Raw genomic sequence first — 288,358 nt, 5'->3', positions numbered from 1 at the left:
AGCTCTGCATGTGGTCCAAGTAGGTATGCAAAGCACGTATCGGACACACCAACAAAGGGGCTGGGTCTGCCTCCTCCCGGGGCAGTGCTTGCAGGTTCCCTACCTGGTCTCTGAAGGGCGTGGTAGGAACCTTGGGCACGTAGCACGGTCGCAGTCTTAGGATCACTTCTGTGTCTGCCGGCTCGAACTCCAGGCAGGTGTCGCTGACAGAGAACGCTTGCAGGTCCTCTTGATGGAGGTGAGCGCGATCAGCAGGCAGTTTTTAGATAGAGGGCACTGAGTCCAACTGATTCTAGCGGCTCGAAGGGGGGGGGTCACTGAAGGCCCGTGAGGACCACTGAGAGATCCCAGGAGGGGAACAAGATTGGCCGGGAAGGATTTAACCTCCATGATTAAGTCGTGCTTGCCCAAAGACTTGCCGTCTACTGCATCGTGGTGGGCTGCGATAGCAGCAACATACACCTTCAAGGTGGAAGGGGAGAGCCTCCCCTCCAGTCTCTCCTGCAGGAATAAGAGCACTGACCTAACTGCACACCTCTGTGGGTCTTCAGCCCGGGAAGAACACCAATTTGCTAACAAGCGCCACTTCAGGGCTTAATGTTGCCTGGTAGAGGTGGCTCTGGCTTGGCTGATCGTGTCTACGACGGCAGGTTGTAGACCAGCTAGCTATTCCGTGTCCCGTCCAGGGGCCAGACGTGGAGGTTCCAGAGGTCTGGGTGCAGATGCCAGAGCGTGCCCCGGGATTTAGTGCCCCGGGAATTTGCCAGAGAGGGGCTCTCGCGAGGAGTACGAGGTCCGAGAACCAGGCCCGGGTTGGCCAGTAGGGAGCCACTTGGGTGACTTGTTCCTCGTCCTCCCTGACCTTGCACAGCACCTGTGCAAGAAGGCTCACTGGGGGAAATGCGTACTTGCGTAGCCCCGAGGGCCAGCTGTGTGCCAGTGCGTCTGCCCCGAGGGGATCCTCTGTTCGGGAATACCAGAGCTGGCAGTGGGAGGTCTCTCAGGAGGCAAACAGGTCTACCTGGGCCTTGCCGAATCGTTCCCAAATTAGCTGGACCGACTGGGGATGTGAGTGGCACGCAGCGACTTGAGGAGGACATGACGGGCGAGTCACGACATGTGGTGGGAGCTTACGGTGCCTTGGCAATTTATGTACGCTACCGCGGTGGTGCTGTCTGACCTGACTAGGACATGTTTGTCTCGAACTAACGGGAGAAACTTCCGTAGGGCAAAGAAAACAGTCAGCAACTCTAGGCAATTGATGTGCCAATGCAGCGGGGCCCCTTTCCAATGGCCCGTGGCTGCGTGCCCATTGCACACGGTGCCCCAACCCAATCTGGAGGTGTCGGTCGTGACCAGGACGCATCGGGACACCTAATGCAAGGGCACTCCTGCCCGCAAAAAGCAGAGGTCTGTCCAGGGTTTGAATGTTTGGCAGCAGACGGGGGATGACCATCACATGGTGCGTGCCGCGTCGCCATGCTCATCTCGAAACTCGAGTCTGAAGCATCAACCCCAGCGGCGCGACCGCCGCGGAGGACGCCATATGCCTCAGGAGCCTCTGGAAAAGTTTTAAAGGGACTGTTGTGCCCAGCCTGAAGGTGGCAAGGCATTCCAGCACTGACTGCGCACGCTCGTTGGTGAGACGTGCTAACATTGAGACTGAGTCTAACTCCATGCCGAGAAAAGAGATGCTCTGAACCGGGGCAAGCTTGCTTTTTTCCCAGTTGACCTGAAGCCCCAAACGGCTGAGGTGCCTGAGCACCTGGTGTCTGTGATTGCATAGTAACTCTCGGGAGTGGGCCAGAATGAGCCAGTCATCAAGGTAATAGAGTATGCAGATGTCAGCTTCTCGGAGCGGGGCAAGGGCTGCATCTGCGACTTTCGTGAAGATCCGAGGGTACCGAGACATGCCGAAGGGGAGGACTTGTACGCCAGGCCGTCGAACACGGACCGTAGGAAGGGTCGGTGTCGAGGCAGAATTGAGATGTGAAAGTACGCATTCTTCAGGTCTACCGCTGTGAACCAATCTAGATGCAAGTTAAGATGTGTTTTTGCGTGAGCATTTTGAACGGATGTTTGTGCAAAGCACTGTTGAAAACTCGCAAGTCCAAGATCGGTTGTAAGCCGCCGCCTTTCTTGGGTACAATAAAGGGCTGTAGAAACCCTTGTTCATCTCGGTTGGAGGGAAAGGCTCTATCGCGTCTTTGAGTAAGAGAGTAGCGATTTCCGAGCGCAGGGATTTGGCATGTTCGCCATGTACTGTGGAAAAGTGGACTCCCGCAAAGGGGGGCAGAGGCCTGGCAAACTGAATTGCATACCCGTGTCGAATGGTCCAGGCCATCCAGTGTGACGGGTTGGGAAGTGAAAGCCACGCATCAAAGCTCCGTGCTAGGGGCACCAAAGGAAGATTATTTTTGACGTACCCAGCGGGGCTTCGCAGCGGAGCAGGTAGTACACCGTCGGGAGGCGAGGACGTGTCCCGAGGCTCTGGTGCTGAGAAAACACTCGAAGCACCTACCTAGCTCTGCACACCCGGCAGGGGACAGGTTAGTGAATGAGGAGGAGGTCAGGTAGAGGCGTCCTCTGGACTCGTCAGAACCGGCCGGCCGGGGAACAGTCGTGGGGCTGAGGGCAGGGGGGTCCGCGTTCATCATGCCGGGACTGTTGAGGTGTGGCGGCAGAGTGCCGTGAGAACGGCATTTGCAGGCCAGGTGAACCAGAGACAAAGGAAATAGCTCTTTTACTGAGAATGTGGGTACAGCAGCCCCGTCTAGGGCAAATGAAATAAATTCAACAAAAGATTCTTCTCCCAGCCCTCCACCAAGAAACGGAGCGGCCTGCTTACCCTCTACGGAGCTAACGTCTTGGGTCCTGGGTCAATCATCTCAGGAGCGCCTGGGAGCCTTGCGGGTCCTCAAGGGGATCTGTGAGATAGGGGGCGTCGACTTCCTGCGGGGTGCTCGACACGTGGGCTGAGAGCTGGGAGGACACCCTCAGTTTTTGCGCTGTTGAAGCACCCAGGGGAAAACTGTACTGCCGTGCAGAGAAGGAGAAAGCCACTGAAGTGCAAGGCAAGGCAAGGCAAGGCAAGGCAAGTTTATTTATATAGCACTTTTCATACACAATGGTAATTCAAAGTGCCTTACATAGATCAGAGTGCGCCGTAGATTCAACAGAAGGCAAGCGTCAGAGGAACAGGAACGGGAGTGTAACTCGCAGATGACTGCATACACGACCATCGGCTCCGAAGAAAATTTCTGAATGAACTCTACGTATTTCCCAGCTTTTATACACGTATGTCCTGGGGCGGGGTATGCAAATACTGTCTGCCTAATTCTCATTGGCCTTTTTTCATAGATCAGAGGCATATTCTGCACTCAAGAGAGACCCCTAGTGTTGCTTCTTCGACACAACGTCGAAGTGAGCGACAGATGGGGAATGATACTTTTTATATCAGTGAAAACCATAAATTAATATATATTTTATACAAGTTTTGCATATATTGGCATATATCAGATTTTGGCATGGGATATTTCCTAATGGAAAAACATTTGTTTCCACAATGGAAACCCCATTGGCAAATGTCTTTCCTCCAGCTTTTTTAAGCCTAAACCACCTAAATGTTGTTAGGTTTAAAATAAGACATATCCTCTGTCTTTTGCTTCTCAAGTAAATGTATCTCTTTTTAAGGGTGTTTAGATGTGCTTAATGAAAAACAAGATAAGAATACTGAGAATTTTTTAAAATTTTTTATATTACTACCTGCTGCTGGTTTTAGAAAATAAATAACTTATATTTTTGTTAGACATTTCCAGAGTGCAGATCTTCCTTTCCTTGTATGGACTCAAGCATTTGGACATAACACCTGGATTAAATGGGAGAGCACAGTGATTACCTCTTTCTGGATAAAAAAAAAAAAAAAAGATTGTTGCAGTGTATATTTTATCCCACAATTTATGCACATAAAAACATACATATAGAAATTGGCACACACATAATATATAAAAAAAATACTGGGTAAAATTCACTAAGAATTAATTGCGGTTATTGCACTATTTATTAGCACACTCTCTTGGTGTGCCCCATTCTCTAAAGGAATTATGCAGATCAGCCAACAGCGCAAACATGCCCAAAAAGTGTGCAAAATTCCTATTTTGAGCACTATATAGTGGAGGATGCTGCAGACCACCATATTTGACACCCTGCCAGGACTGTAGATCATCACTGTGATCCAGACACAAATCATAGGCCTATCTTAAACATGCCGAAAGTGCGCTTGACTACACCGCACATCTGGATATTTGCTAGGCTATAGCACTCTGTTTAGTGAATCTGCCACATTTTTGTTTGCTTTTATTTTTTTTATTTGCAGTCTTTTTCATTAGGCCCCCAGTGTGAAATGTCTGTGCAGAATAACTAAAAACATGCACAGTAGCAGAAAATTATAATTTTCCCCATTTGCGGTGAGCTAAATTCTTAAGTCAAAACTCAAAGCTTTAGTCAAACGAGCCCACATAATATTCTACATATGCTCAGAGATCTCTAATTGGTTTACTGGTGTTGCATTTGAGGTAAAGCTAATATAGAGTCAAATAGAATAATGTGTTCCAAGAGACATCAGTTGAGGCTGAGAGCATATTTTTGGCAACTGGAGATCTAAATAAATTACACAACAATGCGATGGTCTATGTAAATATTGGCTTCATGTGAAATACACAACAAACTAATTAAGTCCTCATCCACAAGGAATTTGTGATCTTTTGATCTCTCAGTGGCACTAAAAGTGCAGTGTTTACTTTTAATGATCTTATGAGAGCATTTAAAGGGATAAAATATAAATTATTTCACTGTTTACTCACCCTCATAGGTTTCAAAACCGTATTCTCTTGCCTTCACGTAGTACATGAGGTTTTGTTTAGAGTAGAATGTCTAAGACATTCTTTTCATTCATGAAAAGGTATGATGACCACGACTGTCAAGCAATATTTTCAGTGAATAATGACTTAAATTTCAGTCCGTTCCTCACACAAAGTTATTGTATGGCTTCAGAATACTTGGAATATGGTACACACATCATTTAAGGGCTACTTTTACTTGAAACCCCTACTTTTGTGTTCCACAGAAGAACGTTATGCACAGAATTTTCATTTTTGAGTGAACTATCCCTTTAAGAGAAAAAAAGCTAATTCAAGAGTGAAGTTACACCCAGTGAACTGTCAAGCAGAAGCATCCCTTTTACAGATCATTGCTGTCAAAGCTGTCACATAGACAGATTGTGACAGGGTGGAGGGCAGGGCCGGGTCTAAGGCTAATCAAGCCTCCGAAAGGGATAAAGGCCAACTACAGACGGTGGTGCGACAGAGATAGAGAACGTTTACGGGCAGCTGCCCATCCTGTGTGTGTGTTTGTGTCTTTTGGTTTCCATTTTACATTAAAATATTATTTATATTGTCAAGCCGGTTCTCGCCTCCTCCTTTCCATTGTTCCCCTTTACACAGACATAAAATTACCATTCTCTCTCACTCATGCTGTGACAAAAAGTTTTTTTTTTTCTTTTTTCCAGTGCTGACCTTTCGCTTCCTCATACATCTTTCATGTCCCCCCTTGAAAATACCTTTGAGGAAAATAAAAAAAGGGATTGGAAAAGACAGTGAGGGAAGTAAAATGCACTGTGATGTAGAGTACACACCTCTAAATCTCCATGTAGTCTTCCTGTGTTTTTTTTTTTTAATTATTTTGTGAATGGAAGAGCAGGACTGATTGAGAGATTATGTGCATTACAGTGTATGAAAAGAACAGAACAGAGCAGGGCAGTATGCATGTGTGGAGTGTAATGTGTCCGAAGCTCCCACCAGATCAGGTAAACCTCTGCCTTTCAAGCTTCCACCATTTATGCCACCTCCAGTCCCCCGCCATCCCAATCAAACTCAGAAAAAATGTGATATCCTATAAAATAAGCTAAATAAAAACTGTCCCAGTCTCTGCAGGTACAGATGGACCAGAGAGATATTCTGCTGGACTTGCTGACATTCTTACAGTTTTGCATTCTGGCTAATGCCTCCAAGTCCACCCCCATCCTTCCGCTGTGGGCTTCAACTTTGTCTCAGGAACACACGCTGTTCTAGGTGACCGCTCACTAGATGCAGGGGCGCGGAATGCACCACACTTCCCTGCTGACATTTAGATCTCTTTATTTTCCTCTGGCTTTCAGTCCACCAACAACAACTGGCCAGTGTGAAGTGGGAAATGCCAGGGAGTCCGGCCCGATCTGGGCATTGAGGGCAAGTGGGTGGTGGTGGTGGAGGAGGTTGCCTTTACATAAATTATTAGTTGAACTATCCCTTTAGGAGAAATGGTGACTGTCACAGCAACTAAAGTTTACACTCTTCCCTATACATTAATAAATACATTTTAACCTACAATATTAAAGTTCCTGGTCATTTTATGCATCAACTAACCATACTGTATGTATTTTTGAAAGTGAGTGTGTGTGTGTGTGTGTGTGTGTGTGTGTGTGTGTGTGTGTGTGTGTGTGTGTGTGTGTGTGTGTGTGTGTGTGAGAGTGAGAGAGAGAGAGAGAGAGAGAGAGAGAGAGAGAGAGAGAGAGAGAGAGAGATTCAGTGTGGGTACAGGAGAGGGCAAATTACCCTTAATCTAGACACAGTGTCCTTATCTCATTTTAGGAATACAATTTTTTTCAGTTCAGTATGTGACAACAGTTCCCTTTAAATTCCCTATTGCTGTTGTTCTGCTGGCTCATGGTTGGACAGCATGCAGGGAGATTTATTGCCTTTCTTTGCCCTCATCAGAAAAAATCTGAACTGTAAATAATGCTGCTCTTATGATCTGCAGCTGTACAGACCAAGACAGCTAGAAAGGAGACGAGTTCGTCCTCAAAACAAAGGATCTAATTGAAGACAAAATGCACTCATAGCTGTAAGATATGTCCATCCATTAGACTTTACCTAAAGAAAAAAAAAATTGTGCAAATATTTACTGTAAAGTTGAAGTGTGCAAACTTTTTTGATATTAAAATCCTTTCACTATCCCAGCTTAATATGCAAAGTTAACTATAATTGAGCCATTTGTAGGCTAATTTAACCGGAAAACACAGTAACTGTGTGACATGTTCAAAGCATTTCATGGTTTGTTTAAACATCTCTATCATCTCGACATGACAACATTAGTTCAACCAATGGCATACTAAGTGAGTTTGGGACAGGACTATCTGTGTTATTGACCAATGGCAAATGGGGGAGTCTTCGGAAAAACTGTTTAAAAACAGTGATTATTTTTGCAATTCTATTTGGTGACGCTATTGGGACAAAAATTATACACTTTAGCTTTTATATAATAGTTCACCCAAAAAAGAGAATTGCTTCTCTGACAGAAAATCGACTTAAAAATTGTGAACTATTCCTTTAATCACGGGTCTTGATTAGCAACCAATCAAAAGTGCAGCTTTTTATTCAGATCACATGAAAACTTCAATACAGACATCACAAAGATGGACACATGGTCCCAAGACACACAGCATTCCTCTGAAAGAGGTCTGGTGTCTGTATAGCTCTGAAACTGGCTTTAATTAATAACCAGATGCACTGATCCACCACTGACAATTAGAAAATACACCTATGCATCTTTCATTCCCACATATATCACACACTTGTCTTGATGTTGGCTAAGGACCGTACACACAAAAGAACACAAAGACAAGCGATCTCTCTTTTTCTCACATACTTACGCACACACAAATTATGAGGATTTGTGTGACAGATACCTGAAGAGTCCTATAAACACACACTTGCAAAAAGTCAGTATGAATGAGCTTTGGGAGGAAAACATTTTGAAATAATAATAAAAAAGTTTGAAATACCTAATATTCCTTTCCAAATACGCAATGGGAGGCAAGAATTAAATAATGATCTATCTAATCTTTGGTGACACTTATATCTACTTGTATAACTCAGAGAATGACAATAAAATGCATTTCCTTAATGCATTAATGTAAAAATGATCTACAAGTTTTAAACCTTCTGCAGTATTTACAGTCGTGTCTCAAGCCTTTTTCTCTTAATTCACCCACACAATCCTTATTCGATAAACAAATGAAAATGAAACAGAAGTGACTGTGGTGTCAGGCATGAGTGTGTATAAACAGACTGCACATCAGATTCCACCTCTTCTGCTCGTTGGGCAGCTCAGTTGACATGATGTCTTCCCAAGAATGCCTGCCATCTTGAGTGCTCTGACCGTGAGCTTATATCATTTATATTATCATACTAAGACTTCTCTCAAGTCATATTAGCTGTGTTGTTGCACTGTAGATTCATTCAATTATTTCAGTTCATCAACCAGGAGAGAAATATCAGTGATGTGAATGCTGAGAAAGCAGGAGACGGGGATTCAAGGAGAAGAGAGTGAGTGATTGTCATACATTCTGCTTTTACAGCTGTTACCACAGGCCTGAAGGCAGGGCAGAATGCTCAGAATAATTTATTTATTTATTTTTGTACTGTGTACCTGAAGAAATCTTTTCTTATGAAAGAATTCTGTTATGGTCTAAAGTTTTGTTTTCCCTAATGACAACATTATGGGCAACCTGAACTCCTCAAAAATACATTTTACGCTGTATGAGATAATATTTTGCACTACATAATATTCATAAAGATGAGAGTCAAAGACTTATACTGTAAACTTAACTTAAATTTTAAGTTATGATATTTGGACAGTGAATTTGAGATGAGAGATGCCTTAATAGACTACCATACAATACTATACTGCAGTGTTTCCCAAACTGGGGTATGCGTACCCCTAGGGGTACATGAGGTGGCAATGGGAGTAAGTGAATACAAATCTGATATTTACCAATCTTTTCATTTCATCACCTTCTAAAATAACATTCAAACCCAGTTCATGTATTTCTCACTGGCAAAAATCATTTTGGGAAATCCCTGGTGTAGAAACACCTAAATGATTGTGTCATAAAGGTCAGATCAATTTGCAATGAAATAACCCTATTTTTGTGGTTAAAATGCATTTACTCATGCATCGTGCGTCACAAGTAACTTATTTGCTAGGTGACATAGCTTAGTGATAGTAAAAAATGAATTCTTCACTGTTTTACCAGACTTACACATGTCAGTCGTCCATGATTTTAGTTTGTCTGTTTGTTTGTTTTTATCAGTTTAGAACATAATTTGTATTTAAGGTTAGATGCATAGGGAGTATTGAGTCTGATGGTATAAATTCATAAGCTTTGATGACAGGTGTCAGAGATCCGGTGCAGCCAAATTATTTTCCCCATTCATACGCTTATATTCATTCAAATTCACTCGTGCGCTAGAGACCTGTTTTCCCCATTGTTGCATGATATTTTTTAGCAAATGAGCTCAACCTTTCTAAATTGTCAAATGTGACATAAAAAAGCACATTGACCTGACTGCACAATTGCACAGATACTTAACCACAATGCTCGAATTCAACCTGCAACACCATACCTGCAATGATGCACAATTCCAGGCAGAGAACCGAATGCTATTCTTGCATACGGGACGTGATGAGGGGGGAGTTTTCAAGTTATGCAGTTATATCATGTCTAGCATACCCATCTCAATCCGTAAGCCATTTATTCAATATGTATATGATTAATATAATATGTACACACTAGGGCTGTCGATTTAACGTGTTAATTCAGTGTGATTAATTTGGGGGGGGTTAGAGTTGGGGTTGGTGTCTGTGTCGGGCGGGTCTGTTGGATGTGCCCGCCGGCGGTGGTGGAGCGGCTCCCAGACCTAGAGACTTTCGTATATCGGCAATCATTTTATTGACTAGTCTAAAATTTCATAAAGCTGAGATGATATTATAGTTAGCACTACTACTACTGGTATTATTGTTTTATTATTATTACTGCTACCACTACTACTACTACTATTATTGTTATTATTATTACCAGTATTATACTACTACTATTAATATTATTATTATAACTGATTTTTCCATATCTATCTAAGTTTAAATCTATATCTTTCTTTATCTCTATCTCAACATCACCAGAATTTTTTTTATTAATAATAATGAATACTATTATATTACATTAAATTAACCTAGCCCTTAAACTTATCACAATACATTTAGACACTACTATATCTATACACCTATAATTATGTTTTTTTTTTGTGTGTGTGTGTGTGTGTGTTTTGTTATGTGTGTAGTGTATGTATATATGTGTGTATTTCACTGGTCCCTTACTTGTATAAGCTGCTATGTCTTGTTAATTTTTGTTTTGTTCAATAAAATATTAAATAAAATAAAAAATATTGCGTTAACAAAAATTAACGCAATTAATCGCAATGCCCCCGGATCGTAATAAGGAAGATTCCTGAGAAATGGAAGCTTGTAGTACCACTTGTTTACTCCAGAGGGCAGTAATTGAAATTTCAGCTGTGTGGCAACACGCAGTTTATACAGTGAAGACATCACGTTACGTTATTGCATTCAAAACACTTGGAGCGCAAATTCGAACTAAGGGATCTCAAGATGTGTTCTAAGTATTAAAATATATTTAACTTGACACAGTGACCTTGACACAAGCATGTCTGATGCAGGTGTTCATTGACGGGCCCTTAAACAAGCCCTCATAATAAATCTTGAACTGATTCACTTGCAAAATGGATTGCTGTGAACTGTGTGCCAATGATTGACTTATGTTCAATAATATGGTAGTAAACAACACATTATATTCTAAAGCCGCTTTTTGTATTGTCTTATCAATGATTAACTCTGCCACAAGAATGTGATGCATTTAGATGATCTGAATATTTGTATATATATATATATATATATATATATTTGTATGTATATAATACATAGTTATCTTTAAATAGTTATATTTAAAGATAACTATGTATAATTATTTCATAATTATATATTGAATTATTTTTATATGAGGGGCTTTCAGCAATTATTTGTATATGCGATTAATCGCGATTAATTAATCGGGACACCATGTAATTAATAGATAAAACATTTTCATCGATTGACAGCCCTAGTACAAACATTTACAAATATAAGGTTGTATTACATAGATAACTGTGTTAAATATACATATTTTCAAAACACATTGTGTGAATGTTATCTATGCATTAGAGAGCGGGTACGCAGAAGGATGTTGAATGTTTGGAGGGGTACGCCACTGTAAAATGTTTGGGAACCACTGCTATACTGTATTGTACTATACCATGCTATAATATGTTATGCTATGCTATACTATATTAACACTATACTATGCTACACTAAAACTATATAAAACTATCCTATGGTATACTAATACTAAATCTAAACTTTACTACACTATACTATACTCAAGGCAAGCTCCTTTATTTGTACTGAAATGCTTAAAATTATACAATACCATATTATACAATACTATCCTATCCTATATTATACTATACTATTTAGTAAGTTACTATTGTTTTAAACGAAAACAGGTCTCTTAGACTAATCTATCACATGATTTGGTACAACTATGCTCAGATTTAGAGAAAACAGAGTGAGAAAATTGAATTAACTTTATAATAGAATAGTATGATAGAATCATATTGAATCTGAGAAAAATGGCTAAACGTTTTTTGATTTTCCATCCAAATTTGAGTACTATAATTGGGTCACGCTGTTTTCTCTGAATCTGAGCATAGTTGAACCATAGTTGAGCCTTTCACAGGACAGAATATTGTCTAAGAGACATGATTTTGGTCATAACTCAATTTTGACAAAGTGGGTAATTACTGCGTTATGACTTTGTAGGGCAGTATAAATTAGTACTGACAAAAATTATTTGTTTGCCCATTTTCTACATAATTAATAGACAAGAGGACACATTCTCATAATCTTGACCCACTGAGTATGTTACACAGGGTTGAGATTTTGTTAAAATGACTGTATGAGTGAGTATTAACTTAAGAAGGGAATTATAGCATTTGGGGTATATGAAGAGCTTCACTTCTAGGTCTTTTGAGGCACCTCAAGGACAAAATGTGAGAGAAATAATTTGGTTTCTTTACCATAAACTAAGACAAATTATGCTCTTGAGGATGACAGAAAGGGAAATACCTTTTCAATGTCAGTCTGATAAGGCCCCATTTCACAGCACTGCGTGTGTGTGTGTGTGTGTGTGTGTGTGTGTGTGTGTGTGTGTGCGTGCAAGTGCATTGCTCTCCTCTTTCAGTGCAGTGAAACAGAGAAACTTTTCTGCAGATGGGTCCTTGTAGCTACAGAGTGGAGTCTGGTGCTAGGATCGGTTTACCTTAACAAGCCTGGTTTTGTTATCCGATATAACACATACAGGGACACAGAGGATAGTCAAACCCACTTTAATTCACACAAGATATCCAATCAGAACCATCTGTCAGTGCGATGCACCTGTGTCCTTGCGTTCAGGGCCCGCAATAGCCCTAGATCAGCGGTTCTCAAAGTGTGGGGCGCGCCCCACTGGTGGGGAATAGAGACGTGACAGGTGGGGTGCGCCAAACGGGGGTAAATTTTCCTTTTTATGCATTTCTGTCTTTATTCGTTCATGGCGAGTCCGCATCGTCAACTTCATCTTTGCAGTGACACCTAAAACACCAGTTTATTAATAAACAATTAAATGTCTCCTTGCTATTTTTGTTTCACATTCATAATCATTACTTTTGCCGGTTCTTTGTGGCAAGCTTTATGCGTCGTGATCGTGGCGCTTGAGTGCGGCTATGTAACGCTCAGTATCCTGTATAGCCTACTTAAGTTATTAAATCAATATAAAGGGACGATTTGTCCACTAATGGCTTAAATGAACAACTACTAGTCGACTAGAAAAAAACTTTAGTCGGAGGCAGCCCTTATTTCACATATTTTTGAACCAGCAGGCCATTCTGGGTTGAGCGCTGACCCTGAGCGGAATGAGCGAGCAGAGCGGAATATTCAGAAATGCGGCTCCGCTCACATGCTCTGATCGAACAAAGGAATATTAGAATAATGAATCATTAGTTTATCTTATAGCTACACTGCCCACAATTTTAATCCAATTTCAAACACAGTATGTTATGTCTATTTAAAAAATATATATATTTCACGTTTTTAAGTACAAAATGATGTTAGTCCTTTGCCACATCATATCTCTGTGAGATGGGCTTTTCAGCTGTTGCTTTACTGAAAACTAAGTACAGATCTCAACTGAACATTGAGCATGACTTGAGAGTGGCAGTATCAAGCCTGCAACCCTGCTTTGAGAAACTGTGCAATGCAAAACAAGCTCATTGCAGCCACTAATGCAGGGAAAATTAATTCTTTAAATACTTTCTTGCCAAATGGATTTCTCTTTTTTCTTTTTTTTAACAGATTGCAAAGTAGCACTTGTATTTCTTTTCTAATTTTTTTATCTTGATACAAATGTTGACACAGCTGCACTTTTATTTTCTCTATTTTTGAATTTCATGCAAGTTATGACAGCTGCACTTTTATTTTCTTTATTTTTGAACTTACTGTTATTTCATGTAAATAGTTAGTTTGGATTTAGATACAACTTGTTACTGATACTACTTGTTACTTGTTACTACTGTTCAATAAATTGGAACATTTTAAGCTTGTTGCATATTTCATTAGCATTGTGTTGGGGCGATGGGGGCAGATGGGGCTTGAAAATTCCCCCTTGTCCAAAGTGGGGAATGACCGAAAAAGTTTGAGAACCACTGCCCTAGATGAACCCTCATCTCAAGGATCCGGTTTTCATCACAGGAAATGGAAGTGCAGCGTAGTTCTAGCGGGAAGACTAGCAGCTGTACATCATCATTTCATTAGCGGGGTAATTCCTAACCAATCGCATGTAAGCCATTGCTTTATAAGTCTGCTCACAATCTATCACATTGCTGTTTCTGTGCGCTAAAACACAGGCAACTAGACGCGCTTCAACTTCTCCAGGCCACATATAACCAGTGCACAGCACTTCTCCGGAAGCCCGCCTTCCCTTTCCAACAACAACCAGCAAACCCGGATCTTCACCCATATCTCATTCACTCAGGAGATCTCTCTCAATCGCATTGCACGACCCGGCGCAGAGGAGTGCGCACCCCGCGAATCCTGCAAAATCATCGGCTCAGGCAGTAGCCGGCTTCCATCAGAAATAAGCTAAGTCATTTTCATATCCATCAAATGCATTCAGATCTAGTCATGTGTCTAGACCTTCCGTTGCCATGCTACCTGTTCATCACAAAGTTGCAACGCTGCCCGTTCATCATAACGCATTCGCATCAATATCAAAAGACAGTATTTCACGTCAACAGCGCATTCACTCTCATAGTATGGCAGGCAATCGCATAATCTCATGAGGGCAAACCGGTCAAGGTTCATTTACTTGTCATTCACAGTCTGCATGCCCGAGCGTTCTCCATCGGGGAATTAAGATAATTATTCAGGCATATCATCATGTACAGTCAACGCATATCATACGGGCTCTCATTACTTCATTCAGTAAGAGTCCCCCATTTTGCGGCCGCCTTCGCCCAAATCACGTAGCGCGTTTCAATCCAATTAATCTTCCATGTGAGCATTCCGAGGGAGCATGACATCAGTTTCACCCGTCGATGTGCACCCCCTTCCCGAGCACAAATCATGCAAATTACATACCCAACTTAAATGGCTATATCTACTGGCTCCCCTGGAGTATGGACACAGTTGTAGTATCTTTTGAAAGACACTTTGGGCTTCACTTCTCAAGTTTCAGAATTAATATATGTTGTTATTTTAAAGCAAAATCTCTACAATCTCAAAAAAATAAAATTATTTTGGACTTTGAGATGGGCTCATTCTGTTTAGAAGACTTCATATTTAAGAATTTTTACAACAGGAATGCTGCTCAAATTGCATAGTCTGTCGAAGAATGGCGAAGCGTAATTCTTCCAGGTGAGATCTCACGTAAACATGGAGAACATATCAAGATTTATAATTACGTACAAAAGTGCTACTGGATGTTATAGAATGAACTCTCTCACGGAAAATTGACCCAAGCAGGCTGAACTGGATTCATCTGGCGATCGCTATTTCATAATAAGGTATGAAGTCCCGTTTTGATATTGCATTTTGTCATCCGCACTTCCGGCACAAATAAACAAATTGCTGTTTCTGGAGGACTGCTATCATGCAACAGCGATCGGATATCAACGTCGAACACTTAGACCTTCGAAAAGACATTTATCATTATACATATATCATATATCTCTGTTATCATTAATCGCATATCCATGCATGCATATATCAGAATGCAAATATTAAACATAAGCAGAGTGACTTCACTCCCGAGTGCAAACAAATATGTATCAACGGGTTAATATAGCCTTCACCAAGCCTTGTGAAAGAATTTACTTCGTTCAGTACAACATTCGATGAGGTTCCCAGAGCGCCTCCAAGGGCGCATTTACACGATCCATAAAACGCAGCATTTTCTTACTCCAAATGTACTTCCATGTTCTCATCGCTAGTACCACTGTTGCAGCACGCCTCTGACACCTAGCGGTAGGCTCCGCACCAGTTCCCCTATTCAGCAGATTATCTACTACCAGCGTAAGGCATTTCGAATGATCAGGTCATACAGCGAGTAATTCCCATCTCATGGCATACTTCCATTTTATTATCATTCAGGCATCATCAAAGAGCAGAAATTCGTTGGCATGTCTTCACAAATCATTCACTCATCGTGGTCAGACCACTACAGCAACAACTAATCAGAACCAATATGATCGACAGCGTAAATGCCGGAATTCAGTCATACATGTTTAGGCATGCATGTATCTGGTCTCCGAAATATGTCAGAGACAACGGTAACTTGGAACATCAGCCATCGAATCAGCTATCAAGCACATTCGGAAGGAGATTTGCAAATATTCACAAAATGTAAAGTGCGATACTGCATCTTCAGGTCTTAAAGGTGGGACATGAACAGCAGGAACTGATCCATGCTCGAGAATCACATTCTTGAAGATCCCGATTCATATCAAAACACATTCACAAAGCAGTCTCGTGCAAGATGATTTGCACAAACATGCACACATTCTTGTATGTTTTGGGGCACGCCTCCTTCAAAAATTAACTGTCCACTGCATCTTCAAGGCTATATGCCGGGAGTACATAAAGACTCTCATGTTCCTTTTACAGCCAACAACTAAACTCTCATGAAGCTGAGACATTATTCTTCTCACCGTATTTGCTCCCGCTCGAGGAATAAGAGGGAGGAGAGCGAGAGAGAGCGCGAGAGAGAGGAGAAAAAAAAAAAAACACCCACAACGAGCCACGTCTCTAGATTTCTAGACATCACACAGATTCTTTAACCATGCAAGCTTCCCCCTAAAGAAACATTACAGGATCAGGTCTATTTTCACGTCATTCCCTGGTCAGTTTGGGTCTCCTAACGCAATCTCCAGCCCCATCAGGCCACCTCAATTTTGCCATGCTTATCATTCCTCAAGGCCACTCCACCGTTTTTTCCGCCTCCTCACACTAGCTCATTCCATAGACAGCCTCTCCTACCCACCAATCGATGATGGCTGGCGAGAATTTCCGGATGACACGCCCCTATTTCTCGGACATGGCTCCCTCCATAGGATTCAGGGGTTGGCGTCTAGGACCATGGTTCACAGGGGAATGGCTTCCTACGCTCCAGACGCTCTCTTCGCAAGTAATCCCATTGCTAGATATTTCATAATTGAATGTATTTAACAAATGTTCTCGATCTACAATCCCAGTCTCGATGCGGCTCAGCGGAGGGTAGAAAGAAATGACACTGAGACCCAAGCTTCAAATCCTTCCTTGCCATTCATACAGCACTTCATCATACGGTCCAGCAAACAACCTTACCCTCTACCCTCCAATGAAATGGTTCTTTACCCTATATGGGGTAAAATATATGTTTGAGTTCAGAAATAGGAAATACATTCGCAGAACCACTGCAGCCTCGTTCCGCGATGACACAGCAAGCTACATCTACAAAAGAAGTTTAAAATAGGCCTTTCTTATTCCACACTTATCATCACGGCCAGCGTCATATGGGTTCCCTCCAGAAACTCAAACGCATCATAGTCATGCGACAATTCCGCAGTCGTTACGACAATCAATAAAGTCTGGCCCTCCTCGAACCATCATGTCCCCTATGAGACGTCTGACATGGCAGAGCATTTCCTGTAACTTCATCATCCCAGCCAGACACTTTCCCGGGTTTTTCACCGTAGTCTCTGACCCCCTTCCTCGCTTCGCAGGAGTTCCACACACCAGCTCGACGGGCACCCTTCGAGGTATACTGGAATCTACTATGAAGATGCTCGGCCACTGCTCTCCCCAATCGTACCTGAAATAGTCAACTTGACCCAAATCATCAAACAAGCTCAACTCCCCATCAGCCATAAGTTCTCATGCATATCTGGTGGTGGTTCGTGGCTCTTCCCCAGCTCATCCTTACCTACACAATGATTCAATTCAAGCAAGCTCACCGTTCGCAAGGACAGCACATAACTATGTCCCGTCCCCCCCTCGCCGGGCTTCCATAATCTCAAGCACAGTTCAGTCGCATAGGGATTGCTCAAACCAGCCGCCCTCGCCGGAAACTCTCACCATAACGAGATGGCTTTCAACAAGGTATGGCATGACAACATCACCATTATTGTATGGCGTTATGTATGCGTTCACTCTGGCTAAGATAACCATCAAACAACTTTCCCTCGTCGGAGGGTTTTCATATCAAATGTTTTCTTTCAACAAAGGGATTGCACGCAATGTCACCATAATCGTATGGCTTTACGCATGTTGCTCACCTTTCGGCAAAGATACCTCAAACAACTTTTCCCTTGTCTGAGGGTTTTCATATCAATGTTGTTTTCTTTCAATGAAGGGACTGCACGCAGCGTTGCCATTATCGTATGGCTTTACACACGTTGCCCACCTTCGGCAAAGATACCTCAAAAAACTCTTCCCTCGTCGGAGGGTTTTCATATCAAATGTCTTTCAACGAAGGGACTGCACGTAACCTTGCCATTATCGTATGGCTTTACACACGTAGCCCACCTTCGGCAAAGATACCCCAAAAAACTTTCCCTTGTCGGAGGGTTTTCATATCAGATGTCTTTCAACGAAGGGACTGCACGCAACGTTGCCATTATCGTATGGCTTTATACACGTTGCCCACCTTCGGCAAAGATACCCCAAACAACTTTCCCTCGCCGGAGGGTTTTCATATCAAATGTCTTCAACGAAGGGACTGCACGCAACGCCACCATTATTGTATGGCTTACACACGTTGCCCACCTTCGGCAAATATACCTCAAACAACTCTTCCCTCATCAGAGGGCTTTAATTTCAAAGATACTGCACAGCAACGCCGGCCTAACGTAGGACTGCATACCACGCTGCTCGCCTTAGGCAGATTCTGCACAACCAGGGGCCTCAACAGAGAGCCCAAAAACACACACAAAAAAACCTTCCCATTGCAAAGGCTTCACACAACCATACCAGAGATATCACAAATTTCATGTCAATTCTGATGCTCACATCTCTATTTTCTTCTCCAGAATGAACGCCCAACACAAGACCCGGTTCGTACCAAACAGGATCATCTCTATTGGGGTTGGTAGGCCTATACTACTTTCTCTCTTTTTGGGGGTAGGCTCCTCACCCCTGCCTCCTATCTCCGGCAGGATATGACGGTTCCGGGCACAACTCCCTCGGACCGCCGGACGGGGCCTACGCCAAAGAGAGATACATTACTTTCTGTTTTACGTTTATCAAATAAATGGCATCTTAAACTTCACTCAAGCCTGCGTGAAGATTTCCCGATAGAAATGGAAGTGCAGCGTAGTTCTAGCGGGAAGACTAGCTGCTGTACATCATCATTTCATTAGCGGGGTAATTCCTAGCCAATCGCATGTAAGCCATTGCTTTATAAGTCTGCTCACAATCTATCACATTGCTGTTTCAGTGCGCTAAAACACAGGCAACCTCTGCCACCCCACCACCCCCAGCTGAGCCCTGTCCTGCACGGGGGTAGGCTCCTCGCCCCTGCCTCCTATCTCCAGCAGGATATGACGGTTCCAGGCACAACTCCCTCGGAATGCCAGGCAGGGCCTACGCCAAAGAGAGAGACATTACTTTCTGTTTTACATTTATCAAATAAATGGCATCTTAAACTTCACTCAAGCCTGCGTGTCTTCCCGATAGAACGTGTGGTTCTGGCTTTATTTCTGTGAGTAAACACAGACACATGGACTTGTATCTGTGTTATCCCACACAGCTTCGTTAAGTGGGGTCAGGTGCGGAGGAAGGTGATACCTGCAGTTTGACCAAGTCATAGTCATTAGGCTGTTGAAAAATAATCAGATTTCACTCTGCCTTGGTGGCTCTTTGTCTCTTTAACTTCTTCAGTGTCGTCCTTCATTTCCCTCCTTCAAGTCTCTTCATCCTCACCAGAACCTGTTGTTCACAGTAATCCCAAGATGCAGCCAAGGTTTACAGATGATTGTCAGCCAATACGTTTCCGGTGTTATGGTGTAGGACACATAACTAAGAAGTGTGTGAAGGAAAACAAACAGACTGTCACAGAGAATGCTAAATCAGCAGTGCAGCAGGGGAAATTTGTACCTTCACTTGCTGTGAGCCAGGCAGTGCGAGGGCACTCCATAGGCTCAGCCAATATTGATACTTGTCATGACCTACTACTCAAGATTGCTGTGGAAAAATGTCATGTTGCTAATCAAATGATTAGTGGAGTAATGGCCTCTTGTTTACGTGATCCAGGAAGCCAAATAGTCAGTACTATTTCTGAGAGTTTCTTCAGAATACACCTGTCTGGTGAGGAAGAAGATATGCTGTCCACAGCAGGTTGGCTGAAGATTATAGCTGCCATCAGTTTAAAAATACAGTATCTTATCTAGGTTATATTAAGTTGGAGGTTGAAACCATGGGTATTGCCCTACTAGAATATGGTTTTCTAATAGTGAGAGACTCAAAAAATCCTTCTGTTGTACCAGCCCTAATTGGCATGAACAGCATTAGGAGATGTAGACAACTGGTTCATGCAGAGTTTGTTACTATACTTGGTGGAGAGTTGCAGTCTGATTGGAGGGAGGCATTTCAGCAGATGCAGAGTGCCAGCAGTCTTAAGAAGCAAAGCTTAGTCAGAGTAGCTTGAAAAGACATGGTACACATACCTGCTTCATCAATTACACCATTAATAGTCAAGGGAGCAAAGAATAAGTTACATGATGGTTCATGGGACTTCCTGTGAGAACCAGTGAACACACCCTTACCTGGGGAACTGATTGTTGTTCCCTCTCTTGTGTCTTCAGAAAAACAGTTGTTTCCTGTGCAGGTTTTGAATATCTCCCCAGAAGATATCTGGTTACAGGCCAGAACCAGACTTGCTACTCTGTATTGTGTCGAGAGTGTGAAGTCCAATGAGATGTGTGAGGTGAGATTTCAGCTGATATCGAATAGATCAGTTTAAACACAAAAGACAGTAAGTCTACACATTGGTGGCACTGTTGAACAGCAGGCAGAGCTGAGTGATTTGTTGATTAAGTATTCTGATGTATTTGCTCTCGAGAATGAAGACCTCGGTTTTACCGACACAATGCAACATGAGATTCACGTGGTGGATGATATAACTGTGGCCCAGACTTATAGGCGTATCCCACCCACTCAGTACAGGGAAGTCAGAGAATATCACCAAGCTCCTTAATAATTGAGTGATCCAAGAAAGAAATAGTGCTTATGCTTCACCAATCATGCATAACTCATGGAAATTTCAGGCTTTGTGCCAATTACAGACAGCTGAAGGCAAAGATCAAGTGAGGAGCATTTCCTCTCCCTAGGATGTATGACATTTTTGATGCACAACATGGCGGAAAAATCTTTTCTTCCATTGATTTAGCAAGTAGGTATCATCAGGTTGCTGTCCATGAGTGAGGCAAGACATTTACAACTGCATTTGATATATTTGAGTATTCTCGGATGCCCTTTAGGATTTGCAATGGACCTTCATCATTTAAACATCTTCTGCAGGCTTCCATGGGTGATCACATTTTTCAGATCATGCTAATGTACCTTGATCACATACTAGTGTACATGCCCACATCCCCTGAACACTTGCAGAGACTGGAATTAGTCTTTCCAGTCTAAAAAGAAATGTCAAAAGCACAAAGTTCAATCCAAATAGTAAAATTTCTTGCAGCAAGAATGAAGGTTATTTCTTAGGTCATCAGATCTCAGGTTGAGGTATTTAAATTGATCCAGGTAAAGATGAAGCTGTCAAGCAATGGAAAATTCCCAGTACAGTTAAGGAATTTCGCTCATTTTTAGGGTTCTGTAGTAACTAAAGAAAGTTAATTGAGGGTTTTTCTAGAATTGACAGCCCTCTCCATTATTTAGTTAACCTGTGTATCAAGCAGTTTGGCACCACAAAGAGAGAGTTAGGTGCTATGTGGTCATCAGAGTGCAAATCAGCGTTTGAGATGCTGAAGGACAAGTTTACTTTTGCTCCTTTGTTAGGATATGCAGAATTCAATCTTACATTTATTAATTTGGCTTTTATCCAAAGCATCTTCCTTTCAAATTGGAGACTGATGCAAGCAGGCTTGGGTGCTGTCTTATGCCAGCAGCAGGGTAAGTGAAGGAGAGGCATAGCTTATGCCAGTAGGAGACTTTGTAAAGCAGAAATTAATGGCAGAAATTACAGTAGCACGAAGCTTGAGCTACTTGTCCTAAAGTGGGCTATCTCTGAAAAATTCTGTGGTTATCTGCTGGGTTCCAAGTTTGTGGTCATCACAATTGAACAAGATGCATTGCTCAATTAGCCATCTTTGATTTTGAGGTGAAATACCACCCAGGGTGGCATAATGTAGCTGCTGATGCCTTCTCTATGCAGCCAACAGTAAAGGAGTCTGCCACTCCTGATGAAGAATATGATGACTATATTGCCATCTGCAAAATAATAAACAAAGGAACAGCTATAGAGCCTGACTTTTGTTATGGGTTGTGAAAAGTGCTGTAGTGTTAAACAGATTTGTGCTTTAGAGTGTGGAGTAGAGGAAGGCAGTAACGCTCACGGAAGTACACCTTTTTTGCCGGGTTATTTAACAACTGAACTGAAGGATTTTCAATTGAAAGATCCCACTCTCAGTTCTTTCAGAACCTTTTGGGAACGTAAACAAAAACCCACCACTTGTGAGTGATCAAACTTGGTACTGTCACTGATAAAGCAGTGGAAGAGTGTTAGAGAGATGGATGGCTTACTTCATCGCATTGTGAATGACCAACATTGTTATGGATGTCAACTGCTGCTCTTACCCTCATTTCTAAAAGAACAGGTCCTTGAAAGGGTTCATGATAGTATGGGACATCAGGGCATTGAGCGCACGCTAAACCTGTTGAGGCAACGATGCTTCTGGGTTGGCATGCATAATGATGTGGAGCAGTGGATCAAAAAGAGTAAAAGGGGCATCTTAACCAAGTTGCCACAGCCAAGGATACATCCTCCTATGAAGCCCTTTCTGGCTTCAACGCCTCTTGAAGTAGTGGAAGTAGATTTAACTATGCTTGAACCTGCCTCTGATGGCCATGAGAATATGTTAATTGTCACTGATGGTTTCATAAATTTCACACAGGCATTTCCATCCAAGGATACCACTGCCAAGATCCTTCTTCAAGAGTGGTTCATGAAATATGGTGTGCCTGAATGATTGCATTCGGATCAGGGTCGAAATTTTGAAAGTGACATGATTACTGTGCTGTGTAAAATGTATAGTGTCACAATCCTGTCACTCTAGCTTTTTGTGTGACAGGGTTGTGACATAATTGTTCTGTGTCTGTCTTGTGCTTAGTTTCTTTCTTTGTGTGAGTGCACGGCTTCAGTTGTCATTGCCCTGCTGTGCGCATCTTGTTTAATCTAAAGTTTCATGTTCGGAGCAAGGTGTCTAGATCCTGACTTCCCTGTCTGGTTCGGTTTCAGCTGGTGTCGGGATTCGGACATTCATGCTCCATGTTCTGTCTGTTATTGGTGTGAGTGCATTGCACTTATTTCATTTTGGCAGCATGCAGTCATGTCAATCGTTTATGTCTGTTTCTCACAACCACGAGAGAGCTTCGCCTTGCGCTCGCATTGTGCGCCTGTCAAGAACTGTCTTCATGTTGTGCTGAGGTTCGGTCACTTCAGTCAGAGATGTCGGGTTTTTGTGTGGCCGAACTCTCGCACAGGTGTACTGTCTCATTTTGTCACCTGTTGTGTGCATGTTGTGTCACCTCACAATGTACGTTCAGGCTCTGTCTAGTGTGTGAATGCGTAGCATTGCTATGCATTCTCTCATCTTGTCTGTTGTTGGCATGAGCGTATATTGCCTTATTATCTTGGCGATATGCGCTCATGCCATTCGGGTGTTTGTGTTTTGTGAGAGCACATGGCTTTGTTTTGGTTCGATATTCAGTCTTGTGTTATACCCCGCCTCCTTGTTTGCCCATTATCAGTTAATTTGTCTCACCTGCCCTGCTTGTTAACATGTTTGATTTCCTTCTGTATTTTAGTCTCCTCGTGTGTGCTGTCCAGTGCCAGTTCGTTTGGTTTGGTCCATGTCAGTGTTGTGATATTCCCAGTTCCTGTCGGTTCCGGTCGGTCCTGTGTTTTTCCCCATTATCCAGTCCAGCCCATTTTTGTTATTACCACCCAGTACCTGGTTTTTACCCTCTGGGGTAGTTTTTGTTTTGCCTTTGTTTCTTTTTGTATTAATAAATCCTTTTTGTTTTTACTCTGCATTTGGGTCCTGCCTCTGATTCTCTGCTCAACCTGTGACATGGTGTAAAGAAAACCCTCACCACACTATATTGGCCTCAGGGTAATGCTCAGTGCAAGCGCTTTAATAGAACGCTCTATATTCTATTACGTACACTTCTCCCTGAAAAGAAAGAGTTGGCCAGAACAGCATCCTGAGTTAAGCATATAATGTAACACCACATGCAACCACTGGATACTCACCATATTACTTATTGTATGGAGTCAACCAACGCATCCTCTGGTAGATGGACTGCTAGGTCAAAAGCTAACTGTGGACAGAAAATATGATTGGTTAGTGAATCACCATGACAGGTTGAGAGTAGCTTGTGAAAAAGCCAGGGAATATGCCAAACACAAGGCTGTTGAAAGGCTTGCCCCTTTGAATGACAAAGTCTATTGCCCTGTGATTGATGTGGGTCAGCAACATCTTGCGTCACATTCCTTAGGGTAGAAAAAAAATACAAAATTCATGGGGTCCTACTGCATACAAGGGAATAATAAAGCCCCAAAAAGCCCAAAGTTTCTTCTTTCAAAAGATACTTCTGGCAGCATGGGCATGGTCAAGTTCCCGTCTGGAGAGAGCGAAGCGGTAAGGGCACTTACACCTGAGCTAAATTATTACTAACACCTGTCTTTAATTCCAGTGAGCACGAGGAGCGTGGATAAAAATCACCCTCGCCACCTGCAGAGAGGAGGGAGAGAACGAGTCTAGTGTATAGCGTTGGTTTCTGCCGATATTGTGAATTCTGCTGAGTGTTTGCAGAAATGTATGTTTATTTTGAGTGTCATTGGACTGGGTAAAAGCACAAGAAAAGTGCTTATGCTGTAACAGGCAGAGGAAATTAATGGGCTTACCTGTCTCACTGTTCCAGTCTCCTGATTTAACCTTTACAATACTATAACTGTGTCCATACTCCAAAGTGTTCAGTAAATACAACCATTTAAGTTTAGGTATGTCAAGTTCATGGTTTGTGCTCAAAAAGGGGGTGCATATCAACAGGTTAACTCTATTCCTGAGTCAGTGGTGACTTAAACCCATTCTTCCACAACACCACAATCAAGAGGATAATCTGTTTCTGAGCAGGTTGATGTTGTGAATTCTGAGGTCACATATCCAAGTCTGCAAAGGAAAGAGAATGTGAACTCTGAAAACCCTGTGTCAGCCGCTGCAGCCCTTATAGGTGAACCTGTACAGATTGCAGGGTACATTGAACAACAAGGTCCTTTACCAGAGACATTTGGTACCAGCTCCTAGAGTGTCTGATCCAGGAAGAGTTGAGTCTGACACTGGCATGGCTCCTTGGGTGTCTGAACCAGAGATGAAAAACCTTATACCAGCACCAAAAAGAACTAAAAGAGTCAATGCTGGCATGCACTTAAACCTTTATAATGAGCCAAAATCACCATGCAATGCTGTTTCATGTCCTGAAGTCTTCTCTCAGGTGTTAACACAACTGTGTAGTGTGTTCTTTAGATAAGTTAAAATAAGATAGTTAAAGAAGTGAAAAATATGTATTAAGTCATTGGGGACAATGACTTTTAGCAGGGGAGAATGTAGCCAAGTGGAGAAATTTCATGTAATTTAACATGGCCCCTTTAAGAACTCCTCTTGTTGTGCATGCATGCCTTTAGAGATGTGAAAACAGACGTTGCGCAACAGAGCTCCAGGTTTTGTGCACCGGATGAAAATGCTTTGGATAAATATCAAACTCTACATAACTTTTGTTAAATTGCATTAAATATGTGTTCACAAGAGTTGTATGTTAAAAATTAGTGTTTGTGATGGATAGTTTTTTAAAGGATTCATATGGATTGCATGTGTGGCATTTGACCACGTTTTGGCATACATGCAAGGGACTGGGTATATAAATTTGGTATTAATCAAATCTTATTTTATAAATTATAGTCCAGTTAATACATGCTATTTGTGAAAAATATGAGAATTATATTGTTTTAAACTGTTGTACATGTCCTTGGTTAAAAATGCATGGAATGCTTTGAGTGTTTAAACGTGTTAATGCATAAAATACAGTATGTAAGCATGTGTTAAATGCATAACCTGCTTTGAGTGACAAAGTGCATAGGGTGCTGTAACTGTTATAAGCATGTATTAAGGTGATGTATGCTGAAGCATATGGGTAAGCTAATGTTATGTATTTATTTTATTTTGACATTAGCCTCTACCGTATTTCATTTGTTGTGTGTCATCACTGTATTTAGTTCTACTGATTTGTCATTGTGCTGAAATTCAGTGAAAATTTTTGCTCTCATTTTGATTTTTGAGTCACATTTACAAATTGTCAGAAAACTATATATATGTGTGTGTGTGTGTGTGTGTGTGTGTGATTATTATTATTCTAATTTCCTATACGAGAATAATTGACTGTTGTTTTTTTTTTTTTTTTTTTTTACTTTTTAATAAACAGCCATCAGAGTGAAAACTTTCAACCCTCCAAAAATGGGCCATATTCAATTCCATTGTAAATAACTCATTTATGTAACCTCAATTTTTTCTTCTTTTTTTTTTTTTCTTCGAAAAGAATGGGCAAGTCAATTTTGTGGTAATCAGCATTATGACAAAAATGCTGTCAATTGAGTTTCAGTTGTATTGAACATGGAATATTCCTTTAATATCTTAAATGTAGGCAATCAATTATTTAAACCATCTATAATGTGCAGAATAGACTAACATTTATGAAAAAGCTTAGCTTGTGAAAATTGTTTGAAAAGACTTTTCTCGCCTGTATCAGACGCATATGCCACTTCGCTATCATGTGTTTACAAGCGAATCTTGACCTTTCCAGTATGGCGGACATGCAGACATATTGTGGTCCACTGAAACAGTTGCATCTAATATCTATGCTCTGAGTGGTTTTCAGCCTGTTGCTAGTGTTGCAGCGGTTGCTAGGGTGTTTTGGGCAGTTGCATACTTGCCAAAGTCAAAAGAGCACAATGGATAGTCTCCACTGGTTTACAGATTTGGCTCGGGTCCCTCATTCAAAGTAAGTCTATGATTGTTTGTTTTTTGCATGTTGTATTGTCCACCACAAATTCATATGTCTGATCACTTAAGTATTAGCAAAGCTCTCCACAATAAGCAGAACAATTAGTTGTCATAGCAGAAATGGTGCCAAGCTACGTGTCTAAGACACTCATTAAAGTTCAAAAGATTCGACAGAGGGATTCTTCAAGAACAGCAAATTTGTATCGCTGCCTGATATGCACAATATTCTTTAAACTCGATTAAAAAAAAAGTGTATTCCCCAACTTTTGGTGACAAAGATCGGCATTTTTTTATACACTTGTTTAAGAATTTGTTTTGTAAACACAAAAAAAGTGAGACCTGAACACAAACAGCTGGAACATATTTCACTGCGAATGAGCCAGATAATGTGACACAGTAGCCAGATGAAAAAAACAAATGACAAAATGACAGGAAGTAACATGAAAGGTGGAGGGAGGATGTGTGAATTAGTGAAAGAATAAATCATACACCCACATCTGATTATGTGAAGCGGACCATCAACACAACGCAAGATCTCTCTCTGTCAACTCTGTGGCTGCATTAATCACAGCAGTCATCGCCAAACTAAACATGAGAGTAATAATTATACTAGATTAGGGTTTAGAGACCGGGTGCCTAGCAGGCTTGATTTAATTCATTGTACGAGAGGGGAAATGCCGCAAAACAGAGCCTTGGGCTGGTGCAAGGTTATACCCTCCTCTTCTTCCTCAGAATTCCCTCTGTCCTCTAATTTGGCTAATACCACTGCTTTCCAGGGATGTTATTAATCAAAACAGTCCCTAATGAAACAAACAGCCTGGGGAGATTCTTCTCGCAGGGGCCATCACCACAGCCCATCTATTGTGTTTGAACTTCTTTTTTTTTTTTAATCCACAAATTATCTTTTTTTTTCTCTCTCATTGGTTAAATTTGAGCCTGTATGCTTTGCTGAGAATCCCTGTTTCTCTTGATTACTTTGACTTACTAAAAAAGCCCCAAAAGTATTTGGACACTTAAAGAGAAAGTTCACCCAAAACAAAAATGCTTTCATCATTCACTGATAATACCCTCATGTTGTTCCAAACTTGTATTACTTGCTGTTTTCCAGATATTTTGTCATCATTCACATTCCTTTTTTTAGTACAACTAATGACAGAACAACATAATTTTAATTTTTGGGTGAACTATACTATACTCCAAAGACAGCATTTTCCAGTTTTCGGACACACTTTATCCATGAAGAACACACTGAACTCAGGAGACTACATGTTGAAAATGCACTATAAACATATTTATCAACACAATCTTTTGCAATAAAGGCTTTTATGACTCAATGTAAATTACTGTCCTGAAATACTCACTGACTTAAAATAGACGTCTTTATGCATTTTAACCAGTAAAAGGCATGCAATACTTCCCTTCAATGCAGTAATCCAGAAATCACATTATTTTCTGTATAGTCAGACAGTATAAACAGTACAGATGCAATGAAAACTTAAAGCTTCTCCCGAAGAAGTCAAACATGCACGCACACTCTCTCTCTCACACACACACACACACACACGTGAAATGGGTGACTCTCTCTGTATACTTTGTTTATTATATGTTATTTCTTTTAAGTCAATTGTAAAAATAGCACAATCCTCTAGTACCAGGCCAGCAGCTAGTTTGTTTACTAATGGCATCGAAATTTTTTACATTGGGGACAATGACTTTTAAAAAAAGAATTATATTCCAAAATAATTTAGCCTGTTTATAATTCACAGTAGTCCTTATGGTTAGTTATAATAAAACCCATCTGCACACATAAACTTCCTCACATAAAGACAGCTGATAGTAATTAAATAAGGGGACAGTGAGGGCTTTTAAAGATTTTACTGAGGAAGGATTCTTCATCTTAGAGAACAGAAAGAGACAGCATACATCTGGACAAACAGGGATACGAGTAGGCATACATGTTGGAATCAATACAATAAAAAATTGTAAACCTAAGACTGAGTTGTCAACATGTTGTCCCCCTCAGTCTCAGGTTTACAGTTTTTACATTGTACTGATGAACAGGTTACTCAAATGGTCTACATGATGTGAAGGAATGATTTGACAGAGAATCAAAAATAGAAAGAGAGAGTGAAAGAGAGAGTGGATTAAAATAAAATTTGTGTTAGCGTGTACGCTGATGCTTCTTTTCTGTAGCAGGTTGTTTGTTATCTATCCATTATGTCTTGCTGTGTTTGCACTGCTGAACTAAACAGCTTGACCGTGCCCCACTGTCTATTGTATTGCTGAGGCCACAGCCAACACCCGACCACACACGCACACATGCGCACAATACAGGTGTTGTGAAAGGGGCTAACAAACAGACTGATGTCTCATCTCTTCTATCTGCAGCCCATTGCAGCGGTGAGTGTATCTCTTCATGTGTTAAATTGGCCATACACTGTCCTCCCTTTACTCCCTATTGATCTTGATAAGGAGTATTAGCTTACATGCAGGGGAAGACACACACACACACACACACACACACACACACACACAATACAATATATATGGCGAATTACTGTACAAATAAATAAATGGATATGTAAATAAGCACCTAACACATATAAGTAAAACCTTCATCATCATTTTCCCTTAATTGTTGTATAAAGGTACTGTACATTACTGCCTAAAAGATTTGTATGTGTGGAGTAAGATTTGTAAAAGCGTAAATTAAGTTCTAAGCATAATAGACAGATTAGCATGCACAGATTAAGATTTGTAAATGTGTAAATAAAATTTCAAGCAAAAAAATAAATTGCATGTGCACTAAACATTTTGTAAAGGTGTAAAGCAAGTGGCATCTATTTATGTATGTACAGTCAGAAGTGTACAAACACTGTCCTTAGTCAAATACATTTAAACTCACAATTCACAATTCCTGACATTTAATCATAGAAAACATTTGGCAGATGCTTTTATCCAAAGCGAATTACAGTGCACTTATTACAGGGACATTCCCCCCGGAGCAACCTGGAGTTAAGTGTCTTGCTCAAGGACACAATGGTGGTGGCTGTGGGGATCGAACCAACAACCTTCTGATTACCAGTTTACCAGTACTGTGGTTTAGACCACTACACCACCACCACTCCATTTCTTGTCTTAGGTCAGTTAGGATCACTATTCGTGATATGTGAGAATAATAGTAGAGAGAATTATTTATTTCAGCTTTTATTTCTTTAATTACATTGCCAGAGTGTCAGAAGTTTACATACACTTTGTTAGTATTTGATAGCATTGCCTTTAAAATTTTTAACTTGGGTCTAACGATTTGGGTAGCCTTCCACATGCTTCTCACAATCCATTACTGGAATTTTGGCAGATTCCTCAGACAGAACTGGTGTAACTCATACAGGTCTGTAGGCCTCCTTGCTCACTTATGTTTATTTAGTTATGCCCAGACATTTTCTATCGGATTGAGGTCAGGGCTTTGTGATGGCCACTCCAATACCTTGACATTGTTGTCCTTAAGCCATTTTGCCACAACATTGGTGGTATGCTTGGGGTCATTGTTCATGTGGAAAACCCATTTGCAACTAAGCTTTAACTTCTAGCCTGATGTCTTGAGATTTTGCTTCAATATATCCACATAATTTTCCTTCCTCACGATGCCATCTATTTTGTGAAGTGCACCAGTCCCTCCTGCTGCAAAAAGACCCCACATCATGATGCTGCCATCCCCATGATTCACTGTTAGAATGGTCTTCTTCGGCTAGCAAGCCTCACTGTTATTCCTCCAAACAGAATGGTCATTATGGCCAAACAGTTAAAAAAAAAAATTATTAGACCAGAGGACATTTCACCATAAAGTAAGAACTTTGTCCCCATGTGCACTTGCAAACTGTAGTCTGGCTTTTTTAATGGTGGTTAGAATCAATCAATCAATTAATCAATGTCAGTCAGTCAGTCAGTCAGTCTGTCTATATATCTATTGTAAAGTTAGTAGTATTTGTACTTTTAGTCAGATATCCCCTAACACTGGTATATATAATAACTTACTACTAACAAATAACCACCCCCTCCACACACATACAGTCTCAATCTCAGTATCTCTGAAATGTTTCTCCTCTCAGCTCAGTCTGTCAGAGTGCTGAATACTCCACCACTGACTGCCCCTCCAGACATCACCTTGATAGTCACACACATCTACACAATCACACACACATATGGGCCTCTCACTCTCAGTCAGACCATGGATCTCATCTGTCTTGCTCACATCTTTCTCTGCGTATCCGAAGCTTCCATTCGAGGCAGACGGCTCTGTGAAGGGCTTAAGATTTTTCCAGTCTGCCTGGGGGTATTTTTAGCACCTCAGCACCAGAAATACTCTGGGTCCTGACAGTTTGTATGTGCTCACCGGCTTTCAGAAAATGTTTATAAATTTCTCGAGCAATTCGGCTAGAACGACAGGACGTGGCCATGTAGTGAGTCAGAATAAATAAAGAAATAATCCCTCACAAAGCCATAACTCTATACTGTTTCAGAACAGAGCAAAGATTTTTACACTTTGAGCTTCTAAAGGGCTCTCAGGGGATAGATACTATTAATATTTCAGATTTCATTGAGGAGAAATGGATTTTCTGTGTAAATCTATACGGTATCCTTGACTTGGTAACTCTTCATTCAAAATTGCATTGGTGAGCAAAAACTGTCCGGCTAATACTTATCCAAAGAAACAGTTGAAGCTGATTAATTTCCCTAAATGGCAAACTGAAGACGAAATGGCCCTAATGTAATGCTTAAAACATCTCCTTTCAGAGGTAAATGGCCGCTATACCGCCACATTGCTTTTCAACTGGGGCCCAATTGAGACATCATAAACAAAGCGATGCTGTCTGACAGGCCTACAATGGAAGCAGAGAAGGGGAAAGACTATATCAGCAGACTCAAATATTGACTTTACGACACATTAGCAAAACTATTCACCCTCAGTCTAAAATATCTCTCATTTAGAGTCTGTAATTTGGATGACCTTTACCTCATTTGAATGCAAATCCGCTAATTACAATATCCAAAGTGTTAAACCTTCTGCCACACACCATGGCAGATTAATGCTAAATTCCAGACAAATGCAAACTCTAAGTCTGGAGGTGGGAATATCTAAGTTGAATTTGTCCACTTCAAAGCATTATAGTCAATTATACGTCATGGTTGAATATGAACAAAACAAGGTGCTGTCACTCTCGTTTACAAGTTTTCTCATGACAATTATACCACAAACTTAAAAAGACATGAACACAAAATAATCAAACTCAATTAAAACAACAGATGGAGGAACTTAATTCATAGTGACTTTAACATGGTTAACATTACTAATGTTAAGCATGACTTAACCATGTTGGACCATGTTGTATTGTGGCTAGATGCTTTCTGGAAATTAAGTGTTTGTCATTTTTCTGATTTCAGAAAAAGCAACCACAAAGTGACCCATGAGCCACAGCAGTGAAGCGAGATGGCTGGATACGTCCAGTAGGCTACAAACAACTGTAGCACACACAGAGGTGGGTATTAATGCGCTACATTTACTCCATTACATTTACTCAAGAAACTTTTTGAAAAAATTTAACTTTTAGAGTAGATTTAAAATGGGTACTTTATACTCTCACTCTATTTATTTGCTAATTAATTTGTTTTTATTTTTACTTCTTTACAATGGGCGGCATTGATGTTGACACATTACTGTGTTTAATTTTAGTTCATTTGTAATTTATTGAGAGATTAGCGAATGGGACTTTTACGAGAGCGCAAGTTCATGCAGCTGCGCGCGCTGCTGACACAGACTGTCACTCAAGTCATTAACGCTGCAGCATAAAACTCTTCAGATTGAAACACTTTCTTTGCTCCTCATAGTGAAAAAAATAATAGTTTTGTCATGCAATTAATCATTTAAAACCAAGACAAGCTGATATTTCAAGATTAAAATATCAGCTTCAATTTAAGGCAGCACACTGAGGTAAGTTTTGGCTCTAATGCTAACACTGGCTTTTCTGTGTAATGCGATGGTCATTTTCAGATGGTCATTTTCAGATGGTCATTTTCAAAACTTATGACATCAGTTTTTAAGTGTACATTTTTAAATCAGTGCGCTTTGTCCCACGTCCCGCATGTCATGGGCGGTATTTACGCATTTACTTGAAACTATTCCAGCTACTTCGGGTGGATTAACTGAATAAATCAATGTAAACATCCAAGTGAATGACAAATCGAGCATGAAGGGACAGCATTTCTACGCATGCACAGTGAGGTGAATGGGGAACACGCATGAGGCGATCGTATGGCGAAGAGAGTGGCCGTGTCCGAAATCGTTCACTCATTCACTATTTCCGTTGCAGAAACAACATCACATATGAACTTTTAAAATACTTGGGCCTGATTTGTTATTATTAGTAAATAATATATTAATACAATTAATCTTCACTCTGTTTGTCATTTTTAATATATACTGTATGTTAATATAAAGAGTAAATGCTGTGACTCTTTCCCTGGGGAGGGGCGGGCCTTCCGCCCCATCTGCTTGCAGGTCATCCCCGTCTACCTGGATGAGGGAGTCAACAAGGGGAGGGAAACAAAAAAAAAAATGTGGCACCTACACGTCATGCCAAATTAACAAAACATTTTTAAAAAGAGAGGGAATTGGCCAACACAGAGTGGCAGTGGGAGGCAGAGAGGAAAAAAAACACTTACTCGCCGGTTCTCCAATATGTTGCAGCTTGGTCCTTGGCCACTCCTCCACCCTCTAATGGATGACAGCCACGCCTCCCCAGGCAGATCGGAGGCAGTCTTCCTTTCTTTCATCTTCTGAACTAAAATTATTTAAAATGATAAAAGATTTTTAGAACAATTTCTCAAGTCAAGTCAAGTGGTTTTTATTGTCGTTTCAACCATATACAGTTAGTACAGTACACAGCAAAACCAGACAACGTTCCTCCAGGACCATGGTGCTACATAAAAACAACAAAGGACCAACACAGGACCACATGAGACTACACAACGAAATAAAATACCTATATAAAATACCTATACATACCTATATAAAGTGCACGTGCAAACATGTGCAAAGTACGGGACAGTACAACAAATTTCTGACAATGAACAGGACAATAGACAAAGTGCAGCGCCGACCAGTACACAGTAGTGCAAAAAGATGACAGTTTCTAAAAAAAAACCGTAAACATAACATACTATGAGATAGTGTTCTATGCACATAGCAGTTAATGGGGTAGCAGACATTTATAAAGTGACAGTAATTAAAGTGCAACTCAGGACACGTGTGTGTGTGTCAAACCAGTCTCTGAGTATTGAGGAGTCTGATGGCTTGGGGGAAGAAGCTGTTACACAGTCTGGCCGTGAGGGCCCGAATGCTTCGGTACCTCTTGCCAGACGGCAGGAGTATAAAGAGTTTGTGTGAGGGCTGTGTGGGGTCATCCACAATGCTGGTTGCTTTGCGGATGCAGTGTTTTTTGTAAATGTCTTTGATGGAGGGAAGAGAGACCCCAATGATCTTCTCAGCTTCTCAGCTCTATTGGTCCATACAATGCAAGTGAATGGATGGCGATATTTTAAAGCTAAACAAAATCACATAATTTAGCAAATTAATAATCCATAAGACTCCAGTGGTTAAATCAGTATCAGAATTTATGTGATAGGTGTGGATGAGAAACAGATCACTTTCACATTCTTCTTCTTGTGTTTTGTGTGTTTCACATTCTTCTCTGCCCCCTGAAGAATGTATAGGAAAAAATGACAAATTTTGATCTGTTTCACTTCTTCCACATATCACTTCTGAAGATATGGATTTAACTACTGGTGTCTTATGGATTATGTTTATGCTGCCTGTATGTGCTTTTTGGGGCATCTGAAGTATTCATCTAAAAATCTTCATTTGTGTTCTGCAAAAGAAAGGAAGTCATACATATCTGGGATAGCATGAGGGTGAGTAAATGATGAGAGAAAACATTTTGGGTGAACTATCCCTTTAAAGCGATAGCTCAGCCATAATTTAAAATTCTGTCATAATTTCCCTACACTCATGTTGTTCCAAACCCGTGTGACACTTTGTATTATGTGGAACACAAAATATGTTAGACAGAATGTTAGGGACTGACACTCTTAGTCACCATTAATTTTCAAAATATGGAGAGAAAAAGAACATTCACTGAAATGTAATAGTGAGCATTCGGTCTAATATCTCCTTATTGTGTTGCATGGAAGAAAGAAAATCCTATGGGGTTGGAACAACATTATGATGAATGATGATAGAATTTCCATTAATAATAAAAATAATTCTGTAGTATATGTTCAATGTGTATTATGTAATGGAATATAGGGGTGTTGCATACATTATGTCATATGTGAAAGCAATGAGTTACTCACTACTCGTGTACTATTTTAATTGTATACTTTCTTACTCTTACTTTAAGCAATTGTATGTTTACTTGAGTACAGTTTTTGGCTACTCTACCCACCTCTGAGCACACATCTTATCTCTGGTAGGTGAAATACATTTTTGACAACTAGTAGTAAGTTTTCATAGGTAGAGTTTTGCTAGATTGTAAAGTCGGAGTATTTCTTTACAGGCTCTAAAAGTGACAAGACCCCTCTCATTATTATGAATTAAGCTGTGCAAGACAATTTACATTTAAATTTACATTTATCAGATGCTTTTATACAAAGCAACTTACAAATTAGCTTGATCCTAACTAGCAATTTGTTATACTAAAGTCAGCAATATGTGCAGTATTGCACTGCCGAATTCTCAGAGTAGCTGGAGCAGAATAAAAGCTAGCGCAGATGAAAGAGACACACAAGGAAAGTTTTTTTCATAATTAAAAAAACTCCCTTACCTTGTCTGCAAGTCACACACTTACAGCGTTAACAGCTTCATTGATTATAATAGGAGCAATGCAATATTCCCAACCTTGCAGCTGAGAAAATAATTGTGAGCATCTAAACCATGATACACTTTCATCGCCTCTCTCGTGTAGACGCTCAGAATCAACAACACTTCTGGATGAGTCACTTCAGGTAAACGTTTGATGTTCTTTGAGAAAATATGTTTACTCTTATTTAAAGTATCCAGTAATGACACCTCAGTTTTGCACATACAGTATCATATTTGTTCTGTTTTAGCTAGACTGAAGTACGTGCCAGTCATTTTATTTTGACCAGGGCTGTGCACATACATTTTGAGGAACAACTGTTCGATTCAAAGATTCCCTTGTCTATCTTACTCCTTATTAAACTATTAGTTTTATTTCCCTTTACAGTAAGTCACTAAAATCATCTCCTGATAATCAAGACTATTCCTCATACTCTGACCTGGAGCCTTGATGTTGTGCCCCATCTTGAATGGAAAAATTTGACGTTTACTTTACTTTCATGTAGCATAATGTATATATCTGTGCTAATTTGTATTATGTATACTAGTATTTACATTAGTATTAAAGTGTTAAGGATCTTTTGCTATTTATTTTCATCATGATTCACCTTGCTTTCTGGTGCTTTGAATATTTGCAAAGAAACATCAGGGTTACTGTTGTAACCTCCATTCCCTGATGGAGGGAATGAGATGTTGTTTCCATTGTAGTGACACAAGGGGTCTTCCTTGGGAGCCTTGCGTACCTCTGAACTTGAGAAAAGGCCAATGTGAAATTGGCAGACAGAATTTACACGTCTCGCCCCCGGACATACGGGTATAAAGGGAAGCGGGCATCTGTCCATCAGGTTTTTGCACCCAAGGACCCGAGAATAAGGTACGGCGCTTTACAGTGGTAGGAATAGTACCATGGCAAGAGGGACACAATGTCAATTGACAAATAAGCCTTTTTAATTTATATCTAGTAGAAGTTTTTAATGAATTATCTTTAAAGTATCTGTTCCTTGCCAAAAAACAAAAACACAAAAACGTTGTCCTCCTGAAGCCTGTTTTGGTGTGACCGCCATTGTGGAATGCTACACTCTCACATGCAGGAGGCCAGCAAAAAGGGCAGAAAGTCACACACTCCAGGGGTCCTTCCATTAATAATTTGGGAAGAAGCTTGGGTTTCACTACAGTCGATTCAAAGGAGGTTCAGGTCAAAAGGTCTTTTTCAGGGGTAATAATCCATTAGACCCCACATCACTTATATCTCATAATATTTACAAACAGCAAGGGTATCTAAAGTGAAGGTGGCAACTGCAGGTATACCTGAGCACTGATATGAAACAGCACACCATGAGCACTATTCTTCAGGGGAATGAATATGAGCAGGCAGAGTTCACAAAAGGCAGATGTTGGAAGACAAACAAACAATAGGCTGCAAAAAGAGGTGCTTTTATTATAATTGAGAAATGAGCCTTGCTGTCTGGCCTTTACAGCTGGCCTGAGATGACTTACAATACACTTGGGCTGAGGTAAAATGGTTTCATTTTGCATGTTTTAGTTGCCTCCATTCTAATCAGATTTCAAATACTGTCCCTTAGCCTATCAGGTGAAATATATATTGTTTGACGGGGGTAGTGCGTGCCTGTCTGGCTGAAATCAGAGCTTGTAGTTACTCCCTTCTGAAGCAACAAAGGGTACAGACTTTTTTTGCAGATGAGGTTGTTAAGGCAGTGTGGCTGTAGGATGACAGAGGAGGTGAGGGAGGGAGAGATTTATGTGTTTAGATACAAGTGGTCAGTGAAAAATTATAATAAAGACATTTCCGCAAAGATTCTACATATGTTGCTTTTAATTTGACATACCATTTGCAGGGGGTCAGAAAGTGGATATCGTAAGATATATTAACAGAACTAAAACAAACGCCAATTATTTAAAAGGTACAGCCCACTTAGCTGTAATAATTAAACCATAAATACATGAACAGTAATAAACACCTTATCAAAGAAACATAGCAATAACATCTGACTATGGTAAGCTATTTTAAGCTAAATATGGCACTACAGTAGCAAAAAATGTTGCTTTATGTGGTAACTTTGAAATTAAGAGGTCTAAATCAAGTCAAAAATATTATTTAACATGTCTGAATCAACCTGATTACATTAGGTTAAACCAACAAAACTAATTTTAAGGGTTTAATCTATGCTGTGCCATTTGTAAAATAAAACATGTTACAAAAACTGGTTACATTTTGTCAGATTGAGCAAAATCTGCTCAATTTGTCAAGATTTCTTTAAATAAGCATTTGATATTTTGTTTGTTTTATCCATTTATTGTGCAACAAATAATTAAAAATAAATATCAATTATCAAAAAAGTTTGAATCTAATTCTAAATCTTCAATTTATATCTCAATGTTAAATGTACATGTTAAAACTAAATGTACACTACCAGTCAAAAGTTTTGAAACACTCATTCTTTATTATATATTTTTTTTCTTCTTCGCATGCGCATGTTCTGCAAATTGTGAATCCTCGCTAAGAATCTCCTCACCCTTTAAACAGTGAGTGCTAGATTGCTAATTGAAGACTTTGTCAGCTTCAATTTCATTCACAAAGCTTACCTGCTAACCTGACAGTGTGTTACCAACACTGTTAATTGAGGAACTTGTGTAAATTGCAAACAATCATTTATTTGTCCTTTTAACGTCTTACAAGCAAGAGCGAACAATGGCCTTGTCTGAACAATTCAATGGCTTCTTTTTCTCCTTTCATAAAGTCAGCTGCTAATTCAACACTTGAGCAAAGTGGGGCTTGGGTAGCTCAGTGAGCAAAGACGCTGACTACCACCCCAAGAGTCTACATAAACATGAAACATATAATTGCAGTATAAAAAGGAGCGCTGCACAATAGCGGTAGTTTCACGTACCTTCATTTCATACCCAGGCGCACATCCACATTACGCGCGCACACACAGAAGGTTACCACATCACAGAAGGTTACCACATCAAAGCACGGGACTGCGCGAGAGGAATGAAAGGGGGAAATAGCAGCCATCAACAGCCCACAGCAGCGGACTACTCTATCCACCCCCCCCCCGGCTTGGATCGTCGCCCCGATGATCCCAAACCCACATTTCGGCTACTTAATCCCACGGCCTAAAAATACCTGTTCTACCTTGTATTTGCTGAAGGGAGGCTCCGCCCATCTCTCCCACTGACCGGGGAAGGTGATATCGATTTGGGTGTAGTCCCGCAGTTACGCGTCTTGTTCTGCGCAAAACGACCTCATCAGCCCTAGGCAGGCCTTCAGACTGGGGTCCCAGAGTACTGGCTGTACCTCCTTCTGGACACAATTGTCCTGGCCCAATCACCAGAATTGGTCCCATAGTGTCTATCCACTCATGTGGGCCAAGTTCCATCTCAGGTACCAGCCCACCCTGTTCTGGTTCAACAGCAAATTGGTCCCGCTCCTGCACCACAGCCAGCAGATCCACCTCATCCTCGTCTTCAGCCACTGAGGATGTGTTCACAACTGGGTCATGCAAGGGACTACCACGGTCCACAGCCACAGTGTCCTTACAGACTCGACTCTACCAATGAATGATGCACATTCCTGGTCTTGGTAAGGTCATCAACAGGCGCAATCGTGTACACTACACCACCCTCCTTAGGTGCCCTCGTCACTTGATAAACCACTGGGCTCCACAGGTCCTGGATTTTATGACAGCCCCTTACCCCATAATCCCGGAGGTACACCAGCTGACCCTCCACCAGTGGTTCATCTCGGACATGCTGATCGTAAGGGGCCTTGCGCCTGTCGGCCATCACCTGCAACCGCTCACGTGCACCTGCAAAGGCTACCTGTAACCTGGTTTGATGCTCCAAGACCCAGTCATGCACACTACCCTCTCTTGGCTGTGGGTCCCTCCCCAACAGAAAATCCTTACGGGCAATCGCGGCTCCTGACCGAACATCAAGAAGTGTGGCGATTCCCCTGTGGTCTGATGAGGAGTGCTATTATAGCTGAGCACTACCTGGGGAAGACAAGTTACCCAATCCCGTTTCCTGGACACTGGCAGTGTGCGCAACAAATTGTGTAGAGTGCGATTAAAGCGTTCACACTGGCCATTGCCAGCCGGGTGATATGGGGTCTTACGAGACTTCTCCACGCCATATAGCTCGCATAATTGATGGATTAACAAGGACTCAAAGTTTCGACCCTGGTCAGAATGGAGATGGCCCGGAACACCAAACCTATAAAACCATTCTGTCACCAGGGCTTGGGCCACTGTCTCGGCTCGCTGATCCCTTGTTGGAACAGCCAGGGTATATTTACTAAAAACGTCAGTCATTACCAAGACGCTTTCAATACCAGAGTGTGTGGGCTCCAAAACAGTGAAGTCCACAGCGAGGATGTCATTTAGCCTAGATGACAATAACCGCCCCATAAATCACTGAGCAGGTGGCTGGGTGTCCTTGGCTGCCTGGCACCGATCACACTCTTGACACCAGCTTGCCACATCAGAGGACAATCCCGGCCAATAGCACCTCTGTCTCACTAGCTCAAGGGTGCGCTCTCTGCCCTGATGTCCATGTTGCTGATGCAACTGTCTTAAAACCTCTGACTTCAAGGCCGCGGGCAATATTAATTGCATCCACTCTTCTTTACCCTCAGGGCAGTAGACCCGGTGATAAAGCATACCATCTTGCTCAACCAGACGGTCCCACTGATGGAGCAACGTTAGAGCTGCCTTAGTCAGTCGGTGCCGTTCATCAGGGCTCGGGCGAGTACCTCGTCTCCAGAATCGCAACACCTCCTGAATAACCGAGTCAGCTGCTTGCAGCGACCCTAACTCACCAACTGAGTAACCAGGAAGCGTACAGACCACACATTGGGTCACTACTCCCGCTGAATCCAACCCGACCAATGACCGCAATGACACAGGAATTGCAGAGCCTGGAGCCAACTCGTCTAACACACCAGGATCCAAAGGGTCCCGCCGTGAAAGAGCATCTGCATTTTTGTTACTTTTACCTGAACGGTACTTAATGTCAAAAGCAAAGGCTGCCAGTTGAGAAGCCCAGCGCTGCTCCGTTGCACCAAGCTTTGCGGAGGTCAGGTGGCTAAGGGGGTTATTATCTGTAAATACCACACACTTATTACCCAACAAGTACTCGCGGAATTTCTCGGTCATGGCCCACTTGAGCGCAACAAACTCCAGCTTCATAGAGCTATAATTGGACATGTTGCGCTCAGTGGGCCGTAGACTACGACTGGCATATGCCACTGGTCTTACCTTACCCTCATATTCCTGGGAGAGGACTGCCCCCAGACCTTGATAGCTGGCATCCACCTCCAAGATGAAGGGTTTAGAGAAATCTGCGTACGCAAGGACTGGAGTGGTAATAAGCTTCTCTTTTAACCCCTCAAAGCTCACCTGACATCCTTCACTCCAGGCATTCTCAAAGTTCCTTCCTGTCTGTTTACCCTTTACACCAGCAAACTCCCCTACCAGCTTATGCAGAGGGGCAGCCAACTTGGCAAACCCCTCTACAAACCGCCGGTAGTAGCTGGAGAACCCCAGGAATTATCGTAACTCTGTGATACTAGATGGACGGGGCCACTGGGCCACAGCCTCTATCTTACTTGGGTCAGTTGCTACTCCCCTGGAAGAAATAACATGACCCAAATATCTCACCTCCTGCTGGAGAAAAGCACACTTCTCCAGCCTAGCCTTTAGACCTTCCCGCTCCAATCGGTCTAAAACTACCTCCAACCTCTCTAAATGCTGGGCAATAGAGGTGGAAAACACCACAATATCATCCAGATATAAAAGTAACGACTGACACTGCTGGTCCCCGAATATCCTCTCCATAAGTCGCTGGAAGGTAGAGGGGGCATTGCAGAAACCGAACGGCATACGGTTCCATTCGAACAGGCCAAATGGTGTGCAAAAAGCGGTCTTAGGCTTGTCCCCCTCTGTGACAGGGACCTGGTTGTACCCACTAGCTAAATCCATAGTAGAGAACCAACAGGCCCCTGTCAACGCATCCAGCGACTCCTCAATACGGGGCAAGGGAAATGCGTCTCGTCTAGTCTTGGCATTTAACTGACGGTAGTCCACGCACAAGCGTAGACCACTGTCCTTCTTTTTAACCAACACAATTGGGGAGGCGTACGGACTACAACTCTCCCTGATTACCTGAGACTCCAACAGCTGATTAATGTGGGCCCTAACAACCTCGTACTCAGAGGGAGGTACACGGCGATGACGCTGCCTTACGGGAACATCGTCTAACACTGGGATATCGTGAGAGATAAGACTGGTACAACCCAAATCACCATCATGTTCAGAAAACACCGTCTGATACTTACCAAGCAAGGTCCTAACCTTGCCCTGCTCTGACGCTGGCAATGCGGTCAAGTTCAATGCTGCAATCTGCTCTGAAACAGTAGAACTAGCTACTTGGGTACCTTGGGAGTAGGCGCTAGCTGTAATGGGTCTAACTTCGGTAATACTCATCGGCAAACTAACAACATACACTCGAACAAGGGTACCCAGTACTCGACGGGGAAAAAGTAGGACATCAGAAGTGCCTATGTTGACCACCGGCACATAAACGGAGCCTCCAATCACTCGCACCAAGGCGGGGGAGGCCAACAACCCCTCAGGTAACCCTAACTCAGCGGGCTCAAACAGCACTGTACTACCTGCCAGCTGTTCTGAACAAGTTGCCGCAACAAACTTAATGGTACCGCCGGTGACGCGACATGCCCGAGGACCGCGCACCCTTACTCTAGTCATATCTTCAACAGGGGATTTCTCACTACCTTGATGGCAGTGTTGCAAGGCTCGGAAAAATGAAAGTGGAGCACTAGAAACCGGGGAAAATTAAATAGAGCAGGGCCATGTTGTCCAAAGAGCTCCTGGTAGCATCGCCCGAGTACGTTCATCCCCAACACACCAGGGACTCGAGAGCGCAAGCCACCAGGAGGATCCCTGACCACCAGCACTCCACATCGTGTCACTATCCTACCACAGAGCTCAACGTCCAACTCCATGTAGCCGATATATGGGATGGAGAGCCCATTGGCAGCCCTCAGCTGTAACCATGAACATGACCTCAATTGCTCTTGACCCCATGGCTCAAAATGCTGAACAAAACAACTTTCCGTAATGGTTGATACCATTGAACCCGTATCGATTAAACAGGGGACGGACACACCACCAATAAAAACATCCAGATGTGGACATGGGGACATTAAATTTGGAATAGGAGTACATTTCTTACCGTCGGAGCCAATCTTTTCCCCAACCGAGCTGTGACTCTTCAGCACGGCAGGAATTAGTTTTCCGAAGCATTGTTAGATTGCGGCTGCCTACCTTCACCAACTGTCTGACTAGCACGAGGACGCAAAGGCGACCGGGACATGACACGTTCCCCCTCACATTCCCGTGCAAAGTGGCCTGGTTTTTGACACGCCTACAAATAACAGGCCCACTACGGAACGACAGGGTACGAGAATGGGGGCTCTGCAACCGGGCAAGATTCTGGGTGAGCTGATTTAACTGTTCCTGTTGTAACTTTAACATTTCTCTCAGCTCCCTCATTTCAGTATTTTTAGGCGAGCTACCACCTCCCTGTACTTCGTACTGAAACCCGTGTGCCAAAGGGACGGAAAAACTTCGACCCCTTGCTCCACCCGGCATTCCCTCCCGTTCCCATCGGATTGCTTCGCTCCGCACCTCTAAGAGTGTAGAATAGGGCTGGCAGCGAACTAATTGTTTGAGTTCACGGCGAAGGGAAATGTCATAAACATATTCTACAAATTGATCCCTCAATAAAATCTCCGCATTTAACATGGCAGTAAGGGACTTCTGCTTAACTTTCTCTAAGAGACCCATCAGGGCCAGGGAAAATTCTAACAAGGTTTCCCCATCCCGCTGCCTCCTAGAGAAAAAGGCTTCCTGCAGGGCAACATAATACTGGGAGCAACCATACAACTCTTGCAAAATTGAAAAAATTGTATCTGGGTCTCCGCGCTCAGCAACAGGGCGGTGCCGAATTTCCTCATGTGCCTCTCCTCCTAGATGATCAAATAGAAAAAACGCTTGATCTGCCACCAACAGATGACGAGTTCTTATACAGGCTTTTGCCTCCTCTACCCAATCATTTATGCCAACACCTGGCCTACCATCAAATATTGGACATTTTCGATCCCTTGGGATAAACACCAGTCGCTCAGTTAATGTGGCACTACCACCAACTGATTGATCAGTAGAGGGCACTGGAACTTCTCTAGAGGGGCCAGCTATTGGACTCGAGGGGGTGGCTCGGCTCTGGTCCTGACGCAATTTTTCATTATCTGCCCTTAACTGAGCAACAGGGTCCCTCAATTCCTGCATTTCCTCCATCATTTTTTTTTATATATAAAAAAACTTACCAGAGCAACCTCTAAATAAATGGCACAGATAAGGAAAACAGCTGCTGGAATGCTCCAAATCCACTGAAATGATGCTGCTGCTTTGTCTCCAACACTAGAATTGAGAAAGAAAGGGACACCAAAAACAAACAAAAAAATACTAGTCCATCCACACAATGTACAAATCACAAATCACATATAAACCCAAATAACCATACGCATCCACGCCTCGGCCCACCGAAGAAACCGGATCCTGCCGACTACGCCAGAATGTAGCGGGACCATCAGAGGAAAACTACCTCTACATATGCCAGACTACGCCACCCTGTTTGACCAGGGAAATATTAATACTGGTGAATTTAACCACCTACAAAAGGACACACAGGAACGTGGGTTTTTGAAAGGAGGGTCGGAGACGTGGATACAAAATAATACAAAAGCTTTATTTAAGTAATCAACGACAATCTTAAAAACAACATTAAGAAACTAGGTCAACATTCATCCTTCAACATTCACAACTTTTAAAGGAACCAAAAAGAAGACCGAGGCTTAACAATGGCAGGTACTCTATTTTAGGGAGCACAAGGTTCCTATAATCACTCTTACCACCCTGTGCACAGATGTCAACACATGCACTTCAATAAGGTCAAACATGAACGCACAGCACTCCGTGACAAAACCTCCACCACCGCACGTGAGGGCCTATTAGTAGCCTACCCTGAAGCCTCGGCTCCTATAAAGAAAGCAAAGTTACCACACTGGTCTCAACATTGGACACTTAATAATTAAAAAAAAAACAATAATAAACATTTAAATTAATAAACCAGAAATCAAGAAACAATAATACACTAATGGGGTTCACAATTGATACCGAAGCTGGGTGTATGTTCACCTCACTGTCCCTCTAACAACACCCGTAAAGCAAAACAGAGATAAAGCAAAAAACCCACTACAAGAAAACAAGCCAAATGAAAAACAACAGTCATAAAAAAGGAATACACTGAAAATTAAAGGAAAATAAATATACCAAAAGCAATTAAAGTAAATCACAAACAAATTGAAGGACTAGTTGAAGAAAAGAACCCATCAATCACACAGAACGCATAGATCGACCCCATACGTGTTGACGAGAAAGTTTGTCACAGGAGAGAGTATATACAAAACACAAAACAGCAGCGTCAACAGTGTTGTCCCGCAGGCCTCGCAGAACAGTCTATTTCACCTAAAATATAAACATAAAACATATAATTGCGGTATAAAAAGGAGCGCTGCACAATAGCGGTAGTTTCACGTACCTTCATTTCATACCCAGGCGCACATCCACATTATGCGCGCACACACAGAAGGTTACCACGCCACAGAAGCTTACCACATCAAAGCACGGGACTGCGCGAGAGGAATGAAAGGGGGAAATAGCAGCCACCAACAGCCCACAGCAGTGGACTATTCTCACAACTACAAACCAAATAATTATTACAAAAGATCACGCATCTGTGTTTTAACTAGTTAGCCAAACAACACATACCTCCAAGCGGAAACAGATGAGAAAACAAGAAGGGGCGGTCCCCGGGCAATGACGCACCACACAGACGGCAATCACACAAACGGCAATCACACACACAGGACTAGAGTCCCCTTTTATACGGTAGCGCACAGTTCCTAATTGGATCCTCGGTGACCGAAGCGCATTAATTTAATTTGAGACACAACAGTACGTACCAACAGTACGTACCACCACATAAGCAAGCAAATTGACCAGGTTACTAGGGAGGGTAGAGTCACATGGTGATGTTTGGTTCTGGTGACTTCAGGATAGGAGTCCCAAGGTTGAGACAGGGAAACAAATAATATTAGCATAGATGCCATTCAAAGTATTGCAATTTATTGCAGAGTTATAGAACATGGTCACTGTTTCTGGTTCCAGCATACATAACAAAACCGCCTAATTGTGAGTTGAAGAATCAATTAGGTGTATGCCTGGCTAAACAGATGAGTCTTTAGTGTTGACTTAAACTAAGTGAATGTTTCTGCATCTCGAACAGTGTTAGGGAGACTATTCCATAGTTTAGGAGCCAAATATGAGAAGGATCTACCTCCTTTTGTGGATTTTGATATTCTAGGAACTATTAACAGGCCAGAATTTTGCGATTGCAATGAACGTGATGGAATATAGCTTGATAAAAGTTCACATAAGTACTGTGGAGCTTGAACGCATGAATTAGTTTTTCGGCATCAGCAACAGAGAGCATGTGTCGTAATTTAGCAATATTTCTTAGTTGGAAGTATCCTGTTCTAAAAACATTGTAATTTGATTTTCTAAATATAACACCTAAGTTATTCGCTGTTGAAGATGATGTAATAGTACATCCATGGAGAGGAAAATTATATTTTAGCGGCTTAATTTTAGAGGTTTTTGGTCCAATAATTAGTAGCTCTGTTTTGTCGGAATTGAGTAGAAGGAAATTTCTGGCCATCCAATCTTTTATTTCATTGATACACTCTGCTAATTTGGAGAATTGTGAAATCTCAAAAGGTTTTGAAGAAATATAAATTTGGGTACGATCGGCATAAGTGTGGAAACTTATTCCACTAATCCTGATAATATCTCCCAGGGGAAGCATATACAAGATGAAAAGAAGAGGCCCTAAAACTGATCCCTGTGGTACTCCATACTTTACTTTTGTTTGGTTTGACAATTCCTCATTTATATAGACAAAGTGGTAAGGGTCTGTAAAATAGGACCTAAACCATGCTAATGCAACTCCACAAATGGCAACATAATTCTCTAGCCTATTCAAGAGAATGTTGTGATCTCTCATGCCGAATGCAGCACTAAGATCTAAAAGCACTAAAAGTGAAATTCAGCTGCAATCAGAAGATAAGAGCAAGTCATTTGTAACTCTGATAAGTGCAGTCTCCGTACTGTGATGAGGCCTAAATCCTGACTGAAATTGTTCATATATACTATTTCTCAGTTGAAATTAACATATTTGGGAGGATACTACATTTTCTATTATTTTTGACATAAACGGGAGATTTGAAATCGGTCTATAATTGGCCAGTTCTCCAGGATCAAGTTGTGGCTTCTTAATAAGTGGTTTGATAACTGCCATTTTAAAGTTTCTTGGAACATGTCCTAAGGATTGCGGGGAGTTAATAATATTAAGAAGGGGTTCTGAGATTACAGGGAATACCTCTTTTAAAAGCTTGGTTGGTATTGGATCTAACAAACATGTTGTGGCTTTTGATGTTTCGATAAGTTTTGTTAGTTCTTCATGACCTATGACAGCGGAGGATTGAAGTTGCACATGAGGAAAATTATGAGACATTGTTTTCTGAGGTGCTATGACAGATGATTGCATAATTCCAAATTTATTTCTGATTATTTCAATATTATCAGTATAGAAATTCATGAAGTCATTACTATTGTGCTGTGACAGAATATCTGGTTCTGTTGAGGCTTTATTCCTCAATTTAGCGACAGTACTGAATAAAACCCTAGGATTGTTGTGGTTATTTTCTATGATTTTGCTAAAATATGCTGACCTTCCAGCTTTTAGTGCCTGTCTGTAGCTACAGACACTATCCTTCCATGCACCACGAAATACCTCTGATTTTGTATTCTTCCACTTGCGCTCCATTTTCCTACCTGCTCTCTTGAGAGCATGAGTGTAATCATTGCACCATGATGCAGGGCTTTTTTCTTTAATTTTCTTTAATCAAAGGGGTGCGACACTATCAAGAGTGCTAGAGATGACTGTATTTATATTTTCTGTTATATCATCAAGTTCTTCTAGGCTTTTGGGTTTACTGAGTGTATGAGATCGATCTGGAAGATTATTAGTGAAGCTATCTTTAGTGGTCGAAAGAATAGTTCTACCTGAACAATAGCATGGTGTAGATTGAGCAACATTAGCTGATTGCAGCATACAAGAGATGAGTTAATGATCCGAGATGTCATCGCTTTGCGGAATACTTTCTACATTATCAACATCAACTCCATGTGACAGAATTAAATCTAGTCTATGATTAAGGCAATGAGTTGGTCCTGTTACATTTTGTCTGACTCCAAGTGTCACGATCCCTTGTTGTCTGTCCTGTGTTTTCTGTTTCACTGATCACGTTCCATGTCACGTGTTCCTTGGTGTCGCCCCGTATTTCACTTGTCTATTGTCATGCACTACATTTCACATAGTTCCCTGCCTTCATCACTGCCCATGCACTTCATTGTTCTCACCTGTATGTCGTTTAGTCATTAGTGTGTCTGTGTATTTAAACCCTGTTTGTTTCTCCATTCCCCTGTTGGTCTTTGATGTATGTAGATGCCTGGTTCCCATGTTTTCCGTCGTTGTTTTCCCCCGCCTGTTAACTCCTTGTGTGCCTTTCGTGTTTTTGTTTTACTTTTTCCCATTGTGGATGTTTCATTTGTTCGTGTTTTTCCGTATTACCCTTGTATTTCAATAAAGTCCCGCTGCATTTAGATCCTCGCCCCTCGTCTGCTTTCCTGCTCACCTACAAGCATAACACCAAGAGAGTTTAGAATATCGATAAATGCTATTCCCAAAGTGTCATTTTCATTATCTGTGTTAATGTTGAAGTCACCAACATTTAAAGCTCTATCTACAAGATCTGATAAACAATTTGCAAATTCACCAAGGAAATCAGAATAATGGTGATCTATTTTCTGCAGCAATGGTAAAAGATGACAGAGTTTTTTTATTTATATCTGATGTTGTCACATTAAGCATTATTCATTCAAAAGACTTAAATTTATATCCTGTCCTCTGAGTAACACCAAAAATGTCACTGTAAATTGTATTAGCACCTCCTCCTCGACTCTTCAGAGCAATAAAGCCCTATCTTTATATTATGTTTACCTTTAAATTTTGTTTTGTTCAAGATTGACCTTAATAAAAAATGTTCTTAATGATTTAATGAGGGTTTTGTGTTTGGTAGTTCAGGGAACAGACACAGTCTCTGTATGATATCTAGGTGATGCAGTCCCTATGTGGTGTAGTTTTTGTGACCTGTGTGACGTCTCAAGGCAGCCAGCAGACGTTCGGATTAACCAGTTTGTCTGCTTCCTGACCTGGGCCCCAGTTAGTCAAATTCAAAATCATTATTAAAACTATAAGCCAAAATACTAGAGAGGATAGCGGCACCTTCCCTGGAGGGATGGAATCAGTCTCTCTTTAGCAGGTCAGGTCTACCACAAAAACTCTTCCAATTGTCTATAAATCCTATTCTATTCTCCAGACACTACTCAGATATCCAGCCATTCAGTGACACTAATCTACTATAAACCTTGTCACCAGAACATGCAGGGAGGGGGCCAGAGAATTTTACAGTGTCTGACATCATATTTGCAAATACATACACCTCTTTAACATCTTCTTTTAACTTCTAATGATTTTCGACTGGCAAAGCCGGACATAATTAGTGCCGACATGAATCGCAATTTTAGAAAATCTACGTGTAGCATTAGCCAACAATTTTATTTGATATCAGATGCTCTGGTACCCAAAATGCATTTAACAATAGATGGAGTCTCTATTTCCATGTTCCTTACAATAGAATCACCAATAACAAGGGCTCTTTCAACATGATTCTCAGTGGGTGCATCAGTGAGTGGGGAGAATCAATTGGAAACTTTAACAGGAACAGGAGATTGGTGTCACTTTACTGAGTGAGTATGCTGCCAAGACATCACCCAAACTCCCTACTGTGGGGGCTCTACAACCGGAACCAAAGTGTGTGTGTTGCTCTCTGTACTGCCCACATCCAAAACAGTATCTACTGGCTTCTCTTTCTCACTGACCTTCACTAGCATCGTCTCACTAGAGTGTCTCTAGCTCATTAACCTTCTCCGTCAGCCTGACTTATGCCTTAAATTTAACACATGTGAATCCCTCACTGCTGACAGAAGAGGCTACATGTCACATGCAATGCAGGAAGAAATAACATGAGTGGATGGATGCCATGACTTACCACAGTTGTTTTATGTTGTTGGTTGTTCCTCAGCGGTGAGGGTTTGAGATTGATGTGAAACTCTCACGCAATTGTTTGTTGTTTTTGGTTGTTCTTGATAAGTGATGCTTTGAGATCGATGCAATAATCTGTGTAACACAGAGGAGTAAAATGGGTATGTGCTGTAAAATGCACACAGTTTAATCGCAATAAAAATAGAAAGCGGATACACGCTGAAAAATGGCAGATATTAAGGATTAAAGGCTGAAAACCGATATATAAGCAATGCTAAAAAAGCTAGCAGGCTACAAACACAGACTCGAGCTAGGCGCCAGCAGCAAAAGGTAAACTACACACAGATGAAATGGTAGGAAAGCAGAAAAACCTGAAACACATGGTAAAATGACAAAGGATAAAAAGACAAACATATGAGAATAAAAATAAGCAATGCTAAGCAAGCTAAAAACACTTTTGCAATGTGCCGTCAGCAACAGGAAGTCCAGTGACGAGTCAAGTCCAGCCTCTTTCAGAAGTCTCTCAATTTGTTTGACGTCAACATGTGTGTTTGCAGTTGTATGCGATCAACTAGTGATGTCTGTATGCACTGTGGATCAGCTAAAAACAAGCGTGCACTGAGTTACACTAATATTTTTTTAAGTGAAAAATATGTGTTTATTCTTCAGACTTATTCCTTGAACAAGATAGACTGGCATTCCCCACTTTATTTTATCCTGACTTCAGAAGAACACATCTCAAGTTGATTCTGGCATTGTCGATTGGCACAGCATATTATGATATATTTGATGAAGTGTTGGACCTTGCTTCTGAAGATAAGACAGTGGTTATTCTTCATAATTCATGTTGGCTGCCATGTCAATCGAAAAACCAATCATACATATTCCAGTTATTGAGTCTTTATTATAATTATGACATGAAGACCTACTGTTTGTAGTTTCTAAAGATCTGTTTTAGTATGTTTTTTTTTACATGAGTATTGTACAGTAGCTAGCGTGACTTGTAATATCGCTACATATCTCTTGTATTTGTATTGAATGCACAGCAGAAAAGAGGGTGGCAGTGAGAAAAAAGTAACACTTTTCTTTTCATAAAAAGTAACTTTTTAATTAAATTAGTTAATTTTTTCATGGCGTAACTCAATATTGTAATGAGTTACTTTGAAAAGTAATGTTACTCAACACTGTTTATGATAATACTGAGATTGACAGTTGACACTGATGTTTTGTACAGACAACGAAAGTCAAAAAGTCTTTAGTTTGTTGAGCTGACAGTGCGCAATGAGGACAATAGCTGAATGGATGTGAAAGGGGTTTGCTACACCCCTGTGTGAGAAACACAGGACTCTGCGGTGTGCCCTAGGGCCTGGCTAACTGCAGGAGCTGAGGCAGTGACATTGCTGCATAGGTGGCTTCAAGGCTAAACTGAGATTTCCATATCCCTTACAAAAAATCTTTGCTACTCATTATTTTCACATGCAAATGAGCTTGTGATTTGCCGCAAATTAAGTTTGCAGCTCATCACCGGTAGTGGTTGTCACGATCCCTGGTTGTCTGTTCCGTGTTTTCCGTGTCACCGTCACCATGTTCCATTCTGTCATTGTGCGCACCTGCCTCTCGTTTGTATCCTCATGTGTCTGTGTATTTAAACCCTGCCTGTTCCTCCATTACCTTGTCGATTGTTGAATGTTGATGTTCGCTCCCATGCCTGTCTTCCTGTGTTCCCAGTTCCTGTGTTTTCGTGTTTTGTTTTCATTTTGCCCATCGTGGTAGTTTCATTTGTTCATGTCTGTTTATTTCTATTCTTGTTAATTAAACCTGCACTTAGATCCAAACTCCTTGTCTGCCTCCGTCTGCATTCGTAACAGAAAAACACGAAAACACAGGAACTGGGAACACAGGAAGACAGGAATGGGAGCGAACATCAACATTCAACAATCGACAAGGTAATGGAGGAACAGGCAGGGTTTAAATACACAGACACATGAGGATACAAACGAGAGGCAGGTGCGCACAATGACAGAATGGAACATGGTGACGGTGACACGGAAAACACGGAACAGACAACCAGGGATCGTGTCATAACCCCCCCTCAAAGGATCGGATTCCAGACGAGGGGGGGACTGGCAGACCACGGAGAGCACACGGGGAAACCAGACAATCCAAGGGGGCACAAGGGGCAGACAGGCAGACCAAGGGGGCACAGAGGGCAGACGGGCAGTCCAAGGGGGCACAAGGGGCAGACAGACAGTCCAAGGGGGCACAGAGGGTAGGCAGGCAGTCCACAGGGGCACAAGGGGCAGACAGGCAGTCCACAGGGAGCACAAGATGAGGACTGGGTTAGGTGGCCTGGGAGCTGGCCAGGCGACAACTAGGAACAGTGTACCAGTGCATACCACGGTCAACCAGCCAGAGCCTGTCGCCTCAGAGGTCAGTGAGCCAGCGTCTGTAGCCTCGACCATCCCTGAGCCAGCGCCAGTAGCCGTGACCGTCCAAGAGCCAGCGCCAGTGGTCGTGCCCGTCCTGGAGCCAGCGCCTCTCAAGCCTCCTAGGGCTCCTCCTCTCGAGCCTTCCAGGGCTCTGCCTCTCAAGCCTCTCGAGCCTTCCAGGGCTCCGCCCCTCAAGCCTCTTGAGCCTCCTAGGGCTCCGCCTCTCCAGTCTCTCGAGTCTTCCAGGGCTCCTCCTCCCGAGCCTCCCAGGGCTCCGCCTCTCAAGTCTCTCGAGCCTTCCAGGGCTCCACCTCCCGAGCCACCCAGGGCTCCGCCTCTCGAGCCTTCCAGGGCTCTGCCTCTCGAGCCTTCCAGGACTCCGTCTCTCGAGCCTTCCATGGGTCCGCCTCTCGAGCCTCTCGAGCTACCCAGTGCTCCGCCTTCCGAGCCTCCTTCGGCTCTGCTCCCAGAGACTCCTGAGCCTCCTTCGGCTCTGCTCCCAGAGACTCCTGAGCCTCCTACGGCTCCGCCTCCTGAGCCTCCTACGGCTCCGCCTCCCGAGCCTCCTACGGCTCAGCTCCCAGAGACTCCAGAGCCTTCTAGGGCTCTGCCTCTAGAGCATCCCACGGCGCCCCCTCCCTCGGCTCTGCCTTCAGAGCCTTCCAGGTCTCCGCCTCTGAAACCTCCTACGGCGCCACCTCCCTCAGCTCCGCCTCCAGAGCCTTCCAGGTCTCCGCCTCTAAAACCTCCTACGGTGCCGCCTACTGAGCCTGCTACAACGTCGCATCCTGAGCAGTCCTCGGCTCCGCCCTCGGAGTTTCCTATGGCTGTGGTCCTGAGGCCGACTCCCAGACCTCCAGACCCTGTCTTTGCTCTCTGGCCAGGCCACCTAACCCAGTCCTCATCTTGTGCTCCCTGTGGACTGCCTGTCTGCCCCTTGTGGCCCCGTGGACTGCCTGCCTACCCTCTGTGCCCCCTTGGACTGTCTGTCTGCCCCTTGTGCCCCCTTGGACTGCCCGTCTGCCCTCTGTGCCCCCTTGGTCTGCCTGTCTGCCTCTTGTGCCCCCTTGGATTGTCTGGTTTCCCCGTGTGCTCTCCATGGTCTGCCAGTCCCCCCCTCATTACTTGGACGATTCTGTTTTTTTTTTTGTATGTTTTGTTTTATTTAGGATCGTCTGGAATCCGATCCTTTGAGGGGGGTTATGTCACGATCCCTGGTTGTCTGTTCCGTGTTTTCCGTGTCACCGTCACCATGTTCCATTCTGTCATTGTGCGCACCTGCCTCTCGTTTGTATCCTCATGTGTCTGTGTATTTAAACCCTGCCTGTTCCTCCATTACCTTGTCGATTGTTGAATGTTGATGTTCGCTCCCATGCCTGTCCTGTGTTTTCGTGTTTTGTTTTCATTTTGCCCATCGTGGTAGTTTCATTTGTTCATGTCTGTTTATTTCTATTCTTGTTAATTAAACCTGCACTTAGATCCAAACTCCTTGTCTGCCTCTGTCTGCATTCGTAACAGTGGTAAACCTCTGGCAAAAGTGAACTCTCAATTTTTTAAGGGGTTTCCTGTTGCCTAGGCTGATAACAGACACACATCACATACACACTCTCCCTTCAGCTAAGGGGTGGGAAATATATAACCAGAATCTTATATCACATCATGAGTAATTTTATTTCACTTTAATTATATATCATAGTAAATCTTTTTCTGGAAAATCAATAAAAATGGGTTTATATATTAAATATTGTAACTCCAGTCAGTGAATTTAATACTTGAATGAAAACTACTTCCCCTATATTTGGAACCAGACAAACAATGTCAAAGTACATAAATAATAATAATTAAAAAAATCAACTTGTTTTCAAAAATCAACCTTACCAAAATGCTAAATTTCACAGAATGCCAAATTTCAGTTTGAAATGTTGTTGGACCAATATTATTATAATTATTGTTATTATTATTATACACTTTCCGTCTTCTCAAAGGATTGTGACAAAGAAAATGTATCATAAGTAAAAACATAAGAAAAGAATCAATTCTTGAAGAAAATAAATATCATATAAATATCATAAATAAATAAATGACTGAATTAATGCAGAGTTCATCTTTTGGCTGTCATAACATTCTTTTGTGTGCTTAATTTTGAGGTGGTAAAACAGATTGCTTGTATTACACATCATTATATTGTTGTGCGACAGTTTGCAGATTAAATTTTTCTGCTCTGTGCCGGCTTTTGTAAACCCAACCCACACCACAGATGTAGCTCCTTGTAACAGGGTTGAAATGGGCAAGGAGGCGGGAACCGGCTTAACAGTAAAAATAATGTTTAATGAATACTTAAAAAGACACAAACATAAACACACATGGCAGTAACATGTGGCTCTCTCTCTCTCCCAAACTGCCACATCTGGCTCAGCTTTATCCCTCTCCTTGGCTGATTAGCCCAATTGTGCACGGCCCGGCCCTGCCCTCCTCCTCGTCACACACCTGTTTTAAAAACAAGCTCAACTTAATTTTCTTGGCCTGTTTGAGAGTCATCCCATTTTTTGGAGATTTCTTTCTCCACTTTTAATGTGTCATAAACACACACCAGATGCGAGATGAAGGTTATTACATGCATCATTGCTTGGGCAGCTGGAGAAAAATGTTCAATGCTTGAAAAACCCTGTCCATATTTCTTTAATTGTCTCATGTGAAGCTCTGCCACTGATAGAGAAGCCTACACTGCGCATATGGACATTTACATATTGCTCTATACATGATATAGCAAAATCTCTATTGATTTACACTTTATATCATCACCACTATATATATGGTCATATCGCCCAGCCCTACTTCAGCAACTTTCAATCAGTAGTAAAGGTAATCGTAAAAACTGAGGAAACTGCTTTCTTCTAGGGAAAATGAAACAGTTGACACAAATGTGTCAGATCGCAATTCATAACACAATGCAAGCACGCGTTGCATTCTCAAAATTTTCGCAAGGGTTCCTACAGTGAACAATAGTGTCAGTTCCCTTACAAAAATTGAGAGTCTACTGCAAATTTGTTGCAAACTTGCTGCAAATTCATCACAGATAATTTTCAAAAACAAACGTTGTCCATTTTTGCCAAAGGTTTGCCAGAGGTTCACCACTGCAGTGAAGAGCTGCAAAATCCTGGCTAACATTTGTAGAATGTGGAATTGTGCTCATTTGCATTTGAAAATAACACATTTGCAGCAAGTTTATGGTTAGTTTAGATTTATTTGTAAGGGCTTCTATGTTGAGTTTTCTTTCAATTCAACAATTGTCAAAAACAACAGTTTGAAAAGAATATTGTTGACCAAGTAATGTAAACTCAATAGATATATAAAGCAACTTATCGGAATAATAACACATGGATTGAAATGGAACAGACTTTTGAAGGAAACTCTTTCTTCGCCTTGAGAATTGAGTTATTTTACTGCCACAGTAACACAAAAAGCATGTTAAGTTGCATGCTAATTGGCAATGCGTTGGCCAAGTGCTCGCATATACATATGTGTCCTTGCATAAATTGTGTTTCTGGCCTTAATTCTGCTGTCTACTATAAGCAGGCCTGGCTCCAGCTCTAAGATGTAAGGTGGGCCATAGGACCCGCCGGGTGGGCTGAACAGTTGGAGGGGTGGGTGTAGATGTAGTTCCCAAGGTGGGCCATGTTCAATTTTGGAGTCCCTGTGGAGCCGGGCCTGCTCCTAAGTTCTCTCGCTTTTGCCCAATTCTAAAGGGCCGTTCACTTCCATCACACTTTTGTGTCCATTGGTGCTGATTTCAATTGTTTTCGATTGCATACATGCATAAGATGGAAATCTTTGACTGTTGCACCGAATCTCGCTCTTTGTTCAGTGTCTTGCAGAGTAGTTCAATTTTGTTTTATTTTATGCTGTCAAGTTCAATATAGTCTTTTTCAATTTGAAATTTAAAAATTATCAGAAAATCTACTATTTTTCCCAGTATTTATGCGGACAATATACTTGTATCCTTATTTGGGATTGCACTGTTTCCAAGGTGCAAAGTTTTGTGCCTGACAGACTGATTGTTAGCTTAGCAACATACTAAAGTTAAACTCTTTAGACATCAGTTTTGAGTTTAGTCTTCTGTGTAAAGTGCTACTTGTGTACACAGAGTGACCTTCCAAATTGATCACTTATGAGGTTTCATCTCTGTTAGGACTCTGCTAATCTACAGTAGGCAGAAGACACAGTAGGTTTTAGAATAGCCCCTGTGTTTTAACAGGTATGTATGTTTAGTTTTAGTATGTTGTTTTATGTTATATTTTTTTTTAGACTGTGCAAACTGTGCTAATGTCCTCTAATGAATGAGAAGATTATTTCTTCAGTTGCTCAAGGGAAGTGATATATTGATGGGGCAGGTAAGTTAACACTAATCTTTCGAAGATCAGTACAGCATTCCAGTTTTTCTCTCTCTGAGCACACTCTCTCTTATCTCATTTTCTTTTACTCTCTTGGTCTTTCTCTCCAACCTCCCATCTAGCTAGAAAATATATGTTTTCTTCCTTGTCTGTCTCTCTCTCTCTCTCTCTCTCTCTCTCTCTCTCTCTCTCTCTCTCTCTCTCTCTCTCTCTCTCTCTCTCTCTCTCTCTCTCTCTCTCTCTCTCTCTTTCTTTGGAGACCTGCTGCAGTATAGTGGCCTTTGGGACTGGTTGTGGTGCCAGAGGCTCATCTCTTTCTGACATCCATAACAGATGCCTTATACTAACAAAAACAACCTCCAGCCTCAGTCTCCAACAGAAAAAAAACCACCCTCACACACTCTCTCACCTCACCAGCGATACTGACACTCCAGGAAGTCCCCTAAACCCTCTAAATGTGCAGCTGGCACAGCGGGGAGGACTCATCTCAAAGCTAATCTGGACAGGTGACATGTAAAACAGCACAGCACCTCTGGACATGTTTTTCCATTATGTTGTTCTTTTTTAAAATCCCAAACTGAATTCTTACGAGACTTTTCAGATATTCAGTGTCTCTATACATGGGATTTTTTTTCTCTTCTTTTTCTACGTTTAAGCATTGTTTTTTTTTCTCCTCGCTTTTTAAAGACAACTTTAAAGTGAAAATTGTAATTTAATTGAAGTATTAGTAAGAGGTCACTTGGGAGCATTCAAATATGTAAATCACTAAACTTAAAAGTCCAATTCACACAGCATAAACCTTTGATGCCTCAGTGTACAATGTGCTATGGACAAAGTTCCCCTTCTGTCACTCACTCGTTGTTGTGTCAATGTAGAGACACTTGGGGTCTTTCTTGAGAGCATCGGTTACCTCTTATCTTTGAGAAAAGGCCAATGAGAATTGGCGAACAGAATTTGCATAACCCCCCACCCCCGGATATACGGGTGTAAAAGGAGGGAAGCGTGCGTCTGTTCAGACAGATTTTTTCTTCAGAGCCGAGCAGTTGTGTTTCAGCGAGCGGAGTAAAACCCACTGCTGTTCCACTCCCCTCTAGAGCATACCGATCGGGTGGTGGTCAGGAGATGGAGTGGTCTAGAGGCCAGCTCCGTAGCGGCCATCTCGCTCCCTGAGTCGATCGTTTCAGGAACGCTTGGGAGCCTTTCGGGTCCACGAAGTGGTTCGTGAGATGGGGGTGCCACCTTCCAGTGATGAGCTCTATGCTGGGGCTGAGAGCTGGGCCCTCTGGGAGCTGCCTGAGCTTTTGCAGCCGCAGGGGGACACTGTCGGCGAACAGACGGAGTACGTGCTCTTGAGCAATGAGGAGGCATGATGTGTTGAATGGCCTCTGTCTGTTTCTTCACCGCTGAAAAACGCTGGGCAAAGTCCTCAGCAGTGTCACCGAATAGGCTGAGCTGGGAGAAGGGGGCGTTGAGTAAGCGGGCTTTTTCAGTATCCCGCATCTCAATCAGGTTCAGCCACAGATGTCGTTCCTGGACCACGAGGGTGGACATCGCCTGTCCGAGTGCCAGCGCTACGACCTTCGTGGCCCGGAGGGCGAGGTCAGATGCTGAGAGCAGTTCCTGCAGCACATCAGGATCAGGACTACCCAAGTGAAGTTCTTTAAGTGCCTTGGCCTGGTGGGTTTGCAGGAGGGCCGTGGCATGCAGAGCATAGGTGGCCCATCCGGTGGCTCTTTTGGCTTTGGATGCCAGGGATGACGTCGTCCTACAGGCCTTGGAGGGGAGTACCGGGCGATCCCCCCAGATCGCGTTCATTGCAGTTGCTCTTGCCTCAATACCGTAGGAAGAAGGCATTTTTCATTGCCATGAAGTGGCTTTCCCTCGGAGGAAGGAAAGCCGTGACCGCAACGTTGCCATGGTCATGTTCTCGCAATGAAAACATGAATCATCCATAAACGCTGCCTCAGTGTGATCGCAGCCCAGACACGTGAGGCAGCGCCCATGACCATCAGAAGCAGAGAGCTATCTGCCACATCAAGTAACTACACAAATACGAAAAGGCATCTTTAAAAAGACGTTCAACGCCAATTGCTGTATTGTGTATTGCACTAATAGAGAAAATGTTACTCTTTATGAGGGTAATGCTCTTTTAGAAGTGCTGTCGAAGCACCCAGAAGAAGAGAAAAGCAGCTGGTAATGCGCCGTAAGATCCAACAGCTGTGTTCTGGAAGAGGTGAGTGGAAAAGTAGTGAAATTCAGCTCGCTGATCACACAACCACTCAGCTCCGAAGAAGAAATCTGAATGAACAGATGCATGAATCCCTCCTTTGATAACCGTATGTCCGGGGGAGGGACATGCAAATTCTGTTTGCCAATTTCTCATTGGCCTTACTCAAGTTCAGAGGTAACCAAGGCTCTCAGAAGAGACCCCTAGTGTCACTACATCGACACAACGTTGAGTGAGTGACAGAAGAGGAACATTCAGATAGGAGTTGTACTTGCATGACTGGAAATAGCTACCCAGGGACAATACCGATATGGCCACCGAGTGAACAGACTTGCATTAAAGGGATGCTGCATACCTGATAACTTACACTCAATGTACAAAACTTCAAATTTATTGGGTTCGGCCAAAGTGCACAAAGCCTCAGGAGGCCACATAACAAGTCACAGACACATTTAATTAATCTGTCATGAACGTTTTACACGCTCTCTCCTTTAAAGCTGGGTTATTATTTAGTATCTGCTGTTATGGGTAAATTAAGAAAAAAAACAGCCACAGCTTGCTTGCATTTTAATTATCCCCCCTCTGCAGGCGAAATAAACCCACTTCTCATCCTCTGCCAAGTGGTCCACCACCTACAGGATAGCAGCAATGCTTCAGTTTTTGAGAAAGCTGCTCAGCTTAGCTCCAGCTCCCAGAGTGCCACTGCAAATGTGACATACAGATGGGTGGGCAGAAGCTAAAGATCTCTAGTGATAGTCATGATGTTGTTGGGAATCAAAACAAACAATGAATACACAATGGATGAATTAAAGCCAGAAAAGAGTTCAATATAATCAACCAAATTAATGTCCAGAGACTTTTAGTGTATATATTATATTAATATGAAATTTAGCACAGCTACAAAAAAAATGTGCTTTTTTTGTGCTAAAAACGGAATGCCGTGATTAAAAGGAATGGCATCTCACAGGAAAGATCAATGAAATAAGATTAAGCATTAATGTAAACTGTTTCTCCAAAACATCACTGAGATTAAATGGAGAGAAAATGGAGGCTGAAGTCTAAGGCTGTTATGAAGTTGACACTTTTGATTACAACATTCTTATTTCAAAACTACAAATATATGGCTTTCATGATGTTGCTCTTAAATGGCTGTTTGATTATATAAAGTATAGAGAGCAGTATGTGTCTGTTAATAACCACAAATCAAATAGAGCTAAGCTACTTTGAGCAGTTCCTCAGGGATCCATCCTTGCTCCTCTGTTGTTTTTGATTTATATGAATGACCTACCTAGGGTCTGCAATAATGTACTTCCTCTTTTTTTTTTTTTTTTTTTTTGCTAATGACACATGTCTTTTTGCATCACATGAAAACTTTATTTTAGGAGTGATAGTAGACAATAAATTAACATGGAGATATCATATTGAAATTATTTGTAAAAAGACTATGAAGTCAAGTGGTATTTTAAGTAGAGTTTGTTCATCAATTAATAATTCTTGCATTTTAATTCTTTACTAAAACTTAACTTATCCTTATATTATCTATTGTAATATTGTTTGGGCAGCTACATGTCCTACTTACCTCAATAAGATTTTCCTAATTCAAAGTACATTTTTGAGAATAATTAGTTTTGCCAAATTACATAAACTATTATACATTTTTAAATCTCATGATTTGCCTAGTGTTTTTCAAAATAGTTCAATCAAATCAATATTCACTGATATACAGAGGACATTCTCTTTGGAACAATCTACACTCACCTTTACAATCTGCATCCACATAATCTTTATTTTAAAAATATCTGAAAAGGACTCTAAATAACAGGGATTCAAACATTTGTTATGGATTACATTGTTTTGTATTTCAATTTTGGAGATTGTATTTCTATATAATTTTTTACTTTTCTATTAAAGTTGTATTTCTGCTTAGATCTCAAACTGAAATTCCTATGTAAATGGTACTTCTATCATCTCTGTATTGCTGCTTTGACTTGAAAGTTTTTGTTTATATTTTTTGTACATTTATTATTTATTTATAGGGGGAGTATCTTATAAGCCATTTTGGTTTCAAACCTCAACGATAGAATTTTTAGTTTTGATTTTATATATTGTATTTTGTTGTGTAGTGCAAATACAATAAATAAATAAAGTCTAGAAAAAAAGTTCTCTCTCACGTGTTTCTCTCTAGAATTACAGAGAGGATCTCAATACTAAAGTCTGCAGTCTAAATTCTGATATTTTAACACAAATAAACTTAAGATTTCTCATAAAAGTTTTCTAAGACCAAATTATCTGGGCTCTACTGCTCTATGCTCTAGCTGTATGTCAACAATGATCTCATTTGTGTCTATTTTATTTCTTCTAAGAATTTTTGGGAGAAACATCTGATCTGATACTTAAATAAAACATAACTGAGAACTCCATCAAATTTCCTGAGCTATGAAAGAGCAATAACTCAGCAATATGTTTTTCCTCTGGGGTCTACTGAAAAGAACTTCCATGACTAGATCAAAACATCTGCCCTCTTGTACTGCTTTAATAACAAAATGAGAATCCCCCATCTCTCTATATGTCTTCACCTGGTTTAGAGTCTTGTCTCTCTTTTTTTAATAAGTTCTGTTGTAACACAGCTGCCTCTTTGAGCCTGTGAGCTCTTGCACAAACATGTGCCTCATCGTGTCAGAGCTTTGCAGGACAAATGCAGAACTAGAGAGAGCACTAGAGGTCGGGCCTGAGTGTTTGTATTGTTCTCCTTTTGATTTAAACTGATTCACATGCATTCTAATCAGCTTAAGACCTCAGACTCCTCCCTAACCTCTGAGAACCTGACTGGACCCTCTTATTCTCAGCATGTCCTTTCAGACAAGCTCAATCTCTCTCAGTTCCACCTGCTTTGTTTGAGATGTAAACTCATAAAAGTGTGTGTGTGTGTGTGTGTGTGTGTGTGTGTGTGAGCATGTATTTATCACTTTGTGGGGACCAAATGTCCCCATAAGGATAGTAAAACCCGAAATTTTTGACCTTGTGGGGACATTTTGTCGGTCCCCATGAGGAAAACAGCTTATAAATCATACTAAATTATGTTTTTGAAAATGTAAAAATGCAGAATGTTTTCTGTGAGGGTTAGGTTTAGGGGTAGGGTTAGGTTTAGGGGATAGAATATAAAGTTTGTACAGTATAAAAACCATTATGTCTATGGAAAGTCCCCATAAAACATGGAAACACAACATGAGTGTGTGTGTGTGTGTGTGTGTGTGTGTGTGTGTGTGTGAGTTTTGGGGAGTATCTGTTATTTGTTATATCCGGTCATCAGGTGTCATGTCAAGTTACACGGCTGTTTCAGACGTCTCTCCGCAGCAGTTTGAAATGCAGGGCGCATTGGTGGTGCTTTAATTGATAGTTAAGGGCTGAGAGTCAAAAAGGTTGAATTATACTATGACTCAGTGTGCTGCAGACACATCTCAACAGTACCGACAGTAACGCTGTGCTCGAGCATGACCCTGCGCATGAAAAGTCCAATACTTGACATTCTATGAATGGAGAACTTTGACCATAGATGTGCATTTCACTTACAAGAGTTCTGTATATTATCATATTTGCTGATGTTTGCATTGTGGTGAATAAGCCATGACCATGATATCAAAACATTTAGCCTTTTTGGCACCTGATTATTGCACAACGCACAAACGGTATTCCTGTATTCCATTAAAACAGCTCAATAAAGCGTGGTCACCATGTATTATCATCAGGCCAATTTAGATGCACTAATTGGGCTTTCGTCCATATAATAATGTTCTAAATTAATGTTCGTGAGTAGGATTTTCATCCCCCCTGTGAGAAAATCCTGATTTTAGGGTTTATTAGGGTTCTTCTGCAGAAGAAAGAAAGTCATACACATCTGTGATGGCATGAGGGTGAGTAATTGATGAGAGAATTTTCATTTTTGGGTGAATAATTCCTTTAACCATCAAGACTTTCTTATACTTTCTGCATTACCAGAGAGCCTGTACTGAGCAGCATTGTTTTGGCTGTTGAACAGTATGGCTATGGCCAAACCAGCATAAACCAGCCTGGACCACAAGGAAATTCAGGCTGGTCTAGATTATTCTTTTCAATAGGGTTGTGCTTAATCCATCAATTGACCCTTTTCACAGACTGATAACATGTTTCCACCCTATTTTGCAGCTTTAGTTCAAGCATTCTTTTTTATATCTTAAATTTTACTTTTTGTGTAGTCATTTTATAACATTGTTCTTTCCTTTGTAGTATTACTCTGGCATGATTATTTTAAAAATATTATTTATTTATTGCTGTTGGAGAAAATGTGAACTCAAATTATTCGAAGTTTAATCCGCTAAAGTTAACATCTGGTTTCCAAACATGGAAAGGTGAAAACAGTCCATTACAGACTGCACATCAAATCATTTTACTTTGCTCTCATTCAAGGATTATATTAACATGTGAACTCATGAAAAACCTTGATATTGTTGTCTGGTAAAACTGGTATTTACAGAAATGTTGCTTTTGATTTATTCCTCTGCTATAGTTAGAACTGCCAGCCTCGCGTCATAGAAACCTACAGTATTCAATTCTAACCTTGACTGAGAATACACAGCTTTCTAATTTCCTCTTTTTTTCCCAGTATCAGTTTTCTCTGGGCAAGGGGACACCTATCATGTCACAGATAAGATTACAGACCCACTCTTTCAGGAGTCTGAAACATTTGCATTTACAATTCAGAAGCTCCTTTGACTTTCTAGCCACATTTATTAATTTACACTCTCTTGTAATTGCTTCTATACATATTATTATTTAGAAAAGTATTCAAGCCTTGGCCTGTTCAGCATTTACACCAGTGTTCCACTGACACCGCACATTTAAATTGCAGTGAGATCCTTCAGCTTCTCACACACCAGGATACAACTTTGGAATTCTAAGATGTGTGTCTCAGACAGGAAGCAGCACTACTCCATGACAACTGCAGGCTGAGCACATGAAGTGATGTCAGTCACAGTGACAGGAGGCTTGCGAGGCACTGTGAGGTACAGACAGGCCAGGCTCAGTCCTGACAAGAACTGTCTTTAGGGGAAAAGCCACCTCTGTCCAGATGGTCCGGCAGCCTGACCTCTGTGCCCTTATGCATGTTGTTTACCTTCAGAAGTTGGCACCCAGATAAACATGGGGCTCTGACTGGTTGGCCAGAGCTAGAGGCTGGAATTGACATGGCAGGAGGGGATTGAAACATCTCGCTTCAGCCTGCAGGTCCCCACGGGTCAGCCAAAAACTGGAGGAGAGAAGTGCAGACCTACTGTTTGGCCAATGGATCAGAGCAGACTAACTACTGTTCTGCATTGGATACAAGGAGGAATATGTCTGACTTTGAGATGGTTCAGGTTTTCACAAATTAGATCTATCAGGATTGATAGAGCCTTCTTATAGTCTCACATTTTCACAATATTATGTCATTAAAATATGTTGTTTATTGTGATCTTTTTTGTGTATTGTTGTGTTTGACTTTATAGTAGTGGTTCAGCTTTTACACTGGACATCAAGTGTCAATCCCAGAGATGTTCACAAGTCCCTGATCCAAGTCAAATCTCACTTTTTTTAATGCCAAATCTAAACCACAAGTCCAATTCAAGTCTAAAATCTCTTTTGGTAACACATTTCTATATGCTGCACACATGACTGCACATTTTCCCAACATTTTTGTGTTGTTCAGAAGTCTCTAATTTAGAGTCCAAGTCATGTCTCAAGACAATAAACCTTTATTAAGCCACACCATAAAGTGTTTATGAACAATCCTGTTTTAGCAACTGTTGCCATCTGCCATTTCACACTTATGCTGTTTTCCAGTGAGAGCCTATGGGAGTAATGTGTGTTTCAGTAGTTTTAAGCAGACTTTTATGAAAATTATCCAAAAAAAAACACTTTTTAAATGTTGTTGCTTGGTCACTAATAGTGATAGAAGGCACCTAAAAAGGCTACCCACAGTGTTTTTCTTTCTTTTTTTAAATATATATTTAAATAATTTTCAAGAAGAACATGCTATGGATTAAACTGTCATTCCTCATTCCCAAATGAACATGTATAACATTTGCGAGGTTATCTATATTTGCTCCATGGAAAATTAAAGCTAATAAATTAATGTTTATTAAATTATCTATTGATTCAGGTCTTAGTAAGGGTGATGTAAATTAAGAGTTCACAGCATCGAGGTGAGTGTGATATGAAACGTTATAAACAGTTCTGTTCACTTACGCTAATGTAATCAGGTGTGGAATCCCCATTCAAAGATGCTTTTCTCTTTTCAAATTACTGTGATAATCATTTGCCTTAATTCTGTTTCACAGACTCCATAGTTTTCAACTAAATTACTGAATAATTTAACAATTTATTTTACAAGAACATCAGATGAATATTCTTTGCAGTGTCATTCTTCACTCCTGCCCACATGCAAATATTATCCATTATATTTATGAGAATATTTTGCCTAAAACAAAAACATTCATGGCAACCTCCCATTCATTCAGGGAATTCTGCTGTGCTTGTCAGAGTAAGCAACCGTTACCAAGGAGGGTGGAGCTAAGCGAAGTGTCAGTTGGGATTGAATAGTCTCAACAACAAAAGATATTGGTAACATTTCCTCAGTCATAAAAGTTTATTTATTTTGCTGTCCTATACACAATTATATGGGCAATTGAATTTTATTATTCACGTTTAGCATTGTTTTTCCCCTGCTGTCCATTACCCTATCAGAACAGACCTTTTCAATACCATTTATGGTGTGGTCACATTACATTTCACACTCAATACACAGAATGCAGGAGACCGGAAACACAAACCCACGTGAAGAAATTCCACAACGTACATGAAAGCTAATGTTTTGTGATATGTGACCTCTGAATTTTGATTATGAGGAGACAAGAGGCCAATAGAAGAAATGTCACTCACTAATCACTTGACTTATTACAAAGAATACATGTTTCAAAGCTGCATGTTTTTATATTGCAGAAAAGTGAGTAGATGGCATATGTGACCCATTTCAATATATTTTATTATATTAAAACCAGAATCCCTTGCATGTTGACATAATATCCTGTCCATTGCATTGTCTGAAATAAGGTTTGTCTAATGTGATTGTCCATTTACTGGCTAAGAACTACTGCTTTATAATGTGCAAAGGTATCTTTGCAGTTTAAATACATTTGACCTGTCACTGTTCGCACAGGTTAAAGAGAATGGACAGCAATTACACACAAACCCACTTGGTTTCTCAGGTTTATAATCCATGTTTTAGATTCTCATGGGGAGCATTAGCACATGAATTATTATGCAAAGTTATTCACTGGAAGCATAATTATGCAAAGTCATTTTAAATGACAGCCACGTCTGTTGCTTGGATGTTCATTGTTTTGCAAATGGGACTGATGATTCCATTATCGGTCTCTTGCTTAGCAACACCTGTTTAGAGTAATTAAAACAAACTTTGACATGGGATTTTGACTGTGGTAATCAAGAAAATCTGAAAGTGTGCTAAAAACCTGGTAATGATGGTGTAATGGCTGCCCAAAGATGATTTTCCAAACTGGCATATTCATGTCTCAACAAAGCCTCTCAGTTCTGGCTTTAACACTCCTTGCTGCCTCATAGAGCAAGAGAATGAGCTGTGCAACAATTCACACAGCTTTGCCTAATTTAATGTTTAAGTTGTTCTTTTACCCGAGGCTGCAATCTACAGAAAGTGAGTCACTGTGTAGTTGCTAGTTTTAGAACTTGTTGGATTAGGTTGTTTTTATAAGGAATCCAATTGTGAACTTTTTTAAATTGTGATGTTGATTTACTGAGTCATTCTATGGTATAAAAGTGGTATGTGCAGTGTTTAAGCAAGCTACAAAAGCTAAAAATTCAGGTAGCCAAGCTAGCTCTGCAGACAAATTTAGCTAAATTGAAAGCCAAGCTAAAGTAGCAAGTTACACTAAAATGTATAAGACAAAAGTAGCTTTCTACATTTAATATACGGTCTAAAATATTCAGCTGTAATTTGATCTAATTAATTTATTAGAAAACATAACCACAAAGGTGTTGAACTTACAATCTTCTTCATCACTTGTAAATGAAAGGATTCAAAGTATGCATTTACAGGTTTGGTAAATTGCAAATTATTCAGACACAACTGTGAGTCAAACTTGCCAGGACTGCATATGTGAGCAAACTCATACAAAATAACCACAACAATACTAGGTGTTTGTGGCAGAGGGGGTGTGGTCAAGCGTCCATCCGGAGAGAGAGGAAGCGGTAAGGGCGCTTTCACCTGAGATAAATTATGTCTAACACCTGTCTCTAATTCCAGTGAGAGTGGCATATAAATGGCCACGCCACCACCAGAATGGGAGAGAGAGAACTACACTAGTGACCAGCGTGTCATATTAAATGTTTATTGTGAAGCGGAAGAGTTTATTGAAGTTTATACATACTGTGAAGCTGAAGTCTCTGAAAGCTCTGAGAAGTGTGCACACAGAGTGTTGAAGGCAGAGAAATAAAGAGCCTTACTTGACTGCATCATTGCTCTCTGTCTCCTCCCATCCATCTCTGAATTTGGAGTTATTACAGTGTTAATTCAGTACTGTGGAATAAAACTTTGATTGAACCAGCTATTCCATTGCAGCATAGTAGTAATGACTTTATGAATTTCTTTACCGATAAAATCTAAATCATCAGAAACAAAATTGGAATTATGCATCCATCTGCCACAGCATCCCTGAAAACCAACAAAATTATCAAAACATCAAAATCAACATGTACAAATTTTAGATCCAATATGGACTAAACTCCTAAAAAAGGTGTTTCATGTCATCTCAGAACCTCTTCTTAATATTCTTAACTCATTGTCTGTAGGACATGTCCCAATAAATTTTAAACTGGCAGTTATCAAACTTCTTATCAAGAAACCACAGCTTGATCATGGAGAATTGGCTACTCTAGTAAAATAAATAATATTCTTAAGCACACTTTATTCATGGGTGCTTCAGTATACTAATGTGTAGTGCTATAAATTGGTATACTTAAAGTCTGCTAAATTGGAACAACTAATTTTGTAATTAATTAACTTTTGTTTGCAAAAAGCAGTGCTTTGGTGCAACTAAATATGTGTTAAGTATACTTGGTTGTGCTAAAATATAATCATTTCTAGTATACTTTAGTACAATTTTAATATCTATCCTTCTATTTTTTTTTTTAAATACACAGAATTGACTCAGTGTAAACTTATAATATATTTTGGTAACATTACAATTGAACTTAGCCTTTCTATTAGAGATGGGCGGATCAATTCTAAAGTATTGATACTTCCGATACTGATGTTTTATAAAAAATATCGATTTGAGGTAATGATAGAAATTCAGAGAAACAGCTTCTTGAGTAAATTCAAAAACAACATATCTAAAGGTAACATTCCTTATGTGTTTTTGGGTAATTGTTGTTAAAAAATAATTAAATAAAATAGTTAACCATGGTTTTACTAAAGTAATATTGTAATAACCATGTTTTTTGTTTTTGTACTACAGTAATATTATGTGGTAACTATGGTTAAACTATAGTGAAACCATAGTTAATTTATATAGGGGTAAACAAAATAGAAGTCTAATCATTTTCTGTTTAGGCTCACAAATGTAAAAAAAAAAAATTATGACAAATTATGACTAAAAATTATATTTAATATTACCCATTGTATCCCAAGAAATCCCCCCCCCCCCAAAAAAAAAACGTTATTGGACTTTAGGGATGAGCAGATCGATCCTAAAAGTATCGATACTTTCAATACTGATGTTGTATCGAAAATATCGATCCTAATTAGTTTTTTTGTTTTTTAACTAGGTATTATTATTTGGTTATCGTATTGTAAAGAAAATAAGTGGTATCAACCATCCCTACTTTCTATGTTTTACACAAGAACACACCTGTCTCAAAGCAATACTAATCTCACTATCAGTAATTAAAAAAATAACCTCTTTTCATAACATAAAACAACATATTTCACATTAAGCTGAGCTAAAAACATAACTATAACCCCAATTTCTTTTAAATGTTAGTTAATAAAAACCCAAACAGTCCCCAAAACCAACACAGACCTACCTCATTAATTATGCAAACACAACAGCCAATAGTAAGACCCCAAGCAGAAACAACAAATATGTTTCAGTTTATTCCTGGAAAGGACTATAATGCTATTTAGTTTTAACACATAGGATGTTAATGTAGATAGATATAACTTACATTATATGACTTGTGTGATAGTTGTAGACTGGCCATATGCTGATAGCACAATGATAACAAGCAAATTAACAGTTTACATTCTCTGCTGGTTTTGTGTTTATTCTTATTTTTAAGAGGGAAATTTGTCTTAATTCAAAGTAAGACAGGATTGAGCAGACAAGCAGCATTAGAAAAAGTAGGTTAATGAACAAATATTGCTTTGTACCTTATTATTGGGGATGAGGAAATTACTTTAACCCTTACCTCTTCATGTCACACAATATCAAATGCAATTTGCTGCTGGAATCAAATGGAATAAAACACAGGGCATTCTGTTCTTGTGTATAGTTGTTGAATGCAGACACAAACAACAAAAGACTGTATGATAGAGACATTAATAGATACATAAAGAGGAGGAACCCATTTTGTTAAACCAATTCAGTGTTCCAGTAGAATCATCATTGATAGCTTAACAGACACCATTTCATTTTGTTGAAAGAACGATTTTTTTATTTCCATAGCTGTAAGCCGTAATCATCAAGATTAGAACAAAGAAAGGCTTGAAATATTTCACTTTATGTGTAATGAATCTAGAATATATGAAAGTTCCACTTTTTTAATTAAAATACAGAATAAAAATAACTTTTCCATGATATTCAAATTTTTGGAGAGGCACCTGTATATGAAGAATTTCAGTCAGGATTTAGACCTTATCATAGTACAGAGACTGCACTTATCAGAGTTACAAATTACAGTTAACTGGATCTGCATTATGTGCACTGCACCATCTTTCAAAGACACCCCATTTATTGGCGTAGATTCTTCTGGTAGAGGGAGCCCTAGCACTTAAAACCCAGTGTCCCTCAGTTGGTACCCTTAAGGGGCCAAACATGAAGGTTCCACAGATGAAATATTGTCCCCTGAGCCTGAGACAGAAGGTCCCTCCTGTCCAGACCCATGTATGCGCCATCATGTCCAGACTGGGTGACTCAAAGAGAAGTAGAGGGGACATTGCGTTGTCTGTTGAGCGGCGAAGAGGTCCACTTCTGCCCTGTAAAATCTCACCCAGATTTGTTCCACTACCTCGGGGTGGAATTTCCACTCCCCCGTCTGTATTTTCTGTCTGGACAGTAAATCTGCTCCCATTCAGGCATCCAGGGATACAAGCTGCTCTGATTAACAGGAGCTTGCCCTGTTCCCAAAGGAGAATCTGCCATGCCCGTCTGATCAGCTGGCCTGAACGTAGACCTCCTTGATGATTTATGTAAGAGACTACCGCTGTGTTGTCCACCCACACCAAGACATGGCAGCCTCTGGAGGAAGTATTTCAGGGCCAGAAATACAGCCATCCACTCGAGACAGTTAATGTGACAGTCGATCTGACGACCCTCCCTTTCCTCTTGAGCTGGACGACCACGTAAGACCGCTACCCAGCCTGTCAGGAAGGGGTCTGTCGTTAGCAACCTGCGACGGCAATACGCACCTACAATGGGACCCAAAGTGAGGAACTGGGGTCTGAACCACATAGAAAGGGTACGTAGCATGCGGCGCATAACCCTTATCAGCCTAGGGGAATGGCCTTTGGATGAAATCCCCTGGCTTTGAGCCACAATTGAAATGGTCTTATGTGCAAAAAGGCCCAAAGGGATCACCGAGGACACAGTTGCCGTGAGACCTAGTAGTCGTTGATACTGACGAACAGTGCAACCTTGGCCTAGCCTGACTTTGCTCAGGGTGTTCTGAATGGACTTGATTAGAGCGGGAGACAATTGTGCCTGCATTGGGATCGAATTCCATACGATCCACAGATAGGTAATTTTCTGAGTGGGAGAGAGGACGCTTTTCTTAGCATTGAGCCTCAACCCCAGAGAAACTAGCTGAGTTAAGATTGAGCTAAGAGTGGGTCTCTTTAGCGATGATGCCGAGCCAAGCGAGAGATAACCCGCAAGTGTCTCCTCTACCGGCAGTATCACCGAATACTTCAACAGATGAGCCTAGTACGCCTGTAACACTGCCATAATGTGCAGGGCAGCACCAGCCTGACCTGCTGCCTGATACGCCTTCCCCATAAGCGTGGAGGTGGTCCTGCACAGCTTTGTTGGGAGAGTGGGTCTCTTTAGCGATGATGCAGAGCCAGGTGAGAGATAACCCGCAAGTGTCTCCTCTACCGGTGGCATCACCAAATATATCAACAGATTAGCCTAGTACGCCTGTATCACTGCCATAGTGTGCAGGGCAGCACCAGCCTGACCTGCTGCCTGATAAGCCTTCCCCATAAGCGTGGAGGTGGACCTAAACAGCTTTGTGGGGAGAGTGGGTCTCTTTAGGCGCGCTTCAGGCTCACGAGAAGGATCAGCTGGATCTGGGGAGAGAGCAAGCAATAGCGACGGACCCGTCTCTCGCTCCTCAGCCAGATCTATGAAAGAGTCCACTCTTTTCATCTATGATGAAAGAGTGGGCACTGGCTCTTGGAAGTAAGCGAGACGAGTGTGAAGCATTTTGACTGTAAACAGATCGCAATGCCTGCACCCGCCCTGCCGCAAGAGCAGCATGCTCTTCCCCCAAACACACAAAGCAAAACTGGTGTGTGTCCGCTTCAGCCATAAAGCGTAAACATGAGAACACACACCGCCTGCTTTATTTATCAGACATTCTTTTTCTTCTTTTTTTTTTTTTTAAAGAAAAGAGAAAGGTTTCTGCGCACTGCCTAACAATTCTAATTCTAACAGAGGAAAGTAGAATTTTTCTGACAGGCTCATGAAGCACACACACACACAGAGTGATCTGAAGACAAAAGATCTGCCGATGCACCTGTGACGCATCTATTTATAGCCCTGCTACAGGTGCATCCAATGACGTCACCGGCAGAGGCTATAAATTCTGGTCAATTTTCATTGACGTGTTGCACACATATTCACAGCTGATCACACCTAAAGTTGTTCCCAAAGCACTAATTCAGCGCAGCATCATAAGTGTAGCTTTTTGAAAGGGAACTCAGACACACTCGCTCAGTTTGAGTCTGGAATAAAGACTTATCTATTCAGCCAGGCATACACCTATTTTATCCCTCAGTGCATAGTTACGCTGTTTTAGTTAGGTCTGCCAGAACCGAAAACATTTCTCTTGTTCTTTAACCCTGCTTTAAAGTGAATGACATCTACACAAATGTTTTTCTATTTCTTTCCATATCTAAACCTCTGGATTATATCAACGCCTGTTGTGAAAAGCGCTATACAAATACATTTGACTTGACTTGAGTAAATAGTAAATACGTTTGTAACTCCCAAACACTGACTGATTGAACATAGCTATTCTGAATAAAAGTTTCAAGAGGTTTAAATCAGATTTTCCTAACACGAGTTCACGTATCATGAGTTTATCTTTTAACTCCACATGGTTAAAGCTGCCTTCACTGCCATCTGACATCTATCTTTGTTTTTAATCTCAGTGCATTTGAAGAAGCTCTTTGTCAATTTCCATAGAGTACGAGACATGATCAGGGATCATCATGTCAATTCATTGTGAATCAGTTCAGTTTGTAATCAGTAAGGGAGATGCTTTATTTCCCTTTGATGAATCAACAGTTAAACACTGTTATGAAAATAACAGTGTGTACTGCAGGCTACAAATGGAGTCCACATGTGAAAAAGCATCTTTGAGAGAACATTAAGCAACAACTTTAAAGCTTTCTGGGAGTGAAGCACAGCAAGTTAGAACAGATATAAAAAGTAGTTAGATAATTCCATAGGCTAAACGATATTGTAAATCGGACCTATTAGCTCAAACCCAGCTCTCAAAGGGTCAAAGTCAATAACCTATTACATGGATTAAAGGAGACCCTCCCTCTCACATACTGCTCTTTACCAGCCAACAAATAGCTTCTGATTTGTATTCATTGATTTCTTTCAAAGTGAGATAGTTGGTAAAGAATGTGTCAGAATCAATCTACAGTCAGACACAGAGACCCCAACTCATGCCTGTCCCATGCTGTTCACTTTAAAAGCAAATCCTCCTCCCTCCACGCGGGTACACAGAGAGACAGAACTAAAGAGAGAGACCAAGATAATTCCCATTCTGCTTACTGTCTTATGCAAGTAATGGCAGAAATATGGTCAACACAATGCAACAAGATCAGGTATAGTAAGGTATAGTTCACCCCAAAAAATAAAATTTATCATTTATTCACCCTCTTGTTGTTCCAAAAGACTTTCTTTCCTTAGGGGAACACAAAAAGAGACTTAACTGGTCGCAATAAAGCTCAAAGTATAATTCGGTCAGATGTCAACGTGAGGCATATGCATACAGGTTGCTTGACGGAATCGTGGAATCATATCAGGAATCATGGAATAAGTGGAATAAGTTTCCACTGCTATGCCGACGATACACAACTTTATATTTCTTCAAAACCTGATGAGATTTCCAACTTCTCTAAATTAGCAGGGTGTATCAATGAAATAAAAGATTGGATGGCCAGAAATTTCCTTCTACTCAATTCTGAGGTACTAATTATTGGACCAAAAAACTCTAAAAATAAGCCACTACAATATAATTTGACTCTCGATGGATTTACTATTACATCATCTTCAACAGCGAAGAACTTAGGTGTTATATTTGAAATCAATCTGTCCTTTGAAAATCAAATTACCAATGTTTGTAGAACAGCATTCTTCCACCTAAGAAATATTGCTAAATTACGGCACATGCTCTCTGTTGCTGATGCCGAAAAACTAATTAATGCATTCATGACCTCGAGACTAGATTATTGTAATGCATTACTGGGAGGATGTCCAGCAAAATCAATAAATAAAGTTGAATTGGTTCAAAATGCAGCAGCCATAGTGCAAACGAGGACCAAGAAATATGATCATATTAGCTCCATTTTATCATTGTTACATTGGCTACCTGTTAAATTCCGTATTAATTTTAAAATTATGTTAACTACATACAAAGCTTTGAATGGTCTAGCTCCACAGTACTTATGTGAACTTATATCAAGCTATATTCCATCACGTTCATTACGATCACAAAATTCTGGCCTGTTAATAGTTCATAGAATATCAAAATCCACAAAAGTAGGAAGATCCTTTTCATATTTGGCTCCTAAACTATGGAATAGTCTCCCTAACACTGTTCGGGACTCAGACACACTCACTCAGTTTAAGTCTAGACTAAAGACTCATCTATTTAGCTAGGCATGCACCTAATTTATCCTCCAACCCACAATTAGGCTGCTTTAGTTTAGTCTGCCGGAACCAGAAACCAGAAACATTGATCATGATTTATATCTCTGCAATAAATTGAATGTCATCTATGCTTATATTACTTAATTTGTTTCCCTGTCTCAACCTCAGGACTCCTATTCTGAGGTCACCAGAACCGACTGGATCCAGCACCATTCATGCTTCGTGTTGGACTCCACTGCTACATGTTGCTGAATGATGATGACTGAATGCAGCCAGTGCCACCAAACATCACTTCAGTCTATTATGATGGACTTCAGAGGATTAATTGATGCCAACTCCAACCATAAGACATGGGATACTTCATATGCCATTGTCTGAACCTTGTATTTAGGATGGACCACACCGAACCTCATCGAAATTACCAGCCAGATTGAACTGCATTTCACATCCCTGATCTCTGCCTACATCACCTCTGTCTATTGATGGACTACGATCTTGAAATGGAATGCATAGACTAACAATTGCCAACAAAAGCCTTCATCAGCCAATTAACAAGGACAATTGCACCTATGTGAACTTCTGCAGTTAATACAGGATGGACTTCAAAGACATTGGTCATTAATCTTACAGTTCAAACAAAATCGATGTTTAAACACTGACCCTTAACACTTACTTAGTTTCATAATTTTAAACTATGATTTTAACTATACATAAGTAATATTTACATTATATTCATAATGTTATCCAGAGGGGAACTGGCCGCCACAGTGAGTCTGGTTTCTTCCAAGGTTATTTTTCTCCATTAATCAACATCTTATGGAGTTTTATGTTCCTTGCCAAAGTTGCTTTCAGCTTGCTTACTGAGGTTATTATTTAATTACTTATTTTTAAACACTATAAACAGTCGTATTTTATCTAATTACACAATGATGATTCATCAACATTATAGAAATTATTTTTATCGTCTGTTAAAGCCTGATCTTCTGTAAAGCTGCTTTGAAATGATGTGTGTTGTGAAAGGCACTATAGAAATAAACTTTACTTGACTTGACTTGACTTCTCTAATTTTCTAATTGCCGTACTCTGACCATGCAGAATGCGCATGCTCCTGGAATTATTTGAACTAATTAGTTAGTCCAAAAGGGGGCAACACTCACAAATGAGCCTTTGTTGTCACAAAGAAGCGGTAGAAGAAGATGTAATCATTGCTGAACAACAAGAGAAGATCGGTTTTAGATGAATTGATATTCGCCACCAGGGTAAAAGCTTACAATAATTACAAAAGCCTTTCTTATACACAGACACATTATTGCTTTTTGTTCCCATAACTATTTTATTACCTAAACAATATACTTAATTTGTGCAAACAGTTAATTGTCCACTGGGTTTGTAGTGGCTGATAATTCTTTAATGTGGGAGATTTTCTTAAATGACTCACTGGTCTTCTGGGAAAGGTGGTACTATGGGCTAATTAAAGGAGGTGATTATTGCATAGCTACATTGGGATATTCAGGTTGGGAAAGGGTTGGAGAGCATGCAAAGGTTAATGATTATCTTCTCTAACACTATAATGAGATCACTAATCACCTGAGGCAAGGATAACTTCAATATCCCATCTGGTCTCACAACTAATAAAAGTTGCCTTGCTGAATCCAAATATCTCCAAGAATATGAATCATCTAAGCCTAGGTTGATGTAAACATGCTCTTTGTCATACTAAACTCTATATTTAGCAGCTTTTATGTTCTCCCACAAGGGATTTTGTTTCACAAGAGGTATTATGTACTGACAGTTTTTCAGACTGACATCCTGTTTATGACTTCCTGACACTTTTTGCAAGATGAGCTAGATTAAAGTCACAGAGAAATTTGCTCAGAGGTGGAAACAAAGGAAGGGAGGAAAATGTAAGACTCTTACATTGCATCTGCATCTCTACCTGTAAACACGTTCATCAGAGTCTGAATAGACCGATCAACAATGGAGCTCACGGTCTCGACACCCAAAATCATGATGGAAGAGAGAAATTCTATTCCAGGAGACAGGAGGGAGGATGAGGAAAAATAGAGAGGTGAAAATGAGGAATGCTAATTCTTGAATTTGGTCATGCTAAGAAACTGATTTTGCTTCATGAAATGTCAGCAGGCAGCAGTCGTATTTGGGACACCATGAGCAAAACTCTAGTATCCCAACAGAGATGGAACCTCATAAGTGAGTACTTTGGAACACTCTAGGCAGCTACTCCATTTAGCACACAAGTAGTGCTCTACATACATGGGAAACTTGGCTCAATTAATTCCAATAAGAATTCAGCATGTTAATAAACGAATAAACAGTGGTGGTGGTGTAGTGGGCTAAAGCACTAAACTGGTTATCAGAAGGTCGCTGGTTCGATCCCCACAGCCACCACCATTGTGTCCTTGAGCAAGGCACTTAACTGCTCTGTTGCTCTGGGGGGATTGTCCCTGTAATAAATGCACTGTAAGTCACTTTGGATAAAAGCGTCTGCCAAATGCATAAATGTAAATGTAAATGTAACTAACAATCAGACTGACAGGCACAAAGCAGGGTATTTTTAGGAATTGGTGGGGTGACAATACATAGCACACACAAATATTGGGTTAAGTCCTACCTGGTCTCACAGAAACAATGTATTGCATAAAATGTTTTGCAGAATAATTTTTACATGGCTCCTCACACAACATCTAAACACTTGCGATAGTGCACAACTTGTAAGGCAATACATTTTAACAGTTGCATTACATACTGTAACCAACTACATTTACAAGCTTGTTCAGGCTAACCAGATGATATAGAGAAACCAGACCGACCGAAACTGGAGACAGGAAACAGACCAGATCACACCAATAGAGTTGCAACACAGCAAAAAATCCAACAAAGACAGAACAAAGGAGAGAATATATAGAAGCTGGTAATTGGAGGCAGGTGCCGCTGGTGACAAGCAGGATGGAGAAACAATCAGTTGTCCTGGCAACAGAGCTGATGTTCTCCATGAAGGGTCTGCAAAACACAAGAGGGAGATAGAAGGAAACACAGTTACAAACACCAATACAAAACAAACAGACAGATGGGACTGTCCAGCCCTGACTGTGACAGACTGGGATCAAACTGGGCGGCAGCTGCAGGTGGGTGCTGGTTACTGGGCTGAACAACAGACTGGTGGCTGGTATCTGACAGGTGCTGGATACTGGGCTGAGCAACAGACTGGTGGTTGGTGTCTGACAGGTGCTGGCCACTGGAATGAGTAAAAGACTGATCGCTGATGTCAGTTGGTTGCTATTTACTGGGCTGAACAACAGACTGGTAGCTAACTTGGGCTGGCTGTTGGCTGCCTACATGAGCTAGTTGCTGGCTAAGGCCCTGGGAAACAGACTGGTAGCTGGTGTCTTATGGGTGCTGGCCATTGAACAGAACAAAAGGCTGGTCGATGGCCACTATGGACTGGACAGGATAGTCAACAGTCACAGGGGACTGGATGCACTTGTTTGACTGGATAGGGGTGTGCTGGAATAGTCACTCCTGGGAGGCTTCCCATAGTCAGGTATGATCCAATTAACCCTATAACCCTATTTTTTTAAGATCAGGCGCAGTGAAGCAGAACAAATTTGAATAGACTGAATTTTTCTTAGCATTTTTTAATGAAATGTAAGCATTTTTACAATCAAAGTTTCACTTGCTTTGTCTGCCATCTTAATTTTTTTTATCTGAGCTCATCGCAATGCATTCTTAGCCTGTTCAGAATATGGCCAAAGCAATCTGAGGATGTAGAAAAATTAAGTTGTCTGCATTTTGGAACAACCTTAATGTCTGCAGCATGCCTATAATGCCTTAAATGTTGCCTCCATAGGCAGCTCTGTAGGTTTTGGTACAGAGTGTATGTTTTTACTTGTACGGTTTCAAGACTACATAGACGAGCTAATGGAATTGACAAGTTCCATTCACTACCATCCCTCATAAATGTACATTATAGATAAGCTGACAAAGGGGAATGAAAATTGAGAGCTCAGAGCATTAGCCCAGATTTGAGCCTGAGTTGGAGAGCAAGATAGGAACTCTGGGGTTGGGAGATGGATGTAGACCACTGAATAGGACAATGTACCTAAGCGATTTCTACCTGCTGGGTCAGCTGTCAGGAGTAGCTCTGTTTATACTGTCTACTTCCTCAATAGTTCCACCACAACAATAGCTACAGGACTCTTTAAATACAAATTCACAGACGGAGCATTGTCACATGCAGCCTTAGTAATGTGTATGGTTATTGATGGCCTACTATGGCCTAAGGGAGTTGAGGAAACCTGAAAGATACATTCTGTGACTGAGCCCAAACTTTCTTTGATTCTCTGGATGAATTACCTGCTAAATGTCTCCTCTTCCTGTTTTTTTTTTTAACCTTATCAGCTTCTGCACTGTCCGCAACCTGAACGACTATGGCCACTTTCCAATAGGACAGATCTCTCTGCCAAGGGTGAATTATCATATTTGCCTGGAGCGCAGCATATTATTTACTATTTACATTTGAGATGCTGCAGCAACATTCTTCTGAGTTTTCAGTGCAAGAAACTAATGGAGCATTAATAGGTGAGCTATGTGCTGTGGAGACTACATGAATTGATAAATCTTTTAATTCTCTCAGTTGAATTGTTCAAACCTAGCTTCCGGCGATTTGTAGTAACGATACAAGGGAGTGTTATAATATTTGTGTCTTCAGTAGATAAAGATACTGTAGATACTACAGTAAAGCTGTTTGGTAGCATAGTCTTAGAAAATCCATTCTAAAAAGACACATTATTACATATTTAAAACCATGGCAAAGCTTGAATTAAACACAAATATTTTCTATATTTATTGTGTGACAATAATTTCTAATAATTTTTCACAAAATATGACCATTCCATATTTGTGGCATCATTTCCCCCACACCAACAAAGGGTTAAACTTTTGACCCATGTGTCATGTGATAAAAAATGTGACATGTGTGGTCTCAGTGAAGTTTGTCTTTGGGAGAAATGACAACAAAACTATGTCTGGTAAGAAACCTCATTAAGTTTTTGCAATGAAACCTGTTATCATCAAAGAAGAAACATTTCTAGTTTCATCCGATATGCCATTTTGAAAATGTCAGCAATTTATCACAAAATAGCACACTGTTAAATACGATGCACTGTTTTATAATGTGTATGTTATATGTGTGTTTATTGGCCTATCACATCAGTGGAATATTTCTCCTCATGTTTGAAAATATACAGGTGCAGTGGTGCTAAAAGCCTTTATAAGGAGATGGTTAGGGGGCAAATAATGTGAATGAGGCTCAATGTTCTCTTTTTGCAATTTCAAACAAACAAGTGATAGTCAGTGCTGAAGCATTTTGCCAATCAGAAATTAGACCATTTATTTAATATTTTTTAACAAATATAATTTCTCCACTGATCAACAATGATTTCATTTCAAATAAGCCATAGTTCAAATCTGACCACAAACCAATTTCAATCCAAAATATTTTTGCACTGAGGGTCACAGTTAAATGTAACAGAAGAACATTTTTGAATATCACTTTTTAAATAGCAGTGAGCATCTCAATATCAATCCCATGCCAGTCTGATTTCCAATATCCTTCACTGTTTCTTGAACCAATGCTTAGTTGAAAACCATCTTTTTTTTCTTTCCTTCTGCTATTTATTCCTCCACATCCCACACATTTCACACTTTCACCTCTCTCTCTCTCTTCATACATAATATATCCCATTATGTTTGCTCAAACCACCATATCTGAAGTCTATCAATATCATCATAAATTAAGTGATATAGAGTCCAAAAATGGCAGGATTAGAGGTGGTGATGATACTTTCTTAAGGTGCAAAGACAATATTCGTTGAGTTCTATTCATCACTGTTTTGAGTGATCAAGCACGTCTGTTCTCAACACATGATCCATGGTGTCATGCAGCTTTACAGTTGTTATTGCGGAAAATTGCAAGATAAAATTGTAGGTTATGTGACAGAAATGCATCATGGGAAAGAATGACAAAAGTTGGACGTGCTGACAGCCTTTGCCTCAGTTTTTCACCAGCTCTGACAGAGTAAAGAATATAATGAATGTTGAAAGCGATAGCTATCAGGATCTGAAAGATGAGAAAAGATAACAAATAAAAAATCTGAAAGACATGTAAAGCCACAAGGTTTTTTTAAGCCTTTTTTTTCTTTGCATGGTTCAACATGGAACCAGACTCATGTGAAACTATGTAAGCATTAGGAGAGCTCTTAAATTGCTTGTTTTCTTAGTACAACAAAGAACCCAATGATGAAAAGTAACTAAGCAAATATGATGTACATAGACACATGACCATTTTGGGTATCTAACAGTTTTCACAGAGATATTTATTCATTAAATTATTTATTCAAAGCATAGTAGTATGCCTTTAAACTAGATTAGGGTCAGATATTCCACAGCATGCCATCAAATATTATGCGCTTACCGATTCAGCCTTGATAGGATGTTGTAAAGGACTTTGTTTCTAAAGCATCCAGGGGAGTAAACACTCATCCAAACAAATCTATTTTCATCTTTTTTTTCCTCAGCGCTATCTAGAGATATTAAATCAGGGATGTATGGGAGGAAAATGAGGCCTAATACCTGTCTCCGCATGTCAATCAAGTGTCACGATTTGACAGAAAGTACATTATCCTCCTAGCCTCAGAGGCTTGTGATGTCCACAGAGCTAGGACGAAGCTGGCGATGAGTGGCTGATGAGCTGTGAAAATGACTTATTACGTTTTCAGATGCCATACCTGTTATGTCAGGGGAACTGGGTTTCAATTTAATAGCATTTTATATATATATATATATATATATATATATATATATATATATATATATATATACATATATATATATACCTTTTCAGAAGTAAAGTGCAAACTTATAATGCCTTTGTTTTATGCAGAATGGGATGGTGAAGAGCTCTCTGAATGAGCAATAATTACCAAGGTTACCCCTCCATAAGGCCAAATTCTCTGATCCTCTGATGCTAAGCTATCTCTGGGAATTAAAATATTATTTTTGTCGGCTTTGTGTCCCCTAGAGTGGCGGTTTCAGTTTTCACATGTTAAATTGGACATTTTAAGAAGACATAAAGCACAATTGTTTCTTGATTTAATTATCTGATAGCATTGTGTGGGCTATGCTTCTCTAATTAAATTCATGTTTCAGGGCAGGCTTTGCCACTCATGGCCAGAACCACAATCTTTTTTCCCATCCCAGTAAATCACTTCAGTTTTCAAGGTCCAGCAGATTCATTTGCTGTGTTTGTCATCGCTGACACATTTCTGGAATATTCTCCATGTCATGTAGCACAAATCTACTTTTAGATCAGAAACCCACCCAAGGCCAAGCTTTGAATATTTATGCAATTTAAATATTGTTTTGGCATGTTCTTATGATAACAGTATTACAACTATGTGAACCAGTATTTCACCTGAAGCTCCCTCAGCTATGTAAATAGTCAATGTTGGCCTGCATTGCTGCAAGGGCAAAAATGTCTTATTAATAATTTAACTGTGCAGCATACTGCATTTGCTACATCTTTTATGACTCATCATACCAAACTCACTTAAGATTATAACTTGTTAGAATGATCCGATGGTTAACAAAAGGTTTCAACAGTCTCTCTTAATTTACCATACCATTTTACTGTTCTGTCATTTCAAAAGAACCACCACACACACTCCATCTTAATATGTGATGCAGAGGAACTCAAAAACATCTAATTGCCACATACTAGTTCTGAAAGTACTAGTAGTAGTACTTCTGAAATGGAAATGAGCCATTACATTTGCTGTATGATTTTGTTGAACACTTTCTGAGTCTGTATTGTGAGCATGGACACTGTACTGTATAGTATGTGGCACAGTGTGGGGTTAGCATTGACTATTTCAACACAACTGTGTGTTTGGAATAAAACTTGGGGAAATGAGCTGCCAGCCTACTCAGATGTGACTCTGGAGTCTTCCTGTCAGTGTCGGTATGTTATGCCCCACTGTGATAAAGAATGGATTGCAGAAAAGTGCAAACAGTGAAAACAACTTGTAAAGTGACAGCAGGAACAAAAACAGGGAAAATTATGAAAAAAGAGCACTACATTTGAATATGAGAAAGTGTGAGAATGAAAGATGGTAAGATAAAGGAGGGGGGTGAAGGACAGAATGATAGAGAGGAAAGGCAGAAAGAGAGGGCACAATTGAAAGAGTGAGGGCATATGCAGGCAGCAGTCAGCGCTTTCACCTCCTCCTTTACCCCACGAAGAATTAACTGAATCAAAAGATGAAACAAGGCAAGGAACTGGGCTGTACGTGCTGCAATCCTCTCAAAGCTAACATAATCCTTCTTTTCTTTCCCTTCAAGGAAATTTTACCTGCACTTAAAGTCAAAAGTCCATGTGGGCACCTTAATGATCGAGACAACTCTAAACTTTACAGCGAGCCACTGGCATCTCATTATGGCTGCTCAGGCTATTAGTACAAGATGCAGAAGTTATCTTCCCCTCTTGCTGGTCTCCCAGGCCCTGCCCTTATATGTGTTCATTTTCCATCCATGTGCCTACAAAAAAGTAGGTACAGCATTTTAAAGGATAACAGAGAGTGGAACCTTAAACTGACAGCTTCTGTTTTACTGTAATGATAGTTATCTGTAGGCTAAATATTAAGTGCATTACGGTTTTGTCTAAGGGATAAATACATTTTTAAAACCGACAGTTCTAATTCAAAATTCTATTTGCAAGAGTTGCCTTTGAAGCTATTGTAAAATTATGATAAATGGGCACCCATGACCAAACATTCTAAATTAGGGTATTTTTTAGTACTGTGGATTTCCAGAAAGTAAAGACTTTTCCATTTTCATACTCTCGCTAGTTTGTTAAATTTGTTTAATAACAATGTCAAACAGTGTATGTACATCCATCACAGGAGATTCATGTCATTTTTCTGAAAGTCATAAAAAAAATCCCACCACATCTCAAATTCTGTATTGTGTTCAACAGAATTCTGTGGTGGAAATGAGGGTGATGAACATTACATTTTTAGCATTTCTTTTTACATAAAATGGCACACTCATTTTTCTTGCTAGGGCTAATTTAATATTATTTTTTGTATCCTAAATACTCACAGTTTAAGTTGTTGTATGTAATTTCAGCAAAAAAGAATCTTTGTTGTCAAAACAGTGCTCTGAATACATTCCCATCTGCCCCTGATATAGTCCCACCACCGACTCATGCCACTGGTTCAGCGAAGTTGTTTGGGCAGGTCTAAGCGGGCTGCACAGGAATTTTCAAAGAGCCAGAGAGAATTTAATTTTTACAGTTTTCAAGAAAATTAACCTATGAATGGCTTACTTCAGTGGTCCTCAAATTGTGATGCATGGGGGGGGTGCGAAGGTATTGTAAGGATGGGCGTGCAACACTGAACTGTTTTCAAATTACTTTCACACATTGAGCAAAAATAGTGACAATACACGCAAGAGCCAATGTGTGCAATTTCTATACCTCTGCTTTGTTTAAACTTTTGACAGGCACAGCAGCGTGAACTGCACAAAGCATGTAATAGTGTCAGGTTCGCTCTCAGCTGCACTTATGTAAACAAAGATGTCTCACCCACCAGTTTCAAATAGGGGAAATGATGAATTAACACTGATATTTTGGTCAGTTCCTCATACAACACTATCGAATGGCTTCAGAAGAATTGAAATAAAAGGCACAAGAGTTAAGGACGACTTGTATGGTGCTTTTGGAACAGCCTATCACCTTCCTCTCATCCCTCAGTCTTGTCTCTATCACATAGTACCTTTTACTTTTCTAAGCTCTGGCCAGGATGGGCCACAGTGTTTATTCTTTATGGAAATTTACTGGAGTTTAAAAATGCTTTTATAGATACTACTGAGGCAGATTAACAATTTAGATTTAAAAAAGTTTTTGTTGCTTCAAAGGGGGGCGTGACCAAATACATTTGAGAAACACTGGCTTACTTATAGTTGTCTCTGCATATTAAGCTGTGATAGGAGAAAATATTTTAACAAAGAAAAAGTTAAATACTTAAGCTTTAAATCATATTTTCAAACTTTTTTGCATTATTTGGCAAAATTCCAGCTTTATTGGAAATGACACCCAATACAAATTATCTAACAAGTGACATTTATCTACAATTTACTTTGTTTTCTTGAAACATGACTTGTTTCATATTCTATCTCAAGGACCACCTTCACTGACACTATTGTTGATTAGAACAACAAGCACACTTGTTTGTTATGTTGCAAAGTCTTTTTTTTTTATGAATGAATGAATAGAAATAATAAAAAAAATATATTGAAATGGTTTATGGTTACTTCACTCTTTATTTAGATTATCATCATTTTAAACATGTAATTATTATATTTGTATAATGGATTTTCATAGTTTAATATTGATAGTCTGTTAATATTGAACAAACAAACTTTTTTAGCAGAATGTAACCAAAAACCAACGTGATTTTCAATTGTTCTGGAGTAAAAATGTTATTTTTAAATGCTGGTAACCGGTTATAAAAGGTTAATTTTGTTCCAATATTTTTTTCATGAAACCAAAGGCCAAAGGGTTTATCACAGTAAAGTTTTGGAACTACAAAATTTCATGTAGCCCGAAAAAAATATGGTGCTTTGATCCTGAAAGAAACTGCTGCATCACACATTTCTTTGCTTAATTGCCTGTTGTGGATGTCGCATTCTGGGAATGAAGACCTTTTTAACAACTTTGAATAATTCAGTGGTTTCCAAGTCTTCACTGAATAGATATGATGCATTAATTCAGATTTGATGCAGTCGGTTTTTGACTCAACATGTAATTAAAATGATACTTAACTGTCAAATACCTGCTTGTTAGTCATTACAAGAGTACTGTTGTGTGGCAGCGGGGGCGTGGTCAAGCGCCCGTCCGGGAGAGAAGAGCGGTAAGGGCGCTCACACCTGAGCTAAATTATGTCTAACACCTGTCTCTAATTGCAGTAGAGCGAGGAGAGCGGATTAAAAGCCAGCAGCCACAGAGCAGAGGAGAGCCCCGACCTACAGCAACCCAGTGTTTCTGTGTCGATATTTGTGTGTGTGCACATTATAAAGTGTCAATAAAAAAGGCTTACCTTGTGCCGGAGACCTGTTTCCCTGTCCTCTTTCAAGGAAGTTGTCACATGTTGTTTTAAAAAGAATGTTATTAACCATTCATTTATTTTGTTCTAACTGGTTACCATTTGGAAAGGAGGCTGTGGAACTTCTGAACTGGAATGTAAAAATATAGTTTTTGCTCAGAAAAAAAACAAAATGAAAAACATTTCGTTTTTAGTCCCTGGAGCCTAAGAACAACACTTACATTTAGCAAAATCCCTGTAATGCAGAGTCTCCTGACTTTCTGCTTTTGAAGAAGAAGCTGTACACAGCTCTCCATGACAGGATCTGGTCATTCTGAATCACCTGAAATGTTGTGGAAACATCTGGTTCTGTCATCTCATGAATGTATTAACATAGCTACAAAGAATGAAGAATATTTTAATTTTATTTTTGTCAGCACCACACTTGGTGCAGATGAAGAGAAGAAAATGTATATTTGATGAGACTACATGCAGTTTCACAAATGCATTAATGCATTCTTCAGGAAAATAGGAAAACTTTGCCACATATTGTATATATTTACACTACAGTGTGGTCATACCACAAATTCAAAACATATCTTCTTATCTGAGAAAATAGTGAATCAATTGTTATAGTAAGTAACACGGCAAATTGTTTTTTTTTATAAAAATGTAATTTTTATAATGAAATGGTCAGTTATTCAATCACAATATGGAGGGAGTTTTGTGGATATTTTCTAATCATTGTTTTTTGTTTTTGAAAAAGACCGGGCCTGTCATCCTTAGTGTTGCACGCATGACATAGGCCTACAACAAGACATGTCACACACTGAAACCTTTGCAATTATTTGCCTGTCATTACTGAAAACTTACAGCCAATGGCACCCACATAGTGCCCATTATATTCCATTTGCACATTAACATTTGTCCTTTATCCATCAAACTGACCGAACAACTGACAGTGCTCTTCAGAAGAACTAAGAGCTGAAGGTTAGTATATCTTGTTTTGTGATTTATCAGCACCAATGTCACTTATGCTAAATGCTATACCAGTTCCAATGAACTATGTATCAATGCACATTGGTCCAAAATGCATGATGACACAACCAAAGCAATGCATTGACAGATTATGAGCCCATCTGAGCGTAATGGCTGTTTTTTTCATGTAGCAGGCAGTCTCCGAGACCTGGCTTGCTGGGAATCAATTGTATGTTGTTTGCCTTTATTCTAACAGATGCTTCAGTTGGTGCCATTAAAGTGTATTTGTGTGTGTGTTCAATGGTCTTCCCTAAAATTAGTTAATTTGGGCCTGTGTTTTATGTCATTAGCCTCCTGATTGAACAATAATTGCTGAAGGTTTCTGGATTACTATTGCTTGTGTTTTTTGAAATTAAAAATCAATATGCTTCATATTTGCTATCTGCCTCAAGGACAACAAATTCAAACCTATATTTTTCCTCTCTACCTCATAATGACAGCTGTTGTTATTACACAATTTGAAGTTAACACATACATAAAACATTTAGGTAATAATTGTAGTCATGAATTGAAACTTAAGTGATATTATATGAAGTCAGTGGGGGTCAAAGTGTACAGATGACCAAGGGCCCAAGGCCCAGGGGGGCCCATGCTATAGTTGTAAGTTATATAGATATAGTATATAAGTCTATAGTTGACCCTAAATTGGATCAAGTACAACAATTTACTTACTGACTTATATCACAGAAAATAGAATGCATATGTATTTACATGATAAATACATACATTTTTTTTTATCATTAAAACACATTTCAACTTGTCATCTGATTCTGATGCCCCCCGCTGTTATTGCAAAAATGGTTTGGTCGAAACACCTGGCCAATCAGATGTTCGGAACACACACAATGTGCATTGTGCAAAGCGGGGACTGACTAGAGAGTCTAAATAAATCACCAAAGGCTAAAATCAGGGGCACAAAAAAGAAAAGTGAGCAAAAGTGAACGAGAGAGGCGATGGCCAAATTTCTTGCCAAGCATGAAGCACTAGGTATGACAGACAAAGATGGCAAAAGCGAGGAGCTAGTGTAGACTATCAAATAAAACTGCAGCTAGCTAGCTTATCCTTTAAATAACATTAGCACGTTCACTTAACTAGATAAGATATCAATATTAGATAGATATAAATGGCCTTTTAAGTAGGGATAGGTACTAAACCCCTGGTATTAAAAGGGCCCCGATGCTAAATTCTTAAAGACTGTAGTATTGATAAGCTCCGACTTTACGGTCCTTTTTAACGTTTTGGTGTAATTTATGATCACGCTGCTGCAGCCTCTCTACTCTGTTTCGGAGCTGCACTCCACACACACACACACACACACACACACACACACTAGGGGTGACCAGATCCCAACAAACTAAATGTGGGACAAAGAGTAGCTATGTTAATGTGGGACACGTTACCAATGCTGAGAAGTCTAAATTTTATATATGACGTCTATCTAAATTAAAAAATAAACATCGCATTTTCCCCCGGCGCTATGTAGGAAGCAAAGTACTGATAAAAAAGCAAACTGATAAGGAGTATCAATCAGAGTAATAGTATTGATAAAATCCTAATGATACCCATCCCTACTTATAAGGCAATTATATTGCAAACTGCTGGAATTACTAAAGCTTGCAATTAGCACATTTTTAGGCCTGAAGTCAGCAAGAAAATAATCATCATCTTCCTATGATATCACCCTCTATCAGAAACTGAGGGAGAGACGAGCATCCCCACCTTGCAGAGCATGTCCACTGAGGGAGAGACCAGCATCCCTAAACAGTGAGTGTGTGAGTAACACAAGGATGGGTGGGTGGTGGTGGGCGGTGCTGGAGTCGGTGTGGATGAGTGCAGTGCAGTGCAGAAAGTAGTTTTTTTTTTTAAATACATTTATTTATTTTTAAATAAATAAAGCAAAAATCATTAAGAGTAAGAAAACACTCTTTCATTTTCCAATTTGGAAAATGTTGGAAAATGATGGGTAACACACACAAATACACACAAGCATGATGTGAGGATGCAATGTCAGCTGGTGGGTCACGGATTGACAAACTGAGTACCGTCAGCATTTAAGGGCTGCCTGAGGCAGCTAGAGTATCACTGAAATTATCCACCTTCTGCTAGCCATCCTTCACATTCAAAAAGGGACCACCTTATACTATTTCACACCATGGAAAACCCACACAGGCAGTTTTCTCTTTCTCTTTCTTTCTCTCATGGCTGTTTGATTTATAAGAGTTGGCTGAGTAATGTTAGGCTGTTGCTACATATGAAGTATGCCTGTCTGCTGTACACCTGGACAGGAAGGTTGAGTGAAAAGCGCCTTATTTTGTATGAATGCAAATTAACCTTTGTGACAACATTTAATAGTTTAATTTATTGCAAGCTAACATCAAGGCAGCAGTGATGAGATATTTAGTTGCTCTAAAAACAAAATACATCATATGTCTGACACTAGTTACGATGGTTGTGGGTGTGGTTTGACATCCTAAGAGAATTATGTATAAGAGGTAATTAATCTGATTTGTGCGGAAAATGAATGAGCCATCAGGTTGTTTGTCAGTCCTCTCCATTATACTATTAAACTGGCCGAGTTATATTCTCCCTTTAGCGTCAGTCCAACTAGGTATTACCTTTAACCTTATGTAGAGTAGAAACGGAAAATTATGAACTCATTAATTCTGAATGCAATGCACACATTTTTGCGAAGGGTCCTGAAACCCCCACACACTGTGACTCCCCACCTAAATCACCAGGTAGCGCCAGCGAGTCTGGGAGTTAGAATGCTTTCTTGACGTTTTTACAACCCAAAGAGCCTCTCCAGAGACACTCGTGATATCGCCATCTACACACTGAAAATCTATACACACACACGTCCTACCATTTAAAACCCAGAAATGGCTTATTTTTGGGGAAATATGTTTTATTCCCGTATGCTTGGGTATTTCTGCTGTTATATCAAACTAGTTAAGATTGTTTAGTTGTGTAGTTAAACTCTGAGGGCTTATATAAAGAGTCTAAGAGTATATATTCACTTTTAAGTGTACCAAATACAAGTTTCTTGGTATCAAATTAAACCTTACTACTCACCCTAGATGAATATATACATATAAGGTTACATTAAAATGTATTCTGCTATGTTTTACCATCTTTTGAGTGATTCAAACCACATCCGGACCCTGTTGTAAATTAGGCAACTGTCGAGCCTTGACAAGACAAAGGGAACCATCTCGCGCCAAAACTGAGAGGCCTCATTGGGTCATTCCTCCCAAAGGAGGTGTGACCTCCCTACCTTAAAAGTCAGGATCTGGTGTGGAATCGCTCTCTTGTCCTCTTTCTCTTGTCCTCTTTCTCTTGTCCTTTGTCCTTACATCTCTCTCTTACTTTCTCTTCTGAACCTCTTCAAGTTTTCTTCAACTTCTCTTCAAACTCTCGTCAGACATGTCTTTTGTTTTATTTGGCGTTTATCTCAGTCTTTTCCTTGTCTTCGGACAAAGCTCAACACTCTACGTTTTTGGAGCAGTCCGATATCCTCCGGGTGAAAGGACTCTCTCTCAGTTTCAACCATTACTCCTAAGATGCTTTGAACTTCCCTCAAGCGATCCACGCTCCGGAAGCACCAACAGAAATCCTCCAGCTCACGGACGCAACGAGGACATTCACGCACACACGCAGTCTTGTTCAGCGACACAAAGGTCCATTTTGCAAGTATTATTCCATCTAAATTCAAATGCGTTAGAGTGTTTAATTCCCTTGCTGGCTCTTAAGGTTTAACTGTTGTAACAAGTTTGCTATCCCTGTAATCTCTTTATTTTCCTTCCTGTTTTACTTTGTTTGTTCTATGTTAAATGTTTGTTGTTAAATGTGTTCTACGTTTGTTAAGTTTGTGATATATCCTAGTTCCTTGTATTAAACCCAATTATACGCTTGATTGTCTGTGTTTGCTGGTCATAAAGCAAAGCCTCTTTAATGTGCGATCTAAAGCTACGAGCTGATATTATCAAAGTAAGTTAACGTGCTTTGATTAAGTAAGCTTATACTAAGAATAAACCTTCTGGAGAATTGATCAAGAGTATCGAGCAAAGTGGTTTGCTGGACGAACTGGTTGGTTGCGGTACGGTCTAATTCCATTAAGGTGTTCTGAAAATTAATACAGCCTGTCTGCATATGATGTATATTCCTAATTAATTATAATTCGTTGTGTTTAATTATCTATATATATCTGAAGCAGACTTTTGGGCTATATAACCCCTGTTTTGGGGCAATTTAGAATGTATTGTTATCTAGTTCAAATCGTATGATTAATCATTGATTACAATCATTAATATTAATTGTACATTCCCCAAACCTGAACCAAGAAACCCTACACTTATAAGGAACTTTTACATAGATCTACATGGAATGATAGATGTGAGAGAGGTCTCATATCTGATCAACTGTAAATCACTCAGCCAATTTTATTTTCCATTCCTCTCTTTCATCTCCATTGATCGTGGAGGGAGCAAGACCAAACACATAGGTGGGAGTAAAATATGTGCAGTCACCTTGATTAAAGTCCAGATTTCTGCCTGTGATTTTGAAAGCTCTACTGACTTGCTTTCACATGAGCATTACAACTATTCATCTCCAGATGTGCGTGTCAGACACTCCCGCACTTTGTTTTAAAATGTGAATTGTCTGTTTTTCCTGGTACTATGTGGTAACATAGCACACAAAGCTTGTAGAATCACAAGGAAATGTTTAAGGCCTATTTGAATCATGTCAAACATATACAGACATCACTAGCAGGCTAGTGTGACGGCATTTACATTTACATTGTCATTTACAGATGCTTTTATCCAACAAATGAGACACATAGAAAAAAATTGGATATACAAAGTTGAACAAAATCTGCAGTATATGACTACAAGTTCTCACAGTGACTGGAGTAGTAACGTTTTTTTTTTGTACATTAAGTGCATGTTGAGTGCAGTGGTAAGTACAATTTGTGTGGGTTGGTTAAGTGCTCGTGGAAGAGATGTGTTTTCAGCTGGTTCTTGATTGCTGAGAAGATAACAGTAGATTCAGTGGAGGTTGGAATTTCATTCCACCACAGAGGAGCAGAGAAAGTGAACGATCATGAAATAGACTTTGAGCCTCTTTGTGATGGGACCACCAGGCGTCGCTCATTCATTGACCACAGAGAGCGAGTTGGAGAATAGACCTGAAGAAGTAAATTGAAGTAAAAGTGTGCGGTTCTATTGGCTGGACTGAAAGCCAGAGTCAAAGCCTTGAATTTGATGCAGGCATCTACAGGTTGCCTTCTCCCAACGGCTCCGAGACGTGTGCCGGAAATGGCTGCTGGTGGGGAACTGCGACTTTGTGGGAGTAGTCGATCAGGTGGTACTGGAGCAGCTAATCCTTCGTCTGCCAAAGAGAACGGCTCAGTGGGTCCAGTGCCACCACCCGGTGTCGCTTTATGAAGCTGTCCAGCTTGCAGAGGAACATGTGGTGGCATACACAAGGGCGGAAGAGCCCTCTTCTTCTCTCTCTCCCTCTCTTCCCCTCCCCCTCAGGTGGAAGTGTCCACTGATGCAGGTGTAGGTAGTTCCAGAGAGGGCAGAGCTTGGCCCGGAGGTAAACACAAAACCTAATCATAACACTCTGGTCACTTGCGGAGACCACCTCTCACTGTATCAGCATGCAGGTGTTGCCAAATTGCAACAAGAATTTGCAGAAATGTTCTCCCCTCTACCAGGTTGTACGAACCTCATCCAGCACCACATCGAGACTGAACTGGGAGTGCTGGTACGTAGCCATCCCTATCGTTTTCCCGAGCACAAAAATTAAATAGTTCGGGAAGAATTGGATGTGATGCTTGATATGGGGTTAATAGAGGAATCCCACAGCGATCAGTCCAGTCTGATTGTTATAGTTCCTAAGAGCGACAGGTCTGTATGGTTCTGTGTGGATTATAGAAAAGTCAACGCGGTGTCTAAATCTGATGCAGACCTGATGTCCCGTGTTGAAGAGTTTCTCGATTAGTTAGGTACTGCTCGATTTAATTTGACATTGAATTTGAAAAAGGGTTATTGGCAGATCCCCTTGACTCAAATTTTCCATGAAAAAACAGCCTTCTCCAAGCTGTTTGGATTGCACCATTTTGTGACTCTTCCGTTTGGTTTGTTTGGGGCCCCGGCTACGGTTCAGCGTCTCATGGTCCGAATCCTACAGCTTACGCCACCTCCTACTTGATAATTTATAATTCATAGCAATGATTGGCAGTGGCACATACAGTATCTGCGGGCGTTCCTGAGATCGCTGCGGTGGGCGGGGTTCACAGCAGACCTCAAGAAGTGCACGATTGTGCAGGTGGCAATACGGTATCTGGGTTCCACTAGGGCCACGGGCAGGTGCGTCCCCAAATTGACAAAACTGCGGAGATCGCGACCTGCCCGAGTCCCAAGACCAAAAAGGGGGTGAGACAGTTCCTGGGGCTGGCTGGCTATTACAGGAGGTTTATGCCTAATTATTCGGATGTCACCAGCCCGCTGACTCATCTCACTAAAAAGGGGGCTCTAGACCCAGTCCAGTGGATGGAGCAGTGTCAACAGGCGTTCATGCAAGTTAAAGCCGCACTTTGCGGGGGCACTTTTGCATGCACCTAATTTCTCTCTCCCTTTTGTATTGCAGACGGCTCCCTGGAGTCGGGCGGTGGGGATATCAGGCAGCGGGGGCGTGGTGAAGCTTCCATCCAGAGAGAGAGAAAGCGGTAAGGGCGTTTACATCTGAGCTAAATTATGTCTAACACGTGTATCTAATTCCATTGAGCATGTGGAGAGTGGCAAATAAACGGCCACACCACCGCCAGAGAGAGAGAGAGAGAACAACACGAGTGACCAGTGACTGGCGTGTCTTATTAAATGTTTATTGTGAAGCTGAAGAGTTTATATTGAAGTTTATATATACTGTGAAGCTGAAGTCTCAGAGAAGTTTATGTTGACCAAGTTTGTGTGACACTGATCTGATTGAACTGAGAACTGCTGAAGGCAGAGAAATAAAGAGCCTAACTTGACTGCATCATTGTTCTCTGTCTCCTCCCTTCCACCTCCGTAATTTGAGTTCTTACACAGTTGTAGGAAACGTTATGTGCCTCAATAACTGGTCCCAGTGATGTTGTGTACATCGAGAAGAGGAGGGGTCCAAGTACTCATCCTTGAAGAACCCCAGTGGTCAGCTGGTGTGTCTCGTACACCTCTCCTCTCCATGAGACCTTGAACGATCTGCCAGTGTGATATGACTCAAACCATCCAGGTGCAGTTCCTGTGATGCCCAAGTCAGAGAGGGTGGTCAGGAGGATCTTGTGGTTCACTGTGTCAAAGGCAGCAGAAAATTCATGGAGGATGATCAAATCAAATCTAATCACGTTATTGTCACACTACCATGTACACAAGTGCAACAGTAGGTGAAAGTCTTGTGTGCAGTTCCGACCAACATAGCAGTCATGACAGTGACGAGACATATACCAATTACAATAATCAACATATTTACACAACACAATTTACATATCAAATGTACACATAATTACACAACACAATAATAATATACAATGTACACTAAACGATACACACAATATAGAATAAACATACAATAAAAATAAAGAGTATATAAAAAATATATATACAGTAGTTAAATTGGGGAGAATATATTTGACAGTCCAGTGTGAGATTATAAATTAATAAAGTGCAGTGCTGATTATTGGTCATGAGAGATCATGTGTTCAAAAGTCTGATTGCTTGGGGGAAGAAGCTGTCATGTAGTCGGCTGGTGCGGGTCCTGATGCTGCGATACCGCCTGCCTGATGGTAGCAGTGAGAGCAGCCCATGACATGGGTGGCTGGAGTCTCTGATGATCCTCCGAGCTTTTTCACACACTGCCTGTTATATATGTCCTGGAGGGAGGGAAGCTCACCTCCGAAGATGTGTCTGGCAGTTCGCACCACCCTTTGCAGGGCTTTGCGGTTGTGGGCTGTGCTATTGCCGTACCAGGCGGTGATGCAGCCAGTCAGGATGCTCTCTACAGTACTGGTGTAGAACCGTGTGAGGATGTGGTGGTTCATTCAAACTTCCTCAGCTGTCTCAGGAAGAAGAGGCGCTGGTGAGCCTTCTTCACAATGGCCTCAGTGTGGACGGACCATGTGAGTTCCTCAGCAATGTGGACACCGAGGTACTTGAAGCTGCTGACTCTCTCCACTGGTGCTCCATTAATGGTGATGGGGCTGTGTTCTCTGTCTTTCTTCCTGAAGTCCACTACAAGCTCATTGGTTTTACTGATTGTGGCAGCGGGGGTGTGGTCAAGCGCCACGTGGTCAAGAGAAAAGTGGTAAGGGCGCTTACACCTGAGCTAGATTATGTCTAACATCTGTCTCTAATTTCAGTGAGCACGGGGAGAGCGGCATAAAAGGCAGCCAGAGGGCCTCCATGAAGAGAGAGAGAGAATTACGGGCATGTCCGCATGTGTGTTTGTTTATGTTGTGTTTTTAGTTTCTTATTAAATTATTATTTATGTTGACAAGCCGGTTCTCGCCTCCTCCTTGCCCAGAGTCCTCGACACTGCCATCCACCCTGGGGAGCGCCGCTGCCATCTGCTAGGTGACGGAGTAGCCCGACCGCCCGGATGCGGGGAACGGCCGTCGTCCGCGGGGCAAGTGGGGACGGGATACCCCGACTGCCTGGAGCGAGGGAGCCGCTGCCGGGGGCAGAGGCATGCCCTGCCGTCCCCAGAGACGCGGAGGGGTCGAGGGAGACCGCCGTCCGCGAGGGGAGGAGGGAAGAAACTCTCCGACCGCCCGGAGCGGTAGGGCCGCTGCCAGGGGTGGAGGAGTGTCCCCATTTGCTGCCAGGAAAGCGGAGGCGCGTTCTGCCCGCTGGGGGTCGAAGGTTTCACTCCGGTTCGCCCGGGGTTGGAGTGGCTGTCGTCCGCCTGAGTGTGGAGGAGTGTTCGAGGACCACGCGACGGTACATCGCGACGGAGCCCGGAGTCTCTCATCAAGCTTGGAGGGAACTATATTATTGAATGCTGAGCTGTAGTCTACAAACAGCATTCTCACATAAGTGTTCCTTTTTTCCAGGTGGGAGAGAGCAGTGTGTATTTTAGATGCAATGGCATCATCAGTGGAGCCGTTGTTGAGGTAGGCAAACTGCAATGGGCCCAGAGAGGCGGGCAGCACAGAGCAGATGTGATCTCTGATTAGCATCTCAAAACATTTGCTGATGATGGGGGTCAGAGCAACAGGACACCAGTCATTTAAACAAGTGATTTTTGATTGCTTATGTACAGGCACAATGGTGGACGTTTTGAAGCATGTGGGGACTAATGACAGGGAGAGGGACAGGTTGAAAATGTCCGTAAAAACACTAGCCAGTTGGCTCGAGCATGCTCTGATGCCCGGAATGCCATATGGACCCACGGCTTTACGGATGTTCACCTGTTGGAAGGATCGGGTTACCTCAGCAACAGAGATGGAGAGTGACCCAACATCTGTAGCGTCGGCCGCAAGCGCTCTCTCCGCGAGGGTGGTGTTATTGTCCTCAAAACGAGCATAAAATGTATTAAGCTCATCCGGGAGAGAGGCAGCAGTGTTCACGGCTGAGTTTTTATTTCCTTCGTATTCCGTGATTATGTTAATTCCCTGCCACATATTTCTAGAATCAGTGGTGTTGAACTGTCCTTCAATTTTGTGCCTGTACTGGCGTTTGGCTGCTCTGATAGAGTTATGGAAGGCATAACTGGCTTGTTTATGCTCCTCCGCGTTCCCGGAATTAAAAGCGGAGGTCCGAACATTAAGTGCCACGCGAAAATCACCATTAACCCACCATTAATTAGAGGGCAGTGGTGGCTCAGGGTTACTGACCAGAAGGTCGGGGGTTCAAGCCCCAGCACCACCAAGATGCCACTGGTGGGCCCTTGAGCAAGGCCCTTAACTCCAGGTTGCTCCGGGGGGATTGTCCCTGTAATAAGGGCACTGTAAGTCGCTTTGGATAAAAGCGTCTGCCAAATGCATAAATGTAAAATGTAAATGTTAACCCATGGTTTCTGGTTGGGGTAGACTGGTATTGTTTTGGTCGTAACAATGTCCTCTACGCACTTCCTGATGAAACACATTACGCTACGTCATCAGAGGCAGACCGGAACATCTCCCAGTCTGCGTGATCAAAACGTCTTGAAGTCTTGAAGCATAGATTCTGATTGGTCCGACCAGCACTGGATCGTTCTGAGGATTGGTGCTTCCTGTTTCAGCTTCTGCCTGTAAGAAGACAGAAGATTAACGGAAGAGTTGGCTTTGTTAAAGTCCCCGGTAACAATGAACGCGGCCTCAGGGTGCACAGTTTCCTGCTCACTTATGCTCCTATACAGTTCCTTGAGTGCCCGTCTGTGTCGGCTTGTGGGGGGATGTACACAGCTGTGATAATGACCTCTGTGGATTCCTTCGGTAGCCAGAATGATCGGCACAGTAGCATGAGATATTCCAGATCAGGAGAGCAGAAAGACTTGATAAAATGTAAGTTCCTCTGATCACACCATGATTTGTCGATCATAAAACATACACCATCACCTCTGCTTTTACCTGAGAGGTCTTTCGCTCTGTCCGCTCGGTGCACGGAGAACCCCGCGGGTTTGATGGCCGAGACTGGAATCTCTGCAGACATCCAAGTTTCTGTAAGGCATATAATAAAGCAATCCCTCATCTCTTGTTGGAAAGAGATCCGTGCTCTAATCTCGCAGAGCTTGTTGTCAAAAGACTGAACATTTGCCGGTAGTATACTGGGTAGCGGGGGTCGATTTGCGCAATGTCTTACTCTGATGAGAATGCCGGCTCTTTTTCCCCTTTTCCTTCTGCATTTCTGCAGCTGGGTAGCCCAGACAAAGGGCTCCACTGGCGTGTTTGTAAACAGCAGGTCGGCATTGAGGAATTTGAAGTCCGGTTTTCGGTGTGTAATTGCAGAACCAATGTCCAAAAAAGTTTGTCTGTCGTATACAATAAGGTAGACAACATCCAAGATAAAAAAATAAAAAATTGTAAACAAAACAAACAATAAACTGCAGTGTTGTGTAGAAGATCGCAAAAGCAGCAGCCATTCTCTGCGCCATCTTGAGTCAGATGGATGGATGGATGATTTTAGCTCTTGCCAGTCCCAGATTTTCAGTTACTGACAAGAGGGCAGTCTCTGTTGAGTGTTCTTTTCTGAAGCCAGACTGATGTCTGTCAAAAGTAGACAACTGGCTGAATACGACCCTCTCAAGAGTTTTAGAAAGGAAGGGTAAGATAGACTCTGTATTTGTCAACTACTGTGGGATTATGTGTTGTTTTTTTAAGCAGTTGGGTTACTTGAGCCTGCTTGAATGTATTGGGAAAGTTTCCAGTTGTGAGAGATGTGTTGATAATGTGTGTGAGTGAGGGTAAGATCAATGGAGAGACAGCTTGCCTAAGATGGGAGAGGATTGGGTCAAGTGGACAGGTGGTAGGACGGTTAGAAAGAAGCACTTTGGAGACCTCAGTCTCGGAAAGAGGAGAGAAAGAGGAAAACAGAAGATGGGATGTTTGAAGAGAGCTGTGGGTGATAGGTACAGAGAACTGGCTGCTGATTCTCACTACCTTGTCAGTAAAAATGTGGCAAAATCGTCAACAGTCAGAGAAGTAGTAGGATGTAGTGGAGGAGGATAGAGAAGAGATGAGAAAGCTGAAAATAGTTTACAGAAATCTGAAGTGTTACAGATCTAGTCCTGGTAATAATACATTTTAGCACCAGAAACTATAGCGGAAAAAGAGGTGAGAAGTGACTGATACTTACACAGGTCAGCAGGGTATTTTGACTTGTGCCAATTTCACTCCGCAGCCCTCAGCTCAGTTCGGCCCGACAGCCAGGGGCTGTGGCATGTGCTGGCCTAGAGGTAAGAGGACAGACACTATCAAGGCAAGAAGTTAATGTTGAGCAAAGAGCATTTGTAGATTCATTTAAATCAAGTGAATGGAAATGGTTAGTGGAGGGGAGGGATGTAGAGACTATGGAAAAGAAGCAACTGGTGAGAGAGAGCGAAGGTTGTGGCAGAAGGAGACGGAGTAAGAGTTAAAGGAGAAGGGAGAGTAACAGAAAACTGGATGAAGAAATGGTCAAAGATATGTAGAGGGGTAACATGGGGATTATTGGAGATACAATTACGTGTGACTAACTCCTTGTGGGCCATCTGGATGTCTTCATCTGTCAGCTACAAAATCTGTGTACAACTAAACAAATGTCCCTGTAGCCCATGTACAAACCAGGAAAATTACACATAGGGAAATAGGGATAGTCATGTTGTTGACATGAAACTCAAGTGTGTGGTCTTTGTTGAACTGTATAATAAAGCACAACTGAGCCTGCCCACTTTTTCAGCCATCTTGGTTCTTTTTTTCCACAGGGAGTTCGTCAAATACTTCACAAAAGAGTTATAAGTCACAAACCAAATTAACCAGCTCAGAGGTGAATCCCAACATTACAAACTTTAATTTGAAGCAAACAGTATTTGAAAACCAGACACATAGTACAATACTGTGAACTCAACGTCTTTAATGAGGGAATGAACAACAGTCCCACAAAGCATTGCTAATAATGTATTCAAAATCAGAAAATATAAAACTATTGATTAAAAATAGCTGATTTTAAGTATAGAAACCATAGATTAACAACCTCTGAGCTCACAGTGGGTCTGTCTTTAAAAGTACATTAGTTATCATTACAAATCTAACCCCCGTGGAGTAAAGGAATGTGATTTTTACTTCTGAAACCAGGCCATTGCATTCTATTGATGCAGTTTTATTTCATATTTTCAATATTTTATTAGCAGATATTTCATTTAAGGTTATTTTGAACAGTTCCCTTTTTCTTTTAAAGACAGTTATCTATAGCACACATTGCTTTTAAATCATGAATCTACAGTCACACTGATGCAGTACATGAGTTTCAAACTTGACTATGGAAGCTTAAATAAATAAATTTGGGTTAGTCAAATAGTGATTGACAAAAGATGTATTTTCTAAATGACAAAAAACCCTACATTTCTCCCATGATTTAAACAAACTGTTGGTTTGCAAATTTCACACACATTTTGAATACAATGCAAGCTGTGGTTAAGAGCTCAAATCAATTTTGTCTGACTAATAATAATGCTCACATAAGAGACATGAGCGGGCTTTATTTTTCCCTTTAATGAGGGCAGATCAATCAATGGATGGAGTTTATTGCCGCCACTAGTGACACACTCACATAGCTCAAGATTCAGACAGTCCCTCTTCTGTCTATGATTTGTACTGCATGGTGACTGTTGTTCTGTACATAATTACATTACAGATAAAAAGAGCTTTATTTTTCATGATACTCTGACAATTAGTGGGAGTTAAACAGTCCTGCTGTCTAAACTGACAGATCACTGCAACATGCCTTTCACCGTACACAAATGAATTGCCATTGTCTTTCCTTTAGACTAGGATTCTATCTATCTATCTATCTATCTATCTATCTATCTATCTATCTATCTATCTATCTATCTATCTATCTATCTATCTATCTATCTATCTATCTATCTATCTATCTCTGTCTGTCTTTAATTTTCAATTTATGCTGTTACATGTAAATGAGCCTCAACTCTGAAATGAAATCATAATGGGAACCTGCTATTAAACAGCCTATCGTAGGCTTTTCAAATTAAACAGATAAACAATTAGGAAGCACCAAACAATTCGTTATAATATCCAAAAGTAGCAAACCATAGTTTTAGCCAACAATGTTCTAATTAATAAAATATAATAAAAAATTACAACTTCTAAAAATGCATGTGGCAACTTGCTCATCGCCACCTGCTATTTATAAAAAAAAAAAGAAAAGAAAAAAACACCTGTCCTAAGAGCACAGTTCAATCTTTATATACTGTATCTAACTTCCCCTTGCTCATATGTGTAGCAAAGCTAATCATTGGTATGAAACTGGCCTTGTTTATAATATTACAGTTTAAACTTTGAAGACAGGTAGATAACTTAGTAGATAACTTTTTTTTTTTCAATAACTTTTGTAAATTACATAAGCATGAATATCAATATTTGAATTAATTTGCAGTCAGGTCTATCTATAATTAAAATGTGTATTATCATTATTTTTTCTTTTAGAACCTGTTTTCTGACAATCCCTGGTGTATGTTGTGATGCTGTATTACCGTACTATAAAAAAAGGCTTTCAGTCCTGCTGGATATTCAATCTCTGAGTGTTTTTCCCTTCAGGCCCTCAAAGAATTCAGACAGCCCGGCTCTGCACCACCCTGAGCAGAGGGATCAGGCCAATAGCCAGCTGTTTAGAAGGTTCATCATCGCTCTCATTATGAATGAATGAGGGTGGAAAAAGAAAAATGCATTATAGTTTTTAAAAGTACTTTGGCCTATCCCTCTATTCATTCCAGCTCTGTTGTTTAGCTGCTTCAGAGTGAGTGAGAATGCAGTTCTGAAGGAAAATACCCTCAGAATAGAAAGGCATGTTTTTGCCTGCTGATTAAGAGATCTAATCCAAAGACTGCCAGAACAATCAGACATAATAAGAACACATCGAACAAGTCATATACTACTTTATTCATGTCTTCTGTGTTAGTTACAGGTACTTGAGTGTACGCAGACATTTGCAAGCATGGTCAATTCACTCGTTTTATATGTTAGCCCTTGGGAGTAACACTTGTAGTCCTTAATAAGCAACTTTGCTGTTTCATTTAAAATAAATTTAGCTAAAGTGACAAAAACTCAGTGTTTTCTGTGAAGGATAGTAATTGTTCTCAGGGGAGACACACTAAAGACCTACTCAGAATTAATGATCCTTTAAATGATTAGCTTTTTGTAAGGGCTGTAGTGTCAGGTACAACTTCCCTTATACAAACTCTCATCTCAACATGACTACTAAAGTACATTGCAATCCCGATTTGAACAAAAGAATTCAATTAATTGATGTCATGGCAACATTAAGCAGATGCGGTCCCACAAATGTGCCAGCATCTCTAGCAGCTAAATGTGTATTGAGGTTTTTAACATAAAGATTTGGGGATATTTTTTTCTAGAGAAAAGCAATTAGAATGTGAACTATTGCAAGACAGGACCTGGAAAGCCTGGTGCTATCTCTTGAGACTCAGAATGTTAATGAACATTTTGTTGGTTATAAATATTCAAACATGAATTCATACATGCTTACATGGCTCTGTTTAATCCAGCTCTGACAATGATATTCTTATGAGCAAAATGAACACTAAATACCTTTTGCGAAGCTTTCACCCATCAAGCAATTTATACCCATGTGAGCCCAGTTGGAGACATATTTACGATAGGTTACGAAATAAGAACTTTACTAATTGAAGGTAGCCCACAGTTAGTTTACTATGCTAATAATGAGCACTAAGGAAATATGCAAACCAAGAGTATGAATCAAGGCTAAACAGGATTAGATATAATTTGCATGATAAACAGACCAAACAACAACATTAACAAAAACAACAACAACAACAAAATGAAAATAACAAATAAGAAAACATAATAAACCTTGAAATGAGTCCTTGTCTACCTCCATCCATTTGTGATGTACTGAGTTTATTAATCAATATCTGTGGGCCATAATTACAGTTGTTTTACTTGTTCTAGGAAATGAAGATTCATAAGTGACCTGTAACAAATGCATTATACATTCAGCGGCTAATGAGGTTCCTTCCATGCTTTCATTTATCAGTGATTTAGCAAGTCATCTGAGCAGCAGGAAATTAACTTTACACTTTTAAATTGTGTTTTGTGTTTATCTCGATTCCTTGCCGCTGCTTAAAACTCTAGCAGCTCAATCTTTATAGTGCAAATTTTTTGAGCAGCAACGCATACAATGAATAAACACATCCTCACCCAATTGCCCAGAATCAGCAAGGTACTTCATTAGGTGACCTTCTAAAAAACACAGTAGTCAATGTTTATCTGTGTGTCTGTAAGTCTGTGTAACTACACAACTCCTGCACACTATTTATTAACAGTATTGTCTACCCATCTCTAGTGTCATGCAATACACAAATGCATGTGAAACATAAAGTTTAATATAGCTGAAAAATAAAAAAAAATAAAAAAATCTTTATATTTATTTTAATGTTTGCCCCATTGCAATACACGTAAATAGAAGTCCTGGTTTGTTGTGATTTCATGACTAATAAGACATTTTTAATATTGAGTGTCTAGATAAAACAATGAGACGCTCAAAAATTCATCATGTTTTCTGCTTTTATGTAGTCTGTCAAGATTTTGCAATTCTATTCTGTGTGTTGTCTGAATTCAAGATTTACTCCAAGTATTATTTCATATACATCTGCTAGGCAAGACAGGTAGACATATGATATTAAAGTTTGCTAAGATTTTATGCGCTTATTATGTAATACTCATGACTTGGGGAAAATATTAACGTTTTCCTTGGATGTCGTGACACGCTTGAGTGCCCTGCCCAAGGTTCAAGTCTTATCTTGATAGAGCAGGCTTTTGAAATTATGCAAGTGGTTTTGAAGGGAAACTTCTCCCATTCGCCCGCACAGTTTTGTTTTGATAGAATCATTTCACTTTTCACTTTACTCGCAAGGTTGTACATTGAATTATTATGATCCTTATTTTTATTGTAATAAAAAAAACATTTCTAAAAGCAAAATATGGAGAAAAACAGTTTTTATTCCCCCGTACAAAACCTGTACGTTTGCATTTTGCAACATTGTACGAAAAGGTAACAATAGCATGAAATCCAAAAATCTCTGTTTCCTCAAATCTGTTTTCTAAACTGAAGATCCGCCTTCACTGCACTGTAATTCGTCCGTTCATGTACACAGAGTTTTTCGCGCGCATACTCTGGGTGTGCTCTCGGTCAGTCAAAATGACTGACACCTTGAATGCACCATGCCCCGCCCCCAGCTGCCGATGCTATTTGAGTAAGAGACGGCTGCTTTATTCACCTAGAGCTGGTGCGGGAGCGTCGTCAATGAGAAGGGAACGCTGCGTTCGAAAAAAAAAAAAAAAGAAAACGCTCAGTGTTTAGCCAATTTTCAACTGCACCATGGTTTGCACTTCAGTTTCGTGTTTGTGGACTATATTTTGCCTTCATTTATGTTTTTGTGTAAACATTGGACTAGCACAGAACACAAGAGAGGGTAAGTGGTAAAGTTTCCTTCATTGCCATGCGACCACTGCATCCTGACAGCGGAGCGCGAGCTGATTAGAAGTAACTAGCAAATTAGTAGTAAAAAGTGAAGAAGCGAAACATTGTTGTCATGCGATACAACACGACTACTGCAGATAAAGTATCGCCAAAAACAGTGTAGTCTGGTACTTCAGTGCGCAACGTCAGACAAACAGTCACGGCGCTCCACCAGTTTTTAACACACTTAGGATCTTGTACTCAATCCTGAACGTGTCTGATCTCATAAATGAGTGATTCGTTTGACGCACAGATGACTGATTTATAACTGCAGACAGCAACTAAGCAGATGGATGTGGTAACAAATATGTACTGTAGCGGTATTAACATGTTAATACCCCCTCAATATTTATCTAGTTAAGCTCAACCTCCATAACTATATCTTGTATTTGCTGGTTATAATTTTCTCGTCTAATCGTAAAAAGCATTTCATGATTTCTATTCACGGCACTGAGGGAACAAAAACCGACGACGCGTTTGGACAAATGTCGGCTATCACCAAATTTCAGTTGGTGCTTTAACCAACCAACTGATTTTTTGCCATATGCAGTTACAACAAAAGCCAGTCTTTTATTTAATAATACTACAGAGAACCCGGATTCAGTCGTTTAGTAAAAGGATCGCCGTGGATGAAACCCGCATTCAATCACTAAACAATTCAAGTGCTTCTGTATACTTACCAAGTTATCGACTCCAGATTGTGGGATAGGCTAGCCTACTGACTGTTAGAGCCGTACTTATGTAGGCTACTGCAAATCTCTATATATCACACGCTAACAGAAATCTATATGTAGGCTATCCTTGCAGGAAAGATTTGTTAAAAAAAAGAATTAAGATATGTTATAGAGCTGACATATGTTGTCCAATGCCTATAAGATTTCATAGCAAATGCTTCCAGTTGATCTTATGGCTGTTTGCTGTAGGCTAGTTCAATCTGATGCCCATCGATTGGCCTACTAACTCAGGTCAACGCGCAATGTAAAAAAAAAAAAAATTCTTTAAATCCTTCTTCTAATTAACACGCTGTTCTCCGCAAATTCCCTTTTGAGAGTTATTAACAAGCTAATAGAGTGTCATCGAATATTTTTTTAACGGCGATCAAAGGCCTGTCTGTCAGCTCTATTTTAATCGTGGGATCGTGCGAAATCAGTTGACCATTTAATTAAATGCATCTGAATAGAAATTCAGCTATTAATTTCACAAGTGTGTCTTAACCCGCGCTCTTGCGTGCGTATCCGTGATTCCGTGTATCCTCAACGGGGCAAACAAATGCACTTTTAGCCACTTCTTGATCACATTCCATCGAAAACGAACTCATCAAACAGCACGTGTCCGTCAATTACTGTGACACTAACAGGTGTCGCGCGCAGGTTTCAGAGGTGCGCGAGGTGTTTATTGTCATAAATCTTCACCGCTGTCTCGTGAAAATGGGTCAAAGTCGCGCTCTCACATCTAGACTGTTTGTGCTTCATCTTGAGCTATTTAAAATTCTACAAGAATGTGAGTGAGATGTGTGCCAGAGGTTACAAACATTAATCATAATTAAAGGTGCATTATTTCAAGTATGCGCTTTATATCTCGTCGGCAGTGATCCTTTTGGATTCAAAGGCGCAGCAGACAGAATTGGAATGGATATCGTCTCCTCCAAGTGGGGTAAGCTGTAAACTTTTTTATTTACACACAAACATTTCGTTTCAACACTTGTTTTATTTCAAGTGTAACCTAAAAGTATGTGGTTGTCTAATGTATTGTTTCTGTTCATTTGTCAGTGTTTGTAGCTAATTCAGAACGTCGTATGAATCTTTAAAAAACTGAGCTATGAATAGGTTTGAATTTTTATTGAAGTTGTGCTGTTTTTAAAATTAGTTTTTGCATCTTGAACTCATTTTTACTGGTTTAAGGAAAGTATATGGCATTAAAATACGCTTGCTTTTGTTGCGAACTAAGGCCTGAATATTCAATTTTTTCACCAGAAGGGCGCCAAATCTATTTAAGCCAAATTAGAGCGAAATGTTCTTCAGATTATACTGCTTTTGTTTTGTTCCGAATATCTTAGAGTTTATATATATGTTTTAGAAACGTAGGCCTACCGAAAAGTCAAATCAGAATAGTAGCTAGTCACTTTAGAATTTTACACGGCAGACATTTTGTTTATCAGGTAGCCTGCTGTACATTAATATTAATAGCTAATTTACTTAATAATTCGCAACATAACTTTACTAAATACATTTAGTATTATTATTGGGCATGCATTAATTTATGCACTACAATAGTGAGATCATTTTTACTAAAAGATAGGCCTACTTGTGTATACTTCTTATTTATTGTGTTAACATTGAACGTGACTGATACCTATTACAGTCTGCAGAACTGCACACACAATAGCAAATAAAATGTATTTTGTTTTGTTTTGTTAATAATGTAGTTTGTGAATTCATGCAAAGGATGTAAAAATTATGCAGCTTTTGAGAGTTGTGTATTTGTTCACACAGAGACGAGTTTTGACATGCTGTAACATTCTCCCTTGAGGTTAGTTTTGAGCATTTTAGCGTAAGACACAGTATAATCTTGGCGATTAACTTAATTGTTCCTGCTTTCAGTGGGAAGAGATCAGTGGCTTGGATGAAAACTACACACCCATTCGCACATACCAGGTTTGCCAGGTCATGGAGCCAAATCAGAACAACTGGCTACGGACTAACTGGATTGAAAAGGGTGATGCCCAGAGGATTTTTGTGGAGCTGAAGTTTACCTTGAGGGATTGTAACAGTCTTCCAGGGGTTGTGGGCTCTTGCAAGGAGACGTTCAACTTGTACTACCAGGAAACCGATATGGAGGTCGGCAGGAATATAAGGGAGAGTCAATATGTGAAAATTGACACCATAGCTGCAGATGAGAGTTTCACTCAGGGCGACTTGGGGGAAAGAAAGATGAAGCTGAACACGGAGTTGCGGATAATTGGACCTCTCTCCCGCCGAGGCTTCTACCTTGCTTTTCAGGATGTGGGGGCCTGTATCGCTTTGGTCTCCGTCAAAGTTTATTACAAGAAGTGTTGGTCAATTATTGAGAACCTGGCCACGTTCCCAGATACAGTGACAGGGTCAGAGTTTTCATCACTGGTGGAAGTGGAGGGCACATGCGTCAATGATGCAGAGGAGGAGGCAGACAACTCTCCCAAAATGCATTGCAGCGCAGAAGGAGAGTGGCTGGTACCCATTGGGAAATGTATATGCAAAGCTGGATTTCACCAGAAGGGAGATGCATGTGAACGTGAGTTGTCTATATTTTCATTTGCTGTCTTCTACACACTAAATATGTATGGAAATACATTCACGGCTTGTATTAAAGTGCCACTGATTAACCTTATGCATGACTGAGAAGGGAGGATCGTTGCATGATTATTAGGTATTAGGTTATTATGTGTAGGACACACTTTTGTGTCTATTTACCAAGACAATCCTTGTTCCATTTGTTTGACTAGGTGCCCAAGTATGGAATTATTCTATGGTTAAGTAATTAATATGAATAAACCAAACCAATACAGTTACAAAAACAAACAATGCTGAAAAATACACCAAAAGAATGAATGAAAAAGAAAAGCTAAGAAAAATTAAATAAGGCATGCTCATTGGGTGGAGATAATAATGCTTGATTAAATGTGGGGGCAAAAATCTTTGGCACAATAATTGGGATCCCTGTTAATCATTTGATTTGTGGGTTCTTAATTCATTGCCATAGTTGCATTGACACTGGATTTAAATGATAACTAGCACTTCAGCTTAGCTCACTGCTCTTCAGAAAGAGCCTCGTTCCTCGCTCCCTTTCTTCATCTCTCTTCTTCTCTTTCCATTTGGCATTAGGCTAAGCAAATCATTTGCAAATGACACTTAAGTCTGGAGAAAGTTCAGCCCATTCCTCATTCTCTCTCCGGACCTTTGAAATGACCCTGACCAAAAAAACAAAAAAAAAGAGAGAATACAAACAGCAGACATTCAGTTACATTTAGGCCCGGGGATATTTGCAAAGAGTCCAAAAAGGAAACACAATTACAGTTGCCTCTGAAATACTTTTTGCTTCATCCGCCTGCACTTCACTAATGGTGATAAGAGTTGTTTTTTGGCAGTCACCTAGCTCTTGCGATTAGGATCTGGTGAGAGGACCACTTGTTTTTTTTTGCATGGTTTAAGTGGCATGGCTTAGTCGCCCACCCTATTCTTTGTTCTGCCAATCTGGGTTACCTTCACCTTTATAGATTATCCAATTGCAGACCAGCAATGATTTTATCAGAATGTGCTTCTGAAGGTTTTGATAGCTTTTATACTGTGCACATACTCATCTACATCATTAAGTTACATGTGAAGGGTGCTTCAGAACACTATTATGTTATCAAAAGCTAAAATAGGCAAGCCGTCTGATGTGGCTGCTCCATGCTGAGAGGTTGTTGCAAAGCTTAAATCCATTTTGAAATCCAGAAAGGGAGCAAAGGAGAAAGTTGATGGTGCTTCTATATAAAGAAATGTGGGTTATTTGGCACACATTGAGCATAATAAAAAGGATGTTTTTTTTTTTTAAACCTACTTCAAATGGAATTTTAACTCACTCATAAAATACCATAAAAAACATCGGTATTTTTTTAAACAGTTAAACTTGCATGCAACTTTCAGCAACACAGGACATGTCCCATTCCGAACACTTAGGAAGTTTCAAATACTTTGCCAGAGAATTAGTAGCTGTTTCCGAAGCCATTTTGCATTCCTCAGAAACAAACAAATACTGTCACCCATTTAGATTCCATCCCCTTGCATTGTCACTTTATGAGTTGTTCATCGCTCCTGGCATGAGTGGTTGTGATATTACTGCTGTAGTTAATCTAAATAAAATGAGCATGAGACTGCAGCATCAGCACTTCCTCTTAGAGATCCTCGCAATATTAAATTGCCTGTTCTGAGTTTACCCCCAAGCACCAACCAGACTGAAAAATACTGGTGTTTTTTTCCCTTTCTGTCAGAGAAACAGTGGTGCAGTGCACAGTATCTGGGGTTAAGGGCCTGTGAGTGACAGGGGTCTTTTTAATATGGAGGACTGATCTTACCTGGAGTATAGAGATCATGTTGCATCTCTCTCTCTCTCTCTCTCTCTCCCTCCCCTCAAGGTACTGGCCAAGACACTGTGACCCTAATTTCTTACAAAGCTCAGTTTTGTTTTTCATTTACACCATCTTGGTGTGTTCTGCAATAACATTTTTACTACTTATATGCAGATGTACACACAAACAGACACTCATGCATACAGAATAAAGTCTAAAATATCTTACATTAAAACTTTAGTGGGGAAACAACAAGGGCCACCAAAATGTTTGCTTTGATGGTCTCATTCATCAGATGTCTGATGGAGGCAAATCTTTCACATTTTTATTTCTCAATTTTTTTTTTCTTCTTATTCTGACAGTATATGTTCTTGTGTCCAACTATGCTGTTTTTTCAATTACTTTCCTATAGAAATATGCACTAGATTAAAGTTTTTCAACTTTTAAAAATGTTTCTCAAGACACTTGGTGTTTGTTCCTTTCCGTTGCTCTCTGTCCAGCATTTATTTTATTTTTTATCTAGAACGTGTCTTGTTTTTTTTTAAACTTTTGCCTGACACATGTGCTGGCCTCAATGACAGGGATAACTTTTCCAGCAATCTGTTTCACAGAATAATTGTTATGGCTGTTGAAACAATCTGAATTGTTCAGCAGCATGCCAGAGTTTATTTGCATGGAGCTCAAGTAAAAATAGTGGCTATTCATTTGCAAAGCTCTGTTCAACAGTGGCTACTCAGAGAAAATGAAGACACTAAGTCCTTTAGAAGGCAGAAAAGGAGTCCTTGTAGACAGACATTGATTTCTTTGTTTTCATATAGCTTTTCCCAGCAATCCGTGGAATGTATATTGCTCAAGCTTAACAAATCACATTACTAACCATATCCTAAACCAAAGAAATGCTTAATATTAACAGATAGTTGAACCACTCTTCCAGTTTGTGCCTTTTACATGGCAAGCCTCTCTGTTCATTATTAGGACAAAAAAATAAATAAATACTTAAATGAGCCAATATTCCTTTCTAGCCTTGGCTAGCATGCTTACAGGCAGAGCTACTGGCAATGGCAGGGGCTGACGCTATCCATCTCCCAGATGTCAAATAGTTGGACAGGAGTTAGTCAAATCCTGATGGATTGCTAGAACACAGAAGGAGGGTGCTAGCTGTGGAGACAAGCTACAAAAGTAGCCAGGGTGGAGGGAAGCTAGCTGACAGGCTGGCCCCAGAGCAAGGCCCAGGCTCAGGGAAGGCCGTGCTTTGCATTTCAAATGATGCCACCAGGAGTTGGGGGTGGACGGAATGCATAGAGCCCTGACACACAAGTGATTGATAAGGTGTGAAAGTAAAGGCTACACACGGTCATCAGTTAGAGAACTGTATGTGAGCTTAATTATTCAAATGGAGGTGAGTTCCTTGGGTCCAAAGCTGTCAGGGTTAGAATCATGCGCTGATGGATAATGGTCAGGGTCTCGGAGAGCACTGTTTGTTTCTCCCACTTGGTTTTGTCAGATGGAAGGTCGCTTTGAACACAAGAGTGCAATTGTCATTGTGTTGTATTGTCAATCAGCTGAAGCAGGACTGTCAGTTGGTGGCAGTCCAGTTATTGATGTGTTGTAGTTGCTTCATGTTCAAAAATCATAATTCCCTGTTGTTTTAATAGATCCTGTTTCTCAAAAAAAATTAAATTCTTAGGTAAAATTAAGAATATTTAACAAAAGGGTGCTATAACTGAGGTAATAATTCACCTTAAAATATAATTACAATTTTTAGGAACCCACAAGTAGAATTTATTTTACACTTCTGTCAAGCTCTAAAAAAGCGCATCAATGCCAATAAGTCAATATGACTAATGCATGATATTCCAAGACTTCTGAAGCCATTTGATAGATTTATCAGACTGAAATTTAGGCCCTATGTCTTAATTCACAAATAATGATTTCCTCCTCCAAAACTTGCTTATCGCACAGGTTAATTTCCAGAATTCAAATACAGACATGAGCTTTGACACAAGTGAATATTATCAGTGAGAAAAGACTTATGTCATATTTTGAACACGAACTAACTCTTTAATGTAAACATTAAACAGTCACTGGATATTCTTTGTACATTTAAGCCATTTAAACATAATTTGAACAGAAAAAAATGACATTTTTATACAAGAACAAGCCTCCAAAACTTCCTTCTCTCTCTCTCTCTCTCTCTCTCTCTCTCTCTCTGTAAAGGAGGAAAGTGTGCAGTTATGTAATAAGTTATTGATTTTGCTCTTAGGAAGAGATTGAGCTGCTGAGTCTCTAGCTCTGCCGGTTTCCCAGAGGAGAGTCACTCTGACAACACGACCCTCCCTGATGCGCACTGAGCGTTAAGGCCTTCAACCTGGTCACATATCACTTTCACCCGGTCACCTCGGGCCAAAGCTGCACCAACACACGCACGCGCAAACACGCATTCACGTACGCACAAACAGATACACACACACACACACACACACACACACACACATACGGTTGCTTTGTTGCTTTTAACACAGTGTCCGCTAGTCCAATTGCATCCATTAGTACGGATGAATAGAGAGCAATTCGAAAAGAGAAGTGTGTGTGCCAGCGTTTAGGCAGCTAAAGAGGGTAAGCCTTCCGTAGTATGGGTGCATATGTGTGTATTTGTGGATAAAAGAGCATTTTGCTGGGTGTGTCTGGCTTTTCTCCAGCTAAAAAGACTAAGCCCAAAATCTGTGTATGTATGTGTGTGAGTGAGGGTCGATGGAGATGTCGGGACCTGTTAGTGCTGCTGGAGTTGCGAGCTGGGCGGTTGCTGGTAGGGGGTCTTTGTTTGGAGGGGAAAGAAGCCATAGAGGTGGCTCCTCAAGCAAGCCAAGGGTCAACTACTTGGCTCATCCATCTTCCAGCCTGGCAGTGACCTGTCAGTCCGGCTGTTCACATTACTAAACAGAGCAGGCAGGCCTGCATTGTTCAAGCTGCTCTTTTTTCAGCCATGTGTAAATTAAGTTAATATTCACTGACCTCGTGCTCAGCCCGCGAGCTACCCTGGTGACACTACAGAAATCACGCAATTACAGGTGAAACAACAAAGATTTAACATAGCTTCAGTGTTTTTTTTGCGCTGTCAAAATACATTGCTTGATGTAATGGCGTATTTCTCTGTTGAGTCACATTTGGCTGTTTGTTTTTAGTTCACATTAGTAGATTGGTACATTTTATTTCTGCATTGAACATGACAGAATATTCAAAATATGTGTGTTTGATCTAATGCTACATTTCTCTGCTAAGTCACTTTTGACTTTGTTGTGTTTTTGTAAGTTCACTTTGGTAGATTGGTGCACTTTATTTAGGCATTAAACATGACACAACATTCTTTGAATGTTGTCAAAGTATGCCTGTTTGATCTATTGTGTATTTCTCTGCTGAGTCACATACAGCCTTTTGTGTTTTTAGTCCACATTAGTAGGTTTGTGCTCTTTGTTTCTTCATTAAACGTGACTGAAATTGTGTATTACCAATGTTGACAACAATTGCAGTGAGTGAGTTTGTGCAGAGTATTTTATGCTTTTCCAGGTGAAATGCAATATTGTGTTTGTGTATTTAAAGCAGAAAGTGAATGTTTATTTGTTATCAAATATTTTGTGATTATGTAAATAACATTCTTAAGATGTTAGATTAATCCAATTTCCTAGGGTTAAACTTGGTATATTTTACTTAAGAAAATAAAAGTTTATAATAAAGATTTAGTCAAAATGTCTTGTCATGAGAAATCTTGCTTACTCATTAAATTACAGCAGAAGTCTGGGCATTTAAAAACACATTTAGCAAATGACCATGTACTTTTGCTTAAATAAAAATAAATAAATAAATGCATTTAATTAAAGTCATTTAATTATCAATTTCAGTTATTTTATAATTACTATTGGATCAAAAGTACCCTTGGAAACGAGTGTCTTAAATTTTCCCATAAAATCATAAAAAAAAACCATGAAAAATGTTTGTATGGAAGGCCGTTTTTGTGTCCAAGGAAACGTTTTGTTTGTATGTGATTTCATATTTTCGGAAGTCAAAGTGTATTTTTACAATAGAATCCTCCTGGATCAAACATTTAAACAAATAGCTTGTTTGTTGAAGCTTACCAAATTCACAATTCACTTTCTGGATCGTTCTACATTTGCCGTGCTCTGTTGGCTTTGTGGGGGCAGAGATGCAGTTTGTAAATGAGAAGCAGACAGAATTCTCCTCATAAAATGAGATTATGGAGAAGAAATGTCACACACACACACACACACACACACACACACACACACACACACACACACACACACACACACACACACACACACACACACACACACATGTTTGGTTTCCATGTTTTATGGGGACTTTCCATAGACATAATGGTTTTTATACTGTACAAACTTTATATTCTATCCCCTAAACCTAACCCTACCCCTAAACCTAACCCTCACAGAAAACTTTCTGCATTTTTACATTTTCAAAAAACATATTTTAGTATGATTTATAAGCTGTTTTCCTCATGGGGACCGACAAATTGTCCCCACAAGGTCAAAAATTTTGTGTTTTACTATCCTTATGGGGACATTTGGTCCCCACAAAGTGATAAATACATGCTCACACACACACACACACACACACACACACACACACACACACACACACACACACACACACACACACACACACACACACACACACACACACACACTGTTGTCTCTCTGCCAAGTTATTTCTGAATGTAACTTGAAATTAATGCATTGTGCCAAAGAAGAATCAATAAAATTAGAAAGTAATGATTTTTCTACATTTCTGTGCGGAGTTGATTATTGAAAGCTATAAATGTGTGATGCGTGTTAGTTTTTCATGGATCACCAATGGTGATGCCAGGACTTGATTGAGTGCTGTATTAGTCTTCAGGCCCCATGTGTGGATATGGACGGTTATTAGAGCGAGTGTGGGTGGCTATTGGTGTGCGCGAGAGTGCGTTTGTTCAAATGGGTGTGCGTTCATGCATGTTCAAACTAGTCATGGCTGAGCTAGGCTTTATATTAAGGGACCTCTGCTGGTTTTTGCTTTCACTTAGTCACCTCTGTCACAGCTGCAAAGTCATCCAATGTATGTGTATGTGTGTGTGAGAGAGATAACTTGCTGATGGTGGAAGATTTCTTTAGATCTGATTAGGTGTGGTAGTTGAGGGCTCTTTAGGAGATTTGATCTGTTGTCTTCCCAAAAAAGCATTCCCCTTCTCAGATTTTTAGTTAGCTTTCTTCGCATTCAATGTAACAGTTGTGCTTCTTTCAGTACTTCTAGTAAACACACTCACACAAAATATGTGTTAAAAGCTAAGCCAAGATGATAAATGGTCATTGTAAATGTCATTTTAATAGCTGAACCCACATTTTATACTACTTTACATCCAGACAGAAGTGATATCTGCCGAGGCAGAGCGATGCTATAAATTATACGCTGTGTCATTTATTTAATGTTAAAATTTTCTTTGTTTTTCATTAGCAAATCCATGCAATAAATCAAGTGGCACAATGTGGAAAAGCAAGCGCAGGTGCCTCAGAATATGATTATTTTTCTATTCCCAATCAGTCGCAAACAACAGGCCAGCATTTACACTGGGAAGGAAGCATTTCACCTAAGGCATTTGCAATTCCTTTCCTTTGCACAAAACCTTTTGCTTTTAAAAGGGTACTTAGTTCTAAAAGTGTTCGTTTTCTCTGTAAAAGTGGCATTTTATATTTCTTTTTTTCCTGCTATCACAGAACATCTCATATGCCATGCCAGCCATTTGTGCAGATGCTGTGAGCCACTGTTATATTTAACAGATCTAGATATTCTTTGGTTCAACAAAAGATCCCTTTTCAGAATTCTGCAACAATTTCATGTCCATCCAATATTTGTGTGCAATTGCCAGTTATTTTCAACATTTTACCATAATCAGATTTTTGTGCAATCTGCCTCATTTGAGAAATGAGGAGCAAGTTGAAAAATCTGTTCTTGGCATCGATGATGACCATCTCCAGCCAACACAAATGCGACTGTGAAAGCATAATGCATTCAGCAGTAATTGCAATTGCATTAGATATAATATTGTTATTCTCTGCTGTTTTAAAATGTACATGCAAAAGAGGACCAAAAGTTTGCCATTATTCAGTGCACAACAGATCATTGAAATGTATTTAGCTTAGCTACATGCAAATTAGTTTTACAGCTGCTTTTCCTAAAGGGTTTTGGTTTGACTATGCTGCTGCAACATTTTCTCAGTGTTTTCTTTTTTTCTATCACTGGTGTTTTTTCTTTTTCTGTATAAATGATACCTTTCGCTATTAGCTTTATTGTTAGTCCATTCTAATACGTACAGTTCCTGGAAACTCCATTGGTGTATTTGCGAAAACATAGATCTTAATTTTTGCAAAGAGTGTATCTGGCACCTCTTTTTCATTGTTGCAGGTTAACAGCTGGTTTTTGGCACGATTCATGATGTTAAAATTTTAACTATATTTAGGAGAGGGCTCTGACAGGCTTTGATCTGCTCTTTCTTCACAAGTCTTGTTTTCTCTGAGGGCTTCAGATGGCATCCTGGTGTGTCCTTCAGCATAGTGTAAGAGAATGCTAATCTTCACTTTGTTTCTGACAGAAAGCTACTTATCTCTCCTCCACACAGGTAGCTGACATGAATGAGATTCTTGTCTGCATGTAAAGAGCACACCCCTAATCCAACCTGTTTGCTCGAATAATGCTTGAAGCACTATATGAATATTTTAGAACAAGATTAAATTATAATCTGACAGTTTCACAACTCACTAATCCATGTTTTTTCTGTAACATTTACAGCACTTCGTCTCAGTCAGGCAGCTGTTTAAGAAATTGCAAAGGGCCCAAAACTGGACCCCATCCTGGTGTTGCTTTCTTTCTGCCTTTTGATTCTTCCCCCCTTCCTTTGTGCCCTATGCGTTTCCTGGACTTGAGTAGATTTCTCGCCCTCTTTAGAGGAAAGATTAAAATGCTTGACGCTCAAGGGCTGACAGCATGGAAACTGGCTTTATATGCAATACAAGATTGAGGGGTTTGGGGTTCTCTAGTACTACTTTCATCAATAGATATCCTTTTTTTTACAGCCAGAAAGTACAGAAGAAATATGGAGTGTTGAAAAGGCCACTAAATGTACACAAATTTTAGGAGTACCTGTTTTTTAGTGGTGTGAATCTTCACTGGCCTCACGATTCGATTATGATTCAAAGGGTAACTATTCTATTATAAAATGATTCTCGATGCATCATGATGCATCTTGTTCTCAATATCTTTCTTTTTTCAGTTTGTTAAAAAAAAAAGTTTTACTCTATTTTTTCCCTTTCAGCTTTTTATTTAACTGTTGTTTTAAAAATCAGAACGAGTCACATTACATAAACTGGCCTTTTACATTCAGTATGAGCTGTGAACAAAACATTGAACATCCACAAGCTTGAATAAATTATTCTATAGTTTAAAAGAGTATTTCAGTTTTTCAGTTTCTTTCTTTAGAACCGTAGAATCTCTTAAAAGCACCAAAAACTATTAGTTCTCCATCAAAACTCACTGAATACTATTAATTCAACTGATTATATTATTATTTTTATTTTTGTTTAAGCATTGTAAATTATTTAATAATATTTAATTATTATTTAAAATTAATCTAAGCTACTCAATTCATTTTAATTTTTAAGCACAAATGGAAGTTGTTGGTCCAGGATGAGAGATATATCTGCTTCTATGAGAGTGCCGCTGTCAGCTTCTCCTCTGCTCACCAGCACAGGTGATAGTAAAGCGGTTTAAATAGCACAGTTGTTGCTTCAGAAATGTATTTAAGCAATTTCCTCTTACTCTAATTGTAGACAAGTCAGCAGTCTATGTATTTATGGACGTTTCTGGGTTGTTGGGTACTGTTTGATTATTTCTTGACAAAATTAATAGGGATTAATTGTTGCAAAAGAAGAAGGTAATGCTACAACTGATGTTTGTATTATCTGTGAGGAAATGGTACCTCACATAAACATTCTGAAATTATTATTCAAAAACAGATGGAAGAAACATCTTGTCATGACAAATACTCCAGGCAACATCAGACTTATCAGTCCTTCCTTGTCTGTCACTTACTTCGACGTTGTGTCGAAGAAGCGACACTAGGGGTCTCTCTTGAGAGCCTTGCGCATCTCTGAACTTGAGAAAAGGCCAATGAGAAATTGGCAGACAGAATTTGCATGTCCCGCCCCCAGACATAAGGGTATAAAGGGAGGGAAATGCATCTGTCCATTCAGATTTTTCCTTCGGAGCCGAGCGGTTGTGTGATCAGCGAGCTGCATTCACTGACTGTTCACTTCATCTTTACAAGAGCGTATGCTGTTGGATCTAAGGCGCATATCAGCGGCTTTCTGCTTCTCTACACAGCAGTGCAGCTTTGCCCCTGGGTGCTTCGATAGCGCTTTTAAAAGAGAATATTTTCAGTAAAAGAGTTTATTTCTCTAAAAGAGCAATACACAACGGCGTTGAACATCCTTTTCAGGATGCGTCTTTATAAAGATCCCCTACCGCCCCTGTGTAGTTCCTGGATGCGGTCCAGGAACTACAGGGAAGAACTTTCCCTTCCTCTGGGAAAGTTCTCTCCGCTCCTGACGGTCACAGATGCTGCCTCGTGTGTCTGGGCCGCGATCACACCGAGGCAGCATTTGTGGATGGTTCGTGTTCTCACTGCGAGAACCTTACCATGGCAACGTTACGGTCTTGGCTTTCCTTCCTAAAAAGGAACGCCAATCCAGCTGACCCCCCCTCTCCTTCTTCCCACGGGATTGATGGTGACCTGGATGTGATGGAGGCAATTTGGGGATGGTACCATTTACTGCCCGCAACCGACCCCCTCGCTCATCCGCTCTCACTACCTTGGACGGCGGAGCAGCCCACGGGTACTCGGCGGTCCCCCAGGTGGACAGAGCGGTTGCGATCCACCTGTGTCCCGAGACCGGTGCTCCCCTCCAAGGCCTGTACAATGACGTCGTCACTTACCTCCAAAGCCTACAATGCCGCTAGACAGGCCACTTCTGCCTTGCATGCCATGGAAGTGGCCTGTCTAGCGGCATTGTAGGCTTTGGAGGTAAGTGACGACGTCATTGTACAGGCCTTGGAGGGGAGCACCGGTCTCGGGACACAGGTGGATCGCAACCGCTCTGTCCACCTGGGGGACCATGAGGGGTTCAGGAACGACACTTGTAGCTGAACCTGGTCGAGATGCGGGACGTGAACAAGGCATGCTTCCTCAATGCCCGTCTTGCAGTTCAACCTCTTCAGCGACACCGTCGAGGACTTCACCCAGCAATTCTCTGCGGTGAAGAAACAGACGGAGAGATGAAAATTCTCTCATTATTCACTCTCCCTCATGGTACCCCAGATGTGTATGAATCTCTTTCTTCACCAGAACACATTTGAAGAAAAATTTTAAAATGTCTTAGCTCAGTAGGTCCTGAATGTAAGTGAATGGCTCCAGCGGTTAAATTAAAGTATTCTAAAGTGATGCGATTGCTTTTGGTGCGATAAAGATAAATATTGAACTACTTTTTAACTATAATCCAATGCTTCAGGAGAGGGTAAACTCAAGTGGTCTCTCGTGTGACGTGTTCGTATTGCCATGGATACCGAGGTAATCTCACATTCTCCACTCAGTTGATATATCCAGGATAAGCACACAAACAAACCATTGTGAGTAAAGAAACAGATAATAACAGATTTAAACCAAAATAAACCAAGATGCAGTACAACGTTCCTCCTTCTCATTTATAAACAGTGCTGCTCTTCCAGTGATGCATGTGCGTCAGATCTCGAATGTTTCAAATGCAAACGCGATTGTCACACTGCTGCTGACCAGAAGCATGATTTAGAGTTAAAAAAAGTTCTTATATATTCATCTTTTTTGCACCAAAAGCATTCGGGTCACTTTAGAAGACATTAATTTAAAAGCTATATTCGTATTATCATACGGATTATGTATATGCTGACTGTCTGTGATTTTGTTTTACCTTCTAAAATCGCCATTCGCTTGCATTATAAGGACTTACTGAGCTTGGAAATTTTTCTTCAAATGTGTTCTGGTGAAGAAAGAAAGTCATACACACCTGGGATATCGTGAGGATGAGTAAATAATGAGAGCATTTTTGGGTGAACTATTCCTTTAACTCTACAAATAAATGTTTATTGTAGCCCAAATGTTTTTACAGACTTCCATAATTAAGTTCCACAATTAAGTTTGTGTGGTTTTAAAGATCAGAACAAACCAAAAATGTTTTGAATGACCAATAATGTAACATATATAAAAATTCTGTCATCATTACTGTTTCAAACATGTTTAACTTCTTTCTTCTGTGGAACACAAATGGAGATGTTAGGCAGAATGTTAGCCTGAGTCACCCTTTCAGATTCATTGTATGGAAAATTGGAACAACTTGAGCATGAATAAATTATGAACATTTTAATTCTTTCATTCTTGAAAACAAACTATATAACCACCACAAACTTAGACACCACAATAATAAGAAGAAAATGAGCCATCAAACATTGACAGTTCTTGCAAGGACACAACTAAAAAATGTCAGCTAGCTGGATGTAAACTAGAACAGACAGAAAACTCTGTATCTAAACAGTATCTAAACCCTTCAGCATTTTCTGTTGTTGAGTGTCTAGATACTGTAATGGTTTTTGTGTGATTGGCTTGCACAGAATACAGATTATGATGTTTAAAGAGCCAGGTCTTGGTATTCTTTAGCAGAGTCCTCCTACATTATCAATGGCATATACGAAACGCTGACTTAGAGGGCTGTTTTTTTCTCTCTCGCTGAAACAGAGGGCTTGACCACCAAAAAGTAAATTTACTGACGCTAGCAGTCGCTGCCTTCTAAAGAGTCCGAGTAGCATGTCAGGCTGTTTTAATCTCTGTCTCTGTTGATCTGTTTAACCTCAACCTGTGTTTCTAAGGTGCTGACTAATTTATTTGTGCAGTAAATGAGGTTTGTGTTGCCTGCTCTCTGTGTCCATGTCAACAAGCACATCCCATTAGCTTGCCTTCATGCAAGTGGCAGCTCAAATAAAGCTTTCTCTCAACTAGTGCTTAAGCAAATGTTTTAAACCGCCTAAGCTAGTGCTTTTTCTTTCCTCTTCACAATTTAGCAGTGAAGCAGTTATGTTGGCAGGACATGCTTTGAATTGAGAACAGAAATGGGCTGTTAAGTGGAGGATATTGTCTCAGTGTCAGTTTCATAGATTGGCTAGCATGCTCTCAAGTGCTGCTGGCACACTGGGTCATGTAGCGCTAATTCAGTCATGATTACATGCTAGTAGACATTATGCAGCATGGCAGAAGGAGGCATAATTGGGAAGCCTCTTCTTTTTCCTCCCACAGAAATATATCTGTCAGGAAGCAGAAAACAAAGCTATAATTTTTCTCCTCTGTTGCGGGTTAGCATGTTAGCGTGATGCTAGCACATTTGTATTTTTTTGGCTTGTTCTGCTCTAGTATTTGCACGTTTGTGTCGGTAGGGCAGGAATTTGTGCCCCAGAAATGGCTGTGTTTGTGCTTGTCACTCATGGTAAAACCAGAGAGGTGGAGAGGAGACAGGTTCCCCGTGTCAGCACTACATTTGATTTGAGGCCTAATTTGCTGGTTGGCTGCTTGTGTAAACTACTGAGGGATGCCATGATAAACAAATCCAGATCACACAGATGTAAAAATAAACCATCCCTTCTTCAGAGACTTAAAAAGCCAGTATGTCGGCTGTTGCAAGTCCTCCAGTTTTGGTGATTTGTGATAGCGCTAATCTTAGTGTTCACGAGAGAGCCGCTGAAAGCTTGTGGCCAGGTCTTGAGCTCTCAAGCTCAGGCGGGATCTTTTCCCCATACAGATAGACTCAGAGCCCAAAACTAAAACTAACAGACAGACCAGCTTACCTGGAAAATGGTTTTGGTTTTTCTTGTTGTTTCTTTTATCTTTCTTTTCTTTTATTTTCTTTTCTTTTATAATAGAGTTAGAACCTCCTGTTCAGAGACATCAAAGCATAAACATATGTAATAATTACCATGCTGCTTTATTATCAAAATTAACAGATGTTTTCCCACTACATGTTGAATGTTCATTGTTGTATCATTATTATGTTCACCCCTGAAGACTCAGGGGTGCAGGTCTTATGGGAAGAATTGCAAAGAAAAAGCCACTTATGAAACAGAAAATCAAAAAAGTTAGAGTGGGCAAAGAAACACAGACATTGGACAACAGATAATTGGAAAAGCGTGTAATGGATCTTAACGCCATTGAGCTTATGAGGGATCAGCTAGACTGTAATGTGCGTGAGAAGTGCCCGACAAGACAGCCACATCTATGGCAAGTGCTACAGGAAGCGTGGGGTGAAATGTCAGCTGAGTATCTGGACAAACTGACAGCTAGAATGCCAAAGATTTGATGAGCACTATTTGAAGTAGTTAGTTCTGAATTCTTTTTTCAAATTCTAATAGTAATTTTTCACGTTATTAATGTCCTGAACATACATTGTGATCAGTTGAATGCCACTTTGGTGAATAAAAGTAAAAATTTCTTTCCATATAATGGCAAAATCTGTACATTAGTCCAAACTTTTGGCCACCAGTGTATTAATCATAATTAAAATAGCAATAAACTATGATTTAATTTTAAGGATTTAAAAACGTATGAATGGCATGAAAAATAAGGTTTAAATATCAAAATATTTCAAAATACTGTCTCCCATTTTGGTCAACTTTAGTTTTGGCAAATTTTACACTCTCACATGTTTTTAACTCATATATTTTATATTTTTTTTAAAAATAAAAACAAAATGTAATTTTTTATATACATTTTTATTATATATTTATTGTATTATTCAATAGTAAAAAAATATTTCCTAATTTCTAAACTTTCACATGTAATTTTAATGCTCTTTGATTAAACCCACAAGCTCTGATTTCTCATGAAACAAAACCTTTGAGATTTAATTTAATATTTTTATCACCACAGAAATAAGTGTGAGTCTCCTTCTCTGTGCACTGCATGTCATTAACACTGCGTGTATAATCCAAGAATTTTGCCATTTACACAATTGTTTAAAGTGAAGCCGGAGCTCTTTGCATTCAATGTCAAAGTTTATACTTGATTGTTTTCGCAGGAGTTTTTCGTGAGCTTCTGACAGCATCGGAGCGCTTCACGCGCTTTTCAGGACATGAGCTTGTTGATGTCCATGGTGCGGCTCAGTGACACTTGGACTCGGAGCTCAACTGAATTAAACAAAAACGCACTGTTCATCGCCTTTATACAATATATTTGCTTAAAATCCTCTTATTTGGGCATTAAAATCTGATTGGAATTTGAATGTCCTATAATCGGTTATCTCAGGCGGTTATCTCAAATAATATATATTTTTTTATTTAATAAAAATTTATTATTTAATAATCACAACAGGCTTACTACAAATGAATTATGAGTTTGTTATTGTCTAATATTAATGCAGATAGTAATATACGATCATCGTGCTTTATTGGAAATTCAGCCCATATGGTCAGATGAAATAAAGTGTGGGAGTGTGTGACTCGTTGTCATTGGAACGTGTGAGGGTGATTCTTGTACATAACCTAGAGCGATCTGGCCCTAATTTCTGCATTGTCTCTGATCCCCGGCTGCCTGTGGCATATCCTTTTTTCCACTCATAAAAGGTGAAATACTGAACCTTGCCTCTAGGACATCTCTGACTGCTAGAGGTGGTGTGAAGGCAGGCGTGCTTATGTGGAGATCAGGAAAATTAGACCTAAGCATACATATTTGAATCAGTCTCTGCTGGATGCAACGTATGACTGCATGCATGTGTACGTTTGTGTGTTTGATCCAAACACGAGGTGTACAAAATGTGATCCAAACACCAGGTGTACAAAATGTGATCACTCGTTCAGTGCTATGTTCACCATTGTCCTCTATTTTATCAGGATTCCAATGGTCATAGAAAACAAGAGAATTTTATAAAATCTAAAAAGTCAAGTTTTTTCTAGTTTTGTAGTTATTTAATCAGCAATTTGTTTCTATCTCCATGCAGCCTGTGGTCGTGGATTCTACAAGTCTTCATCTCAGGATCTTCAGTGTTCCCGTTGTCCTGCACACAGTTATAATGACAGAGAGGGCTCGTGGAGATGTGACTGTAAGGACGGCTACTACAGAGCCCTCTTGGACTCCCCTTCTGTCGCCTGCACAAGTGAGTGAGCTGTTTGTGCTGTAAAACCCTTCTCTGGCCTTCCCATTCCAACTGCTTCTTTCTGTTCCCCCTCCCTCCTTCCTCTTTATGTCGTTATGATTGCACATTGGCACGTCTCATTCCCTCTCACTAGAAGCTCATGATCAGCCTAGCAATTGTCTTTTTCCTGTTAAATGAGTTGGTAATTACAGTCAGAAGTAACAGAAGAAAGTCCCAGCAGTTATTTCCTCTCTTCCTCTCTGCCCTTTTACTGTATGTTCTCCTCCCCTCCATTATAATTTTCTCCTCTCCATTGCTCTCCTATTCATTCCTCTCCTGTCATCAGCCATCTCCCTTTGAATATTGCAGTTATGCTTGAGCCATTGATGACTTTTTTCGACAGGCCAGACAAGGGTGAAAAGAGGCAGGGAGGGTGGGGCTGATCTACCTGGAAATATGCTCAAGGACAGAACCAATCAAATAGAATCCCAGAAAATGTTATTTTTCTTGATGAGTGAAAAGAAAAGTAAAGAGCATTGCCTATAAAATACATTCAGGAAAAATAAGGATAAAAATATAAAAAAATCATATAGTGATTGTTTTGAAAAATATTGTGATTTGAGGTGTGATTTTATAAACATTTAACTCCTCATATAATCATACTTTCTTAAAAAAAGGCATAACATCACTTTCAAAAGAGATGATCCCACCTCAAGTGATTTAATATAATTGTTGCCCAATGCTCTCAATCAGAGAAACAAAGAAAACACAGGCCTTAAATACACATATCCTTTGCTTTCTTTCTCCTTGTGCAAGTACACAACAGATCCATTACTAACCTGACCACGGCCTGGCTGTGGTTAATATTTTTGGGCATAAAAAAGTTGACATTAATGCTCTGATCTTTTGTTGATGAAGTGGAAAATACACACAGAAGAGAGGAATTAAGGATCATCTTGTTTCACTCCCTGGCTTTCAGGGGGCAAGTAATTGTGAAGTCATGTGAGTTATAGAATGTAGAAACAAAAGGCTTATTACTAAGGTGATTCAGAAACACAAAGTGTTGCGGAGATGATGTATATCAGAGGTGTTGCAGAAGTACTGCGTCTGAAATACCACAGAGACCATCTAGATTTTGTGTGTGTGTGTGTGTGTGTGTGTGTGTGTGTGTGTGTGTGTGTGTTCTGCCTCTGTTAGAGACTGTGTATAATTTACAGAGACAGACATTTACATTTATAAATATTATAATTACGTGATTGTTTAATATTTTGTATAAGATCATTTTTTCCTGCCGCTATTATGTGAGGACTTTTATTTTGACGTTTTCCATGAGCAATGCGCATCGGGTAACAGGAAATAACGAGCTCTTGGTGCAGTGAACGCTTCAGAGATGTTTGAGTTGCATCATCAATCTTTCTTCTAATTCCTGTCGTAAGCATTGGCTGTAAGTTAATTTGAATCATTTAGCTGTCTAGTGTACGTTGCAGGAGTTTGAACGTGATATAATTAAAGATGTTTATGTTATTGCAGATTGGCGCTAGTGCGCTATATTGATAATGCTTCTGACCTAATGTATCTGTATACATTCTACTTGTTAAACTGTTAAGAAGCATGTCATTTTGATTTCTAATAAGTTTTCCATATTTCTTTCATTTATTTACAGTTTTGCTCGGTTCAGTGGCCGGTGTTTTTGTCCATGTAAACTGCAGTACGTTATACCATTAAAGGAGCAAGACGCTCATATCCTGGCTCTTGAACAGAGTTTGGCTTGCTGTTTATCTATATTCACGTTTTGAAGGCAAACATATAGAGAGAACAGTATAGTAAAAAGCCATGGATCAGCGGGTGCTAGAAGAAGTTACAGATGTAATCATGGAAAGTGGAGGAAAAGAAAAGGCATCTTCAGAGGTTGGTTCTGCACATCATCTTCCTCCAAGTGTTCTGTTGCCAGTGCTGCCGTTAGAGCTAGAGCCTCAGCAGAAGCTGCACGTGCCAAGATGGCGTTTGCAAAAAGACAACTTGAAATGAAGCAAGAGAAAGCCAAACTGGATCAAGCGAGAGCAATGGTGGAAGCGCGTTTAGAAGCATTGGAAGTTGAAAAGGAAGCTGCCGCTGCTCTGGCAGAGGCTGAAGCGTTAGAGACAGCAGTGGCAATGGAATGTGATGACAATCGCAGTGAAAAGAGCATATTTTCATCACATGTGATTTCAATGAGAACAAAAGAATATGTGAAACACCAGTCTCAGGTGAGCTCTGACTTTGCTACCTTACCTCTGAATAGCTCTTTGTTAACCTGTGTGAAGGAATCGACTCCATGTGCGATAAAGTCTGAGAGCATGAACGCTGCATACGACGGCGGCGCAGATACTGTTCTGGAGCGGAGCAAAAGCTGTCTAGGTGAACGTCAGCAGCGAGCAAGATATCCAGAGTCACTGTATAATCTGCCTCATTCCATACCAAATACTGCATCTAAAGCATCTCCATGTCAAGATTCTGCTTCACGAAAGTACGCAGTCCATCCAGATATGCAGCATTTCTCTCAAAGTCAAGTCGTCCCTATGTCAGACTTTGCTAGATTCGTAGCGCGTAGAGAGCTAGTCACCACAGGACTTACTAAGTTTGATGATAACCCAGAGAACTTCAGAGCATGGGAGTCTTCATTTGTTAATGCTACACAAGACTTACAGCTCACAGCCAGTGAAGAATTAGACTTATTAGTCAAGTGGCTGGGGAAGGAATCGTCGGATCATATGAGAAGGATTCGAGCTGTGTATGTTACTAATCCACAAGCTGCTCTTGAACTGTCGTGGATGAGACTTCAAGAATGTTATGCTACTCCTGAAGTGATAGAAAGTGATAGAACGTCTATCTCCAAAAGACAGCATAAAACTCAGGGAACTCGCAGACCTGCTCATGGAGCTCCTTGCAGCTAAAGAAGACACATACTTACCAGGGTTAGCTTATCTCGATACCCCTCGTGGTATCAATCCCATAGTGGAGAAGTTATCAGTAAGTTTGCAAGAAAAATGGCTGTTCGCTGGTTCACGTTTCAAAGAAGAGAAAAAGGTCAGTTTTCCCCCATTCTCGTTCTTCACTCATTTCGTTTGCAGTGAAGCTAAAGCCAGGAATGATCCTAGTTTCAAGCTCTCAAACAGTAGTTATACAGCCATCAGAAATGAAAAACCCCTCTATAAGCATGGTGTTAGCAGAGTTCCCGTGTCAGTGCACAAGACAGATGTGTCCACAAATGATGAGTCATATTCAGTTAATGTGAAGGACATTATTAAGAGAGACTTGACAAGGTACTGCCCTATTCATAACAAATTGCATCCTCTGTCTAAATGCAGAGTCTTCAGGAAAAGATCGTTGATGGAACGCAAGAACCTGCTGAAAGAACATAAAAGATGTTTCAGGTGTTGCTCTCCGAGTCATGTAGCCAGAGAATGTCTCATGATCCTCAAATGCTCAGAGTGTGATTCTGACAGACATTGCACAGTTATGCATCCTGACATAGCCCCGCCCCTCTCTACACCTCCGACGCAAGAACCAAACACAGAACAACAGGTCAACACAACCCCAGAGGTAACTTCAAGGTGCACAGAAATTTGTGGAGAAAGTACGTCAATGCGATCCTGTGCTAAAATGTGCTTGGTGCGTGTATTTCCTCAAGGACAGCAGGGACGAGCTATCAAGATGTATGTCATCATTGATGACCAGAGCAACCGCTCACTGGCGAAAGGAGAGTTTGTTGGAGTCCAGAGTAACCCCTCTCCATATTTGTTGAGAACATGTGCTGGTTCGATAGAAATGTCTGGAAGAAAAGCAGTCGGCTTCCAAATAGAGACACTGGATGGTAAGATATGTCTTGATCTCCCTCCACTAATAGAGTGTAACGAGATAATGAGCAGCAGATCAGAAATTCCCACTCCAGAGGTCGCCCTTGTTCATCCACACTTGAAACCTTTGGCACAGTTCATCCCAAAGCTAGATCCTGATGCTCAGATCTTAATATTGCTGGGAAGCGACATGATCCGTGTACACAAAGTGAGACAACAAATTAATGGGCCTCACAATGCTCCCTTTGCACAGCGGTTGGATTTAGGCTGGGTGATTGTAGGTGATGTCTGCATTGACAAAGCTCATAAGCCGATGGTGAGTGTCTTTAAAACTAACATCCTGGAGAATGGTCGTCCATCTCTTCTCACTCCATGTCAGAGCCACCTCAAAGTGAAAGAGAAATTGTGCCATGGTGGGGAGTATAAGTCTGTTGTATTTTCCCATTCGTTCAATGATGCTACTCATTGCATGCAAGACAAAGATGAACTTGGGTTCAAGGTATTTGAGAGAACCAAGAATGATAACAAACTTGCCATATCCTTTGAGGATGAGATCTTCTTGAAAATCATGCAAACAGAGTTCCAACAAGATGAACTGAAAAACTGGGTCGCTCCTTTGCCATTTCGGTCACCCAGACCATTACTCCCTAATAATCGGGAACAAGCTTTGTCTCGCCTTAATTCTTTGCGTCGCACACTGAGCAGAAAACCGGAGATGAAGGAACAGTTTTCTGCCTTCATGGAGAAGCTCTTTCAGAACCATCATGCAGAAAGAGCGCCACCTATCCACGAGGATGAAGAATGTTGGTATTTACCCATCTTCGGAGTGTATCATCCGCAAAAGCCGGGACAGATACGGGTGGTATTTGATTCCAGTGCGCAACACCAAGGTATTTCTCTGAACAGTGTTCTCCTCTCAGGCCCTGACCTAAACAATTCCCTGTTAGGTGTGCTGTTACAGTTCAGTCTCATTGCAATTATGGCGGACATCCAACAAATGTTCTATGGTTTCCTGGTGAAAAAGGATCACAGAAACTATTTGAGATTCCTCTGGTACAGAGACAGTGACTTGAGCAAAGAAGTGGTAGAATACCGTATGAGGGTACATGTTTTCGGGAACAGCCCTTCTCCAGCAGTGGCCACATACGGTCTACGGTTAGCTGCACAGCAAAGTGAGCAAGAGTACGGAACTGACACTTCACACTTTGTCAACCGACATTTCTACGTGGATGACGGGCTTGTGTCCTTTCCCACAGAAGCTGAAGCGATCGACTTGCTCAAGCGCACTCAAGAATCGCTTTCAAAGTCGAATCTTAAGCTCCATAAAATAGCTTCAAACAGTGTCAAAGTAATGCAAGCTTTCCCACCAGAAGACCTGGCTTCTGGCCTCCAAGATCTGAATTTTGGAAATGAGATTTGGCCCACTCAAAGAAGTCTGGGTTTATACTGGGACATAAAAACAGATACCTTCACCTTCAAAGTTGCAACTAACAACCAGCCCTACACTCACCGTGGAGTGCTCTCCACTGTGAACAGCATTTTCGACCCTTTGGGCTTGGTGGCACCAGTGACAATCCAAGGCAGAGCGCTAGTACGTGAGCTGGCTAAAGAGGTGCATGACTGGGACACAGCCCTTCCTGAAGAGAAAAGAAACAAGTGGGAAGAATGGAGAACCTCACTTCAAAAGCTAAGCAACATTCACATCACACGCACATACCTACATCATTCACTTTCTATCACTTCATACATTGAGTTGTGTGTCTTTTCAGATGCCTCGAACTGGGCCATAGGGGCAGTGGCTTACATTCGAGCTCTGACTGATGAAGGTGAGGCCAAAGTGGGATTTGTGCTGGGCAAGGCAAAGCTATCGCCTCGTCCTGAGCCTTCCATCCCTCGCCTAGAGCTGTGTGGAGCGGTGCTGGCTGTAGAGATGGCTGAACATATCCTTGATGAACTAGACTACAAGCCGAATGCTGTGAGGTTCTATTGTGACAGCAAAGTAGTCCTGGGATATATCTACAATGAGTCCAGACGCTTCTTCGTTTATGTGCACAACCGTGTTCAACGGATACGTCAGTCAACTTCTCCAGATCAGTGGAATTATGTGCCTACGGACCAGAATCCAGCTGATCTAGCGACAAGATCTGTGGTTGCATCACAGCTTAATGACACTATATGGTTCACAGGACCCAGCTTTCTCTACAAACTGCCCCAAGCGCAAGAATGTGAGTTATTCGAACTGGTGAATCCTAAGGAGGATGCAGAAATCAGGCCTTGTGTGTCCAGCTTTGTTACTCAAATTGACAGAAGCCACTTCTCAGAACGGTTTCAGCGCTTTTCAACCTGGGAATCTTTGCTAAGAGCCATTTCCTTTCTGATTCATCAAGCACGTTCTCACACGTCAGGTTCAGCACATCACATGAGTGTAAAGGATGGCATCAGTGTAGCGGAATACGCACTCCTGAAGAGCAGGCAACCGCAAAAAGACTAATTCTTCTACATGTTCAGAAAGATCTATATCCAGAGGAGTATGCTGCTCTGCAGAGGAACGAACAAGTTTTTCATTCAAGTGGGCTGCGGAATCTCGACCCCTACATCTACGACGATCTTTTGAGGGTTGGTGGACGTCTGAGACACGCCTCTCTTGAATCAGAGGTGAAGAATACAATCATCCTCCCAAAGCAAAGTCATGTTGCTAAACTGTTGGTGAGTTACTATCATTCCAAAGTGCACCATCAAGGCCGACATATTACAGAAGGAGCAATCAGATCGGCTGGCTTGTGGATTTTAGGAGGTAAAAGACTGATAAACTCCATTCTCCATCGTTGTGTGACATGCCTCAGACTCAGAGGAAAGCAGGAAGTCCAGAAGATGGCAGATCTGCCTCCTGAGCGCCTCAGTACATCTCCTCCATTTACCTACGTGGGATTAGATGTTTTTGGTCCATGGACTGTGGTCACTCGACGCACCAGAGGTGGGGTAGCTGAAAACAAAAGGTGGGCTATACTCTTCACGTGTATGAGTATACGAGCAGTACATATAGAAGTTATAGAATCCATGAACACTGCCAGTTGCATCAACGCTCTGTGACGGTCTTTCGCTGTGAGGGGACCTGCTAAACAGCTCAGATCGGACAGAGGAACCAACTTTGTTGGAGCTAGCCAGGAATTGGGCATGCAGCCAACAAAAGAAAACCAGCCTAGTCTTCTGAAATACCTCCATGAGAATGGCTGTACGTGGGAATTCAATCCTCCACACGCTTCCCACATGGGGGGAGCGTGGGAACGCATGATCGGCGTGAGCCGCAGGATTCTAGACGGTATGCTGTTGCAAAAGAAACATGCTCACTTGACTCATGAGGTACTTTGCACTCTGATGGCAGAGGTATCCGCAATCATAAACGCTAGACCTCTGATTCCCGTCTCTTCAGATCCCTATTCTCCATGCGTACTCACTCCAGCAATGCTCCTTACCCAAAAGCCAGGAGTACCCGTCCCAATTGAGAACTGCACTGAAAGGGATCTCCTAAGATGTCAGTGGAGACAATTAAACGCATTGGCCAACGAGTTTTGGAGCCGATGGCGAAAAGAATACATCAGTACACTCCAACCTCGACGGAAGTGGCTTGAAACTCACCGAAACTTGCACATTGGAGATGTTGTGTTGTTGAAACAAGTTCAGTCTAAAAGGAATGACTGGCCTTTGGGCTTAATCACATCCGTCTTTCCGAGCAGTGATGGAGAGGTCCGCAAGATAGAAGTTAAAACAACCTCAGGTGGTAACGTGAAAACATTCTTACGACCTATTTCTGATGTGATCTTACTCCTAGCTAAAGAGGACTAAGACTAAACACGGACTGTTATAGTGGCATTAATAATGCCAGGTAGGGAGTGTTCTGCCTCTGTTAGAGACTGTGTATAATTTACAGAGATAGACATTTACATTTATAAATATTATAATTACGTGATTGTTTAATATTTTGTATAAGATCATTTTTTTCCTGCCGCTATTATGTGAGGACTTTTATTTTGACGTTTTCCATGAGCAATGCGCATCGGGTAACAGGAAATAACGAGCTCTTGGTGCAGTGAACGCTTCAGAGATGTTTGAGTTGCATCTTCAATCTTTCTTCTAATTCCTGTCGTAAGCATTGGCTGTAAGTTAATTTGAATCATTTAGCTGTCTAGTGTATGTTGCAGGAGTTTGAACGTGATATAATTAAAGATGTTTATGTTATTGCAGATTGGCGCTATTGCGCTATATTGATAATGCTTCTGACCTAATGTATCTATATACATTCTACTTGTTATACTGTTAAGAAGCATGTCATTTTGATTTCTAATAAGTTTTCCATATTTCTTTCATTTATTTACAGTTTTACTCGGTTCAGTGGCCGGTGTTTTTGTCCATGTAAACTGCAGTACATGTTATACCATTAAAGGAGCAAGACGCTCATATCCTGGCTCTTGAACAGAGTTTGGCTTGCTGTTTATCTATATTCACGTTTTGAAGGCAAACATATAGAGAGAACAGTATAGTGTGCATATCGAAGTTAAAGAGGAAACACAGATTCACAATGAAGTACATGGGATAACTCACCCAAAAATGAAAATTGTGTCCTCATTTTCTCCCCCTTATGGCCCAAACCTTTTAGTTCTTCCTTAGAACACAACAAGTGATGTTAGGCAGATTGACAGCCTCAGTCACCAAATCATTTCCATTGCATATATTTTTCCATACAATGAAAATGAATGGTGACTTTCATTCTGCCTTATGTCTTCTTTTGTCCGCTAAATTATGACAGCATTTCCATTTTTGTGTGAACTATCGCTTAAAGGGGAGATTCTAAATCATAATGACCACATTTACATACTTTTAAGAAAACAGTTTATTCCAGGGTAAATGCAGAAAGCAGTGTTCTGAAATGTCATGTAAACTAGAATGAGAGTTTCCTTACACCATTTCAGGGCTCAACTCTAACTTTTTTCCCAAGGAGTACATGCGCTCCTAAATGAAAAAGTTTAGGAGCACACAAAGAAATTTAGGAGCACAGTGAAAATTAAATACAGAGTTTATTAACAAACAATTTATTACATACATATTTATACTGCGTGTATGAGTGTGTGTGTGCGTGTACTAACGGACACACATCTGTGGTACAGCACATACCACCCAAATCACACATTGAACCCATGCCTACTAGAATCAAAAGATATCAGTTGTCCAGCTGCTTTTGTATGTTGACCGTCTGGCATACTTAGAGGTCAGCCAGCGATCTCTCATTATGTCAGCAATTTGACCGATCATCTCCGCACATTGTCGTATGTGGGATTCATGTAAACTCAGTTTTTGTGGTGAGTCCGATAAGTGGCCCAGATTTGACGAAAGGTTCTTCTTCTTTCACAATGAAGTATGCACTGTTTATCTTTATTTTCAGCTGCTTCCTCTTCTCCTCCTCAGACTGCAGCACTTGCCTCCTCAAGGCTGCTGACACAGAGCCTGATGGTTTCTCCGGTCTCATCCAGAGCACTGGATATGCCGCCGTGAGATGTTTCGCTACACTATCTCTTTTCAGATTAGCGATGGGCATTCCGGCTCTTTTCATAATTGGTGTTAAAACAATTCTAATTCAATTATTAAATGAAATTACACTTTACTTAACAAATCAATGCATTTTTAAATAAATTGTGGTTAAGAAAAATAATACTATTAAACATTTGCATTTAAAGTAAAACTTTTTGTATATAAACAAAGTGCATATAAATCTAACCAATCAAAACTAATACAATCTGAACAACATAATAGACAGGGCCACCGCTGGCCAAATTGATGCCCTACACGTGATATGAGCGTGACGCGATCGTACGTGTTCCGCAACTGCTTTCGGGTCCTTGAATAACGAGTAAGGGCAGCCGGTGGACTTTCTGGTGCCCCCCCTAGGGAGTTGATGCCCTAGGCAAACTGTGTAGTATGCATGTAGGTAGCGGCGGTACTGATAATAGAATAATGCACCATATCAAAGAAAAATTTATAATTTATTTGGAATGCTGCAGCAGAACTGCAGCATTCCACAAATTGAAATAAATGTAAAAAAGAAGGATGTTATTTCACGTGTGCATTTAAATTATAACTTTCAATGTACATAACAAAATGTATATAAATGTAACAATTCAAATACAATCTGAACAACATATGTTGGCTCCGCCCTCCCTCACGCATCTTTGGTTCATTGGTTGACACTGCTTGTCTGATTGACAGGAACAACAGATGAGGCTTTTAGTCTGAGCAGACAGTCAGAACTAATGTGTGCGCTTGAGCATTTAGGCCTATATTATTTCATTAGTTTTTTTCGTCATTTTTAAATCTTTTGATTATTCATATCTTAATTTTTTTATATATTTGTATAAATAGATTCTGATATGCGAGCTGGTTCCCAACGTTCACCTACAAGAGCCGACTCATTCGCAAATGACCCATCACTATTTCAGATGCGGGTTTCCTGACACGAAGGACGAGATGCCCACCTGTTTCTGCCCTCAACAATATTTACAGAACATGACGTTGTTTTCGAACTCTAGCCATGGGAACATTTTGAGACAATTTGCATTGAATCTATATGTTCTCCCTCCACCGGCTACAATGGACGTTGAAGTGACAGCTGTGGTCACGGTAGCTTTGCTCTCAGCATCCCTAACGTTAGCCGTCTCAGGTAAACCTTGTGAAGAGACTTCATTAGTTGAACCTTGCGAATCCCCCTCGCCAAATTCCTCTTTCTCCTCATCTCTTTTTTACTTAAAATAAAATGCGATGTCGCCTATACCGCTACTTTTTTCCATTGTTCACCTTTCTCTCTCTGACTGGACCGTGTCATCACAGAAAACTCCGCTTGTGGAATGTGGGTTTTGTAATTTTTAAACAAATATCTTAAAAAGGGGGGGTTACTTTTGTAATCTTTATTCACACACTGTGCTCGTAAATAATTTTTCCAGTTCGCACATATCTATTTTTAGGGGCAAATGCGAGTGAAATACTTTACACTGTAGAACTGTAGAACCCTGCATTTAAAGGATTAAGAAAAAGAGTTTTAACACAACTAGGTTCCTCCCGGAGAACGCAGCTTAATGTAACCATGCAAACGCATAAGCAGTGTTCTAATCGGTTAAGGAGTGTGCAGGATTTTGAACAGACCGGATAGCAAACTTCATAGGATGGAGCCCAAAACATGTTAACACTGCAGAAATAATTCAACATTTCTGGGAGAACAGTAGGGAAAATCACATACACTATAAACTAAACCCATTTACACACATCAATGTAAAATATTGGCCTTTTCTTAGTGTAACATAGTTAAATGGAAAGGAGGAGGCGAGAACTGGCTTGACAATATAAATAATATTTTAATAAAGAACTGAACCAAATGGACACACACCATACGTGCAGATGCCCGTAACTGTCTCTCTCGCTCTCTCTCTCTCTCTCTCTCTCTCTCTCGCACTGCCGTCTCCGGTCACCTTTATCCCCCTCGGGCTTCATCAGACCAATTAGGGGCTGGGATTGCAGAATCGTGACCCAGTCCCGCCCTGCACCCTGCCACACTTAGGTTTGCGTATATGTGCTTGTACATTGGGGGAATCCTGGAGTTTTACATAAGAGGAGAAAGCTGCTTACTGATCAAGCCGCATGTGTATGGGAGTGAAGAGAAAGCTGCTAACCCAGCTCATGTAAACCCATACAACAATTTCAATCTTTCAGCAGCTTTTTAGCAATAAACGGCTTACTGGTGTCCATGTAAATGTAGTCAGTGAGTCACAGAGTTAAAACAGTGACGCGGAAACAGTGAAATTCAGGATAACTATAAAGCAGTGGGGATTTCTTTAAGACTGCAAGGGAAGCTCAGCTTCCCCTATAATGTCAAAAAAATAATGGTCAAATATGTACTATTGTGTAAACAATTTATTGACTAAAAATGCGTTAGAACACGTTCATCTCGAAGACGAGTTCGTTCAGAATCAGCTACATTACATATAGCAGGTCGGCTGACTCGATTTACTTCTCATACATTCCCGTAGCGTCAGTGCATTTCCCTGTTGAAGCCGAGCGTCCATTGACTTCAATGGGGCTGCTCTGAACAGTTTTTTCAGTGCTCCGAAAATAGACGGTCATTGGATAAATGCTGCGATTATGTCCGCCCACGGACGCTCAGCGTCTCTGGGGGTGAATGAGGAGTGGGCTGGCCCGGACTCCGGCTTCCGCGTGATGATTGGAGGATCTGTCGAAAGACTGCATCTCCTTTTGATTGACAGCGAATCTGTACTATAACAAGTCACTGAAGCTATTTCAGCTCAGTCCCATCGCGGATTTCTCAAGTGTAGTCGAAAGACAAACTGCTGCAACCTATTTCTTTATATTTGTTTGGCGAAATTGCTAGTCAATTTGCATAATACATTTCACACAATTATACACCACATTCCTTGTTTCAATTTTACCAAGTTTAATATATTTTGTTTTAGAGCGTTCGTTCGTTCGTTCGTTCGTTCATTCATTCATTCATACAGTAGGCTAGGCTAGCGTCGTACGGGTGAAACTGCGCACGATGGCAGACGGTGCTAATATTGTCGACCTGATTTTGGCGAAGCCATTTGAAAGTCTTCCTTACGAGGAAAAAAATTTGAATTAAACAGCAGGGCAGATCAACACCTAAGATTGAGTTAGTGCAAAAAATAGGGTAAATAAGTTTATAATGTAGGCCGAAAATGAGCTTCCCCTCTTTGAAAGACCAGCAGCCGCCACTGCTATAAAGTGAATGTCAATCAAAAAAAGAGATTTAAGTGTTTGAGGGGGTTAAAAAACTCTTGAACAAACATAAATTGCATCGCTTTTGAAGTTGTGCCACAGAGAAAGTGCCTTGGAAATACTGTCCTCTCCAGACTTGTCTTAATTATCTCAGGATTAAGATATTGTGGCCATCTGAATTGTCTGGTATGAAGATTTCTTTTTGGGATTTACAGCCGCATGGAACTGAATGGTTATTGGGGTGAATTTACATTCAGTTAATAAACACTTTGATGGACAGCTTTTTAAATGAGCAAGGTGTAAACCTACAGAATCTTAAGATCTGTCAATATGCACTCAGCTCCTCAGAACATGGATTAAAAATGGCCTTAATGAAATTCACATTTCAAGAGTGAAAGGAATTCATATTCACTTGTAGTGTTCTGAAGAGAGCTCTGTCAGTGTTCGGTTGTTCCGAGACACTCAGTTATGTGAGTATTTCAGTACAGCACAAAATAATCCCAATGGCATGACATTAATTCACCCGGTTTACCACAATCTGTGAGCCGTTAAGATAAATGGGTGATACTTAGGCAACCCTGCTGTGCATGAGGGAAGCTTTCGGGAAGTTATTTTTTTCTCCTGAAATAGAACGTAAGAATGGAGTTCTTGACAGGTTTCAGAGTTGACATCAATTATTCGCCAGCTGTGCATGGTGTCAGTGCTATCAAGGGTATGGAATGGGGCAGGGGGAGGGTGGGGCTTTGTGACACCGAGAAAAAGAGAAAGATGGAGAGAGCGAGAGAGAGGGAGAGAGAAAGAGAGAGGGGGAAAGCAAAAGAATGTAAGCAAAATTGAAAAAGAGAAAGTGAGAGAAAATAGCCCACGTACTTCCTCCAACTCATCCATCCACCTGGAATCATCACCTCCATTTGTTGACGTGCCCATGAGTGTGACACTTCCTGTCTTCCCATTGTTGTTATGGGATGGTAGTATAGTAGCGTAACCAGCCTCTCTCGTCCACTGCTCTATGGCACCGTCCCTCATTCTGTCCTTGGCTCTAGCTACAAGTGAGGCTAAAGTTCAGGCACCATGTTTTTAGATTAGGGATTAGTGGCTGGACGGTTTGCACATGGTTCGCAAGCGGCAGCCCTTCTGAATCTGCCTCATTAGTGGGTTGAGTCCTAATAAGTGGAGGAGCGCTAAGACAGCCAAGAACTGCTCAAAGTGCAGATAAGATCTGGATTCCTGAGTTAAGCTTCAGTGCAGCTTGGCCTGAGACTTTAAGCCTTGTTTATACTTTCACCTGGCTCCGCACTGCGAACCTCCGCTTACTGCGCACACACCTCCCCAAACGGACGAGGCATTTATACTTGATGCGCTTGCCGTTTTACTATTCTTTGAAACGAAAGGGGGTGACTTGGATTAATTGTGTTCTAAACCAACAGGAAGTAGCTGTGAGAAGTAATTCAAGAAATTACTTAAGACATAAGCACAAAGTTGGTGCTTAGTGCTAATGTAATTGCTCACATTTACAAAATCAGGCGATTTATGTTCGCCCAGCAATGCAAATGTCTCTTTATGTATAGAGATAATCAAATGTTATTACAGAATGATTACTCTGTATGGCTGCCCATCAATGTAAATGTCTCTTTATGTATAGAGACAACAGAATGGGGTTAATTACTGTCTATCGCCATCAGTGTAGTGTAGTGTAGTGACTTGTGTATATTTGTGAAGAAACTGATGAATGAAAACATGGTACACCCCAAAAAACTAATCTTCAACCTTTGGTTTTATTTAAAAAAATTTAAAAGCACACTATGTGAAAACAGAAACTATATCATAAACAAGAATGCAAAATCTACCAATTAGTCTCCAGTTGTTTTCTACTTTTTCAGCAAATCTTTCAGAAGCCTGGGTACACAATTGGCTTCATCCATAAAACACCAACCAAAAATGAAGTGGTATTAATCCAAAATGTTTTTTTTGCTCACAAACTTGTCTCTTAGGCAGGTGGTTTTAATGTTTTGGCTGATTGGTGTAGGCAATCATGTGTGAAAAAGAGGGACCAACGGGCTTGTCGAGAATTGGTCAATTCTCTTTGCCTCCTGGATGTACGTGAGGTTCTTGTGGTCCGTCCATATGAGGAAAGGGTATTTGGCCCCCTCCAGCCAATGCATCCACTCTTCCAATACCATTTTAATGGCCAGCAGCTCCCTGTTCCCAATTTCATAATTCCTCTGAGTTGGGGTAAGCCGACGAGAAAAGAATGCACATGGGTGAAGCTTATTATCACTCTTACTCCTCTGTGACAGGACAGCTCCTATCCCCACATCTGAGGCATCCACCTCCAATACAAAGAGCATCTCTGGATCAGGGAGAGTAAGGATAGGGGAAGATGTGAAGAGTCGCTTCAATTTATTGAAGGCCTGGTCCACGCAAACTGTCTGATTGACGCAAACTGTCTGATTGACTTCTTAGTGAGTATGGAAAGAGGCTCTGCAACAGAACTGAAGATTCTAATGAATCTCCTATCAAAATTGGAGAAGCCTAGAAAGAGCTATACCTGCTTCACTGAAGTTGGACAGTTCCAATCCAAGACTGCCCGAATCTTGCCAGGATCCATCTGGAGACTGCCCTTGGACACACAGAAGCTGAGGAATGAGACTGCCGGAACATTCAATTCACTCTTCTCCAGCTTCACAAAGAGTTTATGCTTCAGCAACTGAACCTGCCAAACCTAGGACCTGCCAAAACATGCTGAACGTGTTCTTGGTTGTTGTGGGAGAATATGAGTATGTCATCCAGATAAAAAAAAACCACAAATCTATTCAGCATCTCTCTGAGAGCATCATTAATAATGGCCTGAAAGACTGCTGGGGCTTTTACCAGGCCGAATGGCATAACCTGGTATTCATAGTGGCCCGTCGGTGTGTTGAACGCTGTCTTCCACTCATCTCCCTCACGGATTCTAACTAGGTGATATGCATTACGAAGGTGTAGTTTGGTAAAGATGGTGGAACCCTGCTGGATCTCAGAAGCCGTGGTCACGAGGGGGAGAGGGTACCGGTTCTTGATGGTAATACGGTTTAGACCTCGGTAGTCTATGCAGGGTCGGAGGCTGCCATCCTTTTCAACAAAGAAAAAAATGGCTCCTGCAGGTGAGGTGGAAGGATGGATGAATCAATGGTCCAGAGATTCTTTGTGGTATTTATCCATGGGTAATCTTTCAGGACCAGAGAGAGAGTAGAGCCTTCCACGAGGTGGGCAGGTACTAGGAAGCAGTTCAGTAGAGCAATCATAAGATCTATGAGCAGTGAGGCAGCTCTGTCTTTACTGAAGACTTCATGGAGGTCTGCACACTCCTTGGGTACTCTTGATAACTCTAAGATGTGTTAGAGACTTGGGTTTTTACGGCTCCATCTTGAAGGATCCATGACTTCCGTGGACAGGGTCTCGGGAACAGAGGTACAACTCCACCTGGATATTTCTGGCGAAGGTTCTGGGAATGATCTTATCAGATTGGGGGTACAGCAGAAGGCGATGTCTGAGACACGGCAGTTGGTTCCCCAGGTTCTAACAACCCCTCGTTACCAGTCAATGTGTGGGTTGTGTGCGGTCAGCCATGGGAAGCCAATAATTAGAGGAAGCTTAGGAGAGTGAATCAAAAGGAACTGTATCTGTTACTGGTGTTGCCCCACCCTTAGCTGGAGTGGTGGGATACATTGATTAACCTGTCCGGAACCCAGAGGACTGCCATCAACTGCCGTAATGTTAAGGGGATTCTGAAGGGCCGCAGGCTGAATAGATAGTCTCTTGGCCAACTCAAAGTCCATAAAATTCCTGGCGGCTCCAGAGTCTACAAAGGCACAAACTTGATGATGTTGAATGCCATGGGTAAGGGTGGCATGGATGGTCAATCCAGAGGTTGCCGAGCAGGGCATGGTTCCTATTCTCGCCCTGGCTCCCCTCCTCCTGGACGAGAGTTGGCTTTTCACGACAACTCAGGACTTGCAAAGTGAAAGTGTCCTGGCTTGCCACAATAGAAACAGCATCTGTCCCTCATCCATCGGTTGCGTTCTGCTTGGGATATCCTGGTTCTACCTAGCTGCATGGGTTCCTCGGGGTTACTAGGGGATGAAGGCAGTTTAATTGGGCTGGCTAACTCCAGCAATCTGATCTCCTGCTGTTGCTCCTGTTGGCGTTCTCTGAGGTGATGGTCTACCCGGATGGCTACGTCAATGAGGGATTCGAGATCAGGTGCAGGGTCTCGGAATGCCAACTCGTCATTGAGCTCAGGAGAGAAGGCATGGTGAAATGTAGCTCTCAGGGCTTGTTGATCCCATCCACTCTCTGTGGCAAGGGTGCAAAACTCGATAGCAAACTCTGCTCTCCTCCGGGTACCTTGAGAGATATGAAGCAAGCATTGATCCACATCTCCCCTACTATCTGGATGGAGGAAAACTCTCTTAATCTCAGAAATGAAGTCTTGATGGTTGGCTGTGAGTGGAGATCTCTGGTCCCATAAGGCTGAGGCCCAGTCCAATGCCTTGCCTGTGAGAAGGGTAATGATGTAGGCCAATTTACTACTTTCAGCGGGAAAGCTGCTGGGCTTGAGCTGGAAGGCCAGGGTACACTGGGTAATGAAACCTCTACATCTCTCAGGACTACGGGCTGGTAGTCTGGGCTCTGATGGTAAAGAAATTATAGGTCTTGGTCAAAGATCTGGAGATTGGTGACTCAGAAGGTGAAGGATCTCTGACAGAGCCTGGTCATGCCTCTGAATGGTTGCAGCTTGATCTGAAAGGGCTGACAGAATCCGTTCTACGTTGGATGAACACCTTTCCGCTGGGCTCGCTTCCATGGTTCAGTCTTGCTGTAATGAGGCTGCCGTAGGCGGGGATCGAACCTTATAAAGGCCTAGACACAGGTGAAGGGAATGAGGGTTAACAAGATGAGAGTTAAACAGGTTTAGTGGTGTTGGTGCCATCTGCAGAAGTGGAGAGAACATGGCATGGAAGGCTCAAGGAAAGCACCACCTGCTGGTCTGGAGGGGAACAGCAACCCAAAGAGGAGATCATTTACAGATGGATGGATGGATGGATGGACGGATTGATGGATGGATAGATGGAAAGGTGTGTGGGAACGTTGTATGCGTCTTCAAGAGCATTTTACTAAATGTAATGTAGCTTGCAATAACATAGTAAATTGTTATTAGAGTTGATGTTTTAATTTAGATTTTATACTTTTTAATGTTTTGCAATAATTTTATCAATAGACACTTGACAGAGTGAGCAATAAAGAGTGCTTCTTTCATTGCTACCTCAGTCTTAATTGATATACTCAATGACAGCTTGACTCAACTGTGAATTTTAAAATAAACAATCCCTCGATCTTTGCCACTCAAGAAAGGTATAGAATGAGATGGGCCTGCCAAACGGAGCCATTAGTATTTTTATTATTATCCTTAAAGGTAGCCATGGAAATAGAATACTAAAGCCACAGGAGGATAAGTGTATGTATGTGTTTGTGTGTGTGTGTGTGTGTGTGAGAGAGAGAGAGAGAGAGAGAGAGGCTCTCCCAGAGGGGAATGGAGTAGGAGGGACATCATTAGCATCTGTAGGCGAAGTTGTGCTTCTAGCTTGAGAGATATATATGGAGAGGAGAGAGATGGACCACATCTCTTCACCTGCCACAGGTGGCCCTTTCATCTCCAATATTCACTCATTCCCCTCCTACTCTGATGAATATGGATGGATGGATGTGTGTGCCATTAACCTTAATGAGAAGCACACTTTAAGTGTCACATTAACCATTCGCAAAATTATAATGCCTACTCTTTCCCCTCATTGCATATGCATTGAGTGTTTTGTTCGTAAATGTCTCCAGTTTAGCAGAACGGCTGCACTGTTCACACATGGCTCAGGAGAGAAAACTCTTTACCTGGTGCTGAAGAAATCTAACCAAATACCAATCTACGACTTTGGGGGTGTTTCTGTAAAATGTGCAGCAGTGTAGTTGCCTTTAGTATGGACGATTGATTTTAATGCATGATCAATAAAATCATCACTTAGACTATATATGTGCGATTACAGTCGAAAAAATCACTGCCATTACCTCAAAGCAATTGGCTGCCATACAGTATTTTTTGCCTCTTAAAATGCCCCGAAAATGCCCACTCAGCTCCACTGATTCCACACCAAATGACACTTGTGGCTAGTTATTTCATTTTGAGGGACAAAAATCAAACCTCTCCACACCAGCAAACCCGTGATGCAAGACCAGCCCAAAGACGAGTTGCAATAAAAGGTATATTGCACAGGCATTGGTGCTGTTATAAAAACATTAGGGATGATAAAAGTAAGGGCTTGGTGGTTGGATAAATGTAGCAAAGTATAAATCACTGCTTTATGAGACTTGCCAGATTCTTTGGCACTGGTGGGGATTAGGGGATGATGGGTTGTTTTCCACAGGCTGAGTGAAATTCTGTGCTGTTGCTATTGTCAGGGGCGATAAATCGTTCATGATCTGACTCTTAAATTCTGGAAGTGACTCAGACTCCCTGTCTTTCATGGCTCAGACACCTGGCAGGGCTATTCTAGTATATAATTCTTTATTTTGTTTTATTTACATTTTATTAAAAAAAAAAAATGGCATTCCAATTAGTTACATTTTAGTTAGTTTTCACCGTTTGTTGAAGTTTTTCCAGTATTTTCTAGCTTCAGTTTAGTATGTTTAATAGCATGCTTAATGCTGTCTAGTGTTATCTAGCAGCGTTTTTGTATTTAATAAACGTTGGCTGAAAAGGTTTCAAATTTTATAATATAGTGTTAAAAAACATGAAAAGTATAATAACTTTGAGGTCGTTTATTTTAGTTAAATTTCTTAGTATTTTTGTCAGTTTTAGTTAATAGGGGTGGAAAATGGCATTAATGTATCTCGGTGCATCGATCTATAAAATAATCGATTGATGTATCGATTACAAAATGTTTATCATAATTTTTTAATAAACGTGTAAGTCTCATATTAAACAAACCTTCACACAGCAGACATGGAGTGGATCATGCTAGATTAAAGGGTAAGAAAGCGCACTTCGAAACTTTTATGCAGCCAAGTTCACCACGCGAAACTACATAGGATAAAATGTATAGATGAATGAATGGAAAGTTTGGCTTTCTGTTTCATTATTCAAAACTGTTTGCATCCATTTGACCAATGTAAGTTGTTGTTGCCTTCTACCCCGATTATGATATATTATATTAATACTGATTTTTATCTCCATGAAATGTGTTATTTCTCCATAAATCAGTTTAACCACAAATAGAAATTGGCTTAAATAAATGTGACTGGTGGGCAAACATTGGCTATGAATGAAAATACTCACTCGTTAATTAATTCTCTTTATTGTGAATTCTACAAATAGGGAGCGATTCCAGCCTGTTCTGTGGTCAAAGACATGGAATTCACAAAGTTCAGTTTGCATGATTCGCACTACTTTTTCTCAATTTCTTATATTTTATTCATACCTCACAGTACAGGAGACTACAGATGTTTCGGCCTCATGGCCTTCTTCAGTATGTAATTTTGTTGTATGAGTTTTTTTTTTATTTTTATTATGTCTGATGTTTCCCTGGTGTGGGCATCAACGTCTAATTACAGGTAATTGGAACACTCAACAAACATGATTCTCTCCTTAATTACTTAACAAGCTTGTTAATTAGAGCGGACATTTTAGTGCATGTGTGAAGTAATCCAATATGTTAAGCAACTAGTAAGGCTGCACCTGACCAAAGATTTTCCTAGTCAAGTAGTAGTCGTTAGTTTAAGCCATTAGATGACTAGTTGTCACACGTTTATTATATTAATTTAATTACTTAGATATATATATTTTTTGGGGGGCAACAGAAAATGGTTTGAGTTCTAGGGCTGAGAAGGAATGTTATAAGCAACATTGCTAACACTGTTCTACATTACAGAGAAATACTAAACCATAACAATGAGCCTTTAAAATATAAATTTTACAAGCGCACATGCGAAATGAACTGCAGCGAAACTGGCAAAAGCGGTAATGATTCTGAATGTGTCAGAAAAAACAGCAAGGAGACTGTCTGAACATTTTGTTAATTTATAGAGAGAAATGCACATTTAGTTTAACATGTAGTAAGCGAGGTACTAATTTAGCTTCCCCACGAACACTTGGATAAGCCTAATAGCGCATATTTATCTAGGATATCTAACATTAGAGCGAGCGGCCATGCTAAGTGGCAATCATTAGGCTACTTACATGTTTCAAATGATAAGCTATGTTTGAGGTCAATGAATGATAGACGAACGTTTGCATACAGAGTTTGCATGTCACCTTCTTGGGGTCATCATTTACCCTCACAAAATTATCCCACACGTTGGATTTCCTGCCAAACTTAATTAATTACTGCATGGACCAGCCATGTAAATTATCATTTCTCTCCGTCACTGACTGTGTGACTTAGACTGTGTGACTTCAACAACCGACCAATTAAAATTTGGTCAACCAAGACTCTTCTCATCGACAAACGTTTGGTCGACTATTAGAGGGCAGCCCTATCAACTAGTGCCTTTCATAGGTCCATATCACCACCTAGAATCTCATAAAGAGTTCACCAGATAGGACTGAGTATATTTTAATACAATCAAATAGTATGCATTTTTAACATGTAGATCACATGTGATGTAGAACATGTGATCAATGAGTTACTATAACATATTTTTCCCATATGTAAGTCTGTGAATTGATTGGTTCTTATTATAGAGATTACAGTTCTTGCATGGATATCAACCCTTTATGAATACATGTTTCTTTTCTATAACTGCATCAGATTTGACCAGTTTATTTGCTAAATTACGGGATTGTTTTTGAATGAATAAGGGAGAATGTTTAAAAATATTTTTTCTATGAAGGGATTTTGTTGTGAACATACAGTTCAACTCGAATTTTCCCATAAAAAGACTGGCATAATTCGAAGCTAACGGTGTTCCATGTATTTGTAAATAATAATTATTTGTCAAAACAAACTTGGTAAGTTCTGTAATGAACTCTACTGGTCTATCAGAGTTTTCAGATGTCTAAAGAATTACATTTATTCCAAACCTTCTTTATGGGGAATGGATGTATGTAATGAGGAGACATCTAATGTTACCAGCCAATCATTTGCTTTTAATAAATGATGGAAGAATTTTTATATAAGGTTGCAATCAATAATCAACAAATTGAGAATCCTTTTCTGTTAAAGAACCAATACTTGAAACTATTGAGTGGTGTGGAGGATCATTACTGAATTTGTGGATTTTTGGAAGAGCATACAACACTGGTATCACTGGAAGATCATTTATCAAGAATTTAAATTCCTTCTCTGTTATCCATTTATTTTTGATAGCTTTATTCACTAATGCATCAAGGTCTGATTTATAATTTGATGTTGGATTGAACAGTAATTTAGTGTAACATCTCTCATCCTTTAACATATCTTTAACCTTCCTTACATATTTGTATTTATTTTGTATCATTATAACCCCTCATTTGTCTGCTTTTTGAATAACAATAGATTCATCTTGAGCTAGCTCTTGTAATGCATGTCTTTGATTTTTGTTTCCACTTTTTAATAATTCCCCCATGTAATTTTCCACCAATCTGCAGAATGTATTAACTGAGGGATTAGTTATTTGAGGAGTGAACATGCTTTTAGGTTTAAACACCATAGAGCAACTGTAAGTTCTTGCAATTTGTGATGGCGTAAAAAAAGACTTTAATGTAATCTGTCTCATATTTTTAACCAGTTCTACTTTGACCAAAAATGGGTTAGTAATACGGGAAGGAATGAAAGATCTTTGTTTAATACTGTTACATGATCTTGAGATTTCTCTGATAAAAATAACCCTACATAGTCCTATTCATTGTCTTCCACCCCATGACCCTCTTCTAGTTGGTTTAATTTTTTAGTTTTTGTACAGTCTGATTTTCGAGTTGGTTCTGAAAATTTTTCTTTGAGGTGGAAGCAATGCTGGAGGTAGTTGTTGCAGAAGACATGAATGAATTGGATTAATTTGATTCCGAGTATTGGCGATGTAGGGCCCAACTTGTGTTGTGATATTTTCTATAGGGTGCACTGAACATCAATTTGTAGACTAAATTACTTTCCTAGTAATTCAAGGTGCCTCGTTGAGACTTTCGTAGCTTGAATTTTTTTAGACTGTTCTGAAGGGAACTAATCAGTTGATTACAGTCACCTGTGATTGGTCAATGACACATGGCAGCCATGAAAATATCAAACATTTTAAAATTTTGCAGTATGTGCTGCAAACAGTCCTGCATGACAGTGCGATTGAATTCTCGTAAACGGGCTTGACAAGTGGAGGCTTTTCCATTTAGCCACCTGGCGCCTCTTTTCCTGTCCCAAAATGAATAGGGAACTCAAGGTTACCACATATCCAGTGTTACTGCCTTTACATACTTATAGACATTTTTTCATTCAGTGAACCTGCTAGATTAAAACCTGGATCGGATCTGCCTGCACATGATATTTCATCTCTAATTAATGGTTTCAGATTTCATGATGCATCATAATCATTAGGTAGAGACAGATAATTGAATCGAATCATTGTCGGAGCAAATCGTCACACCCCTATTAGATAAGTTTCAGTTTTTCCAGCTGTTAGTTTTATTTAATTTTTATTTTAAGTAATGAAAGTGTTTTAATTTAATTTAACATTCATTTTCATTAATGATAATAACACTGCCCGTGCACTCATTACCAATTGGCCCACTAATGAAATACTCCTTTGAAGATGAGTGCCAATAGTAGGAGGAAGATAGTGTTATCTACCTTGTTGTGGTTTTAAACAGTATCCTGTGTTCATTATTGCATCGTTTCACTGCTCAAATCACTACCTGGTCTACTCTGACCTTGGCAGCACTCAGGTTTGTCTCCCCAGCATTCTTGAACTTAACGTCTTTATGAATCTAGGTTACAGTAAAATTGCATGTCAGGATTTTCCAGGGGATTGGATTACTTGTTACACCTTAGAGTTTTTGTCTGAGGAAAGAAAGAATAGGAAAAATCCACAAATGTCTGGAGTGCCTTTAACATTTGTGTACTAGTCACATGTTATCTAACAATACTCCAATTTCCCACTACAGGGCCACCATCAGCTCCTCAGAACCTGCTTTACAACATCAACCACACTATTGTCAGCCTGGAATGGACCCCACCAGCCGACACAGGTGGTCGTAACGACGTGACGTACCGGATTATATGCCGACGATGCACCTGGGAGCCAGAAGAGTGCTTCCCTTGTGGCAGCAATGTTGGCTTCTCGCCACAGCAGAGTGGATTAATGGACACCTACGTCACCATCACGGAACTCTTAGCTCACGCAAACTACACCTTTGAGGTGGAGGCCGTGAACGGCGTGTCCGAGCTCAGTCGTACCCAGCGACTGTTTGCTGCTGTCAGCATCGCCACGAGCCAAGCAGGTAAGATGTTTTGGGCTTAAAAGACAGTAATATGCGGCAGTAACTACACATTCAGTCAAAATTGGATTATGCCAGGAATTTAAATGGAATAGTCTCTTAGCCTATGATCCATCCTGTGACAGATGGGTTCGGCTCAGCTATGATCGGATTCAGAGAAAACGGAGTGTGAAATTTGTATAATCCACAAAAAAAAACTTTGAAGCCATTCTTCTCAGTTTCAGTGCTGGCATAGTTAATATATTTTGCTTTTGCAGGGCAGTGCATATCTGATTTATCCATGTAGTGCTAAAACTGCCTTTCACTTACTATATATCATCAGCATTTTTATTTTTGGCACTGCACTTATTTACTTTAAAGGCATATTATAGGCTACAAGGAATTTCCAAAGTTCAGTATGTAGTAAATACTTAGTTTTTCTTTATGTTTTGTTTCTTGAGTGGACAACAATCTCATTACGAGCTAGCATATTTTCCAGCAGCTACATTTACAGAAAAGTCTGTGCCTACCGCCGTTGAGATAATTTAACAACTTATCTGGCAACAGTTTTCCTGCAGTTCATAAGTTTGCCCTTTCAGTTTTATTGTCTGCCAGGAGAGCCACCACCTTTAAATATCACTCAAAGTCACCAAGTTTGAAATTTCAGCAAGAGTCTTTGTTGCATTTGTGATAAATTATATGAGCCATCACTTGAGCCACAATAATGAAATGGGTGGTAAACACTTGCATTGGTGCTGAAGTCTTAGCTACAAATATTATTAGCTTGACAAGCTCTCTCGTGGTTGGAGAGTCGGAAATAGAGTGTATCCCTCTTTCTCTCCGTCTGTCTTTGCCTTTCTCAATTTGTCTATCCCTCTCTCTCTTTCTCTCACTCTTTCTCAGGGGAGTTGGTTGTAATTTAAGAACTGTTTCTCAGACTGTACATACCAGAGAAATGCCACACGAGTTCTTTTTTTGCCTTTTAATGAACTATTTTAATGGATCTACAAAACAAGATTTCTCTTTCATGCCCAAGGATCCATGAAATACAATTTGTATTTGAAAGCATACTGGCTATGGTCATTAACAAGAGGTTAGATGAGACTGATTGCTTAACAATGTGCTTCAGCAAACTAGTGCCTAGTATGGATTGTTGGTGCACGTTCACTTGGGTGGAAATCAGCAGGGGCCTGTAAATACAATATTATATTTTTTGAGTCACTATTTAATAATATTGCAATCATTTTAGTTTGTTTTGATCCAAAATTTTGATATACACCGATCAGCCACAACATTAAAACCACTTTCCTAATATTGTGTAGGTTCCCCTCGTGCCGCCAAAAAGCGGCAACCCTCATCTCAGAATAGCATTCTGAGATGTTATTCTTCTCACCATAATTGTACAGAGTGGGTATTTGAGTTACTGTAGACTTTGTCAGTTCTTACCAGTCTGGCCATTCTCTGTTGACCTCTCTCATCAACAAGGTGTTTCCATCAGCAGAACTGCCCCGTACTGGATGGTTTTTTCTTTTGTTTGTTTTTTTTTGGCACAATTCTGAGTAAATTCTAGAGATTGATGTGTGTGAAAATCCCAGGAGATCAGCAGTTACAGAAATACTCAAACCAGCTCGCCTGGCACCAACAATCATCCACACAATTATCTAATCAGCCAATCATGTGGCAGCATTGCAGTGCATAACATCATGTAGATATGGGTCAGGAGCTTCAGTTAATGTTCACATCAACTATTAGAATGTGGAAAACATTTTATCTCAGTGATTTGGACCATGGCATGATTGTTGGTGCCAGATGGGCTGGTTTGAGTATTTCTGTAACTGCTGATCTCCTGGGATTTTCATGCACAACAATCTGTATAATTTACTGGACACAAATGCCTTGTTGATGAGAGATGTCAACAGAGAATGGCCAGACTGGTTCAATCTGACAAAGTCTATTGTAACTCAGATAACCACTACATTCTGAGATGCTATTTTGAGTAGAGGTCGACCGATATGGGTTTTTTCAGGCCGATGCCGATCTTTTGAAATCCGGGTCGGCCGATGGCCGATTAATGCTGCCGATTATTTTGGCCGATATTTGGCCGATATGTGCTTGTTTTTAACCTCTTATTTGAACCTTTTATTTGAAAGATAAAATGTAACACAAATAATTACTTAAGATAGACAAAATTTCTCAACAAATACATTTATTGAACAGTTGACCAATCTGCACTTGTACACTTAAATTAAAAATGTATAATGTAAAAACATATTGTATAAATAATGTATAACAAATATATTAAATAAACAAAGCAGGTGTTACGAACTGCTCCGAGACACGAAGGTTGAGATCCAAATGCAGCTTTAATTAAGGGGCAATCCAGACATGTAATCCAGTATTCAGAGCATCCAAGAGAAGCACAGGCATAACTAGGGATGGGTATCGTTAAGGTTTTAATGGTATTACTACTCTTACCGATAGTGCATATCGATCCGGTACTTTAACGGTATTCTTAACGTTTTTTTTTTTTGTTATATATATATATTAAACAAAGATAAACAAAAGATAAACAATTACACAAAGATAAACATTATATAGGCACAGTGATTTAATTGTTCAGGTGTGGTCTAAAAAGAAATCTAATAAAGTAATCAATTGTAAAATAACACTGCATAGTTTATCATATATAGATTAATGCTTATTAATGCTTATTAATGCAGAAGTTATTCATTCAAGAGCTGTAAGTGATTTTTTTCTTTGCCTTTTGTTGTTTAATTCGCAGTAATGGCTCAATCGTCAGCATGTTTATTAGACTGCTTCCCCTTTAAGACCGAGTTCAGATCTAATTGGCTCCTGATGCACCATATTTTCTCCCAACTATTTCCATAACTACGTCCATTTAAGACATAAACTGTGTTTAAGTGAATAACCAAGCCAGTCGTTTTGACATATTTTTGTGTGTAGTTGATCGTTTAGACGCACATGAAACTCAAAGTAGCCTATACTTTGCTTGTCTCATTGCGGTCTGTTTCGGGGTGCGCGCCGCCTTGGGAACGGTATCTCTTGCACTCTTTTTATTATTAAACGCGTCCCGCAATTTAGCAACAGTAGCATTTTACAACAATCACCGATCGTGCTGATTCTGATGTTAAGTTTGAGTTTTAGGGAGAAATGTAAGTGCATCGCTGTGAAGGGAAGGAAGTTGTGCTAGACAGAATGCGGCTTATGTATAAATATAATTTTTATAATCTTTGGAAGGCGAAATCTAAAATAAAATCAGACTAATATCACAGATCTTAAAGTGTAAACAGGCTAATTTTGAAGGTTTAGTTCTGTCACTCATTAAGCAGGGCTCGTGTTGTGCTGAGCGAGATCTCTCTCTCTCTCTCTCTCTCTCTCTCTCTGACTGTGAATAGCTAAATTGCATCACAGACAAATGGTTTCATATTATTATACATAGAAATGGCTGTCGAGATAAAATAACTTTCTCTTTATAGCAATAATAAATGAATTTTCTTAATTTCTCCAGTATCGACAGCAGAACCGATAACGTCCGAGCTTACCAAAGCCAGTCCTTCAATAGCCTATAGTGTGTTGGTATCTTTTTTATTACTTATTTCTCTGCATTGAGTGACAACCCTCTCAAATATAAGACACACAAACAGAACAAATAAAAGTCTCAGATTCACTGTCTGTAATTGCAAAATTCTTGCTTACTTATTGTGACATGATAGCAACCCTTCTGCTGTGATAATGCAACTTCAACTACGCTATCAATATCCAAAGTAGCCGAACGTCATGTCGCCTACCGCGTTTGTCGCGTTTTTCTTGAAGTTGGCAGTAACATATAAAAATGTTTTTAATTAAATATAAAGGAGTTATACAAATGTAATCCTTATCGTTTTCTCCAAGGAACTTAGCTCCTTCCTTAGGCACTGGATGAGGTCTGCTCACTCTGCTCCTCATCCTGTATCAATGTAGAGCCATGTTGTTTCCTGTGTTTTTATTATATCACAGAAGCCCTCGCAGTCTATCAAGGAATATGGCTGGACTTATATACATATAACCGTATGTTTTGCCTTCTCACACAGTTGTCCTGAGTGGTGGTCAGTCTCTTTTTTTTCCCAAAAATATTATCAGAAATCAAATGTAAAATATTGATACTTGGCATTAGAATACCAGTGCAGTATTTTGAGGTGAAATATTCCCCCCCCCCCAAACATGCAGACACAAACACGATTTGACTAATTCCTTGTTGTTTAGAATAGAGATCCCACCCTCATTACTTATTACCCCTGCATGTAAACCTCAAACTCTCATTTGCATTTTTGTTGTTTTTTAATGGTTTGCAAACAAGAATAACGTAAGCAGCACACATATCAATGTGTTCATAGAGAAATGAGAAAAAAGACAAAGAGATAGACAGGATAATGACCAGCAAGCAGTAAAATGAAGGAGGAATGGGGTCGAGGAGTAAGGGGGGGAGAGGGGATGATGCATGTTTCATGACAGGGATCGAAACAGGGACACACACTGGAGTAAGGAGCCACAAGGTCACACAGACACCTGAGAAGGTTAAGAACAAGTAAAAGAGAGAGAGAAAGGAACAGGGAAAGGAAGGGAAAAGACCCTTGTCTTAGAGTGGGAGCCGAGCGTAATTATGTCTGGCATACTGACAACAGACAATTACACCAGCCACCCTGGGCAATATTTAGTCATTAGTTATTGTCAGATTGAGAAAATATGTCAGTAAAGCCCTGTTTTCTGTAGTGGCAGTAGTTACCGGTTTCATTTTTCATGTCTATCAAATTGCAGAATGGCCACGAAGAGTAAAAATGAAGAGTAGGGTTAAAATGTCCCTTGCAAGAGTGAACAGATAAGGCCTATTGCCAAGGGCGGGCATTAGGGCATGACCCCCCTCCCCAAATGACACACTTTCCCCCCTAAATCAAAGAATTGTCATTTTGCAAATTAGCTTTTGGTAATTATTTTCTCTCTCTCCGCTATGTCATGTCAGTATTTGCTCATTGTGCAACCACTGCACAGAAACCAGATCAAACCTCACCTATATATCCAAGGGTAACTTTAAATAATACATTGTTATTTATCATAAAACTGCATATTTAACACTAAACTGAATACTTATAATGCGAAATTACATATACATTATAGTTAATAGTTGCGGTACGTAGCGAAGCCATTATCTGTATTTTTATCTGTATCTGTTCATATGACAAAATTGTCTGTATCTGTCAAGATACAGACAATTGTCTGTATTCGGATAAAACCAGGTGTGGGTGGGGCTTAAACCAGAACTATAATTATTATTAAAAAACAGATAAAGATGAATTTGTAGGCTACATTAACTGTAGAATATGTTGTGGTTTCTCTTGGTATTTCAGATATTAATGTTTGTTTTTTTTGTTTGCCTGTGCATGTGTAACAACATTATTCTGGAGGCAGGAGGTGTCAAGCACAATATGAAATTTCAAGCATACATTTTGCGATGAATAATAATTACAAATTCAAACATTAAAATAAATTAAAATAAAATCTATATAGCCTACAAACAGGTGAAAGTCCCATAAGTCTATTAGGGATTTTTACAATAGGACATTATTAAGTTCAAGAACACTTAAAGAGGCCCTATTATGCTTTTGGGATTTAACCTTTACTTTAGTGTGTAATAGAGCTGTTTGTGCATGTAAAAGGTCTGCAAAGTCACAAAGCACAAAGTCAACGCAAAAGGGAGTTATTCTCTCCCAGTGAAAACACTGCTCAAGAACTACACGAAACAGCTGGTTTATAGTCCAGACATTTCTTCCATACAGTATCTACGTCACTATGTAACACATTTGCATAAAGCCTCCCTAAGGGCTACTTTGGCCTGCTCGCCAGGATGAGTTGGGTTAGTGTTGTCGCCATGTCAACAAGATACTGTTTTCTTCACTGCGAAAGCAAAACCTCTTTGTTTGGACTTCCAAAGACAGACAAATCGAAGAATCAGTGGTTAAACTGTATTTTTACCACTATTGCTCAGCAGTACAACCACAACCAATGCTGGATTTTCAAGACGATTACTCCTAAAAGATGGTGCAATGCCTACTTTGTTAGGACAAACTGGCACTGCAGGATCACAAACTGTAAGTATGCTTGATTTTTTGTGGTTTTATCTGCTACCAAGAGTTCAAGTGCAGAGTTTTGTGTTGTAACTACGGTGTACACCCAGTGCACAGCTGTAGGCTTCTGCTAACCTGCTAGCCAAGGTTATTGTGTTAAAATGGTTTTGCTAATTAGCTGTGGAACCACTTTTACCTACAATTGTGTAGAATTATGCAGATTGTTTGTCTTTCTTACTATCATGAATAATGATCAAGTGTGGAGATGGATTTATTTTTAGAAACGGTGATTTTACATCTGCAATCAACGGTAGTGCTCGGTTAACTTGCTATGTAATGCTATTGTTTCGGTAACGGTTTACTACTCAGCTGTGGGCCGCTTTTACCTACAACTGTGTAACAAAATGTTCGATCTCAATAGTTTTATATAATTATATAATTTCAAGATGTAATGTTTCGGCCACTATCCATGATAGTCCATGGATAACTTGCCCACTAACATGGAGTAAGCCTTTGCTCTCCATTCATAGCTCGGGTGAAAAAAGTTCAGCTACACCCATTCTAGCAAAAGATGACTAAACTAGCTGCACTCTGCATCTTTTACTTGAAGCTTGTAGGTTCACAATTTACTTGAGGTTCACTATGCATCTTTTACTTGAAGATTATAGGTTCACAATAATCAACAGTGTACTGGTATGCACGCTACAAAATGAAAACTTGCCACTATGAAACTTCCTGCACAAGTCATGCTTGCGAAGGTGGTTCATGTCAATGAGCTTGCTCTTCCAAACTTTCATTATCGGACTCAGACTCAAACTGGTATGGCAAAAGCCAACGCCACTGTTACTGTAGAAACAATAGTGTTTACTGCTGTTAAGGAACCGTGAAACTCAGGCTCATGGTAAGGGGCATTACATTTCTGATGTGTGGTTGAACAATCACAAAAGACTGGGCCAGCTGACCAATCAGAGCAGACTGTGCTTTTCGGAAAGACAGGAGCTAAATCAGAGCGTTTGAGCAGAAGATGAAAATATGTGTTGCTGTATGAGGAAACATTGTGTTTTTGAACATTAAAGCATGTAAACCTATTCTAGTAGACCCCTAAAATAAAACCATTAACCTGTAAATTAGTATAATATGGGCTCTTTAACATTTAAAAATGTAACAGTTTAAATAAGTTTTAACTGAAATTTTTCAGTTTCTTTGTTTTACATTAGGAGGAATATTCTTAATATATAGGTTTAAATCCTCTATGGACATTTAAACCTTTATCGCTTATGTGGATATACAGTAAATGTGGTCAACTTTAAGAGACTGATAGACAAGCTCTGACATGAAATCATCACTTCATGCTCAGTTTTAGGCTACAAATAAATACATGCAAATCACGTGTGAATCATTTGATACATTAACAAAGACATTTCAAGAAGTGGAAAGTGTATATAATGTTGTATCTTAGTTAATGTAACACTTTTAACATGTTGTTACTGTAGCACAATTAACAGAGACCACAAAAGGAGTCGAGACCATGCCCATCCGATCTGAAATCAGAAATCACAACATGCACATTTTCATTCATAAGGATGAACTTTAGAAATATTGGCTGCACAGATTCATAAATTAAATCTAATTTTGGATACGTTCATTTAAAATGCTTTATCCTTGTGCTTTTTGGATAAACACTTCTTACAAATATTTTTTGATTATTCGGATGAATCCTTTATTTGTTTTGAAATCATTATTCGTGCCTTTCAGAATAAGGTATTCAGCTTTGGGCCCTAGTTAATAGCATCCAAAATAGTCCTCAAACCTTGCACAGATCTACCTCATTTATTTATTCGAAAACAGCCAATAACTAGTCCCCAAGCAAAATCGACAACAGCAGTCCAAACCTTACGCAACATGAGATTCTAGTGCGCACTAATGCATTCTCAAATTTTGGCCGTGCTGTGATTCTGAGTAGTAGCAGCATGGATATAAGAACGTGAGTTATATACTCAAGTTTTAATCAACTTGAAACTACATCAACAGATTGAAACAGTAGGAGGAGGGAATGGACTTAACGAGACACAGGCATTAGCATCATCATTGACCGAGCAGTAGGTGGACATGGTATTGCGAAGACTAACAATAGTGGAGTTGTAATTAGTGTTGTTTTTAATAGTGTTTCATGATTTTGGTTGTGGAATATTGATTATTGTGTTTTTTTAATTGAAATATTTTTGATATGGTGATGCATGTTTACTAAGTGTATAGTTTTATTTGATACGTAAATGCAGATAGGCTGTGGTGTAATTTAATATTATCACAATTGTTGTTGGCCGAAATATTTTGTATGTCATTTTGGTTTTATTAGATGTTTTATTATTAATGTTGTTCTGTTTCGACTATAACTACTGACTGGGTTGTCTTGTATTGTGGTGTGGACATTGTTTTGATTCCCCACACACTCTCACACTCAATATGTTCTGGCGACGACCCTGGAATAGATTCTAGCTTTGCAAATATCTACATTTGTTTGAAAATGAAATAGCTGCCCACCCTGTTCTGGTTTAATTAATCACCTTTAATATTAAGCCCAGGATTATTTTGAATATAGCAGGCTACTATGATGACAAACTGACAGGACCCCTAGACAATCAGCTCCTTGTTTAGAGTAGAGATGGAAGAATTTAACCCTATCTGAGCGCACTGAATTCTCTGCTCACCAGAGCCTCACAGACACAGTTTTACTCCTGGGTTACCACGGCAGTGGCTGATCACCTCATAATGGGTGAGAATGGAGCTTACTGAAACAATAAGTCAGTCAGACAGACAGGGCCCTCATTAGCATGCATGACTTTATCATTGCCTTGAGTGTAAAAAAAAAAATGACATCCTTTAAGCTCAGTCTAAGTCTGTAGGCGGAAATCCAATGTATATCTTGGTCTTAAAATATGTCATTGTGGAAGTGTAATATTTAAATTATTTAAAAAAAGAATAATATTAGCCGTCTATGAGGATATGTTCTGTTAAATATACAGTATGTTTAACAGCAGTAAAGCAGAAAAATGGAGGCAAGACTGTGAGGATAAAAGTGGGATGGATGAAAGAAGGAGAGAAATTGAGGGGGAGCGAGACCCTCTCGTCACTCGTCTCCATCTGCATGTGAATAGTCTGTGCTCCAGGCGCCAAGCGTAGGAGTGAAAACAGTAAGGAGAGCAGAATGCAAAGGTGCGGAACCCAAATCCAGATGGCTACACATCTGATGAGGAATTCACACCTCTCCTTAATTATCCTGAGAGAAAGAGAGAGAGAGAGAGAAAGTGGCAAAAAGAGAGCAGAAGAACAAGAGCAAAAGAGATCTGTCCACATGAGAGGGATGCTACTCAAAGTAGTCATTGTTCCTCCAAAGCCTAATTACTTCCCTGTTCTCCTTGAAATGGGTTTAAATAGCAACTGCTTCTGCATTTCTTTCTCCTTTCACAAATTTTTCCTCCTTTGACGCCCCTTTCCATTCCCCCTGCAGACGATTGTGAATTATCCCCTCTCTCCCTTTCTCTCTCTTTTTTAATCGCAATCTTTGTATTCTTTTTTCTCTTTCTGGAGGACTGCATGGGAAATTTGGTGAAGAGCATTTTAATCAGCCTTCTATTGTCACTTGACATCTCTGTAGAGATGCCCTTGGATCTCTCTCGCTCTCTTCTTCTTCTCACTCTATCGTTTTCTCTATCTTTCTAAACAACCCCAACCTGATAGTCTTGAGCAGAAATAGCTTGCAGAATAACCATTAATATTTATTCTAGATAGGGCTTCAGAGGAGAACAGTGTGGAATCAGGCACCGAACAGCCCTGCCATGGCGGCAAATTCAGTGGCAGATGTGAGCGAGCACCCGAGTACGTGTAGATGCATGGTTTAGATGCAAACAGCATGCGCTGTAAACAGTTTCAAAGTGAGAGAGGGCGAGAAGCTGTGGAAATTGATTTTTAATGATTAGGTTACATGTCATAGGAGCATGATATGCATGTTGCCTGCTGATTGCTGCCTCTGACTGCGGACTGCTCCGTCTAGGATGTTGCAGAGTGTTGCAAAGTTGTTTGATAGGGAAGCACATTAACCCAGTACTCTGCCATGCTGCTCTTATCTTCTGCTTAAGAGATAAAGGGATAGTTCACCCAAAAATGAAAAATCTGTCACATATATGCCTTTCTTTCGTGAAACACAATAGGAGTTGTTCGGCAGAATGTCAGCCTCAGTCACAATTCACTTTCATTACATGGAAAACAGAGCAGCATGAATGTTCTTCAAAATTTCTCCCCATGTGTTCCACAGAAAAACAGTTCCCCATCAGTTCCCCATCTTCGACATTGTGTCGAAGAAGCGACACTAGGGGTCTCTCTTGAGTGCCGAATATGCCTCTGATCATACGGCTATACGAGCGGAGAAATACGTCGAGTTCATTCAGAAATTTTCTTCGGAGCCGATGGTCGTGTTGCAGTCAGCTGCGAGTTACACACCTGTTCCTGTTCCTCTGACGCTTTGCCTGCTGTTGGATCTACGGCGCACTTCAGCGGCTTTCTCCTTCTCTGCTTGGCAATGCAGTTTGCCCCTGGATGCTTCAACAGCGAACTAAAAGAGTTTATAAAAGAGTGATTTTCTCTGAAAGGGTTATTTCCTCTAAAAGAGGAACTCAACAAGGAGTGTTGCGTCCTTGTGGGCACTGGCCAGGGGCACGTCCCTGGCAGACATATGTAGAGCAGCGGGTTGGGCAACACCTAATACCTTTGCGAGATTTTACAATCTCAGGGTTGAATCTTTATCGTCCCGTGTTTTCTCAGGTCCGAGCCGGTAGAACTCGGTAACACGCTGACGGACAGGCCGGGTAGATCGTTTGTACCTAGCGCCCTTTCACTCGGTCAAGGTAAAACTGTGTGCTTTCTCTCCCAGGAGATTCCGTATATTCGGATCCCTGGACGACTCCTCCCTAGCCCTATGGGTCCGCAATTCAGTCCAATGGGTTGTGTCCTCTCAGCCACGTCACTGAGCCGAGCCACTGTAGTGGCCGGACCAGTTCCGGCTCCTCAGAAAACTCCTGAATGAACTCGACGTATTTCTCCGCTTTTATACCTGTATGTCCGGGGCGGGGTATGCAAATACTGTCTACCTAATTCCCATTGGCCTTTTTTCATAGATCAGAGGCATATTCGGCGCTCAAGAAAGACCCCAAGTGTTCCTTCTTCGACACAACGTCTCGTTCCCTCCATCAGGGAACGGAGGTTACATCCGTAACCTAGACGTTTGTTATACAGCTTTGAAACAGCACTGAGGGTCAGTGAATGATGATAGAAGTTGGGTGAACTAACCCTTTAAATAAGAACTTTTATTCTTTAATTGGTCACATAAGTTTTTGTTTTCAACTCAGTATTTCAATCAGTACAAATGTTATAAATATGAGGCAATCATTTTTTTGTTAAGGACTATTTTTAACTTATCTCAATGTGCATGAGACATACATAACTTCATATGGGTTCTTCCCTCTCGTCTCTTGGAGAGATTCACTTTGTAGCACGCCTCAGATCGAGCGTTATACTTTGATCTCGAAACCTTTGCGCTTTGAGCTGCGAGAATGAGGTTAAAAACACAGGATGTTCTTTCATGTTCAGGGCAAGTATGGTTGACATTAGCAAAGGACTAGTCAATCCTTGCCAGTGTTTTAAATAAAGCTGAGCTCAGAGAATCCAATTGTGGCTGATTTCATCTCATATTTCATGAAAAATGTTTTAACCGATGTCTAAATGCAATGCTCAAACCATCTTAAAATGCGAAAAACCATTCTCATGCCCCGGACTGAAAGATGATACCAACGGCAACTCTTCTGTAATTAATATGGCCACTTTTTCGACACATTATCACTGCAAATTGGATACCTGTTCAATACCCCTGTGAAGAATCACACGTTGGGGAACAATAAGGCCATTGATGGTCTCTGCAAAGTCCTAATCTGTGGCAGGGACGTTAAACAGAATGGATTGATTGATTCCTGGGATTCCCAGTTGGCCAGTGCAAGGTGGTGTAATTTTCTAGTTAAACGGATCCTTCAAGCCTCTTTTGTAGCATTTATATGCCATTTTATGTTACCTGAGACCCCTTTCTCCCTTCTTCTCTCTCATCCTTTGCCACTCTTTCTCTCTCTCTTCCCTCTTTTGGTAAATACCATCTGTGGTAAATTGATAAGAGCTGGACTACTAACCACAATTCAACTGATGTGGTTAAATCGCTGGTGGTCTGGCTCACACTGGCCTCAGCGGCCATGGGCACTTAACCCGTGGCATTGTGCAGAATGCCTCCTGATTCGTCCATCACCCAATCCGTCAGCAATGAATAATTTTCATGGAAGGTGTACTTTAATTACTTTCCCATTTAAATGGCATTGTGGTGGCCTATCTAGGTCATTAATCTCCATGAGGATCCAGTTGCAAGACCTTTATTGCTGGCAAACGAAGCCCCCCAAATCCCCTAGAATCTGCTCTGCTTGACTGAGTGCAGTCAAGTGTCTCCCTGCAGACAGTGCTTCAGTATGTCCTTTTGAACTAGCTGCATGGAAGTGAGAGAGATAGAGGACTACTTTTGTCTCTCAGCATGTGCAAGAAGGAGAAAGCCTGCCAGCCTTGACCTGTTGGATTGAGTGTGTATGACTTTTCAATGCCCAACAAGTGGATTCAAGCATACTTATGGTCTATTTATAGATTTTCCTGTAAAATCTAGATGTTCAGACAGCTTATACAAAATTTTTATTTCTGTCATTTAGGACACAGTTTCCGAGCATCTCCTTTTCGGTTAAAAAACACCCAGTAGTTCCAGTTTGGATAAAAGGTGTAAACATAGTGAAATCATGTGTAAACGTATTATTGTTGATGTGGCCTTTTGTATGTGCCTTTCAAGATATTTGGCCTAATCCACACTTAAGTAATTTTTGTTAAAAAAATATATATATATTTTCAGTTTCCTAGCATCATCGTTTTCAAAAGTATGTGACAATAGAGTATTTTTGAAAGTGTCCATTTTTTATGGAGGAAATTACCTTCCCGGTGTGGATGAGAGGCGTAAATGCTGCAAAATCATGTGTTTTGAAATGAAAGAGTATTGTTGTTGACGTGGCCTTTGTATGTGCAGGGAATATGTCTCTCTCAAGATACATTCAGGGATCCTACAGTACCGTCACTAACAAATCTGGAAATATCTGAATTTAAAAAAGTGTTCCCTTTACAAAAGGCTTCACTACGATGTTGCGCTGCTAAGTGCTACGGGGAACAGCTTTCGCTGTGAGCTGAGCTGAATAATGTGTGGAACACGTCAATGGACATTGACCGGAATTTATAGCCTCGGCTGATGTAATCATTAGATGCACCTGAGGCCAGGCTATAAATGGATACGTCACCAGGTGTCGTCAGAAACTCTTTTTTCAGAGCGATTCTGTTTCTGTGTGTTTCACACACCGTCAAAACTTTCTTTCCTCTGTTAGGAGTTAGAATCAGTTAGACAGTGTGCAGTGAACTTTGTTCTTTGTTCTCTTTTCTCTTCTGTTTAGAAAATATTATATATATATATTTCTAAAAAGAGAGAATGACTGAAAGCCATAAACGGTGCGTGTTCCCCTCTTCTCGCTCTATAGCTGAAGACGACACACATCAGTTTTTGCTGTTTGTTTGGGAGCACGCTGCTCTCGCGTTGCAGCAGGGTGGGTCGCGAGCACTGCGATTTGCTTTAACAGGCAGAGTGCGTCGTGCTCGCCTCGCTTGCTTCCGGGAGTCAGCACTCTCGAAAAGAAGATCGTTCGTGGGGCTCTTGCATGGTTTTGGCTGAGGAGCAAGAGACGGGTTGATCCCTTTCTCTCACTCTCTCCCCAAACCCAGCTGTTTCTTCACATGATCTCGACGCTTCTCGGATCATGAGGTGGATCGCTATTCTCTTCCCGCCTCCGAGCTTTCCGAATTGCTCGATGTTCTTACTCGTGCGGTTGCCAGATTGGTCTGGCCACGCGAAAAAGAGACCCCCAAATGCTCCAAATTAGGGGATAGATTTTATCTTCCAGTCTAAGAAAGGGAACGCCTCATGGGTTCCTTCCCTTCTTTGATAAACCTCCATTAAGAGCTTTTTCGCTCATGGAGAACCCCTAAAAAAAAAAAAAGAAAATATATATATTTTCTTCCCGTGTTCACATACCCTCGACGTCATTATATTCGACTGTCGTGGGTGCTGAGGCACGGCGGTATTCATTGATGCCGCCGGTCGAAGAGACGCTTGTGGGCTATCTCTCGCCGGGCTCGGCATCGTCACTTAAGAAGCCCTCTCTCCCCTCAAAGCCTTGTAGGCAACCTCCACTTTAGTGGGAAGGGCTTATCAAGCAGCAGGTCAGGCTGGTGCTGCTCTGCACACTATGCTGCTCTGCACACTATGCTGTTCCTCCCAGTTGGGTGTTTTTGCTGTTCCTGCATTTTATTCAGGACTCGAAACACTCGACAACCCCTCAACAGGAAGTGTTAAAATATAATACCCATCTCAGAGATCCTGGCAGCGTGGGAACTTCTGCCAGATATATTATTTTCTGTGGGTCTTATAAGGGCGTCAGGATTTAATTCACCGCACGATTTTCCGTGTTTCAACGGCATGTTCTCACTACCGTGAACCGGATTTCTTTTATGTAAAAAAATATATAACTCAATCTCCTGGTTAAAGGGGCCATGGTATGTGTTCCCCTTCCAGAGAGAGAGAGTTAGGTTATTACACTAAATACTTCCCGTTTCCCATGGAGGGTGAGGGGTGGCGTCTGGCTTAGATCTTAAAGCTTGAACTACCCGTGGGTGTTCAAGTCCAAGATGATGCCTGTCAAGACGGTCGTGTCTCAAGCCCTACAACTCGTTTGGCTGGTCACCATCGATCTTATGACGCACTTCTATACTTCATTTAGAAGTTCTGCCACAACATGGAAAGTTCCTAAGGTTCACTTCCGGGGGGCGAAGTCTTCCAGGGTCAGGTTCTTTCACTCAGCCTAGCCCTTTTTACCCACACATTCACAATGCATGATGTAGCGCTGGCTCCTTGCGACTCTGGGGCATCTGCATTCTGAATTATGTAGACGACTGGCTGATCCTAGCACAGTTCCAGGAACTGGCAGTTCAGCACAGGGACATCGTCTTAGCTCATCTGTTTCTCTGAGGTTGAGGCTCAACGGCAAAAAAGCGTCCTCTCTCCCACTCAGAACACTGTCTATCGGGGCATCGTATGGAGTTCAATCTCAATGCGGGCACAACTGTCTCCCGCTAGGATTGAGTCCATTTAGATCACCCTGAGCAAAGTCAGGCTAGGTCAAGGTTGCACTGTTATCAGTATCAATGATTTCCAGGTCTCAGGGCGAATGCGTCCACAGTGATCCCTCTGGACCTTCTGCTCATGAGACCGTTTTTGTTGTGGCCAAAAGCTAGGGGATTTCTTCCAAGGGCCAAAACCCCTAGGCTAAATAGGGTTATGCGCCTCAGGCTTCGTTCCCTTTCTATGTGGTTCAGACCCCGGTTTTCTGCCTTGGGTCCCACTCTAGGTGTGTCTTGTTGTCGCAGGCTGCTAACGACAGACGCCTCCCTGATGGGCGGGGTAGCGGCCTTAAGTGGTCGTCCAGCTTAAGGGGATAGGAGGGTCGTCAGCTCGGTTGTCACAGTCACTGTCTCGGGTTGATGGCTGTATTTCTGGCCCTGAAAAACCTCCTCCTGAGGCTGCCATGTCTTGGTGTGGGTGGACAATGCAGCGGTAGCCTCTTACATAAATCATCAAGGAGACCCACGTTCTTTTCAGCTGTATTTCTGACACGTTGGGTTCTCCTTAGGGCCCAGGGCAAGCTCCTGTCACTCAGGTCAGTTATATCCCTGGATGACCGTATATGGGAGCAGATTTACGGTCCAGACAGAAAATACCAACGGGGGAGTTAAGAACTCCACCCTAAGGTAGTAGTTGCCCAGAGTTCGCCAGCAAGGGTTTTTGCCTCTTACTGATAGCACTGCGCTGGCCGAACAGGGCTTGGTTCTCGGAGCTAATCTCTTCCCTCGACGGCTCGGCCTTGGCGATGCCGAACAGGAAGGATCTTCTGTCTCAGGCACAGGGCAATATTTCATCCCTGCCCCAAATTGTGGAATCTTTCATATTTGGCCCCTAAGGGTACCAACTGAAGGACACAGGGCTCTCTCCTGAGGTTATCGAGACCTTTTTAAATGCCGGGCTTTTTCCACTTGGAACAAGTTTGGGTGAGATCTTGGGGCAGAAGAGGACCTCTTCGCCTCTATGAATAGCGCAATGTCTCCTCTACTTCTCCCTGAAATCACCCAGCCCCCTTGGGTCTGGACGTTAAAACACATACATGACCCAGAATGCATCTGTATGCGTTTCTTTCCCCGGTTTCTCTGCTCCCGGGAGTCTTGGCAATGTTCACCAGCAAGGGTCTTGCCTCCTATTAATGGTGCTGCACTGGCTGAACAGGATATGGTTTTCGGAGTTAATATCTCTCCTCGACGGCTCGCCTTGGGTGATTCCGAACAGGTAGGACCTTCTTTCTCAGACTCAGGCGGCATATTCATCCCCGGCCCGAATTGTGAAACCTTTCATGCTTGGCCCCTGTAGGGTACCAACTGAGGTTCACATGGCTTTCTCCTGAAGTTATCGAGACCATTGCAAGTGCTAGGGCTCCCTCCCTTGGAACTGATCTGGGTAGATTTTACAGGGCAGAAGAGGACCTCTTCGCCTCTGTTGATAGCGCAATGTCTCCTCTACTTCTCCCGAGTCACCCAGTCCCCCTCGGGGTGCTGATCGTGGTGGCGCATACATGGCACAAATGCGCCTGCATGCGTTTCCTTCTAATAAGTTCAAATTACAGAACCAGCTAACTGCCAGTTTGCTTCAGTTCTGGATTTTCTGTGGAAAGAACTGTCAGCGGGCACTTGCCTCGCCACTGCCAGGTTCTATGTGGCTTCCACTTCGGTTTGCCATGCCTTGGTGGGCGGGGTGCCCTCTAAGAGGCATCCTTGCTAGGACCTCTTCATAGGGTAAGACCCCCCCTTTTTAAAACCTGTAGAGTCAGCGTTTGGTAGACTTCTGACTCTCAAGATGGTTTTTCATATGGCAATTACGTCTCTAAGGAGACTTGGGTACCTACAGGCTCTGTCTCTTTTGCCTGTTTTGAGTTGCCCCAGGTAAGACCAAGAGCATTCTTTGCACCCTCACCCTGACTACCTGCCCAAGGTGCCTTTCTCGACCCTTGGCCAGTCATTCTCTAAGCCTTCTGCTCCCTGCCGTTTGTAATGCCGGAGCAGCTAAAGACTACTCAGACTTTGTCCAGTCTGTGCCCTTCAGAATTATGTCCACCGCAATTGCTAGTGGCGTAAAGTCAGGGCAGCAGTTCTTCACTTTGAAGCCGTGACTGGGTTGTCACTTTGGGTGAGGGACCTTACTGCCCGGGCCTATGAGGTGCGCGGTCAAGCTTCGCCAGTAGGTTTTAGGGCGCACTCTTCCAGAGGGCTCTCCTCCTCTAAAGCCTTGGCTAGAGGTCTCCCTCTGCAGCTATTTTGTGGTGCGGCAGGTTGGTCCTCTCCGCGCACATTCATTAAACTTTTATAGTTTGGATGTTCTTGCCACTCTTGGCTCTTACGCCCTTGAGTTGACACCGAACAAGTTTGTGGTGCGGCAGGTTGGCACTCTCCGCACACACTAATCACATTTTATGGTTTAGATGCTTTGCTACTCCGGACTCTTATGTCCTTGAGTCGACATCTTAGCCCATGCCTAAACAAGTTTGTGATGCGGCAGGCTGGTCCTCTCTGCTCACATTCATCAGTTTTTATGACAAGTTTGTGTTGCGATAGGGTTCTCTTCGCACACATTCATCGAACTTTGTGGGTTAGATGCTTTGCTACTCTGGGCTCTTATGCCCTTGAGTCGACATCTCAGCTCATGCCTGAACAGGTTTGTGATGCGGCAGACTGGTCCTCTCCGCACATATTCATCAAAAAATTAATGGTTTAGATGTTTATGCTACTCCGGGCTCTTATGCCCTTGAGTCGACATCTCAAGCTCATGTCTGAGACCTCTCGCGTTTTTGTGAGTACACTGCACAACTGTAGGGGTCCGGACAGCCCCAAGTGCGGCGGCGTGGGTATTGCGTTCCCCGTAGCGCTTAGCAGCGCAACATCGTAGTGAAGCCTTTTGTAAAGGGAACGTCTCGGGTTACATGTGTAACCCTTGTTCCCTGAAAAAGGCGGAACGAGATGTTGCGCTGCTTTGCCGCACTGGGACGTCCCAGGACTGCTCTTCAAAAAGAAGTATCTGATGACACCTGGTGACGTATCCATTTATAGCCTGGCCTCAGGTGCATCTAATGATTACATCAGCCGAGGCTATAAATTCCGGTCAATGTCCATTGACGTGTTCCACACATTATTCAGCTCAGCTCACAGCGAAAGCTGTTCCCCGTAGCGCTTAGCAGCGCAACATCTCGTTCCGCCTTTTTCAGGGAACAAGGGTTACACATGTAACCCGAGACGTTTTCCAAGCCTGGAAAAGATACAGAAATTGTATCTTTAAAAAATCATTGTAATTTCTGTAATGAATATATCTATTTATGCTCAGTTTACAATAGTTCATCAGCTAGAAATTGCCTTTTGTGTGTGCTATCTCTACAATTATTAAATTATCCTGTAATGAGGAACGACTGTAAAATTAATGTTGAAGTCAAGGTAATTAATTGTTTAAAATAAATGTGAACCCAGTAAGAAGTTCTTACCAGCCACCTAAAGACTGAAACTTTTATGAAAGGAATGGTATGTAGTATTTTTACTCTATGTTAGATCTACTGCACAAACAGTGACTGCTGTAATAATAATGTCACGCTCAATAGGGAGTGTGTCAGGTATGAAACGCATCACTTATAGTATTCAGTTTCATTCCTCTTTCGCCCCTCTACAGCTCATCTTTTCTCTCCGTCTGAAGAGAGGATACCAACTCGTTCAATTATTTAGATTCCTGTGAAGCAGCAACAAAGTTTGCAGACAATGTTCTTCCCCCTCATCTCCCCTCCCCTGCTTTTGCCATGAAATCCTTAGTCTCTCTTTTAGTAAAGCAAGTATCAGATACATCGAAATTGCATTCAATATTTTTGTTATAGGTGCAGATCAGGTTCAAAAGTCTCCATGTAATTGTCACCACCTTCTGGTCTTTCCAAATCTTTTCACCTGAACTGTCACAGATTTGTTGTTAGCAAGGAAACCTACTTTGGAAAAAAAATTAAAGCATCACATAATGCTGTTGGCCATCACAGTGGGCGGTTATTAATGGGCAGTTCTATCTGATAGACGTTAATTGAATAGTCTGACTGGATAATTCATAGAGGCTTTTTGAAAACTGCTTCAGCAGGGAATGAGTCTGATGACGACATTATGAGGATATTTTTAAACCCAGACACAGTCAACTGCATCAGACATTGCACAATATGATCCATAGCAGAACAAATGTTTTTTTCTAGCCTGTGTTGAGACTGATTACAAGAGGCTTGATATATGTAGCCTGTCCATACATCCATACATCCATCCATCCCTTTGTCCATCTATCGTTTTTTTTATTTTGTATTAATTGATACACCCCTAGTAGAGAGAAGACAGGAGGTAAGACGTGGAACAGAACCGACACAAGCCAGATTTGAACTTGCATCACTTGGATGAACACCACAACCATTTCAGAGCATGTGATTCATTATTTGAATATTTTGCATAGGCCCTCACACTTAAATGTTTGTTTTTCTATCATGGAAGGAACTTTCTATAGACTATTGTTTTGAGCTGCTGATTTTGCCCTTCGCCCTCTGTCGCTCACTTCGACGTTGTGTCGAAGAAGCGACACTAGGGGTCTCTCTCTTGAGTGCCGAATATGCCTCTGATCTATGAAAAAAGGCCAGTGGGTATTAGGCAGATAGTATTTGCATATCCCACCCCAGGACATACGGGTATAAAAGCAAGTAAATACGTTGAGTTCATTCAGAAATTTTATTCGGAGCCGATGGTCGTGTAAGCAGTCATCTGCGAGTTACACTCCCGTTCCTGTTCCTCTGACGCTTGCCTGCTGTTGGATCTATGGCGCACATCAGTGGCTTTCTCCTTCTCTGCACGGCAGTGCAGTTTTCCCCTGGGCGCTTCAACAGCGCAAAGACTGAGGGCGTCCTCCTACGGCGAAGAAACGTCCTGCTCCGCCTCAACCCGGGCCCAGCTCTCAGCCCACGCGTCAAGCACCCCGCAGGAAGTCAATGCCCCCCTTCTCACAGACCCCCTTGAGGACCCGCAAGGCTCCCAGGCGCTCCTGAGATGATCGACCCAGGGACCAAGACATTAGCTCCGTAACGGGTAAGCAGACCGCTCCGTTGCTCGGTGGAGGGCCGGGAGGAGAATCTTTTGTTGAATTGAGGACAGTGCGGCTGGCGATGGAGGCAATCTGGGGATGGCAGCGGGTGCAGCTCCGCCGTGTACGCCCCCTTGGACCACCCGCCCCCCCGGCACGCTCGTTGACTCTTGTCCGTGCTCGAGGCAAGTCTGACTATACTCTAGATCTTGAGGTGGATGAGCTTGCCGCTGCATCGGAGAGCGCGGCGTCTGACCCTGAGGACTCCCCTGGGCTGCCGTCTTTGGGCCTGCATGCCCAGGCTGAGATGTCCGATATGCTTGCCCGGGCCGCCGCCAGCATGAGGCTGGACACAGCCGCACCCCCCCGGTCCCGTTTTTCCAGGAGGTGCATGAGGTCTGCATGGAGAGCACCGCATTGCGCTTCACCTATGTCCCGAAAACCCGACCACCTGGCAGGGTCGCCCTGTACTCCCCTCCAAGGCCTGTAGGACAACATTGTCACTGACGACCAAAGCATACTGCGCCGCCGGACATGCTGCTTCCGCCCTGCATGCCATGGCCCTCTTGCAAGTCCACCAGGCCAAGGCAATTAAAGATCTGCACGGGGGTAGCCATGATCCCGACGTGTTTCAGGAACTGCGCTCAGCAACCGACCTCGCCCGTAGAGCCACGAAGGTCACAGCGCAGTCACTCGGGCAGGCGATGGCCACTCTCGTGGTCCAGGAACATCATCTGTGGCTGAACTTGGTCGAGATGCGTGAGGACGACAAAGTGTGCATCCTCAACGCCAGTTTGGCCTCTTCGGCGACACCGTCGAGGACTTCACCAAGCAGTTATCTGCGGTGAGGAAACAGACGTAGGCTATTTCTACTATCCTGCCCCGCCGCAAGCCTACCGCTGTGGGCCATGCCCCGTCTGCTCGCCGAGGGCGAGACCTCACGGACCCACTCGAGGACCCTTAAAGCTCCCAGGGGCTCCTGAGGCAATCGACCCAGGGACCAAGACGTTAGCTCCGGAGCAGGTAAGCAGACTGCTCCGTCCCCCGGTGGAGGGCCGGGAGGAGAATCCTTTGTTGAATTTATTTCATTTGCCCATTCTCAATAAAAGAGCTATTTCCTTTGTCACTGGGTCACCTGGCCTGCAAGTGCCGTTCTCACGGCACTCTGCCGCTACACCTCAACAGTCCCGGCATGCTGGATGCAGACCCTTCGCCCTCAGCCCCATGACTGTTCCCCGGCCGGCCGGTTTGGACGAGTCCAGAGGACGCCGCTACAGGACCTCCTCCTCAATCACGAACTCGCACCCTGCCGGGAGTGCGGAGCAAGGTAAATGCTTTGAGTCTTTTCTCAGCACTCGACCTGTTTGCCTCCCAAGAGACCTTCCATGGCCCTCTCTGGTATGCACAAACAGAGGCTCCCCTCGGGGCAGACACGCTGGCACACAGCTGGCCCTCGGGGCTGCGCAAGTACGCATTTCCCCCAGTGAACCTTCATGCACAGGTGTTGTGCAAGGTCAGGGAGGACGAGGAGCAAGTCACCCTAGTGGCTCCTTACTTGCCTACCTGAAGGACCTTCTTTCTCAGGGACGGGGCACGCTCTGGTACCCTCATTGAGACCTCTGGAAACTCCACGTCTGGCCCCTGGATGGGATGCGGAAGATCTAGCTGGTCTACCACCTGCCGTCGTAGACACGATCAGCCAAGCCAGAGCCCCTTCTACCAGGCAAATTTACGCCCTGAAGTGGCGCTTGTTCGCAAATTGGTGTTCTTCCCGGGCTGAAGACCCACAGAGGTGCGCAGTTAGGTCAGTGCTCCTATTCCTGCAGGACAGGTTGGAGGGGAGGCTGTCCCCGTCCACCTTGAAGGTGTATGTTGCTGCTATCACGGCCCACCACGATGCAGTAGACGGCAAGTCTTTGGGTAAGCACGACTTGATCATCAGGTTCCTAAGATCCAGGGATCTCTCATCTCTCTTTGAGCTGCAAGAATCAGTTGGACTCAGTGCCCTCTCTCTTAAAACGGCCCTGCTGATCGCACTCGCCTCCATCAAGAGGGTCGGGGACCAACAAGCGTTCACTGTTAGCGACTCCTGCCTGGAATTCGGTCCGGTAGACAACCATGTGATCCTAAGACCGTGACTGGGCTATGTGCCCAAGGTTCCTACCATGTCATTCAGAGACCAGGTGGTGAACCTGCAAGCACTGTCCCGGGAGGAGGCAGACCCAGCCCCTTCGTTGCTGTGTCCTTACGTGCTTTGCATACCTACTTGGACCGCACGCAGAGGTTTAGATGTTCCGAGCAGCTCTTCGTCTGCTTTGGCGGACAGCGGAAATGGAACACTGTCTCCAAACAGAGGCTCTCCCACTGGGTGGTGGATGCCATTTCATTGGCCTACCACACCCAGGCCGTGTACCCCCCTTGCGGGTCCGAGCTCACTCAACAAGGAGTGTTGCATCCTCGTGGGCACTGGCCAGGGGTACCTCCCTGGCAGACATATGTAGAGCAGCGGGTTGGGCAACACCTAATACCTTTGCGAGATTTTACAATCTCAGAGTTGAGTCAGTATCGTCCCGTGTCTTCTCAGGTCCAAGCCGGTAGAACTCGGTAACACGCTGACGAACTGACCGGGTGGATCGCTTGCACCTAGCGCCCTTTCCCTCGGTCGAGGTAAAATTGTGTGCTTTCTCTCCCTGGAGATTCCATATATTCGGATCCCTGGACGATTTCTTCCTAGCCCTATGGGTCCGCAATTCAGCGGAGGAATTCGCTGACCCAATCCACTACGGGTACTTAATCTACCCATACTGGTATAGGTGCTCCACATGTCCGGACTCCTGCGTGGACTCCTCCTGTGTGTATTTTCCGTGGTACGGCCCCCTTGCGAGTGGACCCGCATCTCCCTTAGGCAGTGCCAGCTGCCCTCCGGTCACCGTGCTGTAGCAACTCCCCCCTCCTTGAGGCTGGATCTACCACCACGCCATTTTTTCCACATGCGACCTTAGGGGCTCATGTGATGTATCTCGCCACTTACCTCCCCATTGCTGGGCAGGTGTGGTCTCCGCAGGATCGTTTCCCCCTGAAAGAATAGAAAACTGGGTAAGGCCCCCTTCCCACGATGTGTGTAAGGGCCCCAGCTCCTTTGCTCTATGCGAGAAACATAGAGAGAAAAGAGACCCGGCTAGGCTCAGCCCATTCCCAGATGGGCAAGCGCTGCCTTTTTCCCCGGCTTAGGGTAACCAAAAGGGCTCTGACGTCTTTTATGGGGCATTGGGGAAGGGTACGTGCAGCCTGACACAACTGGTCGCCTTTGCACGTAAATATACCTGCCCGCGCTTTTGTCAGCAGTACATGTACACGGCTCAGCGCATGGCGTGATTTGAATTGAACCCCATAGAGAGAATTTGTTTGTGCATGTGTGTGTTAAGAGGATAGGGGAATGTGTATTTGTTTAAAAGTGTGTAAATGAGAGTGAGTGTTTGTTCCCTGCTTGTGAAATACAGCTGTAGAGGGAATTATTTAACCCAGTCTGTAGCCAGTGTGACAAGCACAAATTTAAGTGCCAAACTGAACAGAATCACCAGCCTTCTGATGTTTGACCAGTCTAATATGGTACATCTCTATGACAGCTTTTTCAAACCTCAGAAAAATTCAAAGTGAAGGCATCAGATTTGAACACACACATTCTTACACAGGTAGTAAAGTAAAGTGTTAATGAGATAGTTCAGCTTAAAATGAAAATTATGCAATCTCACCTTCATGTTGTTCATCTGTGGAACATAAAAGGAGATTTTAGGCAGAATGTTAGCCTCAGTCACCATTCGTATTCATTTCATTTTTTTTCATGCAATGGCAATGAATTAGGGTTAATTTGTGTGTGTGTGTATATATATATATACACACACACTACCAGTCAAATGTTTTGAAACACTAATACATTTTCTCAACCAACTTCTTGAGGTATCACCCTGGGATGCTTTTTAAACAGTATTGAAGGAGTTCCTATCTTGTTGGGCACTTATTGGCTGCTTTTCTTTATTATTTCTTTATTTATTATATCCAAGTAATCAATTTAAAAAACTTTTTTTAAATAAAATTTTAGTTTTATAATGAAAACAATTAGTATGGTGGCACAATTATATTTTTGTCTACATAACTCATTTAAAGCATTTAAAACATTTAAGCATATGCCTTCAGATCAAAAGATTTTAAGATCATGAGAAACATTTCAGTCAAGTGTTTTAAAACTTTTCTCTTCTTCTCTTTACTATTGTACATGAAAATGGTGTTGAGCAGGTAGAATTCAATGAAGCTGTCAGCTGAGGACATGTGATGTGTCTATTTCTCAAACTAGAGACTCTGATGTACTTATCCCCTTGTTTAGTTGTACATCTGGCCTTACACATCTCTTTCTGTCCTCGTTAGAGCCAGTTGTCCTTTGTCTTTGAAGGCTGTAGTGTACACCTTTGTATGAAATGTTTCGTTTTTTTGGCAATTTCAAGCATTTTATAGCCTTCATTCTTCAAAACAATGACTGACTCACGAGTTTCTAGAGAAAGCTGTTTCTTTATTTGCTATTTTTGACCTAATATTGACCTTAAGACGTGCCAGTATATTACATACTGTGGCAACTCAAAAACAAAGACAAAGACAGTGTTAAGCTTCATTAAATTAACCAAATGACTTTCAGCAGTGTTTGACACAATGGCAAGTAATTGTCTTGTACCAAATTAGCAATTTAGCATGATTACTCAAGGATAAGATGCTGAAGTGATGGCTGCTGGAAATGGGGCCTGTCTAGATTTGATAAAAAAAAATGTTTTTTTTTTCAAATAGTGATACTGCTGTTTTTTATATCAGTAATGTCCTGACTATAATTTGTGATCAGTTGAATGATCACACTTTGGTGAATTAAAGTACCAATTTCCTTCCAAACAGCTAAATATGTACATTATTCCTAACTTTTGGTCGCCAGTGTATATATATATATATATATATATATATATATATATATATATATATATATATATTTAAATTAATATTTCCGTAATTTACGAAGTTAGTAGGTCCCCTGTATAATTAATAGTATTATGCGAAAGAGGTTCCCTTTCAAAAAGCTACACTTATGATGCTGCACTGAGTTAGCGCTTTGGGAACAACTTTAGGTGTGACCAGCTGTGAATATGTGTGCAACACGTCAATGAACATTGACCGGAATTTATAGCCTCTTCCGGTGACATCATTGGATGCACCTGTAGCAGGGCTATAAATAGATGCGTCACAGGCGCATTGTCAGGTCTTTTGTCTTCAGATCACTCTGTGTGTGTGTGTGTGTGTGTGTGTGTGTGTGTGTGTGTGTGTGCTTCATGAGCCTGTCAGAAACCTTTCTACTTTCCTCTGCTAGGATTTCGATTTTGTTAGGCAGTGCGCAGATACCTTTCTCTTCTTTCTCTAAAAAAAGAAAAAGAAAAAAGGGGAAAAAAAGGAGAAAATGACTGAAAGACAGAGAAGCGATGTGTGTTCACTTGTCTACGCTCTATGGCTGAGAGGGATACTCATCATTTACATTTATGCATTTTGGCAGATGCTTTTATCCAAAGCGACTTACAGTGCACTTATTACAGGGACAATCTCCCTGGAGCAACCTGGAGTTAAGTGCCTTGCTCAAGGACACAATGGTGGTGGCCGTGGGGTTAGAACCAGCAACCTTTTGATTAACAGCCCTGTGCTTTAGCCACTATATAACAGAGTTATATGGAATTCAATCTCGATGCAGACACAATTGTCTCCCGCTCGAATCATGTCCATTCAGAACACCCTGAGCAAAGTCAGGCTAGGTCAAGGTTGTACTGTTCGTCAGTATCAACGATACTAGGTCTCATGGCGTCTGCATCCACGGTGATCCCTTTGGGCCTTCTGCACATGAGACCGTTTCAGTTGTGGCTAAAAGCCAGGGGATTTCATCCAAGGGCCAGTCCCCTAAGGCAAATAAGGCACGTGCTTCGTTCCCTTTCTATGTGGTTCAGACCCCGGTTTCTTACCCTGGGTCCCAATCTGGGTGCGTCTTGTCGTCGCAGGTTGCTAACGACAGACGCCTCCCTGACAGGCTGGGGAGCGGTCTTAAGTGGTCGGCCAGCTCAAGGGGAATGGGAGGGTCATCAGCTCGATTGGCACATCAGCTGACTCGAGTTGATGGCGTTACAATACACCGATCTGATTTTACACGGCAGGAGTGGACCTCTTCGCCTCACAACAGACAGCGCAATGTCCCCTCTACTGCTGTCTGAGTCACCTAGCCCCCCTGGGAATGGACGTGATGGCGCATACATGGCCAGGATGCATCTGTATGCATTTCCCTCGGTTTCTCTGCTCCCGGGAGTCTTGGCCAGAGTTCGCCAGAAAGGGTCCTGCCTCTTCCTGATTGCGCCACACTGGCCGAACAGGTTGTGGTTCTTGGATATAATGTCTCTCCTCGACGGCTCGCCTTGAGACCTTCTGTCTCAGGCACAGGGGACAATATTTCATCCCCGGCCCGAGCTGTGGAACCTTTATGTTTGGCCCCTGAAGGGTAACAACTGAGGGACACTAGGGCTAGGGCTCCCTCTACCAGAAGAATCTACGCCAATAAATGGGGTGTCTTTGAAAGATTGTGCAGTGCACATAATGCAGATCCAGTTAACTGCCAGATTGTTTCAGTTCTGGACTTTCTGCAGGAAAAATTGTCAGCAGGCATATACCCCGCCACTCTCAGGGTCTATGTGGCCGTCATTTCGGCTTGCCACGCCTTGATGGACGGGGTGCCGTTGGGGAGATATCCTCTACTCGCTCGCTTCAGTTGTGGATCTATGTGACTGAGGCCTCCTGCTAGGACCAGGACCCCTTCATGGGACTTTGCAAATCCTTGAGGGTCTGGTTGAGACCCCCTTTGAACCTCTAGAGTCAGCGTCTGATAAACTTCTGACTCTCAAGATGGTTTTTCTTAAGGCGATTACCTCTCTAAAGAGAATTGGATATCTACAGGCTCTGTCTGTCTTGCCAGCCTGTTTACATTTTGCCCCAGGAATGGCTAAAGTGATTTTGCACCCTCATCCTGACTACCTGCCTAAGGTGCCTTTCTCAACCTTACATCCGGTCACTCTCGAAGCCTTCTGCTCCCCGCCGTTTACAATGCCGGAGCATGAAAGACTTCATAGACTTTGACCAGTCCGTGCCCCTCAGACTTATGTCCACTGCACTAGCCAGTGGCGTAAGTCAGGGCAACTATTCGTTTGCCATGGGGGCCGCAACAGGGGGGCGGCCGCCACCAAGCAGACTATGTCGCATTGGGTGAGGGACACTATTGCCCTGGCCTACGAGGCACACGGTCAAGCTTCGCCAGTAGGTATCAGGGCTCACTCTACCAGAGGGGTCGCCTCCTGTAAAGCCTTGTCTATAGGTGTCCCTCTGCAGCATGTTTGTGATGCGGCAGGCTGGTCCTCTCCGCACACATTCATTAGATTTTATAGTTTGGATGTTCATGCCACTCCAGGCTCTTATGTCCTTGAGTCGACATCACAAGCACATGTTTGAGACCTCTCGCACTCTTGTGAGAACACTATACAACCGTAAGGGGTCCGGACATCCACAGTGCAGTGGAATGGGTATTCTCGTTCCCAAAATGCTAACTCAGCGCAGCAGCATAAGTGTAGCTTTTTGAAAGGGAAATTCTCGGGTTACTTGACTGTAACCCTTGTTCTCTGATAAAAGCGGAACGAGACGCTGCGCTTCATTGCGGCACTGGGATGCCCCAGGACTGCTCTTCAGACAAAATACCTGACAATGCACCTGTGACGCATCTATTTATAGCCCTGCTACAGGTACATCCAATGATGTCACCGGAAGAGGCTATAAATTCCGGTCAATGTTCATTGACGTGTTGTACACATATTCACAGCTGGTCACACCTAAAGTTGTTCCCAAAGCGCTAACTCAGCGCAGTATCTCGTTTCGGGGTTACAGTCAAGTAACCCGAGACGACTTCTTTCATACTGTATGCAAGCCAATTGAACATTATAACTTAATTATACCCAAACTAATTGGAATTGAAAGCTTGTAAACCATGATACAGGCAGGCCATTGAATCATGACATGCTGTATGTATTGTGATTGTATCGCGATATATCGAATCATGACATGTGTGATGTGGCTGGCAATACCCAGCCCTGATTAGGAATGATATGAAGATGAGTAAATTATACCAGATTTTTACAATGATCTGTTTTATTTTCTGTAAAGCTGCTTTAAAACAATAACTATTGTGATAAGCACTATACAAAAATGTTTTGAATGAAACTGAAGTAAGGAGGTCTATTTATACACCGTCATACTGTTTGTGTGTTTGACACTTTTGGTTATTGACCAAAACGTCATGATGGTACGAAACATCAAAATATCCCTATTTTAGGGCAATGGACATTGTTTTGTAATGAAAAGGCAAAAGATGATGGGAAAGTTCTCCTTTTTCTCATTATACTGTTGTTCATTGTCTCATCAATGCACCATCTCCTGCGGAGAAGGAAACTAATTATTTATTATGTCTTCATCCCTGTTCTTACCTTCTCTTATTCTCTCCATTAGCCATAGAAATTATAATGAGTTTTAGTCCAACTTCTTTTAGCTTGGGAATATGTTTAGCTTGGGGAAAAAAAACTCCTCCCTGATTGGTACCTGCACAGAATTATCAACTTTTCTGACAACTTTTAGCTGTTTCACAAGCATAGCGTGACCGTAAACTTTATTTTCATCTCAAACACCTGCTAGTAGTCGTAAGCTATACGTGACACTGACACACACATTCCTTGCCTCTCAACCATATTGCTCCAGTGCCTTTTTATCAAAGCTGCTGGACGATATGAGGGCCATCTGGTCTCCTGACTTTTAATGTTTGTAGTATAAAACAACAATAAAACGATTACAGTATCCACAGACACACACACACACACACACACACACACACACACACACACACACACACACACACACACACACACACACTCAGAGAGAGAGAGAGATAGAGAGACACATCTATTCTGCAGACAGATGGAAAACACAGCTGGAATAGACACTGTGAAAGGGTAACAGGAGGAAGAGAGGATGCTGGGACAGTGGAGAGTGACCATCAGCTTTGAAAAATGTATGTCTTATCCAATCCCAGGTGTTCTGCCATTGCAGTGGACAGGAAAGGCATGCTGCCTTTTGTATTGGACAAGCTTTGATTAGCTTTAATTAAAATAATCTCATGAATCAGTCACTCATGATATGCAGAGGCCCCAAAAGTATTTGGACACTTACGCTACACTTAAATGCATAATTAACTTTGCATTATTTAACTAATATTAAATCAAGTGGAATGTATTTTTATGTATAGCAAATGTTAAATTTTCAAACTAAACATTTATATAGATATATTGGATATAAATGTTTTTAATTAAAAATATTTAAATTGATAGTTCACCCCAAAATTAACATTCTCATAATTTAATCACCCTTCTGTCATGTGTCTGACATGCTTCTGCAGAACTCAAATGAAGACAATGCAAGTGAATGGGTGGCAAAATTTTGAAGCTCCAAATTCAACATAAAGGGAGCACAAAAGTGATCCATAAGACTCCAGTGGTTAAATCAATGTGTTCAGACATGATATGATAGGTGTGGGTTAGAAACAGATCAATATGCAAGTCATTTTTTATCATAAATTCTCCTCGCTACCCAGTAGGGGGCAATTTGGATGAAGAATGTTAATCATCAAAAACACTAGAAGAATAATGTGAAAGTTGAAGGGAAGTGGAGAAGGGAGGAGAATTTATAGTATAAAATGACTTAAATATTGATCTGATTTTCACCCACAACTATACAGCCATCCCAAATGTGTATGACTTTATTGGACTTTCTTCTGCTGAACACAAATGAAGTATTTTTTGAAGAATATTTGAGCTTTGTTTGTAAAAGCAATTCATACGACACCAGTGGTTAAATTAATGTCTTCTAAAGCGATAAGATTGCTTTGGATGAGAAGCAGATAAATATTAAAGTCCTTTTCACTATAATTGTTTTCTTTCGGTCGCTCTCCAATGCCTGTCCACAACGTGACTTGGTTCCCTCTGCCTCTCACATGATGTAAGCATGTTGGCATGTTCAAGTGAGAACTGACGTGATTCAACCGGAAGTGCATCTCGATTGGTTTACAAGAGAACGCTGTTCACAAGCTTCACTGTTTTTTTCTTTCATTTGAACATACCAGCCTGCTTGCGTTGAAAGTCATCGGAGAGTGACCGGAAGTAAACAATTATTGTGAAAAAGACATAAATATTTGTCTGTTTCTCACCCAAAGAGAAACAGTTAATTTAATCACTGGAATCGTATGGATTGTTTTTGCTATGATTGTCTGTGCTTTTTGGAGCTTTAAACCTCTGGGACGCACCAGTGCGTCCTGCTGGATTTTTTCACCATTACAGCGGAAACAACATAAAATTTTCCTCATTTTGGGGCATACAGATAAGTGTCAGACATCATTACAGACTATAAAGGGTAAAATAGGGTGAGCTGTCATCAGTCTCTGGGTTTGCGAGCAAATGTCTGAAACACGTCACAAAAATGAACTGAAACTCTGCGAATACTTATCACACAAACATGAAACATATGTCTAAAGAAAGCTTAAAATGTCTACTTTTAAATAAACAATTCAAATGTAAAACAAATATTCTCCTGCAATGTAATTGTTATGAAACAAAGCGATGTACAATTTCTCCTGGCTCAGCTAATTATCCTTAATGTGATCACACCCATGGGAAGAGGGCGCTATTCATATGGTAATGTGCTGAGGCGATCAATGCAAATGTAAACACCCTCGACTGTGCCGTAAAAACGAAGTTAATTCACTTTTCTGTGTGTTTGAAAGACAGCATGGTACACAAGTGAGAAAACTCCTGGATAGTGATGAAGAGTTAAAATTTTCCGCAGAAGAAGGGCGGGACTCCGATGAACGTTAGTATTTTGAAGAGAGACTTGATCCAGCCGAGGATACAATTTCAGACGAGTTAGTCATTTAGTTTTAATTAGTTGACATGCTATTTTATATAAACATGTACATATTTTACTAGTGGGACTATTTCCAGACTTGCCAGCCAGGATTCAGAGTATTGAAATTTTAAATATGTTCTAATGCTATCTGCTATAAATATGATATAAAAATAATATGAATGTTTAGATTATATTTTAACTAGTGTTTATTCTGCCTCGTTATCATCAAAAATGTGTTCAGGTGTAAATGAGTAAAATGCACTTTAAATATGCCCATATTAGAAAATCTGCATATTATATTGATTTCTGAAATATCTTTCAGCTTTGATCACAAATTGCATTTTACAATATATATATATATATATATTTATGTAAAGAAAATGTATAGTCAGATTACTTCTTTTAACTTAAAACTTGATTTTGATCATTAAGTCACCTCACATTCATTCTTTTTCTGTCACATTCCTCATTGATAGGCCCAGGGGAGGGGTCTTTTGTCTCCTTAGTTGTGAATTACAATCAATATTCATGATAGTTCACGCCTCCTTGCATATGACCTTTCTAACACTAAAAGTGTCTTACAAAAGTTTGCTATATTTTTTGGTATGAATGAGTGATCAGGATGGTTTTCACATCATTTTGTAGCAAAAACTCTAGGCTACAAGGTCCAGTTCTCAAAAGGCTTGTGGACAAATGTTTATTATGTGTTATATGGCTTTATTTCAATGACTTAAAAAAATTATAATTCTCAAAAATACAAACATGTAGCCCAGTTTGTGCTGAATACAGTGTTATCAGACTTTAGCCATTAATGTGTTTTTAAGCAACTGTCAAGGCATGTCAAAACTTCTCCAGGGCCCAAAACACCTTCAGACCCCAGGGGTTAAAGTGCTATTAATTTACATTACATTTATGCATTTGGCAGACGCTTTTATTCAAAGCGACTTACAGTGCCCTTATTACAGGGAAAATTCCCCCGGAGCAACCTGGAGTTAAGTGCCTTGCTCAAGGACACAATGGTGGTGGCTGTGGGGATCGAACCAGCGAACCAGTTCTGTGCCTTAGCCCACTACGCCACCACCACTCTATTCACCATCAACTTGCACCTACAGAGCTTAAATATTCTTAAAATCTTAATTTGTTTTCAGCACAAGAAAGTCACACATATGGGATGGCATGAGGGTGAGTAAATGATAAGAGAATTGTCATTTTTGGGAGAACAGTCCCTTTAAAAGTAATTGAATACAAGGCTCAGAAAAGTTAGAGAAAATGCCTAGCATCATATTTTAGCAGAAGCTGACTGGCTTGAAATGTTCTTAACTGCAAGCATTCATATATTTTAAGTGTAATTTCAAATTGTCCAAATACATATTTGGGGTTACTTCTGTATATATGCAGAGAAACATTTGTTTTGTTTTTTTGTTACCCATTTGTGTCCTTTTGGACTACCGGTACTTTCTAAAGCCAGAGAGCTGTGCCTAAATATTTAGCCTTATGCTTGAATTTGTAAATGGTACCAAGCCAGGAGCTTTGACAACAGCACAATGTCTGAGGAAAATAACTATTTCAGACCCGATGGGAATGCTCAGTTGTTTGCTCTTTTGTTGTGTTTCTACTTTTTATTCTGGTTTATTTATAGGAATCTTTCCCTTTGTACCTTCCTTTGCAGGGAAGAATGTGATTTTTCTTCTTTGACAGTTCAGAGGAAAAACCTGAAATTGAGAAAATGTAGAGCATACTGTACTTTGTTTCTGCTTTAGAGCAAAGTGGGTGCCCACTTTCATGTGCTGTTAAAACAAAAACAAAACAAAACATGAGCTGCTGTCTTTGTGTTGCTTTGTCTATTTTTGCTGACCTTTCCCCTCTCTCTGTAGAAAAGAGAGAAAAAGAGTTCGAGCATGGTCTAGACAGGTGTGTTTCTGCTTTAGAAATATCACAGTCTGTAAACAGGTTTAGCCATTATTCAAACTCTCTGTGACAAACATTAAATATATTTTTTTTTCTGTGAATATTGGTTTTGATTGTTTAATGAATTGCCCCTCAAAGTAATATAGGCTTTGCATTAATAAAACTTTTTTTTTTTTCTTGTTTTCTAGTTGAAAGTAGGCCTATATAATAAAAGTTAAAAGTCACTGCTGAAGAAAGGAAAACAAAATGGGAAACTGTTCTCAAGCTCCCTATGACATATAATGTTATGAACATGTCTCTCTTAACTAGCATCCTCCACTTCAGGGGAAAACATCTCTTAACATCATAGCAAAAAAAAAAAAAAAAAAATAGAAAAAAAGGCTTTCCAACTAGGGATGTCCAGATCCGATCACGTGATCGGAAATTGGGCACAATCACGTGGTTTCAGACTCAATCGGAATCGGACGTCACCTCCCGATCAGGACTCGGATATATATGTATATATATTCTCATTATTTTTTTTACACATCTATAGTTATGCGGTGGCAGAGTTAGACCCTTTTGACTCCACACAGAAACAGCAACGCGTGCGGCATGACATCACTGTTTCAGAGACGCTATTGGTTAAATGCAGGCGAAGTAGAATACGGAAGCAGCTTGAAGCGGAAAGCGCGAGTATGTCTGCGGTCTGGAGATATTATAAAGTTGATGACAACAACATTGCCATAGCAAACTGTGAGATATGTAAACTGGGGATTGCAAGAGGTGGAAAGGAAAAGGCTATATTTAACACAACAAACCTGATACGGCACCTCAAAAACAAACACCCGACACAATACAGCGAGTTTACCCAGGCAACCCAGCCGAAGACGAGTCAGCTCACGCTGCAAGAGAGTTTGAAGAGGAGAGAAAAAATGCCCCGTGACTGCACAAAGGAGCAGGACATCACAACCAAGATAGCACAAATGATCGGAATGAGTGACCTGCCATTCGCCATTCGCAGTTCCTAAAAGCACATTACTGGTTTGCAAACACTGTGGCACTTTTATTTTTTTATTTGTTTACATGCCTGCCAGGTATTTTAAGTTGAGGTGCTATTTGTTTTTATGTTAGACGTTTTTATATTTACTGTTGCACTAAAGTCCAAAAGTGAAGAATTTATGTTATTTATTACTTGATTGTTCAAGCTACCTCACAGAAGTGCTCTGTTTGTTAACAGAGTTGTTGAATGTTTAAATAAAAAATAAGGAACATCCTGGATCTGTTTTTTCGCTGTTCTTTATTCCTTTTTTTTATGTATTATAGAAGTATCGGATCGGGACTCGGTATCGGTAGATACTCAAAATCAAATGACTCAGACGGTCAGGGCAAAAAAACTCGAGGGCAAAAAAACCTGATCGGGACATCCCTAACAAGATGCTGTGACCACCCAGTCTGGTCATCATTAATAGAAATATAAGCTACTTTGCCTTTTTAACCCTTACTTAATGGAAGAGGTGGCTCAGTTTAGATGAAGTGAAAACTTTTGCATTTGGATAATACAAAAGCAGCATCCTCCAATTAACTGCTGACAAAGTGGATTTGGTTTCCTTAAGAAAACAAGTCTGGAACACAAAGACAAGCCAAAGACAGACCTTTGTGTTTGGTTAAGTTGAGGTTGGGATTGGTGACAATTTATTCAGCACCTTTAAATATGTAAAATCACCAATTACAGTAAAACTCAAAAGCTATTCAACTGACTGAGTAAATAGCAACACCTGTTGATCTTTGGTTTGTCGCTGGGTTTTTACTCTGACCCATTATCTAGGCTGTGTCTATTGTTATGAGGCCTGTGTCTATGCCAGCTACAGTGATGGTGGTCTTCAGTTCGGTCTCCTCTCATCATAGACTCTCCTGTGCCTGTGCCTTGATTAGATTGGCTCAGTCTAAAACAGGGGGAGGGATTATAGATTTGGATGGCTATTGGTCTGGTTTAATAGTGAGGGATTAGAATAATTCCGGGTAATAAACAAAGACCAGACAAGAGCAGCTTTTTTTAAAGCTGTGTACTTTGATTAATGGTGCTTGTGTTAGGCTGACCACTTTAGGAGACAGCACCATTAAGAGTGATTCAAGGCATCGGGTACTGATTAGTTCCATATGGATGGAGAGTCCACTTGACTGAAAATCCAGTGGCAGACATCTTTGTTATGTGTGGTGTGTTCTCAGCATCTGCATTTTTATGTATTGTCCATCTTTTCCTGAGGGACAAGTAGACGAAAAGCTGAATTTTTAATAAAGCTGAATTGGGGCATTTGAGGTTGGCAGTGCTCCAGACTTTAATCAGCCTGGGGACTTCAAAGGATTTGTAAGACCTCATGATTTCTACCCCCTCACATCACAATACTTTTCAATTGCATTCAGACTAGGGAATACTTTTTTTTTGTGTGTGTGTCATTCTGTCTTGTGCATGTTCAAGTGTTTAACCTTTAAAATCTGCACTGATGATGCGTAAAGACTCTGTACTGTGTGCATGTCTTGAAAAACAAGGCTACATGCGGACAGTTAATGCATACTGTGCAGGTAACAAAATTCACGTTGCATGCCCTGAGACATGACGGCACATGGAAATCCGAAGTATACTTTGGCCTTTTATAGACCTATAGAGAGGGGTTATTATATATTATCTTTGGATTAAAAATGAATTGAATTGTATTTTTTTTTAGTTCTATCTGCTTTTTACTTTGTGATTTTAATTTAGTTTTGTTAGTTTTCAATCTATATTTGTTAGTTTTAGCGTAAATTAATATCTTTCAGAGTTTTCAAAGTTCAATTTGTTTTGGGGCTGCCAAAGGTAATGCATTCACTGATATATTTTCAATATATTCAAGGTTGTTAAATTTCTCATGGCTATCTAGTGGCATTTTCATGTTTCATAAAATGGTGGGTTGTAGAGGTTTAAAATTTCATAATATTTTGTGTATTGTAAACTAAAAATATATTTCATTAGTGATAATTTATATTTGATAAGTTTTGGAGTCATGAAAATGTATTTTTGTTCAATTTTAGTTTTTCCAATTATAATAGGCCATGTCTACACACTAATACACCAATGCATTTTATACATTTTGAAAACACATTCATTTAAGTTTAGAAAACACTCTTTTATTACATACTTTGGAAAGCGATGATGATGTTAGGAAACCAAAAAAAGTGAAATGAAATGAAAGTTGAAAGAGGGATAAGGTAATGGGTGAGGGAGCTAGATTCATATTACACACCAATCAGATTTTAATTTGGCTACTTCATAGTTTTGATGTTGTAAGCAACCCACAATAACTCCCTCCTCTGGCCAGAAAGAGAGGCTGGATTTGATCCTAAATTAGAAAACATTATCCATTTAATGGAGCAATTTCACCAAGTACCCTCAGTAATTACATAATGACACAAGGTATGTTATCTAGAGGCCACCATATGTACAGGACTATTTGTGGAATTCTTTAAGTGGAGTAGCTGAAAGCAGATCAGTGCTGAACTGAACTGTACTTTGTGCTTTAGATGTGTTATGGTCAGTCATTATCTGGTGTGTTGTTTTAATCACCTCATACCTCCACCAACGTTTTCACACATAGTGCATTTTTTCCCCTGATTGTAGGTGTCTTGTGATCTCTGCTGGACTGCTGTGACAGTTCAATAGGAGACTGATCACTGTTTTTCCGTAAAAACTCATATAAAACTGATAATAATGATGAATAACATAAATGTGTGTCTAGTCCATTAGTGATGTTGACAGGCCTTAAAAGCTCACTTTTATTGCCTTCTCTTTCTTGAATACAATGTTTGCCCTTAGAGTTATACAATAATGCCACTAGTGAAATCTGACACTAAAGGCTTTTATGTCCTAGTCCCATTAAAGACATCTGAAAAACCTGCACAACGCTCTACTGCATTATGGAAAACTGGTATAGCGACTGTTTGCAGAAACTGTGTGCTAAAAACAGAGTTTTGTGTTGAGGTCTCTTTGTGTCAAGATAAGGCTTTCATATACAAAGTTATGGTAGCATCATGCCAAAATGTTGTGTAACCAGAAATGATAGTGATAATATACATACAGCTGAAACTCGAAAAATTAGAATATCGTGCAAAAGTTCATTAATTTCAGTAATTCAACTTAAAAGGTGAAACTAATATATTATATAGACTCATTACAAGCAAAGTAAGATATTTCAAGCCTTTATTTGATATAATTTTGATGATTATGGCTTACAGCTTATGAAAACCCCAAATTCAGAATCTCAGAAAATTAGAATATTACATGAAATCAATAAAAAAAAAGGATTTTAAATACAGAAATGTCGGCCCTCTGAAAAGTATAATCATGCATATGTACTCAGTACTTGGTTTGGGCCCCTTTTGCATTAATTACTGCCTCAATGCGGCGTGGCATGGATGCTATCAGCCTGTGGCACTGCTGAGGTGTAATGGAAGACCAAGATGCTTCAATAGCGCCTTCAGCTCTTCTGCATTGTTTGGTCTCATGTCTCTCATCTTTCTCTTGGCAATGCCCCATAGATTCTCTATGGGGTTCAGGTCAGGAGAGTTTGCTGGCCAATCAAGCACAGTAATACCATGGTCATTGAACCAGGTTTTGGTACTTTTGGCAGTGTGGGCAGGTGCCAAGTCCTGCTGGAAAATGAAGTCGGCATCTCCATAAAGCTTGTCTGCTGAAGGAAGCATGAAGTGCTCTAAAATGTCCCGGTAGACGGCTGCGTTGACTCTGGACTTAATAAAGCACAGTGGACCAACACCAGCCGATGACATGGCTCCCCAAACCAACACAGACTGTGGAAACTTCACACTGGACTTCAAGCATCTTGGATTGTGTGCCTCTCCATACTTCCTCCAGACTCTGGGACCTTGGTTTCCAAATGAGATGCAAAATTTGCTCTCATCAGAAAAGAGGACTTTGGACCACTGAGCAACAGACCAGTTCTTTTTTCTTTAGCCCAGGTAAGACGTTTGACATTTGAAGCCCATGTCCAGGACCCGCTCTGTGTGTGGTGGCTCTTGATGCAGTAACTCCAGCCTCAGTCCACTCCTTGTGAAGCTCCCCACACATTTGAATGGCCTTTTCCTGACAATCCTCTCCAGGCTACGGTCATCCCTGCTGCTTGTGCACCTTTTTCTTCCACACTTTTCCCTTCCACTTAACTTTCTATTAATGTGCTTTGATACAGCACTTTGAGAACATCCAAATTCTTTTGCAATTACCTTTTGAGGCTTTCCCTCCTTGTGGAGGGTGTCAATGATGGTTTTCTGCACAACTGTCAGGTCAGCAGTCTTCCCCATGATTGTGAATTCAACTGAACCAGACTGAGAGACCATTTAAAGGCTCAGGAACCCTTTGCAGGTGTTTAGCTGATTAGAGTGTGACACTTTGAGCCTACAATACTGAACCTTTTCACAATATTCTAATTTTCTGAGACTCTGAATTTGGGGTTTTCATAAGCTGTAAGCCATAATCATCAAAATTATATCAAATAAAGGCTTGAAATATCTTACTTTGCTTGTAATGAGTCTATATAATATATTAGTTTCACCTTTTAAGTTGAATTACTGAAATTAATGAACTTTTGCACGATGTTCAAATTTTTTGAGTTTCACCTGTACATACTATCTCAAATACACAAAAAAAACAAAACAGATGTGTTTACCTCAGAACTATTGCTTTCTATCACATATAGGTCAGGGTTCAGGCCACCAGTAGCACACCAGCTTAAGAGTAGCCCCTTACAGCTATGAAATGCATTCCGTTTTATCCATCAGAATATTGTTATTCTCATTTCATAAAACAGGATTACAGACCAGCTGTCTTGAGGGATGAGAGTCGACTGACCCTCTCTTTTATCTCTGCACTGTATGTTGGGTGCTTGGACTGCTCACAGGCACTTTGAATTGTAGCGATTAAGTAAACAGAATCTGCAATGTACAAAGCGAGATAATCCAGAGAGAGAAAGGGGAATTTACTCTGACGATTGTCAACTGTAAACCAGGTTTGAGTTTCTTAGCATAAAGTTTTGGCCTAGAAAGCTGGGAATAAATGAAGACATGGATGAGAGAGAAAAAGGTCTTAGGTTTATACATTTGGGTCCAAAAGTCCTTATTGAAAATGTGGGATTCAAAGTCTTAATTGTAACACAGAAATCAACAAAAGGTTTTAGGAATTAAAAAAAAAAATTGTCATGCTGGGAAAACATAACAGGTTTTGCACAAACTTATGGAGTCCATGCCAGCTTGTGTGCATTCTCTCATTGATAATAACTGAGGAGTATGCACAATAGAAGCATTTTCAATAGTTCAGACTTCTGGACCTGACTAGTACAGGTTCCAGTATTCAGGTTAGCTGAGAGAACATGCAAAAACTTGGCAAAGGCTCTCATGTTTTATGGTTTGACTCATTTAGTGGGAAAGCTTGAAAGAGGAGCGTTTTGGTAAACCACGGTTGAGTAAGTAGAGAGAGAGCTTTGTTTTAGCTTGTAGAGGATCTGTCAGCAACTCACAGGTTCTCACACTAAAGTGAGCCTGATGGATATGAGAATCTTTCTCTCTTCAGAGAGAATAATCAGCTCTTTCTCACTCAAAACCAAAGGGAAGAATAAAGGCACTGAAATCAGCTTGAACTTTGAGCGACCATTATAGTGTACAGTTCCCTCAAAAAGTCTGTTTCCCAGAGCCAAAGTATATTTGGCCATGAATCATCACATTCAGAGTATTATAAACATCCTGTTAATTGATAACAAATCATCATTACAGGTGCGATCAAAACAGATTGTTTTAGGAATCACGATCTACGGACTAACCACTGAAAATCCACAGAGTTTCACTGTATCACCTCCCAAGTGGGAAGTCTCATTAACAAATCTGTTTCTGGTTCCATTTCATCTCAACATTAATCACAATCAATGCAAGTTTATGTGCGCTAACAGAACAGAGCAGCGGCTCTTTCTGGACCTCATTATTTGTAATCCGATGGACCATCAGCATACAGTAATATCACAGACCAACAGAAGCAAGAGTGTTTGGAATACATTTTGAGAGACAGTACATCTGCAAGTACCAACAAGGGCATTGTCTAAACAAGGTTAAAAGAGCTATGTGGCGGCTCCTCATACGCAGCTGTGTGTCATCGAAGGGATTCCTTCACGCTGTGTTTTTTTGTCACAATGCATTTGTAAAGAAGACATCAAGTCCAGATGAGACATAAAAATAATAGGGCTGTTCACCTGTGATGACAGATACATGCAAACAAACACATTTCACATCTGCTTGACACAGGCAAAGTCTTGCGCAACATTAGCCGCAGTGTTAGACGAACAGCTGGTGGAAGATGGTGTGTGAGCATGTCTGGAATTAGTTTACCGTTAGTCAAGATGACCGTCCATCAAAATCTGCTCACTGCAGATGGTATGAACAAAGCCAGACTCATCACAAAGCAAGCCCATTGTGAAGTTTACAGATTTGTTGTAATGCATGTCCATGATACTTATGTGATTGTGGAATTTAATGGGCGTGTTAGCTGGAATAACCAGAACAAATATGAGCAAGGTTTACTCAGATAAACACAGCATGCAATTTGTCTAAAGTGTAAATCTGAATTAAGTTACTTGGGGATGTGGGGTCTTTAGAAGTTTGGAAACAAAAAATAAAGCTAAGAAATGGATCTCGGATCAAAAGTTTGAGAATTCCTGAACCATTATTTCAGATTAGATAAATATTTAAATAATCTTAATTAACATGTTAATTTGGTAGCCGAAAATAATACTAAACCTGAAATAAAAACTAAATATACCAGAAATACAGAAGGCCCACTTTGATCTCCACATGAAAGCGTTACAGATAGCGTAACAGAATGGTGATTTAAGGAAAGTGGGAGGTGTGCACAGTAAACATTGAAAATGTGTATTTGGCCGTAAAAATAAAGTCCTGACAAAATTATACATTCATTGCAATATACTGTACATACTTCAGACTTATTGAGCTTTTTGGGATTCTCGTGGTGGATATAAAGTAATTAAAGATGTTTTGAGATGCTCTATAACAATATCATAAAAAGCCTATTAATGAATAGAAATAAATTATGAGACATTCAATATCTCTTAATAAAGTTTGTCTGTTTTAAAATATTTATTGTTGCTTTGAATTCATCTAAATCATCATCACTGAGTCTAAAGCATGTGTAAAAATTATTCGGATAGTCGGACCTGTCATTACGATGACAAACTTTGCATACATTATGCTAATTGTCTGTTAACCATTGGTTGACACTTCTAAGGTCAGTGGCAATGATACAAAGTTGAAATTCTTTGAACTTTGAGCACCCGTTACAATGCTTGATGGGACACAGCGCTGAGTCCATAGAGTTCAGTGTATTTGAAAATATTATAATTTTTTTAATTATAAATACATATCTAATATACATATCTAATATCTTAGTGCTCTTGTTGAAATTTCATAGATGTTTAGATCTTAATTTTTTTTTCATGGCTTCTACTTTAAAGAATGCCCATGCTGAAATCCACTGAAATTATTTTTCCCTACGATCATACAAAATAACAAATAAAAAACTAAATAAAAATTCAAACTACTAACCTTGGGCACCTTGTAACCTACAGTTACTTACCAGAAACACGCACACCTGCACAAAATTCACAAATATCATATGATATGTGGCTGTATCTGTATGCTTCCAGTTGTGTTCGCCTGAACGAGTGCCTGTATTGAATGTCCGTGAGCAGATATGTTAACCACGGGACTTGAGTGAGTGTGTCACCATGTATCTGTGTGAAGTAACCGTGACAACAACCTTAGCAAAAAAATCAAATAATAATTCTCTCCATCGCTTGCAGGATAACAAGAGGTCATTAAAAAGAGAGAGAGAGAGAGGACAGGTGTAGGGGTCCACTCCGTAGGGTGGGAAATAAATGTTCCTGCTTTGTGAAAGGAAAAAAGTATATTCTTTGTTTAGTTTTAAGGCCCAGGCAGCCTTTTCTGTTTTTCATGTAATATTTTCTCTGGCTACAAGCTGAATTTGAGTTTGTTGAACAAAAGCAGTCCTTTCTTACCCTTCAATCTCTCATCTGTTTCTGTCTCCCATTTTCCTTACCTACCTCGCTCCCTTTGATGCCAATTTGGCTTTAACCGAGCATGCCCAGGCCTTTGCCGATGTGTCCCTCTCTCTGCCTCTGATTGCAGTGTTTAGGCCAAATAAAACATCACGTTCAGACCTACCTCTCTTTTCCATTTTTTCCCTTTCTCTTAGAAAGCAGGCATGCAAATGGAAGGCCATCAAATAATTGCTCACACTTGTTTTGTGTGATTCTAATTCCAGTTCCCATCAGGGAGTGTGAGAATCTGTGAATGCAACAAGGTCTGATCAGCCTATGTGGTCATATTTCAGGATGCGTAAGATACGTTTTTTATGCGATAAGTCTTTCTAGTCTACATGTTCTTTTAAGAAAGATCAATGACCCTGATTTTCAGTTTAGTCAACTCTCTGTGAGTGACTAAACCTTGGCGCTCACACAAGCCTTAATCAAAGGAAAGCATGTAACTAGAGAAAATACAAAAAAACACGGTTCCCCTGCTCAGATTTGGTCTCTGGATTGGGTTCTACCAAAGTGGACAGCATCCAAACCGTGATTAAAGAGCAAATGAGGTCTGATTAATATGATTGTATTCTTGATGACAGAAGTTTTGGAATAATAAATGGCTGTTCAGCTCATGCAGATTTAGTTTGAGATTTTAATATTCATCACTCAGGTGCCAAACATAAGATTTGTTCAGTGCAAGAAAAAAGTCAAGAGACATCGATAATTGTCCTTGAACACATGCAAAATCTAAAATATTAGCTTTTGCAATATTTCTCTGACCCTGAAAAAACCCCATCAGTTTAAAGCACAGCTTGTTTTGTGAATAATCTTAGCATTTCAGATCTGCCGGGGCTCAGATATACAACCAGTGCACCGTGTGTGTGTGTGTGTGTGTGTGTGTGTGTGTGTGTGTGTGTGTGTGTGTGTGTGTGTGTGTGTGTGTGTGTGTGTGTGTGTGAGCGTGTATTTATCACTTTGTGGGGACCAAATGTCCCCATAAGGATAGTAAAACCCAAAATGTTTGACCTTGTGGGGACATTTTGTCGATCCCCATGAGGAAAACAGCTTATAAATCATACTAAATTATGTTTTTTGAAAATGTAAACATGCAGAAAGTTTTCTGTGAGGGTTAGGTTTAGGGGTAGGGTTAGGTTTAGGGGATAGAATATAAAGTTTGTACAGTATAAAAACCATTATGTCTATGGAAAGTCCCCATAAAACATGGAAACACAACATGTGTGTGTGTGTGTGTGTGTGTGTGAGCGTGTATTTATCACATTGTGGGGACCAAATGTCCCCATAAGGATAGTAAAACCCGAAATTTTTGACCTTGTGGGGACATTTTGTCGGTCCCCATGAGGAAAACAGCTTATAAATCATACTAAATTATGTTTTTTGAAAATGTAAAAATGCAGAAAGTTTTCTGTGAGGGTTAGGTTTAGGGGTAGGGTTAGGTTTAGGGGATAGAATATAAAGTTTGTACAGTATAAAAACCATTATGTCTATGGAAAGTCCCCATAAAACATGGAAACACAACGTGTGTGTGTGTGTGTGTGTGTGTGTGTGTGTGTGTGTGTGTGTGTGTGTGTGTGTGTGTGTGTGTGTGAATTGCATGGGCCTCAGGCATTACTTTGACATTTCACTGAGATGAGAAGGTTGGGGTCCTTCTGCCTGTTTAGTGAGCCCTTCAAATGTGAATCGTCACACAACCTCTGTTTTATTAAGATGAACGACAAAAAGTACACAGCATTTTAACACGTGTGGGCTCAATACACAGCTCAGAGAATGTCTTGTAGTTTTGTAGCTTCTTTTGTATAGCCAAAAGTCATTTTGGCAGCAATATAAGCTGGAAGAATAGGGCAAAATTGGCCTCCATCCCGGGATGTTCATCCCTCATTTCAGTTGCATCTCTCAGGGTTGGGTATTTGCTCCAATGGTCTTTATGTTTGGGAGTCATTGTATAAAATGGCCAGTGAGAAGGGTCATGAAGGACTCTAGCATATTTGTATGATTACATCACAACCCCATAACCTCACCACTGCTGTCTGTGTTTCACTGCAAAGTCTGTAATTAGAGTGAGGCATGCACATTTGTGTATATATGCGTGTGTACACACTCAAAGCAGAGGCCAGTCTCAGCATGAGTGAACTTCCAATGAAGTACAGCTAAAATAAAACATGAATAATTCTCAAGAAATCACATTTACCCCAAGCCTCAGTCTCGTATCTTGTCACTTATTTCTAAAACGAGAATGCAGAAATCGCTCTCAAATCTAAAGCAAATTTAGAGTCACTTCCTCATCTGTTGGCCAGTTGTTAATCAGAGGGTTGATTGGTGACTTGTTGGCAAGTCACTTGGCAGCTCTTGGCTGCAGGTGGGCTGCATAATGTCAGAATAGGGTTTTCAGAATGTGGAGTGCTGATGTGTGTATTGTGGAGATGAGGTGCTTATGGCTGAGGCCATCATGCTTGAGTGGAGAGGATGCCGGGTAGCCTGTTAAAATCCAGAATGCTGTTTTATCCTGCACATGGGAGTCAAGTCATAATCACACAATTTCTATACTTTACCCACAGCAAAGAGTAACAAATATGTGCAAGGACATCTCTCATTCTATCCCTTAATGATTCCTCATCTACAAAATGAGAACGTAATTCTGCCATCTCTTTGTTGAGATAGATTTCTCATAATATTTATGTATGTGACCCTTCAAATATCTTTTGCTTTAATATTAGAAGTTATTGACCAGATGTCTGGGTGTTTGTAATAAAAAAGTATGTTCTTTGTAATGTAACAGAAAAATTACCACAAAGTCAACATATACTGTATGAAACCTCAGGCATTTTATACAGTGTGTGCTGCATGCATCCTATTTAACAGTGTCACTCTCAGCAGTGGGGGATCGAGACACAAAATGGGATAGGATCGTGAAAAGCAGGAAAAAACAATGCTAAATAGAAATAATGAAATGTTGATGTGAAAATGCTGTGCATTACATTTTATTTGCTGCAAATTCATCTGTTACTTGGTGAAATCTAGCCTAATTTGACAGTTGCCAACATTGATAGGTTGTGTGACATGCCCTCATCCTTGAAAACCATGAACAAAACTATAATACAAAATATTTCTATTCTGCCTATGTTGTATTAATACATTTTCATATTGTTGGGCATACACTGTAAAAAGTGGTTACCTGTAATTGTTACCTTAAGAAGTTTCTACCTGATTCTGCTATATTTGGTTGGTGTAACCTAATGTATTCAGGGATGTCAGTGATGTAAAAAACATTTGAAAAAAAACAAACAAAAAAAATAAAATAAAAAATTTAAGTAACATGTTTTAGGTGTATGCAGCAGCTCACTGTAATACTGATAAATATTAAGGAAGTCAGTCAATTAAAATGTGATATTTACATTATGTGCCAATTAATTAATCAAATTAATCACTTTTACTGATTAATTCTCACATTACTGAGAAAGGCCTCCAAATAAGGACAAATGATTAATAAGTTAAATTGTCTAGGTTACATATGTAACCTCCGTTCCCCGATGGAGGGAACGAGACGTTGTGTCAGAGAAGCGACACTAGGGGTCTCTCTTGAGTGCCGATATATATACCTCTGTTCTATGAAAAAAGGCCAATGAGAAGTTGGCAGACGGTATTTGCATATCCCGCCCCCGGACATACGGGCATTTAAGCGGAGCGAATACAGGAGTTCATTCAGGATTTTTCTGAGGAGCCGGAAATGGTCCGGCCACAACAGTGTCTCGGCTCAGCGAAGTGGCGGGGAAGACACAACGTCTCGTTCCCTCCATCGGGGAACGGAGGTTACATACGTAACCTAGACGTTCCCCTTCTGTCACTCTCTCCACGTTGTGTCAGAGAAGTGACACTAGGGGTCCACCTTTAAACGTGCCATGCGCTGAGCCGTGTATGTGAAGTGCTGATACAGGAGCGGGCAGGTATTTCTTATGTGCAAATGCGACCAGCTGTATCAGGCTGCACGTACCCTTCCCCAATGCCCCATTAAAGCCATCAGAATCCTTCTGGTTACCCTGGAGAGGGGAACAAGGTGATGCTTGCCAACCTGGGAACGGGCCAAGCCTGGCTGGGCCTCTTTTCTCTCTATGTTTCTCGCATAGATCAACTACGGCCGGGGCCCTTACATGCATTAAGGGAAGGGGGTCTTTACCCTGCAGGGGAGGCAAATAGTGGCGAATACATCACATGGCCGCTTCGGACCGATGTGGGAAAGTTGGCGCGGTGGTAGATCCAGCCTCGTAGAGGGGGGAAGCTTACAGCAAGGCGAACGAGGCAGCTGGAACTGCCTAAGGGAGACACGGGAGTCCGCTCGTGAGGTATTACACACCGCGGAATTACACACAGGGGGAGTCCGAACAGGAGGCCTTAACCTGTGGAGCACCTATTCCAGTACAGGGGTAGATTGAGTACCCGTAGTGGCTTGGGTCAGCGAGTTCATCCGCTGAACTGCAGACCCAAAAGGGCTAGGGAGGAATCAACCAGGGATCCGAAGATGGGGTCTCCTGGGAACAAAGACGTACTATTTTACCTCGGCTGAGGGAAAGGGCGCTAGGCGCAAGCGATTCACCTGGGCAGATTGTCATCGTGTTACCGAGTTCTACGGGCTCGGACCTGAGAGAACACGGGACGATACTTACTCAACTCGGAGATTGTAGAATCTTGCGAAAGTGTTAGGTGTTGCCCACCCTGCTGCTCTGCAGATGTCTGCTAGGGAGGTGCCCCTGGCCAGTGCCCATGAGGGCAAAACACTCCTGTCTTTTTGTTGAGTGAGCTCGGACCTGCAAGGGGGGGGGGGCACGGCCTGGGTGTGATAAGCCAGTGAAATGGCATCGACAACCCAGTGGGCGAGCCTCTGTTTGGAGACAGCTTTCCCTTTCTGCTGTTCCCCGAAGCAGACAAAGAGCTGCTCAGAATGTCTAGAGCTCTGTGTGCGGTCCAGATAGATACGCAAAGCACGTACAGGACACAGCAACGAAAGGGCTGGGCCTGCCTCCTGGGCAGCGCTTGCAGGTTCACTACCTGGTCTCTGAAGGGCGTGGTAGGAACCTTGGGCACGTAGCCCGGTCGCGGTCTTAGGATCACGTATGTGTCTGCCGGACCAAACTCCAGGCAAGTGTCGCTGACAGAAAACGCTTGCAGGTCCCCGACACTCTTGATGGAGGCGAGCGCGATCAGCAGGGCCGTTTTGAGAGAAAGGGCCCTGAGTCCAGCTGAATCTAGCGGCTCGAAGGGGGTCTCTGGAGGCCCGTGAGGATGATCGAGAGATCCCAGGAGGGAAACATGTTAGGCCGGGAGGGAGTTAGCCTCCGGGCACCTTTTAGGAACCTGATAATTAAGTCGTGCTTACCTAGAGACTTGCCATCTATTGTGTCGTGGTGAGCCGCGATGGCGGCGACATACACCTTGAGGGTGGAGGGGGAAAGCCTCCTCTCCAGCCTCTCCTGTAGAAACACGAGCTCTGACCTAACCGCGCAATTCTGTGGGTCTTCAGCCTGGGAAGAACACCAATTTGCGAACAAGCGCAACTTTAGGGTGAAAAGATGCCTGGTAGAGGGGGCTCTGGCTTGGTTGATAGTATCTATGACGGTCGATGGTAGACCAGCTAGATCTTCCACATCCTGTCCAAGGGCCAGACGTGGAGGTTCCAGAGGTCTGGGTGCGGGTGCCAGAGCGTGCCACGTCCCTGAGAAAGAAGGTCCTTCCTCAGGGGGATTTGCCAGGGAGGGGCTGTCGCGTGAAGCGTGAGGTCCGAGAACCAAGTCCGAGTGGGCCAATAGGGGGCCACCAAGGTGACTTGCGCCTCGTCCTCCCTGACCTTGCACAGCACCTGTGCAAGAAGGCTCACAGGGGGAAATGCCTACTTACGTGGCCCCACGGGCCAGCTGTGTGCCAAAGCGTCTGCCCCGAGGGGAGCCTCTGTCCGGGCATACCAGAGCGGGCAGTGGGAGGTTCCTTGGGAGTTAAAAAGGTCTACCTGGGCCTTGCCGAACCGGTCCCAGATCAGCTGGACCGACTGGTGGTGGAGCCTCCACTCCCCGCTGGGCAAGCGTTGTCATGACAGCGCACCCGCTATCACATTGAGTTTACTGGGGATGTGAGTGGTGCGCAGTGACTTGAGTCGCTGCTGGCTCCAAAGGAGGAGACGACAGGCGAGCTGTGACATGTGGTGGGAGCGTACTCCGCCTTGGCGATTTATGTAGGCTACCACTGTGGTGCTATCTGACCTGACTAGGACATGTTTGTCTCGAATTAACGGGAGAAACTTCCTCAGGGCAAAGAAAACAGCCAGCAGCTCTAGGCAGTTGATGTGCCAACGCAGCAGGGCCCGTTTCCAATGACCTGCGGTTGCATGCCCGTTGCACACGGCGCCCTAACCCGGTTTGGAGGTGTCGGTTGTGACCAGGACGCATCAGGACACCTGCTGCAAGGGTACTCCTGCCCGTAGAAAGCACAGGTCTGTCCAGGGTTTGAAGGTTTGGCGGCAGGCGGTGGTGATTATCACACAGTGCGTGCCGCGGAGGATGCCATATGCCCCAGGAGCTTTTTGAAACGTAAAAGGGACCACAGTGCCTGGCTTGAGGGATGCGAGGCATTTCAGCACCGACTGTGCATGCTCGTTGGAGAGACGTGCTGACATTGAGACTGAGTCTAATTCCATGCTGAGAAAAGAGATGCTCTGAACCGTGGCAAGCTCACTCTTTTCCCAGTTGACCTGAAGCCCCAAACGGCTGAGGTGCCTAAGCACCCGGTCTCTGTGCGCGCATAGTAACTCTCGCGAGGGGGCCAGGATGAGGGGACAGAGACAGGCCGAAGGGGAGGACTGTTGTACTGATACCCCCGACCGTTGAACGCAAACCGTAGAAAGGGTCGGTGTCGTGGCAGGATCGAGACGTGAAAGTACGCGTCCCTCAGGTCTACCGCTGCGAACCAATCTAGATGCCAGACGCCAGACAGAATTTAGTTACTGGGTGAGCATTTTGAACGGGAGTTTGGACAGAGCCCGGTTGAAAACTCGCAGGTCCAAGATCGGTCGTAAGCCGCCGCCTTTCTTGGGTACAACGAATTAAGGGCTGTAGAAACCCTTCTTCGTTTCGGTTGTAGGGACAGGTTCTATCGCGTCTTTGATTAGCAGAGAGGCGATTTCTTCGTGCAGGGACTTGGCATTTTCGCCCTATACTGTGGAAAAATGGACGCCCGCGAAGGGGGGCGGAGGCCTGGCAAACTGAATTGTGTAACTGAGTCGAATGGTCCGGTGCAGCCAGCGTGACAGGTTGGGTAGTGATAGCCACGCCTCTAAACTCCGTGCTAGGGGCACCAATGGGACGAGTATTTTGGACATACCTGGCAGGGCTTCGCAGCGGGGCGGAACAGGTAATACGGCGTCGGGAGGCAGTGAAGCGTCCCGAGGATCTGGTGCTGAGAACAGACTCAAAGCACTTACCTTGATCCGCGCACCCGGCAGGGGGCGGGTTCGTGACTGAGGAGGAGGTCTGATGTTGGCGTCCTCTGGACTCGTCTGAACCGGCCAGCCGGGGGACAGTCGTGGGGCTGAAGGCGGACTGTGGCCGCGTCCAGCATGCCGGGACTGTTGAGACCTGGAAGCAATATTGCCGTGAGAACGGTATTTGCGGGCCAGGTGACCCAGAGACAAAAGGAAATGTAATGAATGTAATGAATTTAACAAAAGATTCTCCTCCCGGCCCTCCACCGGGGAATGGAGCGGTCTTACCAGCTCCGGAGCTACCGTCTCGGTCTCTGGGTCGGTCATCTCAGGAGCGCCTGGGACCTCCGGGTCCTCGAGGGGGTCCGTGAGACGAGGGGCGTCCAACTTCTGCGGGGAGCTCGACGCTGGGGCTGAGAGCTGGGCCCACTCTCTTTTGTTAGTTGAGGCGGAGCACCACTTTCTTTCTTTCTTGAAAGCCGCAGGAGGACGCCCTCGGCGAGCAGACAGGGCATGGCCCCTGGCGGCAGGTTTGCGGCAGGGCAAGATGTGTGAAATAGCCTCCGTCTGTTTCTTCACCACTGAGGACTGCTGGGCAGAGTCACCAAGTGGTGTCGCCGAATGGACGGAGCTGGGAGACGAGGGCATTTTGAGAAAGCGTGCTTTGTCTGCCTCCTTTATTGCGACCAGGTCCTGTCCATGCTAGTGCAGTTCCTGCGGCACGTCAAGAACAGGACTACCCAAGTGCAGATTTTGAAGTGCCTTGGCCCGGTGGACTTGCAGGAGGGGGCCATGGCGTGCAGGGGGGAGCGGTCTGGGACTGTTCTACCACCGAGGGTAGCGAGAGCGGAGGATCAAGGAAGCTGGGCTTGCTCCGCTCGTCATGCACGTCGAAGGAAGGGGGGGTGCGCGGCTGTGAGCGGCGCACATGCCTGCGGAACCAATTAAGCCCGGGGAAGCATAGCGGACCTCCGTGCGTAAGGCTCAGAATGGGCGGCAGACCCGAAGGTGGTGGCCCAGGCGAGTTATCCGCATCCGACGCCGCTGTTACGCTCTCCGATGCAGCGGTGTTGTCATCATCCAATGCCGGGGAGCTTGAGGGACCGGACAGTAGGCCGTTAAGCGGACTGCACTAATCCCGAGCTCGGGAGAAGCAGGCAAGCGTGCCGGGGAGGCGGGAGGTTTCAAGGGGATTTACCCGGCGTCCCGTTGTTCTCCCCAGATCTTCTTTCATCGCCCGCGGCGCCTGCCTCAATCCCGTAGTAACGAGGCGAGGCGCAGGGGGGGCGGCTGAAATGGCTTTCTCTCACTACAAGAGAAACCAGATATTGCAACGCTGCCTGCGTGTGATCGCAACCCAGGTATGCAAGGCAGTTTTTCATGACCGTCAGAGGTGGGGAGAAATCAACCGCATCCAGAAACTACGCAGGGCCGGAAAAATTGTCTTTAAAAAGACGCGTCCTGAGAAGGACGTTCAACGCCGCTGTGTTTTGCTCTTTTTAGAGCAAAATTACTCTTTTAGAATAACTCTTTCGAGTTGTCTGCACTGTCGAAGCGCCCAGGGGCAAGAATGCACAGCCGTGCACGAAGGAGAAAGCCGCTATTGTGCGCCGTAAAGTCCAACAGCATGTAGAGCGTCAGAGGATTTAAACAGGAACTTGGTGTGTAACTCGCAGCAACTGCATACACGACCATCAGCTCCGAAGAAATTTTCTGAATGAACTCCCGTATTCGCCCCGCTTAAATGCCCGTATGTCCGGGGCGGATATGCAAATATCATCTGCCAACTTCTCATTGGCCTTTTTTCATAGAACAGAGGTATATATATCGGCTCTCAAGAGAGACCCCTAGTGTTGCTTCTGTGACACAATGTGGAGAGAGCGACAGAAGGGGAACATTAGTTTAATTAAAATGAATAATGATACATTAACTTGTTTATTCAACAGCCCTAAAAAAATATATGAATAAAGTGTTTGATTTTAAGTAATTTGTTTTTTACTTCTGTACGATAAACAATTTTGGGACTTTTTGGGTCACCACATAAGGAATGACAGTCATTGGCGGGAGACACTGATGTAAAAATGGAGACTTCTGTGTAGCACATGGTCAGGACGACTGGCTGGGCCCAGCAAAACTGTGAGTCCTAGGATTTGACCCGGAGTACTTAAATGCAGCCCTGGAGATATTTTTAAGCTCTTCAAATATTACTGACAATCTGTACACAGTATTTCAAAAGGTTGTAAGACAAAAACAAACATCTTGTATCTGTTACTAACATTTACTTAATTTAAAAGAAACACCAAGCAGACTAGACTTCACTAGCTCAAACCCTGTACTTTATACTTTCACATTTAGTTGTAAGAGACTGGCCTTTTCACTTCTAAAGCATCTCACGGTTTGCCAAAAAGCTTGGGCTTTGATCCCTGAGAGAAATAAAAGCTTTACTTAGCAGCTTGAGCGATTCCTGTGTGGAGCACCGAATCAGAGCGTCCCCCTGGTCCCACTCTAACTGAAAGTGACAAAGCTCTCAGTAACGGTGGTTGGGAAAGCACATTTCTGTTTGGTTGTGTGCAACGGGAAGATGCATGGGCCAGGGGTCGAGGGACAGATGGGTAGAGAGAGCGAGACCACAAGACAGCATAAGAGAAAACCTTGTCTCGCCAATTCTGCCGGTTCCCTCAACATTCATCAAAACGATGGGCCATCATCTTCTGCTTACTTTATTTTCTGAATCACTGAGCCTCTACTGTCGAAGTGAATTCTCATCTCCTTGCTTTCCTTTCCTTTCTGGCTTCTGTCTCTTTCTTTCCCTGAGTTTTGTCCTCTTTCTCTTTCCCACTCTGTCTTTCATTACCCCATCAGCCTCAGCTTTCACAGCAAATGAAGAGATTACACAAACATACACACATTCTTATGTCTGAGACCAACAGTAAATAGGCACACACATATATACATATCTGGGCACACACACGCACAAACACAAACACACACACTTTGGGATAACCTGGGGCAATAATGAGGCAGATCAAACTCCAGCATTTTCTGTCTCACCTTTCACATATTCATTTACACACCCATTCACACACACACACACACACACACACACACACGTTCTCTTTCTTGGGAGATGCCAAATATTGAATAAGGGTCCATTTTATTCTTTTCCTCTTCAAAATGTCATGCTAAGTAATGTCGATTACGTCAGCCCTCATTTGTGTCCGTCCAGCAAGAGCTCTGTCGCAGATCATGATGTTTTCATAGGCCTCTGGAAAAGCTGTCTGCTGGAGGCCCAGCTCTATTAAAGACCCGTGCTCCAGCCGAGAGATATATAAAAAAATCCATCTAACGACAGGAATCCGCAGAGAGGAAAATCCACCCACCGCCCTAAAGCCCCACCTGGTGTGTGCAGTTTTTCTTTAGTCATATATCAAACTATAATCAGCCTCAAAAATGAAACTCCTGTTCTTCCTTCACCTGTATTCCCTCAAAGAAATAAAACTGCAATGCAGCAGTGCAGAGCATGTTTGTGGAGTCGTTTTATTCGGGGTCTCTCGATAAGTGCCTAGCGGCTAAGTACTTTGATAGTTTTGAGCTGGATGAAAAGAAATCATGGACGTGAGAGTGTCAGCCTTGACTTAAGTGACTAGATAATTAAAATACTTCAAAGTTAAAACTGTGCAAGCAAGGCAGAGAGGGAAATAACTTCTCTTACATAATGAAATGACATTCAAGTGCTTTTCACTTTTATGTATTCTAGAAGCTCCACAGCCAGCCAACAGAGGAAGAGAGTGAGAGATATAAGGAGCCAAAAGTATATAAAAACATACAGGCATAATGTATCCCTAATGTATTCTAATGCAGAACATGATAGAAGCTTGCTTCTGTTTGAATTAACTTATATTGCATAATGAGGCTAAAAAAGGTCACTAATATCTGCTTTTATGTCACCCAGCCACTGCACACAAAATGTTTTCCCTCTCACACAGTCGCTTTAGGACTGACGAAACAATTATACAATTTTCTGCTGCGCTAGGCCCTTATGTGCGATAAAAGGAGGAGTGGGTTGACTCGCTCTGAGGTAAGCATGTCATTAATGATTGTTATAGGGCAGTGGTTAAACATACCATGGGGAAGGTGCAATGGCGAGTCAGTGAGGGACACGTTCCTCCATATTAACACTGAACTCAGGGTCTCTCTTCCATCTAGCAGATTTCAGTCGATATGAGGGCTGTCACAACGCTCGATTCTCAATTACCCAGCGAGTTCTCAGTGGAGAAGGGATGCCGGTCATTCCTGGTTGTTTATAATGAAAGTTTGATCTCTGTCATATATGATGTTAAATGTGAAAAGGAGTTAATCAATAGTTAGATATTTAGATTGTCGCTTCCATATGTGAAATTTTGGATGGATGGATGGATGGATGGATGGATGGATGGGTGGACGGACAGATAGATAGATAGACAGACGGACGGATGGACAGACAGACAGATAGATAGATGGCAATCGATTGCATGTTAACAAGTGGCAATCAGGTTTGTCAAAACTAGCAAAAGTTTTTTGTTTGCGTATGGATGAACAGATTTACTTGTCAACAGAAATGTACCTCAGAGATCCTGAAAGTAGTATATGTTTGTTTATATAGTGTATATTCAAAAGGAGCATGTGCTGATTAGTAGAGTCTTTGAATAACAAGGAAGCACTTCATGTTCAAGGCTCTACAGGAAAAGTAACACTAGAAATATCAGCAACTTTTATTTCTCATATCAGGTTAAGAGGGCTGCGGCTATTACTCTGAGAGACAGTTACGGAAAGCCACTACGGAAAAAGGGCAGTCACTTGAAAGGGGCAAAAGATCCAATTACACCAGTACAACTGGTTCTGTGGTGTACATGTGTGCTCTTTAAATGGCTGTGTTCTGCCTGCATCGCCTCACTCCTTACGGGTAATTGACACTCTCTGCATACAATCAATGTGGACAGAGGCGGAAAACAAACATACATTCAGAGACATTCAGACTCCTTTGACTACAGCTGAAAGTAGGAAATCACTCCCATACAACAGCCAGTTTCTCTATCAGCCCAATACAATAGTTTCCAACTGAGCAACAGAATAAAGTTCAAAAAGACTTTGTGCATGTAACAGACTCCTAAATACATCTCCATGATTGCTTGTTAAATGGTAGCTAATAGTTTTCAGTGAATAGGCTATTAATGAGGTCTGAGGAATTTGGCTGCTGTAGTTCTGAGTGTGTGTGTGTGTGTGTGTGTGTGTGTGTGTGTGAGTGAGAGAGAGAGAGAGAGAGAGAGAAAGAGAGCGCACGTTAGTATGGCTTCAGTTCTGGATGGCAAATTAGATTGTTTTAGTTGGATTACACTAGATATGTCAAAACACAATTTAACTGTTGCGGTTTAGGGCCTGCGCTTCCATCCATGGTAACATCAGCCACTGCGATAGCCGTAATGAGGTTTTAATCCTTAATCACTCATTATCATGACGTCAGCTCCAAAACAAAATCCTGGGTAAAACAAGGTCGTGACCCTAGATCCTTTGTGATCCTAGAACACAGCATGATATGGAGACATCCCCATCTCTATCACTCTGTGTCTCTGTCTTTCTTTTGCTCACACACACGGATCAGTAAATTCCTATCAATGACTAATTATCTTTTTCCATTCCATCTACTTAAGGGAATTCTCTCTTTTCCTACATTAACAGATGCCCAGTGAGAGTGGACACTCATTATGGTTTATATGCATCAGTGCTACATTTCCATACACATCTTCCAAAATGTCCTCAGCCAAAGGTTACCTTGTGAGATTTGAATGGATCTTATTTCTGAGGTTATTAAAAACAAGAACTTTAAAGGGGTCATGACATGGTTTTTTTTATTGTATTATTATGTTCCCTTAGGTGCAATTATAGTATTAATATATTTTTTTTTAAGAAAAACTTTTAAAATCTAGTGATTTATGACCTTTTCCCACCCTGTTTCTCATCCTCTGATTCAAACAGTCTGTTTTGGGGGCGTTTTCCATTTAAGACTTCAGTGTTAACGCCCACTGTTATGATTGGCTAACGTCAGTGCCTATGTATCAATTATTGACGCTCCCAGCCAGAACAATATGCAAGTAAACTAAGTAAAAACACTGTGATTATTCATAATGAATGAAATTGCGCTTTAAAAAGTAGTTTAAAGTTTAAAATAGATTACTTACAGTTTGCGTCGTCGTTGTTCCTAGAATAGTCGGCACGGACTTATCTTTGAGCAACAGTTTTCTGGCAAAGCCAGCATCATATTGAGATTTGTTCTCAAAACAGTCATCCTTAAAATGTACAGAACAAACGCTTAAGTTAACACTGCCGTGACTGGGACGTCCGAAAAAAATAAACTGCATCCATTTTTCCCTGACGTCTGGATCTTTCGGCAGCTTATTCAGAGGTTTTGTTTGACCACAGCCAGGAACAGCACATCTGTGTGGCATCGTAATTTTCCTGTGCACAAGTAGTCTCTGTCAGAGCTCGCTGTCCATCGACTGAACACTTGTGAGGCGCACGGCGATACTGAAATGAGCGTAGTTGTCTTGGCGCTTAAATCGTAGTTATCTTGTGCTGGAGGCGGTCATATGCAAACGCTGTTACGTCACTTCTAACCGACACGTCACTTCTAACCATGAATCCAGAACGAGCTGTATTTTGAGCTTGATTAAATAAATGATTCGTTTAGAATGGGGAGGACGTCTTAAAATATTAAACTTGCAGGACGTTTTAATGATACAAAGACCTCTTATATACCAAAAGATCAAGGCAAATTTGGTTTCTCATGTCATGACCCCTTTAATATCAGCTTCCCACAAGCTTCTAATTTACATTTTTTTTCGATTGCTAAACGACAGTGAGCACAACTGGAGCTACATGTGCAAAACTCTAACTACAGTCTGCACAGTAGCAGTTCATGTGGACCAAACTCTAGTTCGTTTTTCATTGCTTGAACACAGTTTTCAAAACTCTACACACTTATCCCATGACTTTAACCACAACCTGCACAACAGCACTTTGATCAAATGCTAACACACTGCTGTCAAAACTGTGAACCACACATTCAAAACAGAATAGATTTCAGCCTTGTGCCTTTCAAACACTGCTGATTGCAATTTCAGCTGAAAGGCTAAGCAGGTGTCTTGTTTTAGACTTGTTAGTGAACACACACACACACACATATATATATATATATATATATATATATATATATATAGGTAGAGCTCAGAAAGACTAATTTTGGAAATGGAACAAGGAAGACAGGGGTTCGTGGCAGGAGAAGGGTGGCAGGGAGTGGCCTGATGCTAGAGAGAGGCAGGATTAGCCCCTCAATTATTTGTTGGAATTACAGTATGTACTTTTAGTTTCTACCTTTTTTTTCTCATTACTGTAATTCCATAAATTACTACAGACTATTGAAGCAAACTGCTAATTTTCATTTACCTTAAAGAATTGTTATGTTGTAAAAATGTAAATAAATCATGTGAAAGAATGTCACTCTTTTCTTTGAAGAAAATATTACTTTGTATGAAGTCACTGAAATTGTTCAAACTGTAAAGATGAAAAGTTTGTATTTTCTGTATTGGTGTTTGATGCTAGTGTTTTTACTCTCAGTGTGTTCTGAGTGACAGTGTGTGTTTCTCAGTGAGGGTTGTGCATAGTGTTTGGCTGCACTGAGCCTGTTTTGAGCCATGTGTTAAGAGTTGTGTTGCTTGGAATGAGTTTTGCAGGTGATGTGAACTGTTTAGCTCAGGTGACTGTTGGTAGTGCAGACTGTAGTTAGAGTTTTGCACATGTAGCTCCAGTTGTGCTCACTGTCGTTTAGCAATCGAAAAAAACTGTAAAATGTATACAGCAGTTAGAAATATAATACCAAGCCAATGTACAAAGAGTGCAATAACTTTGTAATTGAATGACAATTACAGCGCATTGGCAAAAATTATATAAATAAAATAAAAATAATTTACAGACCATTTGGGAAGTGATGCTAAAGGGAGTGAAAAAATTAGATGGCGGGGAACACGATGGCGGTGTTACAATAACATTTGTCTCTAAAAAGCATTTGGAAGGGCTCACCAATCTGCGAGTTTTAAGAGATGCTTCCGTCTGCGTTGGCAGAATTAATTTGACTTAACTGACATTCATAAGCCAGACGTTGCAGTTTTACTCTGCAAGGGATAAGGCTGTCTTCCGCTGTTTGCTCGGTAATTTAAATTTCCATTACGGGGTGTAAACATTTAGGAGCCACCAAGTAAATATTCATCAGAGCTGCAGTAGTGATTGAGACACATACAAGTGTTTGTGTGTGTGTGTGTGTGTGTGTGTGTGTGTGTGTGTGTGTGTGTGTGTGTGTGTGTGTGTGTGTGTTTGTCAGGCAGTTACTGAAATTGAATTAATGCAATGGCATAGTGTATTTTGTTAGTATGTATATGAATATATAAGATATACGATGTTGGCTCAGTAAGGGGTTGACTGTCATGTCATACTTTTTCATTTGTAATATTTCTACATATGCAAACAATGTCTTTCTTTCTTTCTTTCTTTCAAACAAACACAAACAGACAAACAAACATGTCCTTCCTTCCAAACTCTCTTCCAAACTTCCTTCGTTCCAATAGAACTTCTGACCGAACTTCTGAATGACAATATTACCAAAAATATATGTACAGTTAAAGTAATAGTGCTGAAGTGTAGAAAATAAATAAATACCGAATATGAAAGAGAAAATAAAAATAATTTACATTATGAGAAAACAAAATATAATGGGGGGAGATTAGGTACACAATATAGTATATACAAAATATAGTCACTTGACAGAGTAATAAATCACAGTATAATCACAGAGTAATTATAAAGAGTAATAATTAATAATTATTATTTATTTCTCTCAGCCCCATCTCAGGTGAGCGAGGTAATAAAGGAGCGAGTCCAGCAGCACAGCGTTCAGCTCTCCTGGCAGGAGCCAGAGCAGCCCAATGGCATCATCACCGAATATGAGATCAAGTACTATGAGAAAGTGAGTACACACTACCCGCTCCAGAGCACAAGCTATTCATTAATGTGTGTGTGTGTGTGTGTGTGTGTGTGTGTGTGTGTGTGTGTGTGTGTGTGTGTGTGTGTGTGTGTGTGTGAGATTCAGAAAGTGAGAGACGGGTGGTAAAGACAGAATTACTGTGTGTCTACCTGCCTGTAATCATCCCAATACTCATGCAACCCGTCCTCTCCTGCATGATGATTTGCGTTCTCAGCGCACATAGCTTGCAGTCAAACGCTCTGGATCCTTCCCCTCTAATTGTTATAATGAATTAGACACTCATACGATTTTAATCAGACTGAGGTCTTTCACTGAGCCCACGCAAACATATACATTAACATATACAGGTTCAGCTTAGATTACTACAGCTACTCTCATGCACATCTAAGACCACTTTAGACACACACGCAAACAGGCACACCAACTTCTTAATGCCTGAGATTTTACTTGAGCATCTGTTCAATTGAAAAACAACCTGCAATCCCTTGCAGGTATGCACGCTCTGTCACTAAAACATTAATCAGAGTGTAGTCCCAAACACACACACACACACACACACACACACACACACACACACACTTTTCTTCACCTCACCTCAGCCAGCTCTCCTACATTCGCCACCTCTTGCTGAATCCCTTCAAATCCATTATAAAGCACAGTCTTTTAGGCAATGTGAAAGCAGAACCAGTCTCCTGAGTTGCTCTTCCTGCATGTAGTGTGTCCAGTTTGAAAATTAGAAGCAAGCTTGACTTCACTCCTAACAGCCTGTGGCATTTAATGTAACTTTTTTTCCTGCTGACATCCAGGAGAAATAATTTACTGATCCGTAGAAAAATATATGTTGCTGATGAAGCTGTGTTGTGTCATGATGTCACAGATGTGTTAGCACACAGCTAAATCCATACATTTAAAGACTGCATTACAAGTCTTGATATGCACAGTTTTGTTTCCTGTGTTGATGTATTTCCTGTTGAAACAGGAAGTTTGAGCGAGATACTGTATATTGAAGGGTATTTTCCTTTTCATTTTTAAATTGCCAATAGTTTTTAATTGCATCACAGTACTGAACAATGATTATTTGCTAGTTGGTTGTACATGGTATTAGGGGGAGGGACATTCTCATACTTGAAAACAGATTAGACAGAAATCAGTGTAGTGCAGCATGAGTCATCAATATATTATAAGTTTATATATCTGCTAAATGTAGATGATGTCTTCAAATAGAATAGACGTGGACTAAAAGCCACAAAACTCTTATCTGACGTTCTTCTCCATTTTTCTACAACTGAAAAAGTTTAACAACCAAAATCCACTAAAAATGTACACCATACTAATTTCAACATACTATGATTGTTGATGCACTAATCCTGCCTATAAAAAATGGATAGTATACAAAAATATGGATTAAGCCAGGTGCTGTACATATTGAATGCAAATATGCACTAAAAAAAGCTAGATACCGAGCAACGAATAGAACAGAACACAGGTGTCTATACACTTTTTTTTAATTTAATCTAGAAGCTGTTTTTAATTTGATATGGCTTCTAAAAATGTTTTATCACTTCTGTGCAATAAGCTGCGCAAGTGAAACATGGCACAACAATCTAAAACATCCAGCTAGTGTATGTTTACATAAAAAAAATATAATAATAATAATAACTTGCAGATTGCAGACTGATGCTCAAGCATGTTCAGTATGAACGGCCCCTAACACTGTGTGTGGGTGTGCACGTGTTTTTTCTAAAGCTCTCTTTGACATCCCATTTTTAAAACAGCTTGTTTCTGGTTACCTAGGTTACGGGTAAAATTCTGTGATATTGCCTCTGCTTGAACTCTTCGCATGTGAAAAGGGCCAAATGCTCCAATATTGGCTGCCAAACACTTGAGCGTAATAACCCCTCTCTGTAAAGTATTTGTAAATGTAATGCTTTTATTGTGTTTCGTTCTTTTTTTACCTGAAGGACCAGAAGAATCGCATTTACTCCACCGTTAAGACAAAGTCGACTTCAGCCACAGTCAACAATCTGAAGCCAAGCACAGCATATGTCTTTCAGATCCGGGCATTTACCGCCGCAGGATACGGCACATTTGGTCCCAGACTAGAGGTCACCACCAAGGAAGAATCCACTGGATCTGGTGAGCAAACCAGTATGTGAAACAGCTATTTTTAAGCTATTATTTTCTTAATTTTATATTTTTAATTTTTTCTTAAAATATAGCAAGTTAAGTGCTAATTCTGCAAATTTGGCTCCAGTTTAGTTAGGTTTTGCTTTACATTCCTTCCGATTAAAAGACAATGGTGTTTCTGTACCTCAACATGGTGTTAACAACTCTAAGGTTGTGGATTACATTCCCACTCTGCAAAAATTATTTTCTTACTAAAAGTATTTTGGACTTGTTTTCCAGTGAAATGTCTAAACATTCCTAAAACAAAATTCATTTGCTTGAGAAGAAAACTGCAAGACATATCTTGTTTTCAGGAAAAAAATCTAACAAAATGTAGTAAGGTTTATGCTTAAAAAAAAAAAACTACTTGCCAAATAAATGTAAAATTATGAAATTATGTATTTATAGATAAGTTCTTATTCTTTCTTCATTTACGTTCTAAGCAGCCAAGCAATGATATACTATTTTCGAACATTCAGACACCAGCCACACTGCTGTGGGAGGCATTTAGTAGTACATTTAAATATGAGACATTAAAATATGTTTGCAATCTATGATTAAAATTCACATGAGGTCAGAAAAAAAAAGCTGTTTTAACCACTCAATAATATATATGCAAAAGAAAATGTGTAATTTGTCTTGTTTATATTATGAATTCATGATGCTAATGCACTAACACACTATATGCAGCCATAATATGCACCAGTTAAACTCTGTTATTGTGATTTATGATGACACTGATACTACTGCAAATATGAGTGTATAAAAGTGTTAATGTGTAGAATAAAGAAAAAAGAATAATGATATAGGCATATCTTACTTCAGACAGATGTGTGAATGGCTTTCACTGCAAATGACACATAAGTGAATGGGCACTTCAGAGTATTTGAGAAGATTTGATTCCTTTAGCAGACAAATTTATCAAAACAAAAACTAGCATGACACGGTCTAAGAAAACAATTTAAATCTACACACCGATGTGTTCCTGTTGACTGATTTTGACCTACACAGAATGAGCTGTCGGTCTCAAGATAGGTGGAGCTCTAGGTCACACCTGCCAATGATGTGGACCAATGGCTGGTAAGAATTTTTCCTAAAAGTTCACCCCAGTGAGCTGTTAAGAACCACCAAAATGAACGAGAAAAAAAGAAAAATAAACTGAAGAAAATTACGTATTTACAGATGAAGACCTTGAATACACTGTAAGTTACTTTGGATAAAAAAGTGTCTTGCAAATATCCACTTTCTTCCAGATAAGATCTTAGACCAAAACTCTGCCTAAGACACTGTATTTTATTTGATAAGATGTTCTGTTCTGTTCTGTTCTTTCTGCAGTTTGTCAAAGAGAGCAGTATTTTAGAATCTGGGATACAAACCTAAAAAAAAAAAAAACTTACCTGAATGTGTCATTGTTTCAAATGCAGGGCAGTGTATTTCCATCTGGAACTATTAAGCCCACTTTCAGAAACAGTAGAACCGTGCACTCAGAAAGACCCTAAATTAAAGCTAGCCCCTCCATGAAGCAGAAAGAGGGTGAAAAAGGGGGTTACAAACAGTCCCATTCTTTTTGAATGGCTACATTACAATTCTCAATTGAGCACAAAACATAAAAAATTAAAAAATTAAAATACTTTTAGTTTTGCTATAAATGGATAGTTCACAAAACATTTTAAATTCTTTCGTCATTTAATTGTCAATTAATTCAGAATTTTCATCTATTCCTTTCAGCTATCCTGCTGTATCTTCTTTTTAAACACATTGTAAACTAAGTTTATAGGATTTCAGCTGTCACCGTCTTGTTCCGTAATATGTTATCTGCTTATTTGTGTTTGATTTGCAGCAACAGTCATTTCGAGTGAGCAGAACCCGGTCATCATCATTGCAGTGGTGGCGGTGGCCGGTACCATTATCCTGGTCTTCATGGTTTTTGGTTTCATCATAGGGAGAAGGTACGCTCTCGCGGCCTCCATTGACTATCCGCTACTGTGAGTCTCGTACGCTCTCTCAGTTTGCCTGTTGTCTCCCTCAAAGGCCACCAAAGCTGTAGAGTTCACTTTTCACACCCTCGTCCACCTGCGTGTGATCACACCCTCACCCACCATTCTGTAGTACACTGTGGGAATTACCTCAAATTCAATTACCCAATGCTGTTACACCGGATTGTGTGGTTACCCTGTACTGTGACAGCATACACCCAGAATAGGATTTGGAAATTTGAATCCTTCCTTCTGAAAAGTCACAACTTTTTACTTGTTATTAATTGCTCAATCAGAAATGTCAGTGTTTTCCCATCTAAAAAAAATCACTCATCATGTTATTATCATTGGAGAAAGCCAATGAATTCTTGAATCCGATTTTCACAAGCCCAATTCAGACCACATTTGTTGCTCTGTATGAAATTTGTTTACAATCAGATTTTTGTTAATGTGTCTCAGTCTGAACGGTCAGATCGGATTTCTTGTGGGGTTTTTTTGTTCTGTCATTTGTTGTGCAATGGTTTATGTCAGGTGTTACAACAAGAAGATCACTGTCATATGTCATTGCATATATCACCCTATCCCATTTGTTTATGCTGTCTGTTTGATTCTGCTCTCATGAAAACATAATCACTGGCGAAGCATCCGTATTGCTAAAGTCTCATGCATGGTGAACTTACTCAAAAGGTTACTCTGTAAAAAGTGGTAACCTGCCATTATTACCTAAATTCATTATATTACAAGAATAAAGTCTAAATATCTCATAACAATATCTCAAGTAGCATTATGTGATTAAAGTCATAATATTTTGATTATAAAGTAAAAATTACGAGAGTAAATTCATAGCATTATGAGAATAAATTAGCATATTGTGTGAATAAAAAAAACAACAAAAAACAAGATTAAATAGTGCGCCATTATCACAACGTTAGAACAGACGCCGAACCAGCAGCTTAGTTAATGCAAGAAATGAATGTGGAGGATTTAGTTAAATCATGCTTTGGGATAGGATTTAGCAATAAAAAAATGCTTGGTCTTTTGGCACATCATCCCAGAGATATTAGTATCCGGACACTGCAGCGGTTTTATTGGAAATTACATTTATTAGGAGAAGGAACCAGATATTTTTTTTTTTGCTCACAAAACAATAGTATAACTGATGATGTTACCACAAGAAATGTCTTGAAATGGGCCCGTATAATGCACAGCAGTTCCCGTTATTTTCTTGATTAATTTGTGTAACACCTTGCACCTCCATTGACAGGTGCCTACGGATTGAAAACTCCTGTACTCCATGCACACCTCATTCATGAACAGAGCTCACAAAGACTTCCCACAAATTCAGTTTGACTAAATTGACAACAAAGTTGCACAGACAATGTTTTCACCCGTTAGTTGTGTTTACTGTATGTAAAAACCAAGACGCTCCACTTTGTTGTTGTCCACCACATCACTTTGATGGTACTTTCGTCACGACTTATTCTGAAAACTTTTCAACTTTATTCTCGTCATGCTATGACCTAATCCTTGAATTTATCGATTTTTTGATGTGGCACTAAAATGCCGTCATAGAATTTAGGCACATAATCTCATTTTTTAGGTTGACATTTTTTTAAGTGTACTATGACAAAAAAAAAAAAGAAAAATATTTGTCTAAATCTGATTGGCCTAAAAATCGGATTTAAGAAAAAAGAAAACGTCTAGGTTACGTATGTAACCTCCGTTCCCTGATGGAGGGAGCGAGACGTTGTGTCAGAGAAGCGACACTAGGGGTCTCTCTTGAGCGCCTATATTCACCTCTGATCTATGAAAAAAATCTATGGCCAATGAGAGTTGGCAACCAGTATTTGCATGTCCCGCCCCCGGACATACGGGTATTTAAGCGGCGCAAATACGGGAGTTCATTCAGGATTTTTCAGGTTACATACGTAACCTAGACGGTCTCCTTCTGTCGCTCTCTCCACGTTGTGTCAGAGAAGCGACACTAGGGGTCCACTTATAAAAGTGCCACGCGCTGAGCCGTGTACGTGAACTGCTGATACAGGAGCGAGCAGGTATTCTTACGTGCAGGACGACCAACTGTATCAGGCTGCACGTACCCTTCCCCAATGCCCCATTTAAGCCATCAGGATTCCTTATCGTTACCCTGGAGGGGGGAACAAGGTGCTGGCCGCCAACCTGGGAACGGGCCAAGCCTGGCCGGGCCTGTTTTCTCTCTATGTTTCTCGCAAAGAGCAACTTAGGCCGGGGCCCTTACACGCATTGAGGGAAGGGGGTCTTAGCCCTTATTCAGGGCGGAGAAGACCCTGCGGAGGCCACGCCTACCCGAGAGGGGAGGCAAGTTTAAGTGGCAAAACCATCAGAGGCCTGACTTAGGGCCTATGTGGAAAAGTCGGTGCGGTGGTGGATCCAGCCTATAGAGGGGGGAACATACAGCACGGCAACCGAGGCAGCCGTAACTGCTTAAGGGAAGTACGGGAGTCCACTCGCCAGAGGGGACAGAACCGTGGCGTTACACAGAGGGGGAGTCCGAAGGAGGCCTTACCTGTGGAGCACCTATACCAGTGCAGGGTAGCTTGCGGTACCCGCAGTGGCTTGGGTCGGCGAGTTCCTCCGCTGAACTGCGACCCACGAGGGCTAGGGAGGAATCAACCAGTGTCCCAAACCTGAGATCTCCTGGGAATGAAGGCGCACTGTTTCCCCTGGTTAGGGGGAAGGGCGCTAGATGCAAGCGATTCACCCGGTCAGATCGTGGGCGTGCCACCGAGTTCTACGGGCTCGGTACCTGAGAGAACACGGGACGATACTGACTCAACTCGGAGATTGTAGAATCTCGCGAAAGTGTTCGGTGTTGCCCAGCCCGCTGCTCTGCAAATGTCTGCTAGGGCAGTGCCACTAGCCAGTGCCCATGAGGACGCAACACTCCTGGTGGTGTGGGCTCGGACCCGCAAAGGGGGGGGCACGGCCTGGGTGTGATAAGCCAGGGAAATGGCGTCGACAACCCAGTGGGCGAGTCTCTGCTTGGAGACCGCATTCCCTTTCTGCTGTCCCCCAAAGCAGACGAAGAGCTGCTCAGAGCGTCTAGTGCTCTGTGTGCGGTCCAGGTAGATACGTAAGGCACGTACTGAACACAGCAGTGAAAGGGCTGGATCTGCCTCCTCCCGGGGCAGCGCTTGCAGGTTCACTACCTGATCCCTGAAGGGTGTGGTAGGAACCTTGGGCACATAGCCCGGTCATGGTCTTAGGATCACGAACGTGTCTGCCGGACCGAACTCCAGGCAAGCGTCGCTAACAGAGAACGCATGCAGGTCCCCAACCCTCTTGATGGAAGCAAGCGCGATCAGCAGGGCGGTCTTGAGAGAGAGGGCCCTGAGTCCAACTGAGTCAAGCAGCTCAAAGGGGGGTCTCTGGAGTCCCGTAAGGACGACTGAGAGATCCCAGGAGGGGAACAGGTTAGGCCGGGAGGGAGCTATCCTCCGGGCACCTTTAAGGAACCTGATGATTAAGTCGTGCTTACCAAGAGACTTTTTGTCTACCGTGTTGTGGTGTGCCGCAATAGCGGCGACATACACCTTGAGGGTGGAGGGGGACAGCCTCCTCTCTAGCCTCTCCTGAAGAAACACGAGCACTGACCTAACTGCGCACTTCTGCGGGTCTTCGGCTCGGGAAGAACACCAGTCCGCGAACAGACGCCACTTTAGGGCGTAAAGATGCCTGGTAGAGGGGGCTCTGGCTTGATTGATTATATCTACGACGGCAGATAGTAGACCGGCTAGATCTTCCGCATCCCGTCCAGGGGCCAGACGTGGAGGTTCCAAAGGTCTGGGTGCGGGTGCCAGAGTGTGCCCCGTCCCTGAGAAAGAAGGTCCTTCCTCAGGGGAATTCGCCAGGGAGGGGCTGTCGTGAGGAGTGTGAGGTCCGAAAACCAAGTCCGGGTAGGCCAGTAGGGGGCTACCAGAGTGACTTGCTCCTCGTCCTCCCTGACCTTGCATAGCACCTGTGCAAGAAGGCTCACTGGGGGAAATGCGTACTTGCGCAGCCCCGTGGGCCAGCTGTGTGTCAGCGCATCTGCCCCGAGGGGAGCCTCTGTCCGGGTATACCAGAGCGGGCAGTGGGAGGTTTCTTGGGAGGCAAACAGGTCTACCTGGGCCTTGCCGAACCGGTCCCAAATCAGCTGGACCGACTGGGGGTAGAGTCTCCACTCTCCGCCGGGCAAGCTTTGTCTTGACAGCGCATCCGCCATCACATTGAGGTTGCCGGGGATGTGAGTGGCGCGCAGTGACTCCAGTCGCTGCTGACTCCATAGGAGGAGACGACGGGTGAGCTGTGACATGTGGAGGGAGCGTACTCCGCCTTGGCGGTTTATGTAGGCTACGACCGTGGTGCTGTCTGTCCTGACTAAGACGTGTTTGTGCCGAATTAACGGAAGAAACTTCTGCAGGGCCAGAAAAACAGCCAGCAGCTCTAGGCAGTTGATGTGCCAGTGCAGCGGGCCTCGGTTCCACCGGCGGCTGCGCGCCCATTGCACACGGCGCCCCAACCCAATTTGGAGGCGTCGGTCGTGACCAGAACGCATTGGGACACCTGCTGCAAGGGTACTCCAGCCCTTAGAAAGCAAAGGTCTGTCCAGGGTTTGAAGGTCTGACGGCAGGCAGAGGTAACTTTTACGTTGTGCGTGCCGCGGCACCATGCTCGTCTCGGGACTCGAGTCCGGAGCCAGTGCTGAAGTGGTCTCATATGCATCAACCCCAGCGGCGTGGCCACCGCGGAGGATGCCATATGCCCCAGGAGCTGTTGGAAACGTTTTAGCGGGACCACGGCGCCTGGCTTGAAGGAAGCGAGGGATTTCAGCACTGACTGAGCGCGCTCGTTGGAGAGACATGCTGTCATTGAGACTGAGTCTAACTCCAGACCGAGAAAAGAGATGCTCTGGACTGGGGAGAGCTTGCTCTTTTCCCAGTTGACCTGAAGCCCCAAACGGCTGAGGTGCCTGAGCACGTGGTCTCTGTGTGCGCATAGTAACTCTCGAGAGTGAGCCAGTATGAGCCAGTCGTCGAGGTAATTGAGTATGCGTATGCCGGCTACTCGGAGCGGGGCAAGAGCTGCCTCTGTGACTTTCGTGAAGACGCGAGGGGACAGAGACAGGCCGAAGGGGAGGACTTTGTACTGATACGCCTGACCGGCGAACGCGAACCGTAGGAAGCGTCGATGTCGAGGGCAAATTTAGACGTGGAAGTACGCGTCCTTCAGGTCTACCGCTGCGAACCAATCTAGATGCCGGACGCCAGATAGAATTTGTTTCTGGGTGAGCATTTTGAAAGGGAGTTTGGACAAGGTCCGATTGAAAACTCGCAGGTCCAAGATCGGTCGTAAGCCGCCGCCTTTCTTGGGTACAACAAAGTAAGGGCTGTAGAAACCCTTCTTCGTTTCAGTTGGAGGGACAAGCTCTATCGCGTCCTTTAATAGAAGGGAGGCGATTTCTTCGCGCAGGGAATGGGCATGTTGGCCGTGTACTGTGGAAAAATTTACGCCCACGAAGGGGGGCGGAGACCTGGCAAACTGAATTGCGTAACCGAGTCGAATGGTCCGGTGCAGCCAGCGTGACGGGTTGGGCAGTGAAAGCCACGCCTCTAAACTCCGTGCTAGGGGCACCAAAGGGACGGGTTTTTTGGACGTACCCGGCGGGACTTCGCAGCGGTGCGGAACAGGTAACGTGGCGTCGGGAGGCAACGTGGCGTCCCGAGGCTCTGGTGCTGAGAATAAACTCAAAGCACTTACCTTGCTCCGCGCACCCGGCAGGGGGCGGGTTCGTGACTGAGGAGGAGGTCTGATGCTGGCATCCTCTGGACTCGTCTGAACCGGCCGGCCGGGGAACAGTCGTGGGGCTGAAGGCGGGGACACCGCGTCCATGGAGCCAGGACTGTTGAGGCCTGAAAGCAGAGTGCCGTGAGAACGGCATTTGCGGGCCATATGCCCCAGAGACAAAGGAAATAGCTCTTTTATTGAGAATTTGGGTACCGCAGCCCCCGTTAAGGGGTGCGGCAAATGAAAAAACAAAGGATTCTCCTCCCGGCCCTCAACCGGGGGACGGAGCGGTCTTACCACCTCCGGAGCTAACTTCTTGGACTCTGGGTGCGTTGTCTCAGGAGCGCCTGGGAGCCTTCCGGGTCCTCGAGGGAGTCCGTGAGACAGGGGGCGTGCGCTTCCCGCGGTTTGCTCGACGCTGGGGCTGAGAGCTGGGCCCGGGTTGAGGCGGAGCGGGAGCTTGTCTTCTGGCCGCGGGAGTACGCCCTCGGCGAGCAGACGGGGCATGGGCCGTGGCGGCAGGCTTGCGGCGAGGCATGATGTGAGAGATGGCCTCTGTCTGCTTCTTTACCGTGGAGAACTGCTGGGCAAAGTCCTCGACGGTGTCGCCGAAGAGGCCGAACTGGGAGACAGGGGCGTTGAGGAAGCGAGTCTTGTCGGCTTCACGAATCTCGACCATGTTCAGCCACAGATGACGTTCCTGGACCACTAGCGTGGCCATCGCCTGCCCGAGCGCTTGCGCTGTGACCTTCGTCGCTCTCAGGGCGAGGTCGGTCGCTGAGCGCAGTTCCTGCAGCGTGTTGGGATCAGGGCCACCCCCGTGCATGTTGCGAAGTGCCTTGGCTTGGTGGACCTGCAGAAGAGCCATGGCATGCAGGGCGGAAGCGGCGCGTCCGGTGGCGCTGTAGGCCTTCGCTGTCAGCGAGGAGGTTGCTCTACAGGTCCGGGAAGGGAGTACGGGGTGACCTCGCCAGGTGGTAGGGGTAGATGGATCGCAACCGCCCTATCCACCTGGGGAATCGCCGCGTACCCGTGGCGCGCTCCGCCGTCGAGGGTCGCGAGGGCGGACGAGCCTGTGGCGGTGTGACGAGTGGAGAGGGGTGCTCTCCACGAAGACGTCAGTTCGTCATGCACTTCTGGGAAAAACGGAACCGGGGGGCTGTGAGCGGCGCGCAGACCCCAGGAACCAGTCATCCAGCCGTGATGGCTGTGGGGAGGATGGAGGGTTCCAATCCAAGCCCATGCTGTTGGCTGCCCGGGAAAGCATGTCGGACATCTGTGCGTCAGCCTCAGCCTGGGCGTGCAAGCCCGAAGGTGGCAGCCCAGGGGAGTCCTCTGCATCAGATGCCGCGCCCTCCGATGTCGCGGCGAGCTCATCGGCTTCCATCGCAAGAGGGTCGGCTGACTGGCTGTGAGGCGAGTCGCCGCCGCCTCGAGCACGGACCGGAATCAACGAGCGTGCTGGGGCGCGGGTGGTCCGAGGGGGCGTACCCGGCGGAGCTGCACCCACAGCCATCCCCAAATCGCCTCCATCGCCAGCCACATCGTCCTCAATCCCGTGGGAAGAAGGAGCAATACGGGGGTCGGCTGGAGTGGCTTGCTCACGGTTGTAAGCAAGTCGCGACCGCAACGTTGTCATGGTCATGTTCTCGCAGTGAGAACATGAACCATCCACAAACGCAGCCTCGGTGTGATCGCTACCCAGACACACGAGACAGCGCCTGTGGCCGTCGGAAGCGGAGAGCACTCTACCGCATCCAGAAACAACACAGGGGCGGAAGGGCATCTTTATAAAGACGCTTCCTTAAAAGGACGTTCAACGCCGCTGTGTTTTGCTCTTTTAGAGGAAATTACTCTTTTAAATAAAATCACTCTTTTAGGGAAAAAACTCGTGAGAGTTTTTAAATCTGCACTGTCGATGCGCCCAGGGGCAGGAATGCACAGCCGTGCAAACAGGAGAAAGCCGCTGTTGTGTGCCGTGGAATCCAACAGTTATGCAGCAGAGGGATGACAGGAACTTGGTGTGTAGTATGCAGCAGTTGCAGACACGACCATCGGCTCCGAAGAAATTTTCTGAATGAACTCCCGTATTTGCGGCGCTTAAATACCCGTATGTCCGGGGGCGGGACATGCAAATACTGGTTGCCAACTCTCATTGGCCTTTTTTCATAGTTCAGAGGTGAATATCGGCGCTCAAGAGAGACCCCTAGTGTCGCTTCTCTGACACAACGTGGAGAGAGCGACAGAAGGGGAACTGATTTTCCCTGCTGTGTGAACAAAGCTATTATTGCTCCACTGCATGACCATCAGCACTGAATTCTCTGAATACATTGGCATTCAATGTAAGTTAAATTCATAACTGAGTTATTCCCAAAAATAAGGCAGGATCATTTCTAGCTCTAGGCAAATGTTACTGATTCCTGAAATTTATTTTTCCAAAGCCTTTGCATTCAAGTCTTTCTGATAGACAATGTATCAACATATGCAATGCAAATATTTGGCATCTACTGTATTTAATTTATCTAAAAGCTCATAGCATGAAACATAATGAAAAACAGAACAGAAATTCAAGGTATTTCTATTCTGTGTCAAGAAAGGTATTCTGATAAAATCTATTTTTTTCAGGATTTCTTCACAGATTGAGATTGATCAGAGCCACATTGCACACCATAATTTTTTGATGCTTGAAATCATACGTCTGGTCACTGTATGCCATTAATGAATTTCACTTTGTTTCTTCTGTAGGCACTGTGGCTACAGTAAGGCAGACCAGGAAGGGGACGAGGAGCTCTACTTTCAATGTGAGTGCCAGTTTTCATCAGCTTATTATACACATACATATCAGTGGTGCTCCTGGAGATTGACCTTCCTGCAGAGTTTAGTTCCAACTTTAATCAAACAGCTGAACCAGCTAATCAAGGTCTTTGGGCTCATTCTCAAAAATTACAGTCAGGTGTGTTAGAGCAAGGCTGGAACTAAGCTCTATAGGAAGGTTGGAGCAAGACTGAACTGCCGTGCTAGACTTCATTGTCCATGTTCATGTTAGCCTTAATAGATGTACACTCTCAAAAAGGCTACAGTTTTTAGGAATATCTAAAACGTTCCTTTGAATCCTCACACACAAAGAGTTCATTGAAAAGTGTCTGTGGGGGGGGGGGTTCAGACTTATGGTCTACAGTACACAAATAAAAATTTATTATTTGTATAGAAACATCTAAATGAAGTAAAAAATAGTATTTTAATCAATCTGTAAACATTAGGTTATACCAACAAAGAACATTTTTAAGGTTAAATCAAGTAGAAATAGCTTTTTAATGTAAAAATTACAGGTTAGCTCTTTTTAAAGTGAAATGTATAGTATTATATTTTAGTATAGTGTATTATTGGAGGTATGGGTCGTGTTAGTATGTCTTTTGCTTTGAGAGTGAGAGGTTACAGGTTTAAGTCTTGCCTCTTAAAAAAAATCTATTTTTTAATAAAAAATGCAATATTTTTTCTGGAACGGGAGCATATGATTGCATATTATTTATTTATTTAACTGCTGTATAACTGTGCTCTAGTGTTGCTCTTGCTTATGCCTTAGTATTAGATTACCAACTTTATTATTATTTTTTAATAATTATTGTTTATTTAGGGCCAAGAATCATCTATGGTGAAAAGCTAGCAACTGTTATAGAAACAGGCCTTTAACAGATATTGAACCACTAGACCACCTCACTCCAGATCTTCAGCTAAAGAGAGCTCCCAGACCTTTTTGTGTTAAGATGTTCCTCTAGGTATTTGACTCTTTTTGATTCCCTGCTCCCAGGCCTCTCGGCCAGTAGGACGTTTTCTCTCAGCAGTCCCTAATAAAGCCCCTGGAGATAGCGCTAGCAACAGCCTCCCTAGACTTCCTCTGCTAATGATAAGTGCTGTGGGCAAACTGCTGATTTGGAAACAAAGGTTCAAGGTGCCACAGCATGCTTGTACTGGGGCAGCTCAACCTCACTAGCATGCTGGCCCACACGATAAGACAAGCACTGCCATTTCCTCGCAAACACTGCCAAAAACAGCACCAAAAGCTCCAGATAACATCTGTCGAAGCTTATGAAAAGAGCCTGCGCTGCAACACACAACCACGAGACGCTAGCTGGGTTGACAAAAGGCAGTTAAGACGTGCACCTGCCTTGTAAGCCCAATTCGTCAATCGCGTTGTGCGGGTTTGCATAACATATAACATCCTAGATGGATGAAGCAATTATGGCAGGCGAGATGAAGGGAAATATCAGCTGCCATTGCATATGGCTTGAGCACAATGCAGTCCGTCTGCTTGTGCCATTGTGTAGGCCAACTCAGCCTTGAAGAGCTGGGGGACTCTCTGTTCTTCGGCATTGCTTTTGTTGCAAATTAGTTATTTAATTATACGTTAACAACATTCAATTTTAGTAGTTTTCATTGCAGCATGATGTAGCCTATTTGTTTTTGCATCTCATTAAATGTATATTAATGTAGAAGTTGACAGGTAACAATGTTATTTTAGGATTTGATTAGATAGTAAGACTGGGTGAACACATTAATTGGGGCTAATGTGATAGAAAGTGTTGATGTTGCATATGGACAACATTAAGTAAAATATTGCTACCTGGGCTATATGGTTTATCAAATTCTGTCATCATTTACTCATCCTCATCATATGACTGACTTTTGTCTGTAGAACACAAAAGGTTAGGCAAAATTTTAGCCTCAGAAACCATTAAAATGTATTGATTGGAAAAGAGACCCAATAAAAGTGAACGGTGACTGAGGCTAACAATCTGTTTAACATCTCCTTGAGTGTTCTATAGAAGAAAGTCAATAGGATTTGGAAGAACGTGAGGGAGTAAATGAAGATCTAATTTTTTATTTTCTGGTGAACAATCCTGTAAAGAGATCAATGGAAAGGAGGAGGCGAGAACCGGCTTGTCAATATAAATAATAGTTTAATATCAAACTTGTATCTCTCTCTCCCGCACGATCCTCTGCAGTCGACCTTTATCCCTCTCGAAGGCTTGATTAGCCTAATACGGGACCGGGTGTGTATGATCACGACCCGGCCCCGCCCTCCGCCCTGCCACATTCCTCCCTCGTTCTCTCTGGCTGGGGAGCCCCCAGCATGACGTACACTCCCCCCCCCTTTCCCAGGGGGAGGGCGTGCCCTAAGCCCCGTCTGCTGGCAGGTCATCCCCGTCTACCTGGACGAGGGAGGGGACAAGGGGAGGGAAACAGAAATAATTAAACTGGAGGGGTACTTCCTGTAACAGTGTAGTACCCCCCAAAAAAACACTGTAAAATTTAAAAGAGAGGGAAAAGGCCAACGCAGAGCGGCAGTGAGAGAGAGAGAGAGATGAAAAAAAATAACCTCTTACTCGCCAGTTCTCCGATACACCGTAGCTTGTTCCTCGGCCACTCCTCCACCTCTATCGGACGACATCCGCGCCTCTCCGGGCGGATCAGAGGCAGACCTCCAGTCCCTGGCGGACGGAACGCCCCGCCGCGTTCTCGGGGAACAGAAGGGGTCTCCCCCGTACCTGGCAGCGGTTCTCCTGCTCCAGGCGGTCGGCATCGAGCCCCTCCCCGCTCCCGGGTTTCGGCACCAGTGTAAAGAGATCAATGGAAAGGAGGAGGCGAGAACCAGCTTGTCAATATAAATAATAGTTTAATATAAAACTTAAACAAAAGACAAACACACACATATTACGGATATGTCCGTTAACGATCTCTCTCTCCCTCACGATCCTCTGCAGTCGACCTTTATCCCTCTCCAAGGCTTGATTAGCCTAATACGGGACCGGATGTGTATGATCACGACTCGGCCCCGCCCTCCACCCTTCCACAAATCCCTTTAACAATATTATTAGTATTCAATTTGGCTCGCTCTTTGCCTCATGGTGAATTGCAGTAAAAAAAAATCTAACTTTTGCTGCATTCAAACAATAGCTCAGACTTACTGTATGAAATACAATATCCAGTGAGGGATTGCTACGAATGCTGCTTGCCATGCTATATGCATAAAACCTTTTCGGCTGTAATATTAGAAGGTTACCAAAAAATGTTTATACTGTTTTCATATATTATGTGTGAGAAATAAAGCATAGGTTTTATTATTTGATGAAAGAGACCTTTTGACATGCTATCTTCCATCTCATTGGGCTGTTTAGCCCACAAACCTTGTGTCTACCCTCCAGTAATCCCATCCGTCCATCAAGAGCTTTCTCTTTATGTGCGGCATGCATATTTAACCGTAACAGTAATTCTCTTACCCTTCTACAGTTAAATTTCCAGGCACAAAAACCTATATTGACCCTGAAACCTATGAGGATCCAAACAGGGCTGTCCATCAGTTTGCCAAGGAGCTGGATGCGTCTTGCATTAAGATTGAGAGGGTTATCGGTGCAGGTGAGCTCTTCTCCTGTCTTCTACTCGCTGCCTCACTTTAGTCACACACCTCTCTCATTTATCACAATGACAGTCAAATATTTACACTCTCGATAGCAGCCAGAAAATCTCTCTGGCCCCTGGTTATGGATAGTGCTGCTGTAGGATTGGTTTATAATTAATATGTCTTCTCTTATGGCCAGGATGCACATAAATGTATCGCTGTTGATGAATTGCCGCTGCATCCCTTTTAGTTACAGACTGCATAAGTGTGTTAGCGTGTCCTCTATATAGCATATCCAATTATCTGCTCTCTTGGATGCACTCCCCTGTGTACAGATGCATAGCATCATATAATGCTGAATCCTGCTGTTAGCGTGACTGATGTGTATTATGTGCCATAGGTACAGGTCACGGTGTTAAACTCTATGCGGATCTCTTTAACTTAACTTGGGGGTGGTTTGTGTGCATCACAGGAGAGTTTGGAGAGGTGTGCAGTGGACGGCTGAAGCTGCCAGGAAAGAGGGACGTGTCCGTGGCCATTAAAACGCTTAAAGTAGGCTACACTGAGAAACAAAGGCGGGACTTCCTGTGTGAGGCCAGCATAATGGGCCAGTTTGATCATCCGAATGTGGTCCATCTGGAGGGCGTAGTGACCAGAGGTGAGCAGTTCATAAACTGTTTTTTGGTTTGTTTGTATTCTTTTCCCAGGCTTTCTCTGAGATTAGACTTAGTTATTCTAAGGTCAATTGTGATCAGAGGTGTATAATTGATATGAAAATTGGTGGGGAAACATTATGAACCTGGGTGAATATTAATTAGGAGATGTAACATTCGCACAGTAGTTTTAACTGATTTATTGAAAAGCAGGTAAGTGCGTGCATGTTAGTTTGTTCGACTGCGGTTTTAGCTGGTTTTGCAGAGGCATCTGCTAAAGTGTCAAAGCTGTCGTTTTTGTGACCAGCTATTTTTTTTACTTTGCACTGCAGCCAAGCAATGCAAAGATCTTAAAATATTATGATTATTGGCCAAAATTTGGAGGAACAACTTTCTAAAAGTTAACATTGTTTAGGAACTAATATTGTTACAATTTCATCTTGTAATTAGGATAATATTATTTGTGGCTCAGGCACATTTTAAATGTTACCAGAACTGTTTATGACAGCTCAGAATAAAAAGAATCCACTGTTGTACAATTTTCTGCAAATTGTTTCTCATTACTGCTTTCATACAGTGTGGGCTGCACTTCACTTTAATAGAGTCTGTTCTTTGCTCTTTTAGGAAAACCAGTCATGATAGTAATTGAATACATGGAAAATGGCTCATTAGATGCCTTCCTCAGGGTATGTATAAACCACCCTCGACAATCTGGTCAGTGAATACAATATCTGTTCTGTTCATAACTCCCACTGTGATTTACCATTCCATTGCTCATTCTTGTGTCGTATTACGGTAGTACGTGTCAGTGTTGGACTGAGCGTGTCTGGTGTGCATTGGAGATGGAAAGACAATTGCATTTCTCTATTTGTGCTTGCACAGAAACATGATGGGCAGTTCACTGTGATTCAGCTGGTGGGAATGTTGCGTGGTATTGCAGCAGGGATGAGATACCTTTCAGACATGGGCTATGTTCATCGTGATCTGGCTGCGCGAAACATCCTTGTCAACAGCAACCTCGTATGTAAAGTGTCCGACTTCGGCCTGTCCAGAGTGATTGATGACGATCCTGAGGCTGTCTATACAACGACGGTGAGTCAAGTAAGCTGCTGTTGACTCACTATACCTGTCTTAGAATCACACGGTGCTGTCAGAGTAAACAAATCAAGCCGTGCATCAGAGAAGATACAAATATAGATACAGCTTTGTGCGTGTCTGTGGCCGCTCTTTGTGCACTGTGAGGGTAGATCTGCTTAGACAGCTATTGAATATCTATTCTCTGATTAATGCTTTTAGAGATGGATTTCTCAAACTTTTTGCTTGCATGTCCATGGTAATACAACTGCAGGTCATACACTGCATACACTGCAGGTCATACAACTGACCTTAAAGGAATAGTTAATCCAAAATGTTCCTCATGTTCTAAACATGTATGACTTCTTTGTTCTGTGGAACACTAGATGTTCGGCAGAATGTTTGCATCAGTCACCATTTAATTTAATTGCATCCTTTTTTTCTTCTTCTGCCATACAATGAATGTGAATGGGGACTGAGGCAGAATCTACATTTATGTTCCATAAAAGAGAGTAAGTCATCCAGGTTTGGAACAACATGCGGTTGAGTAAATAACGCATTTTCATTTTTTAGTAAACTGTTCCTTTAAACTGTAAATATTGCATTATCAACATGTAAATCAAAACTGAATACACTTAAATCACATAAATGGTGATTCAACTGACATTTGTAAAGTGTCTATGACAGGTAATGTTACCTGTATAAACTTCATCAGAGCATCATACAATTAGAGATATAGCTGTAGCTTTTAGGAGTCTTTGTTTAGAGTAAGCTACAGGGTGTAATGAATGGGATTTTTACTGAAGACTTTCATCTGCACTTTACTGAACAGGGTGGAAAAATCCCAGTTCGGTGGACAGCAATGGAAGCCATCCAATACCGTAAATTCACATCAGCTAGTGATGTGTGGAGCTACGGGATTGTCATGTGGGAGGTCATGTCCTATGGCGAGCGACCATACTGGGACATGTCCAATCAAGATGTAAGTTACTGTCTTCATACTAACACATACAGATTAAATGTGATTCTGGAAATGGAAAGTTGTAGGCATAGAGTGGAAATGAAGGGTTGTGAAAATGTTTACTTATTAATGCAGTTTACATCAGGGATATAGTAGTAAATATTGTCTTGATAGTTTTGTTCCGAGTCAGTCAAATCATGTCTAATATCAATTCACCAAATCATCAAAGTCATCACTGTAGGTTTCCTACTAGATTCATTCATACACATTTATTTGTTGCAGCTCAATTATACATTTTTTATTAGTTTAAATTTCTGGTATCTCCATCTCTTATGCTGTGTAAACAAAGAAAAATTGGGCACCTGCAATCTGTTCCAGGCCCTTTCCCTTATTTGCTAAAAAAATTATTTTTTTTTGTCTCTTGTTGTTCTCTTGTTGGTTCAGCTTAATTTATAGTCTTGTAAAACCCCAGTTTCTACTTCAAATCGAATAAAAATGATAATCACTTACAACAGTGTTTTCACAGGCCACAAACCTTAACAAGGAAGTAATTAATTGATATTTGAGTATTGGGACAGTTTTCCAAGCAGGTCTGACGTTTTAAAATTTCAAGGTAGATATCAACACAATTGTCAGGAATAACCTTGTATCAATGATATATTTTGAGAATAAAACGGTTTAATGGATCTCTGCAACAGAATAGAGTGTTTTGCATGTAGAATGCCTTTTTGTATTCCGGTACACTTTCATCCTTAATAATGAGAAATTATAATGTGTGCCAAATTTATCATTAGCAAAGCTCAATCAATTCAAAGATATCTGCTTATCCATGCAAAACCTTTGAAACTATCCACGGGCCAAGCTTTTGTCTCAGATAAATTGGGAGAGCAAAGTGCTGTTCATCATTCTGCTTACAGCCGTTCAGGGTTTTCGAGAAATTCAGATATGGTCGCAGCTAATGATATGTATGAAGAGAAGTGTTGTTAATCCCTCGCTGTACATAGGCACTTTTCTTGTTTACGCTGCGCTGTTAGGCAGATTCTTTGTCAAACTTATGCAAGCTTGAACATCCTCAGAGAAGGTAAACAAATCTTATCAGTGAGACTAATGATGACTTATAATTCCCCACCCATTAGCAATGTTAGCCATCCACAGTAGCAACTAGCTTGAATCAGTTGTAAATGTTATTATTTTGCGTTCGAAGATTTACCTGTGGTGGAGTGTTGAGACTTGTCATGCTTCAACGTCAGATGTTCTGATACCCAGTCAGGGGGAGGCAAACATGTCCTTGTGGGATGCAACAAAAAAAAAGGAAATATTTATATTTCTTCAACTCTTTCTGTTTTGACACTTTTCCTTCCAAATCCCAAGCCTTGTTTGGAGAGACGCGGGAAGAATGTCAATTGAGGATTTGGAGAAAATAAACAGTCTGCTTCCACTATTCCTTGGAAGGATATCAGAAAAATGCTAGCACTGGACAAGCCAATTCCATTTAGTTGACTGAGATTCAAGTAGTTCAATCAGTTTAGGCCCAGCATGCTGAGTGAGAGAACAGGTGGATTTATTATTTTATGGTCTCCTTACACTCATAAACCCAGACATGTGGAGCTAGTCAACTGCATAGATGTCCAAGCAAAAATGAAATCATCCTTTATTTAAACTGTATCCCTGTTAGCTTAGTTAGACCCTTTTTAGTGTGCTGTCTTTATTCACATCCAGTTTCAGCAGTTGTTGCCCTTTCCAGGCACTCAGTCATCTCTAATAACCAGTGCGAGAATAATCACATCTGGTTACCTTCCTTTCCTCTGTTAAAACTTGTAATGTGATGAGGTAAACCACAAAAGTTTTTGCCAGCAAAGCTTCTGTTACAGCATCCTGATTAAAGGATGAACAAATAAAGGAGGAAATAAAGAGAGTGCTGGATGTGCGGGCAGGGCTGTGCCTTTGTGTGCTTGTTATGTTTTTTGGATACTAATGGCTACGCTGCTTGTTTGAAATTGTTCTTGTCTTTTTGCGTTCTCTCTGTCATTTGTTCTATCTCGTGAATTTTCTCAACATGTCTTTTAACCTCTAGGGTGAGTGTGCTTGTATTTGAGCTCAAAAACCTGCATCTTAATGACTTACCACCCTCAATCCAGGTGCTAAATGTGCTGAAATAAGTCATTAAATGCCATAAGTATTATATTTTAATTATAATATTATAAGAGTCATTATATATATTTTTTTGTCATTGTAAAAACTGTACATTTTATATAAATTAGGATAATTTATAGATTGCTATTTTGCTGGCAGTGTTAATGTTGCCTTGTTTTTGCCTGCTTTCTGCATTGAAGAGCATTATAACTGGGCATATATCCAGACCCATGGACCGCGGTTTAGTCAAGCGCACTTTCAGTATTAAAAGAGACATTTCAAACTCTTGGATTGCACTGGAGTTGAGTCTTTTGCATCCTCCACAAGTAAGCACTCAGAAATTACCAACAAGATCAGGAATTGCATTTTACATTTTTGTTTGTTAGCACGTTTGCACTGTTGCCTCAATTCAAATTGTAATACCTTTATCAAACTAAACGAAAACAAAGCACACAAATAAAATAAACAGTGGAAGCACTTGTCAAATTCGTCTTTTGTTTTGTCTTGTGTCCTTTCTCAATCTCAGTCGCTTCCCAATTCTTTTTTTTCTATTAAACTTTTTCTCATTCTCCATCTGTCACTCTGATCTTTTAGGTCATAAAGGCTATTGAGGAGGGATATCGCCTTCCTGCGCCCATGGACTGCCCTCCTGGCCTTCATCAGCTCATGCTGGACTGCTGGCAGAAAGACAGAGCAGACCGGCCCAAATTCGACCAAATTGTTGGCATCCTGGACAAAATGATCCGCAACCCCAACACATTAAAAACGCCAATGGGAACGTGTACACGGTGAGGATGCCCATTCAAGTTTTACTGCCCACCATTATCCATTTCAAGGCTGTTTACAGACCGGCTTTGCTTTTATGATGTTTGGAAGTTTGCTTGTTATGTTTTATGCTCTATGCACCTGACTGCAATTTCTTTCAGTCCTTTTATAGGTTTGCGATTAAATTTGCGAACAATTCCATCTGTCCTGTACTTGATTTATCCGCTAGGGTTACGGAGGAAAGATAAATCCTGGGGAATCAATAAAGTGAAACAGCCTTCATGCCTTCATGTTCGATAACATGGACTTTAAATCAATTGTTATAATGAGTGTTTGAGACTTTAAAGCCTTGTGGGAGCTGCAGCCCCTAGTGTGGTATTAGTGAGAGAAAGTGTGCTTACAGTCACAAAAGGATCTTGGTCTCACATTAAGGATATCACCTTTTAAAACTTGGGAAAAAACCCTTGGTCCATTTAAAGCAATGTTCCAGGTTCAATACAAGTTAAGCTCAACTGACAGCATTTGTGGCATAATGTTAACATAAAATTATTTTGACTTTTACCTCATTTATTTACTTTTATTTGACTTTACTATGATAAAAGGCATTTATCTACATTTATATTGCAGGTTTTACCTGTGTTATGTCTTCATGACATGTACATTGTAAAATGTTAAATAACTTTACAAAGATAAGATAAGTAAGCTATTTAATCAGACTAAAAACATGTTAGCATGTATAATGCTTACACCTTGTGGCTCTACTTGAAAAAGTGCATATTTTAATGTTTATGGCCCCATTTACTTCCAGTCTAAGTGCCTTAGTGTAAGCATGTTTACTGTTTTTTGTTTTGTTTTAGTATTTGTTTATTTTTTTTATTTTTTGTGTGTGTTGATCAACATTATGTCACAAATGCTATCAATTCAGCTTAACCTGTATTCAACCCAGAGCAATCCTTTGTTCAAACTAACTAACAAGTAAACTATGATTAAACAAGACATTAAGGTTATGGGTCACTTAAATGCAGTTGCCAATAGCACATTAAATCATGTAGCATTTATTTTAAGAAGGTAGCACAAGTACACTTGTAAGTTTTAAATTATAAAACAGTAGACATACAGTATATGAACATTTAAAGTATAGTACATAATGTTAAAGTGATGAACTACATCTGCAGTTAATCTGCTAGGTGTTGGGCACATGTGTGAACTTGAGAGGAACTGACTTGTTACTTCCTCCTAAAATTACCTTGGTACCAGATGGTTAAAATGTATTACAAAAATGGAAGTCTGTTCTGAAAATAATATACTAATATTTGTCTCTTCCTGCTCTTCAGACCCATAAGCCCACTGCTAGACCAGAACACTCCAGATTTCACCACTTTCAGACTGGTCAGCGAGTGGTTGGAAGCCATTAAGATGGAGAGATACATAGACAACTTCACAGCTGCTGGATACAGCTCACTTGAATCAGTCGCTAGAATGACTATCGAGTAAGAGAACATTTGTTTTGATCTTTTGGAGCTCCATAGACATGCATTCTCTCACCTCAAGTTAACTGTCTATGAGTAATTCAGCCCTCAGCTCATTCACAATGTGATTCTGACTAAGCACAGAATTTTAATCAGTGCACTTTGAGTCATACTCAGACTTGTCATGTTTGTAGTTAATATGGCCTTTTCTCTGTTTCCTTTTGCTCCATTAATGAAATACCTCTCAGACGCTTCATGCTCCATTGCTGTGAATTATGAACGTTGTGTTTCTCCTTTAGGGATGTAATGAGTTTGGGAATCTCATTGGTGGGCCATCAGAAAAAGATCATGAGCAGTATACAGACTATGAGAGCCCAGATGCTGCATCTTCATGGAACGGGTGTTCAAGTGTGAGGGGGTCAACAGACTTCCGGATCTACTGAAACTGAGCTCTCCCGGACAGCACCGCAAAGTGTGTGACCAGTGAACACCACAGCAAAAAATATGATAAAACAAATCAACAACAAAGAAAAAACACTTTCGGTGTGCTCAACCTTCCAGAACTGGCAGAATCATTCCTTTGTTTTTGCGAAGGATTTTGGTGAAGGTGCTGGATACCAAGAGATGGAGAGATCAGGCGAGAGAGAGAGAGATCAGGCGAGAGAGAATCCTTCATGGACATTAAACTCTCAATGCTCTGACGAACTCATCACATCACATTGAGATGAAGCATTTTTTAGGCATTTTATGCTTTGTATGGACTATCTTTTATTGTCACAATTGGTTGATTTGCTCATAGCTGGTGCACATTTTATTTAATTTATTTTTTTTAATCAAAAGGGTGAATATAAAAAATAAGCAAATCCAATTGGAGAGATTACATTTGTTTTGATTTGTAATAACCACATTAAGTTGATGTGGTGCATTACTCTTCTTACTCAATTAGTGTTAGCTTGTGTTCCTGGATTGGCACGAAATTGACAGCAGGGTAAATTGTCTCATGTGGAGGGAAAGAGACAAAACCAATGGCTGAATGTCGACAGAGGAGTTTTGCCATCTCCAGCCAGCACTATTTACGTGAAGCTTTTTCTAGACAGATGGAGCGGCATTGAGACTTTTATATCAAGTAGAAATATACCACCGCTTTATACACACATGGTTATATGAAGCTCCTGTGTTTGTTTTGACAATTCAGATATTAATTAGTACAAAGACAACTGAGAACCACTTCAGTTGGATTCTTTTTTTATGTACTACAAAAACTATTATGGTGGCAATATTCTATTCAAAGTTTATATTTACCACATTAATTTGATCTATCAGTGCTTTTGTTGAATGTGTCCTTTTTTAATAATGATTTTATTTACCATAAACGCGTGTTTCCATAAAGACAGCCGAAAACAATCAACAAACAAAAAAAATTTTTTTTTAGGCTATTTTAATTTGGAACCAAAATGTTCAGTTTCAGCAAGGAGTTCAGTATTTTATTGCAATTTTGTTTAGTATCAGTTAGTTTATTCCTAGTGGAAGACTGACTTTTAAAATCATAATGTCGTGGTGTAGTAATAATGCCTTAAAAAAGCAAAAAATTGCTCTTAATATTTGTTTCTTAAATTCTTTGCTGAGTCAGGGAGAGACTGACACATATGAGCAATAATTACTCGAGGCTGAGATTGATTTGAGGTTCTGTATAGACTTTTACTCATGCACTGTTTGAAGTTACTAATCAGCAGCAGTGCTGTGGAATTTGGCAAGTTAGAAATGTTCAACCTATATTCAGTAGGAGGTTTTCTTCACCCAGGCTGTTCTGTTTGTGTATTTCGTCTACCTTCAACTTTACCTGCTCTTCTGTTGTGTTGAGCTCAAAGATGAGAAACAGGCTTTTTTTTTCTGCCTCGAATATGTGTTTAAGCAAAATTTATAGTGCCATAACAACCTGCCACTCTTACAACTGAATGTTGCTTTGAATTCGTCTGGTCTTTCAGTTGTATACTGTTGACACTTTTAGGTTTGATTTGCTGGGCTGACGTTAAATGCTCCCATTTACTCATCTTGGTGCACAAAAGTGTGTTTTTTCGCAAAAAATTTGACACATTTTAAACATACAGCGCACACTGGAATTTTTTTCAATATTATTAGCTAGAGTATGCCAGTCTTTTCATGCCAACCTGTGGCATTTTTCTTGATTAGAACAAGTCAATACTGTGAAATTGTCACAGTCATTGGAGGATTTAGCTGAATGTTTGGCTCTTCTGAGAAGCCATCATCTAATATGCTGTCATGAACGAGTAGTAAGGTCTGAATCCAGCTGGTTTATGTGTGTCTCTCACAGATCAAATCATGCCCTGGTTAGAGGCCCATCTATGATCCACTCTCCATCCATCTTCCTCAGCATTGAGTCCATGCCAGGCCTTTGAATTGAATGCGAGCATAAAGGCTCTCGGTCAGCACAAACCTCCTGAGCTTCAGCGGTAGCTGCAGCCACTCAGATCACGCTCCCCATGCTCTGATCTCACACTCCGGGCCTCCCTGGGGCCGATGCAGCCCCTTATCCTCTCCTTGTGGTTCCAGGGCCCCGGTAGAGATAGCAATTTGAGCCAATTTGAGATTATCGCCAGGATTGAATCAATCCCACAAAGAGGCCATCATACGGGTCAATGAAAAATCTGTCAATGTTTCCTTCTTTTTCTGCTTTGTGCTATTTTTTACTTTTCTGGTTTGACAGTAGTAGGATTTTTGTCAAGACTGTTTGTGCTGTGGATTGATTGAGTTCATGGTACATCAGGGTATTGTATTGAAGGCTTAAAAACAGTAAGAAAATACAGAGACCCCACCTAGAAGAAACTGAAATGGAATATTCCAAAGAGTTCCGCACTGTTGATTGTGTCAGAGTAATCACAAAACCAGAGGACAATTTGTATTTGTTATAACTGTAAAACCTGTACATTTTATTTATAATTGTTGTTTCTTTTCTTTTCTTTTTTTCACACTTGCACTCTGTAGTGAGCTCATTGAAAATGCACTATATTTTTCTATCTCACATGCAGATGATTATTGTCACCCTCACTATTTCAGTTGTACATATTTAATCATTTAGGACCAAAGAGAGCTAATAGGTTTCCATTTAATAATATTATGTTTTTCTTTTTTACTATTTTCTCTTTTAGGTTGGAAATGTACAGTAAAAATGATTTTTTTCAATGTATTATTTATTTATTTTTCTGTGACAAGAGTATGGGAGTATTTGTTAGTCAAAAAAGTATTTTCCCCAACTGAGAAACTGTATGGTCATTTACCTAGACAATTTCGTGTTACCATTTTTTTTTTTTTTTTTGCTTTGTAACCTTTGTAATAGACTGTACATATATTTTTTGAAATATAATGCAATCTCTGCAGCTGTGTCTGTGCCTTTAATTGCTCTCAGTTATGTTAAGACTGCATTTTTCAGTTTGGGTCATATTTGATTTCAATGAGAACCGAAAAACATTTCTAAAGGCTAATATACTGCTAGGGATTTTTTCCTTCCCTGCTAAAACCTCTCTGATTTAAATATTCACATATTACATATTGACATTTGGGATTCATAATATATTTTGATTTTTGAAAGATGAAGGAAGAGAAGGAGAGACATTTGTTTGATGACCCTGCTCATGACAGGATCCTGGATGGTGTCATGTAATATATATTACTAAGTCTCTAAAATGGGGAAAATGAAGCCATGGCCCCTTTGAGAGTTAAACAAAGAGGACCTAATGGATTCTTGAAAAGCATATCTCTACAGATATTCTGGTATTTATTTATTAACTCAAAGAGAATCTTGAGTTTATATTGTCCAAAATGCCAAGGGAAAACAGTGCTTAAACAAACTGTATATACATGGTTGCAAAAAGACTTTGGCTCAAGTTCTTTCGCTCTCAACAGAGTGAGGACAAGTGGAGCTGTTTCTGCGACAACAGCCCATCCCTAATCCCTGCTAATCTTTCATCTATCAAGAATTACCAGGATGCGTTTTACTCTTTTGAAACGGTGCAACTGATTCCATGACATTTACAGTTCAGTGTTTGCTGTTAAGAATCTACTTCCAGATCTTCCAGGCTGCTCCAGATCAAGACTTGGGCCAAACACGTCCTTGCGCTAAAAAAGGAAGACGCAGCGTATGGCATGGAACACATTTTTTAAATGTTGAAGTTCTTAAAAATGCAGTGCTCCTATGCAAGACTCTTAAAAAAAATTTAATTGCAATGCAATGGCCAAAGATATCCATCTAGAACATGTCATCATTGAAATACTATTTTAAAAATACAGCGTAAACGTAACCAATAAAACGTTTATGTGAACAGCCATTTATCCTCAAATAAATCTGGCTTTTGCAAGAAGAAATCATACTTAAAAAAAAAATAATTATAATATTTGTAATGAGCCCAAGCTTGAACAATCAAATCATTATCATGCAATTTACATCCAATAAAATTCTCAACAGTCAGGCATAATTCATAAAGCTAAAATTGTCTGGAAAATACTTAGAAACCCTGTCAAGTGTAAATTAATTTATCTTTTCTCTCTGCTGAATAAAAGATCACAGACCCCTGATTTAGACAAATGTTGGGCTATTTATTAGATTTGGTATTTGGGGAACTCTGGCAATGTAAATAGCAGGAAACCTGTAGACTTTTTCGGCAAATCACTCCAAATGTGAAGAATCATTTGATGTACTGTAGCGGAGGAACTTGATAGGCAATTTTTGATAGCAAGTCATGTGAGTGTCAAGGCAAGATGTTGCCCAGCTGTTGCTTTAAGCTTCATGTCTGGATTCTTGTTTGTGTTCTGTCCAATTTCACATTCTTCAAAGTGTACAACAGTCTGTCTCAAATTTCTTTATCTTGTACACTGGCAGTCTGTGTTTGTACAGTTTGACTGGAAACTAATGCTGCTTTTCCTTTGTAAAGCAAGACCTTTAAGGAAATGGCAAGTTTGGTTGGGCACACTACTTTTTGATTTATCTGTATAGTCATTCATGTAGGAGGGGACTGGGCCATTGAATTATGTGCTATAGTATAAAAAGTGGACTTCTGAACACATAAATTAACTCAATAATGGGGTGGGGGAAATAGCTTTTAGAGATCACAGTTTTACGATAACAAGCTTTTGCTTTGTTTTTCTCAGTCCTTTGTAGTCTTGTTCCTGCCAATTTTTTTCTGATAGTGAAAAAATGTGCCAGGTGGCAGGTCCAATCTTCATTAATATATTCACTTTACCGGAGACTGAACACTCGTCTGTGCCATATTCTCTCCCAAATATCACACATCACAATCTGTGTCTTCAACAAACTGCTAATTAAAAACTTGGTCTGTGGGTCTATTGCCAATGCATGCATGATTACATTGTTGTGGCATCTATATAAAGGTGAGAATGAGAGAGGATGTATTAGACACTGCTTACAGCTCTAGAGCATAGACATGAGTGTATGTGTATTCGTTTGTTTGTGTGTGTGTGTGCGTGTGTGTTTGACATTAATGAACGAAGTAGCTGTCATAAACTGTTCATTCTGTCAGGTGTGCAAGTGCTACATGACTTGAACGCATTCCTATGTCAGCTTTCACTAATGAAAACAGCTCAACATGAAACCTGCTTAATGTTTCCTTAGAGATTCAACCTAACCTAGCTCTACAACAAAACACAAATGCATTTAAAGTTATAATATACTAGGAGTAGCTAATGATGCATTTTACAGAGAACAATTAAATTAATCAACGATCATTCATATGTAATTGTATTGTCATTGGAATACAACAGATCCAGCTACAGTACACTACAGTTTGATAAATGTGTATACATTTTGTGTGAACTGTCCTTTCTCCTTTTATTATTTTTCCCCCAATTTTTTATATACTCATTCTTTGCTGGTTATACAATACCCATGGGAATGTGATGAACCGTATAACTGGAAAGGTGCAGAAAAGTTTCTGTGTTATTACCATCCGCATGCACTGTGATGCAATAATGATAGCAGAGTCTTTTCTTTGCCAGGGGATTCAGCATGCCTCTTCTAATAACATTAATAATCAGCCATTCATATCAACATGGTGAAAGGATATGTCTTTTTCATGTGGTGACCGAAGACACTCAGCTCAAGGCATACACTGATAAAACCAACATCTCCATTTACAAATGCAAATGCTATGTTGCCCCAAGTGGAATTTCAAGTCTGCATTATGGCTTTTACTCTTTTATATATCCAAGAGTTTAGCAGTAAATGGAGAGCGGTAGCGTGACTGGATTGAGGAAGATTGTATTGTTTATTAAATGCCTTTTAGATGCTCTTATCGTATCGCTGCTACACCAAGACAATTTCAGTCGGAAAGATTTAACTGCCAAGGATCCACGCATTTCCTTTTTTATGGCCAGCCTCATGGCACCTTATGACTTGTGTCCCTTCCCCCATCCTCTCACATTTCCTGAGCAGATGATCAATTTCACAGGCTGGCTGATGCCTGTGCATCTCTGATGGATCTGGCAGATATGATGGGTCCCTCAAAGGCACAGAGGTAACCTCATGAGTAATAAAGTTGCCACCATTAGCTAGCCTGTGGAATAGACAGCTCATATTTGGAAGGACAGAGATTTCATTTGTAATAGTAAATTGACTGTAGGTATGAATGGAAGTAAAAATTACCATGGCATATGCATCATCTGAGACCCAAATTTAAAATATAAAGGGATCAGCATTACATTTCTAAAACCAAGAAACAAAATAGGTCAATTTTAGACTTTAGAAACAGATTTTCATGTGAAAATATTAAATATTCGTGTCCTTTTCTTTATATTGAACTACACTGTTGTTTATACAAAAAGCTAGAGCATTGGTTCTCAACTGGTAGGGTGCGACCCACCAACTATTTTGTTCTGATAGGGTTGCAGGAAAAACAATGCTTAAATATAAATTATAAAAATTGGTTTCTACCTGATTTATTTCTACCTGATCTAGCCCTTAAAATTAGTTTTGTTGATGTAACCTGGTATATTCAGATTGTTCAGTGATTTTAAATATTATTTCTGTCTTAAATCAAACCATTTAATTTAGATGTTATCACAAAAGCAAAAGTTAACTTTTTTTCATTCTTTTTCAGTGTAGGATAGAAAAATAAATAGGTATATATACTTTTATGAGGGTGGAGAATATGCAATTTGTTTACTGATGACTTAAAAGGCTGTGCAATCCAATCAAACAGAATTTTGGTGCAAATTCATCTGTCAAATATATGGTACTGTAAAAAGTGATAATAGGTATATATATACCTGTATATGTGTATGTGTGTGTGTGTGAGACAAGGCGGAGGGCGGGGGTGGGTCGTGATTCTACACACCTGGCCCCTAATCAGGCTAATCAAGCCTCAGAGATGGATAAGGGCCAACTGGAGACTGCAGTGGGACAGAGAGAGAGAGATTTACGGGCAGCTGTCAACACCTTTCTGTGTTTTTCTTTTGTTTAATTCTTCATTAAATTATTATTTATATCGTGAAGCCGGTTCTCGCATCCTCCTTTCCCTTTAACCCCTTTTACACTGGTGCCGAAACCCGGAAGGAGGAGGCGAGAACCGGGTTGACAATATAAATAATAGGTTTATTATAAAACTGAACCAAAAAGACACAAAAACACACAAAGTTATCAGGCAGCTGTCAGTAAATCAGTCTCTCTCTCGCACTGCAGCTTCCAGTCAGCCTTTATCCCTCTCTGAGGCTTGATTAGCCTGATTAGGGGCCGGGATGTGCATAATCACGACCCGGCCCCGCTCTCCGCCCTGTCTATATATATATTATTGATAACGTTAAAGGCTGTGCAACCCAATCAAACAGTATTTTTGTGCAAATTCATCTGTCAGTTGATATTACGGCACTGTAAAAAGTGGTAACCTCCAAACGTTACTAAAAACAGTTTAGATGTTACCACATGAAGTAGATTTTTAGTTTTCAGTGCAGTACAATACATAGGCCAATGTTTGTTCTTTATGCATTTATTTATTTTCCTGTTATGATCTTTGTGCCCTTGGAAAAAAAAAAAAAAGTGTGTCAATGTGTAAAATCTAAATTTACTGGTTTTCTTCAATTAAAAAATATTTTTAAACATCAATGAATAAACTTGAATACATTAGGTTACACCAACACTGATAATTTTAAGGGTTAGATCAGGTAGAAATAGATCCTTAAAGTAACTCTTGCAGGTTACCATTTTTTGGAGTGTATTACATTTCATATTTAATTTTAAGGACATTTTTGTGCAATAACCAACTTTGTACGATAACCAACTTTGGGTGCTGTGTTGAGAACCACTGAGTACTTTTCAGAAAGATAAAAAGTAATAATCAAAGTGTGCAATATGGTTCAATAATTGCACATTAAAATAGATGCATGGCATTTTAACATCCCATCCTCCAAAAAGTGTATTATTTTTTTTTTTTTAAATAGCAGTGGTTGGAGAGGAAAAGAAATCTTGCAGATCTAACATTCGCAATATGCACATGTCAAATGGCTGGATCTGCGTGGGCTTTCTGAATATGAAGGGTCAGAGATGGAGGCCACGCAAGTGTCTGCCTGGCCTCAGAATTCACCAGACAGTAATGCAAGACACGAAATGCTCAACAGATGGAAGAATAGCCCATTGTGGATAGGGTGCAGGGAAAGATGTGTGACAGCATTGTGACACCATTATCAGTTCATCCAACAAAAGATGTGGGATATTACTCATAATAATGGGCAGAGTATGGGGAATCCAGGAGGCGTTGATGATCTGGGATATAAGATGAAATAGTGAAAATATGCCAATCTCAGTGCCATCTGATCACCGAAACACACTATTTAAACAACTGACCACAGGTCCCAGTTACAGTAAAAAGAATGTAGACAATAAAAAAATATGCTCATACTTTACATTATGCTCATCATGTTACAAACCTAACATAATATTATAATTGAAGATATAGTTTGTCATTTTTGTGCCACTAGCACCACAGAATGGACCTGCAAAAATAAACAATGTTTTCAAAACAGCTTTCAGAGTATGCCCATCATCTGCTGTTGATTGAACCGTCAGATATTCCCACCCAAACTCACACCATTTGTTGAGTAATGTTGTTGGGGGGGGTCTAAGTTTTTATACACACAGTGAATACACACAGTTTTTAGAGTGCCACAGAGACATCCACTCATTTTATTTCTTCCTGCATTGCATGTCACATGTTACAATAGCCTCTTCCGTCAGCAGTGAGGGATTCACATGTGATAAATGTATGGAATTAGTCAGGCTGATGGAGAAGGTTAATGAGTTAGAGACATGCATTCCAATGCTAGTGGAGGTCAGTGAGAAAGATAAGCCGGTAGATACTGTTTCGGATGCGGAAAGTAAAGAGAGCAACACACACACTTTGGTTCCCGGCTGTAGAGCCCCTGCAGCAGAGCGTTCAGGTGATGTCTCGGCGGCATACTCGCTCAGCAAATATACACCACTCTCCCGTTCCTGTTAGGGTTTCCATTTGTTTCTCCCCACTCAGTGATGCACCCACTGAGGATCTTGTTGAAAGAGCCCATGTTTTTTGTGATTCTATTGTAAGGAATGTGGAAATAGAGACTCCAGCCACTATTGTTAAATTCATTTTGGGTGCCAGAGCATCTGACATAAAATCAAATTTACAAGTGCTGGCTAATGGTAAACATAGATTTTCTAAAATTGTTATTCATGTCAGCACTAATGATGTCCGGCTTCACTAGTCTGAGATCACTAAAGATAATGTTAAAGAGGTGTGTAAATTTGCAAAACAATGTCAGACACTGCAATATGCTCTGGCCACCTCCCTGCTCATCATGGTGACGAGGTTTATAGTAGATTAGTGTCAATGAATGGCTAGATGTCTTAGTTTTGTCTGAAGAATACAATAGGATTTATAGACAATTGGAAGAGTTTTTGAGAAGACCTGACTTGCTAAAGAGAGATGGACTACATCCCTGCACGGAAGGTGCCGCTCTCCTCTCTAGTAATTTGGCTCATAGTCTTAATAATGATAGTATCTGACTAACTGAGACCCAGGTCAGGAAGCAGACAAACTGGTTAATCCGAACATCTGCTGGCTGCCTTGAGACATCTCACAGGTCACATAAACTACAACACATAGAGACTGTATCACCTAGATATCTCATAGAGCCTTTGTCTGTACCTCAAACTACAAAACACAAAACTCTCCGCAAATAATTTAGAAAAAAATTTGATTACGGTCAAACTTGAACAAAACAAACCAATTAAAGATAAACATCAAATAAAGGTAGGGCTACTAAACATTAGATATCTTTCTTCTAAAGCACTAATTGTAAATTTACAGATCATAGTTTGGATTTGCTCTGTTTGACTGAAACCTGGCTTAATCTGGAAGAAAATATTAGTTTAAATAAATCTACTCCCACAGGTTATTGTTATAAACATGAGCCTCGTCTGAAGGGTTGAGGAAGAGGTGTTGCTACATTTTACAGTGAAGTTTTTGGTGTTACTCAGAGGAGAGATATACATTTAAGTCTTTTAATCTAATAATAATGCTCATTACCTCATCTCTTGTATGCTGCAATCAGCTAATGTTACTCAATCTACACCATGCTATTGTTCAGGTAGAACTATTCTTTCGACCACTAAAGATAGCTTCACTAAAAATCTTCCAGATCTATCTCATACACTCAACCCCAAAGCCTAGAAGAACTTGATGAAATTATGAAACGATATATAAATACAGTCATCTCTAGCATTCTTGATAGTGTTGCACCCCTTAGATTAAAGAAATGTAAAGAATATAGCCCTGCACCATGGTACAATGATCACACTCATGCTCTCAAGAGAGCAGGTAGGAAAATGGAGCATGTGGCAGTGTGGAGGGCGGGGCCGGGCCGTGATTATACACACCTGGTCCCTTATCAGGCTAATCAAGCCTCCGAGAGGGATAAAGGCCGACTGCGGAGGATTGTGCGGGAGAGAGAGATAGTTTACGGACAACTATCTCTCTCTCCCGCACAGAGCGCAAATGGAAGAATACAAAATTAGACGTATTTCGTGGTGCATGGAAGGATAGTGTCTGTAGCTGTCATAGGTCATGAAGCTGTCATAGGTCATGAAGAGCTAACAAAACTTTTCGAAACATCAAAAGCCACAACATGTTTGTTAGATCCAATACCAACTAAGCTCTTAAAAGAGGTACTCCCTGTAATCTCAGAACCTCTTCTTAATATTATTAACTCCTCGCTATCCTTTGGACATGTCCCAAGAAACTTTAAAATGGCAGTTATCAAACCGCTTATTAAGAAGCCACAACTTGATCCTGGTGAACTGGCTAATTATAGACCGATTTCAAATCTCCCGTTTATGTAGAAAATACTAGAAAAGGTATTATCCTCACAAATATGTTCATTTCTACAGAGAAATAGTATATATGAACAATTTCAGTCAGGATTTAGGCCTCATCACAGTACAGAGACTGCACTTATCAGAGTTACAAATGACTTGCTCTTATTATCTGATTGCAGCTGCATTTCACTTCTAGTGCTTTTAGATCTTAGTGACACATTCGACACGATAGATCACAACATTCTCTTGAATAGGCTAAAGAATTACGTTGGCATATGTGGAGTTGCATTGGCATGGTTTAGATCCTATTTAGCAGACCGCTACCACTTTGTCTATGTAAATGAGGAATTGACAAACCAAGCAAAAGAAAAGTATGGAGTGCCACAGGGATCAGTTTTAGGGCCTCTGATTTTCTCCTTGTATATGCTTCCCCTGGGAGATGTTATCAGGAATCGTGGAAAAAGTTTCCACTGTATGACGACGATACCCAACTTTTTATTTCTTCAAAACCTGATGAGATATCACAATTCTCCAAATTCAATAATTAAGAACAATAAATAAACTTCAATTGGTTCAAAATGCTGCAGTCAGAGTGCTGACGAGAACCAATAAATATGATCATATTAGTCCCATTTAATCATTATTACATTGGCTACCTGTTAAATTTCTTATTAATTTAAAAAAACTGATGCCAACTTTAACCATAAGACATGGGATACATAATATGCCACTGCCTGAACAGATCTAACAACAATTACCGGCCAGGTTGAACTGCGATGCACCTCACTGATCTCTGCCTGCATTACCTCGGACTACACTCTTGAAATTGAATACATAGACTATCAATTAATTGCAAAACAAAAGGACAATTTAATCTATGTGAATTTCTTCAGTTAATTCAGGATGGACTTCAAAGACATTAGTCATTAATCTTACAGTTCTTACAAAATCTTTTTTTAAGCACTAGCCCTTAACATTTACTTAGATTAATCATTTTAAACCATTACTTGCACTATACACAAGTAATATTGGCATTACATTCATGATGTTAGCCAGAGGGGAACTGGCTCCTACAGTGAGTCTGGCTTCTCCCAAGGTTATTTTTCTCTATTAGCCAACATCTTATGGTGTTTTGTGTTATTTGCCACAGTCGCCTTCGCCTTGCTCACTGGGATTATAAATACAATTATTATTTAATTACTTATTTTTAACTCTTTCCCCGCCAAACACGGAATTTTCCGGGTATCCGTGTTTTAGGTGGTATACGGTAAGGAAGACCCGCACGCATGTTTTGAAAGAGTACGCAACTCTCTGATCAAAGAAACAGACTGCGATCGTCTCAAACGTGAAGTGGGACACCATACTAATACTAAAGCACTTGTTTGATAAAAATGCCTTTTTCTCAGCTTTTTGTCCGAAATGTTGTTTTTGACAAAACCTACCTCTGTTCAAGTGGCAATAAAAAAAGAACAAATGAAGATAATATAAAATCTTCATTCAAAATAAAAAAATTTTGCCTAAAAGCAGAGGCTCAGATCTTTATTTTGATATATAGCATCTTCATATATTCATGGAAGAAAATATTCTGCGGGCCATTAAAATTTAGCGAAAATCGTCAAAAACCCTGGCGGTGGCTGGCAACTTTTTTTAAAAACGCTGGCGGGGAAAGAGTTAAACACAATACAAAATCGTATTTAATCAAACTAAACAATGATGAATCTAAGATATTGTAGATATAAAATTTGTATATTCTGTTAAAGCCTGATCTTCTGTAAAGCTGCTTTGAAACGATGTGTGTTGTGAAAGGCGCTGTCACATCCTCTGCTGTTTCTTCTCCCATCCGGTTCACACGATCTTCATCCCCTGAATACTAATCCCTCACTGAACTACAACTCCCATCATGCATTACCTCCCGCCATTTTCTCTCACACCTGTTCATGATTTGCTCATTATCTGTGTATTTAAGCCCTGAGGTTCTACCATTCAGTGTGAAGTCTTGCCAGTTCTGCTTCAGTCTGCAATTCTAAGCGTTTATCCTGTTTTTGCCTGTTTGGATTTTGACCTTTGCCTGATTAACGTGTATATTGCCTCAGTGTTTCCCCTGTTGGATTTGTCTGCCTTGTTATACTGTTTTCTGGATTTTTGACCCTCTGCCTTCTTGACTACTCTATTAAATCTGCATATGGATCCTATATCTGCCTCTCAGTCTGGTCTGTCACAGAAGACTTCACCCCCAATGGATCCAGCAGATCTGTCTCCTTTGCACAAGGCTTTCAGCGATCAGTCAGAACTACTAGCCTCTCACCACCATCGGCCAGAACAACTCTCTACTGCCATGGATGAAGTGCTAAGTTATCTACAAGCGGGTTCTCCTAGTAGACCTCTGGGTCAGAGTGATACTGCTGCTGTGATGACTCCACAATCTGTATCACCTACCACTCCTCCAGCGATGCAGTACTCTAGCCCTCCTCACCTGGCTCTTCCAGAAAAATTTAATGGCACTCCAGGTCAGTGTGAGGGTTTTTTGTTGCAATGTTCCATATATATTGCCCAATGCCCTTCTATTTTCCCCACCTCAGCCTCTAAAGTGGGTTTTGTTACGTCACTGCTCACTGGCAGAGCATTAGCGTGGGCGACAGCAGTGTGGAATCAGAGTCTGGAGATTCATGATTCGTTTGAGTTATTCACTTCACGATTCAAGAGTGTTTTTCAGACTCCAGTGGGAGGCGAGGATGTCGAGGATCGGCTCATTCGGTTCACACAAGGTAGTGCCTCCGCAACAGATTACGCCCTCACCTTCCGCACCCTGGCTGCTCAGAGTGGTTGGCCTGATGCTCCTCTAAAAACTATATACCGTAATGGATTATCCCACCAACTACAGACCGAAATGGCCAGTCGTGATGATAACCTCTCCCTGGATCAGTTCATCTCACTCTTCATTAAGATTGATAATTTACTGCAAAGTCGCAATCCCGCACCTCTTTCCGCTATTAGGACAACCCCTTCAACCATGACTCCTCCAGAGCCCATGCAATTGGGCCATTCAAGACTAACTAGAGCAGAGCGGCAGCGACGTATTAATGATCGCTTGTGTCTGTACTGTAGAGAGGCAGGCCACTTCCTCTCCTCCTGCCCGACTCGCCCTAGAAACTTGGTTAGAGAAAATGTTGTATTCCCTCTAGAAAGTAGAAGTCTATGTGTTGAAGTTCTAGTCAGTTCCGGTACTAACTCTATTTCTGCCAGGGCTCTCATTGACTCAGGAGCTGCTGGAAATTTCAATGATTCTGACATTTGTGATCTACTCTCTATAGTGACCGTCCCCTGTGTACCTTCAGTGTCTGTTACTGCGCTAGATGGATGACCGCTGTACCATGGTGCCACTCAACTCATAACACAACCTGTGTCTCTACAAGTAGGGAGCCTACATCAAGAACAGCTACAATTTTTGGTCACCAACACACCCTCCAATCCCGTCGTTCTGGGCTACCCTTGGTTCGCTAAACATAATCCCCAAATTTCCTGGGTAAATGGGGAAATCACTAAGTGGGGAGCATCCTGCTTTTCTTCGTGCCTCAGAACCATCCAACCCGTAGAACTCAACATGACTAAAGTCACCCCCGTACCTGTACCAGAACCCTCATCAATTCCCGCATGGTACCACGACTTCTCAGTTTTCAGCAAGACCAAAGCCACCCAACTACCACCTCGTCGCTCGGTTGACTGTGCAAAAGACCTCCATCCAGGCACTATACCACCTAAAAGCCGCATATACCCACTATCCAACCCTGAGACCAAGGCCATGGAGGAGTATGTAGAAGAAGCCCTTCGCTGTGGGCATATTCGTCCTTCCACCTCTCCTGCTGCAGCGGGTTTCTTCTTCGTTGAGAAAAAAGATGGAGGTCTTCGCCCTTGCATTGATTACCGTGGACTAAATGCAATTACCATTAAGTTCCCCTATCCTCTTCCTCTGGTTCCCATAGCCCTAGAACAACTACGTGAGGCTAAAGTATTCACCAAACTGGACTTGCGTCACACCTATAACCTCATTCGTATCAAAGAGGGGGATGAATGGAAGACTGCCTTCATCACACACTCAGGTCACTATGAATATTGTGTCATGCCGTATGGCCTTTCTAACTCGCCCTCAGTATTTCAAGCTTTTATGAATGAAATCTTCAGAGACCTGTTGAATCATTGTGTCATTGTTTACATTGATGATATCCTCATCTATTCCCCCTCTCTGGAAGCCCATGAGAAAGATGTCCAGGAGGTCCTGCTTCGCCTCAGAAACAATCACTTGTTCGTCAAAGCAGAGAAATGTGAGTTCCATGTCTCCACTAGTACATTCCTGGGGTATGTGATCAGTCCAGAAGGGGCGCATATGGACAATGCCAAAGTCGAAGCTGTCAGGAACTGGCCTCGCCCCAATACCATCAAGGAGCTCCAAAGGTTTCTGGGTTTTGCAAACTTCTATCGAAGGTTCATTCGCAACTTCAGTTCCATCGCAACCCCACTCACCTCTCTTCTCAAGGGTAAGCCTAAAGCTCTAGTCTGGACCTCCCAAGCCTCCTCTGCTTTTCAATCACTTAAACAACACTTTTGTTTAAAATATTGGCATATTTGCCTCAAATATTGGCATCGGAGCAGTTCTTTCCCAGCGTCATGGTAATCCTGCCAAAATGTATCCATGTGCCTTTTTCTCACACAAACTAACTCCAGCAGAACAAAATTATGATGTGGGGAACCGTGAACTCTTGGCAATAAAAGCTGCTCTTGAGGAGTGGCGGCATTGGTTAGAGGGCCCACACCATCCCTTTACTGTCTTGACTGATCACCGCAATCTTGAGTATCTGAAGTCTGCCAAAAGGATGAATCCAAGACAGGCCCGTTGGGCTCTTTTCTTCTCAAGATTCAACTTCCCTGTTACCTACCGTCCCGGCTCTAAAAATTCTAAAGCCGACGCCTCTATCACGAATCTATCCCTCAGCATCAGTGGAGCCTACACAAACCATACTTCCCAACTCCATCATTGCGGCCTCTGTTCAGTGGAATATCATGAGGGACATCGAACAAGCTGCCTTAAGTGAGCCATCTCCTCCCCGCTGTCCTAGTGGCCACACCTATGTGCCCACTGACCTTCGCCCCCGGGTCATTCACTGGGTTCACTCTTCCTTGTCCTCCGGACACCCAGGTGAGAATCGCACCATTCAGTTGGTCCGAAACAGATTTTGGTGGCCTACTCTGATCCACGATGTCACACAATATGTAAAAGGTTGCTCTGTCTGTGCACAAACCAAGTCTTCTAGACTTCTCCCCGCAGGACTTCTTCACCCTCTGCCTGTCCCTCAACGACCCTGGTCACACTTAGCAATTGACTTCCTCACGGACTTGCCTCCCTCACAAGGTAACACCACCATTATGGTGACAGTAGACCGGTTCTCTAAGGCTTGCCGCCTCATTCCTCTCCCTAAGTTGCCCTCTGCTCTAGAGATGGCAAAGGCCCTCTTTCATCAGGTATTCAGACTCTACGGCCTGCCTGAGGACATTGTCTCAGACCGAGGTCCACAGTTTACATCAAGGGTGTGGAGAGAATTCTGCAGACTCCTCAATGTCAACATCAGCCTCACTTCCGGATATCATCCGCAATCGAATGGCCAGACAGAGCGCCTAAATCAGGAGGTGAGCCGCTTCCTTCGCACTTACTGTATCAGTAACCAGTACGATTGGTGTCGGTTTCTCCCCTGGGCTGAGTATGCACAGAACTCCTTGCGTAGTTCCTCAACTGGTATGACTCCTTTCCAGTGCATCCTAGGCTATCAACCACCCCTCTTTCCTTGGTCAGGAGAACCCACAGAATTACCCTCTGTCCAACACTGGATGCAGCGAAGTGACCAGGTTTGGGAATCCACTCATGTTCACCTTCAAAGGGCGGTACGTCGGCAGAAACTACAAACCGACAGACACTGTAGACCTTTTCCTACTCTCCGACCAGGTCAACGTGTGTGGTTGTCTACTTGGGACCTCCGCCTACGCCTTCCTTGCAAGTAACTTTCACCCAGGTACGTTGGTCCATTCAAAGTCATCAAACAGATTAACCCAGTCTGTTACAAGCTCCAACTGCCGCCTGACTACCGTATTTCTCCCACTTTCCATGTCTCCCTCCTCAAACCCCTGGTTGAGTCACCTGGGAGTCTCTCCAACAGTCCTCCACCTCCTTTGGACCTTGATGGAGACACTGCATATAGAGTAAATACTCTTCTTAACTCTTGACGGCATGGGGGCCAACTTCAGTACTTGGTGTACTGGGAGGGCTACGGGACCGAGGAACGTTCCTGGGTACCTGCAGGGGACATTTTGGACCCTTCTCTCATGGCGGAATATCACCTTGCTCACCCTAATCGTCCCGCTCCCAGACCTAGAGGCCGACCCCCAGCACGCCCTAAGAGGGGCCCTAAAAGGGGGGGGTACTGTCACATCCTCTGCTGTTTCTTCTCCCATCCGGTTCACACGATCTTCATCCCCTGAATACTAATCCCTCACTGAACTACAACTCCCATCATGCATTGCCTCCTGCCATTTTCTCTCACACCTGTTCATGATTTGCTCATTATCTGTGTATTTAAGCCCTGAGGTTCTACCATTCAGTGTGAAGTCTTGCCAGTTCTGCTTCAGTCTGCAATTCTAAGCGTTTATCCTGTTTTTGCCTGTTTTGATTTTGACCTTTGCCTGATTAACGTGTATATTGCCTCAGTGTTTCCCCTGTTGGATTTGTCTGCCTTGTTATACTGTTTTCTGGATTTTTGACCCTCTGCCTGCTTGACTACTCTATTAAATCTGCATATGGATCCTATATCTGCCTCTCAGTCTGGTCTGTCACAGGCGCTTTTCAAATAAAAATTACTTGACTTGACATAGTGTTGACAGTTTTTTTTTTTTTAGAAAATGAACCTATGAATTATTGTTGTCTGTGTATATTAAGCTTGGATAGTAGAAAATATTTTAACACTAAAAAATTACATACTTCAGCTTTAATAACAATTGTAATAATATAACACATTTATAATTACAAGCTGCTATACAAACTATTTACATATTACGTAAATGTTGTATATTATATTATTCAGCTCAGTAAACGCAATCAAACTGTAATTTGAAAACTGTTATGCAAAGTGTGACAATGAATACATACATAGCTTCATATACAGTCAGGCAAGAATGTGGCAAGATTGTGTTGCATTCATTTCAATAATAAAAAAAAAAAAATAAATATATATATATATATAGAGAGAGAGAGAGAGAGAGAGAGAGAGAGAGAGAGAGAGAGAGCCTTGTAAACTTAATAAAATAAATGTCATGCCCCATTATTCTGACATTCATACTGTATGTTCAGGCTTTTAATTCCGTCAGCTATTGATGCATAACCCCAAAATCTTAAACAAAATCTTAAACAAACTCTTGTCACAATACTGATTATGCACTAAGCACATACTCTGTGATCAATTCCTTTGATTGTAAATCTGGCTTGGAAATCCTACTCTTTGAATTTTATCAAACATCCATGTGAACTTAATGGATGAAAAGCCCTAACAGATTAATTTAATTCCACAAAACAGCAGTCATGAATAGCACTGAGAAAGATATCTGGTACATGAACACTGAACTGTTTGACAGTTTCTCATTGCTGTTGCTATCCTGGTGCAATCTGCCATGTTTTTACTCATTTCAGTAATTACACATTGCCAACCGAACAACAATCAGCCTGAATGCGTAACATAGAGGAAAAAGACAGAGACATAAGTTACTACTCTCTAATATGCAGTGAATCATCTACATGGCAGCACTGCGAGGCAGTAGTCATGGTGGTAACAGATGTTTGGCTGATGATTTGGGTTCGGATAAACCCAGCTGACAACAACTCAACTGCGGCAAATAATCAAGGCTTAACGTAACAGTCACCCACTCATATGAATAAGAGGCAGTCATTAGGCTAGTATGTTTTGAGGGGGCTTGGATTTGAGAGGAGGAAAGATAGATGGAGTGAGGAGGTGGGACACAGCGAGAGAGAGAGAAAGTTAGAAAGAAAAAGAGAGAAAACTGAGGCTGTAGCAGTACACCACCCGGTGAGAAGCGTGGGTCGATACCCTGATGCCTCTGTAGGGGGTAGTGATACTGAAGCCATTGATTGGGCCCCAGTCTGTTACTGATGTGTTTAAATGGGAACACAGCTGAACTTTAAGAAGGGAAGCAGAGTTCTAAGAGGCAACAACAGAGATGAAGTATTGATTACTCCCTGGGGTATGAGGCTATGTAATCCCACAACAGCATGAGGGAATTTGCCATCAAATTTGTCTAAATTGAGCTATCTTCAAAGATCATAGCAGGACTATTATAGCTTTCAGGGCTGGTGTGTTATTCTACAAATTTAGCCCTTATTGTTGTTAGGAATAAGTGTTTTGCTGTTTTGTAGGTAAGGAGTACTTTGACTTAGTGATAAGCTGTAGTTGTAGGTGCAAAACATTTTTTTTATCCTTTGTTATCTAAATCTAAACGAATGCTGTCATAATTTTTTTGTGAATGAGCACACATGTGGTTTGAAAGGGGTAGGTTACCCCCCAAAAATGAAGATTGTATCATTATTTACTCACACATGCTGTTCCAAACCCATACACTGAGTAACAAAAAATTCTTACTGACAAAAATGTTGTAACGTTTATGCTTATCTCAATAATGATAATAACATAATAATAATAACAAAATATATGCCAATGGGGTAAAAAAATTTCAAAGGAAAAACAAATATAGTTTTTAAGCATATGAACCCCACTAAATTTTGTTAGATTTCTCTGAAAACAAGACTTAAAATCTAATGTCATTCTGCATCTTAAGTTATTTTATATTGTTTTAAAGATGTTTAAAAGTTTTAACTGGGAAAATAAGAAAAAAATAAGAGGTGTGAAAATAGGTACGAAAATAACTTTTCAGTGTATGGCTTTTTATTAGGAGATATTTGGCAAAATATTAGTGACTGACAGCCTCAAGGACACTGGACGAGAAGTGCCACGCCATGTAGCGGCTAGGGCACGGCACAGGTATCATACACAGGGCACGTTGATGCGGTTCAGGTGGCAGACAGTACACACAAAAGTTACCAAGTTTTTTTCAAGGTCAGATTTTATGGAAAATATATGAATTGCTCTCTTATATTTGAAAATATTTGAGCAGCCTCCGGAGTCGTAGATGGGCACCGCCGACTGATGCTGAGTGGCGACGCCGGTGTGCTTACTTTCATAGAAAACTATTGTTTGGAATTTTAGAACACGCCATGTCATCTTCCAGATGCGTCCAGCGTGCGACCCCCTTCAGTCTCCATTCACATATTGTAATTGTAAATATGCCTCAAAATGTCTCATTGTTTCCCACGGAAGAAAGAAAATTTAAGCAGGTTAGGAATTTAATGAGGGTGAAGGTGAGTGAATGATGACAAAATTGTATTTTTATATGAACTATCATTTTAATATAGGTCTACAGACTATGAAAACAAAGAAAAAAGTGCATTTACCAGAATTGCATTACATTTGAGTTTAGCTTTCTGACATATTGTTTCTAAACTTCCACAACAAAATAAAGAGCATTCATGACTGCATTGTGCTTAGTCGAACTCTAGTGTATTGTCTCCCTTTGAAAAAATGCTTTGATATATGGGGTACATATCCCCTGCTAACCTTATGTAGTGTGGTCATTGTAAACTGGGTTAGCTTACTGTCACCTTGACCTGTGGAGCATTGCTCCTTGATAAGGATCATGTCCCCCTTGAACAGAGCTTATGTTCTGAGTCTAGCATTAAAACATGACCTGAGCAATACAGTTACAGTATATCTAACTGATCAGTGAAAACATGGTCTACTTGTATCCTTGGGAGGAAACCGATAATAAATAATCAAGCAACGATGACCACGCTTGTGAGGAGGAGGAGAACTCACGGCCCAGCCCCCAATCAGGCTAATCAGCCAAGGATAGGGATAAAGATGAGCCGGATGAGACAGTTCAAGAGAGAGTGAGCCATATGCAGCTGCTGCGTGTGTGTTTATGTTTGTGTCTTTTTGTATACGTTTTCATTAAATATTACTTTTATTATTCAGCCGGATCCCACCTCCTCCTTTCCCATTTGAACCCCTGTTACATTGGTGCCAAAACCTGGGAAGGAGGAAGGATGCGATGTAGTGTAGTCCTCCCCACTACCGTCCGCCCAAAGGAGCAGCCGCGGCCATCCACTGGGGGATGGAGATTTAGCTGCTGGCTTCCTGGACGCAAAGGAACGGCAGCCATCCGCGAGGGGAGGAGGGGCTCGCTGCCAGCTGTTAGAATGTGGAGGGGTCGGAGGAACAGCTGCCATCCACGATGGGAGGAGGGGCTCACTGTCGGCTGCCTGGAGTGGTGGAGCTGCTGCCAGGGGCGGAGGGGCTTGTTACCCATTTTAACAAACCTATTACACGCTTTGTATTTAGAACCATGAAAGCAATAACATCATTTTAGAAAAGGCAAACTCTTGGCCTATGGTTTGGCTCATGTGACTCATTAGCCCTATTTTAAGAGTGCAAGCGCTAAGTGCTACGCTATGCCATAATTCATAAGCGCATTATCAGTGGGCATAGCCATGAAGTTTTGGTATTTTCGTGCAAGCATGCGCTAAGTCTTGGCGCAACTGGGTTGGAACATGCTAATGGGCTGGGTCAAGTGCAATTTAATTTGGAGGTTCTTCTCTGACTATTCTAATCCCTCAAGCAGCAGCGATATAAACATAGACATCACATTCATAAGAAGTTGATAGAGTAAATGGACTATAGGCAATGAATTAGAAGAATAGAAATATGGACACAGAAGTAGGGACTTAATTTGATGTTCCACCATATAGGTAGAGTATGGACATGCACTTTATTACCACCTGCTGTTGGAAACTCAATACTGCAAATATAGGAACTGAATTTAGACTTTGCACTGAAAACAGACCTGCTTTTGAAACATCTTAGCGCAGTGACATATTTCTCAGGAAAATGGTGCTTTGCGCCAATTCATTGCAATTCACCCACAGTTTGCACACATTCTTCTGGATTCAATTGTGGTTTATTTGACTGAATGCTGACACCTACTTGTTATTATAAGAACTGTAGTGCATTAAGAATGTAGCTTTCATCTTGTTTTTGTCTGAGCACATGGTGGAGATCTCAAGGCTGCATAAACGTTCTTCTTGCTTTTATATTTGCTTGTGAGAAAAGCATAATCTGTAAGTTTTATACTCTAAATCATTTGTATGTGATCTTATTATGTGGATCTCATAAGATTGTGGATTTGTTTGAGTGTAATCCATATTCAGAATATATTGTGGGAGTGAATAGTAATTTCACGTGAGTTTAGATATGCTGAAGATATAGTTTTCTGAATTCACATATATTTGGCATGCAAAGACATTTGAGTACATTTAAATGGTTTCAGTTTATGTATTATATAGTGTTTCTTTATATTGTTATGTATGTATGTACATAATCAAAGGGACTTTGTAAGAGACAATATTCTGATAATATCTTTATTGTCTGTTGCAGTTTCACTCAAAAGACAAGACAAAAGACAAATTATATAGGAATATGGATTTCAGTAACGAAGTTTGAATTCCAATCCTGTGTATACCTTTTACTGGGTCTCGTGTTTAGCTCGCTGCTAAAGCTTGTATCTAAAGCAGATTCTTCCAAAGGCTCCGCCCCCAGATTCTTCCACAGCTCTGCCTTCCACGGCTCCGTCCCCAGAGTCTTCCAGGGCTCTGCCCGGTCCCCCAGAGATTCCTTCTGTGGTTCCGTCCGCCTTACCAGTGCCTCCTGACACTGTCTTGGCCCTGCGGATGCCTCCCAGGCCTCCTGACCCTGCCTCGGCCATTCGGCCGCCTCCCAGACCTCCTGACCTGGGCACCACCTTGAGGTGATCTCCTGGCCATCTGCCTGATCTTCTCTGGTCTCTTTGGTCTCCTGGTCGTCCACCTGATCTGCTCTGGTCCCCTTTGTCTCCTGGCCGTCCGCCGGATCTGCTCGGGTCCCCTTGGTCTCCTGGCCCTCCACCGCCTTCACCTCAGTCTCAAACCTCCCTATTTTGCTATGTTCCTCTGCTCTCCTTGCCCCCTTGTGTTTTTGGAGCATCTGGAATCCGCTCCTAAAAGGGGGGAGGGGGGTGTTGTTCTCTGTCACGTATTCATGTTTTTGTGCTTTTATGTTGAAAGTGAAACGTATTCTTGTTTCGTTCCCGCTTTCCTGTCTGTTTTGTAGTCCTTTTGTAGTTTTGTTTCATGATTGGTTCTCCCTGATTGTTTCCCCAGGTGTTCCTCATTCCCTGATTTTTTCCCCAGGTATTCCTTGTTTTCTCATGTCTATTTAAGCCCTTGTTTCCCCTGGTTGTTTGTCAGTCTTTGCATGTATTTTCTATACTCTGTGCTTTGTTCCCTGTGTTTTTCTTTTCTTTTCTTTTTATTCTGAGTAGCTTGTTTATTATTCAGTTGAATAAATCTGCTTTAAGATCCTACTTCCTCGCCTGCCTCATCACAATTAAAGAATTCACCTCCTTCATGTTTTATGTTATATATTTTCCACATTTATGTCTAAATATGCATATGGGCTAAGCAGTTACACTGTAGACATTCCCTCTTGAAACCCACCCCAGGCTTTTTCTTAATTTGGTGAACAATGCCAACAGTTTACATAATTCATTACAGCTCCCATTTATGCAGATTGCATGATTAGTAAATTAACCTCTTTGCCTCCATTCAGAAATAATTGTTCAGAAGAAATCTTGATTTTAGTGATAGCTGTTTATTCTGTTGTGGTGAGTATTGTACATCTGTTGGAAATAGGGTTGAGGCAGGGTACGTGGCATTATGGCAAGGAGGAATGTTCTGGAAAATGATACAAATTGTTTTGTCACATCTATTATAACTTTAGTTTGATGTATGCAGAGCACTTACAGATGAGATTTATTAAGAACTCAAGCATCTTTCAAAGAAATGAGTGAGATAATTGAACAGTTGCTAGTGTCACACTTACTGTCACATTCATTATGCACTGAAATAAACCAGCCACTTATTTGTTCCACATGACTATATGCTGTATATGATGCTGAAGTGCAGTGGTTGGTGAAATAGTTTCCTATTCTCACTAAATAAAGAAGACGATCCAAAGGCTACACATTTAATCCATGGAAGAGAGAGAAGCATAATTTAATATATTTTGCAGTCTCCATGGACACAAATACACAGTGTAAAATATTTCCTTATTGCATTGTCCTGACAGGCTTCATGGCATGTGTCCCAGCCAAAATAAAATCCATAAAATACAGAGATTTGCATATGATTACTTCCCTGTTCTTGCGGACATATATTCTTTGTGAGTTAATATGTTTACGAGAGTGAGATTGGGAAAGATAATTGCTAAAAGCTAACCATTTGCTGTCCAAGAATCCATCCTGATGTAAACATACATGCTTGAGGTTTTAAAAACACTATCTTGCAACTTGCAGAGGCCACTGATATATAATATAGAACTGAATTGCTCATGACATCATAACAGTAAAGCCACTGCTTCGTTATATTGCAATGCCCAAATATTCAAATTGAATTAATAGGATATCAGCTCATTTCAGCAGGTAAACAGTATCATTCAATCACCGAAATCTGCATTTACAGTTCTACAACGCAAACATCCTACACATGTATTTATTTATTTATATAAAGTCTAGAATTTCTCCTGTTTCTTGAAAGCCAGAGCGAGTTTTGTATATCTGTATCTAACAGAATCCACTGCTAACAAACTTCAGTGGTGAACAGATCAGATGAATGTAAACCAGTTCACTGAAACTGAGGAAAGATACAAACAGACATTTTCAGACTTATTTATTGTGAACATCTAAGCGTTTGTTCAGAGTTACTTGTTTTATGTTTCTTCAAAAAGTCCCTTTTTCTCGCTTTCACTTGAATAAGACTGTACATTCTCTCCCTCTATCACAGGCACGCAGCTGGCACGCTGAGATGGAGACACGCAAAGCAAAGTTGGTTAAAAATAAACTGATATGTTAGGTTTAAATGGCAAAATAACACGTGTTTATGTCACGTATCCATGTATGTCCAGAGCCATATAGAGAGAGAGTTGCGACAACTCCATTGACTCCAATGGAACGTTTTTTTTACAGCAATGGTGGCTCGTGGAGCCTCTCGATAGTTCCCGGAAGTAGCAGCTAACACATGCCGCGCCGTAGAGATGCAGCAGAACAAACCGTTTGCGATGCACTTTTAAAAGGTGAGACGTTTAAAGAATATCTTATTCTGTATATTATCAGTACATCTAAATTAAAATAACTTGTAAATTAAAACCTTATAGTTGAGTATTACTCATTAAATTAGGAGATAAGGGATGTTATCAGACAACTAACAGATTAGGCATGGATTGGAGCTGGATAAAGTTAGTAACGAACACCCTATTAATTGTAAAATCTGTTCTCTTGATTCAGTTTCATCCATCGTTTTAAAAAAAAGTAATATCGTAATATGTTATTACAATTTAAAATAACTGTTTTCTATTTTAATGTATTTCAAAATATAATTTACTCCTGTGATGCCAAGCTGAATTTTCAGCCTCACTACTTTTGAATGGCAGTTTATATACGAGTATGCTTAAGTTGTTTTAAAGCTGAATATATTGTGTATATGAATAAGTATTGTAAGAATTATACATTAGATATATAATATTTATAATACATAAATAATTATATTACTATATATAGAATTGTAAGAATTGTAAACAATAAGCTTCATTTCACTAAATTTTACATTTACGTAACTGCTGCTAATAGTTAATAGTTCATTGACCCATTGTGCGGTGCGAGCTGAAATCACCTGTCACCAGCCTGTCTCTGTACTATCTGAAAAGTAATAAATATGACATTAGTTACCATGAGATTAGAGAAAACAATGAACATGAGATAACATAAAAAGGCAACAGAAACCCTAGTGTAACCCTCCCCAGCCGGGTACACTCGTACAATACTATTAAAGGAGCCCTGGTATCCCAGCAGTAGTAACGTGTAAAGTCTGGTCCTTCCCCTGAAGAATGGATAGATAGCTACAAGAATAATTTGTTATAACGCGCGGTGCCTCCAATTAATAAATCTATATTCTCAGGTAGTTGAGAATAAAAAAAAAACAGGTTGACGACCACAGGAACGGTATAATAAACCATGAGGTTTATTTAATAATCCCCAAAACAAAACAACAATAACAAAAAAAAACAAAATAAAGAAAATAAACTAATGTTAAGAATATGAAACTACAGAATAATTCACTTACACAGTGATGGAATCTTGAATAGTTTAGGGAAACCCACAATGCAATATAAGGTTACCCCATTTAAATAGTGCCACACTCTAAGTGACCCAAACTAAGTAGTCTACTTCAGTGACTTAAAATAGTCAGACCCCAAAAAAACTGTTTCCTCAAATACAAGCAAATTACTCTTATTAATATCAATCTATACTTATATGAATATAATGACTCTTGAAATGTACTCCTTTAAAACAAAAATAACAAAATAATTAAAATGTCCTCAAATATAATCAAATGACTCTTAAATTGACTCAGTTGTAATCAAATGACTCTTAAATGACTCTTAAATGACTCAGTAATAATCAAATGACTCTTAAATGACTCTTAAATGACTCAGTAATAATCAAATGACTCTTAAATGACTCTTACCTTAAACCGAGTCTTTGATAATCAGTTCCCTCATTACAAATCTTGTTCACATGAGTCAAACAGATATGAAACACTCAATACCTCAACAATAAATGTGAGAACCCGCAAACTTAGTCTCTAAACCAGGGCATTTGAAATTGCCATGAACTGTTGGTGCACTTTTCCTCCAAACGATTTGAGATTCAAAAGATCTCAGTCTCACTGTACTCACGCATCTGCATGCACGCCCGTGTAATGTGCTAAGGCAGTCCAAAGTCCCGAATAATTGTCTTCAAACCGAAACAAACAAACATCAGAATGGAGCAATCTCAAATCAACGATGCTCGATGAATCAGTCATCCGTAAGGCCATCCAATTTCCACCATGAGCCCCGAACGAGTCCTCCGCTCTTCGTCGAAATTTCGCTACTGAAACTGGTAAGCAACTCAGTTTGAACAGCCCAGAGAGATATCAGATTCGGTCCAAATTAATGTTCGTCCAACAAAAAAAATGATCACGCACTCCTCTCCCCTTCTCCGATCTTCGTCTCCCCGTTTTTCTTCCGGTCCATCCACTCCTCCTCTTTTTTTCTGTAGCACCTCCTCTCATTGGCCAAGAGCAGACGCATACCATTTCTACATATTTTCTTACCAAACTTAAACATGCACACTTGTTACAAAGCTTACATTAAAAAAACTTTTAAACAAACATTTTATTTTTTTTATAAAACAAATATTAAAATAAATAAATAATACTAATATAAAACTCACAATTTTTCCAGTGTATATTTTCTTTATAGCCCTGAATTTTCAAAAAGGCTACATCCTTCCCCCACTTGAAAACAGCATGTCCCCATGCGAACCATTAAGACAGCAAACCAGAAATACTGGTTTCAACTTTATACTCTAGGGACTATACACGGCCATGTATTCATTTGTGACCAACACAACCAGCAAAGAGCTTGGGAATTACACCACCAAACATGAGAATTATCATTGCTGTGACCTCTAAGGGGGACACGTTGTTGGCTTGACCGAACCTTACACCCTTTAGAGGTAACCACCAGCTCGTGAGTAGGGAACCCCAAGTTTGGGTAAGTAAACCTCGCAGGTGGTTTCCTATCCCTATTAGACCTCCTCAATTGCATTTCAGGCACAGAATCAACATCATCGTTATCTTTTCTCCCACACCCGACCCCGTCTGAGTCACTTCCTATATGGTCCAACATCTCCAGAGATTCCGACCTCACCTCTCTCTCTCCTTGGTCAGCCAGTAAATCCCCGTCAACCTCATATAACTCAGGTACCACCTCATTTCTTTCAGTAACCATCTCAAGAGTTTCAACCACTCTCTTTTCTTTTTCAGTTACAGCTCTCTCCCCGTTAAAGAGTGACGGTTCTTCATACAGAAACGGACCATAATCATCTTCGGACTGAGAATCAGAAATGGATTCACACCCGACTTCCACTGTTCCCATCTCTTGAACTCCAACCCCATCAGAATCCCTCAATTTTCTCCCTATGAGCTTATTTCTCTTAGGAACATCACTACAAGTAGTCACATTTCCTTCCTCCCTAACCCTCATGTGAGAATTCACAGGAAGAATATGATCTTTATGCAAAACCTTCTTGGGTCCATCACCCTTTTCGGAATCAGCTGGTATACAGGCAGACGTGTCAACTGTTTATCCACCACGTAAATAATTGAACTCCAGCGATCAGCCAGCTTGTGCTTCCCTCTCAGACCCAAGTTCCTGATAAACACCCTATCACCAGGGTTAAGGACACATTCCTGCACCTTTTGATCATACCTTCTCTTATTGGACAAATTCTTTTTCCCAGCAGATTTAGCCGCCAGCTCATGAGCGGCTTTTAGATTCCTCCGGAGATTCTGCACATAGACTGATGGTGACACGGAACCAACCCCTTCGTTTGTTCCAAAACAGATGTCCACTGGCAAGGTAGGCTCACGCCCAAACATGAGAAAATATGGGGAGTACCCTGTAGCCTCATGCTGCGTACAATTATATGCATGCACCAACTGCGGGATGTACTGACTCCACTGGGCTTTTTTTTTCGGATCCAGGGTACCCAACATATTGAGGAGCGTCCGATTAAACCTCTCCGGTTGGGGATCGCCCTGAGGATGGTAGGGAGTAGTACGGGACTTCTTAATCCCCAACACGGCAAGCATATCTTTCACCAGACGACTCTCAAAGTCAGGACCCTGATCCGAATGAATCCGTGTAGGCAGACCATAATGTACAAAGTACTTCTCACACAGGATTTTAGCCACTGTCAAAGCCTTTTGATCTCGTGACGGAAAAGCCTGTGCGTAACGAGTAAAATGGTCAGTAACAACTAACACATTACTCACATTACGGCAGTCTGGCTCAATAGTCAAGAAATCAATGCACACAAGATCAATTGGCCCTGAGCTCTGCATGTGCTGCATGGACGCTTGTCTTACGGGCAAAGTCTTCCTCACCACACATCGCTCACAACCCCTACAGTAGTGTTTCACGGCCTCCTTCATACCAGGCCAATAAAACCTGTCCTTTACCAAAGCATATGTTTTGTCAAACCCAAAATGACCATTTTCATCATGAAGAGAGTTCAGTACATCACTACGAAGCACAGAAGGAAGCACTACTTGCTGCCGTCTATCCCCTCCCTCGGGCGTGACCACTCTATACAACAATCCGTTGGACACCCTCAGATTTCCCCACTCCCTCTTCCAAAAAGGAAATTCAGGCAAGTCACAGACCACGCTATCATGAGATTTGTTCTGGCTAATAGCCAAGATAATCTTATTCAAACATGGGTCCTGCCCCTGAGCCTCCCTCAAATCAGAGTCTAAATTCATCACCAGTGTTTGGCTAAAAGACACTACATTGCCATGAGCCTTTGTAGCCTCCCTTTCCCGAGCACTCTCAAAAGGGCAGTTCTCCACCCTCTCAGTCTCCCCAGATGCAGCTGCCTGGCACAACGATCGCACCCCAGATTCTGAAATCTCCTCCCAATCTCCTCCCTCATCCTCATAAAAGTACGGCCGACGCGATAAAGAATCAGCATCCACATTTTTCTTTCCTGGTCTGTACTTAAGGCTGAAACGGTACGTGGACAAAGCTGATAGCCATCGGTGCCCCATAGCATCCAACTTGGCCGAAGTTAGGAGGTACGTGAGGGGATTATTATCAGTCCTCACCTCGAATGTAACCCCATACAAATACTCATGCAGCCTGTCTACCACAGCCCATTTTAGAGCCAGAAATTCTAGCTTATGAGCCGGATAATTTCTCTCAGAAGGGGACAAACTACGGCTGATAAACGCAACAGGACGCAGCCCCTCAGAGTGTGGTTGATAAAGAACTCCCCCCAACCCATCCAAGCTGGCATCCACATGTAATACATATGGCTGCTGAGGATCTGCAAATGCCAGTATTGGGGCTTGCGTCAAACGCCGTTTCAATTCCTGGAACGCACGCTCACATTCCTCATCCCACCGGGACACCAAAGTGTCAGTAGCTCTGCCAAAGGAATATTTCTTCCCTGGTTCAGGTGAGACGCCATCACCCAACAATTTATTCAGAGGACGACAAAGGCTTGAATACCCCCTCACAAACCTCCGGTAATACCCAAGAAACCCCAGAAATGACCTTAGTTGTGTCACAGTCTGAGGCCTTGGCCACGTAACTACCGCCTCCACTTTTGATGGGTCAGTGGCAATTCCTTCTTTGGACACTACATGCCCTACATAGGTTACTGATGTTCGACAAAATTGGCATTTGTCCACTGACAGCTTCAGACCCTCTTCACGCAGCCTATCCAGCACCTTGAGCAGCCTCTCGTTATGCTCTTCTAGAGTCTGTCCGAATACTATCAGGTCATCGAGGTACACCAACACCTCCAGGACATTCATGTCACCCACAGTACGCTCCATGACTCGTTGGAAGGTAGCTGGTGCCCCACAAATCCCCTGCGGCATCCGTTCAAACTCATAGAATCCGAGTGGACAAATGAACGCCGTTTTCTCTTTGTCTTCAGGGCTCATCGGTATCTGATAGTAGCCACTCCTCAAATCTAGCACCGTAAACCACTGGCTACCTGAGAGACTGTGCAATGCATCCTCAATCCGCGGTACAGTATATTGGTCGGGAATGGTTCTGCGATTCAAGGTGCGATAGTCCACACACATCCTAACACTTCCTGACTTTTTCCGCACCACCACAATGGGAGACGCCAGTATGGACTTCTAGACTCAGAAATGATGCCACACTTTTTCAACTCAACCAAGTGTTCCCAAGACATCCTCCAAGTCTTTGGGAGCCAAACGCGAGACCTCTCCCGAAAGGAGTGGTATCAGTCAACCTGATTTCATGAACAGTACTGCGAGAACAACCCACATCCCATTCATGGGAAGAAAACACATCTCTCCTTTCTAGAAGTTTCTCGCATAGTCGACGCCTGGCCTCCAAAGGAAGAGGAGAATCTCCAAAGTTAAAAGAGTCCATAGTCAGATCGTTCGACTGGGACACAGCCCTCTCAGCTGTAGACTGAGATAACACATCTACAGGGAATACATGGGCAATAGGCGTGCCCCGTGTCACAAGCAGGCTATGGCTAGACATGTTTTTGACTGTAACTGCCACTAGGCGGTTTGACATCACAGAAGCAGGCCGTAACTCTGGTCTCACCATCAATTCTCCTAAACCAGTATTCTCACCAGGCTGATCGATTAACGCAAGCTTGTCTCCCAAGTCAGCTCGAAGTTTAGGTCTTCCCTGTATTTGTCCAGTTTCCCCAGGTTTCAAAGTTACAGGCTTGTGCTGCAGAAACCAAATGGCACCATGGGAACCAAACCGGTCTTCCCTACCATCAGCCCTCACGAATTGTCTCATATGCAGCACGTACTACTGGATGAACAGACAGAACACTCATAAAGTCATCTCCAGCCTCCTCTTTACAGGCTTCAAACAGCTGTCGTACTAAGGTGGTATTTGTGCCCACTAAAATGGCTACCTTCTGCTCTGGCTGAGGGTCCGGACAGACTAACGCAAGGGTGTCGACTACCTGCGGTACTCCAGCAACAGCCGCAGTGAACTCCAGGCTGAAGGGGCAAATACCCATCGTACGGATACATGTGCGACTCAAACCCCAGATTTCCAAATTCTCAACAGGCTGCACAGGTAAATGTTTCAGGTAAGTTTGATAGAAACTGCGATAAAGAATTGTCACCTGGGAACCACTGTCCAACAAGGCCTTAGCATAAACCCCTTCAATTTGCACAGGTACTTCCCAAGAAGGCCCCACCAGTCCCACAGGAAGACCATGAACATCTGTGCTGCGTTGAAGAAAAAGAATCGGAACGGGTGGCAGCCGGAGCTCTGGGCCGTTCCTTCACAGAGCTCCGTTGAAGTTTCCCGCCAACCTGCTTCGTCTAATCAGTTTCTGGTTCACTTTACGCAGATCCTCTATCCCTTGACATTCCCTTCTTGTGTGGCCATCTTCTCCACACTTGTAACAGAAAATCCCTGCCCGGAAATGACATCGGAGCCTTTAGTTGTAGCCGCAGTGGAACACCCTGATGCCTTAGCAGTTCCCACACAAGGGATCTGTGTAGTGACATCGCCTACAGGTAGAGACGTGACATTTTTCAATAACTTCCCTACCTGAGTGGTCAAGTCCTTTACCTCTCTTTTCAAAATCTCGACTTCATCCAAGGCAGACCCCATCGGCACAGCCACAGCAGGTTTAGAATTTACAACAGGCTTAGCACTAATGCGTGTGCTTATCCAATTTTCCTCCTCTCGGACCTCACGCAAAAGCTGAGAAAACCCAGGTGGATCACGTAAACTGTACATCATTCTAAGCCTCAGCGCTACGGTATCAGATGTTAGTGCACCTTTAACAACCTGTTCCATACGTTTCCGATTCAGGTCTTCCACTTTTATACCCCCTTTCAAGAAGAGACGATGGAGGATCTTGTCCAGCCGATACAAGTAGCTTGAGAGCTTTTCACCAGGCTCTTGGTAAGTACAGCTGAACTTCACAGTAAGATCTGTCTCACTTTCTGTACTCCCATAAGCAGTATCTAACGCCTTTAGATAGTCTGTGGCTGCCGCCTCTGAACTACCCATTTTCACAAAACGGACTATGTCAGCTGCAGGCCCCCTCAAACTTTCCACAATCCGTTGCTTTTTGGTGGACTCAGCACACTGCCATTCGCTAACCATCTGTGTGGCTTGTTCCATCCAGGAGTCATAATCGTCCTCTCCTGAGGGAACAGGTTGTAGACCAGAAAACACCCGTAGTTTGCGATAACTCAAAGACTCAACAGGCGCCTGAGTACATTTTTCCACCAACCGGTCGAGAGCGTGTACTAAATTTGCATTTACATTGGTAGGTTGGTCAATGCTAATCAGGGGCCTCACATCATCTAGCGACTTACCCTCCTGATTCAGCCAACTCATTAACTTCTCCTGAAACTCACTGCCCTTTTCAGTCAGCTCAGGGGCCATATCACCTGCAGGAACATGTACCCCCCATGGCCCCACAACTCCAGGAATACCTACTTCTAGTGGAACCGTGTTAACATCAATCTCCAAGCTGGTTTCCACCAACAAGAACATCTGCGAACCAGTGATATCCCCACGACGGCCCCGTAATTTAGGGCAACCAAACACTTTCACTGAGTTTAGCACTTCTGAAATAATATCCTCAGTCATATCAATTGGCACATTGTGAAGAATGACACATTTGTTAGGATCGAGCTTAACCTGGCTGCTCCACTCACCAGCCTTAGACAGGTCCATAGTTTACCTGAAGAGGAAAAAATTATTCACCACAGGGAAAAGAAGATCCCAGCGGTGCCTCCAAAATGTAACCCTCCCCAGCCGGGTACACTCGTACAATACTATTAAAGGAGCCCTGGTATCCCAGCAGTAGTAACGTGTAAAGTCTGGTCCTTCCCTGAAGAATGGATAGATAGCTACAAGAATAATTTGTTATAACGCCGGTGCCTCCAATTAATAAATCTATATTCTCAGGTAGTTGAGAATAAAAAAAACAGGTTGACTGACCACAGGAACGGTATAATAAACCATGAGGTTTATTTAATAATCCCCAAAACAAAACAACAATAACAAAAAAAACAAAATAAAGAAAATAAACTAATGGTAAGAATATGAAACTACAGAATAATTCACTTACACAGTGATGGAATCTTGAATAGTTTAGGGAAACCCACAATGCAATATAAGGTTACCCCATTTAAATAGTGCCACACTCTAAGTGACCCAAACTAAGTAGTCTACTTCAGTGACTTAAAATAGTCAGACCCCAAAAAAACTGTTTCCTCAAATACAAGCAAATTACTCTTATTAATATCAATCTATACTTATATGAATATAATGACTCTTGAAATGTACTCCTTTAAAACAAAAATAACAAAATAATTAAAATGTCCTTAAATATAATCAAATGACTCTTAAATTGACTCTTAAATGACTCAGTAATAATCAAATGACTCTTAAATGACTCTTAAATGACTCAGTAATAATCAAATGACTCTTAAATGACTCTTACCTTAAACCGAGTCTTTGATAATCAGTTCCCTCATTACAAATCTTGTTCACATGAGTCAAACAGATATGAAACACTCAATACCTCAACAATAAATGTGAGAACCCGCAAACTTAGTCTCTAAACCAGGGCATTTGAAATTGCCATGAACTGTTGGTGCACTTTTCCTCCAAACGATTTGAGATTCAACAGATCTCAGTCTCACTGTACTCACGCATCTGCATGCACGCCCGTGTAATGTGCGAAGGCAGTCCAAAGTCCCGAATAATTGTCTTCAAACCGAAACAAACAAACATCAGAATGGAGCAATCTCAAATCAACGATGCACGATGAATCAGTCATCCGTAAGGCCATCCAATTTCCACCATGAGCCCCGAACGAGTCCTCCGCTCTTCGTCGAAATTTCGCTACGAAACTGGTAAGCAACTCAGTTTGAACAGCCCAGAGAGATATCAGATTCGGTCCAAATTAATGTTCGTCCAACAAAAAAAATGATCACGCACTCCTCTCCCCTTCTCCGATCTTCGTCTCCCCGTTTTTCTTCCGGTCCATCCACTCCTCCTCTTTTTTCTGTAGCACCTCCTCTCATTGGCCAAGAGCAGACGCATACCATTTCTACATATTTTCTTACCAAACTTAAACATGCACACTTGTTACAAAGCTTACATTAAAAAAACTTTTAAACAAACATTTTATTTTTTTTATAAAACAAATATTAAAATAAATAAATAATACTAATATAAAACTCACAATTTTTCCAGTGTATATTTTCTTTATAGCCCTGAATTTTCAAAAAGGCTACACTAGCCTGAAATAAGTTGAGGCAAATAATGGTAAGCGAACACTAATCCTCAAATATTAGCTGATTTGATCTTTAAAAAAACAACATCGCTGTAACAACATACTCATGCTACATACATATGTCGGTGTGTTACGTAAATATATAAAATAAATGCATTTATTGACTACTAATTACCAGAAATCGCAGTTCTGTCACTCTACTCTAACAGTTTGAAATGCCCGCCAAAGCACTTCCTGGAACTATCTGAAGTCTACGTGAATCACGTGACGATCAAGCATTTAGAACTTCTGTTGTCGCAACTCTCTCTCTATATGGCTCTGTGTATGTCTACAGAGAGCACTTCAACATGAAAACAAGCAAATCCCAGACATTTAAGGTGATATATAAATCCCTATCTGAACTTTTTAATGTCTCTTTTGCAGGTAAGGACATATTGTCACCCTAAACAAGCAGATATTACAACTCTTCCTACATTACAACTTGTGGACAGTTATGCCGCTTCCATTGGTGATTGTTGTGCTTTATTGATAGGCTGAACACTGGGGCAGGTGAATGCTCCGACATTGCGATCAGCATATATCTTCTCCCTCGAAACGAATATAATCCATAATTAAAACAAGCAAATTAAAAATGAAACCTGAATATCACTAGAGGGCAAAATGCAACTGTCGTATCCGCAGGATGGAGATAGTGAAACGGGGGTGTTTTCACCCATCAGTCAGTGATGATCTATGAGAGTTTGGGCATACCAAGATGGCTGCTCGAACACTTCCGTTGCGTCAGTGATCCAGTAATATTTATATATATATATATATATATATATATATATATATATCATTGGCGGAGGCACCTGGGGCAGTCCTGCCAATTGGTGCCATTCGATATAACATGACAAATAATAATAATAAAAAAAATAAACAACTTTAAGAAATTAGTAGATAACTAGAACTGTGAGAATTTTATTATGCAATCATTTATATTAATTCAAGTTAGATCTGGTGCCTGTTTTACTTGCTGTTTTACAAAGAAAATATACAAGACTATACATACATATACTGTATATTCTGAGGTAATCAAATCTGCTAAATGTTAAAGAAAATATTATTGGAAAAGCAGTACACCATGTTTTGGATAGAATTAGTTTTTGTCAATTGTTGCATCATTGTGATGTATTTTTATGAAACATTCATGAGTCCCTCTGGCCTTTTGTGCATAAACATTTTTGTGTGCATGTTCTTACAGTGCAAAATCAATGAGATGTCGGAGATGAAACGTCAGTACGTCAGACATTCTGCATTGCATAACGTGCTTTAATTTCGCAGTCCTGTGTTTACGCTGAGGGAACTCATCTCTCTCAGAGAGGAGCTAGGGAATAGCAATCAGGATGCTGTGGGGCATCTCAGAATGCAATCACCAGATCTCAGAGCTATTTCTGTATGTTGCCGCGTGTAAAGATGACTATCATTCTGTGGGGAGACAGTCGTTGGTTTGGCATCTGTAGGTCACAGGAGGTATTGTCAGAAAATGTTTCCTCGTACATAACCAGAGCTAATTCCTATATTTCAAAGGTCAATGCTGAAGGACTTCTCTGCCTCTGTGTTAAAGAATATGAATGGATCGGTTTGAGATTGAGATGTGTGTTCTTTTGAATTTTTCTTCTAAGTGCTTACCAGGTGTGATGCGACAAGTTTCCAGAGACAAGGAATTGGTTTGTCCACACTGAACACAAAACTTCTGCATGACATGAAACAATAACAGCCACAAACAAACACAAACACACACACACACACACACACACACACACACACAAAAAATGTATATACAGTTGTGTGAAGCTGGAATTTGGCCACTGAAATTTCACTGTGGGCGGGGCTACACTTGTGACGCTGCACTTATGTCCTAGCTACGGTTAGCTACTAGAAAAACGAGTTATATTGCTCATCACTTAACTATTTAAACATGTCTGTGTTTATGCAATTTTTCTTTTCTGGCCATTGTTGTAAAGCATTTCTAGCAGCCTGATATCATGACAATTACATAACTGTGGCGTTATTTCTGCTAAATGAAATTACATGCTTCCTTGCATGTCTTGCAAAAGTTCAGAGGCAAAATATCCACTCTGTGGTGCTAAAAGTGAGTTACTGTAAATTGTCTCCCAAACAATAAAGGTTTTTTGTTAATGCACTATCAAGTCAAATATTAATACATATTGACTTGCAAGTCTTGCACTACAGTAAAAGTGTTTTGATGTCATAAGATATCATTGTGTGAGCAGTAGGGCAAAAATATGTGTTTATGCAATGATAATCTGCCATTTTACTCAATTTAATTTTAAAATTTAATTTGTGTGAAAGTGAATAATATTTGTTGTTGTCATGACTCTACTGTTCATTTCACCGGAAAACTGAACCTTCATACGTACAATGAACCATGTAAAAATGTCAGTATAGTAATGTGATTCTATGAGACCAGGTTACTTTCTAGGATCCTGAGATGCCAAAAAAAAAAAAAAAAAGAAAAGAAAAGCATGTGCCATGATCTCTATGCACCGTGAATACAAGATTGTTGTTCTACTGTCCCTATACAAATAATTAAATAGTCAAATTTATAGCATTTCTAGGACACAGTGTAAGACTGCAGGGTTATTATGTTTATTAAGTGTATGTCAATATTTATCTTAATGTATATTTTTTAATTCTTCATTATTAATCATTAATAAATAATATTGTTCTCCAGTAAGCAAAAGAGAGCTGTGAAATTGGATGTAAATTAAAATGAAATCTTTTGTAGGTTTGCCTCAAACTTATCTCCTCTATGAAACATCCCAAAACTTTGAGGTTAATCCAAAAAATCAAGGTTTAAAGAGCACCTATTATGGTTTTTAAAATATTACCTTTCATGTGGTGTGTTATATAGTTTGTGAATGTAAAAAAGTCTGCAAAGTTTAAAAAAAATGCACGAAATATGGAGTTATTGACACTCCAAAGAAAGAACCGATTCTGAACACCTGAAACGAGTTGTTAGTAATTCCAGACTTACTTCCTGTACTAACCTCCCTAATTAGAATGAATCCTTTAGAACGGATCATTGAAGGAGCATTTTTGACACTGGGAATTGTTTTTTAATTATGAGCAAATTAAAGTGTTTTTTGAACTTGGGTGCTTGCAAATCTATTGTATGAGACCTTTAAAACTAAATTAGGCACATTTAAAAAACATAATAGGTGTACTTTAAGATATCAGCCATTAAGTGTTGTTTGATTGCAGCCAGTGAGCAAAACACAGCACCATCCACCCTGCCAAGCAGCCAATCAGAAATGTGGAGTGAGAGAGGCTCTGTCATTTATAGTGCTGGATTTTCACTGGATGCACACAGTTTGTTCTGGATAGTAATACTAATTTCATTTTAATGTGTCATTAAAATAAACCTATAAATCACCAAGTACTGCAGTAATTGAGGTTTAGGAATTTACTGGCCTCAGTGGAGACGTAATCCTACTTTTCTGGACAGGAGTGCATTGAAAGGAACGAGAGACTCCTAGCAAACATGAGGGAAACAGACATTATTTTTCTTTTCCTTTTTTCCCTTCTTCTCACAATTACCACTCTCAGTGCCACTTCAGTTTAGAGGAATTCTTCAGCATATTGAAGCATGGGTACTGCAGACTGAAACTGAGGTGTTCAGTCAGCCCCTACAAACCCTTCAGAATAGGGGGGACATAAACTGAGACAGAACTGTTATTTAAATTATTGAAGTTTGGGCAGGACATATCAAAAGACTTCTCCTTCTTTCTTTCTTAATTTTGTTATTTTTATTTTAATTTGAAACAATTGAATACATCGTTCCTATGTCCATATTGCCATTTTCAACATTTTACATTCAGCATTCTATATGAAAATGCTTCAATCCCCTTATTGTACAGTGTTGGGTGCAATGCATTACTAAGTAATTAATGACTGTAATTAAATGACTTTTTCATTGAAAAAAGTAAGGGATTACTTTGAATTATTCAGTCATTTAATTACATTTAATTCTGATGTAATTATGTTAAATAATGAATAGACTATAGAACAATTCTGTATAAAACAATAGTGAATTTAAATAGAAATTTAACAAATAATGTTAAAAAATCTATTTTTTCGAATGTAATGCTACTCACTTCAGGCCAGTTTATGAATAATTTATTTGATTTTATATGATTTATTTGAAAGCATTAGAATAGTTTCACGTTTATCCTTGTATTTTTCTTCTGGTCGAGTTTTATAAGTGTTTTAGAAAGTAATTAGTACAGTAATCTAATTACATTGTAGAAGATGTAATTAGTAGTTAGTAATGAATGTATTTTTTAGAGTAACTTACCCAACACTGGTCATGTCCATGTAAGGTTCTGCCACCAGATAGTAATTTAGAGTAAACCTCCAGTAGTCTTTGAAGGAATGCAAAGAGAAGGTTGTACAAAGTGACATTTATCTTTAATAACGCTATCAAAGTGGTTTGCAGACAATGGTGCTATAATGTGGGCCCCCATCTTGATAGTTTTGGGTTGAAAGGATCACATGACTGTATCACATGACAACAAATACATCAATCTCTCGAATATCTCTGTTTTTCCTGTCCACTCTACAATGCGAAGACGCCACTTGGGAGAGTGTTTTCGAAAAGCTCAGTTTTCGCTGGACAAAAACACCTGGACGGGAGTTTAAAACCTAAAGAAAAAGAAGCATTTTCAAATTAAAACATATTTGTGTGGATGTGGTCTTGAATGTGTTTATCTATTTAAAGCATATTAAGTTAATTTAGAAGTACACTAGCACATAGATGGCTTCAAAGTTAATATACATGGACTAAAAGCCATAAAAGTCCAGTTTCATGGGGTCTATAAACATTCACATGAATGCACATATGAACAGACAATACACATCTTTTGACTGTATCTAAATCGTGGTGTGGAAGCAGCTCATATGGTTTTGGGTTTGATAGAAATAGAGATGTTCCAGAGCTCAGACTCTGCTAAGGATGAGCTGTTGGGAATGCCAATAAATATCCCCTGCATTGTTTTTTTTTTGCCCAGAGGTGGATGAGTGTGCAAGATAATCATGGTATAATTGATACAAATTGAAAGACAGATGGACAAGGAATCCACAGCACTGTCCTGCTTGGCTGGAGATGCATTAATTACATGAAAACATATTTTGGGTCACACTGTGAGCCTCAAATTAAATAAATTCCAATCTGATTACAATAACAAAATACATGGCTAAGGAAATATTTTGTTCAACTTTAGAATCTTTGCATGCGTCTAGTACCTTGATTGCTGAATCCATTCAAATGGTTATTTGGACAGAGGTTGAATTACAGATTATCCTTTGATTACTTCCCCTCTGCTTGTGGCCATATGTGCTACTTGTGTTCATTAATTTATAGGAGGTGGTTCGTCCACCTTTGGTCCACATCTAGCACTCAGCTCCCAACTGTGGCTTCCCGTAGCTGTTTGCATGCAACAGAGGCCACAACCCGGTTAATGGCTTCGATAGGCCGGCTAAATTAGGTGAGGGTAGCCATTGGGTCTTTGACTCTCGATGAGATAGGGATTTGTCTATCCCAACATATGATTGTGTGGATGAAACACAGACACAGAAGATGTCCTGCAATTCACTGCGCCTAGTCCCATCTCCAGCGTCTTGACTTTCTCTTGCAACTGGATTCATATGGGAATTGGGAAGAGAGAGTGAGGTTGATGCTGCGCAATTTTTGCAATTCCAAATCAAGCGCTAGTCTCAACAGAACTACAATACTAACACCATTTTCTGAAGTCCTGTGGCCATGGGTGAGTGACAAAGCAGCAGGTGTGGAGCTGTACACTATAAACTGGGAGCTGCAGTCACAGACCTGCACATAGGAAGCTCAAGTCTAATGTTCGCTTTTCACTGACCGAAGTCTACCTGGGTGACTGAGCAGCCTTTTTTAGGAATGCACTACTCTGTTGAATCAGGAAGGGGCTAGAAAATATGCCCTAAACTTTGCCTGCATCACTACACCCTGGCTAGATTACCGCGTCTGGTGGGGATCCAATTTTGGCGGTCGAACAAGCAAAACAAAACAAATAAAATGCAAGGAGACACCGCTCACCATAGGCACTTGGATCATGCGCATGCTTTTGGACAACCCTACAGCAGACAAATCAGAGAGAAAAACTGCCCTGGTTGCTAGACAGCTTGCAAGATACAACACTGACATTGCAGCCCTGAGTGAGACTCGCTCTTACCCCCGAAGGTCAGCTGACTGAATCTGGTGGTGGATAGATGTTTTTTCTGGTGCGATCGAGGCAGCAATGAGTGTTGTGATGCTTAAGTTGGATTCACCATCAGGAATCACCTTGTACGGAATAAAGACAGGTTCTATGAATAACTGGACACCGTACTGTCAGCTGTGAGTAGCACTGACAAGCTGATCCTGCTCTGTGATTTCAATGCAAGAGTAGGCTGTGACTCTGCAACTTGGCAGGGAGTCGTTGGAAGACACGGAGTAGGCAAGTGCAACAGTAACGGCCTACTCTTACTGAAGACCTGTGCAGCACAAAACTTCCTTATTATCAACATGACTTTCCACATGCCAACCGGAACAGGACCTCCTGGATGCACCCCCGCTCAAAGCACTGGCACATTATCGACTGTGTCATTGTCAGTAAAAAAAGACAGGCAGGATGTCAGAGTGACCAAAGCCATGTGTGGTGCTAACTGTTGGACAGATCACAGGCTCATTGTTTCCAAAATTGACTCAAGAGGCGACCACAAGGCAGCAAGCCAATGATAAGGATCAACGTGTCCAGGCTGAAGGATTCCAGCATAGCTTCAGCATTGGCTGAAGATTTAGAAACCAAGCTTGTGTCTTACACCTTGCAAGCAGTGCAAAGCGACGATTGGGAACACTTCGGGGATATTACCCATTCAACTGCACTGACGTTACTAGGCCCATCTACCCACAAGCAACCTGACTGGTTTGATGACATTGATGATGATATATAGGGTTTGTTCACTGAAAATCATTGCCCCTATCGTGCCCATCAGAATGACCATCATCATCATATGCCACGAAAAACACCTTTATTAGAGCTTAACTTTTAAACTTTGAACAAAGAAGGTTTCAGAATAAATAGCATATGATTACTACAGATGTTGCTTTCAGAGACATGTTTTCAGATTACATAATCACAGATATTTTGGGGGGGCTCATGAAAGAATGGGAGGCCTGAAGCCCCCTAAATAGAGTCTATAATTGCCTATGCATTTTTATTGGTGTCCCACAGCTACATATCTTTGTCAAAATGATATATATGTCAGTTACACTCAAGTCCAAAGACAGCCTTTCTGCCTCTGGTGGATTTCACTGTATCTTTTCTCCCTCCATCCTGCCCTCCATTTAGTCAAGATTGAGGGAAGTTGGTTGAAAGGAAACACATCTTTAATAGTTGCACCCTGACAATAAAAGCATGTTAACCTGCTAGCATGAGCTCCTTGCCCATTCCTGCAGTGGAACTTAGAAGGTCAGGGTTAGCAGGACCACTGAGACAAGCACCAAGTCTGCTGCTGTCAGCCGCTGAGGTCTAACAGAGGCAGATAAAAAAAGATGCCAAGAACACTGATGGATTCCAATCCCATTTCATATTAGCCATATCTAAGAATATTAAAATAAAAAATCTTCAGCTGCCCACTCTGAAGCCGTCTACAAAGGGAGAGGATAAAGGCTGACCGTAGACAAGACCCAGGGACCCTGATCTCTCTTCACAATAGCCTTTACAAACACATATCTAGAGCCTTAGACTCTATGATAAAAAAACGGTTTGCTGAGAAATTTAAAGGAGAAAGGTAACAATGCCATAGAAGTTTTTGGACTTGCATGTGGAGACAAAATGAGAGCTTTATTGTCCATATCCAAACTTTTGTGCTTGCTTCCTTGAACATTTTGGAATGTCCTCAATTATGGAATTACGAGGTTCTTCTCCACCACAGGGGTCTCTAACCTTGCTCTAATCTCAAAATATGCCAACTAAACTGACCAATGAGGGAGGGTGTCCAAAGCCCCCCATACTCAAGCAGAACTGACATAATTATCCCAGGATTTCTCTGATCCCCAATGTTCCTCACATCTCTGTGAGAGAATCAGCCACTCATCAAAGGCATACTCACCCTGCCTGCAGGAGACATAATTACACAGCCTTGTTTTTCCCTGTGGAGGCCTCCCACTTCACAATAGATTTAAGGATGGGGGGACTCTTTTTTAAATCATGCCTCTGTGTAATCCTTGAGATGACTTCATTTGATTACTTCTCAGATGTTATTTAATCACAATTTACACTCAGCCCAGAAGCTCATAATGGAGTTAATACTTGGGCATTACATTTAAATCCAATAAAAATATCACAGTAATGATGCCAAATGGTCCTGCAATGCTGTTCTCTGCCCTTCTCTATTTACTGAGCACAAAACTGCACAAGAACCTGAGACTATATACTATCCTATGAAGGCAAGTGACAAAGCAACAATGACGAAGACATAAAAATAGTGAATACAGCAGAGGTGCTAAATAGCAGTGTGGGGAAAATCGAAAACAGCATGTCAAAGTTAATTTACCTCAAAATAGTATATTCTTACACCAAGAATACATATTTTAGTTATTTTTCTCACATAATTGTTTTTGCTTTAATTAAAAGGATGTCCATGCAGATTATCTGTACAGTTAGACTGCAAGGACTTCTGTGTAACAACAAAAATGCTGGAAACAATGTATGCTGTTCTGTTAAGTCCTTTAATTTTTCCTGATATTGAGGTGTCTATGCTTTATGCTAATTCTATAGCTTTATGAGTGTGGCAGGGCGGAGGGTGGGGCCAGGTCGTGATCCTATTAGGCTAATCAAGCCTCTGAGAGGGATAAAGGTCGACTGCAGAGGATCGTGCGGGAGAGAGAGATCGTTTACGGACATGTCCGTCATGTGTTTGTCTTCTGTTTTAGTTTATTATTAAACAATTATTTGTTGAAAAGCCGGTTCTCACCTCCTCCTTTCCATTGATCCCTTTACAATGAGTTACTAAAACAGGAGGTTCAGCACTTGTTGTGACAAGCACTGATTTCTAGTGAAGATGAATGAGAAACAAGTGAGTAAACGATTGCAATATGTCACAGTTCTGAATCACAATACCCTAAACAAGAAAAATCACATCTTATTATGACCTAGATATCAATATAATATCGTATCACCAATTCCTTGCCAGTTCCTACCCAAAGGCCTGTAGTGACACTACAGGATTACCAAAAAACACTTGTTTCTGCTCTAGTCATGAAACTAATACCTCACTTCCTACTAATGACTGAAAATTGGAGGGAACACACCGAATCTGGGAGAGAGGGATGAGTCTCGTAGGACTTCTGTTTCTTCCCCTGCCCTTCGGCCACTTGAGAACGTGCTCAGTGAAACTTCAAATCTCTGCCTGAGCTGGAAACTGGGTCAGCCAGCTATCACTGCCACCACACTGCTGCATGGATCTCTGCATTTTGAAGAAGAATGCAGAAAAAGTGCTGTAGTAGACCAACATGGTCTATGCATTTTGCATGTTATTTCTATATGCACTGCATCTTATTTCCTCTTGAGTCCTGCCGTGGTTAGCATGTGGCAATGACCCAGTGTGCTACATATAAATCAGATTACTGTACTCCTTTGGGAACACCTGTTTGTCTCTACTGCTGAAAACAGCATATTAAAAGTCATTATAGGTGAGTTTACCTACAACACATATGAAAAGTTCATGCGATTACAGTCACTTTGAAATGTGCCACATAGCAAGAAATTAAAAGGAAAAACTCCTTTCACAGGGTTTTTAAGAGATATGTTTTTAACAATAATGAATCAACCACATGCTCTGCTGTTTAAAATTCCTGCCTCTGGTTGGCAGTGGTAAGGATGTGGTATACTTTAAAGCCCACGCAGGGCTGTTAGTTAGTTTTAGACAGACTGAATTGTAAGGGTGCAGTCACTCTAGAGGAATGCTACACGCCACATCCAAGAGTTTTCAAACTATTAAACTCTGCATAGTTTATTTTTCTTTGACCAAAGTCGTCAGCCCACCAGAACTCTTGAAACATACATACCGTAAATTCCAGCACCAATGATTGTAGCAGAATGGGGCTAACTGGTGTTTTATGATATGCATTCATGTTCCCTGTTGTGTTTTGTTCTTACATTCATTCCATCAGCATTGTAGGCTTGATCTATTTTGGAAAAGACCATTTATTGACATTAACTGTTGTTGACAAGGGTTAAGGTAAAACAGAAGGTTTAATAGGTGCAACTGCGTAGTAATCTTACAACAAAGTAATTAGTTATGTTCCACATATTTATAAATAAGATTTCTATAGCATGAATAATGTTCTTATGTATATATGTTTGCTTTTTCTGCAACAGCTAAAAGGTGTCTAGACATTACAATAGATATTATGTTGAAATTGTTTAGCATAAACATACAATTTTCTGTGAAATTTGCTTTAGAAAGTAACAAGTATTTTTTAATACGATTACTTTTTGATGAAGTAACCAGTAAAGTAATATGATTACAATTTTATAGAAGGAATATGTAATCTGTAATGGATTACATTGTGAGTAACGTATCCAACACTGGCAATTGCCAGTTAGTGAGAGCAGGGTGATTCAATTATTTGTTTGTATTCTACCAATGTATTTGTCCACAAGTTCACTCACCTCCACAAGTCATTCACACCAAGTTGCATATGTCTGGAATGAACATCTTGTGGCAACTTGGGTCAAATGTATTTATGAAACTTCTTTAGTAAGAGGGCTAATCTAAGATCAGTTTTTGTCTTTCATATGTTGCTATTTAGAGCAGACTGATTTGAGTTAAGACAAAGATATTATGATATGCATGAAACAATACATATCACCTACTCTTTTTTTCACTTTTTTCTCACTTGCTTTGTTTCATAGAAGTGCATACTGTAATGTTTTTTTTCTCTCTCTCTCTCTCTCTCTTGAAAAAAATTATATTTCTATGTCTGTCAATGCTTACCCTGTAAATGTCTGTGACACAATTTGAATTACTTTTCTCTCATATAAATAAACTGATAAGGTAATTGCACTCTTAGGGAGGTGTAAGAGATTGGCAAAAGATCATGACCTGCAGACCACAAAGAATTTGTTCAATTCCTCCTCAAAGGTCTTGAGCAAACATCCCAAGAAGTAGGCGGCGAAGTGCAGAAACCCAAACATTACTGTGGAAATGACATTTGAATGTGAATGATGGTTTAACGACCTCTGTCAAGTACTCCCGCAATTCAGGTTGTTTTGTTGCCTTTGTAATTTGACTTTCATTCAAACTCCATGAGATCCTTGTAATTACGTACCATAATTAAGTTTGTGGCGATGTGATGCACAGCTAGGTCTGGCATGAACATTGAGGGAAAGCTGAGTGCTTGTAATGTTTGTGTCGCACACTGACATTGATGTAGAGCTGCAAAGACAACAAGTGTGGTGCAAAAGTGAAATGAGAGGCGACACTTCTGAGTTGAGGAAAAGGGGTGTGCTCAACCGCTGACTCGTCCCGGGTGCTTGTAATTAACTTTCCCATGATGGGTTCACAATTAATACACTATGGTGTTTATGACAGTTCCGTTAAAATTCACAGTGTTCATGGCAGAAGCCACGGGGAGAGATTTGGGCTTTTATCTAACAGGCTTAAATTGGAAGTTCCTCCCTCCTGTTTTCTGCAATTGAAGGATATAAGGATCTAATTTGAGTTCTTAAATGCAACCTATTTGTGTGTGTGTTCATGCAGCTTCCGAATAGAGAGCAAACATGCATCTGTTCCCTATCTGTCACTCACTCAACTTTGTGTCGATGAGTTGACACTAGGGGTTGCTCCTGCGGCGCCCAGACATCTCTGATCTTGAGAAAAGGCCAATAGAAATTGGTGTGTGGGAATGTGCATGCCACTCCCCCGGACATACGGGTATAAAAGGAGTGACGCTGCAAACACACATCAAAGAGCTGAATTCCTCTGCCACCTCCATTCATCTCTACACGCTGTTGGATCTACAGCGCTTTCCAGCAGTTCTCCCCCTCGCACACTACGTTGAGCTGAGCACACACCACTGGGCGCTTCAGCAGCAGAAAAAAGTTCACGGAGTGAATAACTTGGTTTATATATATATTTATATACCTAGCTATATATATATATATATATATATATATATATATATATATATATATATATAAAATACACAAAAAGACTAATATTTCTCTAAAAGAGTGGCGCAAACGGAAAGTGTTTGTGTTTATTTCCTGGTTGCGGTCGATGTCTCTCCCCGTCTGATGGCCACGATCGATGCCTTAATGTCTGGGTGCCACCCACGTGGAGTCAGCGTTCGTGGATGGTTCATGTCCTCACTGCGAGGACATGATCATGGCTACGTTACGGTCGCGGCTCGCCCTCGTAAGAGCGCAAGCCACCCCAGTGGCTCCCTGACTCGGTCCTTCTACCTACGGGTATGAGGCGGGGTCGGTTAGCACTGGGGGTGATATGGGGACCTCAGTGGGAGCATGAGCCCACATTTTCCCAAAAAAGAGCAGTTTCCTCAGCCCATGGGCTCTATTTCCGGTCATTATCATGACGGCCGGCCACAAGTTCTCTTTGGCAGATCGGAAGGGAAGCGCTGTCTCCAAACAGGGGATCGTACACTGGGTCGTCAGTGCCATCACTATGGCATACCACGCCCTGGATGTGCCGCCTCCTGCTGGCCTACGAGCCCATTCTACCAGGGGTGTTGCGGCTTCTTGGGCATTATCCCATGGCGCCTCTCAAGCAGACATATGTAGAGCCACGGGCTGGGCAACACCTAACACATTTGCAAGGTTCTATAACCTCAGGGTTGAGCCAGTTTCGTCCCCTGTGTTATCAGGTGACACAAACAGGTAAGTTCAGGTCAGCTGGCCGTGTATGGCTTGTGCATAGCGCCTTTCCCCTCCCTTGAGGTGAAGACGTGCACTCTTTCCCCAGTTGCGTTCACAAGAAATGTGAACCCTGGACGTTCTTCTTCCCTAGCCTGGCGGCTATAGAGACTTTGGACAGGCTCGTTGCCACCCCAGTACGGGCATCACCCAGGCCCCCGTACTGAGGTAAGTGCTCTATATGTGCTGGTTGTCCCCTAGGCAAACCTGTGTGATGTATTCTGCAAAATGGTTTCCCAGCCAGTAAACCATGTCTTCCTTGGGCAGAGGGCCCTCTGTCCTTGGTCGCCGTGTTTGTAGTAATTCCTCCCCCCTTGTGCAGGACCTACCACAACGCCGTTCCGCACGATGTGCTTCCACTACTAACCGGTAAGACCATGTGATGTATTCCACCTAAAATCCCCCCCCCCCTCGCGGCTGGGTGTGATTTCTGCGGTGTCCTCCTCTTTGGAGGGACACCCCCCAGCTTGGACCATATATTTGGCCCCCAGCCGAACGATTTTGTTCCATTTTGGGGAGAAAAATAGAGAGAAGGCCAAGGCTGGGCCAGCCAGTCCTTATACTTCTGAGTTGTTAGCCATTCCCCTAGGTGGAGGGGACCGCTTCATGCCTGCCAGTGCGTTGGGGGTAGTTATGCGATGGCTTGTTGCACTGGTTACGAGGCAGACAGAGGTCTGCCCGTTTTGCACCGCCAGTCTGGGTAACTCGGTTCAGCTCTTGTGGCGTTTTCCTTTGGGACCCCTAGTGTCAACTCATCGACACAATGTCGAGTGAGTGACAGATAGGGAATGTCTTGGTTACTGATGTAACCTCCATTCCCTGATGGAAGGAACGAGACGTTGTGTCCCTCCTGCCACAACACTGAAATGGCCGGGTCTTTGGCTCGGCTCCACAGTGCGATACCTGATGTGTGTTTGCAGTGTCACTCCTTTAACACCCGTACATCCGAGGGAGTGGCATGCAAATTCCACACGGCAATTTCCATTTGCCTTTACCCAAGATCAGAGATGTCTGGGCTCCGCAGGAGCGCCCCTAGTGTCAACTCATCGACACAACGTCTCGTTCCTTCCACCAGGGAACGGAGGTTACATCAGTAAATGAGACGTTTTGTACTTCATATATGTTTTGTATTTTCTTTATTTCTTTCCAATTATTTTCCATCTACAGTATCTACCTGTCTGTCTGTCTGTCAGTCGGTAAGTCAGTCAGCCAGCATAAAGGGTTAGTCCGACTGTGGGAGACTTGTTGGTAAAGCTATATGCCTGGTGGGGACAACAGCACAGCAGCATTCAAAATACAACAATGCTGATCTTTCCATCAAGGCACATGCGCACTCAAACATACTACTGGAGCTTCTCAAATAGGCAGTGAGGAAATCCCATCCCATGGATTCCCAGAAAATGCATGAATAAAACATGACTTCTACTGGGCAGAGAGGTCACTGAGTTCGCCATTGGCTTTGGTTAATTGTGTGCACAGCGGTCTGCACTCAGACCTCCAGCAATTGTTTGTTTCCACGCACAGTAAGGGGGGAAAAAGAACACCCTGCAATTGCCTTGATACTTCTGGGTCAATACAAAAGAGCTGGAATGCCTTCAGGTCCTGTCGGATTTGGTTCATGTCCCCTGAGAGCTGATATTTTTATTGTGGGCTAGTATAGAGTGAGATATTAATCCTAATTAGGCAATACTTATGTCCCTATTGACCATTTTGTTCTCGCTACTAGACTTGAGGAAATTCCCCCCTGTCCAATGTTGTGAAAGATCTTGCAGGCCATTTGCATCCATACTGAATATTCTCAGAAGGGATAGTTGCAGACGGGCTTCTGCATTGTAAAAGTGGTGGAATGACCTTCCCAACTCAATCCGGGAAGCTAACTCACTCTCTATCTTCAAAAAACGGCTAAAAACACATCTTTTCCAAAAGCACTTAACCGGTCACTACAACACCCCCAAAAAAAATTATAATAATAATTTGCATTTCTTGTTGCACTTAAATCTGTTTTGTATACTTTTCTGATGATAGTGAAACTTTGTAATATGGCACTTTTTGTACCACTGTCTCCCTAAGATGATTCGCTGATGTTTTTCCTCTTTTGTAAGTAGCTTTGGATAAAAGCATCTGCCAAATGAATAACTGTAAATGTAAATGTAAAAGAAAGAGATTTTATTAGGTGATAGGTATGGTTCACCCAAAAAAGTTGTCAACATTTACACTTGCTTATGACTTGTGACAGAATTTCAATTTATGGATAAACTATCCCTTTGATGTTTGTGTTTTCATGGAAATGTTAAGATTGATTTTCTCTGGATAAGTGTTGGAAAATAAACTTAATAAAATAAATGCAGTAAAGAAACACAATGTGCTTTATTTAAATTAATTAATTTCAACATCAGTTACTTGTAAAAACATTTTTATATTCAGTTAGAATAATTACATTTAAAAAGTCTGTAGCCTTTGACTTGAAGTATGTATGGCATATATTGTTGTGGTTGTGAATAAATACATTCCTTATACTAAGTCAAGTATCTGGACAGAATTTGGGTCCTTAATTGCCCAAGTAATTCAAAAGTAATTTAAATTAAACAATTTTACCCCTCCTTTCCCCTCTTTTTTTCTGTGGAATCTCAAAGCTGCACTCCAACTGTGCTGAATTTGCCCGGTGGAGCTCACATAAATCGTTTATGACTGGTGACTAGGGGTTTTTAAAGCCTTTAATTTCCTTAACATAATGTGTGGTAATTAGGCTAAATACACTGGTGTTTAGTTCTGTAAATGAGTGGGGACAACAATTACTCCTTTTCACCAAAATATGTGTTGAGACTCAAGTCTGTTCATACAGCAATGAAAACATTGTACTGAAATTATTATAAGAACAATTGATTCCTGATGCAATGTCTGATACCATTAGCTCTGTTCCATCCTCATAGATCTTTCAGAACTATAACCACTGACTTTCAATCTATATTTCAGAAAACATCTGTTACAGCTTTTACTTCATTAAACATGCTTAACATGTGTCACTGAAATTTATACAGCATGTAACTGGGGTCCCTGGTCTGTATTTCTATCCCCCAAGGGGGTTCATGGTCTGAAAAAAATAAATAAAATAATAATAATTAAGACCCCTGTTTTATAGATTACATTTCAAAATCCTACTTTGAAATAAAAATCAAGCAAAGAAACCACATAAAGCACAATGGAAATGTTTCATGTACACTCAAATTAATGGAAAAATTAGCTGAAAGAACCAAGCCAATTGAAGGTTATTGGTAGAATCTAATGGAGTTGAGGACTGAGTTTTATTCCAGGCCAATGCATGACTGATATGCATGGCTTACTTTAGTAATTGTCTTGGTGCACTGGACCCAGAGATAGCCATACTGTAGCAATCTTTGCAGTCCAGTAAGGTATGCCATAAAATGGTTTTCAGTGTGAATTATCACTTCAAGCTATCCCTCGGCATGTCTGGGCCTCAGGAGAGCTCAGCACTGTCAAGGTAAGCATCAGTAGTAAATATAACAACAGCACCAGTCAGGTCTCAAACAGTTAAGAACACATTTGCATATCCAATTATAAATAATACCATTAGTCTAGCAATAGGATAATAGCTAAAGACAATGTTCAATGTTTTTTTTTTTTCTGTTTTAAAAATCAGACGACAAAAACATGATGTGTAAATGGTCAATGCAGTACTTTGCAGGTATTTGTGTGTAAGATTTGTATCCTCATACCTACTGTAGGAATCAATAATACAGTATTCTACCTTCTTTTAAAATACATTTACAGTGATATGGCCTGCCTATCTCCAATCCACTGGCCTTTTTACATAATGAACCAACTTATTTCAAGTTATGCAGTAAAAGACACTCACTCCTCTGGCACTGAGCACTATATTCTGGTTACATTTTGGTTTAGTTTCATTCTTGGCTCAGAGTTTCTAAGTGTGCCCTAGGGTTTTTATAATGTATAGAATAAAACATTCTCACTTACAGAAGTTCTATAGGAGACTCAATGCTCAAAGCTTGGTGGATGAAAGGCAAATAACTGGATCAGTCGAGACTCCTATGCAAAATTTTAAGAATACATTTGTAATTCTTTGAATATGAGCATGCATTGCATATTGTATATCATGATTTTGGAAATGCAACCAATAATATTTGAGAACATGTAGCATTGCAGGAAATTATTTTGCCTTTGATCCTCTAATGCCAGTGAATCAGTAAATATAGATGAAAAATGTATGAGAGAGAGAGAGAAGGCAAACAAAGAAGAAGAAAATAGACAACAAAAGGCCAAGCAAGTAAGAAACCTCCTAAAACAGTACTGAAATCATTATGTGCCTGATGTTCTTTTTCATCATAGAGCATGTTTGCCCACATATACAGCCACTCCTGCACAAGATTAAAAAAGATTGATGTTGGACCTTGTGATACAAGGGGATGAGGCAAGGTATGATGTAGAATGGACTTGTTTATGTCCTGTTCTTGTCCCTGTTCAACGCTTGTTCACTGCTTTCAAAACATCAGTACACAGTGTTCTAAACATTCAGCAATAAATACCATGACCCATTGTTGACTATATATGAAATTTAAAACAAATTATATATATATATATATATATATATATATATATATATATATATATATATATATATATATTTAAGTAAAACAAGATCTTATCAATTTTGGCACCCTAAAATATGAACTTCCCAATTCAGTTAATGAAGCTGAGTAGGGCTTATCAGTTCATTGCAGTCTCATCTCTTATTATAATAAGCATAGTCAATAGTCAATTGTACATTATTTAACTTGATATAATCTTCTTTGTTTTCTGGTAACACTTTGAATACTGTTTCATACTTAAAGGGATAGATTCTCTCATCATTTACTACCCTCATGATATTCAAGGTGTGTATGAATTTCTTTCTTCTGCAGAACACTTTTAAAAGAAAAAAAAAATAGAACAAATATCTTAGCTCAGTAGGTCCTTAAAATGCAATTGGATGGTGATCAGACTTTTGAAACTACAGAAAGAACAGGCATTCAGCATAAACGTCATCCAAACAACTTAAATTAATGGCTTATAAAGATAAATTATAGCTTTTGGTGTGAGAAAGATCACTATTTATGTACTTTTTAAATATAAATCGGTCAGCAGCAGTATATGCGTGTGATGTAATGACAAGAATGCTGAATTCATGCGGTCTCTTGTGTGACAAGTTCGCATTGACAAGTTACAGATGTAATATCACGTTCTTCTCTCGGTTGAGACATCTACGATAAGCACACAAATGCAACATTGTGAGTAAAGAAAAAGATACAAATGCAGATCAAACCAAAAGGAAGCTTCTGCACTGCGTTCCTCTCACTCAGTTGTAAAAGCGCTGCTCTTTTGGTGTGCTGCATGTGCGTCAGTTCTCACTTGAACATCCCCACATGATTACATCACACGCATTTCATTGCCAACTGGTAGCTATGCGTTATAGTTAAAAAGTACATCAATATTGATCTTTTTCACACCAAAAGCGACCGCTTCTCTTTAGAAGACATTAATTTAACCACTGGACTCGTTTGGATGATGTCCATCCACAGAATGTGATATTACAGCAAAACCAGTACCAGGCCCTCATGGAGGTATGTCTGGAGCAGGAACGACGCTTCCAACTCCTGCTCCAGGCACAAGTGGAGGATGGCAGGTTCTCCGGAGCCTAATTGCCAGGGAGGGGGCTGGCTCTGCAAACTCCTTGGACACTACCCCACATGTACACTTTGCGAACTATATGAATTATTACGCATTAAGTCAATTTGCACCAGGGTTTACAACCCGCAAACTGATGGGTTGGTCGAACGATTTAATAAGACTTTAAAAAACATGTTTCGTATGTTTTAAGGTGGCTCAAACCCCTGCTGTTTGCAGTATGAGAGGTCCCGCAAGCCTCCACAGGGTTTTCCCCATTTGAGCTAATGTATGGGTGCTGGCCATGCTTGACATCATACGGGAAGCTTGGGAGGAAGGGCCTTCGATTAGTCAAAATCTAATTCAATACCTTTTTGACATTAGAGCAAAACTCCACACTTTGGGGAAGGTAACACTGGAGAATTTACTCCAAATGCAAGAACGTCAATGCTGAATGTTTGACAGGGTCACTTGACTACGGGAATTCACACAGGGAGATAAAGTGCTTGTATTGCTGCCCACCTCGAGCTCCAAATTACTCACCAAGTGGCAAGGACCCTGTGAGGTCACAATCTTGATTATGAAATTAGGCAAAAGGATAAGAGAAAGGCTCGTCGAACCTACAACCTCAACCTCCTCAAACCATGGAGGGAGACAGTGCCTGTAGACTTGGTGACGGTAGTTCCGGAGAGGGTGGAGCTCTCCCAAATCAAGTTCATTCACCCTGGTCCCTTGTGGAAACCACCTCTCACTGTTGCAGCTTACAGACATTGCCAGGTTGCAAGTGGATTTCGTGGACATGTTTTCACCCATACCCGATCGCACAACATCATAGAGCACTATATTTGAGACCACCCCAGGAATGGTGGTTTGTAGCCGCCCCTATCATCTTCCTGAACACAAGAAAAAATTATTTCAATGCTTGAAATGGGCATAATACAAGAGTCACACAGCGATTGGGCCAGCCCAGTAGTTCTGGTACCGAAGAGTGACAGCACGGTCCGGTTCTGTGTTGACTAGTGGAAAGTGAAACCGGTGTCCAAATTTGACCTTTTACCAATGCTGCGTATTGATGAGTTACTCGATCGGTTGGGCGCAGCTCAATTTTACAAGACGCTGGACTTAACAGAGGGTTATTGTGCCTTTAACTCTAATATCCTGAGAAAAGACCGCTTTTTCACACTGTTCGGATTACACCAATTTGTGATGCTTCTGTTCGGTTTTTTTGGCCAGGTTTCAGCGCCTTATGGACAAGGTCCACACGGCATATGCCGCAGCATATATAGATGATATCATCATTTATAGTAATGACTATAACATCTGAGAGCTGTACTGAGAATGCTGAGACAGGCAGAACTCACGGCCAACCCGAAGAAGTGTGAAATTGGGAGGGTGGAAGTTAGGTATCTGGGGTTCCACTTGGGTCACGGGCAGGTGCGTCCACAGGTTGACAAAATCGCAGCGATCGCAGCCTGCCCAGCGCTCAAGATCAAAAAGGGGGTAAGGCAGTTTTTGGGGCTGGCTGGCTACTACTGAAGTTTTGAGCCTAGCTACTCTGATGTCACCAGCCAGCTGACTGACCTTACTAAAAGGTGGCTCCCAATCCGGTCCAGTGGACAGAGTCGTGCCAACAGGTCTTCCTTAAAGTAAAGCATCTGACTCTTCAGCCCTTTAAGTTTGATGTGATCCACAGACCGATTGCACAGATAGTTGTGGCTGACTTTCTCTCCAGAAATGTGTGTTTGTGCTCACCATGGAGTGAGTGTGCACAGATGAACAAGAACCGTTCACTTCTTCCTGTTTTAGCCCTGACCACCTCCTCACGTCAAGCACCAAATATAACTTTTTCACAGACTGTGATGATGTGTTTCTGCCTCATTTAGCATCATACATCTTTTAATATTATACATTATATATATATTGAGTGTAAATTTATAACATTATACTTATTGTTATATTACCCTGGAACCCAATTTCAACAGCTGTAAGGGGTTTTTGATTACATCTTCTGATAGAGTTACAGTAAATTTTGCATCTTCTCACATCTGACTTGCTTAATCCACCACTCTCCATTTTTTCCTCATCTGGAAATTCATTAAAAAATAAGAGTGTATTTTTTCTTTTGGTTTTGCAAATGGGTAAGTGAAAATAATATTTGCTGTGATCTTCAGTTCACTCCCATTCACCGCTGTCGAAGTTTATCCTGCAAACGTTTACTGCCGTGTTCCAAAAGCCTGAGTGTAAAAAAGGTCTATAACGCAAATTCTGATTGGATTAGATTACAGGCTTGATGGACATGAAGTTTTCATGTTTAAATAATTCAGTTGGACTAGATTAATTAAGTTATTAAAATTCATAAAAATACAATTCAAATATAAATTTTAATATACCTCTTCTATAATGAACACACACACACACACACACACACACACACACACATACATACTAGAGATCTTCATGGGTCCACTTGGATCTGAAAACCTGAGGTCCAGCCCGAGTAGGGTGTCCAGACTACCTGTTGTTCCAGGGACAGTCCCATATTCAAGCACTTTTCCTAGTGACCCGATATGTTTTGTCCAGTATTTCCCCTCTCCTAATATTTCTCTATCGCCTATGTGGCTTTCTCAGTCACTTGAGTATTCTAATCAAAATTAGCCAAGGATACGGCTTGCAAAAAAACAATAAAATCATACCGTGTTATTTGAAGTACATGATTGGATTAAAGTATCTAATCATAATCCCCTATCAATAGACATCCAGTTAGTGAACTGATTGAAGAGTCCGTTTGATAGAGCACTCAGATTAAAATGCGGTTGCAAAAATGTCAAGGATGCGTACATTTAATGAGGATCTTCGAGTTTACATTTCTAAAAAAGGAGTCAAAGACCGAACCTAGTACAGTGAGGTGTGAGATTAGTGGATCTCACTTTTCCATCGCCCTTTGAGGCCGCACCAACATCACGCAGCATGTTCATACAAAAAAGCATGTGGATGCTGCTAAAAGAAAGTGTGCCACACCAAGTGTTAGTGATGTTTGTGTGAATAAAAAGTTCCAAATCTGACAAGTTGTATGCAAGTGAAAGAGCTTTTGCTTATTATTCTGTTGTGCACAACCATACCTTTGCACATTCATGACCTGAGAAAAGTCTTGCAGGCCAGACTGGAGGAATCATTCACACCCTCTGACATTAAAAAGCAGTTGGATGTCCTGGTTGAAGTTGGTGACATGCGAGCGGATGATTTCTTGTGTAGTCAGAAACTTTTATTCAGCATCAGTGGATTACCTTCAGAATTGGTGCCGCTCTTTGGAGAACACAGAAAAACTTGTGTGGGCCCTACTGAGTGACATCCCATAGTCGAAAGACATTCAGAGCAGCCTCGAACACTTCTACTCCAGAATCCCCACTCTCAGTTTGATTGACGAGACTACACTCTTTGATGAGGGGCTTGCACAAAAAAACATTGTCACTCATCGCATCACTGAGTGGAACATGAATAAGACGGCCGTGTCTGAGAGATAAACAGACGGTTTTTTTTGTGAGCTGGAGAGCAAGACCGTCAACATCTGAGTCTTAGCCAAGGTTGTGGATTTTGTTTTATGCTTGTTTGGTACATCTTCTTCTGTGGAGCGTGTGTTCTCATTAATGAACGCAGCATGAACGCCGGATAAATCTTGACTCAGTGTAACAGTCATGAAGGCAATGCTTTTTGTACATCTTAATTTTGGCCTCGACTGCTCTGCATTTTACGATAAACTCTCGAAAGACAAGCACATACAGAGAAAAACTGCTGCCAGCAAAAGTACAAGGTGACAACAGTTACAGATGCGGATGCCTCTACTTTGCATTAATCTGCGCCTAGGTAAGGTTACATCAATTAAATTTTTTTGGGATGGGGCTGTTCCGTTTTACACAAGCAGGAATCTAGTCACCCTAGACCCGAGACCCACATAGGTCCGGATCCAAAACTTTGATGAGTGCCTTGGACATGTGTCGGGAATTATATTAGTAGCCTCCGGTCTCTGGTAATTTTAAATAAATGTGGTTTCACCGAATGGACCTGAGAAGATCCTAATTCTTTTAAAATATGGC

General features: G+C 41.3%; 2 protein-coding genes across 3 annotated transcripts; one reads left to right on the top strand and one right to left on the bottom strand.

The window, feature by feature from the left end:
• The first annotated feature begins 103,836 nt into the window (after positions 1–103,836).
• On the top strand, positions 103,837–233,409 carry LOC127623754 (ephrin type-A receptor 7-like). 2 transcript variants are annotated; one of them, XM_052098237.1, is made up of 17 exons: positions 103,837–104,004; positions 105,640–105,704; positions 106,652–107,321; positions 123,267–123,422; positions 147,186–147,521; positions 206,519–206,643; positions 208,623–208,797; positions 210,668–210,776; positions 219,354–219,409; positions 222,897–223,022; positions 223,478–223,663; positions 224,283–224,344; positions 224,541–224,750; positions 225,565–225,714; positions 228,421–228,614; positions 229,926–230,081; positions 230,360–233,409. In XM_052098237.1, the coding sequence occupies exons 1-17, from the start codon at positions 103,911–103,913 to the stop codon at positions 230,472–230,474; spliced, it is 2,985 nt and encodes a 994-aa protein (XP_051954197.1). In that variant the 5' UTR covers positions 103,837–103,910; the 3' UTR covers positions 230,475–233,409. The 2 variants fall into 2 exon arrangements, with proteins under 2 accessions (XP_051954197.1, XP_051954196.1); XM_052098236.1 differs by having other exon boundaries at positions 208,623–208,809.
• Positions 233,410–262,664: 29,255 nt separating this feature from the next.
• LOC127623918 (paraneoplastic antigen Ma1 homolog) lies at positions 262,665–264,005 on the bottom strand. Its single transcript, XM_052098503.1, has one exon. It carries the CDS (start codon positions 264,003–264,005, stop codon positions 262,665–262,667), a length of 1,341 nt encoding a protein of 446 aa, XP_051954463.1.
• Positions 264,006–288,358: the final 24,353 nt, after the last annotated feature.

The sequence above is a fragment of the Xyrauchen texanus genome, chromosome 30 (assembly GCF_025860055.1).
Source record: "Xyrauchen texanus isolate HMW12.3.18 chromosome 30, RBS_HiC_50CHRs, whole genome shotgun sequence".
Taxonomy (NCBI): domain Eukaryota; kingdom Metazoa; phylum Chordata; class Actinopteri; order Cypriniformes; family Catostomidae; genus Xyrauchen; species Xyrauchen texanus.
This window is presented reverse-complemented; position numbering and strand designations above follow the sequence as displayed.

What these genes read in the sequence shown, in the direction of transcription:
- LOC127623754 (XM_052098236.1), top strand. Translation starts at nt 103,911, where the DNA reads ATGGTTTGCACTTCAGTTTCGTGTTTGTGGACTATATTTTGCCTTCAT. An exon ending in TGAGAGGGTTATCGGTGCAG is followed by an intron (nt 223,023 to 223,477) that starts GTGAGCTCTTCT and finishes TGTGCATCACAG; the next exon opens with GAGAGTTTGGAGAGGTGTGC. An exon ending in GGGACATGTCCAATCAAGAT is followed by an intron (nt 225,715 to 228,420) that starts GTAAGTTACTGT and finishes CTGATCTTTTAG; the next exon opens with GTCATAAAGGCTATTGAGGA.
- LOC127623918 (XM_052098503.1), bottom strand. Translation starts at nt 264,005, where the DNA reads ATGGACCTGTCTAAGGCTGGTGAGTGGAGCAGCCAGGTTAAGCTCGAT.